The 276,712-nt window shown below is 39.3% G+C and overlaps 3 protein-coding genes and 1 pseudogene across 14 annotated transcripts; 3 read left to right on the forward strand and 1 right to left on the reverse strand.

Annotated features, from left to right (window-relative positions):
- Positions 1 to 78,618: 78,618 nt before the first annotated feature.
- Positions 78,619 to 110,317, forward strand: Pnpt1 (polyribonucleotide nucleotidyltransferase 1). 5 transcript variants are annotated; one of them, XM_011243751.3, is made up of 29 exons: positions 78,619 to 78,832; positions 79,153 to 79,408; positions 81,335 to 81,395; positions 82,342 to 82,416; positions 83,090 to 83,195; positions 84,004 to 84,053; positions 85,586 to 85,649; positions 85,743 to 85,790; positions 86,646 to 86,759; positions 86,908 to 87,094; positions 87,714 to 87,765; positions 88,438 to 88,495; positions 89,714 to 89,810; positions 90,154 to 90,256; positions 93,919 to 93,989; positions 95,286 to 95,322; positions 95,788 to 95,854; positions 95,934 to 96,023; positions 96,768 to 96,821; positions 101,722 to 101,828; positions 102,634 to 102,705; positions 102,792 to 102,855; positions 103,306 to 103,389; positions 104,205 to 104,288; positions 105,327 to 105,433; positions 105,515 to 105,570; positions 107,815 to 107,893; positions 108,648 to 108,695; positions 109,818 to 110,317. In XM_011243751.3, the coding sequence occupies exons 2-29, from the start codon at positions 79,248 to 79,250 to the stop codon at positions 109,971 to 109,973; spliced, it is 2,352 nt and encodes a 783-aa protein (XP_011242053.1). In that variant the 5' UTR covers positions 78,619 to 78,832; positions 79,153 to 79,247; the 3' UTR covers positions 109,974 to 110,317. The 5 variants fall into 5 exon arrangements, 4 of the variants coding, with proteins under 4 accessions (XP_011242053.1, XP_006514876.1, NP_082145.1 ...); XM_006514813.4 differs by lacking the exon at positions 78,619 to 78,832 and having other exon boundaries at positions 79,232 to 79,408; positions 86,908 to 87,150; positions 109,818 to 110,170; NR_157297.1 differs by lacking the exon at positions 78,619 to 78,832 and having other exon boundaries at positions 79,234 to 79,408; positions 105,515 to 105,580; positions 109,818 to 110,254.
- An 11,148-nt stretch (positions 110,318 to 121,465) lies between these two features.
- Ppp4r3b (protein phosphatase 4 regulatory subunit 3B) lies at positions 121,466 to 169,287 on the forward strand. Of its 7 annotated transcripts, NR_156485.1 has the most exons (17): positions 121,466 to 121,937; positions 123,163 to 123,218; positions 130,937 to 131,035; positions 136,441 to 137,064; positions 143,063 to 143,140; positions 144,664 to 144,780; positions 145,583 to 145,699; positions 147,283 to 147,414; positions 149,191 to 149,293; positions 151,357 to 151,398; positions 154,036 to 154,194; positions 157,807 to 157,976; positions 159,392 to 159,494; positions 159,606 to 159,745; positions 160,097 to 160,281; positions 162,084 to 162,286; positions 166,946 to 169,287. NR_156485.1 is itself a non-coding variant. In NM_134034.3 (16 exons), the coding sequence occupies exons 1-16, from the start codon at positions 121,796 to 121,798 to the stop codon at positions 167,039 to 167,041; spliced, it is 2,463 nt and encodes an 820-aa protein (NP_598795.2). In that variant the 5' UTR covers positions 121,466 to 121,795; the 3' UTR covers positions 167,042 to 169,287. The 7 variants fall into 7 exon arrangements, 6 of the variants coding, with proteins under 6 accessions (NP_598795.2, NP_001350287.1, NP_001350290.1 ...); NM_134034.3 differs by lacking the exon at positions 159,392 to 159,494; NM_001363358.1 differs by lacking the exon at positions 159,392 to 159,494 and having other exon boundaries at positions 160,118 to 160,281.
- Positions 127,925 to 128,062, forward strand: Gm51940 (annotated as a pseudogene).
- On the reverse strand, positions 167,408 to 195,807 carry Cfap36 (cilia and flagella associated protein 36). Of its 2 annotated transcripts, NM_025740.3 has the most exons (10): positions 195,505 to 195,762; positions 193,576 to 193,640; positions 192,549 to 192,650; positions 182,848 to 182,962; positions 179,076 to 179,163; positions 178,398 to 178,449; positions 174,347 to 174,449; positions 171,234 to 171,373; positions 170,924 to 171,073; positions 170,026 to 170,475 (listed from the first exon to the last, which is right to left on the reverse strand). In NM_025740.3, the coding sequence occupies exons 1-10, from the start codon at positions 195,617 to 195,619 to the stop codon at positions 170,374 to 170,376; spliced, it is 1,032 nt and encodes a 343-aa protein (NP_080016.1). In that variant the 5' UTR covers positions 195,620 to 195,762; the 3' UTR covers positions 170,026 to 170,373. The 2 variants fall into 2 exon arrangements, with proteins under 2 accessions (XP_030101660.1, NP_080016.1); XM_030245800.1 differs by lacking the exon at positions 182,848 to 182,962 and having other exon boundaries at positions 167,408 to 170,475; positions 195,505 to 195,807.
- Positions 195,808 to 276,712: the final 80,905 nt, after the last annotated feature.

The following is a 276,712-nucleotide window of genomic DNA, read 5'->3' on the forward strand; positions in this document are numbered from 1 at the left end:
GGTCTCTCACTCCTACCATCATGTTGTCCCTTCCTGGCCAATATGGACTGTCCTTCTGGAAGTGTATTCCAAAATAAACTCTTTCTTCTATGAGTTGCTTTTGGCCACCTGTGTATTCACAAGAAGTGACCTGACCTCCCTGATTTAACCAGGGCAAATGCATAGTAGTTGATTCTTTCTTTGGGTCTCTTGCTAGACATGGCTGGAGAAATGATATCAGTAATCATAACCGCCATTCGAACTTGGACTTAGACGTGTAGTATTCTCTACCTAATCCTAATCCTTTATTCAAGTCATATCTTCCAATTTTTAACTTCAGAATACACAGGATAACATGAGGAGGACAGATAATCACCCAAAGATCAAACCCTTTTAGCTTCTTGCCCAAATGGGAAGGCATAGCAGCCTTGTGAATTGGGTGAAGTTCAAAGGCAAGTTTCTCTGTATGCCTGAATAAAACACATTCAGAGTCATTCCAGCCCTACTGTCTCATATTTTTTTAATGTATGTATTAGGAAAATTGATCCCAGATACAATTACTACCTCACAAGGCATAACTTAGAGTCTATAAACAGGGGGAGATGACTTATTTTCCCAGTTTACCCATAATTGTAGCATATTTTAAAAATTAAATTAAAATTTTAAATAAAACTTATCCTGGGGCTGTGCACTTTTCCAGAGGACCTAAATTCAATCCCTGTCACTGGCTGGCTCACAATCATCAGGAACTTCAGTTCTAAGAGATGTGATGTCATTCTTCTGGCCACCACTAACATCACACACACAGCACTTACCCACACAGTTACATGAATATATATATAAATACAAATAACAAGGATAAATATCTCAATAAAAGTTGGAAATGACTCTTACAAAACATTTTCTTAAAAACCTTCCAAAAGATCCTAATGAGCCAGACATGTGGACTACATCTTTAATCCCAATACTCAAAATGCAGAGTCAGGAGGACCTCTATGAATTTGAGGCCAACGCTTGTCTACATAGCAAGTTTCAGGACAGGGGCTGCATTATGAGATGCCCCACCCCCTTCAAAAAAAACAAAAAACAAAACAACAAAAACACAACAACAAGAAGAACAAGAAAAACCTAATGGTTTGCAAAAGTCAGTACTAACTTTTTAAAAAATAAAGTGAGTTTGAAAACCCCAAGATTGCTTTTGTTTTAACTAGCTCAGCCAAAAGAAAACCCTCCCAATCTTCCTTGAAAGAAAGCTGCAGCAGAACAACAAACAGATCACAAGCTTGGCAAGGGTTTGGAAATAACGATGGTTCAGATTCCAAGGAACTCAGAGCTGAGCTTTATGCCTAAACAGAACCTCATTAAGCACAAAGTGTACTAAGCACAGTGTACCCTACAGTGATAAAATCAGAACTCTCAGCATATGAGACAGTAGGGCTGGAATGACTCTGAATGTGTTTTATTCAGGCATACAGAGAAACTTGCCTCTGAACTTCACCCAGTTCACAAGGCTGCTATGCCTTCCCGTTTGGGCAAGAAGCTGAAAGGGTTTGATCTTTGGGTGATTATCTGTCCTCCTCATGTTATCCTGTGTATTCTGAAGTTAAAAATTGGAGGATACAACTTGAATAAGTAGGATTAGGTAGAGAATACTACACGTCTAAGTCCAAGTTCAAATGACAATTATGATTACTGATATCATTTCTCCAGCCACGCCTAGCAAGAGACTCAGCAGGTACTTCAGATTCATTTGCTAATGTTTTAGTTTCAAAAGTATTTTTTTTGATAGAAAGTCTGTGTTTAAGTAGTAAGTTATATAAGGCAGTGATTGTGTTGAAGAAATGCAATTAAAATTAAAAGTAAAAAATCCAACTTTAAAAAATCAAAGAAGAAGATAAACAGAGATGATGATAAAAATCACATAATGAGGAAATCCACAAATCAGGACCAGGACATTTCCACAGAAGAATAGGAAGACAACAGAAAAGGGATTGGGAGGATATAAACAAAGGGAAATAAAGGACAAAGAGGCAGTAATGAAGAAAAGGGTATGGACACGCAGGACTAGAGTAAATGAGGGACCAAAGCAAAGCAAGAACACACTGATGTCTCTAGAAGTCCCTATATCTCTGACAAAATAATGATGGAAATATTAATTGAATAGGATGAAATATATTTAACTATGTTCATGTGCTGGAAAATATAAGTCAGACTTTTAAACTATCAACAATAATTATGCTTTATAAGCATATAAGAAAATTGACAATGTTGATATGCATGTACTAATATAGAAAAAATATGTTAAGTATTTAGAAGTTCCATAGAGGTAAATGCTCATGAAAAGACCCAACCAAGGACATTGAAGATTCCTCTTAGAAAATACAAGTACTTTCAAAAAGCCATCATTCTTTGTCAGTCATAGTTTATATGTCTAAGCCTGTGAGACAGGGTCAATATTCATAGGCTTCTAGGGGATATAATAAAATATGATAATATGGAATAACTAACACATTTATAAAGCAAAGCAAGTAAGAAGGAAAAAAGCCCAAGAAAAAATACAAGAAACAGTTATATGTAGAAACTTACTAGTATGAACATGAAGGATCCCATAAAACTCTAAACTGAGAGACATAATATATACACAAAGACTTGAAAAATAAGAACATAAAAAACAAAGAAGTAAATTAATAACAAAACACATAAATAAACTAAATAAATAAAATAACAGTTCCATCCACTTTCCTGGGAATTTCGGGATTTTGATGATTTAATGGGAAGAAATGGGGAGTAGAAAGAAAGGAAAACATACTCAAAGATTTATTATCTGATAAAGAAATTTATTTTCAATTAAAGGAAAGGTAATACTCCATTGTGTGTTACCATATTCTTTATTTATTAATCTGTTGAAGGACTTCTAAGTTGTTTTCAATTTCTAGATATAATGAGTAGAGCAGCAATGACCATGGCTGAGCAAGTGTCTCTGTGGTGGGATGAGCATACCCAAGTGATAAAGCTCGATCATGAGGTAGAGCAATTCGCAACTTCTTGTTCCCAGCAGCAACGGATGAGTGTTTCCCTTACTCCACATCCTTGCCAGCATGAGCTGACGCTTTTTTCGTTGATCTTAGGCATTTTTATGGGGGCAAAATAAAATCTCATTGTAATTTTGATTTGCATTGATTTAATGCTTAAGAATGTAGAGCATTTCTTTAAGTGTTTTTTTGGTCATTTGAGTTTCCACTATTGATAATTCTCTGTTCGCATTTGAATCCAATTTTTTAGCATAGGGTTATTTGTTTTCTGAAATTGAGTCTCTAGACTTATTTATATATATTTTGGATATTATCCCTCTATCAGGTGTGGACTTGCTAAAAAAAAAAAAAAAATCTTTTCCCATTCTGTAGGCTGAAGTTTTGTCTCACTAATGAGGTTCTTTGTCTTACAGAAACATTTTAGTTTCATGAGGTCCAAATTATTAATTGATGATCTTAGTGTCTGTGCTAAAGGTATTCTGATCAGAAAGTCTTTGGCTGTACCAGTGAGTTCAAAGCTATTGCCCACTTCTCTTTTATCAGGTTCAGTGTATCTGGTTTTATGTTGAGGTCTTTGATCCATTTGGAGTTGAGTTTGTGCAGGGTGATAGATTTGGATCTATTTGCATTCTCCTATACGCAGACATCCAGTATGAACAACATCATTTGTTGAAGATTCTGTCTTTTTTTCCAGGGTATATTTTATCCAACTTCTTTATCAAAAACCAGGTGTCCATAGGTGTGTGGATTTATGTCTGGGTCTTCAGTTCAGTTCCATTAATAGGTGTGTCTGTTTTTATGCCAATGCCATTTTGTTTTTATTACTATAGCTCTGTAGTAAAACTTGGGGTAAGGGAAGGCAATACCTCCCACAGTTTATCTTGTTATTCAGGATTGCTTTAGTTACCCTGGATTTTTTTTACTTCTCCATATAAAGTTAAGAACTTTCCTTTCAAGGTCTGTGAAGAATTGTGTTGGAATTTTGATGGGAATAGCATTGAATATGTAGATTGCTTTTTGTAAAATGGCTATTTTTACTTTGTCAATCCTACCAATCTATGGGCATGGAAGATCATTCCATATTCTGATATGTTCTTTAATTTCTTACTTCAAAGACTTGAAGTTTTTATCGTACATGTCTTTCAGTTGCTTGGTTAGAATTACTCAAGATATTTTATATTATTTGAGACTATTCTGAAAGATGTTATGTCCCTTATTTATTTCTCAGCCCATTTGTCACTTGTTCATAGGAGAGTTGGGGGGGTGGTTGTGGGTTAATTTCGAATCTGGCTACTTTGCTGAAAGTGTTTATACCTATAGAATTTTTAGGGTCCCTCATGCATACTATCATACCATGTGCAAATAAAGATACTTCAACTTCTTTCTTTCCAATGTATATCCTCTTGATTATCTTCAGTTGCCTTATTGTTCTAGCTGAAATTTCAAGTACTGAATAGAATATGTATGAGGGGAATGGACAGCCTTGTCTCGCTCCTGATTTTAGTGAAATTTCTTTGAGTTTCTCTCCATTTATCTGATGTTAGCTATGTGCCTGTTGCAAACTGAGCTTAATATGATTAGGTATGTCCTTTGTATCCCTCATCTCTCTAGGACTTTCATCATGAAGTTTTGTTGAAATTTTGTCAAAGGCCTCTTCTGCATCTAATGAAATGATCATATGCTTTTATTTTCCTTTCAGATTGCTTATGTAGTAGATTGTATTTATTCTCATATATTTCATATTTAATAATATTCATATATTCATATTCCATATAGATTCCCTGCATCTTGAGGATAAAGTATACTTGATCATTGTGATCTTTTTTATGTATTCTTGAAATTGGTTTCATAGTATTTTATTGATTATTTTTGCATTTGTGCACATAAAGAAGATTGGTCTGTAATTCTCTTTTTGTTGTTGTTGTATATTTATATGATTTAGAGTTGGTAACTGTGGCCTTAATAGAATGACTTGAGCAGTGTTCCTTCTATTTCTATTTTGTGGAATAATTTGAAGAGTATTGTCATTAACTCTTGTTTGAAAGTCTGGTAGAATTGTGAACTAAAACCATCTGGACCTGAGTTTTTTGGATGGGAAACTTTAAATGACTGCTTCTATTTCACTGGGAGCTATCGGTCTGTTTAAATCGTTTATCTCATCTTGATTTAATTTTGATAAGTGTTAGATATATTTACATATGGAAATTTATCCATTTCTTTTTGGTGTTTCAATTAGGTATAGCACAGGTTTGTAAAGTATGCCTTTATGATTCTCTTGTTTTCCTCAATGTCTGTTGTCACACACCACTTTTCATTTCATATTTTAATTTGGATATTCTCTCCCTCTGCCTTTAGGTTAGTTCAGAAAACTGTCTGTCAGTGTTACTAATTTTCTCAAAAAAACAACTGTGATGCAGTGACAGTATTAGAAGGTGTGGCCCTGTTGGAGTAGGTGTGTCACTGTGGATGTGGGCTATAAGTCTCTCATTCTAGCTGCCTAGAACTCAGTATTCTGCTAGCAGCCTTCAGATGAAGATGTAGAACTCTCAGTTCCTCCCACACTATGCATGCCTGGATGCCAACATGCTCCGGCATTGATGATAATTGACTGAACCTCTGAACCTCTAAGCCAGCCTCAATTAAATGTTGTCCTTTTAAGAGTTGTCTTGTTCATTGTGTCTGTTCACAGCAGTAAAAGTCTAAGATAGAAGTTGCTGTGATAGGCTTGACCATGCTTTTGTTTGGAAGAATATGGAATACTTTTCCTTAATATCTCTTAATATCACTGGACTCAATTCCCCAATAAAAAGGCATAGACTAACAGACTGGCTACACAAACAGGACCCAACATTTTGCTGCTTACAGGAAACCCATCTCAGGGAAAAAGACAGACACTAACTCAGAGTGAAAAGCTGGAAAACAATTTTCCAATCAAATGGTCTGAAGAAACAAGCTGAAGTAGCAATTCTAATATCGAATAAAATCAACTTCCAAGCCTAAGTTATCAAAAAAGACAAGGAGGGGCACTTCATACACATGAAAGGTAAAATCTTCCAAAAGGAACTCTCAATTCTGAATATCTATGCTCCAAATGCAAGGGCAGCCACATTCATTAAAGACACTTTAGTAAAGATCAAAGCACACATTGCACCCCACACAATAATAGTGGGAGACTTCAACACACCACTTTCATCAATGGACAGATCATGGAAAGAGAAACTAAACAGGGACACAGTAAACTAACAGAAGTTATGAAACAACTGGATTTAACAGATATCTACAGAACATTTTATCCTAAAACAAAAGGATATACCTTCTTCTCAGCACCTCATGGTACCTTCTCCAAAATTGACCATATAATTAGTCAAAAAACAGGCCTCGACAGATACAAAAATATTGAAATTGTCCCATACATCCTATCAGATCACCATGGACTAAGGCTGATCTTCAATAACAACATAAATAATAGAAAGCCAATATTCACATGGAAACTGAACAACACTCTTCTCAATGGTACCTTGGTCAAGGAAGGAATAAAGAAAGAAATTAAAGACTTTTTAGAGTTTAATGAAAATGAAGCCACAACATACCCAAATTTATGGGACACAATGAAAGCATTTCTAACAGGAAAACTCATAGCTCTGAGTGCCTCCAAAAAGAAACTAGAGAGAGCACACACTAGCAGCTTGACAACACACCGAAAAGCTCTAGAAAAAAAAATGAAGCAAATTAACCCAAGAGGAGTAGACAGCAGGAAATAATCAAACTCAGGGGTGAAATCAACCAAGGGGAAACAAGAAGACTATTCAAAGAATCAACCAAAGGAGGAGCTGGTTCTTTGAGAAAATCAACAAGATAGATAAGCCCTTAGCCAGACTCACTAGAGGGCACAGGGAAAGCATCCTAATTAACAAAATCAGAAATGAAAAGGGAAACATAACAACAGATACTGAAGAAATCCATAACACCATCAGATCCTTCTACAAAAGGCTATACTCAACAAAACTGGAAAACCTGGATGAAATGGACAAGTTTCTAGACAGATACCAGGTACCAAAGTTAAATCAAGATCAGGTTAATAATCTAAACAGTCCTATATCCCCTAAAGAAATAGAAGCAGTCATTAATAGTCTCCCAACTAAAAAAAGCCCAGGACCAGATGGGTTTAGTGCAGAGTTCTATCAGACCTTCAAAGAAGATCTAATTCCAGTTCTTCACAAATTATTCCACAAAATAGAAGCAGAAGGTACTTTACCCAATTCATTTTATGAAGCTACAATTACTCTGATACCTAAACCACAGAAAGACCCAACAAAGAGAGAGAACTTCAGACCAATTTCCCTTATGAATATCGGTGCAAAAATACTCAAAAAAGTTCTCGCAAACCGAATCCAAGAACACATCAAAACAATCATCCATCCTGACCAAGTAGGTTTCATTCCAGGGATACAGGGATACAGAAATCTATCAATGTAACCCACTATATAAACAACCTCAAAGACAAAAACCACATGATCATCTCGATAGATGCAGAGAAATCATTTGACAAAATCCAACACACATTCATGATAAAAGTCTTGGAAAGATCAGGAATTCAAGGCCCATACCTAAACATGATAAAAGCAATCTACAACAAACCAGTAGCCAACATCAAAGTAAATGGTGAGAAGCTGGAAGCAATCCCACTAAATTCAGGGACTAGAAAAGGCTGCCCACTTTCTCCCTACCTATTCAACATAGTACTTGAAGTCCTACCCAGAGCAATTAGGGTACAAAAGGAGATCAAGGGGATACAAATTGGAAAGGAAGAAGTCAAAATATCACTTTTTGCAGATGATATGATAGTATATATAAGTGACCCTAAAAATTCCACCAGAGAACTCCTAAACCTGATAAACAGCTTCAATGAAGTAGCTGGATATAACGTTAACACAAACAACTCAATGGCCTTTCTCGACACAAAGGATAAACAGGCTGAGAAAGAAATTAGGGAAACAACACCCTTCACAATAGTCACAAATAATATAAAATACCTTGGCATGACTCTAACTAAGGAAGTGAAAGATCTGTATGATAAGAATTTATAGTCTCTAAAGAAAAAAATTAAAGAAGATCTCAGAAGATGGAAAGATCTCCCATGCTCATGGATTGGCAGGATCAATATAGTAAGAATGGCTATCTTGCCAAAAGCAATCTACAGATTCAATTCAAATTCTATCAAAATTCCAACTCAATTCTTCAACCAATTAGAAAGGGCAATCTGCAAATTCATCTGCAATAACAAAAAACCTAGGATAGCAAAAACTCTTCTCAAGGATAAAAGAACCTCTGGTAGAATCACCATGCCTGACCTAAAGCTGTACTACAGAGCAATTGTGATAAAAGCTGCATGGTGCTGGTGTAGTGACAGACTAGTAGACCAATGGAATAGAATTGAAGACCCAGAAATGAACCCACACACCTATGGTCACTTGAACTTTGACAAGGGAGCTAAAACCATCCAGTGGAAAAAAGGCAGCATTTTCAACAAATGGTGCTGGCACAACTGGAGGTTATCATGTAGAAGAATGTGTACTAAGGTCAAATCTAAGTGAATCAAGGAACTCCACATAAAACCAGAGGAAGTGAAACTTATAGAGGAGAAAGTGGGGGAAAGCCTTGAAGATATGGGCACAGGGGAAAAATTCCTGAATAGAACAGCAATGGCTTGTGCTGTAAGATCAAGAATCGACAAATGGGACCTCATAAAATTGCAAAGCTTCTGTAAGGCAAAAGACACTGTCAATAAGACAAAAAGGCCACTAACAGATTGGGAAAGGATCTTTACCAATCCTAAATCAGATAGGGGACTAATATTCAATAAATATAAAGAACTCAAGAAGGTGGACTACATAAAATCAAATAACCCCATTAAGAAAATGGGGCTTAGAGCTAAAAAAAGAATTCTCACCTGAGGAATACCGAATGGCTGAGAAGCACCTGAAAAAAATGTTCAGCATCCTTAATCATCAGGGAAATGCAAATCAAAACAACCTTGAGATTCCATCTCACACCAATCAGAATGGCTAAGATCAAAAATTCAGTTGACAGCAGATGCTGGTGAGGATGTTGAGATAGAGGAACACTCCTCCATTGTTGGTGGGATTGCAAGCTTGTACAACCACTCTGAAAATCAGTCTGGCGGTTCCTCAGAAAATTGGACATAGCACTACCGGAAGATCCCCCAATACCTCTCCTGGGCATATAATCAGAAAATATTCCAACCGGTAAGAAGGACACATGCTCCACTATGTTCATAGCAGCCTTATTTATAATAGCCAGAAGCTGGAAAGAACCCAGATGTCCCTCAATAGAGGAATGGATATAGAAAATGTGGTACATTTACACAATGGAGTACTACTCAGCTATTAAAAAGAATGAATTTTGATATTCCTAGGCAAATGGATGGACCTGGAGGGCATCATCCTGAATGATGTAACCCTATCACAAAAGAACTCACAAGATATGTACTCACTGATAAGTGGATATTAGCCCAGAAACTTAGAATACCCAAGATACAAGACACAATTCGCTAAACACATGAAACTCAAGAACAAAGAACAAAGTGTGGACACTTTGCCCCTTCTTAGAAATGAAAACAAAACACCCATGGAAGGAGTTACAGAGACAAAGTTTGGAGCTGAGACAAAAGGATGGACCATCTAGAGACTGCCATACTCGGGGATCCATTCTATAATCAGCCTCCAACCGCTGACACCATTGCATACACAAGCAAGATTTTGCTGAAAGGACCCTGATAGCTTTCTCTTGGGAGGCTATGTCCGGGCCTGGAAAACACAGAAATGGATCCTTACAGTCAGGTATTGGTTGGAACCCAGGGCCCCCAATGGAGGAGCTAGAGAAAGTACCCAAGGAGCTAAAGGGATCTGCAACCCTATAGGTGGAACAACAATATGAACTAACCAGTACCCCTGGAGCTTGTGTCTCTAGCTGCATATGTATCAGAAGATGGCCTAGTTGGCCATCATTGGGAAGAGAGGCCCCTTGGTCTTGCAATCATTATATGCCTCAGTACAGGGGATCGCCAGGGCCAATATGTGGGAGTGGATGGGTACTGGAGTGGGGGGGAAGTTATGGGGGACTTTTGGGATAGCATTTGAAATGTAAATGAAGAAAATACCTAATTAAAAAATAAATAAAGACAAAAATGTTTATTCATCTTCTCTTTAAGGAGCTCTATCATATTCATAAAGTCTATTTTTAGTTATTTGTCTTGTAGTTGTTATGTTGCAACTCTCAGGGCGTACTGCTGTTGGTTTGGGGGCTATACTGAAGACATATTATCCTGGCTATTATTGTGTTTTTACCCTGGTATCTAGGCATCTGAATTGGAGATAGTTGTAATTTTAGGTACTGATATGTGGTTGTAGTTGAGTATTTCATTTCTTGGTTTGTGTTGCCCTCTCTGGCTCTTAAAAGGGTGTTGTAGTTGTGTTTTGTCTAATGGGGAATGCTGGGATCCTGTTAAGTGTAGCTGCTGGAGTTTCTGAATAAATAAAATGTGTTTCTTAGTAGGTATTGAGAGCTAACAATTGAATGCTGATGAGGAAAAGGTTCATGAAAGAAAAGAAAACAGAGTGTTAAATCAGGATCTGCTTAATCCCCTAAGACTGGGGACAAAGAGTGAGGAGAGGCCAAACAAGTGGATTCCTACAGAGCTATTGATGAGACCTGGGGATTGGATTTGGAGAAGAGAGAGAGTAAATATCTGAAGATAGCCTTCCTGCTTCATTGGATTACATGCTTCTCTAGTAGGCTTGGCTGGTGGCTTCCCAGAGAATTCCTCCAAAGATCAGGTGGAATGTTGGAGATGGGAATGGACAGGAAGAAGAGGCTGCAGATGATAGTTTGCTACAGAGCTTGAAAGAAAACTGGGAAACTAGATGTATAGGAGAGGAGAGAAGAGAGAGCTGATGATCTGCAGTTAGCTTACCTCTTCCCTGGCTAGATTACCAAAATGTGAAATTTTTCATGTTATTCACCAATATAGCATGAAGAAGGATATGGTTAGGAAATCAGTTTGAGATGTTAAACTCAAATTCTTAAAACTAAAAGCATTTTAAAGCTGTGTGAGGTGTCCTAGATGCTGATAGCAGTATCACGTTCTATCTGTTCCCATGGGACAGTAAGCCAGGTAAGGCAATGGTCAGAACTAGCCCAATGCTTAACATAAACACACACACACACACACACACACACACACACACACACTCACACACACACACACACACACACACACACACACACACACACACACTCACACACAAACCCATTTAATTTTTGACATGCCATTACTAGGCACTCAAAACCTTCAAAGGCTAGGCACTCCTAAACCTTTCCCTGCTACCCCAGGCTCAATCAGGGAAGGGGTTATTTACATCCTGCTCTCTGGAATTATGATCTCTCTCTCTCTCTCTCTCTCTCTCTCTCTCTTCCCCCCCCCCCCCCCCCCACCTGGTTCCTAGCCCACGAAAATCTCAAGATCCTGCCCTGACTCCTTCTGCCCAGCCATTGGCTGTATAGCATTTCATAGCATTTCTTTACTACCAATCATAGCCAGCTGGGGTCAGGCTTCCTTCAGCCTACATTCACAACACTATCAACAGGTTTTTAGGGTAACACAATTAACAAAAGAACAGTGGGTCCTCAGAACACACTCACTGTATGAGTTCAAGGTCAGGCTGGTCTACATGGAGAGACTATCAGATAAGCCAGATCTATATAGTGAGGGCCCTGTTTCAAAAGAAAATCTTGTTGTTTTTTTTTTTAAGATAAAAATTCTGGAAATAAATTTTTATTTTAGTTTTTAGAGAATCTTAGTGAGCATATTAGTAGTAGTCTCTTGAGAAACAGACCTGATTTATTAGGCTTATTAGGACACGTTATGATCTAGATAATCCAACAATAGCTATGGTCACACTGAGAACCTGTGTCTGCTCACTAGGCTTCAGTAGTCCTAATTTAATGCTGAAGGCCTGTAGCATTCCTGGAGAGACATATTTCATCCTTAGAGGAAAGATTAAACTGAAGAAGCTGGCTCTCATGTTAGCAATGATCACAGCAGTGGCAGGAGCAGCAGTAACAACACAGTAGGTGAAGATGCTATCAAGATGTGAATAAGGTACTCAGAAGACAATACACTCCTGCTTTTAGAGTATTTTCATTTTTTTCTGTTATGGCTCATGGTTTTGCTCTCAAAGTCATGTGCAGTCGGTGAGAGTAGAAGTATTAAAGGGTGGAGCTTGAAAAAAATGACTAATCAAGGCAGTATGGGTAATGATTATAAATTTCACTCTAAATATCCCAAACAATCAGAAAGAATAAAAACAGAAATCCATTCAGGTCATTCTTTTTTTTTATTACGTATTTTCTTCAATTACATTTCCAATGCTATCCCAAAAGTCAACCCCCCCCCCCCACTCCCCTACCCACCCATTCCCATTTTTTGGCCCTGGCATTCCCCTGTACTGGGGCATATAAGGCATATTGGTTTGCCTGACCAATGGGCCTCTCTTTCCAGTGATGGCCGACTAGGTCATCTTTTGATACATATGCAGCAAGAGTCAAGAGCTCTGGGGTACTGGTTAGTTCATAATGTTGTTCCTCCAAAAGGGTTGCAGATCTCTTTAGCTCCTTGGATACTTTCTCTAGCTCCTCCATTGGGGGCCCTGTGATCCATCCAATAGTTGACTGTGAGCATCCACTTCTGTGTTTGCTAGGCCCCGGCCTAGTCTCACAAGGGACAGCTATATCACCGTCCTTGCAACAAAGGCTTGCTAGTGTATGCAATGGTGTCATCGCTTGGAGGCTAATTATGGGATGGATCCCTGGATATGGCAGTGTCTAGATGGACCATCCTTTTGTCTCAGCTCCAAACTTTATCTCTGTAACTCCTTCCATGGGTGATTGTTTCCAATTCTAAGAATGAGCAAAGTGTTCACGCTTTGGTCTTCGTTCTTCTTCAGTTTCATATGTTTGCATATTGTACCTTATATCTCGCTATACTAAGTTTCTGGGTTAATATCCACTTATCAGTGAGTACATTTCATTTGGGTTCTTTTGTGATTGGGTTACCTCACTCAGGATGATGCCCTCCAGGTCCAACCATTTGCCTAGGAATTTTATGAATTCATTCTTTTTAATAGCTGAGTAGTACTCCATTGTGTAAATGTACCACATTTTTTGTATCCATTCCTCTGTTGAGGGACATCTGGGTTCTTTCCAGCTTCTGGCTATTATAAACAAGGCTGCTATGAACATAGTGGAGCATGTGTCCTTCTTACCAGTTGCGACATCTTCTGGATATATGCCCAGGAGAGGTATTGCGGGATCCTCCGGTAGTACTATGTCCAATTTTCTGAGGAACCACCAGACTGATTTCCACAGTGGTTGTACAAGCTTGCATTCCCACCAACAATGGAGGAGTGTTCCTCTTTCTCCACATCCACGCCAGCATCTGCTGTCACCTGAATTTTTGATCTTAGCCATTCTGACTGGTGTGAGATGGAATCTCAGGGTTGTTTTGATTTGCATTTCTCTGATGATTAAGGATGTTGAACATGTTTTCAGGTGTTTCTCAGCCTTTCGGTATTCCTCGGGTGAGAATTCTTTGTTCAGCTCTGAGCCCCTCTTGAGTCCACCCTCTTGAGCTCTTTATATATATTGGATATTAGTCCCCTATCTGATTTAAGATAGGTAAAGATCCTTTCCCAATCTGTTGGTGGTCTTTTTGTCTTATTGACGGTGTCTTTTGCCTTGCAGAAGCTTTGCAGTTTCATGAGGTCCCATTTGTCAATCCTCGATCTTAAAGTACAAGCCATTGCTGTTCTATTCAGGAATTTTTTCCCTGTGCCCATATCTTCGAGACTTTTCCCCACTTTCTCCTCTATAAGTTTCAGTGTCTCTGGTTTTATGTGGAGTTCCTTGATCCACTTAGATTTGACCTTAGTACAAGGAGAGAGGAATCGGTCGATTCCGCTTTCTTCTACATGATAACAACCAGTTGTGCCAGCACCATTTGTTGAAAATGCTGTCTTTTTTCCACTGGATGGTTTTAGCTCCCTTGTCGAAGATCAAGTGACCATAGGTGTGTGGGTTCATTTCTGGGTCTTCAATTCTATTCCATTGGTCTACTTGTCTGTCACTATACCAGTACCATGCAGTTTTTATCACAATTGCTCTGTAGTAAAGCTTTAGGGCAGGCATGGTGATTCCACCAGAGGTACTTTTATCCTTGAGATATCCTAGGTTTTTTGTTATTCCAGATGAATTTGCAGATTGCTCTTTCTAATTCGTTGAAGAATTGAGTTGGGATTTTGATGGGGATTGCATTGAATCTGTAGATTGCTTTTGGCAAGATAGCCATTTTTACAATGTTGATCCTGCCAATCCATGAGCATGGGAGATCTTTCCCTCTTCTGAGATCTTCTTTAATTTCTTTCTTCAGGGACTTGAAGTTTTTATCATACAGATCTTTCACTTCCTTAGTTAGAGTCACGCCAAGATATTTTATATTATTTGTGACTATTGAGAAGGGTGTTGTTTCCCTAATTTCTTTCTCAGCCTGTTTATTCTTTGTGTAGAGAAAGGCCATTGACTTGTTTGAGTTAATTTTATATCCAGCTACTTCATTGAAGCTGTTTATCAGGTTTAGGAGTTCTCTGGTGGAATTTTTAGGGTCACTTATATATACTATCATATCATCTGCAAAAAGTGATATTTTGACTTCCTCTTTTCCAATTTGTATCCCCTTGATCTCCTTTTGTTGTCGAATTGCTCTGGCTAGGAATTTAAGTACTATGTTGAAGAGGTAGGGAGAAAGTGGGCAGCCTTGTCTAGTCCCTGAATTTAGTGGGATTGCTTCCAGCTTCTCACCATTTACTTTGATGTTGTTACTGGTTTGCTGTAGATTGCTTTTATCATGTTTAGGTATGGGCCTTGAATTCCTGATCTTTCCAAAACTTTTATCATGAATGGGTGTTGGATCTTGTCGAATGCTTTTTCTGCATCTAACGAGATGATCATGTGGTTTTTGTCTTTGAGTTTGTTTATATAATGGATTACATTGATGGATTTTCGTATATTAAACCATCCCTGCATCCCTGGAATAAAACCTACTTGGTCAGGATGGATGATTGCTTTAATGTGTTCTTGGATTCAGTTAGCAAGAATTTTGTTGAGGGTTTTTGCATTGATATTCATAAGGGAAATTGGTCTGAAGATCTCTATCTTTGTTGGATCTTTCTGTGGTTCAGGTATCAGAGTAATTGTGGCTTCATAGAATGAGTTGGGTAGAGTTCCCTCTACTTCTATTTTGTGGAATAGTTTGTGCAAAACTGGGATTAGATCTTCTTTGAAGGTCTGGTAGAACTCTGCACTAAACCCATCTGGTCCTGGGCTTTTTTTGGTTGGGAGACTATTAGTGACTGCTTCTATTTCCTTGGGGGATATGGGACTGTTTAGATTGTTAACTTGATCCTGATTTAACTTTGGTACCTGGTATCTGTCTAGAAATTTGTCCATTTCATCCAGGTTTTCCAGTTTTGTTGAGTATAGCCTTTTGTAGAAGGATCTGATGGTGTTTTGGATTTCTTCAGGATCTGTTGTTATGTCTCCCTTTTCATTTCTGATTTTGTTAATTAGGATTTTGTCCCTGTGCCCTCTAGTGAGTCTAGCTAAGGGTTTATCTATCTTGTTGATTTTCTCAAAGAACCAACTCCTCGTTTGGTTAATTCTTTGAATAGTTCTTCTTGTTTCCACTTGGTTGATTTCACCCCTGAGTTTGATTATTTCCTGCGGTCTACTCCTCTTGGGTGAATTTGCTTCCTTTTTTTCTAGAGCTTTTAGATGTGTTGTCAAGCTGCTAGTATGTGCTCTCTCCCGTTTCTTCTTGGAGGCACTCAGAGCTATGAGTTTCCCTCTTAGAAATGCTTTCATTGGGTCCCATAGGTTTGGGTATGTTGTGGATTCATTTTTATTAAACTCTAAAAAGTCTTTAATTTCTTTCTTTATTCCTTCCTTGACCAAGGTATCATTGAGAAGAGTGTTGTTCAGTTTCCACGTGAATGTTGGCTTTCCATTATTTATGTTGTTATTGAAGATCAGCCTTAGGCCATGGTGGTCTGATAGGATACATGGGACAATTTCAATATTTTTGTATCTGTTGAGGCCTGTTTTGTGACCAATTATATGGTCAATTTTGGAGAAGGTCCGGTGAGGTGCTGAGAAGAAGGTATATCCTTTTGTTTTAGGATAAAATATTCTGTAGATATCTGTCAGGTCCATTTGTTTCATAACTTCTGTTAGTTTCACTGTGTCCCTGTTTAGTTTCTGTTTCCACGATCTGTCCATTGATGAAAGTGGTGTGTTGAAGTCTCCCACTATTATTGTGTGAGGTGCAATGTGTGCTTTGAGCTTTACTAAAGTGTCTTTAATGAATGTGGCTGCCCTTGCATTTGGAGCATAGATATTCAGAATTGAGAGTTCCTCTTGGAGGATTTTACCTTTGATGAGTATGAAGTGTCCCTCCGTGTCTTTTTTGATAACTTTGGGTTGGAAGTCGATTTTATCCGATATTAGAATGGCTACTCCAGCTTGTTTCTTCATACCATTTGCTTGGAAAATTGTTTTCCAGCCTTTCACTCTGAGGTAGTGTCTGTCTTTTTCCCTGAGATGGGTTTCCTGTAAGCAGCAGAATGTTGAGTCCTGTTTGTGTAGCCAGTCTGTTAGTCTATGTCTTTTTATTGGGGAATTGAGTCCATTGATATTAAGAGACATTAAGGAAAAGTAATTGTTGCTTCCTTTTATTTTTGTTGTTAGAGTTGGCATTCTGTTCTTGTGGCTGTCTTCTTTTTGGTTTGTTGAGGGATTACTTTCTTGCTTGTTCTAGGGCGTGATTTCCGTCCTTGTATTGCTTCTTTTCTGTTATTATCCTTTGAAGGGCTGGATTTGTGGAAAGATAATGTGTGAATTTGTTTTTGTCGTGGAATACTTTGGTTTCTCAATCTATGGTAATTGAGAGTTTGACCAGGTATAGTAGCCTGGGCTGGCATTTATGTTCTCTTAGTGTCTGTATAACATCTGTCCAGACTCTTCTGGCTTTCATAGTCTCTGGTGAAAAGTCTGGTGTAATTCTGATAGGTCTGCCTTTATATGTTACTTGACCTTTTCCCCTTACTGCTTTTAATATTCTATCTTTATTTAGTGCATTTGTTGTTCTGATTATTATGTGTCCGGGAGGAATTTCTTTTCTGGTCCAGTCTATTTGGAGTTCTATAGGCTTCTTGTATGTTCATGGGCATGTCATTTTTTAGGTTTGGGAAGTTTTCTTCTATAATTTTGTTGAATATATTTACTGGCCCTTTAAGTTGAAAATCTTCATTCTCATCAACTCCTATTATCCGTAGTTTTGGTCTTCTCATTGTGTCCTGGATTTCCTGGATGTTTTGATTTAGGATCTTTTTGCGTTTTGTATTATCTTTGATTGTTGTGCCGATGTTCTCTATGGAATCTTCTGCACCTGAGATTCTCTCTTCCATCTCTTGTATTCTGTTGCTGATGCTCGCGTCTATGGTTCCAGATTTCTTTCCTAGGGTTTCTATCTCCAGCGTTGCCTCACTTTGGGTTTTCTTTATTGTGTCTACTTCCCTTTTTAGGTCTAGTATGGTTTTGTTCATTTCCATCACCTGTTTGGATGTGTTTTCCTGTTTTCCTATAAGGACTTCTACCTGTTTGGTTGTGTTTTCCTGCTTTTCTTTAAGGACTTGTATCTCTTTAGCAGTGTTCTCCTGTATTTCTTTAAGTGAGTTATTAAAGTTCTTCTTGATGTCCTCTACCATCATCATGAGATATGCTTTTAAATCCGGGTCTAGCTTTTTGGTTGTGTTGGGGTGCCCAGGACTAGGTGGTGTGGGAGTGCTGCGTTCTGATGATGGTGAGTGGTCTTGATTTCTGTTAGTAGGATTCTTACGTTTGTCTTTTGCCATCTGGTATTCTCTGGAGCTGTGCAGGATACACTCGGCGGGGTCCTGGAACTAAGATGTCTGTGCAGGGTACACTCGGCAGGGTCCCGGAACTAAGATGTCTGCTGCCAATGCTCAGGCAAAGCGCTCCCGCGGCGGGCAGGTCCCTATCCTCTGGCCGGGAAAATGGTCACCTGCCTGTACAGGATGCACTCAGCGGGGTCCCGGAACCGAGATGTCTGCTGCTGATGCTCAGGCAAAGCGCTCCCGAGCCGGGCAGATCCCAATCCTCAGAATTCTTATGATCTCGTGGCTGGTGTTGTTGGTATCTGGCAGTAGTCAGCCGACTCTGCGCCCTAGCTACCCCGGTGCTGCTCGGACCGAAAGGGGCTTGTGCCCCTACTCAGACCGGGTTTTCTGCTTTCCTAACTAATGCAGTCTCAGGTCCCGAGTGATTGGATTGGAGCAGATGCTGTGTTCCACTCACCAGAAGTCTTAAGATCGCTTGGCGGGTGTTGTGGGTAGCTGGCGGTAGTCAGAGGACTGTGCGCCCTAGCTACCTGGTGCTGCTCGGACCAGAAGGGGCCCATTCAGGTCATTCTTATTAGCATGCTTTTTTTTTTTTTTTAAGTAGAGCCCAGAAAAGTAATCCAGAAAGCAAAGTTTGGATCACAGCATAAGCCTTCAGTTCACAGTCCAGTGTACTTCATGATGTACCACATTGCCATAGAAAGTCAATGAGTCCTGTCTGTGTGAGGTATTGCTTGCATGGAAATGGAATTCTAGCCTGAATAGGGTAATCAGAGCTCACAGAGTTTTAAATACTTGTTAGGGGCCTGTGATTCTTCCTCTGCTCCTAGCCAAACCTTACTATAAGAAGCAAAAGTAGGCAGTACTCTTTTTTAACTGCTAAGATGAATTAGAAGTATCATAGGGATAAATTTAAAATAAAAAGTTACTAAGGCAAAAATATCAGAGGTTCAAGGCCAGACTGGGTACTAGAGAGACTCAAGGATAAGCCCTTGATAGGTTGTTCATGATTTCCATGATTCCCTCCCTGGACATAGCAGCAGAACTCAGAGGAACCAACAGGCTTTTAAAAGAGCACATGAAGTTGTGAAGAGAAAGTGGTGGAGGTATGGAAGGAGCTAAGAACCAAGGAATGAGGAGTGAATTTGATCAAAATGCATCATATGTATATTTTGAAATTGTGAACAATAAAATACAAAATAGCTTGCTCTCTTGCTCTCTTCACCTCTTCCCCCTCCCCTTCTGTCCTTTCTCTCCCTATTTCCCTCCCCCCTCCACATGTTCATAGCTGGCCTCTACTCTTTTACTCTCTCTGTCTCTCTCACTGTCTCTCTCTGTCTCTGCCTTTCTCTGTCTCTACTACCCCTCAACTCCCCTCCCTATGCCCTAAATAACTCTATTCCATAATAAATAAATAAATACAAAATAAACAATAAAAAAAATTAATTGGGAAACAGAGAGTAACCCCATGACATAGTACTTGCCTAGCTTGTGTAGACTCCAGATTCAATCTCTAACATCACAAAAAAATACACATGAAAAAAATTGAGTGCAATTCATCAAGTCTCCCACTTATGCCAGAATCTGATATCTTATATTTTGTCAAGCTCTTACCCATTGTATCTAAATGGTTAGTTAGTAAGGTAGCACTTCTGACTTGCTTTACTCCCTCTTAGTCTGCCTGCATGCCTGGCAGAAATGCTCCGGTCCTGACATCTGTGACCTCATATAGTCTTCTTCCATTTCATATATGATTGGGCTGTATGGCACAGAATTCATGAAAAGTGATAATATGCCTTCGCTTCCAAGAGTAGATCAAAAAAAGACATTGTCACTCCTGCTGTGGACAGCAGGGTACCACACATAGAAACCAGATGCTCTGTATAAGGATGCCAAGGCTGACTCATGGGGAGAGTCAGAGGAAAGGAGGTGAGGTCCCCCAACATTTAGCACCAGCTTATCAGAGGCTTGTGGATTTCCCTTGCCTTCAAGTGACTGAAATCATGGGCTATTTTGATTACAACCTCAGGAGAACCCTGACCCTTAACCACACAACTAAGCTGTTCCTAAACTCCCTACCCACAGATTGTCTGAGATAAGTTGATGTTGTTTAAACCCACCAACAAAAAAATAAAATTAGTTTATTCTACTTTACTTAAATACTAGCTTCTTAATTTTTAAACTTAATTGAGTTTGAGCAAAATAACTTAATTCTAAAAGGTTTAATTTAATCTGTTTATTTTCTCACAAAAGTTACCAAAGTCTAGGAAAACTAAACTTCCTGCTAACAAGAAATCATTATATTAAGCTGTTTTGAAAATGAAAACTTTAAGTATAGCTTGAAGAGAAGATTAAAATTATAAAAAAGGAGTTCACTACTCTCCTAACACATTTTAATCAAGTCAGAATACTAGGATTGTCCATGTATGTTAAATAGCCAAATAAAGCAAACCAATGTATAATAAGGGGAAGCACAGAAAACATCTTTCTATACAACTGTGGTACCATATTTAAAATAACTATTTTCTGTCTTTAATTGTCTTCTAACTTAACTGCAATTTGGAAACACATGCATATACATACATACATACATACATGTGTTTGTGTGTAACACAGAGAAAATGTGTGTGTGTCTGGTGTATCTATGCATCTGTGTGAAAGAGAATGTGTGTGTGTGTGTGTGTGTGTGTGTGTATCTGTGTGTCTGTGTGAAAGAGAGAAAGTGTGTGAGTGTGTGGGTGTCTGTGTTTGTGTCTGTTTCTGTTTTGGGTTCCTTCAGTCTCGTTGTCTTTCTTTTCTCAGGGCTAGTGTTGGAATCCAGGGTCTTGCTCATATTAGGCGGTACCCTGCTGCTGAGCTACATCCCCAGCATGAGATCATGTCCTCTTTGGAGTTGAAAGTGAAAGGTTGTCAGGACTGCAACGAAAGCAGCTGTTTCCAATTACATTTATTTTGACAACTGAAAATGAGTAAACAAACCAAAAAGGCTTTAGCATGTTAACCAGTATAGCTCTTTATTATTAAATCATGTAATTAAGATTTACATGGGTATACAATTTAAGAAATAATTTTAATGATAAACAGTGATTTTAAGTTGATGAAAATTTGTTTTTACATGAATTCAAGTATATTATACACACTGTTTAGTTTCTTTTTTCTGGATAGGCATTTTTTATTAGGTATCTTCTTCATTTACATTTCCAGTGCTATCCCAAAAGTCCCCCACACCCTTCCCCCACCCCCCACTCCCCTACCTACCCACTCCCACTTCTTGGCCCTGGTGTTCCCCTGTTGTTTAGAATTTAAAAAAAAAAAATTCCAAAGAAGTATGCTTAGTCTATAAATCAGATATCCAAATCTACTCTACATACACATCAAAAGAAGTCTCTGGTGTTGTTTCTTTGATTGTTTGTTTGTTTGTTGTTTGTTTGTTTGTTTGTTTGTTTTTTACTTTCACTCACACCCGAAGTATCTGAACTTACTAGATGATGTGATTTTGCTGAGACATCCACCATGTTAGGATTTAAGGATGAGTCTAAATACGATATAACAGCATAAAGATTACCAAAATGTCCTAAACATTCTCCAGTCTATCAAGGAGGTTGCTATCCTGAATTAAAAAGGAAAAAAGAAAATATTAAACTATCAAAACTTCATGTTTTACTATTTGGACAGAGTAGAAAAAAAGGTAAGTACCTATTACATAGGTAATAGGGAACAGGGACAGAGAGACATGGACAAGAGAATTCGAGTTCAAGGACCCAAAAGACCAGAACACTACAGCGAAAGCAAGGGCTCTCCCCATCGTAGTATTATGAAATGGGCATATTGTTCAATCTTTGTGATTTTTATTTAAACACTTTCATCCTTTCTTCATAAAGAATCTACGTTTGAATTTCCTACTAACATTTCTTAATTTAAAAAAAAAATGTCAGTTAGAAACCAAGGGCAATTTACATATAACAACCTCCAGAGTACCATAAGACCTGCCTACTCTACCTTAGACTATAAGGAGTTGCTGGGCTATACTAAGGAAAGGCCAACTGCAGGCATTTGGGAGGCTGAGGCAGGAGAATCAGGAAAATAAGTTTAAGGCCAATTGCAGCTACACAGTGAGTTCGAGGCCAGCCTGGTATGCATGAGACAGAGATCAGACAGAGAGCAGGAGTACAAGTTCAATTAGCCTTAAATCACCTAAAACACCCACAAATTTCTTATAGTCAAAATTTCCTTGGGCTAGGAAATAAATTCTACTCTAAAAACCTTTCTGTTCCTAAAATATGAATATTATATTCATACTAATTTTTCTGATAAGCTAGCTAGCTGTACCTGTCTAACATCAGGCCATAGCCAAAGGGTATTCATTTTTAGCAGATACTGTAGGTTGAAGGAAAGATTCAGAATGTGGGCTACTGCCTAAAAGCAAATATGTGGATGGCTATGTGGGAGTGACTATATCATATGAAACATTTCAGGTAGTGGAGAATGCAAAACCAACATTTTCCATCTTTACACTTAGTACCTTAAACACATTTCATTACTGACAGAAAACTCACTAGCATTATTACTATTGAATGTTTCAGAAGATGGCAACACATACCACTTCATGTTTGAGAAATGGGGCTACTTTAAATCTGTGCCCTGCATTTTATGCCTTCAGATACTAAGTCTGCATGTGCTTGACTTTTCATCTGTGTTGTACTGCAGTAAGCCAGGCAGGAGACATGCAGCTGAGACCACTTCATCTCTGAGTTGGGTAGCCATACCAGAGGCAGAACTGTGAGTAGCCAGCCTTAGCTGTATTTCTAAAATAAAAAGCCACAACTTTTTTTTACTCAAAGTGTCAAGTGTACTAACATTAGGATCAAAACCAGATGGTCAACCTTTTAAACAATTAACTTGTTTTTCCTAAGGATAGGACCCTAAACCCTGCTTGGTTTAAAATCCTAATACAGTTTTTATCTTGAAAAAAGAAAAGCTCTTCAAGGCAAACATTTCACATGCATGCATGAATGCACAGTGACTTATTTATGGAAGGGAAGGGATGGGTGGAATTGGGAAAAGATAGAAATAGATTGAGGTTTCCGTAGGCATAAATAACTTGAATAAAGAGAGAAATAATTGAGGTTTGTGTAGGCATAGTAATTTGAATACACACAGAATTCCACTGTGCTACTCCAGAGCAGATGTGAGACAAGGCAAGCTTGAAAAAAAAAAAATCGGGATTGACTAGAGATCACAACTTAAGAGTCAGAAGCAGGACATCTCTGTCTCCTTTACCCTGAATCTTGGAACTATTGGATCAGTAGCTGGCAACTGCAAATTAAAAATCATAACAGCTGGATGAGGTGACACTTACAAAAGGGCCACCCCAATAGTCAGGAATAAAAAAATGCCAGAGGAAGAAACACAAGGAAATCCCTCAGGACAGTATATCTGGCCAGTGGGTGGGTACCGGCATTGTGTCATACTTGGTGCATACTAGAACTGTCTTTCTATGAAATAAAATTTGTTTTCTCATTCTAGAAGCTATCTGCTCCTGAGTTTTGCTCCATTCTTGATGGGCTTTTTCTTACTAGGTGGGTGTGAGACTAATTTCCTGATCTAGAGTAAGAAACATTCCATATTTAGGGTCACTGAGTCAACAGGATGAAGAAAACGGTAAATAATTTTTTCTCTTTACCAGGAACATTTTGTTTGTTAATTTTGATTTTACTTATTTGTTTATCTGTTTCTTTATTCCCTTCTTTATTTATCCACAGCATCAATTAACCTGAAAGGCCGATCACCAGTGAGTGTCTCTTGGTAGGAGAACAGTGGCAACCTGTCTTCATTTTGTCACTTTTCAACCCCTCAGTCTACTTAGATTTATTCCTCCTGATGTTTCAGCAGCCAAAGTCCAGTCATCGTTCTCTTAAAGTGACATCCTGGGGGGGGGGGATTGCTATGTGCATGCACACACATGCACATGTACACACATACCCTATTTCTGCACGCGAGTGGTGAACTAAGTTTGACCCTGTTTATATACTTGTGCTCACAGGTATCTAATGGCCTTCTTTCCACTGTCACATGACTGGCTACAATTTCATCTTATGGGAAAAGAGTGGAAATTTATAAATCACAAAAAGGTGGGAATCTAACCCAGAGCCAGGTGGTAACAAGCTCTGGAATGTAAATTTTTTAATTATTATTTTTATTGGATATTTTCTTTATTTACATTTCAAATGTTATCGCCTTTCCAAACCTTCCCAAAACTCTCTATCCCATCTCCCCTCCCCTGCTTCAATGAGGGTGTTCCCCATCCACCTGCCCACTCCTGCCTTACTGCTTTCGAATTCCCCTACACTGGGGCATAGAGCCTTCACAGGACCAAGAGCCTCTCCTCCCAGTTATGCCCAACAAGACCATCCTCCGCTACATATACACCTGGGGCCATAGGTCCTTCCATGTGTACTCTTTGGTTGGTGGTTTAGTCCCTGGGAGCTCTGGGGGATCTGGTTGGTTGATATGTTCTTCCTATGGAGTTGCAAACCCCTTCAACTCCTTCAGTCCTTTTTCTAACTCCTCCAATGGGAAGCCCATTGGGAACTCCCTGCTCAGTCCACTGGTTGGCTGTGAGCATCCACCACTGCATTTGTCAGGCTCTTGCAGAGCCTCTCAGGAGACAGCTATATCAGTCCCCTGTCAGCAAGCACTTCTTGGTATACACAATAGTGTCTGGGTTTGGTGACTGTATATGGGATGGATCCCCAGGTGGGGCAGTCTCTTGATGTCCTTTCCTTCAGTCTCTGCTCCACACTTTGCCTCCATATTTGCTCCCATGAGTATTTTGCTCCCCTTTCTAAGAAGGACTGAAGCACCCTCACTTCAGTCTTTTTTTCTCCTTGAGCTTCATATAGTCTGTGAATTGTATTTTGGGTATTCTGAGCATTTGGGCTAATACCCACTTATCAGTGAATGCATACCTTATGTATTCTTTTGTAATTGGGTTACCTCACTCAGGATGATATTTCCATGAATTTGCCTAAGAACTTCATGAGTTCATTATTTTTAATAGCTGAGTAAAACTCCATTGTGTAAATGTACCACATTTTCTGTATCCATTCCTCTGTTGAGGGACATCTGGGTTCTTTCCAGCTTCTGGCTATTATAAAGAAGGCTGCTATGAACATAGTGGATCGTGTGACCTTGTTATATGTTGGAGAATCTTTTGGGTATATACCCAGGAGTGGTATAGATGGATTGTCAGATAATATTATGTCCAATTTTCTAAGGAACCACTAGAATGATTTCCAGAGTGGTTGTATAAGCGTGTAACCCCAAGAACAATATTCTTAATTTAATATTTGAAGTGACAAGCAATTAGCTGTATTTCAGATACCACTGAGCAGAAAAAAAGGTAAGGTTTGGGATCATATACAAGTATTCTTACACACTATATTACTTTTTGTTACTCTAACTACTACCATTCATTATTCAGTAAAACATTCCCTTAGAAGCCTTATGGACTTTAATAAGTACCTCTTAACTCAAGAATGCTTAATTCCATCGCTTTGCACTCCTTATAGTTTTAACAGACAAAAAGTTTTTTTTTAAAGTCAACTAAGTGATTTACATTAACATTCACAATAACAAAAAGTGTGTTTGTCCTATTTCATTAAATTTGCTTTTGTATATTTGAATAAACTGAGAGTAAAGTATACCATACTCTTCATAAATATCAAATGAAAACTACAGACCAATATCATTTATGCATGCACACGAGAAAAACCCTCAGTAAAACACTAGAAGAACAAATCCAGCAACATTTAAAAGAAATTACACACTATGACTGAGTGGGTTTACCCAAGGATTGCAATGTTGTTTAACAGCTGAAAATCAGTGTGATAATCATGAGTGGCCTCCAAGATATGACACATAACATTTTGTGTGGTCTATTGTGACTTGAGTTACCTCACTCAGGATGATATTTTCAAGTTCCTTCCATTTGCCTGTGAATTTCATGAAGGCATTGCTTTTAATAGCTAAGTAGTATTCCATTGTGTATATGTACCACATTTTCTGTATCCATTCCTCTGTTGAGGGACATCTGGGTTGTTTTCAGCTTTGGGCTATTATAAATATGGCTGCTATGAACATAGTGAAGAATGTATCCTTATTACATTTTGAAGCATATTCTGGGTATATACCCAGGAGTGGTATAGCTGAGTCCTCAGGTAGTACTATGTCCAATTTTTTGAGGAACTGCCCGATTGACTTCCAGAGTGTTTGTACCAGCTTGCGATCCCACCAGCAATGGAGGAGTGTTTCTCTTTCTCCACATCCTCACCAGAATCTGCTGTCACCTGAGTTTTTGATCTTAGCCATTCTGACTGGTGTGAGGTGGAATCTCAGGGTTGTTTTGATTTGCATTTCCCTGATAACTAAGGATGTTGAACAGTTTTTTAGGTGCTTCTCAGCCATTTGGTATTCCTCAGATGAGTATTCTTTGTTTAGCTCTGTACCCCATTTTTATATCCTCTTTTAATTAGGTATTTTCTTCATTTACATTTCAAATGCTATCCCAAAAGTCCCCCCACCCCCTCCCAACTCCCCTACCCACCCACTCCCACTTCTTGGCCCTGGCATTCCCCAGTACAGAGGCATATAAAGTTTGCAAGACCAAGGGGCCTCTGTTCCCAATGATGGCTGACTAGGCCATCTTCTGCTACATATGCAGCTAGAGACATGAGCTCCGGGGGTACTGGTTAGTTCATATTGTTGTTCCACCTTTAGGGTTTCAGACCCCTAGAGCTCCTTGAGTTCTGTGCCCCATTTTTAATGAGGTTATTTTATTTTCTGGAGTCCAGCTTCTTGAGTTCTTTGTATATATTGGATATTAGCTCTCTATCAAATGTAAAATTGGTAAAGACCTTTACCCAATCTATTGGTTGCCATTTGTCCTATTGACAGTGTCCTTTTCCTTACAAAAGCTTTGCAATTTTATGAGGTCCTATTTGTCAATTCTTGATCTTAGAGCATAAATTATTGGTGTTCTGTTCAGAAAATTTTCCCCTATGCCCATGTGCTCAAGGCTCTTCCCCACTTCTTTTCTATTTGTTTCAATGTATCTTGTTTTATGTGGAGGTCCTTGATCCACTTGGACTTCAGCTTTGTACAAGGAGAAAAGTGTGGATCACATTGCATTCTTCTACATGTAAGAGTTCTCAGGTAGAATTTTGGGTTAGCTTAAGTATACTTTCATATCATCTGCAAATAGTGATATTTTGAATTATTCCTTTCCAATTTGTATCCATTTGACCACCTTTCGTTGTCTAATAGCTCTGGCTAGAACTTCAAGTACTATATTGAATAGATAGGGAGAGAGAGAACAGCCTTGTCTAGTCCCTGAGTTTAGCGATATTGCTTCAAGTTGTTTTGTTTTTTGTTTTTTTTTTTCCATTTCTTTTGTTGTTGGCTACTAGTTTGCTGTATATTGCTTTTACTCTGTTTAGGTATGGCCCTTGAATTCCTGATATTTCTAAGACTTTTGTCATGAAGGGATGCTGAATTTTGTCAAATGCTTTCTCAACATCTGACAAAAGGTTCATGTGGCTTTTTTTTCTTTGAGTTTGTTTTTGTAGTGGATTACATTGATCAATTTCTGTATATTAAACCATCCCTGCATCCGTGGGATGAAACCTACTTCATCTTGGTGAATGATTGTTTTGATGTGTTCTTGCATTTGGTTTGTGAGAGTCTTATTGAGTATTTTTGCATCAATATTCATAAGGGAAATTGGTCTAAAGTTCTCTTTCTTTTTTGGGTGTTTATGTGCTTTAGGTATCAGAGTAATTGTGGCTTCGTAGAAGGAATTGGGTAGAGAACCTTCTGTTTCTATTTTGTGGAGTAGTTTGAGGAGTATTGGAATTAGGTCTTCTTTGAAGGTCTGATAGAACTCTGCACTAAACCCATCTGGTTCTGGGCTTTTTTGGGTTGGGAGAATATTAATGACTGCATCTATTTCTTTAGGGGAAACGGGGCAGTTTAGATCATTAATCTGATCCTGATTTAACTTTGGTACCTAGTATCTGTCTAGAAAATTGTCCATTTCATCCAGATTTTCCAATTTTATTAAGTATAGCCTTGTGTAGTAGGATCTGATGATTTTTTTATTTCCTCGGGTTCTGTTGTCATGTGGCCTTTTCATTTCTGATTTTGTTAATTAGAATATTTTGCCTGTGCCCTCTAGCTAGCCTGGCAAAGGGTTTATCTATCTTGTTGATTTTCTAAAAAAAAAAAAAAAAAAAAAAAAAAAAAAAAAAAAGAAAAGAAAAGAAAAGAAAAGAAAAGAAAAGAAAGAAAGAAAGAAAGAAAGAAAGAAAGAAAGAAAGAAAGAAAGGAAATAAAGAAACGAAAAAAAGCCCTCATGGTTTGGTTGATTCTTTGAGTAGTTCTTTTTGTTTCCACTTGGTCGATTTCAGTCCTGAGTTTGATTGTTTCCTGCCATCTGGTCAAGTTGCTAGTGTAATGCTCTCTCTAGTTTCTTTTTGGTGGCACTCGGAGATATGAGTTTTCCTCTTTGGAATGCTTTCATTGTGTCCCATAAGTTTGGGTATGTTGTAGCTTCATTTTCATTAAACTCTAAAATGTCTTTAATTTCTTTCATTATTTCCTCCTTGTCCAAGGTATCATTCAATAGAGTGTTGTTCAGTTTCCTTGTCAACTTTGGCTTTCTATTATTTATGTTGTCATTGAAGATCTGCCTTAGTCTGTGGTTAACTGATAGGATGCATGGGATAATTTCAATATTTTTGTATCTGTTGAGTTCTGTTTTGTGACCAAGTATATTGTCAGTTTTGGAGAAGGTACCATGAGGTGCTGAAAAGAGTGTATATCCTTTTGTTTTAGGATAAAATGTTCTGTAGATATCTGTTATATCCATATGTTTCATAACTTCTGTTAGTTTCAATGTGTGTCTGTTTAGTTTCTGTTTCCAGGACCTGCTCATTGATGAGAGTGGTGTGTTGAAGTCTCCCACTATTATTGTGTGAGGTGCAATGTGTGCTTTGAGCTTTACTAAAGTGTCTTTAATGAATGTGGCTGCCCTTGCATTTGGAGCATAGACAATCAGACTAAGAGTTCATCTTGGAAGATTTTACCTTTGATGAGTATGAAGTGCACCTCCTTGTCTTTTTTGATAATTTGGGGTTGGAAGTAGATTTTATTCGATATTAGAATGGCTACTCCAGCTTGTTTCTTTGAACTGTTTGCTTGGAAAATTGTTTTGCAGCCTTTTCCTCTGAGGTAGTGTCTGTCTTTTTCCCGTGGTGGGTTTCCTGTATGCAGCAAAATGTTGGGTCCTGTTTATATAGCCAGTCTGCTAGTCTATGTCTTTTTATTGGGGAATTAAGTCCATTGATATTAAGAGCTATTAAAGTAAAGTAAGTGTTACTTCCTGCTATTTTTGTTGTTAGAGATGGGATTCTGTTCTTGTGGCTCTCTTCTTTTAGGTTTGTTGAAGGATTACTTTCTTGCTTTTTCTAGGGCATAATTTCTCTCCTTGTGCTGGAGTTTCCCTTTATTATCCTTTGAAGGGCTTGAATTTGATTTTGTCATGGAATACTTTGGGTTTATCTGTCTATGGTAATTGAGAGTTTTGTTGGGTATAGTAGCCTGGGCTGGCATTTGTGTTCTCTTAGGGTCTGTATAACATCTGGTGAGAAGTCTGGTGTAGTTCTAATAGGTCTGCCTTTATATATTACTTGACCTTTTTCCCTTACTGCTTTTAATATTCTATCATTATTTCGTGCATTTGTTGTTCTGATTATTATGTGTCTGGAGGAATTTCTTTTCTGGTCCACTCTATTTGGAATTCTGTAGGCTTCTTGTATGTTCATGGGTATCTCTTTCTTCAGGTTAGGAAAGTTTTCTTCTATAATTTTATTGAAGATATTTACTGGCCCTTTAAGTTGAAAATCTTCCTTTTCATCTACACCTATTATCCTTAGGTTTGGTCTTCTCATTGTGTCCTGGATTTCCTGGATGTTTTGAGTTAAGATCTTTTTGGAATTTGCATTTTCTTTGATTGTTGTGTCCATGTTTTCTATGGAATCTTCTGCACCTGAGATTCTCTCTTCTATCTTTTGTATTCTGTTTGTTATGCTTGCATCTATGGTTCCTGACTTCTTTCCTAGGATTTCTATTTCCAGCGTTGTCTCTTTTAGGTTTTCCTTATTGTTTCCACTCCCATTTTTAGATCTTGGATGGTTTTGTTCCATTCCATCACCTATTTGTTTGTGTTTTCCTGTAATTCTTTAAGTGATTTTTGTGCTTCCTCTTTAAGGACTTCTACCTATTTAGTAGTTTTCTCCTGTATTTTTTTTTCCATTTTTTATTAGGTATTTTGCTCATTTACATTTCCAATGCTATACCAAAAGTCCCCCATACCCACCCACGCCCACTCCCCTACCCACCCACTTCCCCTTTTGGCCCTGGCGTTCCCCTGTACTGGGGCATATAAAGTTTGCGTGTCCAATGGGCCTCTCTTTCCAGTGATGGCCGACTAGGACATCTTTTGATACATATGCAGCTAGAGTCAAGAGCACCAGGGTACTGGTTAGTTCATAATGTTGTTCCACCTATAGGGTTGCAGATCCCTTTAGCTCCTTGGGTACTTTCTCTAGCTCCTCCATTGGGAGCCCTGTGATCCATCCATTAGCTGACTGTGAGCATCCACTTCTGTGTTTGCTAGGCCCCGGCATAGTCTCACAAGAGACAGCTACATCTGGGTCCTTTCGATAAAATCTTGCTAGTGTATGCAATGGTGTCAGCGTTTGGATGCTGATTATGGGGTGGATCCCTGGATATGGCAGTCTCTACATGGTCCATCCTTTCATCTCAGTTCCAAACTTTGTCTCTGCAACTCCTTCCATGGGTGTTTTGTTCCCACTTCTAAGGAGGGGCATAGTGTCCACACTTCAGTCTTCATTTTTCTTGAGTTTCATGTGTTTAGGAAATTGTATCTTATATCTTGGGTATCCTAGGTTTGGGGCTAATATCCACTTATCAGTGAGTACATATTGTGTGAGTTCCTTTGTGAATGTGTTACCTCACTCAGGATGATGCCCTCCAGGTCCATCCATTTGGCTAGGAATTTCATAAATTCATTCTTTTTAATAGCTGAGTAGAACTCCATTGTGTAAATGTACCACATTTTCTGTATCCATTCCTTTGTTGAGGGGCATCTAGGTGCTTTCCAGCTTCTGGCTATTATAAATAAGGCTGCTATGAACATAGTGGAGCATGTGTCCTTCTTACCAGTTGGGGCATCTTCTGGATATATGCCCAGGAGAGGTATTGCGGGATCCTCCGGTAGTACTATGTCCAATTTTCTGAAAAACCGCCAGACTGATTTCCAGAGTAGTTGTACAAGCCTGCAATCCCACCAACAATGGAGGAGTATTCCTCTTTCTCCACATCCACGCCAGCATCTGCTGTCACCTGAATTTTTGATCTTAGCCATTCTGACTGGTGTGAGGTGGAATCTCAGGGTTGTTTTGATTTGCATTTCCCTGATGATTAAGGATGTTGAACATTTTTTCAGGTGGTTCTCTGCGATTCGGTATTCCTCAGGTGAGAATTCTTTGTTCACTTCTGAGCCCCATTTTTTAATGGGGTTATTTGCTTTTCTGAAGTCCACCTACTTTAGTTCTTTATATATGTTGGATATTAGTCCCCTATCTGATTTAGGATTGGTAAAGATCCTTTCCCAATCTGTTGGTGGTCTTTTTGTCTTATTGACAGTGTCTTTTGCCTTGAAGAAACTTTGGAGTTTCATTAGGTCCCATTTGTCAATTCTCGATCTTACAGCACAAGCCATTGCTGTTCTGTTCAGGAATTTTTCCCCTGTGCCCATATCTTCAAGGCTTTTCCCCACTTTCTCCTCTATAAGTTTCAGTGTCTCTGGTTTTATGTGAAGTTCCTTGATCCACTTAGATTTGACCTTAGTACAAGGAGATAAGTATGGATCGATTCCCATTCTTCTACATGATAACCTCCAGTTGTGCCAGCACCAATTGTTGAAAATGCTGTCTTTCTTCCACTGGATGGTTTTAGCTCCCTTGTCGAAGATCAAGTGACCATAGGTGTGTGGGTTCATTTCTGGGTCTTGAATTCTGTTCCATTGGTCTACTTGTCTGTCTCTATACCAGTACCATGCAGTTTTTATCACAATTGCTCTGTAGTAAAGCTTTAGGTCAGGCATGGTGATTCCACCAGAGGTTCTTTTATCCTTGAGAAGAGTTTTTGCTATCCCAGGTTTTTTGTTATTCCATATGAATTTGCAAATTTCTCCTTCTAATTCGTTGAAGAATTGACTTGGAATTTTGATGGGGATTGCATTGAATCTGTAGATTGCTTTTGGCAAGATAGCCATTTTTACAATGTTGATCCTGCCAATCCATGAGCATGGGAGATCTTTCCCTCTTCTGAGATCTTCTTTAATTTCTTTCTTCAGGGACTTGAAGTTTTTATCATACAGATCTTTCACTTCCTTAGTTAGAGTCACGCCAAGATATTTTATATTATTTGTGACTATTGAGAAGGGTGTTGTTTCCCTAATTTCTTTCTCAGCCTGTTTATTCTTTGTGTAGAGAAAGGCCATTGACTTGTTTGAGTTAATTTTATATCCAGCTACTTCACTGAAGCTGTTTATCAGGTTTAGGAGTTCTCTGGTGGAATTTTTAGGGTCCCTTATATATACTATCATATCATCTGCAAAAAGTGATATTTTGACTTCTTCCTTTCCAATTTGTATCCCCTTGATCTCCTTTTGTTGTCGAATTGCTCTGGCTAGGAATTCAAGTACTATGTTGAAGAGGTAGGGAGAAAGTGGGCAGCCTTGTCTAGTCCCTGATTTTAGTGGGATTGCTTCCAGCTTCTCACCATTTACTTTGATGTTGGCTACCGGTTTGCTGTAGATTGCTTTTATCATGTTTAGGTATGGGCCTTGAATTCCTGATCTTTCCAAGACTTTGATCATGAATGGGTGTTGGATTTTGTCAAATGCTTTTTCTGCATCTAACGAGATGATCATGTGGTTTTTGTCTTTGAGTTTGCTTATATAATGGATTACATTGATGGATTTTCGTATATTAAACCATCCCTGCATCCCTGGAATAAAACCTACTTGGTCAGGATGGATGATTGCTTTAATGTGTTCTTGGATTCGGTTAGAGAGAATTTTATTGAGGATTTTTGCATCGATATTCATAAGGGAAATTGGTCTGAAGTTCTCTATCTTTGTTGGATCTTTCTGTGGTTTAGATATCAGAGTAATTGTGGCTTCATAAAATGAGTTGGGTAGAGTACCTTCTACTTCTATTTTGTGAAATAGTTTGTGCAGAACTGGAATTAGATCTTCTTTGAAGGTCTGATAGAACTCTGCACTAAACCCGTCTGGTCCTGGGCTTTTTTTGTCTGGGAGACTATTAATTACTGCTTCTATTTCTTTAGGGGATATGGGACTGTTTAGATGGTCAACTTGATCCTGATTCAACTTTGGTACCTGGTATCTGTCCAGAAATTTGTCCGTTTCGTCCAGGTTTTCCAGTTTTGTTGAGTATAGCCTTTTGTAGAAGGATCTGATGGTGTTTTGGATTTCTTCAGGATCTGTTGTTATGTCTCCCTTTTCATTTCTGATTTTGTTAATTAGGATTTTGTCCCTGTGCCCTCTAGTGAGTCTAGCTAAGGGTTTATCTATCTTGTTGATTTTCTCAAAGAACCAACTCCTCGTTTGGTTAATTCTTTGAATAGTTCTTCTTGTTTCCACTTGGTTGATTTCAGCCCTGAGTTTGATTATTTCCTGCGGTCTACTCCTCTTGGGTGAATTTGCTTCCTTTTTTTCTAGAGCTTTTAGATGTGTTGTCAAGCTGCTAGTATGTGCTGTCTCCCGTTTCTTCTTGGAGGCACTCAGAGCTATGAGTTTCCCTCTTAGAAATGCTTTCATTGTGTCCATAAGTTTGGGTATGTTGTGGCTTCATTTTCATTAAACATTAAAGAGTCTTTAATTTCTTTCTTTATTCCTTCCTTGACCAAGGTATCATTGAGAAGAGTGTTGTTCAGTTTCCACGTGAATGTTGGCTTTCCATTATTTATGTTGTTATTGAAGATCAGTCTTAGGCCATGGTGGTCTGATAGGATACATGGGACAATTTCAATATTTTTGTATATGTTGAGGCCTGTTTTGTGACCAATTATATGGTCAATTTTGGAGAAGGTCCCGTGAGGTGCTGAGAAGAAGGTATATCCTTTTGTTTTAGGATAAAATGTTCTGTAGATATCTGTCAGGTCCATTTGTTTCATAACTTCTGTTAGTTTCACTGTGTCTCTGTTTAGTTTCTGTTTCCACGATCTGTCCATTGATGAAAGTGGTGTGTTGAAGTCTCCCACTATTATTGTGTGAGGTGCAATGTGTGCTTTGAGCTTTACTAAAGTGTCTTTAATGAATGTGGCTGCCCTTGCATTTGGAGCATAGATATTCAGAATTGAGAGTTCCTCTTGGAGGATTTTACCTTTGATGAGTATGAAGTGTCCCTCCTTGTCTTTTTTGATAACTTTGGGTTGGAAGTCGATTTTATCCGATATTAGAATGGCTACTCCAGTTTGTTTCTTCAGACCATTTGCTTGGAAAATTGTTTTCCAGCCTTTTTCTCTGAGGTAGTGTCTGTCTTTTTCCCTGAGATGGGTTTCCTGTAAGCAGCAGAATGTTGGGTCCTGTTTGTGTAGCCAGTCTGTTAGTCTATGTCTTTTTATTGGGGAATTGAGTCCATTGATATTAAGAGATATTAAGGAAAAGTAATTGTTGCTTCCTTTTATTTTTGTTGTTAGGGTTGGCATTCTGTTCTTGTGGCTGTCTTCTTTTTGGTTTGTTGAGGGATTACTTTCTTGCTTGTTCTAGGGCGTGATTTCCGTCCTTGTGTTGCTTCTTTTCTGTTATTATCCTTTGAAGGGCTGGATTCGTGGAAAGATATTGTTTGAATTTGGTTTTGTCGTGGAATACTTTGGTTTCTCCATCTATGGTAATTGAGAGTTTGGCCGGGTATAGTAGCCTGGGCTGGCATTTGTGTTCTCTTAGTGTCTGTATAACATCTGTCCAGGCTCTTCTGGCTTTCATAGTCTCTGGTGAAAAGTCTGGTGTAATTATGATAGGCCTTCCTTTATATGTTACTTGACCTTTCTCCCTTACTGCTTTTAATATTCTATCTTTATTTACTGCATTTGTTGTTCTGATTATTATGTGTCGGGAGGAATTTCTTTTCTGGTCCAGTCTATTTGGAGTTCTGTAGGCTTCTTGTATGATCATGGGCATTTCTTTCTTTATGTTTGGGAAGTTTTCTTCTATTATTTTGTTGAAGATATTAGCTGGCCCTTTAAGTTGAAAATCTTCATTCTCATCAATTCCTATTATCCGTAGGTTTGGTCTTCTCATTGTGTCCTGGATTTCCTGGATGTTTTGAGTTAGGATCCTTTTGCATTTTGTATTTTCTTTGACTGTTGTGTCGATGTTCTCTATGGAATCTTATGCACCTGAGATTCTCTCTTCCATTTCTTGTATTCTGTTGCTGATGCTCGAATCTATGGTTCCAGATCTCTTTCCTAGGGTTTCTATCTCCAGCGTTGCCTCGTTTTGGGTTTTCTTTATTGTGTCTACTTCCCCTTTTAGTTCTAGTATGGTTTTATTCATTTCCATCACCTGTTTGGATGTGTTTTCCTGTTTTTCTTTAAGGACTTCTACCTGTTTGGCTGTGTTTTCCTGCTTTTCTTTAAGGGCCTGTAACTCTTTAGCAGTGCTCTCCTGTAATTCTTTAAGTGACTTATGAAAGTCCTTCTTGATGTCCTCTATCATCATCCTGAGAAATGTTTTTAAATCTGGGTCTAGATTTTCGGTTGTGTTGGGGTGCCCAGGACTAGGTGGGGTGGGAGTGCTGCGTTCTGACGATGGTTAGTGGTCTTGATTTCTGTTAGTAGGATTCTTACGTTTGCCTTTCGCCATCTGGTAATCTCTGAAGCTAGCTGTTATAGTTGTCACTGTTAAGAGCTTACTCTTCAGGTGACTCTGTTAGCCTCTATAAGCAGACCTGGGAGGGTAGCTCTCTCCTTAGTTTCAGTGGGCAGAGTATTCTCTGCAGGCAAGCTCTCTTCTTGCAGGGAGGGTACCCAGATATCTGGTGTTCGAACCAGACTCCTGTCAGAAGTTTTGTTCCACTCACTAGTGGTCTTAGGATCCCGTGTGGAATCCTGTGTGGGCCCTTGCGGGTGTCAGGCGACTCCGCTGGCAAGGTACCCTGGGGCTCAAGTGGAGCAGAAGGGGCTTGTGCCCCAGGTCGCCTGCTTCCCTATTTCCCGAGGTCTCAGGTTCCACGCGATTGGATTGGGGCAGGCACTGTGTTCCACTCACCAGAGGTCTTAGGATCCCGTGGGGAATCCTGTGTGGGCCCGTGCGGGTGTCGGGGGAGTCCCTCCTGTATTTTTTTTTAATGAGTTATTAATGGCCTTCTTAAAACATCTACCAGCATCATGAGATATGATTTTAAATTTGAATCTTGCTTTTTGGGTTTGTTGGGGTATCCTGGACTCGCTGTGGTGGGAGTATTGGGTTCTGTTGATGTGGAGAGGTCTAGGTTTCTGTTAGTAAGGTTCTTACATTTGCCTTTTACCATCTGATAATCTCTGGTGTTTGATGTTCTAGCTGTCTCTGGCTGGAGCTTGTTCCTCCTGTGATTTTGTTAGCCTCTGTCAGAACTCCTGGGAGTCCAACTCTCTCCTGAGTCCCAGTGGTCAGAGCACTTTCTGGGGGTAAGCTCTCCTCTTGCAGGGAAGGTGCACAGAGGTCTGGCCTTCAGATCTACCTCCTGGCTGAGGATGAAGGCCCAAAGTAACCCTGTCCAAGAAGCTCTGTTGCTTTTGTGGGCCAAGTGCTCTCCTGCATGGTCTGGTCTCTGAGAGACACGGGATACAAGATGGCTCTCTCACCTGAGTCCTGGGGTCAGAGCCTTCTCTAGAGGCCGACTCTCCTCAGTGATCCTAAGATCCTGGGTGTGCTTGGGCACCTGCGGCGTGGAGAGTCCTCTGGGGACCATGGGACTGTCTGCTGAGTTTGTGACCAAGGTAGCCTGGGGCTGGTGCAGACTGGAATGAATCCCAGCTGCTGGTTGGGAGGGTTTGCTGTGTCCCTGTTCCTGCTGTCACAGGCCCCTGCAGGTTGTTTTGGAACAGATGTTGTGTTCCACTTACCAGTGATCCCAAGATCCTGAGTGTGCTAGGGTGCCTGTGGCATGGAAAGTCCTCTAGGGACTGTGGGACTGTCTGCCAAGTTTGAGCCCAAGGTAGCCTGGGGCTGGTGCCAACCTCAGGCAAAATATATCTTTAAAAAGAAAAATGTGATAAAAAAAAATGCCTTTTATGAAAAAAGAAAGAAAACTAGAACCCACCCAGAAACAGACTATGGAGCTACACCAAACAGAAGAAGATAGTTCATATGGCAAGTGCTTTCCTCTTGTTTGCCTATAACTGTAACGGGCAGATCCTGTGACCTCATTCCTACAATTTACTCTCTGCTCCTTTCTCTCACATCAGCTCTAAGATGGATGTTATAACACCCAGTTTACAAATGAAACCTAAAAAGTACTCCTACCCCCGGAGCTCATGTCTCTAGCTGCCTATGTATCAGAAGATGGCCTAGTCGGCCATCAGTGGAAAGAGAGGCCCATTGGTCTTGCAAACTTTATATGCCCCAGTACAGGGGAATGCCAGGGCCAAGAAGTGGGAGTGGGTGGGTAGGGGAGTGGCAGAGGAGGGCATGGGAGACTTTTGCGATAGCATTTGAAATGTAAATGAAGAAAATACCTAATAAAAAAAAAGATGTCAAGGAGTTGATTGTGAGAGCCAACAGGTCGGAGAGCTGAGGTGAAAGCTAAAGGCAGCTTGTAGGGGACTGTCACTCTAGAAATATCATGGGGATTGTTTATGTTAAAATTTTTCAATGAAAATTGGAAAATCTAAGAAATGTATTAAAGTCTTGGGTATGTACTATCATTTTTCTAAGCACTCAATAATGTAATGCCTATGCTTAAATCTTTTATTAAAACTATATTTTAGTAAACTTCAACTTTGCTTCAAAGAAGAAAAACAATTTGGAAAAATGATTGTGTCTGCATTGTTACTGCAAATGGGATAATAGTGTGCTGGTATTGCACAAAGTACAATATTTTTAGGCATGCATATGGTGCTGGGAGTTGGACTGTGTCTGTTAGCAATCTTGTGTGATTTGAAGGATGGTGGGGTATAGAGTGGTGACCGGCTTCAAACTTAGCAGAGGATGATGGTCTTGATGACCTTGAGCACCCAATCCTATTGTCTTTGTATCCTAAGCACTGAGACTACAAGCTCCATCCCATGCTTGGCTCAGATTTCTCTTGCTGAGAACTTTAAAAGAAAAGCAGTGTGGTTATATTATTCCCAGTTTACAAATTAGAAAACTGAATTTTGTTGGGCCAGTGAGTTGGTTCAGTGGGTAAAGTTGACTATTGTTAAGCCTGACAGCATGAGTTCAATCCACATGGTGGGAAGAAAAGATCCAGTTCCCACAACTTGTCTTCTGGAGTCCACACTCACACTGTATCTGTCTTAGTTAGAGTTTAATTGGTGTGAAGAGACGCCACGACCAAGGCAACAGTTATAAAAGAAAACATTTAATTGGGACTGACTTACAAGTTTTAGAAGTTTGGTTCATTGCTGTCATAATAGGAAGCAAGGCAGCATGCAGGCAGACATGGTGCTAGAGGAGCCCAGAGTTCTACATCTTGATCTGAAGGCAGCCTGGAGGAGACTTTCTTCTGTAGGCATCCAGGAGGACAGTCTGCATCATACTGGCCAGTCTTGAGCATATATATTTTCATAGCCCTCAAAGCCCTGCCTCCACAATGACACACTTCCTCTAACAAGGCTACACAACCTTCCATAAGACCGCACCTCTTAATAGTGCTACTTCCTATGTGCCAAGCATATTCAAACCACCACAGTGGCATACACCCACACTCAAACAAAATAAATAAATGTCTTTTCTTTATTTTTTTTTTAGAAGAAAATTGAGCTACAGCAAGGAAGAGTAACTTGCCCAACACCACACAAGTCTGTTACTTGAAGCAGGTTAGCTGGCTGGAACCAGATTCTGACTCCTGCCCATCCGGCTGTACTTCACAACTATACTCTTTGACTGTCCTGGTATCTGCTGCCTGTAAACTAATTCCAAAGTTTCCTTTGGGTTGACATCTTTTCTATGACTTATGAGAGATAAGTCTCTTTTGGAATCTTATGGCAAGTAGAAGAGGTTGTGCATAGAGATACCAAAACACAGACAGACCAAAAAACTTCTACTGTTACTGTAGTTCACAATGAATTATTACATATTTTATGGAACTCATGAAGAGTATGACAAAAGCATCTAAATATAAAGAAATGAAAAGAATGAAATGCTAATTACACAGATTTAGCTAGTACATGCTGCATTTATATCATATTATCATACTGTGTCTCATTAATAAATATAAGTAGTTAATGTTAACCAAAAACATGAAACCATTTAAATATTTTTATTACATACATTTTATGTTTTTCTCCATGAAGTACCCTATCCCTGACTAGCATTTGTATAAGTATATGAAACTTAGCCTGGAGAAAAGTCTGCTTTTGACCAATAAATTTGTTATTAAATGATAAGGAATGAGGGCTAGAAAGATGGGTCAGTGGTTTAGGGCATTTATTCCCTTTGTAGAGGACCTGACTTCAATTCCCAGCATCTACATGTTGGCTTTTAACCATCTCTGACTCCAATTCCTAGGGATGCACTGCCCTCTTCTGCCATCCATAGACATCAGGCATGTATGTGACACACATAAATTCATTCAGACAAAACAGTCATGCATATAAAATAAAATAATTAAACCTTTAGCAATTTTAGTGATAAACAAATGGGGGCTCTCAAGAACTAAGAACATGTTCTGCTCTTGGGAAGGACTCACATTTGGCTCCTCACAACTGCCAGTTCTCTCCAGCCCCAGGGAAAAGAAGTCCTCCTTACACTCCTCAAGCACTTTCACTCACTAGTGCATTTACACGCGCGCACACACACACACACACACACACACACACACACAATTTTATTTTTTAATTCTTAATAATAAATAAAGCCTTGATTCTGAATATCTTTTGAAAGCCACATGACTAGCTTGGTGATTCCCCAGTTGAAGTATAGCCAGAAACAGTCAGCAAAATTGTTAACATATGGACTTGTAGACCCTGTTCCCAGAACTTCTACTTCATCAGGCCAGGGACCAAACCCACACACATCTGACAAATTCCCAGGAGCCCTGATGTTGCTGGTAAAGTACCATGTTTTGGTAGTTTTTAACATGCTCTGACACAAGTCAGAAGCGTAGGCATCTAAAGCCACTGCTCTTAAATTGAGAGGCCCCCTCATCCTACACCCCCACTCCACCCATAACCTGATCCTAGAATAGGTAAATGACAGACAGAAAACATATACCTCAATTTGCAATAATCAGGACTGGAGTTATTTACTCAAAGACAAAACAACTGATTGGAGAGTAGTGGAAGTTTAAATGTGTCTCTTTCTCTGTGAAGTTGCTGATTACTTTTTAAATTTTTTACATTTGCTTATTATGTATGCAGGCATGCATGTAGATGTCAGAGGACACCTTGTGAAAGTAGGTTCTCTTTTTCAACACTGTGGATTCCAGATACTGAATGCAGGCTAGCAGGATTAGCAGTTAGCACCCTTATGAGATACCTCACCGGCCCTTAATTACTACTAACCTGAAAGGAAACCAGACTGTAACTGTTTGGATCACATTGGTGCCAAATTATCTAATTAAATTCACCTATCAGTATAAAGAATAAAAAATGCATTTGAGTTACAAAGTCCAAAGGCCTGCAGGGGTGAATTAAACAAGGCCCATGCACCCTCTAGTGGGGATTGAGCACTTCATTGTTCAAAGGCTACAAAATGCAAAACATCTCGCATTCAACATGAGATTGTTAAATAATTCTTTAATTTTTTTATTGGTTCTTTGTGAATTTCACATCATGCACTCCAGTCCCACCCATCTCCCTTTTCTCTCAGCCCACCCTGCTTGCACCCTTGCAACCACCCCTCCAAAAGACAAAAATATCTTGGGGAAGCTGTAGTGTGTCAGTGTGTCCTACAGTATTCGCTTTTGTCCACAATTCTCTACTTGCAAATGGTCATTGCGATGACTCATTGGTCTGATTCTAGGACTCTTGACTTCTACTACACTATCAATACTAGAATCTCATTGATACTCTTCCCAGATATTCTGTTGTTGCCCTGCGTCATGGAAATCCTGTAGTTTTGGATCTGTAGGATAATTCATGCACTCTAGCAGTGTATTGATGTTGAGGTGAGCCAATTCAAAGTCCTGGATCAGGTCTTCACATTCTCTGGCCAGTTCACCAGCAACCCCCACAGCCAAGGCCAGCTCTATTCTGCTTCCAAAGGGAGGTGCAGGGCTCTTTCTTCTAAGTGTTGGACTAGGGACAGGGACAGTCCTCTCACTATCATGATCCCAGGACCAGTTCTCCCACCTTTTGGAGATGGCAATGGGTGAGGATGGTGAAGGGCATTTTTTCCATTTTCTGTAGTGCCACATGGCAGAGAAGTTTGAGGATCAATTCTCTCACACTCACACTCTTGGGGTCAAATTAACCTTGTCCACACTATTCTGTATTCCATGTGAGGTGCAAGACCTTCTCTCCAGAGTACTGCACAAGGTGATAGGCAGGACCAGCTCTCCTGCTTTCACAGCCCTGTGGCCAGCTCTTTCACCCACCACAGGTTACAAGGGCAAACGGGAGAGGAGAAGAGTGTCTCTCCCTCATCCAGGCCACCACACACCAGACAAGGAAGAGGGCTGGTTCTCACACTCATAATTACAACTCGACCACAACTTCTACAATGTGCAGGCCCACTCTACAGAGTACTGCAGCTGGCTAGGGGCAGGATCAACTCTCCCAATCTCGTACCCCCAGGGCCAGCTCTCCCAGGATGCCCAGGTGAGGGATGGGGCCAGGGGCCAGTACTACACAGCCCGTAGACATCAATATGTTCCCTGGCAGCAACCCAGACCAGGGGCATCAGCTTGAACTTTGGTAGTAACAGACCCCTACTGCTGCAGGGCCATGGACCCAGATGTGTACAACTGTGGCAGCACAGGCCAGGACCCCACCATGGTCCAGGTGCCATCAACAGGTACTCAAATTAAGCTGTTCCTCACTACCATTAAGTCTCCAGTTCTGCCTCTCTTCATTGTGTCCACATCCTTCTGCTTCTCTTTCTCTTTCATCTCTCCACCACTTACTTCCTCCTCTTAGTGGTGAATTGAAGGTAATGAAAAACAGGCAGATATGAGAAAGCCATGGTGAGCTCCTGGCTTGGCCATGGCGAGCTGCTGCCAAGTGCCATGTCTGGGTCTCTGGTCCCGCTACAGCTGGGTTATGTGTCCATGTCTGTGGCCTGAGTTACCACTAAAGGCCAAGTGGATATCCGTGGTCTGGGCTGTCACCAGAGACCATGTGGATATCTGAGGGTCATGCTGCCCTGGAATAACATGCTGATCTAAATTGCCTGTGCTGCCACCTGAGGCCATGGGGACATCTAGGCCCATGCTCTGTTGGCAGGTTTGAGTGGGGCTAGGAGGACATTTCTGGCATTCTGGTCTTATGGCATCCACAGTCTGTGTTGATGTCCCAGGCCAGTGTAACCATGAAAGGCCATGCAGATGTCCCTGATTTGAACCTGAAGTGCCACACCCACCCCAGTGATGTCTTTGTGACAGGCCTAAAGACTTGGGCACAGTTCCAAGGCAAAGAGTTTCACAGAAACTCAGTCTCCTGGAAAACTTGACACGAATGTTCCAAACATGTTCCTGTGCTAGTCGGTGGATGGATCTGTGTGCTTTGTTTCAGTGTTGTTTTATTATAGGTGCCTCCAAAAAAATGATTTTACTAATACCTAAAGAAGTTTGAACTCTACTGTCTGGCCTTCACCAATATTCTAGGCAATCCTTGAGCTGACCGTGGGCTTGGAATTTTGTAAGAATGTTATTTATCCAGATGAAATTCCCCAGTATTGACAGTTAATAATCAGACATCTCAGTTTGCCAGATAGGAGCTAGTATTCTCAGGGCTAGTTCAAAATAGTAAACTTAGAATTCTCATTACAGTCAGGTATAGCAGACTATATTGCATATTAGAAGAAAGTTGGTGAGTTCTTCTGACAAATGGAGATTCCCTACAGACACTAAAAAGAGCACCAAGTTACTCCCAAATGCAAGAACTTACCATGGCCTAGGAAGAAGGAGGGTTGTGGTTTAAGGAGGAACTACAGTATTGCATTGTTCATGAAAAGGTCTGCAAGAGCAGAACCCCCTGGTGCAAGCTTTCACAGGGCTCAGAGGAATAGCATAAATTGTGACTAGGGTGTGACATCCTCACCTGGCCCTTGTCTATTGCTGACTCTAGATAGGGCTGATCTTATCTCTGTTGTAAACTTTGCCTGGTTCCTGTCAGTCTTTTGAATGCATTTTTCTGTTTTGTGTCAGATAACTTCAATGTACCTTGGCTGAAGTGTTACCTAACTTCTTTGTTTTCTTCTGTTATATATAAGTCTGATGCTCACTTTGAAAGATTACATTCAGATACAGCACTCTCTCTGGTGTCCATATTTGTTTGTCACTTTTTGCCGACTCCCTGCCCACCTGTACCGGGACCCTGATTCTCATGTGGATTGAGGGGCTGGCTGAAGCCAGTCCACAGCACTGAAGCACTTTGGAGAGCTGGTCCTATCCCTTGCCTGTGTAGGATAGTAAAGCTCACTCCCCCCACCCCTGCCCACAATGGCAGGGTTATGGGTAAGCCAGCCCCAAGGCCATGAGCATGGGAAAGCTGTCCCCATCCCTCATCTGCAGTCTACCATTAGGTGGCTTGGCAATGAAAAGATGCATACCTCCCATCCCCTCATCCCTCCCACCCATACCCACCCCTGCCACATAAGGCAGGTGGGAGAGCTGGCCCTGAGGTCATGAGAGTGGGAGAGCTGGATATGCACCTCACCTGGGAAGCACAGAAGGACACTCACTGGCTGTGGGGTTGCAGGTAAACTGATCCTAAGGGTATAAGAACAGGAGAGATAGCCCCAGTCCTTGGTGACTTTGGAATTGGGTGAGCTAGTCAAGGCAGTACTGAAGAGCTTGCCCAGGTGGTGTGGGTTCAAGAGAGCTGGCAGGCTGAGCAACTCAGCTATCTCCAAGGCCCAGATCTAGGGCTTTGAGTTGGCCCATTCCAACATCTTCCCCATTCAAGCCTCTGAACTGCACAAACTTCAATTCAAAATGAATCAAAGATATTAATACCAAGCCTGGAACTGAAATTGCCAGAAGAGATCATAGACAAATATGTAGTCCTCCATGTATACAGGCTTTAAAATATAGACCCAGGAAAGGGCTTCCTGAAAAGGGCTCTGACAGGACAATAACTGGCAAAGGAAATCACAAGAAAGTAAAAGACTATACTCAAAAGAAATGATGGATAGCATAAGACACTGATTACTGAACAGGAAAAAGCCTAGAAACTGAACATTACATAGGCAGCTAATATCTAAAACATATAAAAATTACAAAAATAAATAAATATCAAAAAAATCAGTCATTCAATGAAATGAACTAATAAACTGAATAGAAAGCCTAGAAATTAGAAGCACGAATGGCCAATAAATGATTTTGAAAAGTGTTCAACATGCTTATATATCATGGAGATTCAAATGAAAACTACTTTGAGAAACCACATGGAAATTTCATATTATTCAGCAAGAAAGTAAGTGACTCCTGAGGGCATAGAGAAAGAGGAATCCTATTTGCTGTTGGGGGAGGGGGGACATAAACTGGTACAGCCTTGGAGGTCAGTGTGGGGCTTCCACAAGAAACTAAAAGAAGAAATGCTACATACGTCCAGAGCCCATAAGAGTTAGCGAGCACTCAAGGGTACATACCCCAACTAGTCTAAGTCAGTATATCACAGAGATATGTTTTTATTGCTGCACTACTCTCAATCTCCAAGGCATGGAAGAAGCACATGAAAACAACATTCATTGCAGTTCTAATGCCCTCTTCTGGTCTCCATGCATGCATGTGTGCACAGACATGCATGCAGGCAAGACACTCATACATATAAAACAGTTCTTTAAATACAATAAGTGAAAAGAAGAAAGTGTGTTACTTGTATTAATTATTCTCTGATTTCTGACTGTACAAACATCTCTTGACTATCCCATCATGATGGACTGTATCTTGTAAATATAAACCAAAATACACCCTGTCTCCCTTAAGTCGCTTTTGTCAGACTACTTCAATCACAGAAACAGAAAAACATGACAAAGCAGTGTGGAAATTTTGATAGTGTTTGAAATTTGTCTCTTATTTATTAAGTAATTTATTTAGAGATGGTCCCATCTATCGCAGGCTGGCCTTGAACTCACTAGATAGACAAAGATGACCCTGAAATGTTTTTATCTTAAACACTGGGTTTACTACCGTACCTGATTTATGCATTGATGGGAACAGAACACAGGGCTTTGTGTATACTAGATAAGCACTCTACCAACTCTACCCTTATTTTGTTTTTGTTTGTTTCTTTGCATTTTGTTTTGTTGAGATGTGATGTGTCTCAGCTATATAACCTACACTAACCTGGATCCACTGATCCACTTCCCAAATTCTGAGAAAAAAAAAAGGTGTGTCCACCTCAGCCTCCTGTTTAAAATCTTTAATTTCCTATTTACAAAGGCACTATTGGCCACTGATGAGGCCAACTGTCTCAATTGAAGCAGGCATACTGGTACTACAAGTCTCAAGTAGCCCCTGGGAATCAGATGGCTGCAGAAGGATTGTTGTTGTTGTTGTTGTTGTTGTTGTTGTTCCCTTTCTTCCTGCCTTATCCTTACAAATCTCTTAAGAGAAAATAGAGTCTTCTGTACAATTTGAATCCCCAGTAGAACACTGCTCATGAATTTACCATCAGCCAAGACTCTAAGGCCATGTTCCACTATATGTTCTATACTATTAAATACAGTAATAAAGGTAAAAACAGTTCTGTATATATACTGTATATACCTAACAGATTCACTGTTGAAACTCAAACCATTTCCAATTGTACCTCTTCCTTACAAGGGTTAACAACGTTAATGTACAGAATTAAAGGGCTTAGAAGGAGATTTTCTTAGTTATCAAAATGTGATTTGTTTTATTTCAGCTTTTTGTTTCTCTGAGATAGAGTCTCACTATGTAACCCAAGTTGGCCTCAAGCTCCCCATCTTCCTATTTAGACCTCCTAAGTGCTAGTATTCCAAGTGTGCAATACCATGCACAGTAGCAAAGCAAAGTATGTATAGGAAGAGAGAGAGGAAGGTAGAGATGTTGTTGGGTAGATATGTAGTTAGATAGGTAGGTAAGGAAGAAGGGAGGAAGATAACCCCTCACCCATATTCCTTAAAGTAACTCAAATAAAACTTATTTGTTCACCAAGTTGAACTTTGGAGTTACCTATCCATATTTTGTTCTGTCATGCCTTCCTATCTGGGACAAGCTGACATATGTGTTTGTCTTCTCAGTAAGAGTCTTGCTGCACAACTGGAGGAAGGGTTGCACATGTGTCCTCACCAGCAAATGAGGTCCTGAGGCTAGAGTTCTGATCATCTCACTTGGCAGCAAGTACTTTACCTGCTAAACCATATCCCAGCCTATAAGCCTTGCTTTTATAAGTGATAACTCTAAATAACCAAAAAGAAAAGTTTTACTTTAAATATAGGCATTTCAGAAAATATCACATAACCTTAGATATCTCTTTATAAGTCAATTTTGTGCTATGTCCATGATGTGAAAGAATAAACCATAATTACATGTAGTCAGTAATCATATTTAAGACATGTATTAATAATCCAATATATGAACATTTAAAAAAAGATAACAAGTAAACAGGAGACTAAAGATGTAATGAAAATTAAGGGAGCAGGATAAATTCAGCACCTTTGTCCACAGTAGTTCATCGGGACCAACAGCTCTGCCTGTATGCTGAGCAGACTGTTTCATTCAGGACCTAGCCACAGTGAGTACATTTTAGCACAAAACCTTATGTTACTCCAGGACAGTGTTGGCACTTTATACAACTAGACAAATGCATAGCTTGCTTGTTTCCCACCCACTGGGTCAAATGTCAAAAGGAAGCAGAGAAAACGGATAGAAGATGACTTTCACATTGTTCCTTAGCAACCATTGAGAAAAGTCTACCCCAAAAAGCAGCTCAAAGACATTCTGTTAAGAAAACAGAACAATTTTAAGAGAGAAGAGATACTGTTCATGTCATCAGAAATTCCCTCTAGAATCATCAACCCAGAACAACTCCCTACATCTCCTCCAGAGTTCAGTGCACATTAATTACAACTGTCAAACACAGTTACTATAAGCTGCAATTGTCTGACTCATTTGATTAAGCATTCAATGTGCGGGTTTGGAAAAGAGGACTTGTGCTCAATTGCCATTTATTGATGCTGACTTGAAAGGGCTATTTTGTCAAAAAAAAAAAAAAAAAAAAAAACTATCCCACTATTGTAAAAAGCTAACCAAAGGTGAATGTTTAAACAGCAGTGCAATGTTATTCATTTCACTAGAAACCAAAACAAGTTCAAACACTAATTATAGTCTGTTTGCAGAAGACTCTGGTTATTGCAAGGCTGTAAAACTTTCTCTGATACAGGGTGTGACAGGGCATGAAGGCATGAGGACTTCGATGAGCACAGATGTGTAGGAAAAAATGACAACTACTGGTGCCAACCAACCAGTTCAAAAAGTAACAAAGCAAACATCAAAATGCTGACTGGTGGCACCATGACACAGAGAATACCAGGAGGGTCTATATACTGTACCCAGCTGTTATAAGAAATAGTCCAATCCCTACTTTCAGACCCCTTTCTGATTCTCTTTTATTGAGCTGAAGAAAATTGCCAAAATAAATAAATAAATAAATAAATAAAAGAAAATTGCCATATCTAGACACAAAAACACGCTAAAGGAATTTTTAATTGCCCCTTATCTTCCAAAATTAATGAGCATCAATAATGATCCAAGCAAGCCATACATGCTCACCCTCTGCCTTAAGAGTGAGTCATTCAGTTAGTCAAATGGTCAGAGTCCCAAAACTGTAGTTTGTTTGGTTCTTGAGGGAGATGCAGAAGCTCTGTTTCCTATCTATACAAGAAAGGCTGGGTGACTATTTAAAATAAGGAAATAGTCCTAGCCACTGCAAAGGATTTCCATCCAAATGGAAATTGCAGACCACCAGAAGTATCTAGACACAGCTTTCTTAATGAATCAACAATAAGGAAAACCTGTTTCTGTTTCCCATTTTTTTAAATTTAGGAAAGTAAAACAAGAAAGCACAATTTTAGATAAATGTTTCCTTTCCACTGACGTGAAGGTGAACACACTTGTATTAATCCATCTTCTTTACCATAATGATATACCTGAGGCAAGGTAACCCTATAAAGAAAACTGGTGGAGAAACCAAGATATTCCATGACAAAAACAAATTCACACAGTATCTTTCCACAAATACAGCCCTTCAAAGGATAATAAACGAAAAAATCCAACACAAGGGAGAAAACTACACCCTAGAAAAAGCAAGAAAAGAATCTTCCTTTAACAAACCAAAAAGAAGATAGCCACATAAACATAATTCCACCTCTAACAACAAAATAACAGGAAGCAAAAATCACTTTTCCTTAATATCTCTTAATATTGATGGTCTCAATTCCCCCAATAAAAAGACATAAATTAACAAACTGGAGACATAAACAGAACCCAACATTTTGCTGCATACAGGAAACCCATCTCAGTGACAAAGACAGACACTACCTCAGAATAAAAGGCTGGAAAAAAAATTCTCTAAGAAAATGGTCCCAAGAAACAAGCTGGAGTAGCCATTCTAATATCAAATAATCAACTTTGAACCTAAACTTCTCAAAAAAGATAAGGAAGGAAACTTTATATTCATCAAAGGAAAAGTCTACCAAGAAGAACTCAATTCTGAACATCTAAACTCCAAATGCAAGGGCATCCACATTCATTAAGGAAACTATAGTAAAGCTCAAAGCACATATTGCACCTCACACAATAATAGTGGGAGACTTCAACACCCCACTCTCATCAATGAACAGATCAGGGAAACAGAAACTAAACAAAGACTCAGTAAAATTAACAGAAGTTGGGAACCAAACAGATTTAACAGATCTCTATAGAACATTTTATCCAAAAACAAAAGAATATACCTTCTTCTCTGTACCTCACAGTACCTTCTCCAAAATTGACCATATAATCGGTCACAAAACAAGCCTCAACAGATACAAGAAGATTGAAATAATCCCATGCATCCTATCAGATCACCAGGGACTAAAGCTGGTCATCAATAACAACATAAACAATGGAAAGCCCACATAAATGTGGTAGCTGAACAACAATCTACTCTATGACAACGTGGTCAAGAAAGAAATAAAGAAAGAAATTAAAGACTTTTTCAGAGTTCAATGAAAATGAAACCACAACATACCCAACCTTATGGCACACAACAAAAGCAGTGCTAAGTGGAAAACTCAGAGCTATGAGTGCCTCCAAAAAGAAATTGGAGAGAGCATACACTAGCAGCTTGACATCCCATCTGAAAGCTCTAGAACAAAATGAAGCAAATACACCCAAGAGGAGTAGATAGCAGGGAATAATCAAACTCAGGGCTGAAATCAACCAAGTAGAAACAAAAAGAACTATAAAAAGAATCAGCAAAATCAGGAGTTGGTTCTTTGAGAAAATCAACAAACTAGATAAACTTTTAGCTAGACTAACCAGTGCACAGGGACAGTATCCAAATTAACAAAATCAGAACTGAGAAGGGAGACATAACAACAGAAACTGAGAAAATCCAAATATTTATCAGATTCTACTACAAAAGCCTATATTCAACAAAACTAAAAAATCTGGATGAAATGGACAGTTTTCTACACAAATACCAAATTCCAAAGTTAAATCAGGATCAGATAAATGATTCAAATACTCCCATAACCCTTAAAGAACTAGAAGCAGTCATTAATAGTCTCCCACCCCCAAAAAAAAAAAAAAAAAAAAAAAAAAAAGCCCAGGACCATATGGGTTTAGTGCAGAGTTCTATCAGACCTTCAAAGAAGACCTAATACCAATACTCTTCAAACTATTCCACAAAATAGAAACAGAAGGAACACTACCCAATCCATTCTATAAAACCACAATTACTCTGATAGCTAAACCACATAAAGACCCCCTCCAAAAAAAGGAAACTTCAGACAAATTTCTTTTATGAATGTGAATGCAAAATACTCAATAAAAGTCTCACAAACAGAATCCAGGAACACATCAAAGCAATCATCCATCATGATCAAGTAGGCTTCAATCCCAGGGATGCAGGGATGGTTCAATATACAGAAATCCACAAATGAAATCCGCTATATAAAAAAAACTCAAAGGAAAAAAAAACCCATATGATCATTACATTAGACGCTGAGAAAGCATTTGACAAAATCCAGCACCCCTTCATGATAAACGTCTTGGAAAGATCAAAAATTCAAGATCCATACCTAAACATAGTAACAGCAATATACAGCAAACCAGTAGACAACATTAAACTAAATGGAGAAAAACTTTAAGCAATATCACTAAATTCAGGGACAAGACAAGGCTGTCCACTCTCTCCCTACCTATTCAATATAGTACTCGAAGTCCTAGCCAGAGCAATTAGACAACTGTAGGAAGTCAAAGGGATACAAATTGGAAAATAAGAAGTCAAAGATATAACTATTTGCAGATGATATGATAGTATACTTAAGTGACCCCAAAATTCCACCAGAGAACTCCTAAACCTGATAAACAATTTCAGCAAAATAGCTGGATATAAGATTAACTCAAACAAATCAATGGCCTTCCTCTACTCAAAGGATAAAAAGGCTGAGAAATAAATTAGGAAATCAACACCCTTCACAATAGTCACAAACAATATAAAGTATCTTGGTGTTATTCTAACCAAGCAAGTGAAAGTTCTGTATGATAAGAACTTCAAGTCTCTGAAGAAATACACTGAAGAAGATCTCAGAAGATGGAAAGATCTCCCATGCTCATGGATTGCCAGGATTAATATAGTAAAAATGGCCATCTTGTCAAAAGCAATCTACAGATTCAATGCAATCCCCATCAAAATTCCAACTGAATTCTTCATAGAGTTAGAAAGAGCAATTTGCAGATTCATCTGGAATAACTAAAAACCCAGGATAGCAAAAATTATTCTCAACAATAAGAGAACTTCTGAGGTAATCACCATCCCCTAAGACAAGTGTACTAAAGAGCAATTGTGGTTTAAAAAAAAAAAACTGCATGATATTGGTACAGTGACAGGCAGGTGGATCAATGGCATAGAGTTGAAGATCCAGAAGTGAACCCATACACCTATGGCCATTTGATCTTTGGCAAAGGAGCTAAAACCATCCAATGGAAATAAGACAACATTTTCAACAAATGGAGTTTGTTCAACTGGTGGTTAGCATGTAAAAGAATGCAAATAGACCCATATTATCTCCTTGTACAAAGCTCAAGTCCAAGTGGGTCAAGGACCTCCACATAAAACCAGATACACTGAAACTAATAGAAAATAAAGTTTGGAAGAGCACATGGGCACAGGGGAAATTTTCCTGAACAGAATACCAATAGCTTATGCTGTAAGATCAAGAATTGACAAATGGGACCCTATAAAATTGCAAAGCTTCTGTAAGGCAAAGGACACTGTCAATAGGACAAAACCACAACCAACAGACTGGGAAAGATCTTTACCAATCCTACATCTGATAGATCCAATACATACAAAGAACTCAAGAAGTTAGAATCCAGAGAGCCAAATAACACTATTAAAAATGGGGTACAGAGCTAAACAAAGAATTCTCAATTTAGAAATATTGAATGGCCAGGAAGCACCTAAAGAAATGTTCAACATCCTTAATTATCAGGGAAATGCAAATAAAAACAACACTGAGATCCCACCTCACACCAGTCAGAATGCCTAAGATTAAAAACTCAGGTGACAGCAGATGCTGGCAAGGATGTGCAGAAAGAGGAACACTCCTCCATTGCAAGCTGATACAACCACTCTGGAAATCAGTCTCAAAGTTCCTCAGAAAATTGGACATAGTACTACCTGAGGATCCAGCTATACCACTTCTGGGCATATACCCAGAAAATGCTCCAACATGCTCCACTATGTTCATAGCAGCCTTATTTATAATAGCCAGAAGTTGGAAAGAACCCAGATGTTCCTCAACAGAGGAATGGATACAGAAAATGTGGTACATTTACACAATGGAGTACTACTTAGCTATTAAAAACAATGAATTCATGAAATTCTTAGACAAATGGGTGGCACTAGAAAATATCATCCTGAGTGAGGTAACCCAATCACAAAAGAACACACAAGATATGCAGTCATTGATAAGTGGATATTAGCCCTGTTGCTCAGAATACCCAAGATACAATTCATAGACCACATGAAGCTCAAGAAGAAGGAAGACCTAAGTGTGGATCCTTCAGTCCTTCTTAGAAGGGGAACAAAATTCCCATATGAGGGTATGCAGAGACAAAATGTGGAGCAGAGACTGAAGGAAAGGCCATCCAGAGACTGCCCCACCTGAGGATACATCCCTTAAATAGTCACCAAAACCAGATGCTATCGTGAATGCCAACAATTTTTTGCTGAGAGGAGACTGATATAGCTGTCTCCTGAGAGGCTCTGCCAGTTCCTGACAAATACAGAGGTGGATTCTCGCAGCCAACCATTGGATTGAGCACAGGATCCCCAATGGAGGACCTAGAGAAAGGACCAAAGGAGTTGAAGGGGTTTGCATCCCCATAGGAGGAACAACAATATGAACCAACAGTACCACCAGAGCTCCCAGGGACTAAACTACCAACCGGAGAGTACACATGAAGGGCCCCATAGCTCTAGCTGCATATGTAGCAGAGGATGGCTTTGTAGCTCATCAATGGAAGGAAAGTCCCTTGGTCCTGTGAAGGCTCAATGCCCCAGTGTAGGGGAATGCCAGGACCGGGAAGTGGGAGTGGGTGGGTTGGTGAGCAGGGAAAGGGGGATGGGATAGAAGGTTTTCAGAGGGGAAACTAGGAAAGGGCATAACATTCGAAATGTAAATTAAAAAATATCTAATAAAAAATGTCAAAAGAAGAAGAGGAAGAAGGGGAAGGAGGAGGAGGAGGAGGAGGAGGAGGAGGAGGAGGAGGAGACCTGGATTATTAAACTCACAGTTTTTCAATCTTAGGGACATCACACTGGCAATCGATTGGTTCCAGGGAAAGCCCTTCTTATCTGTATTATGTCACCGTAGGATATATGTGAGAAGGAACACATCTTAAAACAGAAAAAGCGAAGAGAAGCTAAAGTCCCTCAGTCCCTCTATCACTGATAAGTAGATATAAGTCCTGAAGCCCGGAATACCCAAGATACAATTCACAGACCACATGAAGCTCAAGAAGAAGGAAGACCAAAGTGTGGCACAATGGCAGATGAGCTTAAGACCTGTCACTAGATCCTATTGCTTAGGGATCCCAGTAGTGCCAACCTGAAGGCTAAGCCTCAATGCACAAGACTTTAGGAAACAAACAACATCTAAACCAGAGAAGTTCTCTCTCAGTTGTTTGGGTAGGTAATCAATATTCTGAATAATAGAACAACGTGCCTGTTATGTGCATAATCTTTATGAACTGCAATGCAATTTGCATTGTTACATATGTGCACACTTCCTTGTGTTTGTGTGTGTGTGTGTGTGTGTGTGTGTGTGTGTGATTGTTATATACTTTTGAACTAATTCCAAATACTTGCATAGTTTTGGAGATGATGTTTTTGTTTTGGGGTGTAGTCTCTCCTCCCTTTGAGAATACAACATCAGATCCCATATGTGAGAGCCTGTAATGAACTCACTCTCTCTTGGGAATATTATGTCAAATTTTATCAGATTCTTCATATGTGAGTTACTGATCTCAACCGCTAGACTTCAAGTACATATGAGGTCAAGAGTTTACCTAACATTGAGGACAAGGTTTGGGTTTGGTTTGATACTGTTACATATTGAAATGCTGAGCACTGGCCCCCAAGATCCAATTGTCCCCAAAGAACATATCCTCACATACACTAAAGTAATGCTATGAAAACTTTACTCCCCAATTTAAAGCTATTGGTTAAAATAAAGTGGCTAAGAGATTCAGGAAGAAACACATTATCCTGCAGGAGGCTAAATCCCTCTAAGAGAGAGTAAGAGCTGACTGGTGACTGCCATGTGGGCCCAACAACTTCTCAAAGCTGTGTAAATGAAAGGCAGCATGCAAAAGTATGACCCAGAACAGGGGCATAAAATCGGAAAATGATTTTACTGGCTGGCTGCTCTTAGTATCTGTGGAAAAAATGATGAATGAAAGGAAGGAGTTGTGTGATAAAATTGAAAGGCTCCAGACACAAGTAAACGATCTAAAAGTTGCTAAGTGTGTCCTTGAGGAGAATCTTCTCTCTTGTAGCAATAGAGCTCAAGTTGCAGAAAATCAAACAGAAACTCTCATTGTAAGGTTGGCTGAACTACAGCGAAAATTCAAGTCTCAGCCTCAGAGTGTGTCGACAGTTAAAGTAAGGGCTCTAATTGGCAAAGAATGGGATCCTACAACATGGGACGGGGATGTGTGGGAAGACCATGTTGAAGCTGAGAATTTTGAATCTTCAGATTCTCAAGGGTTTGCCCCACCTGAGGAAGTAGTACCCTCAGCCCCACCCCTTGAAATAATGCCTTCGCCACATGAGGAAATTAATTTTGCAGAGTCTGATAAACCAGCAATGACTTTCACTACTGATGTTTCTCAAGGCCCACCAATAGTTTCTTCTAGACCTGTAACCAGACTCAAAGCAAAACAGGCTCCTAGAGGGGAGGTAGAAAGTGTAGTCCATGAGGAAATTCGCTACACTACTAAGGAGCTTAATGAGTTTGCTAATTCATTCAAGCAGAAACCTGGTGAATATGTGTGGGAATGGATTTTAAGGGTGTGGGATAAGGGTGGAAGGAACATAAAACTAGAGCAGGCTGAGTTTATTGACATGGGTCCTCTGAGTAGAGATTCTAGGTTTAATACGGAAGCTCGCATAGTTAAAAAAGGTGTCAAAAGTTTGTTTGAATGGTTAGCTGAGGTCTTTATCAAAAGATGGCCTACTGGAAATGACTTGGAGATGCCTGATATTCCGTGGCTTAGTGTTGATGAAGGGATTTTAAGACTTAGGGAAATTGCAATGCTAGAGTGGATATATTGTGTAAAGCATAATTGTCCACAATGGGAAGGTCCAGAAGATATGCCTTTCACCAGCTCTATAAGACGCAAATTGGTGAGAGAGGCACCAGCACATTTGAAGGGTTTTGTTCTTTCCCTTTTCCTTGTGCCAGATCTTAGCATTGGAGATGCTTCTGCTCAATTAGATGAATTAAATTCACTGGGTTTAGTTGGATTCCGAGGTAACAAGGGCCAGGTGGCAGCATTGAATCGCCGGAGACAAGGTGATTCTAGTTATTATAATGGACAGCGTAGACAAAAGAATGTTTATAATAACATACCCAGTAATGGTCAGCACAGGAGAGGTGAAATTTATAATGGCATGACTCGGTTGGATCTTTGGTACTGGCTAATCAATCATGGTGTTTCCAGGAATGAAATACATAGGAAGCCTACTGCATATTTGTTTGATCTGTATAAGCAGAAAAATTCTCAAACAAATGAAAGAAAGGCTACATTAGATCGTGGTAAACAGCAATCTCGGCCAGTGAATCAATTTCCAGACTTGAGACAGTTTGCAGATCCAGAACCCCTTGAATGAAGGGGTGGCCAGGTTCCGCTGAGGAAGGATCTTGATAAGACACTCAAAGGTTTTGCTGTTACCCTTTCTCCAGTTCTTCCCCAGAGGGACCTACGGCCTTTTACAAGGGTAACTGTACACTGGGGAAAAGGAAATAATCAGACTTTTCGGGGTCTGCTGGATACTGGTTCTGAGTTGACACTGATCCCAGGGGATCCCAAGAAACATTGTGGCCCTCCAGTTAAAGTAGGGGCTTATGGAGGGCAGGTGATTAATGGAGTTTTGACTGATGTCCGACTCACAGTAGGTCCAGTAGGTCCCCGGACACATCCTGTGGTGATTTCCCCAGTTCCAGAATGTATAATTGGGATAGATATACTCAGAAATTGGCAGAATTCTCATATTGGTTCCCTGAACTGTAAAGTGAGGGCTATTATGGTTGGAAAGGCCAAATGGAAGCCTTTAGAGTTGCCTCTGCCAAAGAAAATAGTGAATCAAAAACAGTATTGTATTCCTGGAGGAATTGCAGAAATTACTGCCACTATCAAGGACTTGAAAGATGCAGGGGTGGTGGTTCCCACCACATCTCCGTTTAACTCTCCTATCTGGCCAGTGCAGAAAACAGATGGATCATGGAGAATGACAGTTGATTATCGAAAACTAAATCAGGTAGTAACTCCAATTGCAGCTGCTGTACCAGATGTAGTTTCGTTACTTGAGCAAATTAACACATCTCCTGGTACCTGGTATGCGGCTATTGATCTGGCAAATGCCTTCTTCTCAGTACCTGTCCATAAGGACCACCAGAAGCAATTTGCTTTCAGTTGGCAAGGCCAACAGTATACCTTCACAGTTTTGCCTCAAGGATATATTAACTCTCCTGCCCTGTGTCATAATTTAGTTAGAAGGGATCTTGATCGTTTGGATCTTCCACAAAATATCACATTGGTGCACTGTATTGATGACATTATGCTGATTGGACCAAATGAGCAGGAAGTAGCAACCACTTTGGACTCATTGGTAACACATATGCGTATCAGAGGATGGGAAATAAATCCAACCAAAATTCAAGGACCATCTACCTCAGTGAAATTCTTAGGAGTCCAGTGGTGTGGGGCATGCAGAGATATTCCTTCTAAGGTGAAAGATAAGTTATTGCACCTGGCCCCTCCTACAACCAAGAAAGAAGCACAACGTTTAGTGGGTCTATTTGGATTCTGGAGACAACACATCCCTCACTTGGGTGTGTTACTTAGGCCTATTTACCAAGTGACTCGGAAAGCTGCTAGCTTTGTGTGGGGCCTGGAACAGGAGAAGGCCCTTCAACAGGTCCAGGCTGCTGTGCAGGCTGCTCTACCACTTGGACCATATGACCCAGCAGACCCGATGGTACTTGAGGTATCTGTGGCTGATAGAGATGCTGTTTGGAGCCTCTGGCAGGCCCCTGTAGGTGAATCACAGAAAAGACCTTTGGGATTTTGGAGCAAAGCTTTACCATCATCTGCAGACAACTATTCTCCCTTTGAAAAACAGCTCTTGGCCTGCTATTGGGCCTTAGTGGAAACTGAACGTTTGACAATAGGACACCAAGTTACTATGCGACCTGAACTACCCATCATGAGCTGGGTACTATCAGATCCTGCAAGTCATAAAGTGGGACTCGCACAGCAGCAGTCTATTATCAAATGGAAGTGGTATATACGTGATCGGGCCAGAGCAGGTCCTGAAGGCACAAGCAAGTTACATGAAGAAGTTGCTCAAATGCCTATGGTTTCTACTCCTGTTACAATGCCATCTGCTGCCAAACATGCGCCTATAGCCTCATGGGGTGTTCTCTATGATCGACTGACCGAAGAAGAGAAGACTAGAGCCTGGTTTACTGATGGCTCTGCACGTTATGCAGGCACCACCCAGAAGTGGACAGCTGCAGCATTACAACCCCTTTCTGGGACAACCCTGAAAGACACAGGTGAAGGGAAATCTTCACAGTGGGCAGAACTTCGGGCAGTACACATGGTATTACAGTTTGTTTGCAAGAAGAAATGGCCAGATGTACGATTATTCACTGACTCATGGGCTGTAGCCAATGGATTGGCTGGATGGTCAGGAACTTGGAAAGATCACAATTGGAAAATTAGTGAGAAAGACATCTGGGGAAGAAGTATGTGGATAGATCTCTCCAAATGGGCAAAGGATGTGAAGATATTTGTGTCCCATGTAAATGCTCACCAAAAGGTGACTTCAGCTGAGGAGGAGTTCAATAATCAAGTGGATAAGATGACCCGTTCTGTGGACAGTCAGCCTCTCTCCCCAGCCATCCCTGTCATTGCTCAATGGGCACATGAACAAAGTGGCCATGGTGGTCAAGATGGAGGTTATGCTTGGGCTCAGCAACATGGGCTTCCACTCACCAAAGCTGACCTGGCTACAGCTGCTGCTGATTGCCAGATCTGCCAACAGCAGAAACCAACACTGAGCCCCAGATATGGCACCATTCCTCGAGGTGACCAGCCAGCAACCTGGTGGCAGGTTGACTACATTGGACCACTTCCTTCATGGAAAGGACAGCGTTTTGTTCTTACTGGAGTAGATACTTATTCTGGTTATGGATTTGCCTTTCCTGCACGTAATGCCTCTGCTAAAACCACCATTCACGGACTGACAGAATGCCTTATCTATCGTCATGGTATTCCACACAGTATTGCTTCTGACCAAGGAACTCACTTCACAGCCAGAGAAGTACGACAGTGGGCCAATGATCATGGAATTCACTGGTCTTACCACATTCCCCATCATCCTGAAGCAGCTGGTCTGATAGAAAGATGGAATGGCCTTTTGAAGACGCAGTTACAACGCCAATTAGGTGGTAACAGCTTGGAAGGCTGGGGCAGAGTTCTTCAGAAGGCAGTATATGCTTTGAATCAGCGCTCGATATATGGTACAGTTTCACCCATAGCCAGGATTCATGGGTCCAGGAATCAAGGGGTGGAAAAAGGAATAGTTCCACTTACTATCACTCCTAGTGACCCTCTAGGAAAATTTTTGCTTCCTGTCCCCATAACTCTAGGTTCTGCTGGCCTAGAAGTTTTGGCTCCAGAGAAGGGAGTGCTCCTACCAGGAGCTACAACAAACATTCCATTGAACTGGAAGCTCAGACTTCCCCCTGGTCATTTTGGGCTTCTTATGCCCTTAAACCAACAGGCTAAAAAAGGAATAACAGTGTTAGGAGGGGTGATAGATCCAGATTACCATGGGGAAATTGGATTACCTCTTCACAATGGTGGTAAGCAAGATTATGTCTGGAGTGTAGGAGATCCCTTAGGGCGTCTCTTAGTACTACCATGTCCTGTGATTAAAGTCAATAGGAAACTACAACAGCCTAATCCAAGCAGGATGACAAAGGACGCAGACCCATCAGGAATGAAGGTATGGGTCAATCCTCCAGGAAAAGAGCCAAGACCTGCTGAGGTGCTGGCTGAAGGTGAAGGAAATACAGAATGGGTAGTAGAGGAAGGTAGTTATAAATACCAATTAAGGCCACATAACCAGTTGCAGAAACGAGGATTATAAAGTAATATGAATGCCCCATTGTAAATTTACAAATGCGTTTGCGATTGTACGAGGGATAGTTATATCATGTTAGGCGTATTCACAACCTTGTTATTGTTTCATGTGAACATGAGATATTATTTGTGTCAAGTTGACAAGGGGTGGATTGTAGTGGTTATTCCTGGTTGTCAACTTGACTATATTTGGAATGAACTACAATCCAGAATTGGAAGGCTCACCAGTGACCCTTATCTGGAGGCTTGGAGATCCTTATCTGGATCTTGGTATGGAGATCTTGAGCCATAGTGGCTATGGATTCCAGAAGATTGAATCTCCGAGTTCAAGGAACACACCTTTAATCTGGGCTATGCCTTTCATCTGAGATTAAGGGTGTGTGGAACACACCTTTAATCTGGACTACACCTTCTGCTAGAGACAATATAAGGACATTGAAAGAAGGGAGTCTAGCTCTTGCTCTTGCTCCTTCGCCCGCTTGCTGCGTGAGACTGAGTAACTGCTAGATCCTTGGACTTCCATTCACAGCTGCGACTGAATCATTGTTGGGAATTGGGCTGCCGACTGTAAGTCATCAATAAATTCCTTTACTATCTAGAGACTGTCCATAAGTTCTGTGACTCTAGAGAACCCTGACTAATACAGACACAATGAAGGCATTCCAAAGAGGAAAACTCATATCTCTGAGTGCCACCAAAAAGAAACTAGAGAGAGCATACACTAGCAACTTGAAAGCACACCTAAAGGCTCTAGAACAAGAGGAAGCAAATTCACCCAAGAGGAGTAGATGGCAGGAAATAATCAAACCCAGGGCTGAAATCAACCAAGTGGAAACAAAAAAAAAAAAAAAAAACTATTCAAAGAATCAACAAAACCAGGAGCTGTTTTTTTGAGAAAATCCACAAGATAGATAACACTTAGTCATACTAACTAGAGGGCACAGGTACAGTATCCTAATTAACAAAATCAGAAAAGAAAAGGGAGACATAACAACAAAACCTGAGGAAATAAAAAACATCATCAGATCCTACTACAAAAGGTTATACTCAACAAAACTGGAAAACCTGGATGAAATGGACAATTTTCTAAGCAGATACCAGTTACCAATGTTAAATCAGGATCAGATTAAAGATCTAAACAGTCCCATATCTCCTAAAGAAATAGAAGCAGCCATTAATATTCTCCCAAACCAAAAAAAAAAAAAAAAAGCCCAGTACCAAATGGGTTTAGTGCAGAGTTCTACCAGACCTTCAAAGAAGACCTAATTCCAACTCTCCTCAAACTATTTCACAAAATAGAAACAGAAGGTACTATACCCAATTCATTCTATGAAGTGACAATGATTATGATACTTAAACCACATAAAGACCCCCCCCCCAAAAAAAGAGGACTTCAGACCAATTTCCCTTATGAATATCGATGCAAAAATACTCAATAAAATTCTGGCAAACCGAATCCTAGAACACATCAAAACGATCATCCATCATGATCATTAGGCTTCATCCCAGGGATGCAGGGATGGTTTAATATATGGAAATTCAACAATGTAATCCACTATATAAACAAACTCAAAGACAAAAACCACATGATCATCTCGTTAGATGCTGAGAAAACATTTGACAAAATAAAACACCCATTTATGATAAAAGTCTTGGAAAGATCAGAAATTCAAGGCCCATACCTAAACATAGTAACAGCAATATACAGCAAATCAGTAGACAACATCAAACTAATTGGAGAAAAACTTTAAGCAATATCACTAAATTCAGGGACTAGACAAGAATATCCACTCTCTTCCTACCTATTCAATATGGTACTTGAAGTCCTAGCCAGAGCAATTAGACAACAAAAGGAAGTCAACTGCATACAAATTGGAAAGGAAGAAGTCAAAATATTACTATTTGCAGATAATTTGATAGTATATATAAGTGACCCTAAAAATTCCACCAGAGAACTCCTAAGCCTGATAAACAGCTTCAGTGCAGTAGTTGGATATAAAATTAACTCAAACAAATCAATGGCCTTTCTCTACACAAAGGATAAACAGGCTGAGAAAGAAATTAGGGAAACAGCACCCTTCACAATAGTCACAAATAATATAAAAGACCTTGGTGTTACTCTAACTTAAAAAATGCAAAATCTGTGTGATAAGAACTTCAGCCCGGCAGTGGTGGCACACGCCTTTAATCCCAGCACTTGAGAGGCAGAGGCAGGTGGATTTCTGAATTCGAGGCCAGCCTGGTCTACAAAGTGAGAAAGTGAGTTCCAGGACAGCCAGGACTACACAGAAAAAACCTGTCTTGAAACAACCAAAAAAAAAAAAAAAAAAGAAAAGAAAAGAAAAAGAAAAAAAAAAAACTTCAAGTCTCTGAAGAAAGAAATCAAATAGAAACATCTTCCATGCTCATGGAATGGCAGTATTAATATACTCAAAATGGCTATCTTGCCAAAAGCAATCTACAGATTCAATGCAATCCCCATCAAAATTCAACTCACAGAGTTAGAAAGGGCAATTTGCAAATTCATCTGGAATAACAAAAAACCTAGGGTAGCAAAAAACCCTTCTCAATAATAAAAGAACCACTGGTGAAATGACAGTGCCTGACCTCAAGCTGTACTACAGAGCAATTGTGATAAAAAAAAAAAAAAAAAAAAAAAAAGGAAGGAAAGGAAAGGAAAGGAAAGGAAAGGAAAGGAAAGGAAAGGAAAGGAAAGGAAAGGAAAGGAAAGGAAAGAAAAACCTGCATGGTACTGGTACAGCGAAAGAAAGGTAGATAAAGGGAATAGAATTGAAGACCCAGAAATGAATCAACACACCTATGGTCATTTGATCTTTGACAAAAGAGTTAAAACCATTCAGTGGAAAAAAGACAGCATTTTCAACAAATGGTGCTGGCTCAACTGGTGGTTATCATGTAGAAAAATGTGAATTAACCCATTCTTATCTCCTTGTACTAAGGTCAAGTCTACGTAGATCAAAGAACTCCATATAAAACCAGAGAGCAAGTGGGAAAAAGCCTCGAAGATATGGATAGAGGGGAAAAATTCATGAACAGGAGAGCAGTGGCTTGTGCTGTAAGATCAAAAATTGACAAATGGTACCTCATAAAATGGCAAAGCTTCTGCAAGGCAAAAGACACCGTCAATAAGACAAAAAGACCACCAACAGATTGGGAAAGGGTCTTTACCAATCCTAAATCAGATAGGGGGCTAATATCCAAAATATACAAAAAACTCAAGAAGCTGGACTCCAGGAAATCAAATAACCCCAGTAAAATATGGGGTACAGAGCTAAACAAAGAATTCTCAACTGAGGAATACTGAATGGCTGAGAAGCACCTGAAAAATGTTCAACATCCTTAATCATCAGGGAAATGCAAATCAAAACAACCTTGAGATTCCACCTCACACCAGTCAGAATGGCTAAGATAAAAAATTCAAGTGACAGCAGATGCTGGCGAGGATGTGGAGAAAGAGGAACACTCCTCCGTTGCTCGTGGGAATGCAAGCTGGTACAACCACTCTGGAAATCAGTCTCTCAGTTCTACAGTAAATTGGGCATATACTACCAGAAGTTCCAGCAATACCTCTCCTGGACATATACCCAAAAGATGTTCCAACTTGTAATAAGGACACACGCTCTACTATGTTCATAGCAGCCTTATTTACAATAGCCAGAAGCTGGAATGAACCCAGATGTCCCTCAACAGAAGAATGGATAGAGAAAATGTGATGCATTTATACAGTGGAGTACTACTCAGCTATTAAAAACAATGAATTTATGAAATTCTTAGGCAACTGGATGCATCTGGAGGATATTATCCTGAATGAGGTAACCCTATCACAATAGAACTCACATGATATGCACTCACTGATAAGTGATATTAGCCCAGAAACTTAGAATACCCAAGATACAATTTGGAAAACACATGAAATTCAAGAAGGAAGACCAAAGTGTGGATACTTCATTCCTCCTTAGAATAGGGAACAAAATACCCATGGAAGACGTTACAGAGACGAAGTTTGGAGCTGAGACAAAAGGATGGACCATCCAGAGACTGCCCCCCTACCCTGGATATCCATCCCATAGTCAGCCACCAAAAGCAGACACTATTGCATATGCCCGCAAGATTTTGCTGAAAGGACCCTAATATAACTGTATTGCCTGGCAAATACAGAAGTGGATGCTCATAGTCATCTATTGGATGGTACACACAGGGCCTCCCATGGATGAGCTAGAGAAAGTACCCAGGCTACTATAACAAGGAGCTAAAGGGGTCTGTAACCCTATAAGTGAAACAACAATATTAACTAACCAGTACCCCCAGAGTTGGTGTCTCTAGCTGCCTACGTAGCAGAAGATGGCCTAGTCGGCCATCATTGGGAAGAGAGGCCCCTTGGTCTTGTAAACTTTATATGCCCCAATACAGGGGACTGCCAGGACCAAGAAGTGGGAGTGGGTTTGTAGGGGAGCAGGGCAGGGGGAGGATATTGGGGACTTTCAGGATAGCATTTGAAACGTAAATGAAGAAAATATCTAATAAAAAATTGGAAAAAAAAAGGAAAAACAGAAACAATAAAGAAATCACAAAGGGAGACAACTCTGGAGATAGAAAACCTAGGAAAGAGATCAGGAGTCATAGATGTAAGCATCACCAACAGAATTCATGAAATCGAAAAGAAAAATCTCAGGTGCAGAAGATTCCATAGAGAATATGGGCACAACAATCAAAGAAAATGCAAAATGCAAAAATCTCCTAACCCAAAACATCCAGGAAATCCAGGCCACAGTGAGAAGACCAAACCTAAGAATAATAGGTGTAGATGAGAATGAAGATTTTCAACTTAAAGGGCCAGTAAATATCTTCAACAAAAATTATAGAAGAAAACTTCCCTAACCTAAAGAAAGAGATGCCCATCAACGTACAAGAGGACTACAGAACTCCAAATAGATTGGGCCAGAAAAGAAATTCCACCCATCACATAATAGTCAAAACATCAAATGCACAAAACAAAGAAAGACTATTAAAAGCAATAAGGGAAAAAGGTCAAGTAACATATAAAGCAGACCTATCAGAATTACACCGGACTTCTAAACAGAGACTATGAACTCTAGAAGATCCTGGGCAGATGTTATACAGACCCTAAGAAAACACAAATGCCAGCCCAGGCTACTATAACCAGGAAAGCTCTCAATTATCATAGATGAAGAAACCATGACAAAAACAAATTTAAACAATATCTCTTCACAAATCCAGCCCTACAAAGGATAATAGATAAAAAACTCCAACACAAGGAGGAAAACTATACCCTAGGAAAAGCAAGAAACAAATCTTCTTTTAACAAACCCCAAAGAAGATAGCCAAACAAACATAATTCTACCTTGAACAACAAAAATAACAGGAAACAACAATCTCTATTCCTTAATATCTCAACATCAATGGACTCAATTCCCCAATAAAAAGACATAAACTAACAAACTGGATATGAAAACAGGACCCAGCATTTTGCTGCATACAAGATAGGTACCTCAGTGACAAAGACAAACACTACCTCACAATTAAAAGGCTGGAAAAGAATTTTCCAAGTAAATGGTCCCAAGAAACAAGCTAGAGTAGCCATTCTAATATCAAATAAAATCAACTTTCAACCAAAAGTTATCAAACAAGATAAGGAAGGACACTTCATACTCACCAAAGGAAAAATTTATGAAGATGAACTCTCAATTCTGAATATCTATGCTTCAAATGCAAGGGCACCCAGATTCAAAACAGAAATTCTACTAAAGCTCAAAGCACACATCACAACCCACACAATAATAGTGGGAAACTTCAACACCCCACTCTCATCAATGGACAGATCATGGAAACACAAACTAAAGAGAAGCACAGTGAAACTAGCAGAAGTTATGAACTGAATGAATTTGACAGATATCTATAGACATTTCATCCTTAAAAAAAAAAAAAGAGTATACCTTCTGCTGAGCACCTCATGTTATCTTCGCCAAAACTGACCATATAATTGGTCACAAAACAGATCTCAACAAATACAAGAATACTGAAAGATTCCCATGCATCCTATCATGACGTACTAAGGCTGGTCTTCAATAAAAAACAAAAACAAAAACAAAAAACAACAACAACAAAAAAAAAAAAAAACAATGAAAAGCCCACATACACATGGAAGTTGAACAATGCTCTACTTAATGGTAACTTGGTCAAGGAAGAAATAAAGAAAGAACTTAAGTACTTTTTAGGATTTAATGAAAATGTAGGCAAAACATACCAAAACTTAGGGGAAACAATGAAAGCAGTGCTAAGAGGAAAACTCATAACTCTGAGTGACTCTAAAAAGAAACTGGAGAGAGCTTGCACTAGCATCTAGACAGCCCATCTGAAAGCTCTAGAACAAAATGAAGCAACTACACCCAAGAGGAGTAGATAGCAGGGAATAATCAAACTCAGGGCTAAAATCAACCAAGACGAACCCTTAGCCAGACTAACCAGAAGGCACAGAGACAGTATCCTAAATAACAAAATCAGAAGTGAAAAGGGAGACAGAAACCAAGGAAATTCAAAAATTCATCAGATCCTACTACAAAAGCCTATAGTCTACAAAACTGTAGTATCTGGATGAAATGGACAATTTTCTAGACAGATACCAATCACCAAAGTCAAATTAGGATCAGATAAAACATCTAAACAGTCCCATTTCACCTAAAGAAATAGAAGCAGTTATTAATAGTCTCCCAACCAAAAAAAAGCCCAGGACCATATGGGTTTAGTGCAGAGTTCTATCAGACCTTCAAAGAAGACCTAATACCAATACTCTTCAAACTATTCCACAAAATAGAAACAGAATTAACACTACCCAATTCATTCCACGAAACCACAATTATGCTCACACCTTATCCACACAAAGACCCAACAAAGAAAGAGAACTTCAGACTAATTTCCCTTATGAATGTCAATGCAAAATATTCAATAAAGGTCTCACAAACAGAATCCAGGAACACATCAAAACGATCATCCATCATGATTAAGTAGACTTCATCCCAAGGATGCAGGGATGGTTTAATATGCAGAAATCCATCAATGAAACCCACTATATAAACAAACTCAAAGATAAAACCAGATGATCATTACATCAGATGCTGAGAAAGCATTTGACAAAATCCAACGCCCCTTCATGATAAAAGTCTTGGAAAGATCAGGAATTCAACGCTCATACCTAAACATAGTAAAAGTAATATATGGCAAACCAGTAGCCAACATCAAACTAAACCGAGAAAACTTTAAGCAATATCACTAACTAAGCTCAGGGACTAGACAAGGCTGTCCACTCTCTTCCTACCTATTCAATATAGTACTCGAAGTCCTAGCCAGACCAATTAGACAATAATAGGAAGTCAAAGGGATACAAATTGGAAAGTAAGAAGTCAAAATATCACTATTTGCAGATTATATGATAGTATACATAAATGGTGCAGCCCAGAAGTCCCTGGAATCTCGGCCTCTGTCTTGTCTCTGGACCATCATCTAGCACTCTTTTGCTTCTTCTACTATCTTGTATCCTTTCCTTAATTGACTGGGAACATTTTACAATGAGGGCATTCCTTTTCTTTTACAATAAGGACGTTCCTTTGACTTTAATGTGTTACCTAGCAGTGGTTTGGCCTGTGTGCCTGAGCAAATACTGTTTGCGGGTTTTCAGGTTTAAAAATCCTCCATTAACCAAGAGCAAATGAGACTTGAACTGGATTTTTGTCTTGTCTTTTTCATTCATGTCTTCTGATCCCAAATTTGTCACTGCAGTTCCCTTCCCTCGAGAACCCTGTTGTTTAAATCCTGCAGGTCAGGGCACTTAAGTGACCCCAAAAATTCCACCAGAGAACTCCTAAACCTGATAAACAACTTCAGTAAAGTGGCTGGATATAAAATTAACTCATGCAAAGCTGTTCCCTTCCTCTACTCAAAGGATAAACAGCTGAGAAAGAAATTAGGGGAAAGACACCCTTTACAATAGTCACAAATAATACAAAATACCTTGGTGTGACTCTAACTAAGCAAGTGAAAGATCTGTATGACAAAAACTTTAAGTGTCTGAAGAAAGAAATTGAAGAAGATCTCAGAAGATGGAAAGACCTCCTATGCTCATGGATTGCCAGGATTAATATAGTAAAAATGGCCATCTTGTCAAAAGCAATCTACAGATTCATTTCAATCCCCATCAAAATTCCATCTGAATTCCTCATAGAGTTAGAAAGAGAAATTCTCAAATTCATCGGGAATAACAAAAACTCAGGATAGCAAAAATTATTCTCAACAATAAAAGAACTTCTGGGGGAGTCACCATCCCTGACCTCAAGCTGTACTACAGAGCAATAGTGATAAAAAAAAAAAAAAACAAAAAAAAAAAAACAAAAAAAAAAACAAACAAACAACAACAACAACAAAAAACCTCCATGCTATTGGCATAGAGATAGACAGGTACATCAATGAAACAGAATTGAATATCCAGAAAAGAACCCTCACACCTATGGTCACTTGATCTTTGACAAAGGAGCTAAAACCATCCAGTGGGGAAGAAAAGCAGTATTTTCAACAAATGGTGCTGGTTCAACTAGCAGTCAGCATGTAAAAGAACGCAAATTGATCCATTCTCATCTCCTTGTACAAATCTCAAGTCCAAGTGGATCAAGGACCTCCACATAAAACCAGATACACTGAAACTAATAGAAAATAAAGTGGGAAAAAGCCTCAAACACACGGGTACAGGGGAAGGGTTCCTGAACACCAATGGCTTATGCTTGAATATCAAGAATTGACAAGTGGGACCTTATAAAATTACAAAGCTTCTATAAAGCAAAGGACACTGTCAATAGGACAAAACCACAAACAACGGATTGGGAAAAGGTCTTTACCAACTCCACATCTGATAGAGGGCTAATATCCAATATACAAAGAACTCTAGAAGTTAGACTCCAAAGAACCAAATAACACTATTTAAAATGGAGTACAGAGCTAAACAAAGAATTCTCAACTGAGGAATATCTAATGGCCAGGAAGCACCTAAAGAAGTGTTCAACAACCTTAATTATCAGGGAAATGCAAATCAAAACAACCCTGAGAAGCTGGAAAGAACCAAGATGTCCCTCAACAGAGGAATGGATAAAGAAAATGTGGTACATTTACACAACGGAGTACTACTCAGCTATTAAAAACAACGAATTCATGAAATTCTTAGACAAATGGGTGGCACTAGAAAATATCATCCTGAGTGAGGTAACCCAATCACAAAAGAACACACAAGGTATACACTCACTAATAAGTGGATATTAGCCCTGAAGCTCGGAATGCCCAAGCTACAATTCACAGACCACATGAAGCTCAAGAAGAAGGAAGACCAAAGTGTGGATCCTTCTTAGAAGGAGGAACAAAATACTCATGGGAGGAAATATAGACAAAGTGTGGAGCAGAGACTGAAGGAAAGGTCATCCAGAGACTGCCGTACATGGGGATCCATCCCATATACAGTCACCAAACCCAGACACTATTGCAGATGCCAAGAATTACTTGCTGACAGGAGCCCAATATGGCCATCTCCTGGGAGGCTCTGCCTCAGCCTGACAAACACAGAGGTGGATGCTCACAGCCAACCATTGGACTGAGCAAGGAGCTGAAGGGGTTTGCAACCTCATAGAAAGAATAATATCAACCAACCAGACCCTCCAGAGCTCTCAGGGAATAAACCACCAATCAAAGAGTATACATGGAGGGACCATGGCTCCAGCCACTTATGAAGCAGAGGGTGGCCTGTTAGACATCAATGGGAGGAGAGGCCCTTGGTCTTGTGAAGGCTTGATGTCCCAGTGTAGAGAAATGTGAGGGCAGGGAGGCAAGTGTGGGTAGGTGGGTGGGGAAGCAACCTCATAGAAGTAGGGGGAGGATGAATTGTATAGGGGGTTTCTGGAGGGGAAACTGGGAAGTGGTATAGCATTTGAAATGTAAAAAAATTAAAATATCCAATAAAAAAGGAAAAGTGGGAATATAGGAATATTACAGCAATTATACCAAAAGGGGGTAGATTTCTGAATCTACTCTTAAGCTAAAAAACATCTTATAGCCAATAATGTTACATTGGTATAGGTCTTTGTATATTTATACAAAAATTAAGGTTATTTTTGTTACAATATACTATGTACACATGTTTTCAACTCTTACTTAAGGATTTGCATCTAGATGATTCTTAATAATGTATCATAAGTTCTAGTCCTTTTAAAAGCTGCTATTACAAGTTGTTCAGGATAATTAAGTAATACAAAGTAATAGTTATTCAATCAAACTTATGGTCATGTTAGATTCCAGACTGGTTTATCATAAAATCATTTCCAAGGTTAAACAGATAGCAAATAGCTAGAAACAAAGTTTGCCTATTTACATAAACTATAGATAGATGGTCCTCAAACATCTCAGAGACTTACAGAATATGGTATTTAAAGTTGTTTTTATCAATTTAAGCCTTTTTTTTTTTTTTTGACAATGAGACAGATCTGCTCTTGGCAGTATCCTCACTTCAAAGAAGATGGTAAGCATCAGAAAACATTCTTCTGGAGTTTGCTTCAAATATGTCAAGCTGCCATTGTGCAAAAACTGCCCTTGCTTCAACTGTAGACAGAATGCTGTCTGAAATGGACAAACATGGATGCAATTCAAACATGAATTGACTGCCAAGCTTTGCAAGGACAAGATAGACTAGTCCTTCATAATTGCTGCTCCACAGATAATATGTCAAATATTCTGGGCCAGAAGGCTGAATCTCCAACATAGATGCTCCAACGTTTTAGAAAAATTCTGAGGCAGCCAACTTGCTCTGTCATCTTTATAGTTTTGGAAGCTGCTTCCCTACACTTACTACATATACAGGTAATATTTATTTCCTCTCAGGTCTCTGATGGAGTTAAAGACTACATAGTTATAGTGTCATAATTAAGCTTAAGTTTTTCTGCATTTAAGAAAATGTTTGGGGGCTGGTGAGATGGCTCAGTGGGTAAGAGCACCCGACTGCTCTTCCGAAGGTCCAGAGTTCAAATCCCAACAACCACATGGTGGTTCACAACCATCCGTAACAAGATCTGACGCACTTTTCTGGTGTGTCTGAAGACAGCTACAGTGTTCTTACATATAATAATAAATAAATCTTTAAGAAAAAAAACACTTCCTATTGAAGGCTGCAGAATGTTAAAAAAAAAAAAAAAAGAAAATGTTTTTAGAGCCAGGTGCTGGTGGTGCACGCCTTTAATCTCAGCACTTGGGAGGCAGAGGCAGGTGGATTTCTGAGTTCGAGGCCAGCCTGGTCTACAGAGTGAGTGCCAGGACAGCCAGGGCTACACAGAGAAATCCTGTCTTGAAAAAAACAAACAAACAAACAAAAGATGTTTTTAGGTCTAAGAAAATATTTTAGGTTACTAATACAAGTTATAATAGAAAATGACTTAAGTACAAAACTTTGAATTCATTGTGATGTTACATAACAGAATACTTTATCCAAAGTTGCCAAATGTAAATCTTACCTAATAGTTTTCACAATTGTTTCATAATTGTTCTTACTGTATCTCATTTATTATTGTAAAAGAAAGAACCTTTTATTTAGAAAAAAATGGGGAAATGTTGGGAGTGGGTTTGGTGCTGCTATGTAGTTGGGGTGCTGCCCGCCCCCACCCCAGTCATCCTCTTTCCTCTTTCCTGCTCCTCTCACTCTCAGCCTTCTTCCCTCTCTTCTCCTTCCCTTCCCATTCTCCCTCTTTCTCTATTCTTTCTTCTTCTCACTCTCGATCTTCATTACTCTTTCCTTCTCCCCTTTCCTTTTGTTAGTCTGCAGACCAACAGATACTGAGCTATTCAACAAATGCTGCAGCCTTTCTGTGTGAGAGGGAGGACTTTTGTTCTGTAAGAATGATTGCATTCAGAACTGCAACAACCTTAAGAGGTAGTCTTCATCACTCCTACTTTACAGAAGGAAATATAGAAAGCAGCATACCAAAATCACAGGGGTTAGAAGCTGAGCATGGTAAAATTTTAATCCAGGCAATTTGGTGTCATTGCCAGCGTTTGTTGTACTTAAACTACACAATAGCTACCCTGACATTCACAATCAATGTTTCTGCAAATAAGTGAGTAAACTAGAATGTCAGGCATAGATTGTTCTTATAAGTCTTCTGGGGGAAAGGAGAGGGGTTTTATTAAGTGCTGAGGTCTCCAAACTGACATATGAAAGAGTACATGTGCTAAGCACACAAATGTGGATGCAAAGATACAGAGGCAGGAAAAAGTGATACTTTGTCAGGAAGTGCATTCAGTGTATTCAGATTATAAAAAGAAGGTTGAGGTAAGTATATTGGTAAATTAAAGTTCATAAAAACCAAGTAGAAAACAAAATGTTTATAAACCACGAGAAACAGTTTTATTATAAACTTTTTATAACAAAACAGTTATAACAGATTGTTTAAAAATTGGGAAGCTACAGGCACCTCTACAAGCAGAAAAGCAAAGGAATGGGTTCTCTGCATGACGCTGGGCTATCACCTCAGACCAGATCTGGTCTTAGACTAGATCATAAAGCTTGTCCTACCTACAGCTACTTTCACGGGAGAAATGTTTAGATAACTACAGATACATAGATGTGTAATATGAGTACACACGTCAAACGTGCACTGTTAATATATTGTAAAGAAATGTATTTTGAAAGAATTCAAAAAAATTGGGAAGCTACTGAAATTTAATCAAAATGAAGATCCATTGTATTTGTGATGAAGAAAGTACCACCTGGCTGTGATGTAAAGAAATGCTTCTTTCTTTCTTTTTTAATATTTTATTTGAGTGTCCACATAGTCCCTGGGGAGAGCAGAGTTCAACCAGTTGGAGTGTTCAGATCAGCAGACTGGGTGACAAAGGATTCGTGATCTTGCAGGACCCACGGCAGTGCTTCTTAAAGTCAAGCAGGCTGTATTCTTTCTGAAGAAAACTCCTGTAGGTCTCAGTTTATGATGACACTTTTAGTTACAAAGTTAGTTAAGTGTCTGCAAATGTATAACAAGATGTAGACTCATTATTCTAGCAGTGTTTGGACAGCTACCTGTCTCAAAAGAAGGAAAAATAAAAAATTAAAATAAATGAATATAATTTTAAACCAAACAACAAACCAAATTATACTTCATTTCGCAATGGCATTATTTTGATGCCGTTTAATTTCTGTCTCTATGCTAACCTAAAACTGACTTGCATACACATACAATTGGGCGGTGGGGGTGGGGGGAGAAGCTCAGACTTCAATGTGTTGGGAGCCGCCCCCACATTCGCCGTTACAAGATGGCGCTGACATCCTGTGTTCTAAGTGGTAAACAAATAATCTGCGCATGTGCCAAGGGTATCTTATGACTACTTGTGCTCTGCCTTCCCCGTGACGTCAACTCGGCCGATGGGCTGCAGCCAATCAAGGAGTGACACGTCCGAGGCGAAGGAGAATGCTCCTTAAGAGGGACGGGGTTTTCGTTTTCTCTCTCTCTTGCTTCTTGCTCTCTTTTCCTGAAGATGTAAGAATAAAGCTTTGCCGCAGAAGATTCTGGTCTGTGGTGTTCTTCCTGGCCGGTCGTGAGAACGCGTCGAATAACAATTGGTGCTGAAACCCGGGACGAGAAAATCCGGGACGAGAAAAAACTCCGGACTGGCGCAGGAGGGATACTTCATTCCAGAACCAGAACTGCGAATCAAGGTTATAAGGTTCCCGTAACACAGACTGTTGAGAAGGATTCAACTGCCGAATTCAGAACTCATCAGCTGGGGAACGACGGTGATAAAGGTTCCCGTAAAACAGACTGTTGAGAAGGATTCAACTGCCGAATTCAGAACTCATCAGCTGGGGAACGGAAGTGAGAAATGGCTTTACCAGGTATGTTTGGCCTTGAACTTTTTCTAGTGTTAGGAGCCCTTTTGTTCCTTTTCACATGTTATATAGTGCTTAAGATAGGGCTGAAAATTCTAGAGGAAATTCAGGACAGTCTATCAGAAGTAAAGCGGGGAGAGAGAGTAGGAGCAAGGAGAAACGGTAAGTATACAGGCCTTTCCAAGGGTCTTGAACCCGAGGAAAAGTTAAGGTCAGGTAGGAATACCTGGGGAGAGATTAGAAGGAAGAAAAAGAAAAAAGAAAAGAAAAAAGATCAATTAGCGGAGGTCTCTAGGAGATACTCGTCACTAGATGAGCTCAGGAAGCCAGCTCTTAGTAACTCTGAAGCAAGTGAAGAATCCTCCTCTGAGGAAACAGACTGGGAGAAAAAAGCGGCTCATTATGAAAGAAAAGGATACCAGCCGCCAAGTAAAGTGCTAACTAGTCATTTAAGGAAAAAGCCAAAAGCGGCTGGCGAAGGCCAGTTTGCTAATTGGCCTCAGGGCAATCGGCTACCAGGTGCACTCCCGCCCTATGCGGAGTCCCCGCCCTGCGTAGTGCGTCAGCCCGTAGTGCGTCAGCAATGCGCAGAGAGGCAGTGCGCAGAGAGGCAGTGCGCAGACTCATTCATTCCCCGAGAGGAGCGGGGGAAAATACAGCAGGCATTTCCAGTCTTTGAAGGAGCCGAGGGTGGGCGTGTCCACGCTCCGGTAGAATATGTGCAGATTGGGGAACTTGCCGAGTCGGTCCGTAAATGTGGAATCAGTGCTGGTTTTGCCTTGGTGCAGTTAGACAGGCTTGCCAGCATGGCACTAACTCCTGCCGACTGGCAAATGATTGCAAAAGCCGCTCTCCCTAGTATGGCCAAATATGTGGAATGGCGAGCTCTGTGGCAGGAGGCGGCACAGGCGCAGGCCCGAGCAAACGCTGCTGCTTTAACTCCAGAGCAGAGAGATTGGACTTTTGACTTGTTAACGGGTCAGAGAGCTTATTCTGCTAAACCTGATAAGAGGTATCAATGGAAGGTCTTACCACAGGGGATGTCCAATAGTCCTACAATGTGCCAGCTTTATATACAAAAAGCTCTTTTGCCAGTGAGGGAACAATTCCCCTCTTTAATTTTGCTCCTTTACATGGATGACATCCTCCTGTGCCATAAAGACCTTACCATGCTACAAAAGGCATATCCTTTTCTACTTAAAACTTTAAGTCAGTGGGGTTTACAGATAGCCACAGAAAAGGTCCAAATTTCTGATACAGGACAATTCTTGGGCTCTGTGGTGTCCCCAGATAAGATTGTGCCCCAAAAGGTAGAGATAAGAAGAGATCACCTCCATACCTTAAATGATTTTCAAAAGCTGTTGGGAGATATTAATTGGCTCAGACCTTTTTTAAAGATTCCTTCCGCTGAGTTAAGGCCTTTGTTTAGTATTTTAGAAGGAGATCCTCATATCTCCTCCCCTAGGACTCTTACTCTAGCTGCTAACCAGGCCTTACAAAAAGTGGAAAAAGCCTTACAGAATGCACAATTACAACGTATTGAGGATTCGCAGCCTTTCAGTTTGTGTGTCTTTAAGACAGCACAATTGCCAACTGCAGTTTTGTGGCAAAATGGGCCATTGTTGTGGATCCATCCAAACGTATCCCCAGCTAAAATAATAGATTGGTATCCTGATGCAATTGCACAGCTTGCCCTTAAAGGCCTAAAAGCAGCAATCACCCACTTTGGGCAAAGTCCATATCTTTTAATTGTACCTTATACCGCTGCACAGGTTCAAACCTTGGCAGCCGCATCTAATGATTGGGCAGTTTTAGTTACCTCCTTTTCAGGAAAAATAGATAACCATTATCCAAAACATCCAATCTTACAGTTTGCCCAAAATCAATCTGTTGTGTTTCCACAAATAACAGTAAGAAACCCACTTAAAAATGGGATTGTGGTATATACTGATGGATCAAAAACTGGCATAGGTGCCTATGTGGCTAATGGTAAAGTGGTATCCAAACAATATAATGAAAATTCACCTCAAGTGGTAGAATGTTTAGTGGTCTTAGAAGTTTTAAAAACCTTTTTAAAACCCCTTAATATTGTGTCAGATTCCTATTATGTGGTTAATGCAGTAAATCTTTTAGAAGTGGCTGGAGTGATTAAGCCTTCCAGTAGAGTTGCCAATATTTTTCAGCAGATACAATTAGTTTTGTTATCTAGAAGATCTCCTGTTTATATTACTCATGTTAGAGCCCATTCAGGCCTACCTGGCCCCATGGCTCTGGGAAATGATTTGGCAGATAAGGCCACTAAAGTGGTGGCTGCTGCCCTATCATCCCCGGTAGAGGCTGCAAGAAATTTTCATAACAATTTTCATGTGACGGCTGAAACATTACGCAGTCGTTTCTCCTTGACAAGAAAAGAAGCCCGTGACATTGTTACTCAATGTCAAAGCTGCTGTGAGTTCTTGCCAGTTCCTCATGTGGGAATTAACCCACGCGGTATTCGACCTCTACAGGTCTGGCAAATGGATGTTACACATGTTTCTTCCTTTGGAAAACTTCAATATCTCCATGTGTCCATTGACACATGTTCTGGCATCATGTTTGCTTCTCCGTTAACTGGAGAAAAAGCCTCACATGTGATTCAACATTGTCTTGAGGCATGGAGTGCTTGGGGGAAACCCAGACTCCTTAAGACTGATAATGGACCAGCTTATACGTCTCAAAAATTCCAGCAGTTCTGCCGTCAGATGGACGTAACCCACCTGACTGGACTTCCATACAACCCTCAAGGACAGGGTATTGTTGAGCGTGCGCATCGCACCCTCAAAGCCTATCTTATAAAACAGAAGAGGGGAACTTTTGAGGAGACTGTACCCCGAGCACCAAGAGTGTCGGTGTCTTTGGCACTCTTTACACTCAATTTTTTAAATATTGATGTTCATGGCCATACTGCGGCTGAACGTCATTGTTCAGAGCCAGATAGGCCCAATGAGATGGTTAAATGGAAAAATGTCCTTGATAATAAATGGTATGGCCCGGATCCTATCTTGATAAGATCCAGGGGAGCTATCTGTGTTTTCCCACAGAATGAAAACAACCCATTTTGGATACCAGAAAGACTCACCCGAAAAATCCAGACTGACCAAGGAAATACTAATGTCCCTCGTCTTGGTGATGTCCAGGGCGTCAATAATAAAGAGAGAGCAGCGTTGGGGGATAATGTCGACATTTCCACTCCCAATGACGGTGATGTATAATGCTCAAGTATTCTCCTGCTTTTTTACCACTAACTGGGAACTGGGTTTGGCCTTAATTCAGACAGCCTTGGCTCTGTCTGGACAGGTCCAGATGACTGACACCATTAACACTTTGTCAGCCTCAGTGACTACAGTCATAGATGAACAGGCCTCAGCTAATGTCAAGATACAGGGAGGTCTCATGCTGGTTAATCAACTCATAGATCTTGTCCAGATACAACTAGATGTATTATGACAAATAACTCAGCAGGGATGTGAACAAAAGTTTCCGGGATTGTGTGTTATTTCCATTCAGTATGTTAAATTTACTAGGGCAGCTAATTTGTCAAAAAGTCTTTTTCAGTATATGTTACAGAATTGGATGGCTGAATTTGAACAGACCCTTCGAGGCTTGCCATCATTCAGGTCAACTCCACGCGCTTGGACCTGTCCCTGACCAAAGGATTACCCAATTGGATCTCCTCAGCATTTTCTTTCTTTAAAAAATGGGTGGGATTAATATTATTTGGAGATACACTTTGCTGTGGATTAGTGTTGCTTCTTTGATTGGTCTGTAAGCTTAAGGCCTAAACTAGGAGAGACAAGGTGGTTATTGCCCAGGCGCTTGCAGGACTAGAACATGGAGCTCCCCCTGATATATGGTTATCTATGCTTAGGCAATAGGTCGCTGGCCACTCAGCTCTTATATCCCATGAGGCTAGACTCATTGCACGGGATAGAGTGAGTGTGCTTCAGCAGCCCGAGAGAGTTGCAAGGCTAAGCACTGCAATGGAAAGGCTCTGCGGCATATATGAGCCTATTCTAGGGAGACATGTCATCTTTCATGAAGGTTCAGTGTCCTAGTTCCCTTCCCCCAGGCAAAACGACACGGGAGCAGGTCAGGGTTGCTCTGGGTAAAAGCCTGTAAGCCTAAGAGCTAATCCTGTACATGGCTCCTTTACCTACACACTGGGGATTTGACCTCTATCTCCACTCTCATTAATATGGGTGGCCTATTTGCTCTTATTAAAAGAAAAAGGGGGAGATGTTGGGAGCCGCCCCCACATTCGCCGTTACAAGATGGCGCTGACATCCTGTGTTCTAAGTGGTAAACAAATAATCTGCGCATGTGCCAAGGGTATCTTATGACTACTTGTGCTCTGCCTTCCCCGTGACGTCAACTCGGCCGATGGGCTGCAGCCAATCAAGGAGTGACACGTCCGAGGCGAAGGAGAATGCTCCTTAAGAGGGACGGGGTTTTCGTTTTCTCTCTCTCTTGCTTCTTGCTCTCTTTTCCTGAAGATGTAAGAATAAAGCTTTGCCGCAGAAGATTCTGGTCTGTGGTGTTCTTCCTGGCCGGTCGTGAGAACGCGTCGAATAACATCAATGCTTTTATTTCCTTTTGATTTATGACTCAAAATTACTACTATTCTAATTATTTTAGAGTGACATTAGGAAACATAGACTCCTTCCCATTTTAATATACCTCTCCAAAACTTACAACTGAATGAATGGTAAATTATTCAAGGGGTTCTCAAAAAAAAAAGTTTTTTCTTGTTTTTTGTTTTGTTTTGTTTTGCTTTGCTTTGTTATGTTTGTGTCTAAGTGTGTGCGAGTTTGCATGTGTGTGGATACACCAGTGTGTGCAGGTGACTGGGCGTGTGTGCCTGTGTGCGCGTGCGCGTGTGTGTATATATATATATATATATATATATATGTGTGTGTGTGTGTGTGTGTGTGTGTGTACGTTAAGAATGTGTGGAAGCCAGAGGTTAAAGTACGGTGTCTTGCTTGATAGCGCTCTACTTATTTTTTGAGGTAGGGTCCCTTGCTGAACCTGGAGCCCTCAGGCAAGTCTAACAAGCCAGGATGATTCATGGATTCATTCTCAGCCTCTGAACGTTGGAATTACAGGTGGCCTTCCATAGACACAAACCTAGATCTTTAGGTAAGAACCAAATAATCGTGAGTTGTTCAGTATTTATTTACTGTTACATTTATTAAACACATTGTTCTAAGACTTTCTTTCAAACCGTGATAACACTAGCGCGCGCGCGCACACACACACACACACACACACACACACACACACACACACACGGCGCGGGAAGTATTAAAGGGCTTTCTTTAAATCTATACATTTTTTTTAAGGTAGTACTTATTTTTCACCGATAAGGGTGGGGGAATAAAAGCTGACTGAAAGAAACGCATTCTGGTGGTTTGACTCTGGCAATTACAGAAAGCCTGCAAGGATTGCTTTCCCGGCAGTTTGCAGGCTCCACGGAAACGAAACTGCGTCCGACTCCGCCCACAGGAGTGCTGGCCAATGAGGCGCTGCCCAGGCCTTCCACGCTCTGGGTGTCATGGCGGCCTGCAGGCTGTGCTGCTTGTGCCCGTGCCTCCGACCGCTGGGCTGCGGCCCCCTCGGCCGGCCCGGGCGGAATCGGGCACTCAGCTATTTGCAGATGCGAGCGTTGTGGAGCAGCACCGGATCCAGAGCGGTGACTGTAGACCTGGGACACAGGTGAGAAACGGTGTGAGTTCGCGGTTTTCACGCGGCGTCTGTCTTGTCCATTCAGCCCCAGAAGTCAAATCCCCCCCAGGGTAGGAATCAAGCAGCCTAAGTCTCTTAAGTTCTCTACTCCAAACCTAAGGTCGAGATTTCCTTTTTCCGGATTTAAAGTCTGTCTCCCTTTCCCAAGCTGGCCGCTGCCTTTTGCCTCTTCATCTTCCTCCTAGCCCTGCGGTGAACTTCCTGAGTCCTATTGCCTGTGCCCCAGACATCCTTTCTCTATTTTCCGAGACCTCGAGCTCTGAAGTAGGAAACCCTAGGTAATGCGTTATCGTTCCGTGCCCCAGGTCCACTGATGGCCGGTGTGAGCCGGAGATGAATGCCAGTTATAAGATGCACATAGTCCTGTTAAACCTGTAGTGAAAGTACAGTTACCATCCAACAAAAGGTCAAAAAGGCAAATTTCTCAGTTAACAAGACACACGGCGGGGGTGTATATGTGGATATTTTAAATAATAGGTTTTTTTAAAGCTTTTCCCTAAAGCTCTACTTTTTGTGGCAGGCCGCTGCCCCGTGTCCTCCCTTGGCATCCGATTACTCTTCCCATCACTGTGTTCTGCTTGTTCATTCTATCAATCTTCTTGTTTATGTTCATAGAGTATTTAGGTAGGCATTCACTCACATGGTTTGGCATATAGAAACTTCAGAACTCTTCCATTTATTCCCAAATGCCTACTTCCAAACCCCAGAGGCTAGCTATGCTATGGGTCCACTATGTATTTGGAGGTATTTTATACAATATAATATTGAAAAGTAAATTGTTATGAGACAAAGTAAACAACAACAACAAAACACCATAAACTTAATAGCTTTCTTGGAACAATCAAAATTACATGTAAACACCATAAACTTAATAGCTTTCTTGGAACAATCAAAATTACATGTACTCCCTACCCCCCAAAATCTTTCTGACTTTCTGCATTATTAGAATTCATTGAATAACATACTGTTTCAGTTCTGATATCGCAATTTGTCAGGTCGTTCAAATTTCCTTTGATATAATCTGGTTGTTGACAAACATGCTTTTATTCCACCATCAATTGCTAACTAATACCAACTCTCTGATTGCACATTATACTTTGTACACTAATAATATTTGTGTATTTCTATATATTTCTGTGCATATTAAAGATGCTGCATAGTTCAAAGATTTGAAAGACTTATTAGACTAGAGGCAAAGAGCTAAGACACATACTGAGAGACTACAGCTGGTAGTCCCATTTGGAGAGCAGCTGGAGGCCCATAGGGCCAAGCCAGAGGGTAGAGCTCAGCTAAAGATTGAGGGTCAGAACTGGGTCAAGATGGATGGACATATGAGTCTATTTTGAGTTTTTATTTTTATATGAAGTATGTGACCATCTCAACATCTTTGTTAAGTTTTTAAGCATTCAAAATGTTATTTATCAGAAGATAGTCTTTATTATTTTTAACTTAGCGTACAAAACACTGTTATATATCAGAACATGAAAGTCTTTGTAGTCAATATTCAAAAGTTTGTATTTTTTTCCATAAAGTAATAGAGAAATTTTAAAATTATTTTAATAGGGAAGAGAACAGTTTGTGTGTTGGGTTAATACAGCCAACAAAGCAAGGGACGATAAGAGACTGAGCTGAGTCATAAGATGGGAGTTAATAGTTAGGAATTCCGTTTTCTCCCTACCATACTTCCTTCTCCAGATGCATCTTTTGCCTTGGTTCTCATTGTCTTTAAGCTGCGCTTAAATCTCTTGTGCTTTTGATGGTCACAACTCCTACTTACTCTTTTTTTCTCTGACAATTGGGAGCATTTCATTCTTTTTTTCCCCTCGATTCTCCAATTATTTTTACTTAGCAAAGACTTGTACTGGTATCTTGTATTACATTTTTCCTTTTAAACAGAAAATTAGAAATATCCTCTGGGAAACTGGCAAGATTTGCTGATGGCTGTGCTGTGATACAGGTAGGAAACCAGTTTTTGCTTTAATCATAGTGGCTGGGTATCTTTGTAGCATCATAAGTAATCATTGTGGTATTGGGAACTAGTTCAGACACTACTAAGGGTCTTTTTTTTTTTTTAAAGATTTATTCATTTATGTATGCAAGTACACTGTCACTCTCTTCAGACACATCAGAAGAGGGCATCAGATCCCATTACAGATGGTTGTAAGCCACCATGTGGTTGCTGGGATTTGAACTCAGGACCTCTGGAAGAGCAGTCAGTGCTCTTAACCTCTGAGCCATCTCCTCAACCCCTACTAAGGGTATTTCTAGTGTCAGAACCACACTAAGCCATCAAAGTCAGTGTTGTGTATATTAAATACCCTTAAGTTCTCTTCTAAACTGTGGGCAGTATTGGAGTCTGTTAATAAAATTCATTATGCCTTTCTAGAAAAAGCATTCTCGCTATTTTTTTTCATTGTAATCCTTGGAAATTTTTCTTTATAGTCTAAATTTCTTCTTAAAGAGTAAAAAATATGATTCAGTCCATTGATGTGACTAAGCTGTTAGCCATTTCTTCATGTGAAAACATCAGTGAATATTCTAATACTGACCTTGGTCAGATAGAAAGGATCAGAATTGGACTAGTTGTGGTCATATGAAATAAGAGGTCTTTTGTTGAACCAGGCTTGCTGGTGCAAGAATTTAAACCCAGTGCCCTGGACCTCTATTGGTAGAAGTAAGTAGATCTCTGTGAGATTGAGGTCAACATAGTGAATTCCAGGCTAACCAGGGCTACATAATGAGACATTATTGAGAGAGAAAGAAAGACAGACAGACAGACAGACAGACAGATGTCTTCCATTGAGTTTATTTGGAGCAGAGAGTCATTCAATTACTGTTTACACATTAATGTCTGATTTCAAAGAAATTTACTGATTTTCTTTATATCTATATCTTCAATCAAGTCAGGCGATACTGCAGTAATGGTCACGGCAGTCAGCAAAACAAAAGCTTCGCCTTCCCAATTCATGCCGTTGGTGGTAAGTACGCTGACTTATATGGGCCTCTAGAATAGTGTATACGGAGAATTCTCACTACCCTGTTGAAGCGTCTGAAGTTAAGATTAAAATATGTCAGAAATGACGGCCTGTAGTGTTTGGGACTATGTGTCAATTAAGAGAATGAAGTGTTTGCTAAGAGTGGGCTTACTTCAGAACATCCAGCTTGATGAGGTCAGTGGGAGTACAGGAGTACTTTGGTGTTAAGGAAGCAATTAATTCATTGTTTTTGTGGGTTTTCTTCCAGTTGGGGTCTGCAACTATATGCTAAGAATTCATTAGGATGTTTGTGTCTTTCTAATATGATAAGCAGAAGGCAGTTATGTCTCACAGAGTTGATGCACAGAAAGCAGGGGAAGGGGCACTATTTGACGTGCTTAAGGTAAGCTACTGTAGACAGTCATGAGACTAGTCAGTCATCTGGCTGTTAAGTGAAGGGCTTTTTTAAATTAGTTGGTTATAAAGTACTCTATATACTTTTCTTCCTGTGAGCGTCTCAAGAGAATGCTAAAAGCAAATAAAATATTATCTACTTGCAGTGTAAAATATGTTGTTGGCAACCTCAGGAAAATTAAGACATATATAGCAGTTCTTGGGATATATTGTTACTTAAAAAAGGAATTGTGTTAACTTTAATTCTTCTTTGCTACTTCAGGTGGACTACCGACAGAAGGCTGCTGCAGCAGGCAGAATCCCCACAAACTACCTTAGAAGGGAGATTGGCTCCTCTGACAGAGAGGTTCTTACAAGTCGAGTAATAGGTAAGCTCTTAGCAGAGGCACTCCCCTTCTGGCACAGTGCTTCTCCAGTCAGCTCAGCTACCTTTCATTGTGTGACGGTTACCAGATAGTATTTACTCTCTGCTCCCTCAGATGAATGCTTCATGAGAGGGAACAACTTGTTTTGTCACTGCCAAATCCCAGTACATTGTATAGCCTGATGAAGAGGCTGTCAGTAAACACTGGCTAAATGAGTCTATAGAATGTGTGAATCCCATGCCCATGCCTGTTTTGTTGTTGATTCTTTGTGTTTCTTCATTTTTATGTTCAACTTAGTAACTCCTAAAAGCATTGTATTCATCAGCTATTGAAGTGTATCTGTCATCTTCTAAGTCTTTTTTGTGAAAGAAGAGGTACATGCGGAGGAGGAAGAAGAGGAGAGGCTGGTGGTGGTAGTAGTAGTAGTGGTGTTGGTGGTGGTGAAGAAACCCAGAGCTATGTAATACTAAGTTATATCACCAGCCAATCTTTGACATCTGCAAATACTGTGGGATCATTTATAGCTTATAGCTTTTCCTATCCAATAATTGCTAGCTTATATATATTTACATGTATTCCTCAGTCATAGTAAACCAAAGAAATATGTTCTTTTTGTCTGCTGTTAGTATTCAGTCTCTTCCTTGACTTTGTTTTAGATAATGGTCCATATTAATGAAAGTATTAATTAATGCTTTTCTTAACACCTGTTTGTGTCTGTGACATATTCAACAGCTATCTTATTATTTCAATAGGTTTTTGTTCTAAAGCAGCTCTGTCAGGACTATTTAATATCTTTGTCTTGTTTTGACAGATCGTTCAATTCGCCCTCTCTTTCCAGCCGGCTATTTTTATGATACTCAGGTAAATGCTGCTTTGTTTGTTACCAGATATATTTTTTAAGTTAGTTAAGTTTTATAATTCTTTCTAGAGAAAGCTAAATTCTAAAGAATTCTGATCATCTTATGCATTCTATTTTAAGTCATTTTAAAAAGCATTACTTTAAAAAACCATGTGATTGGTATCATTTTGTGCTGACACCTGAATATGAATAGCAGTAAGTGACTGTTGGGAACTCTGTAGGAAGTTTGAATGAGAATCTAAAAAGCCCTGCATTAAGAAATAAATGAGTAGCCCGGCGTGGTGGGACACGCCTTTAATCCCAGCACTCAGGAGGCAAAGGCAGGCGGATCTCTGAGTTCGAGGCCAGCCTGGTCTACTGAGTGAGTTCCAGGGATACACAGAGAAACCCTGTCTAACCAGTACCCGCGGAGCTCGTGTCTCTAGCTGCATATGTATCAGAAAATGGCCTAGTCGGCCATCGTTGGGAAGAGAGGCCCCTTGGTCTTGCAAACTATATATGTCTCAGTACAGGGGAATGCCAGGGCCAAGAAGTGGGGGGAAGGGGAGGGGAGTGGGGGGTATAGGGGACTTTTGGGATAACATTTGAAATGCAAATGAAGAAAATACCTAATTAAAAAATAATTTAAAAGAAAGAAAGAAAGGAAGGAAGGAAGGAAGGAAGGAAGGAAGGAAGGAAGAAATGAGTATACATAAAAGATAGTGTGATAGTCATGAGTAGCCAGATTAGGTGTCTTGGCTTTGTAGGTCAAGTTTATAATAGCCCACTAAGACAATTAACATAACCAATAGTTCTGATTTGGTTAACAAGATCTAACTTTCTATAGCTCAGGCTGGCTTTGAAGTCTATGCCTATCCTAGGCTAGCCTCAAATGGCAGTCTGTCTGCCTTTGTCTTGCAAGTGTTTGTTAAAATTACAGCAGTGAGCCATTATGACCAGCTTGTCGCAACTAATTTAATAAATAACATGTTTATTTCTAGGTCATCTAAACTTCGGTGTTGATCATATGCTTTAGTCAGGCATACATACTCACATAACCATTTTATTTTACTGCACTAAGAAAGTATACCTTTGAGAGGATATCAGAGCCTCGAGGAAAGAGTTCTTTAAGAATTTAGCATAGGTATCTTTGCAATGTGAACTGATAATAATACAAATACATAGCTGACATTTACAGGATTCTTGCAGCATACGACGTTTATAGTTCTCAAGTAAGCCCCTTAAGAAGATGCTAAATGTTTTTCTCTCTAAAGGTGAAGAAACAGAGCCAGGGCTTGGTAGTAAAAGCCCTGGGTTCAATAATACCTGGTAAACCTATACCCTTCAAAAAAAATAAAAAATAAAAAAAAGAGGAAATGCCTAGTGTCAAGGATTTAGTTAAATGATAGCCAACTCTAAAGGATTTGGATATTGGATATTGAGCTTATAGGTATTATATTTTAAGTCATATTGCCAATTTAAATTATAATCTTGCAATTTCCTGGGCTTTTTGATGTTATTGTCTGAATGTCAAAGTTGTTTCCTTTATTGCCAGGTTCTCTGTAATCTGCTAGCAGTAGATGGCATCAATGAACCTGATATCCTAGCAGTTAATGGTGGTAAGTGTAACACCAACTAAAATGATCACTGCTGATTTTTTTTAAGCAATGACATATTATAATTTCAGTTTTTTATTTTTCTCCCTTTTAAAGCTTCTGTAGCCCTCTCCTTATCAGATATCCCTTGGAATGGACCTGTTGGTAAGTTATAGTTTGAAAGTATGAACCCCTGTTCTTTCAGTAACAATGAACATGTTATTGGTGCTGATTTATGACTTCTAAGATTTCTTGTAGGTCTTTCAGGCATTTTCATCCTTGCTTTGGGTTTTGTTACCAGTAACCCTGTTACAATGTTATTGATTTTATACCTCTAGATTTCTTGTTCCATTTCTATCTTTTCATTCTTCACAGTGAGGAATTACCAGAGTACATACTCTTTCAAGATAAAACAAACATGTTTGTAACTTATAGCTCTTGTAAGCAGATATTCAGGGCAACCATATAGTCTGCAAATGATTATCGTTTGTAATTATGAAGTGTGCTCAGTGTTAACAGTTGGGTTAAGCACTGAGGGAAAAGGCCATCTGAGTACTAGCAACAGAAAGATTAAAGAGGCTCTTGCTTTTAGCATGGATAAGGGAAAGAGACTAGTATTTATTTACAAACAATACTAATATAATGACATAGACAAGGAGCTTAGAGAAGATACAAAAGGGCGGGTTGTCAGGAAGGGTTTCACAGAGTAGCCAGTGTGTAAGTGTAACATTAGTGGGAGGGCTGCAAGCATTTGCTTCGGGCAGAATAGTCTGTATATAGAGGAGAGCAAGAGCATAAACAGGTGTGCAAGTGGTTGCAGTGAGGATTCAGAGCATCCCACTGAGCCCACAGAGGAGGGTGGAATAGGGTATTTGCTGGACCTTAACTTAACCATGGGAGAAGTAGAAACTTCATTCTTTTGTCAACATATTTGTCAAAAAGTGGCTTGACCCCAGTATTAGAATAATAATGTGGATGCTGCAAGTTTTAAACAGCTGCCAACATTTTAATATGTTTTAGGGGCAGTACGAATAGGAATGATTGATGGAGAATGTGTCGTTAACCCAACAAGGAGAGAAATGTCTTCTAGCACTTTAAATTTAGTAGTTGCCGGAGCACCTAAAAGCCAAATTGGTAAATAATTTAAATATATTCATTCTGGATTTTACTTGCAAGTTGTACTTTCTTCTTTTGTTATTTGTGTCTTTGTTTTTCATTTAAAAAATACTACATCGGTGAAAGGTTCTAAAACAATAACCATCCTCTTACTTTCTCTAACTAGTTATGTTGGAAGCCTCTGCAGAAAATATTCTACAGCAGGACTTTTGCCATGCTATCAAAGTTGGGGTGAAGTATACACAGCAGATAATTCAGGGCATCCAGCAGTTGGTAAAAGAAATCGGTGTTGCCAAGAGGACACCGCAGAAGATATTTACTCCTTCTGCAGAGATTGTGAAGTACACGAAGATGTAAGAACCCCTGTGCAGATGGACAAAGCTCCAGTTCCTCTAAGGCAATGCACTTGGTATTGCTTCACATGCAGTGCTTTCCTGCTTTAAGTTTTTATCATAAATATCTATCTGATTTGTAAAGGAAGTTGAAGGCCAGTTATAGCATAAACCAAGTCAAGATAAAAGTTTAAATCTTAAATGAAGAGACATTTGTTGTTTAAAAATCAGATCCTTTATCTCTCCATGTCCAGAGAAAATAAAATAAAACATGGTATGTGAGTATCTAGGAAACAGTTGGATTTCTCATAAAGATGGGTTTGAACCAACCCTACACCCAGTACTTAGATGGTGCCTAGTAATGCTTAGAACAAACGGAGGCACTGAGCAAATATGAGTGAATCGAAGTTGGAATTACATGAGCAATGAAGAGTAAGGGGAGCATAGAGCCATGTGACTGATTTGCCAGAAAAGAAACCTGTTCTGTGTAATATTAAGCACATTAGCACTGACATACAACAACATTTGATCTTTGTGAAGTGCTTATTATTTAATTTGTAGTTAATATGTTTAATATGTTTGTTATAAAAACTTCATGGTTCAAATACTGTTTTGCTAACATTTATCTTATCCTTAATAGAATTGCCATGGAGAAACTCTATGCGGTTTTTACAGATTATGAACATGATAAAGTAGGTATACCTTAGATTTTGTTTTAAGATTACTTTTGCTGTAATTCATACAACTCTATGCTATTAGTCCTTTGGTGGGGGGACATGTCGGGAGGTTGGGGGAATGAGGTGAAGAACTTGGGGGGGAGGGGCCAGGAAGGGAGGCAACTTTTGGAATGTAAATAAATACAATAATTTATTAAAGATTTAAAAAATAAAGATAACTATTTGTTGTGAAAAACAAACAAACAAATCTCTTTGGCCATGCCTGGGGATCTGGCTCAGTGGTAGATCAGTTGTCCAGCATTCATGAAGCCCTGTGGCAAATTAGCAGCACTGCAGTAATTAAATAAATCTCTAACAAAACGCTGAATAAAGCAATTCTCTTTTGAGAGCTCACACCCACATTCCCATATGTATCTTGCTTTCTTCAGTGCCTTTCTTCTTGTTAGCCCTAATGTCTTATCTCCAACTGGACTTTTCTTTATAAAGTTAAGTCTAAGCCTACTTCTTTGCTATTCTTTTGTTGATACACATTTTAAGGAAATGTACAAATACATATTTGAATTAATTAAATCAGATTTTAATCTTTCAGGAATGTAATTGGGTTTTGTTCTTACAGAGTATTATCATGTAACATAGAAAACAAAAATGTGAATGTCATGTTTATGTCTAATGTCAATGCTGTTTTAGGTTTCCAGGGATGAAGCTGTTAACAAGATAAGATTAGATACAGAGGAGCATCTAAAGGGTAAATTCTGTTTTCATTTTTAAAGATGTTAAAAGAAAGATTTTTTTTTTAAAAAACCGCATAGATTTATTTTCAGTTTTCAGTGGTAAGACTTTGAAAAACTCAGTTATTCTCATAGTTCATCAGTTTTATCTTAAATTTGTTACGTTAAATCATGGGGTGACTGTCATATTATCTTCTAGAAGTATAGTTAACATTTTGCCTGACTAGTCACCTAGGAAATAATGAATGTAAAAGTGTTCTTTTCTTATTTGCATCAGGATCTTAAGGTGCTAGTCCTGTAGCCTATCATTTGAAAATTTAAAAATACTCTTTAAAATTCTTGAGTCAAAAATAAAAGAACAGCCAGGCATTGTAGCACATACACTTTAATCCCAACACCCAGGAGGCAGAGACAGGAGGGTCTGTTACTTCCATGTCAGCCTGGTCTAAATTCCAGGATAACCAGGGTTATGTAGAGAGACCCTGTCTCAAAACTCAAGAAAAAAAATCCCATTGGTTAAGGATATAGCTCAGTGGTAGAGTGTTTTGCCCACCATGCATGAGGCCTATGTGCAGTCTCCAATACTAAAAACAAAAAACATTTACAAGAAATTCTTGAGTCTTATCATCTGTGAGATTATAATACCAATAATACCTGGCTTATGGAGGAGATTAAATGAGTAAGTCATATAATCTGTACCTGCTACACAGTTATCATTCAGCATGATGCTATTGTTATTAACATTGTCTGGAATCATAAGGGGTAGATTGTTAGAGTAACTCCACACAGTCACTAAGCAGAGTATCTTACTCTATAATTCTTGTAACAAGGAAAGCTCGACATACAGTTCTTGTTAATTTTTCCACCAATGGTAAAGTGCCCTCTTGTGGGAAGGTTTATCAGATTTTAAAATATAAATTCTTTTTGCTGCATTTAATGCCATTACCTGTAATTGTCTCTAAAATAGCTTAGGGTTTTTTCTATCCCTTTTACCAAGAGCTTATTGAATAAGCTTGGAATCCTGAGTTTGATATATTGTTTAAACAAACAAAAAGAGCAAGCCAAATGCCTATAACTGCCTTAAGAACATATAATTTAGATGCTTTGTCTGAAGACTAAATGTTTGACTGTCTCCATTGGCTTATCTGCACAATACTTATTTGATGCTGTGAACATTGGAGAACTTATCTTCCAAAAAGATAAAGCCTTTGTTTTGATTTGCCTCTTTTCTGTAGAAAAATTTCCAGAGGTTGACCAATTTGAAATAATAGAATCCTTCAACATTGTTGCAAAGGAGGTTTTCCGAAGTATTATTTTGAATGAATACAAAAGGTAAATATATCTTCCTGTGGTCAAAGTGAAGCAGCTGCAAGATCCCTTGAAAGTAGCAGTTTGCTTCAAGGAAGGGACTGGTTTCAATTGAAGAGTAAGGAATAATAATTTTGTAAATGAGCACCTATTGGCAAGTATATGGATTTTTGTGGCGGTAGCGCTCTCTGGTGATGTATAAATCCAGACATGGATTCAGTGGGACTTAGAGTGGAACCCAAGTATTTATATTACTGTTTAAGATTCTAACAAGTTACTGTAGGCAGCTGGTGTTTAGAAATTAATGGTAGAGATAAAGAGATGTAATTTTTCTGACTTCACATATAGCTTTATTTCTTTATTCCAGGTGTGATGGAAGAGATCTGACTTCACTTAGGAATATAAGTTGTGAGGTCGATATGTTTAAAACACTTCATGGATCAGCATTATTTCAGAGAGGACAAACACAGGTAGTAAATGTTAGAAAACTATTTGTTTAATCATTTCCACTATGTAGATGCTGTGAGTGTGTGTCCATCCCCATATTTGAAATCAGGGAATCTCTAGTTGTTTACAGCTATATTTGCCATGAAAGCTGGCCTGTAAGTTTATTGTGATTCTATTGTGTTTGCCCCCTATCTCTCCATAGATGCACGAGAAGTATGGATGCATACCACTGTGCCCCCTATCTCTCCATAGGTACAACAGAAGTATAGATGCATACCACTGGGCCCAACTTTCTTTCTCTCTCTCTCTTTCTCTTTCTTTCTCTTCCTTCCTTCCTTCCTTCCTTTCTGAGACAGGGTATCACTGATGTGTTGTGTTGTGTTGTGTTGTGATGAGACAGGGTATCACTGATGTGTTGTGTTGTGTTGTGATGGTTATCACTATGTAACCCAAGATGGTCTGGAACTCATGAGCTGCCTGCCTTTGAATTCTGAATGCCCAGAGTACCAGCATGCATCACTATATAAAGCCTTAATGTGTTTATTACTATAATTTAAATACTGTTAAGGCATAATTTAATGCAGTAAAGTATATAGTTTAACATGTATGGAATTTTTGTATGTAGTTTTTGTTGTTTTGTTTTTGGAGTCCCACTACGTAGTTCAGGCTGGCATGGAGCTCTCTGCAGCACAGGCTGGACTCACACTTGTTCTCCTACCTCACTAGTCTGAGTGCACTGCTTAACCTGATGCCTAAAATGTATGATTTGATGTGTTTAAATTTATACACCTGGAAAACATTTGCCATAATTAAAAGACCGTCATATTGGTTCAGGGCTGTAGCTCAGTGCTAGAGACTTAACTGGCATGTCAGAAGCCCTGGGTTCAATGCCCAGCACCACAGAAGGGAAGCTCACAGACATGCTAAGCCTCCAGTCAGCTCCTAAAGTATCCATGTGTCTTTGTAGGTCCTTCTTTCTGATACCTCTCTCCAGGAAGTGGCTTTTGTTTCTATAAGTTCATTTCATTTTCTAGGACTGTTGGGTATTTTAATTTTTTGTTTTAATATTAAAAGCACCAAGTTCAGTTACTTATTCTCCTTGTTTTAGGGTGTATTGTCGTTGGTCATCCATTCATGATCCTTGCTTGTTTTCTACATTTCTATATTACTGCAAACCTGTCATACTCTTTTTCTTTATGTAGTTCTGTGGTACTTACATTGGTTTCAGTATCCATTTGCTCATTTACCTCTATGTATACCCACTGTTTCTGTACAGTATAATGCTTTATGCCACTTTTTCTTACATTAATCACTACTTAATTTTTCTAACCTAATAAGTACAGAGTTGTATCTTATTGCTTTAGTTTGTATTTCCCCGCTTCCTGGTGAGAATCTCCTTATGTAATAACCAGTAACTGGGATCACTGTATGAATCACAGCTAGGAAGGGCTGTACACCCTTATTTTCATGTAGGTCATTTCACCTCGAGTTGGTTGACTTGAGGCATTAATTCAAGATAATTTTTGTCTTCCTGTCCAGATTTCTTGATCAGCATTTGTGTTTCTTTTTCTATCTTTAACATTGCTTATGTTACTATACCTGCTACTTTGCAATAATTTCTTAGAAATTTTAGATATTAATCCCTTTCAGTAACAAACCCCAATTTTATACACATGACTTCATCTTTATCTGCATTTGAACTTTATTATATTAGCCTCTGAAATCTTGAGTTCTGATGTGGTTAGTCCATCTCCTTTTTACTTTTTATTGTGCATCACTCCTTAGTACCAGAGTCAGAAAGGTAGCTACCTATTATTTTCCTTCTGTTAGCTTTCTAGTATTAGCTGTTAAATTTGGACAATTAATATATCTTGGAACATATTCCTGTATATGATATGTAGTGAAACTAATCATTTTTCCCAATATAATTTTTGATAACAACTTATATTTACAGTTTATAAGTACATCTTTAAACTATACTCTCTTCATTGTTTTGTGGATTTTTTTTTTCTGGGCCAGTATCATTATCATTATTAAGCCTTCAGGGTGCATCTTAAAGTCTATGAAGTACATCTTTGCTCTATATATACCCTTCCCCACAAAACTGTTTTAGCTTTCCATGGTACATTGGTTTCTTCATTTGAATGTTGGAAGTATGACAGTTCTTCATTGGTATTTCACTGAATTAAATATATTCATTTGAGAAAGCAATGGTATTTTTACAATTTGAATTAGTACTTACAGTGAATATAGTGTCTCTCACCATTGACTCATTTCCTCTGTGCCCTTCAATAAAGCATTAAAAACATGTCAGTAGATGTTCAGGATACTTTCGTCACCTTTTCTCACAGTCTCTACCTTTTAACTGGAGTGCATGATCTATTTATGCTTAATTTAATGACTAAAAGGTGTGTGTTGGAGGGGCAGTTGCTTTGGGATTTTTGTTGTTATTATTTGTTTGTTTTTGAGCACTTAAAGATGATGTGGTATTTCTTGTTTTTATTTTTTTATCTAATAAGGAATCATTTAAATCATTCCCTATATATTGATTTTTATGCAAGTGATGTTAGATGTCTTTGGATTTCAGCATACAACTCTGAAAAGGGTGATTTTCTTGGAATATATCATATTTAGAATTTCAAACTTGGATCACAAATGTGTCTTTTCATTAAGCTTGAGCATTTTCAGCCATTATTTTTCCAACTTTTCCTCAATCTTCTCTCCGGGCATATGCCAGCCTCTTTCATATTCTCTTACAGGAACATGTGAATATGTTCCCTTCAGAGTGGGTGACTCCATTTTCCATTTCTTTTCAAATTTCTCTGCCCTCAGTCCCATGCTTAAGATCAAACCCAGACCGTATTAATAATTAAGTGCTCTGCCACTGAGCTTCCTCTGATCTCTGGATAATTTATAATTTGTCTTTTTCTTGACACAATGACTTGTGTCATTGTGCAGTGTCCTCAGTTATAAACCTATAGCTATAAGAAATCCTTGACTGTTAATCTAGACTTCAGTTAAAGACCATTCTCTCCTATTCCTTGACATTCTTTTGAGAATGTGGCCTAGTTGCTGCTGCTGCCAAACCTTGTGAACAGTGCATTGATGAATCTCTAGGCTGGGTTTTAAATCTAGAAAGATTAACTTTGTTTTACACAGGAAAGTTTTTGTTCTGTTTTATGGAAATGTGAGGAAGCTGCGTTTATGGAATTAGCATTGTTAATCTTCCCTCCACTCTCACCCTTCAGTCCCACTAGTGAGATGTACTGAGGCCTTTTGGATTGCTGAGATTCACAGTCAGCTTTCGTATTTCAGAGTAAATGTATATTTACTGTAGTAACTGCCATGGCTAGCACTGTGTAATATATATTTACATTTTACACTTTTTTTTAGGAAGAGTTAGATAAGTTTATCAAGTATTTTTAGTTTGGGCTGGGCGTGTAGCTCTGTAGTGAAGCACATGCTTAGTATTCAAGGCCCTTGGATCAGTCCCCAACACACACACACACACACACACACACACACACTCTAAAACAAAACAATGGAAAAAAACAAATAATTACCAAATGAACAAACCAACAAACTATAGTGTGTGTGTACACGTACATACATACTTCCTTTTTGATTTAATCTTTATTGTTAGTATTTTAAAGCTTAAAGAATAATTTTTTTCTTTTTTTTTAAGGTACTCTGTACTGTTACATTTGATTCATTAGAATCCAGTATTAAGTCAGATCAAATTATAACAGCTATAAAGTAAGTTATATTTTGTTATATTTTGTGTTATTTTACTAAATGGTCTTTTTTTTTTTTTTTTTGTATCCTGGTACTTTATTCTAGTCTTAACAGTAACAAACTCTTAAAGGGCATTTGAAATAATGCCTCGCTGTGTAGTCTAGGCTAACCTCTGATTTACAGAGTGCTGGAATTACAGATATGAGCTATCATAACCAACTTCATTATTACTTTTATAGCCTTTATAGCCTTTTATAGTTTACACAGAAAAACTTGGATTGCAGAGAACGCTTTTCTGTTGGTAAACCATATTTTCTTCTAAATTGTTGTTTTAGAATACATTTAGAAGACATTTGTTCTATAATGTGATTATTTAGCTTATGTTCCTAGAAACACTCCTCAGCACTAACTTCTAAGGTAATCTTGAATAAATTTTCTATTACAAAAGAGAGAACAAATATATGAGTGAAGTCCAGGTGCTAAAAATAAGCCAGAGACTATTAATAAAAAAACTTGTGTCTAGTCTCAAGTGATATTTAATTTTGTGCTCAGAAATACTTGGTTTTCTTCCTCTTCCTAAAAGTTCAGCAGTATAACTCTGTTCATCTGGTTAAGATGTTTTCTCTGCCCCACTGCATCATGGTCCTAAAACTTACAGGCTTACTACCAAACTGATGGTAATAACTCCTGATTGTTTTCAGGATTGCTACCTAACACCCCCCACCCCATTTTTTTATGTACGTAATTAACAGTTCAGGAACTGGGGATGTATGTAGCTCAGTTGGTAGTGTTGCCTAACATATAAAAGATCCTGGATGCAGTCTCCTTCACCACCTAAATCTATCTTAGTGGTATATATACACCTGCAGTTACAGCACTGAGAAGGTAGACGCAGGAAGATCAGTAGACTACGCTATCCTTGTCTACCTAGCAAATTGGAGGGCAGCCCAGGTACATGAGACCCTGTATCTAAAACACAACAACAAAAGATCATTTTGGGGGGGAAGGAAAATTGTTTTCCTCAGTCAGTCTAGAATTCAGGTGTAAGTACCAGCTGTTGGAAGACATCTCTCAGTTTCTCATGGGGCTGAAGCAGGAGCATTACCTAAATAAGGGGTTTGAAACCAACCTGGGCAAGCATATATAAAGAGACGATCTCAAAAAAAAAAAAATCCTATTCACCCTCTCTTCTTCAGGTTTTGTGTTTCCAACCAACTTATTAATACTCAACTATTTTTCTAAAATCATAATAAATCATTTATAGAAGTAAGTTTGTTTATGTCCTTATAATGGTTTTGGTATTCCTTTTTCTTGTAGTGGGGTAAAAGATAAAAATTTCATGCTGCACTATGAGGTAAGATACATTTTCTCCCCAACATTTTTATTGTGAAAATACCTTCTGGCTTCCACATACACCAGCCACACACACATTTACATAGACATACAGACAGACAAAACACATATACAAATAAAATAAAAATAAATCTTTAAGTGAAATAAATTTTCATAACCTTTCCTACCCTCTAATCTACTTAAACAAATAGCTAATTTTACTAATATGATATATACTTGGGTTTTTTCAATCACCTACCAAATATAAATTAAATGCATATGTAGATAGATTATAGTCAGATGGGCAGACTGATGGACGTACAGGCAGATAGATACTATACCTTTTAGAACCAGAGTGGGGTTCTGTCATACTGTAATGTGTTGTACTGTTTGCTAATGTATCTGCGGCCTTGCCATGTCACTAACGTGTGTGTGTGTGTGTGTGTGTGTGTGTGTGTGTGTGTGTGTGTGTGTGTGTGTTTTCAAGTTCCCTCCTTATGCAACCAATGAAACCGGCAAAGTTACTGGTGTGAATCGAAGAGAACTTGGACATGGTGAGTACAGTTCTAAGCTTGTGTTATAGTCTTAGAGAGACTTAGTGCTTTTTGCTTACTGTTTCCTATTCTGATTCAGGTGCTCTTGCCGAGAAAGCTTTGTGTCCTGTTATTCCCAAAGATTTTCCTTTTACCATAAGAGTTACATCTGAAGTCCTCGAATCAAATGGTATGATACTGCAATATTTCTTTCCTAGTATAAAAGACTAGATTCCCTGATGCAGTCTTAACTTTTCTAAGGTTACGTTATGTCATGTTCTGCAGGAAACAATGTTAAGTTGATCTGTTCTTAGGCACTAAGTTATTGTGAAAGCAAGCATGTGTAAAGCAAGCATTTCCCCTTTTGCATTTATTATAATACATCTAGTTTTGGTTACTATTTATTTTTTCCAAACAAGCAACAGAGCAAGATTGACTTAATGCTTTTATATCTTTATTTGTTTGTTTATATATTGGTGAGTGCTGGGATTGCAAGTGAGAGAAACTTACATCTACAGACACACAGAAGGCAGGGAGAAAATCAGATGTCCTACTCTATCAGTCTCGCCTTGTTCCAGTGATACAAGGTTTCTCACTGAGCTTAGAACGAAGCTGGCAGCCAGCAAGCCTTAGTGATCTCCCTGCCTCTATACCTGGTTGTTGGGGATCCATGTACGTTTGGCCACACACCCAGCTTTTTCTTCTTTTTAAAATGGGTGCTAAGAATTGAAACTCAGCTTCTCCTACTGTACAGCATGCACTCTGACCCACTTAGTCATCTCCAGCCCATCAAGTTTGTTACAAAGAAGGACAAGAAGACCGTTGACTGTGTTTAAGAACAGCATTTACAAGGAAATAAGCAACGCTAATGTTAAGAAATTAATATATTACAATATAAGTGGTTCTCCTTTTTTATTTTTCCTTTCCCAAATAGGGTCATCTTCTATGGCATCTGCATGTGGTGGAAGTTTGGCATTAATGGATGCAGGTAAAGATTATGTCTCAAAACTGTTAGTATTTTACATATATATTCATTAGTACAGAATATAAAATTTGTTTAGATTGGATTTAATAAAAGTCAAAACCGTGGGCTAGATACAATATAATTACATCAGAAAGATATTAGCTGAAGTTCTTATTTTTAGCTAAAAGACATTGGAAATTTATAATATACTGAAAATTATAAACACTTGCCTTGGTGACCAAATGCACTTTCTCACCTTCCAAAAGTGGAGACTTCCAGAATTGATTCTTGTCAATAAAGAAGTTTCAACTAGTAAACAAAAGCATTAGAATCCATGAGAGAGAGTAACCATGTAGTGTCTGAATAGGTTTATAGTAACCACTATATTGGAGAGAGCAGCACTCTAAAAGTATCCACAGAAACGATTCTATAGGAGGTATACGGGAAGTAGTTTGATGCAACCCTTGAGTCTGTGACACGAAAAAAGAAAGAGCTCATGTTTTAGGCGTTCATGAACTGTTTCTGGTAGTTACAGTGCTACTCAAAAAATAAATAAATAAATAAATAAATATATATATATATATATATATATATATATATATATATATAGAGAGAGAGAGAGAGAGAGAGAGAGAGAGAGAGAGAGAGAGAGAAAAGGCACCCAAAGGTACTACAGAGGACACACAACGATTTCTCTGTTAAGCTTGAACATTTACAACACAGATATAAAATCTAGAAGGGAGCATAACCCAAAGAGGAAGTGAAACAGTCATGTGAGTAGATTTTAATGTTACTTAGAAACAGTAAAGCTTCAATCAGGCTAAAGCGAAAACTGCTAATGATCTTTTCCCAGTTCTATTTACCAGAGGTACATATATTAAATTTTCTATTGTTTGTCTTCATTCATTTTACAAATCTTCACCTATAAATCAAACAGTGATCTAAGTCCTTGGGACATAGTGATGAGCAAATAAGTCATTTCTTTTAAAAACAAGTTACTTTCTCAGCCAAGTCTCAAATTTAAAAAGAAAAAAAAAAAAAAGCAGCCAAGAATCATGGTTTAATTCCAGCACTCCAGAAGTAGAAACAGGCAGATCTCTGAGTTCAAGGCTGACCAGAGTGACTTAATAAGATTCTATCTCAGAAAAATGCTAAGAAAAGACTAACTGAAAGGTAAAAGACTTTTTCCCTCGCTTCAGAGATAGTGTTATGTAATTCAGGCTGGCCTAGAACTCCTGATTCTCTGGTCTCTACTTCCCAAGTGGCTGGGATTACAGGACAAAGATCTGTCTAAGGAAATATAAGGGGATTCCAGGTTTAGACTAATATTGCCAGTGGTGATGCACTGACATGAAGCATAGGCAGTTGTTGATTTTACAAGACTACACTTTCTGTAAGATAGAACTGTAGGACTTCCTAAGACTCTCAAGTAGTTCATAAAAGACACGTGTAGGGCTGGACACATGTAAGAGCACTGGCTACTCTTAGAAAGGACCTTGATTTGGTGCCCAGTACTTAGGGAGTGGCTTAAAACCATCTGTAACTCCAGTCCTAGAATATCTTATGTCCTCTAGCCTCCTGGGCACTGGGCCTACATGTGGTGCTCAGACATAAATGCAAGCAAAACACCCATACACATACAGTAATGAAATAAAACTCTCTTTAAAAGGGAATGGGTGAATATATTTTAGAATGAAAAGTGGCTATAGAAAGGAGCCAGAAGATAATAAAGAGAAATAAATAATGTCTATAACTGACTTTGTTGTTATTTCTGGGTGGAAAAAAAAAAAACCTAAATTCCAAATGAGGTGGAGGAATACTGTTATCTAGAAATCTCTCTTATCAGGGTAGGTATCTTTTATGTAAATGGTACAGAATTTTATACTAAATAATAGATACATCATCTATGACTACTAATCAATGTATAAGAGAAAGGTACCACAGGAGAGAGGTACCAGGTAGAATACTTAAAAGATGCCTCATCAGCAGCCCATTTCCTTTCCATAACAACAGTGACCTCCCAATATAAAGGATGTTAGTAAAAAGGAATAAGGGTAGCTGTCATCCAGCTTCTGGTGGCAAGATGGCAACTTTGGGACCAGCCAAAGCCACACAGCAAGGCTCTGTCTCAAAAAGAGAAGAAAGAAAAAGGAATGGTAACTATTGTATTAAATGATAAAATCTATTCATTTCTGACAGAGTCTCACTATGTAACCCTGGCTGTCCTGCAGATCAAGCTGGCCTTGATCTCACAGAGATCACTTCTAGAGTCCTGGGATTAAAAGAGTATACCACCACACCCACTAAAGTTTATGTCTCTTTTTTTAAAAAAGATGAAAAATATAAACACATGTAAAAATATTGAATTTAATAAGAATTAAAATCAAGTACTGTAGAAAGGGCCAAGAAAAAGTATGCAGTTTAGTTCAAAGAAATGAGTGCTTCTAAGCCCTAAGCCAAGCCTGCACACTCTTGACACAAATGGAATCTATTTTTTTAAAAAGCTTACAGGTATAGAAATTAACATAAAATACCAATGAGCAAATTGATAAGTATGTGTATTGCACAGTGGAAAATAATAAATTAGGTTGAGGATAACTGAGTTAGAGGCCATGATATTTTACCTAGTTTAAAGGTTGAATAGTTAGGTTAGAATGAGGCCCATTGAAAACATGGACTGAGTAGCCTGTGCAAAATGATGAAGTTATAAAATAGCATTGTTGTCTGAATGTATTCAAAGGAACCATTAAGTAAGTGAACCAGATTTTGAAGGCCACTTGAGCAGCTAAAACATGTTTGTTTGTTTTGTTTTACTTCCTCCTTTTTAAAAGATGTTTGTTTGTATGTGTGAGTATGTGTATGTGTATATATGAACATCACATACCTGCCTGATATCCTCAAAAGTCAAAAGAAGTAGTTGGGTCTCCTGGAGCTATACTTTCAGGTGGTTATTAGCTGCCTGATGTAGGTGTTGGGAATTAAACCCAGGTTCTCCACAAGAGCAGCAAATGCTCTTAACCACTGAGCCACTTCTTCAACCCTTTGTTTATTCATTTATTTATTTGAGATGGGTTTTTGTTTTGTATTTTGAGACAGGGTTCCATGTAGCCTAGGCTGGCCTCAAATTGAGTTTATACAGCTGAGACTGACTTTGAACTCCTGATTCTCTTGCCTTCACTTCCCAAGTGCTGGGATTATAGGCATGAGCCATTATGTCCACCTTAAGCAATTTGTTTAATGTAAGTTGAGTAGATTCATTATGAGCACTGAATCTCTAGGAACAGAATGTATACTAACTATATTAGTTACTTTTCTATTGCTATGATAAAACACCATGACCAAAGCAACTTGTGCAAACTAGAGAATTCCCTTTAGCCTATGATTCCAGACAGATAAAAGAAAGTCCATCGTGACGCATGAAGAAGCATGGCTGCAGAAACAGGAAGCTAGAGATCACATGTTCAGTGGTAGAAACAAAAGAGAAAGAACAAGCTGGAAATGGGGCCAGTCTGTAAACTCTAAACGCCTGCCTCCATTGATATACTTCCTGCAGCATAGTCTAATCAGCTCCCCAGACAGCACCACAGACTGGGGCTGCGGTGTTCAAATACTGAGCGTATGAGGGACATTCTCATTCTAACCACTTCAGTGTCCAGAATACTTTAGGCCCCCACCTTGGAGCTAGAACCTAATTTTGGTTCCCAGCACTCACTCTGAGTATAACAATCATCTCCAAAGGATTTGATGCCCTCTTATGGTCCCCAAGCATATACACTCATACTTACAACTTAAAAGTCTTTTAAAAAAAACAAATCTCCAGCTTGAGGGTATAATAGTGATACAGTGCTTGCTTAGCTAATCATCCCATCACCACAACCAACACAAATACAAAATTAGGTTATGGACAACTTAAAGGGTTTTATATTTTATTATTTACTTAACTAGATTCTGTTTTGATAGAAACAAAGTTTCCAGCAAAGTTTGTCTAAGCAAATCTAGGCCTTGGCCAAAAGATCCAAGTGGAAGGACTAGGCAGTTAAGATACAATTGTAGGAGCTGGTGAGATGGCTCACTGGTGCACATTCAGAGGACCTGGATTTGGTCCCAAAACCCATATGGTGGTTTATAACCATCTGTAACTACTTCCAGGGAATCCATTGCCCTCTTATGGCATCCGCATGCAGAGGCAGACACATCTCTGTGAGTTCAAGACCAGCCAGGACTACACAGAGAGATCCTGTCTTTGTTTAAATTGGTTTGTAGCCATACATAGTAGTACATACCTGTGACCATAGCACTTTGAAAGGCTAAGGCAAGAAGCATGTGAGTTTGAGACAACCCAATACCAAGCTATATAGTAAAATCTTATCTCAAAATAACAAAGGAAAGATAGATACGTACTTTTTAATGTTTATTTCTTTATTACATATATGGGGATTAGTGTGCTGTAGGTTTGTTATGAATTAAAAAGGGCAAGATATCAGATAATGTACACAACATGTTTCTCACAAATAAGAATTTAAAAATTATGATTACATTTATAGTTGTATACAAAAATTTCCTAGAAGGCTGCTATGGGGAGGTGAACTGAAAGGTTCGGACTTAGAAAATTTAACAAATATAGAGTTAGAAGAAGGAACCAAAAGCAAAATAGCAGAGCACAGATCAAAGTCTGCTTCATTGGGTTTTTGCCAAGTATAGATAATTACCTGTTGCTTTACAGGTATTGTTTTTATTTATTATTTGCGGTAGGTATTTACATTATTAAAGGATCAAAATGAACTGAGATAGGGCCTTTTCAATTCAATTTGATGATTTAGAGAACACCATCTTCTTATATTAAATAAAGTCAACAGAATTCAGACTGTCTTATGCTACTACATACATAATATACAAACCTTTTTTTTATTGTTATTAATTATAGGGGTCCCAATTTCATCTGCTGTTGCAGGTGTAGCAGTGGGATTGGTTACCAAAACCAATCCAGAGAAAGGTGAAATAGAAGACTACCGTTTGCTAACAGATATTCTGGCAAGTATATTCCCAGTTTAAAATATTTACAAGTATATCTAAAAGTACATGCTTAGACCAGGCACATACCTTCATTGGCTGAGGCAGAAAGTCTAACTTAAGACTATATAACAAGTTCCAGGCCAACCTGAGTCATGTGAGGAGACCCTGTCTCAAAAAATAAAAAATATAATTGTAATAATGATAATAATAATAATAAAGATATATAGAAGCCTCAGACTAGAACAGTGGCTCTCAATCTGTATGTCACAATCCCTTTGAGGGGGTTAGATATTCCTTTTATAGACCATCAAAAGACACAAGACCATCAGAAAACACAAATATCTACATTATGATTCATAATAGTAACAAAATTACAGTTATAAAGTAGCAATGAAAATGATTTTCTGGTTGGGGATCACCACACTATAAGGAACTAGCTGTACTAAACAAAGGCTTACAGCATTTGGAAGGTTGAGAACCAGTTCATTTCAAGAATGCAGAGCAGTGTTTGTTTCCTCTGTTTGCCTTGGATTTTAAAGGATATGTATTGCTACATACTTATCCAGAATGGATCCCTTAGGGTTAATTCTAAATGAATTTTTTTATGTATTTTTAGAAACAGGCATGAGCTAACCATAAAGTGATATTTGCAGTGACAAGCTTTGTGCGATTGAACAGCAATCAAGCAGCAGAGGTGGCTCTTTGCATTTAACGCTAAAGGATACAGCTTACTTCCAGAGCTAGAATTTGAAATTCTTCTACAGTGACTATGGGTGAATTTTGTTTTGTTTAAACTTTACTGTAATTTCTTAAATTGTTGAAGGGAATTGAAGATTATAATGGTGACATGGATTTCAAAATAGCCGGTACAAATAAAGGAATAACTGCATTACAGGTATTTTTGAAAACCATCCTGTTTCATGTTTTAAATATCTAAATAATGGCATGGGCCACTATTTATTTTTGGCTTTTCTATATTAGGCTGATATTAAGTTACCTGGAGTACCAATTAAAATTATAATGGAAGCCATCCAACAAGCGTCAGGTAAGTCAGTGTGCCTTGTTCCTCTCTTGTTTCTGTCTGTTAATGCTACCTACAATTCCCACTAAGCTTACTATTCAGTATTTGCTTTCAAAATCCAGTGTAGCTGACTGGCAGAATGTTGACCTATGATGTATAAAGAATTGGGTTTGCTCCACAGCACCATTAAAACTAGAAGAGTTGCAGCAATGTAACTTAACATGATCAAATATTAATTATTGATCACATTGACTACTCAAATGAAAGAATATTGAAATTTTAATATTTACAAAGTAAGCAACTTTCTGAGTCAGTCTGGAGAAGTAAGTGAGGAATAGAAGTAACTTTTTAAGATAATTGGAATAGAAAGAACTTTCATTAGTGAGCTAGAGTCTGGATTCTACACCAGAGAAACCATTTCAGATCATACTTACTTGAGGAGTTACATTTTTATTGTGTCGCTTTTCCTTCTAGTGGCAAAGAAGGAGATACTGCAGATAATGAACAAAACGATTTCAAAACCTCGAGCATCAAGAAAAGAAAATGGACCAGTTGTAGGTAAGACATTAAAATTATTACCGGTAGTTTGATAGTATTAATATTTAAAGATTTACTACTATTTTAAAATATTTTTCTCCTATCAAAATAAGCCTATTTCATTTTATTATTGATAAATATCTTAAAAGAAAAAATTCTTTTACAATTATTCGTTTATTTGTGTGTATATGTAGGTGGGGCATGCATGTGCCATATTGTATGTCCCGGGTCCAACTTGTGGGACTTGATTATATCCTCCCACCATATGAGTCCTGGGGACTGAACTTAGGCTATTAGGCTTAGAAGCACATGCCTTTTCTGACTTTAGCTATTTTCCCAGCCCTAGAAAAAAGATTTTTAAATATTCTTTCCATAAAAATATGGAAAGTGAGAACAGATATATTTACACATGTGTACATGTATCAAAAATCACAATACATAAAATTTCTGTGTTATTTTTTTTTAAAACATTGTGTGTATTGAAAGAAGAGCAAACTTTAAATTTGAGAACATACTCTTTTTTTTAAGATTTATTTATTTATTATATATAAGTACACTGTAACTGTCTTTAGACACAGCAGAAAAGGGCATCAGATCTCATTACAGATGATTGTGAGCCACCATGTGGTTGTTGGGATTTGAACTCATAACCTTTGGAAGAGCCATCGGTGCTCTTAACCGCTGAGCCATCTCTCCAGCCCAAGAACATACTCTTGTATATTTTTCATTAATATTATTCAAACAAATTTATCCTAGTTCATAATCAAAGATTTGTACATATGTTTAGGTTCGTATATCTTTGCCTTTTTTACATATTTGTCTGCACTGCATTTCAGAAACAGTAAAGGTTCCATTATCAAAACGAGCAAAATTCGTTGGGCCTGGTGGATATCACTTAAAAAAACTCCAGGCTGAGACAGGTAAGAGTTCTCTCTAGTTTGAGGGTATTATTAAATCCAAACCATGTAAGTTTGCTATTTTATCTCTACTGTGCTACTCTTAATCCTCAACAATATTCAAAAAGGACAAAGCAGCAGTATTGGGATATGCCTGTGATCCAGATATATTGGATAGCAGCATGGAGGACAAACATAGCAAGACCCTGCTTCAGATGAAAGGAAAGGATGACAAAAATTCATCATACTCCTTTCACATTTAAAATTGGAAATTCCCAAATAAGTTTTAGTTTTTCACTTGAAAGGCTTATTATTACACTTTCTTACTTCTACTGCTTTGACTTAGTTTCACTCAGGATCTTTTGTTTAAAGAGTATATATACAGAGGCCAGGTGTGGTGGTGTACACCTTTAATCCTGCATTCAGGGGCAGAGACAAGTGGATCTCTATGAGTTCAAGGCTAGTCGGAGTTCAAAGACAGTCAAGGCTACATTTATTGAAGGTTGTCTCAAAAAATTCAAAACAAAACAACAAAGAATATATCCAGAAATAGTTAAGTTTTGTTTCTTCTAGAAGCAATGTTTTAGATGGCCTAGTCTCATTTCGGGCTTGTAAAGGGCAAGAAGCAGAGTTGCTTTAACCAGTGTTAAGAGTGAGAAACTAACATGATTCACCTATTCATTCTAAAGGATGAAAATGATAAAGCAAGATAATGAAAGTATTCTGCTGTAATTTCTAGTCATAATTAAAGAGCAAAACGAAAGCCCTAAAAATTGGCCTTAAAAATGTTAGGACATGGTTTACTGTTATATCCACAGAGCCTGGTAAAATGGCAGGTACCTGGCAGCAGAGCAGTGTATGCTTCATGGTGAGCAGTTCCCGTCACTACGGGACTAACATTAAGCATACAAAGAACCCAGTCCAATTGTTTTGAGGCCCCTCCCCTATTCTCATATTTGCTTTTTAGATTAGTCACCTTTGGCAATGAGATTGTTAATTTTAATGTATTAAGTTACCTCTTTTTTGTCCCTCCCACTCTGTGACGCTGTGTTTCTTCTAAAGGTGTAACAATTAGTCAGGTTGATGAAGAAACCTTCTCCATATTTGCACCAACACCTACTGCAATGCATGAAGCAAGAGATTTCATTACAGAAATTTGCAGAGATGATGTAAGTGTACATCTCGTGATAGTTTTTCCCTATTTTTCCTGTTATCTTTATTAGTCTAATGGTTTATTTTACACTTTACAGCAAGAGCAACAATTAGAATTTGGAGCAGTTTATACCGCGACAATAACTGAAATCAGGTAATTACAAGTAAGCAATGGGCTCACTTTTAAAAGACTTTTACTGCAAGCCCAGTTTCACTTTATATTTAGATATATGCCAGTAGCTGGGGGGAGGGGGGTGGATTTACTTATATATCAAGGTCTCTAGCCCAGACTGGATTAAAAGTCATTATGTAGCTGAGAATTACTCTGAACTGTTTTTGCTCTTTATTCTTTTTTTTTTATTATTATTATTATTATTAGATATTTTCTTCATTTACATTTCAAATGCTATCCCAAAAGTCCCCTATACCCTCCCCCGGCCCCTGCTCCCCATCCCACCCACTCCTGCTTCCTGGCCCTGGCATTGCCCTGTACTGGGGCATATGATCTTCACAAAACCAAGGGCCTCTTTATTAAGTGTATAGATGTTTTGTCTGCGTGTATGTCTACTCACCATTCAGTGCCTGAAGAGGGAAGAGGGTGTTAAATTCCCTGGGACTGGCATTAGATGGTTGTGAGCCACCAGGCAGGTGCTAGGAATTTAAACCTAAGTTCTCTAGAAGACCAGGATGTACATTTTAGCCACTGAACTGTGCCTCTAGCCCACACCTTTTTTGTTTTGTTGTGCTTATTGTTTGTTTTATATATATGGGGATTTTGCTTACATGTATTTCTTGCAAGTGTGTGTGTGTGTGTGTGTGTGTGTGAGAGAGAGAGAGAGAGAGAGAGAGAGAGAGAGAGAGAGAGAGAGAGAGAGATCTGCAGAGGCGAGAGAGAGAGAGAGAGAGAGAGAGAGAGAGAGAGAGATCTGCAGAGGCCTGAGAGAGAGAGAGAGAGAGAGAGAGAGAGAGAGAGAGAGAGAGAGATCTGCAGAGGCCTGAAGAGGGCATCAGAGTCCTTTGAACTAGAGTTACAGACCAATGTGAGCAGCCATGTGGGTGCTGAGACTCAAACCCAGGTCCTCTAGAAAAGCAGCAATACTCTTAATTGCTGAGCCATCTCTCCAACTGACTCCGAACTTCTGATCTTTCTGCTTCTACCACCTTGACTTGTTTATGTAGTGCTGGGAATCAAACTCTGGGCCTTGAGTATATGAGTACTATACCAATTGAAGCTACATCCCTAGCCTCACGCAATTCTTTTTTTTTTTTAAGCTAATTTTTTTTTTCTATGCCATTATGTATGTTTTCAGTAACCTGGTTCTATAATAATAGATTCTTCTGCCAGAATTTTTTCCTTAAACCAAAGTTTCTACCATATTTTATTTTCACAGCACATATTCTGCCAATTTAATTTTCTCTGAAAACAGCCTAAAACATAGATACTATTCCCTTTTCATTATTATTGTTTCTACAGATATTGATAATTAATACATATTTTCAAGTCCATTTCAACCTCAAAGTATTTTTACCAGCTGAAATTACCCCAGAATACTATTTCGGGGTGAGGAGGTATAGAATGGGAATGGGACAATTTATTTAACATTACAGGTGAAAAATAAGCAATATAGTTAGTTGCTTTCAGACTAGAGAAAAAAGAAAGAGAACCAACCAGCCATCTGTATATAACTACGGGTCCAGGATATCTAATGTCCTCTCTGACCTCCACAGGCACTAGGCACACACATGGTACACAGACATGCATACACACACACACACACACACACACACACACACACACACACATGCAAAACATTCACACATACAAAATAAATCTAAAATAATAAAATTTCAAAAATGTTGAAGAGAAACACAGGTTTCTCTTTTTCTCTATCCTTCTTGGTGTTTTGATTCACAAATGATTCATAACTATAGGGCATAATTTTCTATTGCAAAATAAGGATTTGGGCTCAGGATATGTAGCTTATTAGAGGTCTTATGTATGAGGTCTTGGGTTCAATCCCAAGCACTGTGAAGACAGGGAAAGGAGGGACAGAGACTAAAAGACAGGGAGAGAGGGATGAGAAAAATATATTTGTTGCATAGTCATAATTTTTATAATCATGAGAATATATCCTAGAAGCCATGCATGGTGGGACATGCCTTTAGTCCCAGCACTTGGATGGCAGAGGCAGGTGGATTTCTTTGAGTTTGAGGCCAGCCTGTTCTACAGAGTGATTTCAAGCACTAGAGAGAGAAACCCTGTCACCAGAAAAAAAGAAAAAGAAAAATATATCCAAGAATATGGTCAGGGATTTGTTTGATACTCTTCCTTAAGACCATAGATTCTATTTGTTGGTATACATGCTACTGTTTTAACCAAGCTGCTATCTTTTTACAGAGACACTGGAGTGATGGTAAAACTGTATCCAAACATGACTGCAGTGCTGCTTCATAATTCACAACTTGACCAACGAAAGGTAAAAGGAAAGTCTAATTAATTTGTGTGTGTGGTGGATGTGTGCTGAGTGAGTACATGCATGTGTGCATGGAGATCAGAAGAAGGTATCAAGGATCCTCCTCTGGGTCTCCCCACTTTATTCCCTGGAAACTTGATCTCTCATACCCTGCAGTTTGCCATTGTCATCTAGTCTGGTGGCTAGCCAGCTCCAAAGATCTTGTCTCTCCGCATTGTCCACAGTACTGGTGTCACAGGCACAGGCATAACTGTCCCTAGCTTTTTATAGATGCCGGGGATCTGAACTCAGGTTCTCAGTTTGTGCAACAAGTGTTCTCGTCTTCTCAGCTATCTCCTCGGCCCAGATCTCACTATTTCTAATTGTTAAAAACAATTAATATTAAAATCAACCGAATTGTTGAGAATTGTGCATTTTGCCCATTAATTGTGCATTTTGCAATACTTATCTACAAAGAGTTTTGTGTAAGCCGGGCATGGTGGCACATGCCTTTAATCCCAGCACTCAGGAGGCAGAGGCAGGCGGATTTCTGAGTTCGAGGCCAACCTGGTCTACAAAGTGAGGTCCAGGACAGCCAGAGCTATAAAGAGAAACCCTGTCTCGAAAAACCAAAGAGTTTTGTGTGGCTTTCATTTTCTTCTGACTACTTTGATATTTTTGATTTTGCAGAAAAACAAATACAGCTATTCACTTAGGGAAAGATGTTTACTTCTGTAGTTATTAATTATATATAACTAATGTATTAACTTTTTTTCAGATTAAACATCCCACTGCCCTAGGACTAGAGGTTGGCCAAGAAATTCAGGTACCTATGTTCTATATATTATCTTTAAAGGTGTAAATTGTGCTTCAAGTTCCAATTAGTCTTTTTGAAAGAGTAGAATAAACACTTAACTTGTATCTCTGCACGGTGCTTTTATAAGCTAGGGTGCCTTAACCAGACTTTCTAAGTAAGGATTTAAAATAAGACTCTTTCCCTCAAGGAGATCACAAAAGAAAGAAAGAAGGGAAGGGAAGGGGAAGGGGAAGAGGAAGGAGAGAAAGAAAGAGAGAGGAGAGAAGAGACAGAGACACTACCATTTGGTGATAGACTTGATAACATGGTTGAAAGCCTTGTCCAGTTTGAGTGGCTGAGCCTTTGTACTTGACATGTTTTTGAACTTACCTAAGACTAATGTTGCTGGGGCCTAGAATTCTGATAATAAAATTGACCTTGTCCTCTATCAGTGAATAGAAGTTGTTCATAATCTGGTGTGTTGGATGCACCACATTCTGTTCTGGTTATACCTGAGTAACTAAGGCCACGAGTTTATTCCCAATCTGTGCTCCTATCGTTTAAGCAGCTTTGGGAAAAGATGAGACCCAATATAGCATCCATCCATTTCATCCTTGTTTGCCTTTTCCATGGAAAAATATACTCTACTGTAATAGTCCCTGAGTCGTAGAGAAAGTATGAGTATGTAAGCACCCTACAGAATTTGTAGAACTGGGTTTAGAATATCCTTATATAAATCATAACTGTAACTTTTGTCTTCAGTATAGAGATCTAGAGACCATTAAAAGGCACAGCCAGTTTACCAGAAGTCTCTAAATTTTTGCTGGTTAGTTAATTAACTTTGGGTTTTCTTTAAATAAGATCTTACTTTAACCCAGTGAGCCATTGTTTGGTAGCTCAGGCTATCCGAAAATTCAGCAAGCCTCCTGCCAACAAGTGTTAGGATAACAAGCATAGGGAAATACACATTGATTCTTTTTATTTTTTTATAACAGCTACTTAACCAGATTATATTTATTGAGTGTATCTCTACATAGAACTAAGCTGTGCTTTTATTAGACACACACAAATATTAATTACTGCCTTATTTGGACAGCGTAAATCTAAATCTATGAAATTACATGTTAACTTTAATCTATTTCTTTAACATAGGTCAAATACTTTGGCCGTGATCCAGCTGATGGAAGAATGAGGCTTTCTCGTAAAGTACTTCAGTCTCCAGCTACAACTGCTCTCAAAACTCTAAATGATAGAAGCAGCATTGTAATGGGAGAGCCTGTCTCACAGTCATCTAACTCTAACCCTTGACTCCTTTTGAAATAATATTCAATGGCGATATTCTGTGGAGCAAATTTTAACAGTCCTGCTTACTGTGTAGATTTATATATAATTTGAGTATAATTATTTGTATTAAAATGATCATGTGCCTTTTTTATTTCAGGAGCAACCTATATTTGCTTATTCTTATTTGGATTAAATCAATAAATATTTATTATTAAAAATAAGCTATTTTTATATCTTAGGAAAGAGAACCTTTCTGTTCCTATAATTGTAAACTATTGAAAAATAATAGATCATGTATACCTCCCTAAGGATCTTTTTTATACCTTCCTTCTCTTCATATATAATAATAGCCACTCTCATTAGTTCAACAACTGTGCTTGCCTACTATTATTTTACACACTAGAAGTTGGCATTTTGAAAGCCAGAACCTAGTTCTTCAAAGCAATTACACATTTAATTGGGAGGAGCTGATTTGATTCAGTTGCTAATGATTCGTCTTTCAAATTGGTCACAAGATCATAAATACAGTGAAATGAATCCTATAAATGGAATTCTTGCTAGAGTAACTTGGTTTTTTTAATTACCTAATATAAAAATTACACACTCATGGGACAGAACTAGGTCATTCTTCATATTATGTAATTGGCAGTGTGTGAATATTTTTGTAAGAATGAGAGGAATCAGTCAGTATAAAGATTATTGATATAATGTCTAGAAATAACTGATAACTGTCAAATCCATCGCCTTTTTATTTTTATTTTTTTTCTGAGACAGGGTCCCTAGAACCCACTGGACCAGGCAGGCCTGGAACTGAAATCCACCTGCCTGACACCACATCACTCAAAGGAGTGAGCCACCATACCCAGCTAATTGCTGTAATTTAAAACATGCTAATAGTCCACAAAAAGTAAATACTACATAATTTAGACTGTGTTCCTTTTTATAATCTTATAAAAAATATATGTGAATTTTTGATTTGGGATTTATTTAAATATGTACTTGTTCAAGCCAAAGATTTTTAAGGTATGTTTATACTTAAGTCAGTAAATATTATTCTGTGTAAAACACCATATTAGACAATATTGATACATGTTCTGAAATATTGAAGTAACTGAAAATGAACAATTATTTCTATAATTAATATTATTTAGTAGTGACCACCAAATCCTTAATTTAAGGGACAGTAACCTTTAGTGGTAGGACTTTTTAATTTTAATTTGGTTTTCTTAAATTTGCTCTTAATTTTCAAAGGCATCAAAGGTATGCTAAACTGCTAACAATTTGGAAAAAACAAAGCCAATTCTTAGAACTCCAAGAGAATGCTACAGAATTAAACAGATAGCTCACTAATACCAACAATTGAAGCACCATCACTTCTGCTTAAGACAGGAGCCTACCACACGTGCCAGCCAGAGCATCTGCTTATCTTTATTTAAATCATGGTAGTTTTCCATAATTTCTAAGTGTTTAATCTTGGACTATCATATGCCAAAAACTGATTTATAGTACTTACAGGTTGTTCCTTTATGACCTTTATTTTGACATAAGTTAGTGTTCAATTCTTTTTACGTTTATTTATTTTGTGAACTTACAAACTACTGTGCATGGGTGGGAATCAGTACAACCCACTTTGTGGGTTCCAAGAAACAAATTCAAGTCATCAAACTTACAACAAGCACCTTTACCTGCCAAGCCATCTTCCTCACTCAAACTATGGGTTTTATTTGACTATTTTCCTTCCCTTCCTAAATATCTTAAATTTCTAGATCTAAGAAGCATGGACATCAGCAGCTGTTTCATTCAGCTTACTTAGCCAAACTGAATTCATTCATTTAACATTTACTATGGACTGAGCACTATGACATGTGCAGTGACGTCAGCAAGCAAAGCTAAAAGTTCTAAAATGCTTAGTAAACAAGCATGGAACACATGATGATGTAGTAGCAGATGCTTTAAATTAGAAAGACATTTGCGTAAGGGGTTGAACTGATCTGTCCTATAAGTCCATGATGAACAAAATCACCTTCAGGAAGAAAGGATTTGTTTAGTGGCTTGCTCCCATGCATTCCTCAGCTTATTTTCTTAAACCATCCAGGATCACCTGACTAGGGGTGGTGCTAATGAGAGAATGCTTCCATCTGATTAGCCTATAGGCAAGTCTGTTGGGGCATTTTATTGGTTAATGCTTGATATGCAAGTCTTAGAAGTCAACTAAAACAGCACTACTTGATTATCTCACGGGGAAGTGGAATATAAAGTTGAAAGAGGAGGAAGCAGTCAAAATGCTAACTTTAGCCTGCAGGTTGTAAAGATAATAGATCTGATATCAGTGGACAACTAGCTAAATAAGAGTGAAAGTTATAGAAAGCAGGGTTTTTTTGTTTGTTTGGTTGGTTGGTTGGTTTTTTTTTTTTTTTTTTTTGGTGACTGTTGGGAGCCGCCCTCACATTTGCCATTATAAGATGGCGCTGACAGCTGTGTTCTAAGTGGTAAACATAATCTGCACACGTGCAGGGGCAGTTTTCCTGCCATGTGTTCTGCCTTTACAACTGGGCCGATGGGCTGCAGCCAATCAGGGAGTAATACGTCCTAGGCGGAGGATAATTCTCCTTAAAAGGGACTGGGTTTTGCCATTTTTTTTCTCTCTCTTGCTTTCTTTCTCTCTCTCTCTTGCTCTTGTTCTTTTTCTTGCTTTCTTGCTCTCTCTCTTGTTCTTGCTTTTTCTCTTTCTTTCTCTTGTTTTCTCATTCTTGCTCTCTTGCTTTTCTTGCTCTTGCTCTGGCTCTTGCTTCTCTCTCTTGCACTCTTGCTCTCTTGCTCTCTGGCTCCTGAAAATGTAAGCAATAAAGCTTTGCCGCAGAAGATTCCGGTTTGCTGTGTTCTTCCTGGCCGGTCGTGAGAACGCGTGTAAGAGTTTTGCCGCAGGAAAAAAAAAAAAAAAATCTCCCCCTTTTCTTTTAATAAGAGCAATAGGCCACCCATATTAATGAGAGTGGAGATAGAGGTCAAATCCCCAGTGTGCAGGTAAAGGAGCCGTACACATAACCTCCTCCCAGGCTCATCACCCAGAGGGGTCCTGGTCTGGTCCCGTGTCGTTTTACCTGGGGAGAAGGACACTTGGACACTCAACCTTCTTGAAAGATGACATGTCTCCCTAGAATAGGCTCATATGTGCCGCAGAGCCCTTCTACTGCAGTGCTTAGCCGTGCAACTCTCTCGGGCTGCTGAAGCACACTCACTCTATCCCGTGCAATGAGACTAGCCTCGTGGGGTGCAAGAGCTGAATGGCCAGCGACCTATTGCTTAAGCATAGATAACCATATATCAGGGGAAGCACCATGTTCTAGAGCTGCAAGTGCCTGGGCAATAACCACCTTGTCTCTCCTAGTTTGGGCCTTAAGCTTACAGACCAACCAAAGAAGCAACACTAATCCACAGCAAAGTGTATCTCCAAATAATCCCACCCATACCCATTCTTTAAAGAAGGAAAATGCTGAGGAGATCCAATTGGGTAATCCTTTGGTCAGGGACATGTCCAAGCGCGTGGAGTTGACCTGAATGATGGCAAGTCTCAATTCCCGAAGGGTCTGATCAAATTCAGCCGTCCAATTCTGTAACATATACTGAGAAAGACTTTTTGACAAGTTAGCTGCCCTAGTAAATTTCTCATACTGAATGGAAGTAACGCATAATGAGAGGTCCCCCAAGCTCCCGACAAACCCTAAGCCAGTTTTGTAAGCCTTTGTTCTTTCTTGGGGCTATGGCCGCTCTGCATTCCTGCGTGGCTTGCTCATAAATGAGCTATTCTACCAGAGGCGCGGCTTGCTCTGAATCTCCAAAAATACGCTCTGCTGCCTCTGTTATTCTGGCCACAAAATCTGAGAATGACTCCTGAGGTCTCTGGACGATCTTTGTTAGTTGTCCAGTGGCTTCACCTGCTTGGGAGAGCGCCTTCCAGGCCCTAATAGCCTTTTCATCTGATTCAGAACTATTAAGTACTGGCTCCTTGAGCTCACCTAGTGATGAGTATAGGCTCCTTCTCCTAGAGACCTCTGCTAATTGATCTTTTTTCTTTTCTTTTTCCTTCTCCTTCCTTCCAATCTCTCCCCAGGTATTCTTACCTGACCTAAACTTTTCCTCAGGTTCAAGACCCTTGGAAAGGCCTGTATACTTATTTTGTGTACCATATTTCCTCTTTGCTCCTACTCTCTCTCCCCGCTTTACTTCTGATAGATTGCCCTGAATTTCATCCAGAATTTTCAGCCCTGCCTTAACCACTTGATAACATGTGAAAAGGAACAAAAAGGCTCCTAACACTAGAGAAAGTTCAAGGCCAAACATACCTTGTAAAGCTATTTCCCACTTTACTTCTGATAGACTGTCTTGAATTTCGTTAGAAAGTTCAAGGCCAGACGTACCTTGTAAAGCTATTTCCCACTTTACTTCTGATAGACTGTCTTGAATTTCGTTAGAAAGTTCAAGACCAGACTTACCTTGTAAAGCTATTTCCCACTTTACTTCTGATAGACTGTCTTGAATTTCGTTAGAAAGTTCAAGGCCAGACTTACCTTGTAAAGCTATACTTACGGGTACCCTGTTCCCCAGCTGAAGAGTTCTGAATTCACGCAGTTGAATCCTTCTCAACAGTCTGTTTTACGGGAACCTTTATGACCGTGACCCGCAGTTCTGGTTCCGGAATGAGGAATCTTCCTTGCGCCGGTGATGGTTAACTCCCGTCCCGAGTTTTCTTGTCCCGGGTTTCAGCACCAACTCTTACACGCGTTCACGACCGGCCAGGAAGAACGCAGCAAACCGGAATCTTCTGCAGCAAAGCTTTATTGCTTACATTTTCAGGAGCCAGAGAGCAAGAGAGCAAGAGAGCAAGAGAGAGAAAAGGAACAAGAACAAGAAAGCAAGAGCAAGAGAGAGAAAAAGCAAGAACAAGAGAGAGAAAAAGAATGGCAAAACCCCGTCCCTTTTAAGGAGAATTATCCTCCGCCTAGGACGTATTACTCCCTGATTGGCTGCAGCCCATCGGCTCAGTTGTCATTACGGGAAAGGCAGAACACATGGCGGGAAAACTGCCCCTGCACGTGTGCAGATTATGTTTACTACTTAGAACACAGCTGTCAGCGCCATCTTATAATGGCAAATGTGAGGGCGGCTCCCAACAGGTGACCTTTTGAGCTCTATCCTCCCCAGAGAAAAGGTACCTATGAACCAAAGTAACCAATCCAAGTCAAGTTCATCAACAAGTGAATCGATTGGGTCTGTGTATGGGAACAGTGGCAACAGACATTAAGAAAGATACCCCAAAAGAAATTTCCACCCCAGTGGTGAGTCTTGTGACACTTTCTTTTTCAGTTGGAAAATATTAAGAGGCCTTGGCAAAACATAACACACACCCACACCCCAAACAAAAATTTTTTTAAAAATTAAAAAGAGTCTTTTATGAGCACAATGCTACAGTATGTTGTTCTTTGTTTCCTTTGGAAACTTAATGTTTAATATAGTTACTAATTAATTTGATAGGCACTCTAGCTAGGAGTTCTTGTAACCATAACTTCCCTGGAGTTTACTGTAAAACAGGCTGACCTAACTTGAAGCTATCTTTCTGCCTCTACCTCCCAAATGTTGAGAGTTGCTTATATGCATCTTGGCTCTGGTGTTTTTTAAAGTCATGGTGGGGGCTAATAAGATGGCTCAGCAGATAGATACTTGTCTTGACAATCTAGGACCATGTAATAGAAAGAAAAAACTGATTTCCCCTAAGTTGTCCTCTGACCTCATACATACTGTCAAAAAAAGTGTAAACATGCACAATAAATATTAAAAGAAAAAAAAGTTTTCAAAAAAAAATATTGGCCAGCAAGATCCTTTGGTGGATAAAGGCACTTGCCGTCAAGCCTGACTTTAATCTGAGAGACTCACATAGTACAAGGAGAGTATTAACTCACACAAGTCCTGACCTCCACATGTATGTCATGGCATGTATATATGCATATACACATACTAAATGAATAACCATGTATTTTTATTATGGGCATAACAGTTCAATCCCCAGAACACACATTAAAAAAATCCAAACATGAAGGCTTGAACTTGTAATCCCAATACCAGGTAGATGAAGACAGGTGGAACCTTGGGGCTCGCTGGCCAAATTGCAAGCCAGTGAAGAGACCTTATCTCCAAATGAATGATCCCTGAGGTTTAACTGTGTCTGCACATTGATACACAAAGTCATTTTAGAGTGATAAGAGTTGATCATAGTGGCAGGCACCTGCAATACCCAAGCTCCAAAGGAGGCTAACGCAGAAGAATCTCTTAAAGGCAGATATTTAACCCTTGTCTGGGTAACAGTACAACCTAATCTTTCCCAAAAACCCCAAGCTGCATAGAGAAAACAAGCTATTAACTAGAAGGAAAAAAAAGTGTAACTTTCTAAGCAGTGGAATTTGAATTGCTTCTTAATATAGAGAGGTCACTAGGTGAGCCTGGCTGTAAGGAATGGTGGCAGGAGAGAGACAGACTGTTGAGTAGTAGTTGTTTCATAATCAGACAAAGATAAGAGAATATACAGTAAAGCAGTTTAGAATTAAGACTGAACTTTATTCTACATGTGCTAGGAGTACTGAAAAACACCATGTTTCATGAAAACTACAGTAGCAGTTGCCTACTAATATTTTTAAATTGTGCCTATAAAATTACCATAATTCTCAAGAATTCATAAACTAGAAAGTGATACTAAAGAACACAAAGCATAAAATATGTAGGTAATTATCATAACATATAAAATAACAAAAATATTGAGGGGAACACATATCACCAGTTCCCAGAGAAGTAACTTAAAAAATTCAATGTATACAATGTCCATAATTTGGCAAATATCAGTCAAAAATTAGAAATGGGCTGGAGAGACGGCTCAGCAGTTAGGACTGGGTTCCCAGCACCCACATGATGGCTTACAGGGCTAGCTTATATCAACCACCAGTAAACTACAGTTCCAAGAGATCCGACAACCTCTTCTGCCCTCAGCAGGATCCTGAATGCACATGATATATATATTTATATATATTAGAAGTATTAGAAATATATGTATGCATATATATACATATATATTAGCTAAGTATTAGAAACATAACACTATGTCAAAGTCAGGAACAAAACAAGCACCACTATTATTCAACACTTCTGGTGGTTATGAAATTAAAAGGTGTATCAGAGAAAAACAAAAACACTTTGAGATGACCACCTAAACCACTTAACAAAACAAGTATGATTCACAAGTGAGCACATCAGAGGAACTAGCTCTCTTCCTCAGGAGTCCAAGCTGCTATGTGGAGAACTCGTTTCCACTTTTCTCAGCAAAACTTTTCCAGGCCTTGAAGAGCTAAACCTGCAATGACTTTGTCCTATGCCTGTAGTCTATTTTATGGTTAAATACCTGCTCCCAAAGAGTGCAAGTGAAGTCTACGAAGCCTCTTAGCTGCACACTGAAAATCTAATTCCAGGTGTAATGTGACTTCCCAACTCAACATTCTGGCTGATTTTAGGTCCTTTGGTGTGTAATCTTCCAAGCAGTTCCCATAGATTTAAACCTAGTTACCATGGTTTCAGAGCTAGAGAGAAAATAAATAAGTAGTAAAGGAAAGAAAGTGCTTGCTTTTATAAGGATTCATGAGCTGCATCTACAAGGTCTGAGGGTCCAAAAGTCTACAATCCCAAAATCACTAAGGGGCTCTCAACCACATTTTAAGGCTTCGGTTTTCCCAACAAAAGCCTTGGTTACATAGCCAAGACTAGCCTGAGCATTCAGATATCTTTAAAATATAAAATGGAGCTCCACGTACCTCAAGTCCTATATCTACCCTTAAAATTGCAAGAAATAAGCTCAAGTCTATCACTTGGGACCTAGATTTAGTCTCTGAAATATCCTAAATACCTCAATTTCAGTCTCTAGTTATTTCCTCCATATTTTTTAGGTGCCTGAAATTTTGCACAGGCAACATGGTTATTGTCAGCAAAAAGAGGCCACATTGTGTCAGACACTAAAACCATTCCGCAAAAACAATCTTACTGCTTGTTTTCTTGCCTTAGTATACAACCTGTGATGGCCATTCATGGTTGTCAGCTTGACTAAATCTGGAATTAACTAAAACCCAAGCAATTGGATAGGTTCCTGTGCTGCTTTGAATGAAAATGGCCCCCATAGGCTAACAGGAAGTGGCACTATTTGAAAATAGTAGGACTTGTGCCCTTGTTGGAATATGTATGGCCTTGGGGTTAGGCTTTGGAGTTTCAAAAGCCCAACCTAGGCCCAGTGGCACATTCTCTCTCCCTGCTGCCTGTGAATCAAGATGTAGAACACTCAGCTACCTTTCCAGCACCATGTATACTTGTGTGCTGCCAGGCTTCTGCCATGTTGATAATAGACTGAACTTCTAAGCTGTAAGCCAGCCCCAATGAATGTTTTCCCCAATTATTGTTGTGGTGTTCGTGTTTCTTCACAGCAATAAAACTCCAACTAAGACAGTAACCTGGGTACACAGGGATTTTTTTTTCCTTAATGAAATTATTTGAAGTGGGAAGATCACCTTTAATTTGGGCCACACCTTGCCTGGCAGCTTATGTAAAGGACATGGAAGAAGGAAGTTTGCTCTCTTTACTTGTTCCTACTCTTGATCTCACTGGCAAGTCCATTCCTTCACTGGAGCCTACTTCTTCAGATTCTGCCATATACTGAAGACCAACAGAGTCATAGAGACATACAGCCTCATAGACTAAATTACTAGATTCTTGGACCTTCCATTCATAGAGAGCCATTGGACTAGCTAGACCATAGGCTGTAAGCCTTTCTATAAATACACACACACACACACACACACACACACACACACACACACACACACAATCATTCTCAGAGAAGGTCATCAGAGAACTGAAAGTGGTAACAATATACATACATACATACATATTATATACATGAATTCTACCAAACTCATATGGCTTAAGGGAGGGTTTTTTGTTTTTTGTTTTCTGCATTTTTTTTCCTCCTGCAAAAATACCTGTGTCAGGTAGGAGAAAGGGTTCTAATGTGCTTGCCGCCAAGACTGACAACCTGACTTTGACTTCTAGGACTGACTTCTACACTATGTTGTAGCACAGCCCCTCCCTTCACCAAATGAATAAATCTCATTTTTTAAAAGCTTCTATGGCAGTGATGAGATGTTTCAGCAGTTAAAGAATTCTGGTGGAGAACCCATCTGGCTATTCACAACTATAACTCTGGTTCTAGAGCATCCAAAACCTTCTGGTAACCACACACATACAAAAACACACGCAATAAAAATCTTTTTTAAAAATGTGTGGCATTTGTATTGTAATATAACTATATAAAGTATTATAGTAATATAATCCAAAAATGATACAAATTATTCTGCAGGACCTTATAGGTTATAAGCAAAACATATGCCATTTTATATGAAAGACTTCATCATACAGATATTGGGATGGATTTGAGTCCTGGAAACAGTCATTTAAATCATCAAAAGACAACTACAGTATATTTACACACACATTTGCACATGCTAAACTATTTCTAAAACAAAATACAGCATAAAACCTAGTGGAAAGAAAACAATGTTCAAAAATTACTTAACATTTTTAGATGATGATAGCAGCATTAAATCAAATGTACAAATGTATAGGACACACACCAAGGAACTGCCCCCAGTCTAACCTCACACACAGTGAGAATGAGAGGGGATCTAGTGGGGAGTGATATAGTCACTGTTTTCTGGAGAATAGCGGGAAGCGGGAGCTGAAGAGACTTACCTTGCATTGCAGAAGTTCTTTGCCATTTTAATTTTTTCACATATAAAGGTATTACTTGTAAAGATCAAGGACATCAGGGGCTCATTTGGGCTACAACCTTTTGGAGTTGTAGTTTCCTTGTAAAAGACTCTGGGGGAAGGTATGGCTATGGCACAGTGATGCTTCCAGACTACAGCATAAGCTGGATGGACCCTGACCAAAACATTCTACAGAGAATGCTCTGGGCACCTGAAATTTCTGTCCTAAAGGCTGAGTGGGCTTCCAGGATCTATCCAGTGCTCTTGCCAACGTTCTTTTCTCCTTTAGAGTGGGCAATGAAAAGGATGCTTAGACAAATCCTTGGGTGTCCTCTAACATTGGGCTAAAACACTGACTCTGGAAAGCTTTCTATGGCCTTCCCCAAACAAGTCATATTTTCCCTGGTTCAAAGTACATTTTGTCCATATCAGTCACAGATTATCAGGGACTTATGTATAGTGATTCACGTCCTTTTATCATAGGCAGAATCCTGTTACATACCATAGGCTGCAATTTCCATATGCAGTCGTTACAGGCAAATGACAGCAGACCAGGCTAATTTTCTTGGTCCCTCATACATTTAAAGAATCGCAATGATAGTTCAAATTTTGAAATCCTTTTCAATCAAGCGACTATGTACATAAGACACCCTTTTAAACATGAGTTGCCGCCTAACCTCGTCAAATCATAAGCACACTTTGACAAGCATGGTGATGACTACAACTCCCGAAATACACCGCGGGATCAACATGTGCACCTGCCCCGTGTTCACCTTTCAGGTTAGAGCCAAGAGTTGAGGGACCATATAAGAGAACGGAGAGGCGGCAGAACTACGCTGGGAGCGGATGCCTTCGGGCGAGCGTCACGCTCTGAGCGACGTTAACTTCACGCTGGAAACCGTTCTTGCGGCACATGAAGCTGAGAGCTCCCCGAGGATTGTGAGGCTGTACGCCTGTGCTTGCCTCGTCGCTGCCGCCGGTCTCTCTGAACCTTTTAATGGTCCGTGGTACCCGGCTAACGGAAGAACGCTTCGGCGGGAAATAGGAACTGTCAACGCGTTTGTGGAACATTAGATCGCCCACTGCTCATCGTGGCCATGGAACACCTTCCCGGCAGAAGCCTCGCAGATTCTATAACGGATTTTAGTGGGTGAAGGCTCGACCTCCCATCGTCTTCACGAATGACTCGAACACCCTCACCCCGTCTCAGTCCTTTTCGGGCTGTCAGCCTGAGTCCCTACACTTGGCTTCACTCTAGTCCTGTGCACGCATTCGGACTTCTCAGCCTGGCTCTGTTCTGCTGAGAGCAAGTCCAGAGTTGACAACCCGCCACATGACCAACATCAGCCCTACAAATCCCGAAGAACAACTCGGCAACTCCATCGCCAAGGCAACCTTCTACACACGCTTCCTCCCGGCGCAGGTAGAAAAGCTCGCGGGACTTCCCCGCCCAACTGAGATTCCCGAATCAGGAAGCGGGGCCGAAAGAGGAGGAAGTCCCTCCTTGGCCGGCTCACCTCGGCGGCGCACTCCTCGCGAGATCGCCGAGGTCTGACTCTCCGGAAGTGTGTTCGGAGGTAAAGGTACTGTGCGTTGGGCTCGTCGGCCGCCGTAGCCCCTGCTAGGGCAGCCCGTACGAACCTGCTGGAAGAGGAAGAGAAAGGCAGAGAGTCGGGTTACAAGATGGCGGATCTGTAGTAGTAACCGCGGCGGGCGGCGGCAGCGGGAGAGCGAGCGAGCTCCGGGACGCAAAAGGAAGGGAGAGTGGTTGTGCGCCGCGGTGAAGGGAGGGGTAGCGGAGACCACGAGCGGAGGGCTCTCGGTGGCTCTGGTCACCCCTTCTCGCGGCTAAACCTTTAGAGCCATGGTAAACTCGGGCCTCTCCAGAGTCGCTGCCACCACCGCCGCTGCCGCCACTACCGGCTCTCAAGAGTGAGGGATACCGGCGAGGTGAGCGAGGAGGTGGCGGCTGGAACGGTGGGGCCAGAAGCCACCATGTCGGATACACGGAGGCGAGTGAAGGTCTATACCCTTAACGAAGACCGGCAATGGGACGACCGAGGCACCGGGCACGTCTCCTCCACTTACGTAGAGGAGCTCAAGGGGATGTCGCTGCTGGTTCGTGCCGAGTCCGACGGTAAGGGTATTGGAACGGTGGGGTAGGGGATAGTGCATCGGTTGCGGCACAACCTGAGGGTTAAGCGCTGCGCTCCGGTACTGTATTCTGACTAGCACCACTAGGGACAGCGCATTGGTCTTGAGCCTGCCCTTCTTTACGATAAAAACAAACTGCTGGGCCTGGATTTACTCTCTGTCAGACGTGAACTCGCAGTTCTCCGCCTCCATCCCTATTGAGGATTTGACTCCTTCTCCCCCCCCCCCCACCCCCCCATCCCAACCCGGTAGTTGAGGTTTAGAATGTATGAGTGGGAAGTCAGTAGAAGACCAGGTAGGAATATCGCCCATGAGATGACCCCCGACTCCCGAGCCGCTTTAGGTACAGTCCTGTCGGTTGTACCTATGTAGCATAAAAGGTTTAGAGAAACTCTGCCTTAAAAACAAGTTTCAGTTGTTCCAATCGCCAGGTGCTGGGGAAAACTAAAACGGACTTTCTCTTGGAGTTACTACAGACTGTTGCCACGAAACACACAAGCACGTACATATTTATTGATTGATCCCTCCAAGGCTGCCGTTGTAGGGAGTGAAAAAGTGGGTTCCACAATCTCGGCAAGTTAGAAAACTAAAGCGGACTGTGAAGTTGTATTTGTTGATTGCAGAATTCATAGAAACCATTTTAATATTAAAAACTGACAGCCATAATAAAAAAGCTACTACTTATATATACTCAAGAGCTGCCCAACTGGAACAGCTAATGCATTCAAGAAATAAAAGAATAGCAATCTTAGATCATTTTGGGCAAATGTTGTACTAGTGCAGAGTCCCTCATTAGGAGTTAAGAGGCATTTATTTCTACATTATGAAGAGGAGGGTTTGTCAAAGGAAAAGGATAAATATCATTTGTATGGTAAGTCTCTCTGGGGTCCTTGTAATTTGTTTTGTTAGACAGGAAATTCAGTGAAACAGCTTTTGTTAAAGTTTAGTCTTCAAATGGTCAATTAGACCTTAAAGGTTTTAGTTACCTCATAGTCTGAATATTGATTTCACATTTCCTTCCTTCTGAGGACATATGGAGGTAGGATGAAACAGTCTAAGTTAACCATGTAGTCTTTATTTAGAAAATATGAATTAAAATACATTTGTAGCTTCAGATGTTCATCTGGTGAGAAGACATGAAATGCTTACTAGATGTGTGCTACTGAAGGTTTTATAATTTCAGACTTTTTTTTTTTTTACTCTTTCAGGATCGCTACTCTTAGAGTCAAAGATAAATCCAAACACTGCATATCAGAAACAGCAGGCAAGTAGTTGTTTATCTTTAATTTGAAAACTTCATCTGTGATCCAGGATGTATTATTTATGTGACAAAGATGGGAATATTTTCCAGACAAGAAAAAAAGTTTGGTAACTAAAATTAGGAACCATATATATTTTCCTTCAGTTTGAGAGTTTCAGACTGAAAAGCAGTTTTTATATTGGTGATTTAATGTTGGTTTTTAATTGAGCCACTGTTTGTATTGCAATACAATGTATTCTTTGATCTTTAAAGTAAGCCAGGTCTGTTCTATATGCACTAAACCTTTTGTTCTAAGTCACATTTGAAAGAAATGGCTTAAAAGAAAATTCAGAGTGTTCACTTACTACCATTAAGAAATAATTCAAAGAGATGTTTTTAAAGCAAGGAGAGCCTGTTTGTGGTATGAAGTTAAATCCTTTGACCAAGGAGAAGAATTTTTTAAGTAGTATTTAAGTCTGCTTCTAATTGTATGCATATTTTAAAATAATAAATGGGTACTTAATAAATATACACATCGGTAATTATGCAGCATTTTCTGTTAATATTTATTGTCACTTTGGGAAAGGAAATCTGTTTTAGTATTTCTAATTAGTTAACATGACGTCATCTGTGGATGTTTTCATTTTTATTATGAAATACTAACAATATTAAATAGTTTAGAGAATAATATAGTGGACTCCATTATATAATAACACCATCAGATTTAACAATATTAACATAATATATTTTTTCAACCTTTTGTAATGTTTAACATGGATAGAGGTAAAATCTCCTTTGTATCTACCTCATTTTGTCTATTCTCTATTCTCCCTATGGTAACCCTATTATGAAATTGCTCTGTATTCTGTATATATGCTTTTTATACCCTTCTTGCATATGTATATAGTCATAAATGATATGTAGTCTTTGTGTTTTTAAACTTTTTACAATATACTATTGATAACATACTTTACATGTATTCTAAAATTTGTGTTTTCACACTTCTTTGAAGATTTATTTGTGTTAACATAGGGAGTTTTTTAAAATACTGTATTATAATTTTAATATATATAACTGTGAGTCCTTTGATTTTTGTGTGGGTGTAGTGTGATGTGTTTTGTAAATAAAGTCACTATGACAGGCTTTGGAAAGGAAAGACATTTTAGGTTTGTATTTATAGCATCAGGTCTATCTTTTTTTCAAAGTCTATGAGAATTTGGATTCTATAAACACTTCACAGAAGAGATAAAATTACATCTTTTGTAAAGCTTATTAATGGTAAAAATATTAATGTAAATTGTTGATGCATGCAATACATTCTTAGTTCTTCAATATATTTTAGTATTCAACTGGTGAGTTTTTTTTTTTTTTTTCTTGGAAAATTTTTATATGTGTCTATCTTTTTGGTGAAGAATTCAATTAAAACATTTGCCTTAAACTTTTGAGTGTTTCTCTGTATCTCAGATATATTTAAGGACATTTAAATAAATTTAATTTCTAATTCAACTAGGCAGTTAGGTACTCTGTGTTTGTGTTGACTTGGGAGTCTTTGCTTGTTGTGAAGAAATAATATTTTGACATTTTTATCTCCTACCTCTGAATATAAATGATGATGAAGACATTTGTAAGTGTGGATGCATATTCATGAGCAATTAGCTACACATTTAGTTAAAATAACTTTTCTCGATGTGTTGTGATATTTTAGCTACTATTCCTATTGAAAAGACCATATGGTACAGAGGCTTATTTGTAAAACAGTACTCCAACACTTTAAAGATATACAGTGGTTCTTCAAATACTTAAAAATTTTAAAGCATACTTTCATGTATAATGATACTTTCTAAAAAACTAGTTCGAAGCCAGGCAGTGGGTGTGCACCCCTTTAATCCCAGGACTCAGGAGTCAGAGGTTAGGTGGATCTCTGAGTTCCAGGATAGGCAAGGCTATATTGAGAAACCCTGTCTCAGAGAGAGAGAGGGAGAGGGGAAGGAAGATGAACTAGTTCTGGATAAATTTGGTGTGTGTGTATATATATATATATATATACCACACACATACATACATATACATATATATACACACACATAAACACACACAAACACTAAGTGTACAAAACATTGGAAAAATATATTTTAAAGATTTATGGCATCTGAAAATGTTTTCTGCAACTGGTCACATCTAAGTTAAAGTTCAGGGCTACATATCTTTATAGATTACACATACATGAGGGGAATAGGGAAAAGCATGCTGTGAATACTGTCTAGAGTCACCTCTTTTATTTACTTGACGTTTACTTAAATTGAGAGGACCTTTCTAGTGGAAGTCAGAGCCATTTAAAGTTTTAAGTTTAATTTCTTTGTAATATATAGGGTTTTTTTTTTCCTATTTTAACCAAAGTCGTGTTCAATTTGCAGTTTTTACTAAGTCACACAAGTTAGAATTCTTGAATACAACATTATTTTTATGTTTATTAGAATTATCACATCAGCATTTGTCAACATTTGAGATTTTAGATCATGCTAGAAAGTTATTTCCAAAATTAAAAGAAGTATATCATTAATAGATGGATTTTTAAATTAAAATGTGAGTGGATGGCTTATTTATAGAATACTTTACTAAATTAAAATATGTTGAATAGATTGAGAGTAATAGTCACAGTTTCAGTCCTAAAATGACTGCTAAATTGTCTGCTCAGAATAGATGGGTTTTTCTCTCCCAAAATATATTAGAATAAGTGCAATTAAGTATCAAGTAACTGAATTGTCGAAGGTTATCAGTAATTTACTGTACTTCCCCCCCATGTCTAGTTCTGGAAAGGGTGAGAGATGGGAAGGAAGTATACGTTCTCAGTACATTTAAGTATTTAAGGAAACACATTGGGAAGAAAAGAAAATGATTATCCAGTACAGCGTGAAACAGTGTCTGATACATGGTTAAGTAACTTAAAGTCAGTCCTACCATTTTTGAGTAAATCAAAAGTCAAAATCATAGGGGTAGAGAGAACTTAGCCTATTTAACATAGTTATGTTTTCCTGGGTTTAAAAGATAAGTCCTCACTTCAGTGAAACAATAGTAGAATGATAAGATAGCTAGTGAAAATTGTTTCAATAAGCCTAGATCTTACTGAAAGTGCATGAAAGTATTTCCTGTGGAGGCAGCTGAGGTCCAGAAAGGGTATGAATGAAAATGCAAAGCAGGAATATTTCAACACAAAATATTATAAACAGAAAACTTGTCTTCCACAGGTGTGGGCAGTAGAAAATTAGAGATAGGAGAAAGCACCAAACAAAAGTGTGCCATTATAAATTCTTGTTGGAGACCCAAAATGATGAAAATGATACTGCCTTTAAGCAAACCAGTATGATAATATCATGAATACTAGATGAGAGGAACATGGAGGAACAAAAGTGGGAAACTCTTGTAATAATTGTGATAGACTTGAAGAAATGTAACTCTGATATGTTTTCAAGAAGTTGCTAGAGGACATGGTAAATGATAAAACATCAAAGAAGAAATCAGAGGCTGCTGTCCTGTTTGTATTATTACTACTAGTAGTACTGTTACTATGACTGTAACTATTGCTATTACTGTCTAGTGTTTGGGGCCAAGAAAGTAATAGTTCTTTCCAGAAAGTGCATGAAGTTGAGTAGGCTTACATTGAGCTTTTGGTTTGAGGCTTGATTATCAAAATAAAGCTTTTTTTTTTTTTTTTTTAATGTGCATGTGTTGGCATGGGTAATTCAAAAGTATTTATTGAAGTCTCTCCTACCTCTAGTCCATGTGGTTTGTATTACTAACAGTCACCCTTATTACCATTTTCTTTGTTTTTATTATTTTTGGTTGGCTGGGTTTTTTGAAACAGGGTCTCACAATTTAGCTGTGGCAATCCTGGAACTTACTATGTAGACTAAGCTGTCCTCAAACTCACAAAGATGGGCCTGTCTCTGCCTCCTAAGTGATACAGTTAAAAGTGTGGGCCAGTGTGCACATCACCTTTCTGTTTTCTTACAGGTCATCATCTCACACTAAGTATGTAGACTCACGCTCCATTTCTTTTTTTTTTTTGGATTTATTTATTTTTATTTTATGTAAATACACTGTAGCTGTCTTCAGACACTCCAGAAGAGGGAGTCAGATCTCATTATGGATGGTTGTGAGCCACCATGTGGTTGCTGGGATTTGAACTTCGGACCTTTGGAAGAGCAGTCAGGTGCTCTTACCCACTGAGCCATCTCACCAGCCCTCACTCTCCATTTCTTAAGCACACATAATAAATAGCATTCCATATGCTATTCTGAGTCTTCCCCGCCCCCATGTTTGTTTGTTTGTTTGTTTTATTTAAGCTTGAAAGTGGGTGAAATAAATGAAGTCTTAACATTAAACATCTAGAGCTGGTGGTAAGGTTTGATTTGGAAAGTAGATCCTCATTTAAGAAACATAAAATGAACTTTTAGCTTCAGCACACCCCCTTAGTAGACAGAGTAAGAACAAAACTTAGACAGCATTGTAGAACTGTCCACATTTATTCATTGGACCAGTAGGATGTTGTTTATGGACTGATCTGAGTCTTCTTTAGGGTTGTTTGTTTTTTTTAATTAAGTTTGAAATTTTTTGAAGACATAACTTATTCTGGGCTTTGTTTGTAGTACCAAGGGGGAGGGGGTATCAAATCCAGCACTTTGCACATGCACTCTGCCACTGACCTACCTCCCAATCCTAGAAAGAGTTTTTCAGTTACCTGACAGGGTAGATACCATGATCACAAAGGTGGTTTTCCCAAGATGAGACTTATCCATTGCACTCCAGATGTGCTGACCCTGCAGTTTTCCTAATGTGGTAGTGGGGGACTTAGTTTGCACTTGCCTCTGAAACAAACAAAAAAAGAAAGAAATGATCCAAAATACATAACATCAGTTTGTGGGTGCTGGTGAATGCAATAAATGAAATAATATTTGGGGTTGGGGTCACTCTGTAATGGAAACCGATTAGGCAATCAAATTAGGTAATCATGGGGGTATTAGTATTAGACAGATGGGTTTAAGTGATGTTTTTGTATTTTATGTGTATGGTGTTTTGACTTTATGAATGTCTGGGCACTGTGTGGGCAGCATCCTCAGAAGCCAGGAGAAGGTTTCAGATCTCCTAGATCTGGAGAAGGTGATTGTGAGCTGCCATGTAGGTGTTGGGAATTGAACCCTGGTCCTCCAAAAGAGCAACCAGTGTAACATCACTCTAACTCCTAAAGTGATTTTCTTTTTTAAAAAATCTTAAAGGTTTTTACTGTTTTGTACAAAGACTAGCGTGATCTCTTCCAGTGGGTAGATGTCCTTGAATATACATTCAAAGAAGTTCAGTGCATTACACAGAGAAACAGCTCTAAGGACGAACTATAGAAATGATGCCTGAGATGATAGCTTTCCTAAGTGGATTTCCCCAATATTTTTTTAAAGTAGAATTTTACTTTGTATCCAAAACAACCCTATTCATTTTGTTAGATTATTACATAGTGAATTTAATGTGTGTTTAAACTAAAATCTTAACCTTAGTTTCTTATTACAGAGTGTGACAACCTAACCTTTTTTAAAGTAGGAGCAAAATGGAGGATACTCTGAAGAATAGACCTTAGGTTATTCCTTCTGCAAATTGGTGATGGGCCATACTCTTCTAGCACCAATATTCAAATGCCAGAGACTAGAAGAGACTTACCACCACATTCTGCTCCCCAGCATCCGTAGTCTCTTGGCCGTGCAATAATGCAAAATGTGTTTAGTTCAACTTAAAAGTCCTTAGTCTTTCACAGTCTTAACACTGTTTAAAAGTTCAAAGTCTGTTCTGAAACTCAAAGCAATCTCTTAACTGCAACTTCCTCTAAAACCAAAAAACAAATTACATGCTTTGAACCTAAAATGGCATAGAATATATAATGTCATTCCAAAAGGGAGGAATGAGAGCATAGTAAAAAAAAAAAAAAACAAAAAACCCTGGACCAAAGCAAACTCACCAAGACAGACTCCAAAGTGCCATGTAGCTTATGTCTGAGCGCAAAAGGGATTAAGTGGCTTCTCCTCTCCAGCTTTGCTCCCTGCCTCTCTTTTGGGCTGTTTCATTCTCTGTGTACAGCTTTCCTTGGCAGTTATCCCACACTTCTGGCACTTGGCATCTTCAACATTTGGGAGTCTCAGCTCAGGCTTCATTTCCACAGCTTCGTGCAGTGACCTCTCAGGGGTTCTGTACTACCCTCTGGGTCTGTGAGCCCTCGGTTAAATACTCCCTTTTATAAGTTGCCTTGGTTGTGTCTCTTCAAAGCAATAGAAAAGAAACTAACACAGCACCCTTCCCTTTATTTAGTGCAGATCAAGCCTCTCTTAATTAAGCTCATTTGTTTGTCTTGGGTATAACAAGCTTCCTAGTACTTTTTCTTGTCAAATACTACATTTTGTTTTTCTTTTTACTCCACTTACTCTCTTTCATTGTATTCCTGCATAAGAATGTTACTAATAACCATGCCATAGAATCAGTGTGAGGATTAGGTTTGAAATCTCGGGAAAAGAAATTAGCCCATTACCTTTTAATTTAGCCTCAGGCACAGGACAGAAAGCAGCCACCCTCTTTCTTACCAAATATCACAAGACCAGTCTCTAGCCCAAGTATTAATATTGTTCCCCTCTGAAACCTCTTTTTTTGTTTGTTTGGTTTTTTTGGTTTTTTGTTTTGTTTTGTTTTTTGAGACAGGGTTTCTCTGTATAGCCCTGGCTATCCTGGAACTCACTCTGTAGACCAGGCTGGCCTCAAACTCAGAAATCCGCCTGCCTCTGTCTCCCGAGTGCTGGGATTAAAGGTGTGCTCCACCAATGCCCAGCGGCCCTCTGAAACCTCTTGAACCATTCCTCTACTACACCTGGCTCTCAGCATTACTCTGTCAGGCTTCTACTATGATGGTCCATAAAGCTCTGCTTACAACATCAACTTATTTTTCTAGTCCATCTTCCGAAATTCTTGAGTTTTCTGAAAAAATATAGTCACATAGTCAAGTTCTACACAGCAGTAGTCCATTCCCTTGTACCAGTGTCTGCATTACTTTCCTATTTCTGCAACTAAACACCAGCAACTTACAGAAAGGTTTATCGGGGCTTACAGGTCCCAGTGTGATAAGAGTCCATCACTATTACATGGCAGCAGGATGCATGGAAAGAACAACTGAGAGCTCAAGGCTCATGTTTCATACCATGAACCAAAAATAGCAAACTGGGATGATGCTGGTGTTGGAACTCTGAAAGCCTACTTCCACTGCCAGAAAAGCCGGACTTGTAAGCTTTCTGCACCACCGTTGGGCGCCAAGTATTCACATGTCGGGCCACACATGCAAACATTCACACATACAGTAACAAGAAGTGAAAAGGTAGGAATGTAAGTTATTGATGAATGGAGTGGCTGACTTTCCAGATAACAGAAAATAGATGGTTGGAGTATCTGCAATCTTGCTCAAGAAGGATTACCTAGAGCCTGCTAATCTATTTTAGCTTATTTAGAAAATTGTTCAGTATCATCTTTAATATCAGAGTTTCTCTTGCATTGAAAGTATATTACAAAATGTTAACAGCACAGCAGAATACTTTATAGATGTGCAATATCAGGTGAATGTACTTTAACTGTCAGTTTGCTCTTGACTTTCTGTTTATATTTTATAGATACATTTTTTTCCTGTATGGTATTGAGAAGTGTTTTGTTTTTTTTTTTAACAGGATACATTAATTGTTTGGTCAGAAGCTGAAAACTATGATCTGGCTCTAAGTTTTCAAGAAAAAGCTGGCTGTGATGAAATTTGGGAAAAAATTTGTCAAGTAAGTTTTTTTAATGTATCTTTATAACTGTGATTGTGTACATTATTCATTTTTTTCTTTTCACTTCGGAAGAATGTATTAAAGTATGGAAAGGTAACTGTGAGATTTTAATGCTCTAACATGGATATTTATATGTATATTTCTGTGGACCTTACCCAGGTCCTAATTCATACTAAAGAAGTGCTCTGACACTGACCTATAGCCTCGGTCTTGGACTCTTTATTGCAGCTGATTATTTCACTTAAAATTATTAGCAGCAACAACATCATCATAATTTTTAGGGTTTTTATGTAAACAAGGCTATGACTGTAACTCATTGAGGTAGAGTGCTTACCTAGCATACAGGAGGCCCTGGGGTCAGCTTCAACACTGATGAAACCCTAACCCCAACAGTCAGGAGGCAAAGTCAAGAGGCTCAGAGGCAGAAGGATCAGCTTCATAGGAGGTTTGGTCAGCCTAAGCAATGAAACCTCAGAAGGGGAATGGGGCTTGGAAAATGAACTAATAGTGTAGTCTTCCTGTATAGCAGACAACACCTGCACTCAGCTACCCCTCACATTGATACGGAACATTATTTGCAATTGATTCAGTGATAGTTAGTAGTACTATTATCTAAAACCCATGCTTTGTTTACAACTAAGCTTTTCCTTAATGTCCGTTTACTTTTCTCATGCTGCCACATTGTACCTCTCACATCTCCTTGTCTTCTTAGATGTTTTTTGGCTATGATACTTGGTAACTGGAATTTTAATTTTTTTTATAACAGATCAGTTTCAATGACTACCTAGTACAGGTCTTTATTTCCAATGGATTAATTTTATTGTTGTTTGACTGTTACCGTTCTCACTTGAGCTTTTCTCTGTGATTCTATTTGTGATCAAATTTCACTGCATTTTCAGACTGGTTTCAAACTCTCTGTGATCCTCAATCTTAACCTCCCAAGAACTGAGTTTCCATGAACCATTACACCCAGGCTCTTCTAGTGATTCTTAATTGAAATCCAATTTTCCTTGGCTGTTTTAATTTGTGACACATACTTCAAGAAACTGTAGCCAGGGACACTGATGAAAACCAGAGGATCAAGAGTTTATGGTCATCTCAGGTTGGGGGAGCGGGGTGGAGATGAGATTTGAGACCACTCTAGACTACACGAGAAGCTCAAAAAAAACCAAAAACAAAGTGAATCTCCTATTACCAATGATGTGTAGCCCTTGATCAGTAAAATTTTAGCAGGAAGGTTTCTTTTTCCAGAATCTTATTACATATTGTTACTGAGCATTATTAATATATATTCTATTAAATAACAGAACTCTGGTATTCAAACATCCAATAGAGTGTTCGTATATTCGTCAAAATATACATGGAATAAAATTGAAATTGTTACTTGTCTTTAAACCTGTGAATAATTTTTATTTTGTTTCTTTCATGTGTTCCTCTAAAAAGCAGCTGTATTTTTAGCATATGAGATTCTCTATAAATTACTATTTCAGACCTAAAAAATGATCAAAATTGTTTACCTGTAATGTATTTTCAGCAAATATTTGATACTCTGGTCTTAGTTTACACTTTAATCCACGAAGTGACTTTTATCTATGTAAAAACACACTTGAAATATAAAACTGTTAAAATCACTAAATTAATAAAAATAAGAGAATACTATGGAAACATTTATAAAGTTGTTTGGAATATAGATTATAACATATAAAGGTAACTTTGTAAGATGATAAGCTTCAAATATTAGAAAAGTATATACAACTTTATTTAGAATTGCAGTGTTGGCTTATCTATATAATACAACATAGATGTGCATAGTAGATAATATTTTTAGTAATCAGCATATTAGATTATACCTTTCCCAACTCAACCCTTACTACTTAATATATGGTTTGGAAAAAAATATATATATATATGGTGTGTGTGTGTGTGTGTGTGTGTAAATATATATATATATTATATATGCGACTGAAACTTCATATATTTGTACTAATATTTTTAATTATTTCAGTTTTTTTTTCTTGTGTTTGTATGTATTGTGTGGGCACACATGTGCCACAGAACATGTATGGAGGTTAGAGTACAACTTGGCAGGGATCTGTTCTCTCCTGTAGGTAACAGAGATTGAACTGATGTCATCAGACTTGGAATCAACTGCCTTTCCCTGCTAAGCTATTTTGCTGTCCCCGCCATAGGAATTTTTACTAAAATTTTGTCTTAATGTTTTGACTCAGATAGTTCTGAAGGTTCACAAGACCACTTTTAGGTACAATAGTTGATTGAAAATATTCAAAAGAACTCAACTGTTAGAGTAACTTTTATTCACCTAATGTAATTGTTGTCTTTGATGATTACTGCCTCAGTCTGCTAACCTAAGTCTAGTCCTGGAAGCTTCTAGCCTCCATATAATGTTCTCAGGCTCTGAGACGTACTAAGCTCACCCTTTCTTTTGCTTTCTGAACTCTGGCTGGTCAACTCTGACATTTTGGCTCTGCTGTTTTCTCTCCAAGCTGACGGATTCAGTCTGACTTCTCTCTTGGCCTTGTTTGGCCTCAAACGAACTCTAGCAGTATGTTTAACCTAGCTCCTCCTTATTCTCTGACTCGTTCTGTCTTCTCCTGTGTCTAGCTTGTTGTCTTTCTGCAGCCTGTCTCTGTAAAAGTCTTCCAGTAAAACTGCCTCCTCTCTTTCTCTCTTTTCCTCTTTTCTATGGTGCTCTCTTAAGTAGCCTTTTTTCTCTGTTCTCATGAGAGTTGAGTATATCCTATTCTGTCAAGTCTTTCTCTGATTCATCACTTTCTCCGCAACTCAAGTAGACATCACTTTCAAACATGGGTGCATCTTGAATTCCAGCCAGAAGGATTAAAGCTCTGTGCTAAGGGCTCAGCCATACCAATGGGGGTGGGGGTGGGGGGTTCAGTAAATAACAGTCTTGTTTCTAATTACAGTTTACTACTATAATAGCACATACAGATTTAAATCACCAAATAGGAAGAAGCTCATAGGGCAAAATATCCAGGAGAGTTCTCTACTTGAGTTTCCAAGTCTTTCTTCTGAATGTCATACAGATAGCATTTAAATCTCTCAGTCCCAGTGTGCAATAGCACAGTGAGCGTTGTCAGCCAGAGCAGTTTACCGAAGCTTTTGTGTCCAGGGTTGTCACTGGAGATAAGTCATATAATGTTGGTTGACCTTAGACTCCAGCTCCTTCAGAGGTCAGGATCCTCATAATCTATAGAAACCAAAATAAAACACATTGTATGCATAGAATGATGCATAGACTGATTACTCCATGTAATCAGCTGCCTTTTTAAATAGGACATTGCAAGTACATAGAAGTTGCCCATCAGGAACTGAGCAAAGGACAAATTTTCCTTTCGGTAACAATATTCCCTTGGCCAAAGTGCTCTTCCACCTAAGTGACCAAGAGGGCTGTGAGATGTCTCAGTGGGTGAAGGTGCTTACCACCTTAGTTTCATTCCTCTGAACACATGTAGAAGGAAAGAATCAGCTTGCTCAAGTTATCCTCTGACCTCCACAATATCTCCCGACAGAGAAAAAGTAAAACAATTCTTTTGGTGATTAATATGTGTATCATGTGTTTCCTACATCTATGACTCTGTACTATGGGCCTTCAATGCCTAAGAAGGCCAGAAAGTGTTGGATCTCTTGACCTAGAGTTGGAGATGGTTGCGAGACTTGTGGGTGGGAATGAAACCAGGGTCGTCTAGAAGAGCACCCAGCGTTCTTAACCACTGAGACATCTCTTCAACCCTCTAAAGCAAATTTTAAATGGCCATATTGACTAAGCATCTACATTTAGAAACAGTAGAAGCAGTATAAATATGCCTGACATTTGAAGGAGCCAGGTAAAGTGGACATACTAAAACATGGGCCAGTGAGATGGCATTTATCTGCAAGCCTAATGACCCAAGTTTGATCCCAAGAACTCATGGTGGGAGCAGGGAATCACTTTGATCTCTCTGAAACATGCCATGGCACTGGGGTGTCCACTTCCCATTTAATTATTCATATATATATATACACACACACAGACTTTAAAACAATCCATTACTATTTTCCCTTTGACTTACTGCAATTTGTACCTTGCAGTACTTGTTCAGAATTGTTCCTGATGGCCTACTTGATTTCAGTTCCTGGAACTCCACATGGTAAAAGAATAGAACTGACTCCTTCACATTGTCATCTGACCTCCATGTGTGCACTATGGCATAGACACACACACACACACAAAATGATTTTTTTTTAAATCAGCACTGTTTAACTTAAACATTACCCAAGATAGACTTGGTAATGCATGCTTTTAATCCCAGGACTTGGGGTAGAGATAGATGGATCTCTGTGAGTTCAAGGTCAGCCTGGTGTACAAAGTGGGTTACAGAGCAGCCAGGGCTGTTCAGTGCAATTCTGTCTTAAGAAAGAAAAGAAGGGGGAAAAAAGGAAGGAAAGGAAAGGGAAAAAATTGCTTAATAAAAAGGCCAGAAATCATAGCACACATTTTTATTCAGTACTAAGGAGACAGGCAAGTGGATCTCTGTGAATTCAAGGCCAGCCAGGACTACAAAGAGAGGCTCTGTCTCAAAGATGAAAGAAAGAAGTGAATCCAGCCCCTGACAAATCTGTGTCTTCCCCAGGCCAGTCATTGTCTTTTAATATTACATCCTCAGGAAGCTTTAGTTTAAATTTCCAATATATTTGATTATCAGTATCGTACAATTTATGTACATAAAAGTTGAGTCAAGAATATCACTGTTGTACAGTAATAGTATGGTGGTAAATGGACCTAAAATGTAAGAGTCAATAGATTTGTTCCAGTTCCTCACTGCTTTGTATGATGAGATGTCTCAGAGCACTCAGAGTTTACAAGGCTTCCTTTGGCCAGGTTCTAGAAACCTTGATAAATAAGGTTTTTTCCCTTCAGGCATCTGGTATAATTGAGCCAGCGTTAGTTCTTGCTCTTACCCTTAGAGATGCAGCATTGAGTTTCTTACTATATCGTCATCTACCCATTTCTTTGCCCTCTGTTATTTCTCCTCTGCATTTTCTTCTCACCCACAGTGGGATTACAAACACGTGCCCACTGCCGTGTCCTGAATTGTTGGTTTCTAGGGCTCCACTTGAGGCGTTAAGGGTCCTCAGGCTTCCATGGCAAGGGTTTTACCAACTGAGTCATTGCCCCAGTCCTGAGAAAGTCATTTTCTTAACTAGACTGGCCTTGAATTCCTGATTCTACTGCCTTAACCTCTCAATCACTGAGCTTACAGGTGAACAACTGTGCTCAGTTTTCAAGGCATTTTTACTTAAATTCAGTGGTCACTGATACGCGGTTTGATTCCAGTGTTAATCTACTTTGTATTTTAAGATAACCAGCTTTCCTTGGGTATTTTTAGGTTCAAGGTAAGGACCCATCAGTAGAAGTCACACAGGACCTCATTGATGAATCTGAAGAAGAACGATTTGAAGAAATGCCAGAAACTAGTCATCTAATTGACCTGCCCGCATGTGAACTCAGTAAACTTGAAGAGATTGCTGACTTAGTTACCTCAGTTCTCTCCTCACCTATCCGTAGGGAAAAGCTGGCTCTGGCCTTGGAAAATGAAGGCTATATCAAAAAACTACTACAGCTATTCCAAGCTTGTGAGAACCTAGAAAACACTGAAGGCTTACACCATCTGTATGAAATTATTAGAGGAATCTTATTCCTAAATAAGGCAACACTTTTTGAGGTAATGTTTTCTGATGAGTGTATCATGGATGTCGTGGGATGCCTTGAATATGATCCTGCTTTGGCTCAGCCAAAAAGACATAGAGAATTCTTAACTAAAACTGCAAAGTTTAAGGAAGTTATACCAATAACAGATTCGGAACTAAGGCAAAAAATACATCAGACTTACAGGGTACAGTACATTCAGGACATCATTTTGCCTACACCATCTGTTTTTGAAGAAAATTTCCTTTCTACTCTTACATCTTTTATTTTCTTCAACAAAGTTGAAATAGTCAGCATGCTGCAGGTAAGTAAATTATTTTTCACATATTTTCAAGTATTTTGCTCCTAATAGTTTAATCAGGTGATAAAAATTTATTGTATTTAAATGTTCCACCAAATGTAGAAAGCATGGCCGATGTATGTGTGTGTGTGTGTGTGTGTGTGTTAGTATAAGGTACTTTTGTATTTTTTAATTACATTTATTATGTATGTGCATGTATACTGCACTTTGTTGGTGGGCATGTCAGGACAGCTTTTAGGAGTTGGTTCTATCCTTCCAACATGAGGCTCCCAAGGATTGAACTTAGGTCATTAGGCCTAACAGCAAGTGCCTTTTTACTCACTGAGCCATCTCCCTGGCCCTGGGTCTCATGAAATCCAAGCTGATCTTGAACTCACAATGTATCTGAGAATAACTCCTAATTTCTGGGATTACACACATGTACCACCACTCCTGGGCCCTACCTATCAATTTTTCATTATTCTTCAGTAATAGGTATAAGGAAAGTTAAATACATATATTAGGTTAATTTTATGGTAAATAGGATCTGGTATTTTTGTGGTTTCTCTGTGTGTGTTTTGCTGGCCTCTAATTTTCCTCTCTTAGCTTCCTGAGCGAAATGGTTTCAGTCATGTGACCTGCTGTACATTTCAGGATACTATTTTACTTGCAGACAGAAAATCAGCCTCAGGAAGTTGGAAATAAAGTCATACTGTGGAGTTAATATAAAGGACATCAGATTCTCAAATATAGCTTTCAATTGAATGCCTGACGTTAGAAGTGTTTCCAGATCCACAATAGTAAATCACAACTTTTTTTATATTTGAAAAGTAAGATCTAGAAATGCAGCTGAATGGTAGAGTGCGTGCCTATCATGTGTAAGGCCCTGACTCAGCTCCCAGCACTGCTAAAAATACCTTAAATAGGTTATAGAAACTAAGCTATAAATATTTGTAAAAGTTTGCATGTCACTTTACATATTTAAAATTCTTATTTGTGAAATTTATGATATAAAGCAAAACTTTAAAGGAATTTTTTTTTTATTTTTGGTTTGGGGGTTTGTTTGTTTTTGTTAAGACTGGGTCTCACTAGTAGCTTTGACTGGCCTGAAATTGACTATGTAGACTTTGAACTCTTAGTGATTCTCCCTTCTGAGTGCTGGGATTAAAGGCTTATGCTACCTAGCCAAGAAATTTGTATTTATTTATGATCCATGAAGTTGTTATTAATTATAAACTACCTGCTGTTTTTCTAAGATTTACCACTTAATTATCTTTTTCTTGCCTACAGTGACACTGAAATCTAGTTCCAATAGTGTAGGAGGAAGAAAAAAATTAAGACTGAAGCCAGTTGTCTTTAAATGCTCTTTTTCCCCCTCTAAAATTGATTTCTATTATTTTTAATTGAACCTGTGTGCACACATATGAGAGAGTGTGTGTGTGTGTGTGTGTGTGTGTGTGTGTGTGTGTGTGTGTGTGTATGCTGGCACATACGTGTAAGTGCTGAGTGCTTATTTTCTAAAGCCCACTTCCAAGGCTTCTATGAAGAAATGTTTCATTAGATACTAAATATTCCCAGATACATGATAGCTATGTTGTTTGTATACCTATATTTTTTTAAGTGAGTTTTAATATGTTGTATGAGTTAAATAAGGGGAGATTGAACACACTATATCTCATTGAACCAAAATGAGGTAGAACAAAAGTACATATAAGTAATAGCCTGTTAGGTTAGTTATCCAAAAAGTAGTTTAAATAAGTTATATAAACTTTGTGTGTGTGTGTGTGTGTTTAATGGAAATATATTAATGAAATGTAAATGTAACAAAACTGCTACAGGGTAAGACCACTTTCAGAACAAGAACGTTTCTCTTCCTCCCAGGGATGTTACAGGATAGCAATCTTAAATGTTTCATATATACATCTATGAAAGCACTAGTGCACTGGTTTCAACTTCCCTAATGCTATAATCCTCTAAGACTGTTCCTCATGTTGTGGTGACCCTCAACTACAAAATTATTTTTGTTGCTACATCATAACTAATTTTGCTACTGTCATGAATCATATATTAAATGTCTGATATGCAGCATATCTAATATGTGACCTGTTAAAGGGTCATTGAGCCCCAGAGGGGTCAAGAGCCACAGATTGGGAACCTCTGCACTAGTGTGATTATGAGCTCCTGGTATGTATTGTAATACCCATTGACCTCTCAGCTCATAATAGGAATATAAGAATTTTCTCTTTTTCTTTTTCAGTTTTTCAAGACAGGGTTTCTCAGTGTAGCCCTGGGTGTCCTGAAACTCACTCTGTAGACCAGGCTAACCTTGAACTTAGACAGAGAGATCTGCCTGTTGCTGCCTCCTTATTTGCTCAGATTGAAGGCATATGACACCTCTACCCAGCAGATAAGAATTTTCTTAATGTGAAATTTTTGGCTACAAATGAAAAACCCCAAGGCCCACACTTGAAAAATATACTTCAAACATATTTCATAAATTAAATTGCTAGCAGCCAGTAAAGTAAGGTTATTTTATAAGCAGCTACAAGATAAGATCACTTTCAGAACAAGGAAGTTTAAATTTCTCTTTCTCCCAGAAGTGATAGAGGACAGCAAATGTCACATATATTCCCAATGTCCACGGGTAAGAGTTGAACTTAGTGCCAACCCATCAGAATCTCTGGCCTACACCCCATAATTTATAGAAAATGAGGTTTCAGCCCTGAGATGTCTCTAACTTTTGATTTTGCTTTCTAGTTAAATATATAAGGTTTTTAAGTGCCTTCTTAAAAACTGATGTGTGAGGTTGTGTCCTTGCATTCAGGGAGTGCTTTAGACCCATTTCATTATGATTTGCTCTTTCCCATATTGACTGGTCCTGCTTCTCTTCAGCTCTTATGCTTCAATTTAAGAGCATACACAAGGAACTTTTATTTTTTAAGATGTTGTTTTTATAATCATGTGGGTCTGTATATGGGTTTGTGCACATGATTGTAGTGCTCATAGAGGCCAGAGTAGGGTATAGAATTCTCTAGAATAAGTCATTGTGAGTTACCTGAGGTAGATGGGACTCATACTCTTGTCTCTGCAATTGCAATGTGTGTCCTCCCACCAGTTCCAGGAGTAGGTTCTAACTCCATTTCTACCACTCACTAGCTCCTATCTCCTGGAATCTAAAATTGGACTGAGCACCTTCAAAGTAGTGTTGTTTTTACAACACTGACCACATTTAAAGATGATTGTTTGTTTTACCTGCTTTTACATTATGATAGCAAAAGTGGTGCTAAGGATCAATCTCACTGCTAGACAAACACTCTGAGCTACCAGCCCTGATATAGAACTGTTTCCCCACATACACTGTGACACTTATGTCTTACAAAAACAAAAGCTTTTAAGATTTACAGAAAAGAAAAATTTAAATGACCTAAAGTGATAATTTTAAGGACTTAGAGAAGAAAGGATTTAGGAAAAAGCAGTCAGTTCCATGCTTCCTAATAATGAACCCTGAAACATAGTGCTTTGTAACTTAGTGAAATCAGAAAATGGTGCTTTATTACAAACTGGAAGATAGACTAGGACTCAACATTCTCCCCGTGAGCATATTTGAGATTGCATTTATGAATAGTTCCTGCACTTTCGGCTGTCACCTCATAAGTGCTGAGTTGTTTACAAAGAATTTAGGGAGAAGATTGCATTTACTGAGACATGGGAACTTTCTCCTCTGAAAATATTCTGAAACATTAAAAACCCTTTAGGAGGAAAGAATGAAAATTTAGTCTAAGAGATACGTGGCAAAACATAAAGGATGTGAATGGGGGAATACAAACTTAACAGATACTACAATTATATTTTTAGAACAAGCCACTTGAAATGATAGAAATTACATTTCATAGAAGTGGGTTTTTAATTAGGCTTGTTCTCTAAATGTATCAAGCCATAATATATAATGTCTAAAAGGATTCTATGAAATACATAAAGAAGCATCATTCTGAGTCAGACTGATTTAAAAATCCTATTTATCTCTTTATACTTTGTCTTTGAGTACTTCCCATTGATGCTTTCTCTGGTACTTGCAAACTACTAGCTTTGTCTTCAGATCATGTCTAAATGTTGTTTTTAATACAAATATGTGTAGTAAATTAGTACAGCTGCTGTGTTTCTTTATCCTAGCTAGTTCCCAGTAACAACGCAGAGACGAAAAGATCTATTTTCAGGCTTTGCCTTAATACCTGGGCAGTTAAATGACCTGTCTTAAATCCCCTAAGATAATCTGGTTATCTCCCAGCCAACATGCACACAGTAGGGTCTCTTGTTCTCAAGCTGAACTCTCATGAACTCCTTCCTTCCTCCTCTTGACCAATCTGAATTTCTATTCCTCCCCTCCTTCTATCCTTCCCTCCCTCCCTTCCTCCCTCCTTCTCTCTCCCTCCCTCCCCTCTTTCTCTCTCTCCCTCCCTTCCCTCCCTCTCTTCACCCCCCTCCTTCCCCTGGCTGGCAGAAGTTCCTCCCTATTCTCTCTTCTGCCCAACCATTGGGTGGTCAGTTTGTATTGACAAGGCAGAGAATCGATGATAAGAATTATTTACACAAACTTGAGACATAAGCATTGCAAAGTCTTGTCTAATTGAAAAAGATATGAGGGCAGAGAAATCAGTATTTCAACAGATATGTCCTCTACCTTATTTCAGAAACAGTTTAAGATCCTTAGTTAATTGATGATCCATATTTTTAAAGGACAAATTCTTGAAATACATCTTTTATATCTGGTAATTTGATTTTACTATTTGTCAGAAATATTACTATTAGAAGTATTTTAAAACATGTTAATTTAACTTAAATTTATAGAAATTACATTTCACAGGGAAGGGTTTTGAGAATATAATGAAAGCTTAAAAGCACCATAATTTCAAAAGTTGTTTTTAGCAAATATCTAAAGTGAATTTCAACATTATATGATTTTACTTCATATTTTTTTACTGTGAAAAATATAGGTAAACTGAAGAAAATTACTTGCCTAACTAAAACAAGTACAATTATGATGTAAATATCACTCCTACAATTTAGACATACAAATTTATATTAAAAAGTTATCATGCTGGGCAGTGGTGGCGCACACCTTCAATCCTAGCACTTGGGAGGCAGACAGGTTTCTGAGTTCGAGGCCAGCCTGGTCTACAGAATGAGTTCCAGGACAGCCAGGGCTACACAGAAACCCTGTCTCCAAAAAAAAAAAAAAAAAAAGTCATCAAAATTAATTTTATAATGAAAATAAAAAGAGTATGTGTGTGTATACATATATGTACACACACACACACACACACACACACACACATACTTGGTCTGGATCTGTAGGTCAGTGGTAGATTGCTTGCCTAGCATGCACAATGATGTGGGTTTGATCCCATGCTCTATGTATTCTTTTAATGAGCACTTAGAGAAATTAACACCTGCCATCAAAAGACCGAGATAGACAGATCGGAGTTATCAAAATACAATTACCATGGTGATTTGTCATTTTAGTTTATCCTCGGCCGTGGATTAAAGTGCTCTGTAAATTCCCACCTTAAGACTTTGTACCTGCTGCCATAGTCCAGCTCCCTTCACTGATATACTACTTAAGCCCCATCGTGTTATTTTCTTTTTTTCTTTTTTTTTTTTTTTTTGGTACTATATGAACTGACAGTGATATCCTCAGATTTATTTGAGATATGTTCAAATTAAGAGTAAGTAAAGATTGAGTTAGAAAAGTGCTCCGAATGGCAAGTAAATGAATTCACTGTCTACCTCCAGAAGTCCTGTTGGCCCGGCGTAGCCCTGTGGTAGTATTTCCAGCTGAGTGTGTCTTAGCAGGGAACTGAAGTAGCAGTTCTCAGAAAACACTGCTTATATTCTCACACTTCAGGTTTCATGCTGAAAATGCTTTTGAATTTTAGTCTCTGTTTGCTGTACTTTGTGTAAGGCATATGCATAATGTAACTATTCTTCTGTTGGTATTTCATAGTGATTATTTCTTCTCATGTAGGAAGATGAGAAGTTTTTGTCTGAAGTTTTTGCACAATTAACAGATGAAGCTACAGATGATGATAAACGGCGCGAGTTGGTAAGTTCCTTGTTCAAAGTTTCTAAACCTTGTTTTTACATGTTTCAGTAAACTCTTTGAGATGGCATGTGCTTCATTGTCCCTCCTCAGGGAAATTTGAATACCTTATATCATGACAGAACTACAGATTTTTTTATAGTAGTAGGTATTTACATAATGGAGAAGGAAAATACTTCTAAAATAAATGAATGGTAAATTTTTTGGTTCCTTAGAAAAGTTTAGCTTTTTGATACATTTATAAAGAGGTTTTAGGAGGCATCAAGTTTGTTTTGCTTTTCTTTTAATAGGTAACTATTTTAGAGGTGAAAGTAACAATTACTGTTAAACAGATGTTGCCCACTTTGAAATGTAATCAAATTGCAGATTTTATAAAATAATGCAAGACAATTAAAATTGGTGTTGGCCGGGCGTGATGGTGCACACCTTGAATCCTAGCACTTGAAAGGCAAAGGCATTCAGATCTCTGAGTTCAAGGCCAGCTTGATCTACAGAGTGAGTTCCAAGACCAGGCTACACAGAGAAACACTTTGTCCTGAAAAACCAAAACTAAATTTAAAAATTTTAATTATCTTTGGTAGTTATTGAGTGGACTACTAAGTTTTCTGGTTGTAAAATTAGTATTTTTTTTTTAAGAGTTACTTATTTATTTTATGTAAGTACACTGTAGCTGTCTTCAGACACTCCAGAAGAGGGCGTCAGATCTTGTTACAGATGGTTGTGAACCACCATGTGGTTGCTGGGATTTGAACTCCAGACCTTTGGAAGAGCAGTCGGGTGCTCTTACCCACTGAGCCATCTCACCAGCCCATAAAATTAGTATTTTGAAGTAGAGAATCATCTGTTCTTGTCAGTACTTAAATCTTTGTTGTGCTTTTTGTACTGCCCTTAGTAAACCAGGCACTGTTTTTTGTAGGATGGTTTTTTATGCAACTGCCTTACATGACAGTCTTATGTTTAGAACAGATCAATGTTTGACAAATAAAGCTAAGTTTACTTTAAATGTGATGCTAGTTTTGTTTTGTGAGTATGTATATACACATGCATATATATGTGTGATTTTATATATATATATATACATATATATAGAGAGAAAGAGAGACTTATATTTTACAGTTGGAGGAGTAGTGTACACACCTCCATGCATGAGTGGAAATCAGAGGACAACTTATGGGAGTTGACCTCTCTTTCTATCATGCGGGTTCTAGGGATTGATAGCAAATAACTACCCTCTGAGCCATCTGGTCTACCCTGTGCTTTGCTTTTAAAAAGACACAGTTTATCAACTGTTGTCTAGACTCAAACTACTAATCCTTCCCCCTCAGTGCTGGGAATATATATAGTATAAGACACTATGCTCAGATTAGCTTTTAATGTATTTCTTAAATGTAGACTTTGAGGAACCAGGATATGTGAAAAGATAAGATGCTTCAGAATAATGAATTCTGTACTATGGTAGCTAATCTTTTAGTGTGCTTGATTTTATTTTCATGTCTATTGATTTCTTACTTTATTTTACTTTACAGGTTAATTTCTTCAAAGAATTTTGTGCATTTTCTCAGACATTGCAACCTCAGAACAGGGATGCTTTTTTCAAAACCTTAGCAAAATTGGGAATTCTTCCAGCTCTTGAAATTGTAATGGTAATTGTGGTTTCTTCTATGCTTTTGAAGCTGTAAATTTGTCGTAGATTCATATTTTGGATGTTCTTAACATACTTAAAACAGTCCTAACTTATCATTTAGTCATTGATCTGATATTGAGTCATCACAAGAATGATTTCATTACCAGATTTGTACCATCAGTGTTTGTGTTGGTTTTTCAAAGACTATTGTCTTACCTTGAGTGACACTGTTTCATAGAATTGGGTAAGTTGTCCTCCCTTTTCAGTCCAGCTAGCAGAGTGAGGAAGGACTGAACCAACGGGCCTAAGCTTCCAAATAAGAGTAGGCTCTAGTTGTCTGATTTCAGTTTGATGGATTTGATTCATAGATGTTCATATAAAAACTTAAATAATAACCTTAAATATTCATTTTAAAATAAGTGTTTTATTTCTTCATATATGTGTCTGTTTACATGAACATATGGTGCATGTGTGCCAGTGCCAGTGGATTACAGGTGTACACCACTATATTCAGCTCCATGCTGACTTAGGTATAAAGTCTATTTCTTTTGGATGGCAAAACTTATTAAAATTTGTACTGAGCTGCTCCCAAATGCTAACATTTATAGAAAGAAAGGAAGAAAAAGATATTTTGATTCAGTTTGGTGTGTTAATCCAAAAATTGGGAGATAATAAGTCCATTTAGAGAAGGAAACAGATTGTAAATTGAAGTTTATTTTTAATCTAAAAATCTGAGAGGCTATTCATGGATTAGAGAGAGAAGAGGGGAATGCAAGAATAAGCTGTGTGAACAGTCTCTAACCTGGCCGTCCTTTTCCTAGGGCATGGATGACTTGCAAGTCAGATCAGCTGCTACAGATATATTCTCTTATCTGGTGGAGTTTAGTCCGTCCATGGTCCGAGAATTTGTGATGCAGGAAGCCCAGCAGAGTGATGATGTGAGTAATAGCCCTGCAGTTTTACATGTGCTACCTACCATGGAGAAGCGCCTAACTGTTGCAAAAAATTCTTAACCATAATCTTAAATGTCTTAATATAGGACTGATGACTGACATTTAACCCTAAGGGAATGTGCAGACCTTGTATAACTAAGAATTTGTTTTTATTTACTCATTTCCTATTTTTAAATAGACTAAAAGTTGAATAATAAGAAAAATGATTTATCTTCCCACTATAAAAATGTTTAAAAATTTGCCCTTAAACTATAGCAGGAACCAAGTGAACATTTAGCTGAAGGTATAAATCTGCCTGCCTCTACGTCCAGAGTGCTGGGATTAAAGACGTGTGCACAGTAATCAGTTAGGTGTAGGTGTATTCCAGTTCTACATGTTATGTTTAATGTCTGTTGACATTTTTACTTTGTTTGTTTTTTTTTTTTTTTTTTTTTTGGTTGTTTTCTATGTTTCTTGGTTGGGGAGTGGTGTGTGTTTGTTGTTTTTCTGATAGTTGTTTTAAGGTTTGTCTGTATATGTGTGGCCAAGAGACGTCCTTAGATCCTTTGAGTCTAGAATTACAAACAATTGTCAGCTACCCAGCTTTGGTGCTGGGAAGCAAACTTGAGCCCTCTGCTTTTACTTTGAGCCATTTAGCATGTGCACCAGATTGTCTGAATTCACAGCCCTGCCTTCTTCAGCCTCTCAAGTGCTGTGATGCAGACATGTGTCACCATTACTGCTTCCATCTTTTTACAAAGTTTGGAGTACTGCTATAATTTAGACAGTAAAGAAGTCATATTTTGGGCATTGCGTCTCATACCTCAGCATTTCTTGGGGCTGAAACAAAAGGGTTACCACACGCTGAGGGTCAGCCCATGCTTTCTAACATCCTCTGTAGAGTAAGACAAAACCCTGTGTGAACCCACCCCAAAACGACTTTCTAGAAGTATGTTACTGTGGTGGGGGATTTTTGTTTTGTTTGGGGATGTTTGTTTGTTTGTTGAGGGTTCCATCCTCAGAACCCATAGAAAGGTGGAAATCAGTCATTGTCCTTTGATCTCCGTGATTTACACACACACACACACCAGAACAAAAAGGCTTTCAAACACACATACACTGCACACAAATATGCTAAGAATATAACAAACTTGTATTGCAATAAAAATAGTAGTAAGTCACTTTATGACACTGTCCTCAAATTTTGTAAAAAGTTGCGAGCTGAGTTGCTGCTAGTCCTTTTTCTAGGAAGAGTTTTCTGTTTAAAGATTGAAATGAAAAGCTTTAGGGTCACATTCTGTGATCATAGATGTTTGATCAACCTCTTGATTTATACTGGAGCTAAAACCTAGAATGCTAACAGTAAACAGTCTCTCTCTCCCTCTCTCTCTGTCCCTCCCCGTGTGTGTGTGTGTGTGTGTGTGTGTGTGTGTGTGTGTGTTTTCACTCTAAATATTTTCAGAACATTGGAAAACGAAGAAAACTTCTAAGAAGCTATTCTATGCTGTTTTTTCTATGGTCTGGTTTTATTCTTTGAGTTGGTGTGTTTGTCTTATATCAAGGTCTTATGGAAACATATTTTCTTTCAGGATGTACTTCTTATTAATGTGGTGATTGAACAGATGATTTGTGATACTGACCCTGAGCTCGGAGGTGCTGTTCAGTTAATGGGACTTCTTCGTACTCTAATTGATCCAGAGAACATGTTGGCTACAACTAATGTAAGAACTCATACCGAGATTAAAAATGTTCTGGCCCAATCAGTCTTAAATAGTTTTAAAATAAAATTTTTAGAAACAGCACATACTTTGATAAGTATTTGTATTTAAAAAGCAATGATATCTTTATAACAATTTTTAGTAAATACAACATTGTTATCTGTTTAATCCTTTTTTCTTGTTAACTTTTCCCTTTATTTACTAGGGGTAGAAGGCATGCCGTGAGATATGCATGCAGGTTCAAGGATAACTTGCAGGCATTAGCTCTGTATTTCTTCTACCAAACTCAGACTTGATCATGCTTGCCAGGAAGTGCTATTTTTTTTTTAACCTGCTGAGCCACCTCACTGGCCCAGAAATGTTAATTGGATTAATTTAGTTTTTGTTTTTTGTCTTCTGAATGCTAACTAGTTTTTAAAACTTGTGCATAGCAGTGTGAATATATTAATACTGCATTGTATTTTAAGAGAGCAGATAAGGTGGCAGCTTTATGTTATCACAATAAAAAGCAAGAAAATTGATATAAAACCAATGTGGTTAATTAAATAAATCATGAAAAGTTCAAGGATTCCAGAATATTAGTAGTGTGGCTATTTCAATATAAAAGACCATTTTCCCTTAGTAAAATTTCCTCATAATTAAAAAATATGTATATTATTTTTAAATTGCTATAAATTAAGAGGCCCAGTTATTTAATAAAATAGTGATAGAAATTAGGAATTGTTTTCTTTTTTTTTTTTTTAAACTTATTTATTATTATAGCTGTCTTCAGATACATCAGAAGAGGGCATCAGATCTCATTAGGGGTGGTTGTGAGCCACCATGTGGTTGCTGGGATTTGAACTCAGGACCTTCGGAAGAGGAGTCAGCGCTCTTAACCCCTGAGCCATCTCTCCAGCCCCCAGGAATTGTTTTCTAAATTAAAACTTTTAGTCTTTAAGGAACAGATTTGAATTTCATCTTTCTAAGATGATAAATTGCTTCAGTAGTTTTTCAGATTCAGATAGGTAAAGCAGCAGTGCCTCTTCTCTATCATGCGCGCGCGCGCACACACACACACACACACACACACACACACACACACACTCACACACACTCTCACATCTTGGGGAATGAACCCTCAAGACCTTGCACATTGTAGTCAAATGCTTAAGCATCAAAGTACATTCACCAGTTGTCATGCTCCAATTTTAATCATCCAAAATATTTAAAATTTGTATTTCCCCGTTCTAGAAAGGTGACTCGGCAGATTTAAACATTTGGTGCTCTTGCAGAAAAGTACAGTTCAGTTCCCTGCAGCCATGTTAGGCAGTTAAAAACCACCAGAGAAACCAGTCCCCTTTCAGGCCTTTATAGGCATCCACATACATGTGTACACACGCAACAACCTGAATGAAAATACAATTGTAAAATCATGACCCTCACAGCTTCCAAGTCCCCAGTGCATTGCTATTAGTTGTGATCACTATGCTGTTCAGGAAGTTGGTGTCTTCTTCATTACACTTCAGATCTCCAGCATTTTTGAACAAACAGTTGTTCTGAATTTCCTTGGAAAAACTTTCTACTGTTGTATGGGTTTCTTTCACTGTTAATGTCTAATTTGAGTTATTAGACTTCATATCTGTGGAATTGAGATTGAAGTATATGTATCTAAGTTTGCTTCTATCACTCTAGGTAGTTAAAGTACTGTTGTTAGAGTATGACCTTCACTGCTAACTCTTGAAGATGTCTTTTAAATGCAAAGGTAATAAAGTACTCTATTAAACTTTTTTTTTTCAGAAAACTGAAAAGAGTGAGTTCTTAAATTTCTTCTACAACCATTGTATGCATGTTCTCACTGCTCCACTTTTGACCAATACGTCAGAAGACAAATGCGAGAAAGGTAAGTTCTCCTGTTTATTTCCTTATAATGGCCATAAAGTATTACTTGGTGCTTTATATTATACGGAAATTATTACTGAGAGATTTAAAGTGCATTATGAAGTCATGGTTGTCCTTGTTTCTGGGTATCTTTGGTAAGAACTATCAGTGCATAATATGTGGAACAGGGTTTTCTTCTTACGTGTTTTTGTTGCTTCTCCATATTTGTTGCATAAGTTATACTCAAAGCTTACAAATGCCAATTTCTAGTTTATAAATCAAAGTAGAATAAAGGCAAAGATAGTTTCAAAATAATCTGAAAACAGAACTCTTTAGACATTTGTAGTTGTATGGATCTATTTAGGCAGCAATTATTAGTTTATTAGAATAAACAATGAAGGAAGCCATGGCCAGATATGGTGGCAACAGCCTTATAATCTCAGTACTAAAAGGTGGAGGCAAGATCAGGAATTCAAAGCTAAGTAGCTTAGTAGCTAAGGCCAGTGTGGGCTCTGAGTCACTGCCTTAAAGGTGGTGAGGGGAGTCAGTCAAGACAATGTTTATGAAATTAGTAAAAATTATAACTTAGGCATACCTTATTTAGTAATTCTCATTGTTTTGCAATTATATTCTCTAAGGAGTATTTTTACATTTTCATGCTTAGTTCAGGACTGTTACTATATTACTTATGATATCAAAATGAACATAGTGTAGAATATGTAAAGGAAAACTGCCGTTAAAATAATTAAAATGAAGCCGGGCAGTGGTGGCACATGCCTTTAATCCCAGCGCTTGGGAGGCAGAGGCAGGTGGATTTCTGAGTTCAAGGCCAGCCTGGTCTACAGAGTGAGTTCCAGGATAGCCAGGGCTACACAGAGAAACCCTGTCTCGAAAAAAAAATTAAAAACAAAAATAATAATAATTAAAATGAATTTTGATGTAGCAGCTTAATTATTAAAAAAAACCCACCAAATTAAGTAAGAAAAAGCATATGCATATACCAGATTTTTGTTGCAGTAAGTTAAAATAATGCATTTTAATGTTCATTTTAACAATTCTACCACATACAAAATATAGCTAATTCTATTAATAGATATGTATGTACAACCTTTATCTCAAAACTAACTTAACATACTTCTTTTCTGATTCAGAAAAAAAAAAAAAACTATAGAGTTAGAGTTGCCCCTTGAACTTCTCAGTCCTCCTGCAGCGCAGTCTGGAGTTTCTAAAGATATACCCAAGAGTCTGTCTCTTGTGTTGGTTTATGTGCTTGTGGCATTCGCAGTGTGTTGTTTTTCAGTCTCAATTTTGATTTACATTTATTTCTATTATAGGTATAACTCTGTCTTTAAGATCTATTCATGGTGATGTCAGGCTTCTGAGATGCTTTAAATCTTGCTTAGTATTCTATGCCTATTAGTATTCTTCTTCCTGTGTACATTGTTTCAAGCCTTGTTCAGTTGTACACAACGCTCCTGTATGTGCTCCCTCACTTCCCTGTGCAAGTGAGCTTATAGGGCTCTAGGAACTATCCTTTGCCAAGACACATATTTTTAAGCATAAACACATTGTTAATGTATGTGTTGCTCTGAAGTTTTAAACTTCCAGTATTTTGTGGTTTTTTATTTTGTGATACTGAAACATATCCTAATTGTTAAATGTTGAGTAAAAGGAAGCAAAATAATCTTACTATTTTTAACCACACATTTTTGTCAGAGTGCTTCGTTCTTTTTTACTTTTTCACTTTTTTTCTGGTATTTGTAATGTGCTCCTTCCTGGCTGTCCTGAAATTCACTGTGTAGACCAGGCTGGCCTCAAACTAACAAGAAAGCTGCCTGCAACTGCCACCCAAGGGCTGAGATTAAATGTGTGCCCCACTATACCATGCTCACTGTTACTATATTTTAATAATCTACCTCTCAGTACCAAATTCTGTAAAAGGTACATAATATTTGACCAAACAAACTACTCAATAATTATTATGAAATTAAAAAGGAATTATGATTGAATGTGTTTGCATACTTTAAAACATTAAGTAAATGTAAGATAATGTTAAAGTAGTTGATTTCAATTTTTTTTTTAAAGATAATATGCTTGGATCTAACACAACCAACACAATTTGCCCTGGTAAGTATAAATCCATAATTTAAGAGTATAATAAGGGTTTTTTGTCTTAATCAGTATATATTTATGAAGAGACAAGCAAAACATTTTTAACATTAAAATAATTGCTTCATGATTATAAAGAAGTTCTAACCCTCCAACTATAAAAGATGTGAAGCATATTGTTTTCTCTGTGAATGTGTTGTTGTTTGACATTGTTTTGAGAAATCATTATCTGTAGTTCTTGTATGTTATATGTAATTGACTATGATCAGTTAGGATCCATACTTTAGCACACGAGTATACTTGTTTATGAGCCTACATTTTTTTTTTTTTTTTTGGTTTTTCAAGACATGGTTTCTCTGTATAGCCTTGGCTGTCCTGGAATTCATTTTGTAGACCAGGCTGGCCTCGAACTCAGAAATCTGCCTGCCTCTGCCTCCCAAGTGCTGGGATTAAAGGCATGCGCCACCACCTCCAGCGTAGCCTACATCTTTTCCCAACTGCTTCTCCATAGAATATGCATTCAATGCATGGCCCCGTAATATTGAAGCTATTGTGTACCATTACATTCTTTCTACCAAGCTTATCAAAGGAGACAATAGAATCCTCTAGGTGAGCTTCCACAGAAGAATGCTAAGAATTTTAATTAAAATGATAGATCAGTATTAAAAAATTATTTTGTCCTTAGCTGGGAAGATGGCTTAGCACATGAAGATGTTTGCCATATAAACTTGACGGCCTGAATTCTATCCTCAGAGCATACATAAATGTGAAAATGAGGCATTATCCTTTGACCCACATGTAATTTACACACATACAATACCGTTTAAAACTTTTTGTAGAGCTGTAGAGATAGACCAGCAGTTAAGATCATCCTGCTCTTGCAGACGATCTGAGTTCACTTTTCAGCCTTCATTCCTCAAACTTCCTGTAATCATTTCCAAAGCACGAGATACCCTCTTCTGGCCTTCAAAGGTACCACACTCCTGTGCACAAATGGACACAGATATACATATATTTAAAAATAAAATAAATCTTACATAAATAAATTTAAAAAATATGAAAAAGTCTAATGGTTTCTAGTTCTAGGGCCCGGAGAGATGACTCACCAGTTAAAAGCACTGGCTGCTCTTCCAGACGATGCAGCTTCAACTCCTAGCACCCCCATGGCAGCTCACCACTGTCTGTAACTTCAGCCCCACCTTCACGTAGTTACACATGCAGGCACATAAAATTGTGTGTGTGTATATATATATATATATATATATATATATATATATATATATATATATATATATATATATGTTTGTGTGTGTGTGTGTGTATTAATTTTTAAAGATTCTAATTTTGGCTGTGATATTTTTCTTTCACTTGATGTAAAATCGGTGTTTGAAGTACTAGTTTTATTTTCATGTGAAGAGCATTTTGTTAAATAAAAGAATGCTGCATTATTTCCAGTAGGATCCTAAAGCCACAAAAAACATTTTTTAAAAAGATTTATTTTATGTATGTGAATTCATTGTCACTTTCTTCAGACACACCAGAAGAGGGCATTGGATCCCATTACAGATGGTTGTGAGCCATCATGTGGGTGCTGGGAATTGAACTCTGGAAGAGCAGTCAGTGCTCTTAACCGCTGAGCCATCTCCAGCCCCACAAAAACATTTAATCATGAACTAGAAAGACTCTTCTCTTCCAGAGAAACAGTTCAATTCCTAGCGCCCACATTGGACAGTTCACAGCTGCCTATACACCAGTCCCTTATCTGGCCTTCATGGGCACCTGTACACATGTGGCATGAAATACACATGTTGAGCAGGGGGTGTATTTTTAGTGTTCCTGTTCATGTAAAATAGTTATACTAGATGGTGTTTACTAACTCTTTATGAGGCTGTGATTCTGTAATTTCTTCTCAGGGTAGGCTTATTTTTTCTAAAAAAACATATCTATATTACGTCCTTGGTGAACATCAAAATATGATATACAAATTGAAGTCATTTCATGAAGCAGAATGTCTAGAAGAATAACCAAAAGTAATTTCAGGTATCCAAATGTCAAGAGTTGGTATAGTCAAGATTATTACTAATAAAATCTCAGTGAAATAGTTTTTGCTTGGTACTTAAACAGCACAAATAGCATTTTTAAAAAGATGGATATTTTAATGTTAATTCACATTGGGGGCTTCTATGCGGGCTCAGTTGATAGAGTAGCTTACATGTAGGTCTATGCTCTTGTCCCCAGATCCCATGGGAGAGAACCCACTTGCAAATGCTGTTCTCTGCAACCATGTTTGTACTCCTACACACATGCAGAAACAAGTTTAAAAGAAATTCGTATTGAGACACTTCAGGCAAGAGCTTTGAGGCTTGTCCTTGTCCTCTCTGTTGTGTCACTTCATGGATTGGCTCATATTTGCATATTTGTGACAAAAGCTTTATTATCACATTTGTAGATTGCTTTTTTCTTTCTGTTATTACATTTTTCACACAAGAACCTTAAAATGTAATATTTTGAGACTCTAATATATAAAAGTAATATATATTTATGTGTATACCCTTTTTAAATAATATAAAATATACTTTTGCCCTAAGATGCAGGATATATTTATTCTATTTAGATGTATTATATTTATTCTCACAAAATACCTTTCTTTTGTAGATAATTATCAAACAGCACAGCTGCTTGCCTTAATTTTAGAGTTACTCACATTTTGTGTGGAACATCACACATACCACATAAAAAACTACATCATGAACAAGGACTTGCTAAGAAGAGTCTTGGTGTTGATGAATTCAAAGCACACTTTTCTGGCCTTGTGTAAGTAACCATTTAAATGGACATTTTTGTAAAAATGGTTTAAGAAATACTTTTAGTACAGGTAAAAGCCAGTTAACCATATGAAGTCATTAACAGCATGTGTGATGTTAATAAGATAGCTGAGAAACAAAAGTATTTCAGTTTCATATTTTATTTTTAAAGGCAAGAGCATGTGAAGTAGAAGCAGTGGATTCCAATAGACATGTTGCTAACATTTAAATAGAGTTGGATTAACCTAGGTTTTGTTGGAATACAATACCATGTACAATAACAGCATTGTGTCATACAACTGTTGTGCTATGTTGGAACTTTATCAAACTATCATGTTTTGCATGTGCATGCATGTATGCATGTGCTGATCTCAAACTCATGTAGCCAAGGTGGCCTTGATTTTTCAATCTCCTTCATCCCTGGGACATGAGATCTCATCTCAAAAGAACAAAACAAACAAGCAAAAACTTAAAACAATGTTATTAACAGCCTGTTAATGTTTATTTTGTTTCTGTCCCTGTACTAATGTACATAAGCATATTCGTATGCACATACAGGTTTTTACTTTTGTCTTTATGAAAATTGGAGCATACTAGTACATTTCTCTGCCCTTCAGCACTACTATAAATTATTTGGTCTTATCTTTTTCTGTTTAAGGTTAAATAACATTTCATCACATGATTCCCGCAGATGTTTTATCATTCTCTAAAGCAGAGATTACTGGGTTTCTACTTTTCTCCAATCTACCCTGTCCAGTACAAGAATGTTTTATATGCTCATGTATTGTTATAAGATCCATAATAGAATTGGCAGACAAAATGTTTGTCTCTTTTATATATTCTTTTTAAATTTTAACATCTACCTATCTACCTGGTTACTTACCAAAAGCACTTGGCATTTTCCCAGCACCCTGTAATGCCATACTCATAAATAAATGAGAAAAACACAGAACTTCACTCAGTCCTAAGCTAGCTTGGTATACATTACATAGCTCAGGCTTATGTGAGCCCTTCTGCCTCAGCCTGGTGCTATGTCAAGCCACTACACTCAGCTATATTGCTAATTTAAAAATTGTCCAGTGATAAAAATGTGTTATAGGTTTATTCTTTTTTCCCCTTATAGGATATTTTCATATATTAATATAATTTATTAATTTTTTGAGACAGTAACCCATCAGACCTCAGATTTGCTATTATAGGTCTGGATGATCGTTGTACTTCTGCCTTTACCCCCAAAATGATGGGATTTAGGTCCAAGTCAACATGTTCATCCTAATTTGCATTTTCATCTGATGTGAACTACAGGTTTTCTTTTTCATAGAACCTTTGTGTACTAAATTTATGTCTTAGGAAGAGGTGTCCCAGTCTTGCTTCCCTTCTGTTTATAATGTTTTCCATGTAACTTTTTTAAAAAGATCTTTACTGGAGCTGGAGAATGGCTCAGTTGAGATTTTTGAGAATAAAGACCTTAATTTGATTCCCAGAACCCATGGGCAGGGCTGGTCGTATGCACACTTATACTACCTCAAGGGAGGCAGAAGCAAAAGGATCTCTGAGGCTTATTGGCTGGCCAGTCTCTCCTAACTTGTGGGCTTCAGGCCAATGAGAGATCATGTCCCAAAGAAGGTAGATGACACCTGAGATTGTCCTTCAGATGTTCCCTGAACACTTAACACACACAAACATAACATACCCATTATGGTACATATACATTTTTAAATGCTTCATGAATTTTTACAAATTCATTTTACCTTTTATTTATTTTTGGAGGAGTTGTCATGCTTAGGAATATTTCTGTGTTCTAAGATTACACAAATATGCTCTTCAATAGTTTCCAGTATTTTTATTCTTTGTTTTATGTTTACTATGTAATATATATGAAATGTATTTTAGGATATAGTCTAACATGATAGTCTAAGTAGCTAGCCACCTCTTACTAACACCTTCATAACTACCATAGGATGAAAGTGCTACACAGTAAACTAAGAAAACACTTGTACTTTATTTCTTTATATCTATTTCTTAATCTCAGCAGATTAAATAGTAACAATGTTTTTTTTTTATTTCATATTTTTGTAAAAGATTTAAATGCCTGCCTTTTGAGTTTGCCCCTAATTTTCATAATTTTCTTGGTTATTTATAGCCATTATTCATCTTATTTGGCATTACATTTCTATAATAATTTTGGAAGGATTTGTGTTCTCTTGATAGGTTTTTCATAAATAATCCTAAATAGGATTGTAGATTATACCCACTGATCTCTATATCCTGACTAGATGTAGATAGTAAGCCTTGCTTTGTTTCAGGCTCTCTATCATAATAAAGCCAAGTTGTCGTAGCTATAGCTTGTAAGTCTTTAGGTTCGTTTACCATTAGAAGCAACAGCATATGACTCTTTATACTCGGACCTTCCCCAGTGCTTCAGTCTTCTTAATTTTTTTTTAAATTTTTACATGTGTATATGGTGTGTGTGTGTGTGTGTGTGTGTGTGTGTGAGAGAGAGAGAGAGAGAGAGAGAGAGAGAGAGAGAGAGAGAGAGAGAATGTTTTACACTAGGTACAGTTTCTCATTTATGCAGTTATGTCTTAACAAAATAAGAGATACATAAAATTTGAAAATTAGTGATATCTATTAAAAAATTTAAACTAAAGGGGAAGTTATATTAAAGTAGCAACACATAAAAATAAAGGATTAAAGTTGAAGTGTTTGGTATTCTATAACCATTTTAGCAATAATATTACTAATTTTTTTATCTAGTAAATCCTAGCTAAAGAAAAGAATGCCTTTTTTTAATATTTTAAAATATGAAATGCCATTCAGTACATAGTTCTTACTCTGGTATTTTTGTTAGCAAATGCAATCTGATCTACTAGGTTCATACATAATTGATAATCAAAGAAATAGTGTCATAATGTGAATGTAGTATTGATTCAGAAGTGATATTTCTAAAGCAAGAGCAGAGGAATAGTAGGAGATTTATGGCCTCCACTAAACCATTTAAAAGGTTAGATCTGCTCTTTAAGCTCTCACTTTTCTTACTCTCTAGCCCTCCTTCTCTCTCTCCCTTCTCCCCTCTCTCCACGTGGCCAAGGCCGGTCTCTCCCTCTTTCTACCTTCTCTCTTTCTCCCTACCTTTCTACAATAAAGCTCTAAAACCATTTAAAAAAAAAAAAGTTAGGTCTGTTATGTTACTGAGAGCTCCTTTGTATTTCAAGAAAGCTAAACACAAATATCTGCCTCCATAGATTCCTACCCTAGAAATAGCCCCCAATTCTAAGCTTCCTCTACTGCAACACTAACTTTGCTCCAAGTATTACTAGCAGGAGATTTTATAGATACTGATTTCTTTAATTATCACTTTTTTTGTGTGTGCATGATGTTAGAGAATTAACTTTGTGAGTCAGCTCTTTGCTTCCACCTTCATGTGGGTTCTAGGTATTGAATTTGGTTACCAAGCCCTTATCCACTGAGCCAAGCCAGTTGTCATTCCTAAACTTTTTGTTTTCAAAGTCCTCTTCTTTTTTTAATATACCATCTTACTTTTTATTTTAGAAAGACTTAAACATTGTTTATCTGTAAAATAATTTTAGTAGATTCATTAACCTCTTCTTTTTTTAATTAGGTGCTCTTCGCTTTATGAGGCGAATAATTGGCCTGAAAGATGAATTTTATAATCGTTACATCACCAAAGGAAATCTTTTTGAGCCAGTTATAAATGCCCTTTTGGATAATGGAACTCGGTACAATCTTTTAAATTCAGCTGTTATTGAATTGTTTGAATTTATAAGAGTGGTAAGTTTATGACTTACTAAGATCTCTTAGTAATCATATATAAACAATTTTATGTAATTTTATATAAAAGTAAAACAATTGTATGTAATCAGATTGATTTCTTCATTCCATGTGTCTTAGAGTCTATTTCTAATAAACTGAAATTTTAAAAATCACTTATTTTTTATTCTTACTTATACACGGTTGATGGTTGAATGCTAATAGTTTCTTTTATTTGTGGGATTATATGGATCCTTCTATGTGGTATGTGAGCTGTACCAAGTCAGTCCCCAAAGCACTACTGAAAATTGTGAAGTTCAAGGAATTGGTAACACATAAGAGTAATAATAATAAATGAATACAAAAATTAAAATTTTTCTTTCTTAGAATTTTATACAAGATACCTAAGCAGTAGGATGGAGTTTTAAGTATGAAAAGAATTGGGAGGTTAAAAGTAGGCCAACTGCCTTTTATTACAGGCAAGGGAACTGAGACAGCAGAAATGATTCAGCAGCCTGTTACAGCATCCACAGTTTGCAGCACATTCAGCGCCTGCTGCTACACCCTAGCACTTTCATACAAACTTTTCTCATAAGACGGGTTGGAAACAGCAAACACAAATAATAGAGATAGCTGATTACTATAATCAGCAGAACACATTTACCTCTTGTGCATGCAAAATAAATACTCAAATCATTTCCTCAAGGAAATGGCCATGTGAAAAGAATGTGAAAGAGGAAAACTAAAAAATCATTTTTTGTTTGTTTCTTACCAGTCAGATTTCTGAGAGTCACCATTTGCCAAGACTATGATTTTTTAATAGGTGAAGAGTGTAGACATGAGGTTTTAGCTTAGACAAGTGGCAGTGCTGGTTACCTCCATCACTGTCTGTTTTGATGACTCAGAGCCTTTCATAGGCTTTCTTATGGACTTAGATGTCTTTTCCTTTAACAGTTACGTAAGATGAATTGGGTTCACACCTCTATCCCAACTCCTTTGTTAGAGTTTTCATGTTTTTTTTTTTTTTTTTTGAAAATTGATAAGGTTAGTACACTAAATCTTCAACCTTAACATGTCTTTATTCCATGTACAACAGTCTACTGCCAGAGTACAAAATACAGACTTCCAGTTAAGTAGTTCACCCAGTCTGTATGTACAGTATAATCAAAGGCATCTCTTCTTATGTACTTAGATAAGACTGTTTTGACAGCGTTAAATAGGAAATCATTAACATTTACTGAATATATGGGCTTAATACTGTTCTATAATAAGCTTTCAAGGCCTAAATTTTGTCTTTTGGTAAAATGGTAAAATATTCATAGGATTATGATAATTATATATAAAATTATAAAAGTTTTCTTTAAATTATGAAGTACTTACTGTATAAAGCACTAAGACATAAACTAAATCCATTGCTTTTCAAATGTTCCTTATAGCCCCCTAAAGGGCTCCAGTGAATTGCCTCTCCTTGTTCCAAGTTTTCTGTGGAGTCCTGTCCTGGCTCATGTATAAGGAATCTAGGACATTTATTTTTAGAAGGTGATTTTGAAAAACCTTTTTTGATCAATTTTGGAACTATACAAGTTTTTATTTTTGTTTTTCTCAACAAGTATTATATTGTTTTATAATGTGAATTTTGTGCCTATACAGGAAGATATCAAGTCTCTTACTGCACATATAGTTGAAAACTTTTATAAAGCACTTGAATCGATTGAATATGTTCAGACATTCAAAGGATTGAAGACTAAATATGAACAAGAAAAAGACAGACAAAATCAGAAACTGAACAGGTATTATTTAAGTGTATTATTACATTTATAGCAAGCAAAATTAAGTACAAAATTGTACACAGTTTAGATCTTATCCAGTGAAATTTTCTCTATTAGCAGAGCATAAGGTAAACTGTCTTTCTGCCACATCAGTTAATTATATGACAACTTGATACTGCATATAGTAATTTTGATAGAGTCTTAATTTGCAACATACAAAAACATTTGAAGATTTCTCTAGCTACATCTTATTTGATATGCTGTACATGCTAAGTTAAACTACATTAGTTCATCTTGGTTAGTCATTCTTCCCAAAGTTTATCTAGTTATGACCTTGTAGTCATTACTCAGCATCTGACATATTTCTTACAGTGTACCATCTATATTGCGTAGTAACCGATTTCGCAGAGATGCAAAAGCCTTAGAAGAGGATGAAGAAATGTGGTTTAATGAAGATGATGATGAAGAAGGAAAGGCAGTCATAACACCAGTTGAAAAATCTAAGACTGAAGATGATTTTCCAGATAGTTATGAAAAATTTATGGAAACTAAAAAAGGTACTAATGTTTGTAATTTTCATATATCACCACTTAGTAAAACAATTATACAGCCTGAGTTTGATCCTTAACACAGTACACACACATACAAACACACATAGAATAATAATATTTTACTTATTTGAAAAAAAATCTGGCCAAGGTTTGTAAAACAAGAAGCACAAGAATTTTATACTGAATCATACCCTTTTAAAGTTATCTTGGATATTCATATTTAAAATGCTTTCCTTGAAACTTAATGTTTTTAATGCTGTTCATTTTGAGTTTAGAAATGTTCAGTTTATAATATTTAAAACAGGGTCACAGTACATAGCCTCGTTGTCGCCTAGAACTCACAGTCACGTCACCCAACCCCAGCTTCTCAAATGCTGTGGTTACAGTGTGTGCCACCACACCTGACAACTGTTTAGAAATTTATTGTATACTATACTTCTGAACAGATCCGGCCTGACTTTGTTTCTTTGCTAAAATTTCATTGAAGACTTGTATTATAACTAAATTTTTTCTAAGTTTTTATTATTGAGTAACTATAACTATAGAAGCTTAGAACACTCTACCTCTGATATTTACAGCCTGAGCAATGTGAACTCAAAGACATGACTTTCCTCTTTGAAATTTCAACTATTACTTAAGGGGGTGCAGTTAGGCATGGTGGCAGCACCTTTAGTCCCACCATTCTTGGGCTGAGGTGGTAGAAGCACGACGAGCTTGAGGCCAGGCCATGCTACATGCTACTCTGTCTTCAGAAAAGGCAAAACAAACCCAGGCATGGTGACACCTTCTCATGACCCAGCACTAAAAGAGTTGGAGGGAGGAAGACTAGAAACTGAAAGTGATCCTCAGCTACAAACCAAGTTTGGGACCAGTCTGAGATCCATTAGACACTGCCTCAACGAGGGAAGGGATAAGTGTTCCTACTTATGTAGAACTAAGATATAGCTAATATCTTTAAAGAAATATAATCACTGTAATGGCCTGCAAATACTATTTGTCTATTTAATAGAAATTTATTTGTTGGAAGGCAAGATTATGTCTTGCATGACTTATTCTTCAGGCATTTCTTCTTAGAATCTCATTCAGGTGACTGAGTATCTTTTCTTTCAGCTATTCCCTCACTAACTCATTTCCTACTTATTAGTGCCATGAGGACCACTTACAGCTAACAAAAAGCCTACTGGTGTTCTAAGGAACATTATTTACTTTTCATTTGTATACTTGCTAGCTCTTGAACCCAGGGCCTGGCTAGCACTCTACCACTGAGCTTTCTATCTCCAGTCCAGAACAGGTGCTGTTTAGCAGACAAGTTCATTTCTTTCAGTCAGTAGAGATGTCGCCCTCAATATCACGATAAAAAAGAAACAAAGGCCATGCATGCTGTTAGGAAATGTTTCAAAATAAAATTACCAGACTTTAAAGGAGTTTGGGCACCTATGCTATAAAGAAATCAAGTAAAGAAACTTGGAGTTTTTAGGGAGTAAATGACTAGGATACTTAAGAGTTATCCTTAGGAATTTTCAGTGGTGACTTGTGAAAGAAGATTTGTAGAGGGGAGTTGGTGAATGGAAGACAGTAACAGAAATCAGACTGCTAAGAGCTTCTTTACAAGCAAACACTGAGAACAATCTACTGTAAGATGGTTGGTTCTGTTCATTGACGTTCCTAAGAGTCTGACCAAATAGAACATGTACTTATCTTAACATGTGCTGTTAGAAAGCATACATAGGCAAAGTTGTATGTTGTCACTTCAACGAATGCTTTGACTTAGCAGTATTTAATGCAGGCTCATTTTACTTTTGCTTTAGCAAAAGAAAGTGAAGACAAAGAAAACCTTCCCAAAAGGGCATCATCTGGTGGCTTCAAATTTACTTTCTCCCATTCCCCCAGTGCTACTAATGGAACAAACAGTACAAACAGTAAGTCTGTAGTGAGTCAGACAACACCAGCAAGTTCTAATGTGGCCTCTTCCAAAACTACAAGCCTGGCTACATCAGTGACAGCCACAAAGGTATGTAAAATAAAAATTCCATACAAACTCTGCCTTTTCCATCTGTAAAACTACTTTGTGTGTGCTGATGATTTAGATAAAAGTTTCAAAGAATGAAAAGGTTTTATTATCATCAGAACCTGACTCCCAACATTGAATGCAAACACATGAGGGTTATCTTGCATATTATGTAAATTTTAGGTTAAACATTTTTTTCTTTTAGGACTTTTATAAAGAACTGTTGACCATTTTATTTAGCTATATATGAGCCTATTGAAAATTCCCAGTTTGTTGCCGTTTTAAACATAATAGCAATGTGAACTTTACATACATCATTTCAGATCTATGTGTAAGTCTGTATAGAATGTGCATTGTACCCTATTTCCAAATGCAAATGCTCAATAAAATTGGAACAAATGGATAATTTCTTAACATACTACTTGTATAACACCAAAAGTTAGTTTTGTATTTAAGAAATATTAGGGATATTCCCACTTAATCATGAACAAGACAGCATGTTGTTATTATTGCTGTTATTTAACCATGACTGTAAAATATTGGTTAGCACATTTAGTGAAACAACCAAAATTACTATTGTATAATCTCCTATTAGAGAGTAAAAAGTCCTTGTGTGCTTGAAACTACACTTGGTTATAATTTACTCTGTTGCAGAGAGGAAAAAAAATCCTCTTCTACAGTTAATTTAGTCATTGGCTTTGATCCTTATGATCATTGAATTTTCATATATTAGAAAAAAGGAAGTTTGCCAGGCATAAATTGCTTATGCCTGTAATTCCAGCAGTTAGTTATCATCTACAAGCTCTTTTCTCAAAACAAGGAAATACACCACAAAAGCTGGATACGATTACCTGCTTTCTGCCGTTCATGCTTTTCAGGAGGCTGCAAGGCAGAGGTATCACGAGTCCTGAAGTTCTTAGGAATTTGCAGTGAGGAGGACAGATTTCAAAACAAAGTATGAGATAGTTCAATAATGAAATGCTTTTCAGAGCTAGAGGGATGACTCAGTGGTTAAGAGCACGACTGTTCTTCATGGGACCCAAGTTCAATTCCCAGCAACCACATGGCAATTCACAACTGACTATAACTCCAATTCCCAAGTATCTGACACCCTCACACACACACATGTAAGCAAACCACCCATGCATATAAAATAAAAATAACTCAATAAAATTTTTTAAAAGGTTCTTTTCAACAAATACTAGATAATAGATAACTACATGCAAGAGAGATGTTGGACTCACTTGATATAAAACTTTTAAAAGGCCTAAACATGAGTACAAAGCTCTCAGAAAGCAGGAATATTGGTGGCCTAGAATTGGGACAATATAACACCCAAGGCATAAATGACAAAAGAAAAAAAACGATATAGCATGGTGATCAGAAATGATACTAGTATAAAATTTTTAAAAATAAATAGGGGCTGGATAGATGGCTCAGTGGTTAAGAGCACTAACTGCTTTTCCAAAGGTCCTGAGTTCAAATCCCAGCAACCACATGGTGGCTCACAACCAACCGTAACAAGATCTGACTCCCTCTTCTGGAGTGTCAGAAGATAGCTACAGTGTACTTACATATAATAAATAAATCTTTAAAAAATAAACAACCCACAAAATGGGGCCCTGCTTTGCAAACCCTCTAACAAGTGGGGTCGAGAGCATATGAAGGATGTTACCAGTAACATCAAACCCCAAAGGACATGCACAGACATTTCTCCAAAGAAACAAAATATTATAGCCTAAATAAGCACATAATAAAATGTTTGACATCATTACTCAAACAAACACAAAACCATAGCAAAGAGCTGAAGAGATGGTTCCATGGTGAAGCACTTGCTGTGAAAGCATGAAGATCTAAGTTCAGAGCCCAGGAACCCACATAAGGGGCTGTGTCTGTTATCACAGCACTCATACTGAAGATGGGAGGAGCCATGAGAATCCCCACAAGTTTGCAAGCCACAGTCTCTGACTTAAAACAAGCTAGAATGTGAGGACCAACACTCAAAAGTTGTCCTCTGTTCTCCTTACCCAACACTGAACATGACCCATGGCAGACATGCTCATACTCATACACAAAAGATTTTTTAAATAACACAGTAAGAACAGTTCACACCTACTAGAGTGGCTATAATATTTTTAATAAATGTTGTCTAGGATACAGAGAAATTACAATCCATGTTCATTGCTTATGGGGAATTAATATGAAATAGCATTTTTTAGAACACACCAATTAGACCCAATTCCCATTCCCTTCCAAGACTGAACACATTAACTATATGACACAGCAGGCAGTTTCATTCCTATGTATACACTCAGGAAAACTGAAACAAGCTGTGCATGGCCAGCATTCTGAAGGCTGAGATCAGATTGTAAGTTCAAGACCGGCATGGCTTACACATCAATCCTGTCTCAGAGAAACATTGAAAACATATATTGACTCAAAAAGTAGTATGTGATTGTTGAGCATTATTCATAATGGCAAAAGATGGAACCACACAAATGTCCGCCAACTTGTGAATTGGGCAAATAATGTTAGTAGCAGGAAAGGAGTGAAAGAGTGGTGTGTGTTATGACGTAGATTAGCAGTCCACAGTGTGTGTTACATGAACTGATAAGAAATAGCTCCTTCAGTAGTGGAGGGGAGTGGACAGCAAGTAGATCAGTGCTTGCCTGTACCCTAGAAAGGGGGAGTTATGGGGAAAGGCAGGGAAATATGGGGCAAGAAATGTTAGGGACTTTTCTGGGAAGGAAGATGAAGATGTTACAGAATTAGGAGGGATAACATATAATGTTGTGGGGCTGGAGAGATGGCTCAGTGGTTAAGAGCACTGACTGTTCTTCCAGAGGTCCTGAGTTCAATTCCCTGTAATGGGATCCGATGCCCTGTCTAGTGTGTCTGAAGAGAGCCACAATGTATTCACATACATAAAATTTATTCACATACATAAAATTTTTAAAACATTCAGTTTGTGTGTGTGTGTGCGCACACTATGTTGTGACACTAGGAACACTGAATTGTACACTGCAGAGGGTAACTTAACTGTGTATTTAAAGTAATGACTTGATTTAGACAGAGCAGTTTATGCTTCATTCCTCCCCACTCACCTCTAGGACCCCACCTACTCCCACCAGCATCCTCCCTTGGCCTCACCATGGTGTTAATCTTATAGCATAACTAGTCTGTTATATCGGGGAAGTATATAGGCTTTGTGTTCTGAGGGAAGACGTGGGGTCATAGGGGAGCAGTAGCTGTTCAGTTTCAACTCTTACTCTTTGCTTTGCCTTAAATTCCAGCCTTTTTCTCTTTTGAAATTCATATCATTCATCATTTCATGATGACAGAGGAATGAGAATTTCCTGGCAATGGAGAGTCCCAATGGTTGTCTTGTTTTGCCAGCTTCTTTTCCTCTTTTCCTCTTTTTAAATACTATTTTGATGTATTTACTGTCTGTTATGTTCTGGATAAATCAGTCTCATTCACATTTCTTTATCCACTAGCATATATTCCATTCTTGCTCTCTTCCAGTTTTCATCTTTATTTTTCTTCTCATTTTCCTTATAGATCTGTATCTTTTCAATTTACTTTCATTTTTGATAATTTAAGGAGACAGTAAATGTATTATCAGACTTCAAACTGCTTCAGTCACTGCAGATTCTTCTATACAGAACATAACAGCTTTGAAAACTGAAATCAGACAATGGACTCAGTACGTCCTAACACTTAAGCCTATTTCTGATTTCAACTTAACATGTATGATTTAGCAAACAAGAATTAGGAATTTTCCAAATATATCCCTTCTTTAGTTCATACACTGGTAACTGCTTATAGATGCTCAGTCCATTTCTGACAGATTACAGTGTTTTGCTTATTCTTTCATTGTTATTCCAGGTATTTGTTTACATATGGAGCCACTCAGGTATAAAGGACAAGTTACTGAGATTGTATTTGTTTAGCTATTTGTGGTACAAAAGGTTTGAAGTAAACCTTTTTGTAGGGCACTCATAAGCTTCATAGAATTGGTTCAACATGAGTCAGTCCTGAGGATACCTACCTTTTTTTTAGAGTTCCAAAGCTTTCCTAGGATTTCAAAAGGGGAGTGTGTTACTCATAAAAGGCCAAACCCTGAATTACCTCATCCTTATATTTAAGTACTAGCTTTTACAAACCATTTCTTGTTTTTATTATCTATCTTCAGCCATTTAAATTATTCTTTAAACATAGAATGAAAAAAATAGTGTATACTTTATAATGAAATAAATTCATATAAAAACTAGAGATTTCTCAGTTGATGTGAGAGAAATGAAATAGTTCTTGTTAGACATTGTCCATCTTCCAGGTGGTGTAGGTCCTACTGTTTGAAGTTGAAGGGGGTGGGTGGAGTCTTTTTCCTAGTGACTTTTTGTTAAATTGAATTCTGAAGTTTCATTAAAAACCCAAGAAACAATAGAAGAGCTGAGGGTGAGACTGCCAGCAGAAGCACTCAGTAAATGGATTATAATTTAAGTAATTACATTCTAAAATTCAATATCCTGTCTTAATCTCAGATATGCTATTTAGAAAAATGGCTTCAAATATCTTAGTGATGATATTTGTACCATGCTGTTTTCATGATAATCTGTTTTTATTTTCCTTTATATAATAATGTTTTTCATTTTTCAATAGGGAAATTTGGTTGGCTTGGTAGACTATCCAGATGATGAAGAGGAAGATGAGGAAGAAGAATCATCCCCTAGGAAAAGACCTCGCCTGGGCTCCTAGAATCCTTGCTGGGGGATTCCCACCACATGGTCTTACTAACTGCTGCAGCTGCTCACGCACGGAGCTTGAGTCTGAATGGGAAAGCTTTCATATGGAACTTAACACACGGAGTAGCAGAGACTCTTGGTTGCCAGGTAGGAAAGTGTAGTTGTGTAAGAACCGGGCTTCCCAAAAACTTAATTCCTAGTAATTAAAGGGTTTGCCTTTTGGGCTGTCCAAAAAAGAAGAATGATAATTAGATCCTGGGTGAAAGCTTCCCAACAAGGAAAGGCTCATATTTGGGGTAAGAAGGGTTAATTGTTCCCAGAGTCCAACCTAGAGGAAATTGTGAGACTTCAGTACCCAATAACATTGCTTGTATAATGGTGCTGGCCACGTTGTTTTAATCAGTTGCCTTTTTTTAAAAGACATTTTTTATGTAAAGCAAATTGAACTGTCATCAGAAATGAAGTTACATTGTTGGGACCATTTCTTTAAAGATTTCACAGAAGTTAGCCTTTGGCATTTGACAGGACATACACCCTAGGTAACAAACAGCACATACCAATTTCTCTACACCAAGAACTTCTAATACATTGAAAAAAAGAAAAAAGAAAGCTGGGTTCCAAATGGATAGTATTCTTAAAGAACTAAAGTCAGCATTTTTAGAGGTAACAGCAGCCAAGAAATGCAGCAGCAATGTTCTGAAATGCTCCTCTTCCACCAACCTGGGAGTGGCTAGAACAGGGGGTTTCCACTATGGTCACTTTCTGCTTTCTCAGTAAAGTTAGGTCTGGGTGTTCTAAGAGCTGCTGGTAAATATATAAAGACCAACAAAGAATGGTGCTGAGTTAAGTGGCACTTAATATCTGCAGGTCATTCTAGCCTAGAGGCTACTTAAATATCACAGTCATATGCAGCCTAGGAAGCTCTTCCACAGACAAGAGGGTGATGTGAAAGCTGCTTTTTTAAGAGATTTAAAAAGCACATTCCATGTATGTAAATGAACTTAAAATAATTGAAGCAAGCTGTTAAGAGCTTTTATTTTTTAGAACAAGTTAACTGTAAATATTTTAATGTTAGTTTGCTCATCTATGATCTAAGATCATTGCTGAGATGAGAAAAATGACCCCAAACTACAATTTAATGCATTGAGAAAAAAAAAGATCTAAAAATAGTAATTCTAGCTCCAGTCTTTTAGATCAGCTCTATAATATGTTATGGGTCCATTTTTCCTGGAATAGCTTAAAAGCAGTTTCCTGTGTTGGAAATTTTGGAGTTAATTTTAATTTTGGCTATTGTTTGGAAAAGATGGGCTGTCCGTGTAGATACGAAGTATAGTTTTTCCATAAAACAGATGTTTATTTTGTATTAAAAATACCACTGTACTTGTTTTACACCATTTGTATACATGTGGTGATATTACTGCTAAACTGTAAAATTCAGGAATTAAAATGTGACCCTATAATTCCATGATTGAGGCTTCTGTTTGTTTTATTGTAAAATAAGTGAATAAGTGAACTATTTTTGAGATATGTCCAGTTTACATTGTCTTTTAAAGGCTGATAAAATCCATAAAGATATGTTATAAGCCACTAGGTCAGAAAGTCTTAAATGCAAGACTCAACCATTCTTTAAATATCACTTACAAGAGGTAAACCTTGAGCAAACCTAACAGCATAAAGCCATTCTCACCTCTAAACAAAGGTGCACATACATCATGCATTCATCTTGTATCACAAGTGAACTGGGATTCTTTCAGCCAATATCAGTAAGTTACTGTATGAGTAGGCATTCTTTCAAACAAGTTTTATGAAGCCTCTACCATCTTAGTGCTTAGAATCTAAGCAGCCCTGATCTATAAACTGTTCTGTTAACTCTTTTGTTATGTTAACTAAAGTACTGTACCATATAAAGACTTCCTTTAATTTTCCTTTCTGAGGAACTTCAAACTTTTAAGACATTATTATGGGAAGTGTTTCTTACAATGGAAATATGAATGTTTTCTTAAAGTCCAAGGGCAACAGTTGTGTAATGCATATGCTCACCCACATGATGAAAGGATCCTTGGAAGGCACAACTAGGAAGATTCCACAGTAGCTGCTGTCCTGAATGACGACCCTCATGCAGGCTGGGGTGCTTACAGCATTATCTCCACTCAGCTAGTTCAAGTCAGAGCACACATTTGTATGCCTTAGGTCCTAAAAATATCTGTAAACATGTACCTAATAAAAAACTATTTTTAATAAAAAGTTATGTGAAACAGATTCACGTGTTTTAATCACTAGTTTTTCTGCAGGTGGAAGGTTTTACATTTTACATTCAAACAGATTAGATGAAATTTTAGTAAAATCCCAGTTGAGGCCAGCAAGATCACTAAGTGGGTAAAGGAGCTTGCTGCTAAGCCTGATTTGATGTTTAGAAAGACCAGCACTCTATGGTAGGTAGCATTTTCCTCAACAGGTTCAGTCAGGGAATCCTTAACAACTTTTGCAGAAAAGGTAATTATTTCCTACATTTCTCACATTTATTTTCCAAATGTCCTGCTTCAAATATAAAACTCTCTTACCATATCCAAGATACCACCTTTGGATTGTCTCATACCTGATAAATCCAAAACTACTAACACAGCTGTCTGCCTTGTAACCACACCTTTAAAAAATGAAAGTTTTTACATTTCCTATCAGGTTCTACATTACCCAAACCCACTATCACTTTTCCTATGCTAACCGTCCTCCTAGTCACACATGTTTAGTTCGGCATGTGCTTCCTAAGCTACTGCACACCTCTCTTCTCCATGCAACCACTTGCCATGTTACCACTGCACTTTTACTCTCTAACACTGCTCTCTGGGCCATCGGTAGCCCCATGAAAGCAGGGACCCTGTCAGAATCATTGACTACTATACCCTTGGTATGTATCATGCTTAACACAAACAATGTCTACGTGACATGAATGCATGCACTATCAACTAATTTCTTTGAAGAGAAAACATCCAAAATTTTGTTTTATTTTTAAATTTATTTATTGTGGTTATTTGAGACAGACTCATCATGTAAACTAGGCTGGCCTCCAATTTGCTCTGACACTGGAGAGGACCAGGAGTTCTCCTGATCCTTCTACTTCATTCAGCATCCTGGGTGCTAGGATTATAGGCATGCACCATCATACCTGGATTTCTGCAGACGTTTTTTAAATTGCCTTCCCTCTTGCCTTTACCTGTTTAAAATAATAGTCAGTTCACAGTTGCATTTAGAAAAGCAAGTATTTGCTTGAAACTAACAGTCTTTGTTTAAGGATTAAATAATTTATTTTTAAGAAAATTTGGGCTTCTGTTTTGCTAATTTTTCATATTACTTATTAATAACTTCTTCTTTAAGTTTCTCTGCAAGCAATCGCCTCTTTAGTAATGTTTGTTTCTCCTCTGCTGTCATTTCTGGCTTCTCTGTCATTTCCTTGAAGACAAAAAAATTGCTAAAATTAGCTTCAAATTTCTAAAATTCTCGACATATTTCAAAACAACAAAGATTAAGGGCATTTTCAGTAAAACTAAGTCAACAACCAAGTTACTTCAAGTTTCTTGAATCTTTTCCTGGAGAAGCATTGAGAAGGTGATGGATGGGGTATGGATAGACCATTGCAAACATTTCAGATGGCTGAAGTAAGACACACATACTGACCCTAAGGAACTCAGCAAGAGAAGTCAATAAAAATGTATAATGAAATGATTTTTTCTACCTCACAAAATTCTCATCTAAACTTCCCTGAGAGAAGACTTAGTTGTTGACTGGCTCATGGTTAATTTGAGTACATCAACCAAACAAAATTCATTGGAGGCTTTCTTGCACAAACAAAAACCTCTTCCCATGGCCTTCATACTTGATATACCAAAACTAGCCGTACCTCTGCCTCCCTGGTAGGCTTTCCTTTTTGCTCAGTATTCTGGATCTGCTTTGTCCTCGTATCCTTTCTCATGGACAGCAGCTTATCTCTCTTCTGCTTGAGATAATGCTCTCGTTGACGTAACTCTTCTGTTCCAAGTGCTGACAAATTCTGGTTCAGATAAGAGAAGGGATTGTCTATATTCATTCACACAACACGTGACCAAGACATCTAATGAATCAGTTCTAAGTTCCAAGATCATAACAAAGACAAGTGTATGACTTTGCATGGTTCCTAGTGCCTTGTTCATAGTAAATTAGCTTTCACTTACTGCTATTGGTCCTTCCATGCTTGCATGCTCTAAGCCAGGTATCTTCAAACCTTTTTGTGTGAGGGAGGAAGTTTCAGGCAACAACTCCATCTTTCTTGCCAAGGGTTGTACTGACTGATTAGCAAAATGCACTTTAACTTCTAGTGGTAAACAATGAGACCAATTAAGATATTATAACCTGTAATTCTTATAATTAAGATACAAGAACTACACTATTATACAAGACATAGGTACTTCATAATTCAAACAGCACACTGATCCCCTACAAATAACATCTTTGGTTTCCAAGCTTGTTTCCAAGTAATGTGACTCTACACTTCAAGAACTACTTTAAAACAGATTTTCTTTTACATAAGGTGCCAACAACAATAGCTTGATGGTGATAACATACTAAAAGTAACTACCAGTGCACTAAGAAAATGTAAACATTTCTAAAGCAAGCAGAACCTTCAAAGCATTTGTAATATAAGCATTCCATACTGTGAGATCTGTGCTACGAGGTATGATTAACAGTCTCATTGCTTCTGTAGTCTATTTTCTATTAGAAAATTAGGTGATGAAAGAAGACTGGCAAGAGGACACACTGGCCACTCAGCATGATGATCTCAGGATGCTTGTTCATATTCTGCAACTTGTTCTCTGCCCACGTGTACACAGTATACAGTGGCACATATACACATACACAGAGCTTGCGCTCTCTCTCTCTCTCTCTCTCTCTCTTTCTCTCTCTCTCACGCACACACACACACAAGTAAATCATTTTTAAGGGCCTAGGGCTTAGGAGATGGTTTAGTGAGAAAAGTTCTTGCTGTGAGCCATGAAAACTCTTATTTTGGATCCACTACACATTTACAAAGCTAAGCTTGGCTGAAGACAACAACCACAGAGACAAATGGATCTCAGGAGCTTGCTGGCCTGAGAGACACTGCCTCAAACAAGGTGAGAAGCAACAGAGGAAGACACCTGACATCAACCTCTGCCTTCTACATGTGCAGGAATGAATGAGCATTCACATGTGTGCACACAGACATACATAAGCCACACATGCACACCAAAAAATAAAATAAAAACATTTTTAATTTAAGTACACATGGTCTGCAGAAGGAAACAGTGAGACATGGAAAGACTAAAAATGATACAAATAAGTAAAACCATGAAGGAAGACCATGGTACACACCTCAAAGGATTAATAATCCTGCCAGATGTGTAAAACCAGAAAAGAAACTTGACAAGGATCACTGCTGCACACAGAACAGATTGGCTGCACTGCAAGGAGACTAGAGAAAACCGTTGCAGGCAGAGGACCAAAGGACCTATTGAGTTTAAATAATATTGTTGTTGCTAATATTCAAACTAAGTTAAAATGGCCATTCTTAGTAGAGACTATTTGACTCTAAGTGCTCATGGAGCCACAGAACTGGAAATGTATTCATGCATGTAAGCATGTGTACTCAACTCATGCACTTACACACCCAGGCTTTGAATATGTTAGATATGTGGACATACATGCTCTCAAACCTAGAAAAGGAACACATGTGAAGTCAAAATACCTTAATTTTCCTGTTTTTTTAAAGAAATTGTCAGAAAGCCTAACCCATTTCTGGCAACTCCATCAGAGAACAAATCTTTGTATTAATTTCAGTAGGATCCAAGGGAAGACATGAAAAAACAAGTCAAACACTTTGATTCTTTTAAAATTAGGACTTCTCACTAAGGTGCCATCACTTTGCATAAAGTGATCTACAGAACATCAGATATGCCAGTTTTACAAAGTACTGAAAAATTAAAGAGAGATTACTTTTGAAATTATTTGCTATTTGTTTTGCTTTTGATATATAGACTATTTTGTGTAGTCTGTGATGAAGTTTTGTTTTTTCTTGTTTTTATGTGTTTAGAGGATTGAGATGTAACCTTGCCAGGCCTGGAACGCACAAATGTAGACCCCACTGGCCTCAAACTGCCCTCCCTCTGCCCGGTGAGTGGTAGAATTAGAGTACACTACCACATCTGGCTGTTTTATTTTTCAGGCACAGTTGTCATGTAACCTACACTAGGCATGAACTCTCCATGTGACCCAGGATGGCTTTGCCTCCACAGACATGTGTTACCATGCTCACTTGAAATTCTCACTTAGGCACTACAGAGCAAATTTATTCAAATTATATCAGATACAAGCTTTAAACAGTACATGGAAGCCTGTATAAACACAAGGTTAAATCTGGGTCACACATTAAAGCACCGGAAAATATCTAAAGCAGGAAGTGCTACATATATGATTCAGATGAACTCATTTCTACTTACAAACTAGAACATGAGAAAAAAATGATCAGACATAATAAAAGCACAGAAAGGAACTTTATAAGCCGTTTATATTATATCTGTTAAACCTGTTCCATATTCCTGGCAAGTTTAAGATTACAGTTCCTTCAAAATGAAGGAATACTGTAAGAAAACTGAGATCAGAGGGAACTTTCACAAATGTCTCTACAATTTAAAAAGCCAGGTGAGGTGTGGTGGCCTGTGCCTTTAATTCCAGCACCTCACCAAGCTAAGGCGGGTGGATCTGAGTTCAAGACCAGACAGTATAGAAGAAAATAGTATTTAGGGTCTGAAGTCACAATTTCACCACTTTAAGGGCTCAGAAATCTTGTAAAGTCACATTCTTGAATTTCTAATTTAGATAAAAAGAAAAAGTAAGAAAAAGTAAAAAGATGTATACATATTGAACAAGTTCATCTGCTAGCATTTCCTTTACTTACATATTTTCTAATTAAACATCTAGAAAAATGGCTGCCTCTTATTATCTAGTCCTACCTTAATTTTTAAAGTAATTTTAATAATATCCCACACCAAGTTGCACTTCCAGCACACAATATGTTATTATATGCTATTGGCATTGTACAAACAATGGTGGCTCCCTCAAAGAGAAGTGTTTATTACTCTCTAGATTCCAAACTTCACTTAGAAATGTGGAAATGACATTTACTTCAAGCTGTGTATTTCCTACCTAACAAATAAAACTTGGAAAGAACTTTAAGTACAAAAAAAACCACGTTCTGGAGCATAGCATTCTCAGTGTATAGATGTCAGTGCACATTATACCGCAAGCTTACCTGAGGGTGGCTGTACAAAGTGTTCACCATCCCCTTGGGAATTACTCATTTTTTCAGCTTCACTCGTGTATACTGGCAGTTCTTCCATTTTAGCCTCTGATGACTTCCAGATTCCATAACATAATTTAAAAAGGAAAAAAAATAATGTTGATTAATTCAGTAGTTAAAGTACCCAAAGATGTTATTTAAAACATTACTATCACTGAACTAGATAATGAGCAGGAGATTCTATTTTCCCGTTTTAAAGATGTTAACATTTTATAGCTCCTACTTAATTTTTTTAGATTTATTTTTATGTGTATTTTTCCTATGTATATGTTATATATACTACATGTGTGTCTAGTGCCCACAGAGATCAGAAGAGGGCATCAAACAACTTGGAACTGAAAATTCAGATACTTGTGAGCCACTGTGTGGGTGGTGCAAATTGAATTTGGCACTCTGGAAGAACAAGTACTCTTAACTGCTGAAACATCTCTCCACCCCTATACCTATTTTTTGAGGCAAGTAATACCCTGTTTCAAGTCATGCAGTACTAATAACAGTAGAATTTGGTAGTTAGAAGGAACTAGGTAGTCATGTGACTCAAAGCAAGCCATCAAAATATACAGAAAAATAAAACCACTGATTTAAATTTTTTTCTAAATAAAATATGTTATGAATTTGTGGCTTAGAAATTTTAATTCTTTTTTCATTAAGAATAAAACAAAATCATTTTTAGCTCTTTAGGTGACTCACAGATTTTTTTTTTTTTTTGGTTTTCGAGACAGGGTTTCTCTGTGTAGCCCTGCCTGTCCTGCAACTCCTGTAGACCAGGCTGGCCTCGAACTCAGAAATCCACCTGCCTCTGCCTCCCAAGTGCTGGGATTAAAGGTGTGCGACACCACGCCCAGCAACTCACAGATTTCTAAATCTGGTTACTGAGTGACAGATAATTGGAGTTCATTATGTCAGCATATGTATTTTCATGCTTTTAAATTTCATAATGTTCTCAAATGAAAACAACTGTGCATACCTAAAGTATGATATTCAAGAAACAATATTTGCATATAAAATGAAAAGTTAAGATCGTGTCCTCTCATAATTTTATAATCTCTTAACACCCTATAAGCATGCATGCTCTCTACATCAGGAACAGTGGGGTTAGGCAGGTTTGTAAGACTGTGGAATACAAGGATATGTCATGGTTTTAGGGGACAGAGAAAAAGGAAATGACTTTTCAGTGGTTTGTGTTGGGTTCCCTTTTCCCTTCCGAGAAATAGGGAGAAATTTGAGGCAGAGAGCCAGAAAGCAGGAGCACGGAATGAGCTTTGTCTCCTTTGCTAGAGTCACACTTACCCTACCCTTGCACAGAATAGGCACTTACAGAAATGGTTCTGAACGGACGCATATAGACCAAGCACTGTGATCCTGCTTCATAATGAAGCCTATGCTGAAAGCCATGCCTGCTATTTCAATATAATAAAAGGAAAGGAAAAATCTCCTAATTTTCTTTGCATACAGGAAACTACAGGATTTGTTTAGTTTTCTTTGGTAGAGTGAACATAGATAAGTCAGAACTCCAAAGAATAGTAGGAGCTTTGTGGTGGTTTGAGTAATAATGGCCTCCATAGGCTCTCTGAATGCTTGGTTCCCATTTGGTGGCTTTACTAGAGGAGATGTCACTTGGGGTAGGCTTTGGGATTTTGAAAGCCTACACCAGGTCCAGTCTTATTCCTTGCCTGCTGCCTATGGACAAGATGTAAGTTCGGCTTTTGCTTGGGCACTATGCCAATCTGCCTGCCTGCTGCCATGCTCCCTCCATGATGGCCATAGACTCACCCTCTGAGACTGTAAACAAAGCCCCAGTTGATGCTTTCTTTATAAGTTGCCTTATAAAGTCACGGTTGTCTCCTCACAGCAATAGAATAGTAATAAAGACAAGCTGTAGTGGAGGACTAAAATGAACTTTATACAGAATTCTCTAATATAGTATATGAGTGGTAATACTATTTTTGACATGATACTCTGGACCTTTACTATGAAAAGCAACCAGTATGTTGCTCAACTACTATATAATTAACTTTCTTTTTCCTTCCCCCCCTTTTTATTATTTATTTATTTATTTATTTATTTATTTTTGGTTTTTCAAGACAGGGTTTCACTGTGTAGCCCTGGCTGTCCTGGAACTCACTCTGTAGACCAAGCTGGCCTCAAATTCAGAAATCCGCCTGCCTCTGCCTCCCAAGTGCTGGGATTAAAGGTGTGTGCCACCACTGCCAGGCTCAGTAATTACTTTCTAAGAATGTATAAAGTAACTCTTGTAAGAAATTATGTATGGAGCCAGACATGGTGGTAAACACCTCTAATCCCAGCACTTGGGAGGCAGGGGCATGCAGATGTGAGTTAAGGGCCATCTAGGACTACATATTAAGACTCTGTCTCAAAAAAACATAAACAAAACAAAGTATCATTTTCTTACCCTGTGTCTGCAATACTGACCTGCCAGTCAAGATAAGCACTCTGGTGAAACAGAGGCATGACTGTTCTGGTTGGATCTAAACCCACTCCACAGGAAGGAATTCATGCCTGATAAAATAATCCTCTTCAAAAGTCCACACCTAGGGAACCTACTCGTATCTTCCTGGTAAAATGGACAAGTTGTCAAATACAGCACTGGTTAATGCTGCTCTCAGTCACAGAAGTGTTTTGGTTTTTGTTTTATTAAGGATTTATCTTGATTTTACATGTTTGAGCATTTTGCCTGTATGTCTGTATGTATGTCTGTATGTATGTATGTATGTATGTATGTCTGTCTGTCTGTCTGTCTGTCTGTCTGTATGTATGTATGTATGTATGTATGTATGTATACTGTGTCCATGCCTAGTATCCATGGAGGCCAGGAAAGGATGCCAGAAGAGATTCCCTAAAACTGGAGTCACAGTTCTGAGCCACGAATGGTGCTTGGTACTGAACTTGGGAAGTCTGTCAGAGGAACAAGTGTTCTTACCACTGAGCCATCTCTCATGCCCTGGGGTTCTTTCTGCAAATAGACAGTACTTAATGTAGAAGCATATGGCTAGTCCTAGTACTGAGAATAAGTGACTATTCAGTGTTCAACCTGAAACAGGATACCTGTATCATACTGCCAACCCCATCCCAAGGCTCAGAATGTAAGAGCTGGAGAACAGGGAGGAGTGCTGTGAAACTGTCTTCTAGATATAATTCGGCTGCTGCACGCAGGAACTCTCAGCAAGTGTGGTCATCTCAGCAAGTCTTGCACAAGAACAAATCAATATTCCAGCATGCAAAAGTGGAAGGCTCATGAGGACCTAGCCCTAAGTGAGGAGCTAAGGACAGTTAATGATTACTGGGTGTCATTTTCCCCCATTGGTGTAGTAGCCCATTATGCAGAAAGTAACCTCACACCAATGCTTATGTAAGCAGTCCTAATTAAACTCATGAAATAGGGGGCTTGTTAAGAAGAAGGGGCTTAGAGGGAGGGGGTCAAAGAAGATAAGGAGGTGAACATGATCAAAGTACATTACATTCGTGGGGGAAATTGTCAAAAAAAAAAAAAAAAGTAAACTTTTTAAAAATGGACTGGGAAGACTGCCCAGTGCATAGTTCTTGCCACATAGCATGAGGACCACAGCTTTCATCCCCAAAACAGCACATATAAGACAGATGTGCGTGGCAGCTAACCTTCAATCCCTGAATAGAAGATGCAAGTTGTATTCGGATCTGAGTTCAGCAAGAGACCATGTTTCAATGTAATGTAGAGAGAGATTGAAGAAGTCATCTAACATCAACACACACACACGTGTGCAGATACAAGCATATGTGCTCACATATGTAAACATTCATACATGCACACAAAACACACAACCTGCACAGACCAAAAGTTAAAAGGATAAAAATTTAAATATAAACTTTGACTTTCCAAGAAAATCTGACTACTCTGAGGAGTTCTCTAGAAGCTTAGATGTTAACAGTAAAAGACAGATGTAAACTTAGAGAGTGGCAATGGCAGTAAGATGCACTTCTGCTGCATTTATATCCCCATAAGCACCTGCTTTTTTCGTTTCCTTTCTTCCTCCTGGTCATATTCTTCTTTTGATTTTCTGAAATATAAAAAAAAAAAAATTAAACGTTAATCGGTTTGGTGTGGCCCTGGCTGTCCTAGAACTCCCTATGTAGATCAGCTTACCCTTGAACTCACACGATCCACCTGCTTCTGCTGCCCTAATGCTGGGAAGAAAGGTTTGCACCCCTACTGGCTGGCTAAAAAGTAAATTTTCTTCTTCATCAAAGAATAAATAAACAGCATGTTAACCTGACATTATAGTATAGGCAAAGTTATCCACTGGACTGATCCAGGATAAGTGATATAGAAATACTTTTCTCCTAATTAAATATAATACAAATTGGACTTCAAACATGAAAATCTAAAATGTTCTAAAACAAGAAACTTTGGCTCATCAGCAGAACATTCAAAATGTAATGTGTAATGTTTGAATTCCAAATTTTCTGGTTAGGGTTGCTCATCTGTGATCTGTGCAAGTATTCCAAAATCTGAAACATTCATTCCTAAGCATTTAGATAAGAGTCACTCACTCAAGCTGTGTATACATGCCCCCCCCCAAAAAAATCATTTTGTCGGTAGTATTTTCTAGGGAAAAGTTCAAATACATTCAGATCATATACAACACTACTAACATTTCATTTAAAAACAGTTGAAAATGCATACCTGAGGACCTCTCTTAGAATTTTCATCTCTTCCTGTTCAAGGTCACTGACCACATCTGCACCATCAGTTAAGCAGTCAGGTAACACACCTGTTCAAAACCAAACACCACATGGAAGACCATCAACTCAACTGAAACACTCTTCACACTGTTATGGACCATGGGTACAAATTAGTTTACAATGTATCATTTTTAAAAATTCCAAGCCTTGTTAATTATCTTCTGCTTAACTTCCTTACATTTTAGGGATTAAGCTCAACAAAAACCAGTCTTGATTTTAGCTACAACTATCTCTCAGTGATAACTTGTGTTTACTATCTAAAATAGCAATGATTGGAACCAATATGTAGCTCAGTGGTTGAGCCCTTAAAAAGCATGCATGGGCTCAACTCCCAGGACCAAAAAAAATAAGTTTTCTTTGACCTCTACATCATGGAGGCACTCATGTTTTCTCTATCTAGAGATTGACCTATTTCTGTCTCTCACACACTATTAATTTTTAAGAAAATAACTTGAAAAAAACTGTATGCCAATAAAAATAATATAGACATTATGGTCTTCCATTGTCACACTCCATCTGAGGATATCCTACTGATACCACTTAGCCAGAGTTAACAGTGTGCTTTTAAAGGTGAGCCTTAAGTGAGGTTACAAAACAAAATGGTGCTTTGTTAGAGGGAGTTTCATGTTCTCCATTTGAACTGTGATGCTAGTGAAAAGGCCCTGCTTACTATGTGCAGTGACAGCATGTGCTAAACTTGTGCTGAACATAAAGATCAATGATACTATCTCTGCCCTTGAAGCATGTTCAGTATTGGCAATAGCTTTAAATCACAATTGTGCCAACCTCCACCTTGCATTCCCCTCAACCCAGAAAACAGAAATTCACAGGAAGTAGTTTTAATTGTTGGTTTAACTGACTTCTACCTCCCTGATAAGGCAGGCTCATTAGAAGTGTCCATCTCTGTGTACTACAGCAGGAAAAGAGGGCACCTTTATTTTACTCTCCATTTCTTTATGCAAATACATATACAATAGGATTCTAGATTAGCTCTAAAGTAGTTTATCATTACAGTTCCCTTGATGTTCATCTGCATTTGGGGCTAAACACTGTACTGAGTTAATAGTCATTTGTAAAGAAAGAGCAGAAAAATGCATGTACTCTTCACCTGGAAACCACAGCACAGCATCACACCAGAAAAGTCACACCTGCAAACTCATCACTCTGAAGCATAATTTTGCACAGCCAAAAGGTATAAAATCATTTTCCTCCTAGCAACCTTTCTATGGAGAATTAAAAGCAGTAAGTAACAACGCAACTGTACGAAAGAAATCCTTTAAACCATCAAAATGCATTTTCTCCAAATTATTTGAGAACAAAAATCCAGAAAGCCTTTGAATTTTTCTTACAAAACATAAAATTTCCAAACATTCTGTTTTGAATACAATCAACACTGATCTACTACTCAGCCCTGGATGCAAATGTTAATTTAAATTTAGACATAGAGCAAACTGCCCATATTGTGGGCTGACAGCAGTAATTATCCCACATCATCCATCCCTTCTCCATTAAGCCTGATTCTATGCAGTCATCAGGCAGCCATCACTGAGAGATCAAACGCTCTCTCACCTCAGAAAAGTAGCACTTGATAGCTTAAGTCAAGTTATCACAATGGTCCCAACCCCTTCCAGTTTAAGGCCAGTAACTTGACCCTGAGCAATAGGGCCTGAGCGAAGGCTCTTGGAGGGCTCTCATGAAATGTTATCTTTCTTACAAAAAGAAATTCACACACAAAAAAATTCCTTTCCTCACAAAACACTGAGTTTGCATTGGAAGCAGAAGAGGCTGGTAATGTCAGAGTATAAATATGGCAAGTGTCAGAGGCCTTGAAAACATCACTGAGCACTAGAGTGAACAATTCTGAACTTGTCTTCCTATTTGAACTTCATCTGAGAGATTGTGCTAGATAGTTTTATAGCAACTTGACACAGGCTAGAGTTAACTGAGAGGAGAGAATCTCAATTTGAGAAAATGCTAAGATCTGGCTGTAGGACATTTTCTTAATTAGTGATTGATGAAGGAGGTACCAGCCCATTGTGGGTGGTACCATCCCTGGTTCTATAAGAAAGCAGGCCGAATAAGCCATGAAGAGCAAGCCAGTAACCCCTCCATGGCCTCTGCCTCCAGGTTCCTGCCATGTTTGAGTTCCTGTCCTGACATCCCTTGATGGTGAACAGTATTCTGGAAGTATAAGCTGAATAAACCCTTTCCTTCTCAACTTGCTTTGTTCATGTGTTTCATCACAGCAATAATAATCCTAACTAACAAGACAGAGACTGATGTCTAACTGGTCACACCATTTTCACTGGCGTGCACTATTACTGGTGATCTGAAGCATGAAGCTAATACAACCGCAGAAGTATTTGTTCTCTGTTTAAAAAATCAAGTTTCCTTAAATGCCAAACTGGAAAACTACAGTCCACTGGTCAAGTGCACTGTTTCTTTTATTAAACATTGTCCTCTCAAAACAAGCCTTACAAATGCAAAGCAGTTATCCCACAGAACAAATTAAAGCATAGTTTTGGGAGTATTGAGAATAGAGGACTTCACAAAACAAAGAATGGAAAAACAACAAAAAAGACACTCTTCCAAATGATTTACTTCAAAGTAACCACACTGTATCACACTCTTCCCAGTCAGGGTAGTCTCTTAACAACAGACAACGACTCTAGGACCCACTGTGAAAAGGAGCTTAACTTTAAGGCACAGCTAAAGTAGTGGCTGGCTTCAAAGGTTAAGGCTCACATGGCCACAAATCTACAACATTCTGATGTTTGTCTCATATCCACAGAATCCTTATTTGTTGGGGCTGGTGAGATAGCTTGTGACCTAAGTTTTATTCCTAGGACCCATTCCTAGAAGCTATCCTCTGAGCAACACATGTGCACCATGGCAGAGATGTTCCTCCCCCCAAATAAAAACAGGCCTCACTTACTGCACATTCCACACCCTTAAAAGCAAACTTCACAACTAAATATAGCTCCCATACCTTCACAAAAACATCAAAGAAACAATCTTGCTGCCAGACTTGTAAAGTGCTGGCCTCTGCTGTGGCCAGGATCAACAGCTCCAGTAACACCTGGAAAACTGCTAAAGATACAGGTGACCAGGTCTCACCCTAGACCCATAACAGCTGACCCAGTGCTTACTGACACCTGAGAACCATTTCCTACTAAGGTCTTAATAATGACAAGCAGAAGAGTAGTCACCTGCTCATAACAGCAACAGCCACTCGAGACATTAAACTTAACACAGTGGCTGGGCAGAAAAGCAAGATCTCACAAAACTTATAAAGCATTAGTAAATCAAATTGTCTTCTTTCTTTGAGATGCCACATGCTAAGTTAGGAAACTTATTTTCTTAAATCCTCTTTTTTAAAACCTTTTTTCTTTTTCAAGATTTATTTATTTTATAAGTATACTGTAGCTGTCTTCAGACACACCAGAAGAAGGCATTGGATCCCATTACAGATGGTTGTGAGCCACTATGTGGTTGCTGGGAAATGAACTCAGGATCTCTAGAAGAGCAGTAAGTGCTCTTAACTGCTGAGCCATCTCTCCAGCCCTTCTTAAATCCTTTACAAAGACTTTCACGTTTGAAATAAATGGATAAAAGGTAGCTTACTATGTTTAAGACTGTTAGAATTTAAAAAAAAAAAAACACTTCAAAAACAAATTCAGTTAGTATTTAGATGCCTAACTCCAGCATTTTACCATTCCTCTCCTGGATTATTCGGATGGCTTGAAGCTGCATTTCAATGTTCTTCTGGACCATCATTGCTTTAAAGATAGTAAAATCTTCTGCTGCCAACACAGGCTGCAAAATGGCCTGTGGGAGGAAGTCTAGAGGTTAAATGAAGATTTAAGTTTGGAAACTATTTAACCCACATTGAAATCATCATTTCCACTGAAAAGCAGCATATTAATTCATGAATGTTACATTATTATTATGGTTAGGTGACTCAAGTAGACAATCTTAAGATTAAAAACCACAACAATAGGGTTTTATTATGTAGCTCTGGTTGGCCTCAAACTCCTAATTCTCCTGCCTTGGCTTTCTGTGGGGATCTGTTGAGATCACAGGGTATACAGCTATACCCTGCTAAGACTTTTTTTTTTTTTTAAGCCTTTAAAATAGGGTTCTCTAGAGCTACCTCATTCAACCTGCAAGCTTCCAGGAGTCAGATAGCAGACTCCTTTCCCAAACCAGCTAGTGTTAAATGGAACACACAACCATCTGGTTTACATTTCTAACGTTGTCATCTCAGTATCCAAGTGTGATTTTCACACAAAATATTTGGCTTCTATCCTATCTCCTGACATTTACTTTGGGTTTAATTCAGGAAATAAACAAATAAAAGATGAAGTCTTATAAGCAAAAAATATATGTATGTTAAATATTATACTACAATAGATTAGGAATTATGAAAAGTCAAAACTGAAAAGTATAATAAATGAAGATTAAAAGAGGCTGGAGCAATGGCTCAATTATAAAGAGCACTACTGCCCTTGCAGAGGACCCAGGTTCAAGTCCCAGCACCCACATGGTGGCTCACAACATCTGTAACTCCAATCTTAGGGGATCTGACACCCTGTTCTGAGGGCAGCAGGTACACATGTGGTATAGACATACATACAGGCAAAACACCCTTACGTGTAAAATAAAAATAAATAAATCTTTAAAAAAATAATAAAAATATCTATCATTAGATTACATACATAAGTATGTCCTTAACTGTTAGCAATGTTACATATTGCAAAGAACAAAACAATTCCCAAGCTAATTAATAAGCAGAGTAAGCTTTGAAGTGCATGGAAACACCCAAAGGAAGCACTCAGAAGGTCTTAGCAGAATCTAATTTTCAGTTCTACCTAAGATGAATGGAAAAGCTGACCACACAACATCATGCAGAGGTAACTCAGAGTGTACTGCTTACTACAAGGCAAAGGCAATGTTCTCACAAAGAGTACCAGACCAGACACTTCACCAAAGAATAACACTTGAAACAGATGAGCCCTTCCCCTAGCAACCAGGCCAACACATTCTAGATGTGCAGTGTAACAAATATAAAAAAAGCAAGAGTGGTTCTCAGTGGCATCTACAAGGAGCACACTATGAAGAAAAAATTAAAATGTTCCCTTAAGTCGCCTGGGTTTTCATGGATCTCAAGGCAGGGAATGGCAAACATGAGCTGAGACTGCTAAAACCAATATGGGTGGGTAGCTTCTGTCTGAGTCCCCTTTTGGGGGTTGGGCTTCCTGACCTATTACTAACAACAAGTACTTTATCCAACTTAAAAATGGCAATGCTATTTCATTTAATTTTTGGCCTTTTGAGACAGGGTCTCACTCTGTAACCTAACTTGGCCTCAAACTCAATTATAATTTGCCTCCTGAGACAAAGTATTGGGATTACAGGTCTGAGCCACCACACCCAACTATGGGCACTGCTATTGATAGCAATGTGTCAAACAAATTTTCTAGTAGCTAGTTAGAGATTGAACTTGTAATTGTGACCTCTGACCTTACTTAATAAATCCAAGAAAAAAATGATTGTTAATAAAGAATATTCCTGAGCCCTATTTATCAGACATTAAAAACTATAATCTTTATAGGATGAGTGTCCACGTATCTCCAGATTAATTCTTAAAACATTAAGGTTTCCAAAACATTGGCATATTAAAGAAGGAAAAGAATCTTGATATCAAAAGACTACATCCAATGAAACTATAGGCACTAGTGGCTCTATGACGCTGGATATTATTTAATCCTTAGTATCGATAAAAATAACATAGCATTTATATAGTGTTTCATGGACTCTAAGATTCTGAAAAGTAGTAAAATCGGACATTGTTTTGTGTGTCACTTAGAAAAAACTACCAATTAAATAAAACTTTTAATTATACAAAACAATCTCATTTTAAATATATTATGATATAAGAAATGTGTCTCTGGGGCCTAGAGAGATGACTCCACAGTTAAGAGTACCCAGATTCAATTCCAAGCACCCTTATTATGGCTGACAACCATCTGTGAGTCCAGTTCCAGCGCAGCCAATGCCCTCTTCTAGCCTCTGCAGGCACTGCAACATGGGACACACACATAAATCTTTCTTAAAACTTTTGCTTCTGAATAAAACAAATATAGTAACAACTGTCTCACAAAATATTAAATGAAGTAGCATTTTATAATCTGAAAAGTAAACATAAAAGTAATTGTTCTGGTCTTTTTTTAAGTTTTTATTATTTGTAATTGTGTGTCTGTGTATGCGAGTACAGGTATCCCTAGAGGCTAGAAAAGTGAGAGCCCCCTGGAGCTGGAATTACAGTTGTTGTAAGCCATTTAATGTGAATGCTGGGAATGGAATTTGGGTCTTCTAGAAGAGGTCTCCACTGAACCAGTGTTCTGATCCTCTAAATGCTTGTTGAAATTGACAGACCCAGCTAAGAAAAAGCCAATCTGGGCTACATAGTGAGTTTGAGAACAGCCTAGACTACTCAAGACCCTATCTCAAGAAGACAAAAATAAAAAATAAAAACCACAGCTAACACCATACTTAAGAATTCCCAGTAGGATCAGATAAAAAAAAAAAAAAAAAAAGATGTAAGGAGGGCTATCATATCACTGTTGAACAATAAACATTAAAAAAATACATACTTAAGAATTCCCAGTAGGATCAGATAAAAAAAAAAAAGATGTAAGGAGGGCTATCATATCACTGTTGAACAATAAACATTAAAAAAATAATGAAGAAATATGTAAACAACTCTGTGCCCAAACTTGTTGACCACAGTTTGCCAAACTCACACTATGATATAAGATGATATGAACAGGTAAATTTATTCATTATGCCTACTTAAAAGGTTAATCAGCCAGAGAGTAGTGGCACATGGCTTTAATCCTAGCACCCAGGAGTCAGAGGCAAGAGGATATCTGTGAGTTTGATGCCAGCCTGGTTTACAAGATAAGTTATAGGACAGCCAGGGCTACACAGAGAAACCCAATCTTGAAAAACCAAAATGAAGAAAGAAGAAGAAAGGAAGAGGAAGAGAAAAAGGAAGAGGAGAAAGAAGAAAAGGAGGAGGAAGGGGAAGGGGAGAAAGAAAAAATAATTGGTAACTGTACAAAACAGAAAAAGTCAAGATGAGTTTAAAAACAAATTCCACCTAACATATGAGCAGATTATACTACCTCTCTCCGATCTCTTCTAGAATACTGAGGCAGAGATAATACATACCAACTCATTACCTGAGGCAATAGTACCCTAATCCTAAAATCAGACAAAGACTTTACAAGAAAGGAAAAACTAAATGTCAGAGAATTTTAGCAAACTGAATTCAACAATGTATAAAAAGAATTACATAGCATAACAACCTGGGATTCTTTTCTCATTATTCAAAGTAGATCAACATTTAAAAATAAGTCACTATATCAGAGATTAACAGACTGGAGACTGCTATTGATCTTATCAATAAACATAGAAAAGAGCTTTAGTAGTTGGGGAGATGGCTCAGTGGTTAAGAACACTTGGCTGTTCTTCCAGAGGTCCTGAGTTCAGTTCTTAGACCAACATGGTAGCTCAGGACCATCTATAAAGGGATCTGCTGCCCTCTCTGGCAAGTAGGTGTCCATGCAGACACAGCATCCCTACATTTAAAAATAAATGAGTAAATAATTAAAAAAAAAAAAAATAAGAGCTTCTGATAAAATTTGACCACCACTCATGTATTTAAAACATAGCAAACCCTTCTCAGCAAATGGAAATAGGCAGAAGTTTCCTCACCCTTGTAAAGATCATCTATTTTCAAAAAGAAAAAGTGTATGTGTGTACAAACTTGTATAAGTTCATGAGCATTATATGCATATAGGTGTCTATGGAGGCCAGAAAAAGGTGGCTCATATTCCCTAGAACTGGAGTTATAGATAGCTATGAGCCACTCTATGTGAATGATGGGAACCAAACTTGGGGCCTCTGCAACAGAAATGAGTGTTGGATAGTCTCTCCAATCTCAGCACTTGGGAGATGGAAGCAAGAGGATCAAGTTCAAGGTCATTTTCAGCTACACAGTGAATTGGAGACTAGCCAGGGACACATGAGACATTCTAGGCCATTCAGGGGCCTGGAAAGACAACTCGATGAGTAAGAGCACTGTCTGGATTCCGATTTGGTTCCCAGAACCCACATGGCACCTCACAATTTATCACTCCAGTCCCAGGGGATCTGATGCCCTCTTCCGGACTCCATGGACACAAGTCATGCACATGGTACACAAAGATACATGCAGGTAAAACAGACACATGAAAAGAAATTCAAAAGCAAAAAGGACATTTGCCATGCATATCATTTTCCATTTGTTAAGCACTAGAGCAGATTTGCATACTAATAATATGGGTGTGCTTATTTTACAAAAAGAATCAATCATTGCTGAATGTTTGATACTAGAGGACATACAACTTCAGGATCTTTCAGAATTGGTGAACATTTTGATTTTATAATCATCAATGCTGAGAATACCACTCCACATAAATAAGTACTACAAATGGCCCAAGGACCATTAGGGCCTATTTCAGAAGTTGTTGAAAATTCTACCCTAATTTCAAGCCAAAATTCATTCAACAATGTTTTTATGAAATGTGAAACTGCAACTCTAAAGCAATCTTTAAAGTCAAACACTTTAAAACAATAAAATCTGACAATAGACTAATTTGATATGCTAAGAAATAACAATAAAAATATTTTCTTTCTATAAACTATTATATTTCTATAAGCGCAGTGATAGTCTATTGACAGTAAAGATACCACAATTCATAACATACAATAGTCTTCAATTTGGGCAAGGTGTTTGAGGCAAAGTGTTTGACAAAGTGTTCTATGATGGTGCACAGCCTCATACAAAGTGCAAAGTAAGCACTTTCAGGTTTAGAATCCTGGCTATAGTAAAGCCTTGTGCTATAGCTCAGCTTCACACAGCCATAAACACTTCAGTTCAGAAAACTTTAATATTGCCAACATTTCAAGACCCTGCACAATCAGTTACAGAGGTCTCAACTCACTGCTGGGAAGCAGTGTGGCCAAACAGAACACAAGCCTTGGATACATACTGTAACTAATGTAAAAGCTTCTAAAAAGTCTACAGACCACAGACTATGGCCTCCAGTTTAGTGGTTTTATGGGACTCCTGAGTGTGTGAACAAGTGAGTCTATGATTTTTGTGACAATTCTTGGGCTCTTTTCAAAACTTCTGTTGATTTTTCTTGTCCAACTTTGATGTGATAGTTTTTGTTTTCTTATTACATTTTATTTTGTTATTTAAAAAAAAAAGGAAGGAAGGAAGGAAGGAAGGAAGGAAGGAAGGAAGGCAGGCAGGCAGGCAGGCAGGCAGGCAGGCAGGCAGGCAGGCAGGCAGGCAGGCAGGCAGGCAGGCAGGCAGCCACTAGGGTGGATGTGAACAACTGAACTGTCTCTTATACCTGCTAGGAGAGGGAACATCAGTTTCCTCCAATAGATCAACTAACAATGGACCAGCCACACCAGGACAGGCTCACCCATGTTCAGGAGTAGCTGGCCAACACATAATGAACTCCACAGATTTTTTTTGTGTGTGTGCTTTTATTTGGTTACAGTTTGGTAGAGGTTTTGTTGGTTTGTTTTCTTTCTTGGTGTAATTTTATTTTGTTTTCTTGGTTTGGGGGAGGGGGGTTGTTGGTTTTGAGAAAGAACTTAAAGATGGGTGGATAGGAGGGGAGAAGAACTGGAAGGACTTGGGAGAGGGGAAGAATAGGATTAAAATATATGTAAATTTAAATTATAAAAAATTGCCTTAAATTATAAAAAAATAATTTAAAAATGCTATGAAATAGAAAGAAGAAAGAAAGAAAGAAAGAAAGAAAGAAAGAAAGAAAGAAAGAAAGAAAGAAAGAAAGGAAGGAAGGAAGGAGGGAGGAAAGGAGGAGAGGAGGGGAGGGGAGGGGAGGGGAGGGGAGGAGAAGAGAAGAAGAAAAGAAAGGTTATTGTCAAAAGCCAGGGACTAGGTCAGGAGGAAAAAATATGTGAAGCCAGAAAACTTTATTTTCTATGATAATGTGATTGTGGATATATGAACAGTATATGACAAAACGACAATTACAGAACACAAAGTGTGAAATAATGTATCAATCTTGGTTCCATAGTATGTCAAACATATTACACTAATATAAGATCTTAAGAAATGAAACATCCATTCAATTTTCTATAAACATAAAATTGCTCTAAAAATAGTCTATTTTTTACATTAATTAGCACTCATATATAATAGTGTTATGCATGCTTCTGGAAATTAAATGAAAATACTATATATATACTATTATGTATATATATTATATATGTGTGTATATATATATATATATATATATATATATATATATATATATATTCTTAATAATGCCAGTCACTAAAATTAAGCATGACTTTCCCAAATTATACTGAAATGCTTTTGCAACTATTAGTTTCCCTCTGACAAAAGTAAAGTAAACCCACTAAAACATGAAAACAAAACAAACTTCTATTCTTTGCTATATAGAAGTCCCTGGCTTTTGCTATACTAAACCTATTTATAACCTTTATATGCACACATACATACACACACACACACACAATCACAATCACAAAATCACAAGTTTTTACAAGTACCATATAAGAGAAAAGCAAGCTGTTACAGGTGAGCTGGATAAGGCACTCTCGCAGAGCCTGATGGCCTAAATTCAATCCCTAGGGCCCACGTGGTAGGAGGACTGACTCCACCAAACGGTTCTCTGGCTTCCACTTATATGTGAGCACGTACAAAATAAATGCAAATATACATAAAGAGGGATGCTGCTTTGTTTTGTTTTATTTTATTTTATTTTATTTTATTTTATTTGGTTTGGTTTTTGGTTTTTGGTTTTCAAGACAGGATTTCTCTGTGTACCCCTCACTGTCCTGGGACTTGTTCTCTAGACCATGCTGGCCTCAAACTCAGAGACTCGACTGCCTCTGCCTCCAGAGTGTTGGGATTAAAGTTGTGGGCCATCACCTTCTGCCTGTTTGGGTTTTTTTTTAAGGCACGTTGTTTTGTTTTTGTTTTTGTTTTTGTTTTTGTTGGGAGGGGCATGTATTGTGTGCATGTGCATGCACATGCAAGCTTTTGTTTTTACTATTTACCACCTCACTGGTATAATGCTTACCACACTTGCATGCTAGGACCAGTGTTCCAGGCCTAATGATATTTGAAATGAGCCAAAAGCACTCTTCAGCAAGTCCCCCTTAGCAGTGCAATTCAGTGAAAGCAGCAGCTAGTTTAGAAAATCAACACCAGATCAAGAAAACACAAAATACCTCCTAAACTACTCATGTTCCTTAAGCTGGATTTTAGGCACCCAGATTGGCGTACTAGAACCCACTTTCTGATTTCATGTGTGAAAATGCTGTGACTGGGAAGCACTCATCACAGTGCTCTAAGATGCATTTCAGGAGTACTGACAGTCCAGCGCTGAGTCACTGCTGCCGGTCAGCAGCAGGTGGCTGAGCTTGTTCTACAGAGAACAATGCTGACTGGTCCACAGAAGATTGAACCCATGACCCTCGCCTGTCAGCACACTGCTAATCAACCACCAAAATAGCCACAGCTAATTAAGAAGTACTTCAATTTACTTAGAGACCACTTAACACACAATAGGCATTATACTAAAAGTTTGACATACATAATCACTTAAGGTTCACAAAAACTCTTCAAAGGAAATACTACTGCAAATGTTGTATCCTGAATCTTTCAATATTTGCTGAAAGATGATGGGCAAAGACAGTATTGCAGTTATACCCTTTTAATTCCTTTGGGCTAAGAAAGGGATAGTAGTGTACTGAGAGGGCTGTACATTCTAGAGTAAGGGGTGTCATGGTAGTTTGAATATGCTTGGTCCAGGGAGTGGCACTATTAGGAGGTGTGGCTTGTTGAGATAGGTATGGCCTTGTTGCAAGAAGTGTGTCACTGTGGGGATGAGCTTCCTCCCTGAAGATGTCAGTCTCTTCCTCATTACCTTCAGATCAAGGTATAGAACTCTTGGCTCCTCCAGCACCATGTCTGCCATGCTGCCATGCTTCCTGCCATGATGATAATGGACTCAACCTCTGAAAGTGTAAGCCAGCCCCAATTAAATGTTGTCCTTTACTTATAAAGTTGCCTTGGCCATGGTGTCTCTTCACAGCAGTGGAAACCCTAATTAAAACAGTTAGTATAAGCAAAGCCAGGTGCACACATACTTATGAGGGGCCTGAATGAATGACAGTACATGACATATTAAAGAATTATAAAAGGACAAAGCTGAAAACAGAGCCTAAGGTAGCAAACTAGGCAATCCCCATTGACATCTTACTAAACAAATGTAGTCCATTTACTAGAAGACAGGAAACAAAACGAGCAAGGACATGAACGTGGACTGCCTAGGATGTATGTTCACAGCAGTGCCTGCTTCTATTTCTCTGATTTAGTTTCTTCAGTAATAGGTTGAAGCTAAATGGTGCCAAGAAGATAAAGTGAGATAACACCAAGAGATGTCTAAAGTATCAGTTAGGGAACTGAGCAAGGTGATTGACCCCTGTAATCTAAAACTTCCGAGGGTAAAATAGGAAAAGTATGAGTTCAGGACCAACCCTAGCTACACAATGGGTTTGGAGCTGACCTGAATTACACAGCAAGTCCCTGTCTCCACTCCAAATAAATAAATAAATAAATAAATAAATAAATGTTTTAAAAGCCTAACAATTCACAAGAACGTTCAATAAGCATTTTCTTTAATGTACCTACTAACCATTCGCCCAGTACTGCAATCTAAAGAGATAAGAAACCCAGTTTTATGAAGAGGTGATGAGATGGCTCAACAGTTAAGAGCACTTGCTGCTCCTGCAGAGCCAGCACCCAGATGGCAGCTCACAGCTAGCCCTAACTTTCAGAGGGACCAAATCCCCCTTCTGGCCTTCACAGGCACCAGGCATGCACAGCTGTGTGCATACATACATGTAGGTAAAATGCCAATTCACATAAAAAGAAACAAAAATAGTTCCACAAGGAGGCTCCAGAACTAGAGACTGCACATTTGTTACAAATAGAAAAAGGGCAACAACAGAATCATCAGGGTCCTACAGAAATGAAACCACACATGGATAAACTTTGTGATCTCAGAACTCTGGGATCAGAAAGCTTATTTTTAATTCCATCAGATCATATTATTTCTTAAAGTGGTTACGAGTGAACATGTCAGGTGACTGTGTCCACCTCACACAATGTCTAATTTGCTTAGTGTCTAACACTTCTTATATCTCCACAATCGAACATATTTTACTTAAAGAACGCCGTGACTCCTTGTTACATCTTAATATTAACAGAGTAACACAAAGCTGACACCTGTGATGTGCGCGTCTTCGCCAGAGGGGACGTGCACGCTTCTTGAAACTGATCTTCATTAATTCCAATCTCTTTGAGGTAACTTTCTAACAGCTTTTCAACCTAAAAGGAAATGAATTAACCTTTATAATGTACATAGGAAAATTCTAATTGTCATTCTGCCTGTTTAGAATGCTCTTTGGAATTACCATTATACAAGACACAGAACTAATAATGTCTTTCACCAATAAATTAACAAGGAGAAGGTTTTTTTTTCTTGAAAAAAAATCACATAAAGTTTAATTTCCTCTGCCAGAATTATGAAGGTGAACATGGTACAACTCCTCTACCCATTGTCTTCTTTTTAAAATATGCAGAGGCTCTTAAAACTCCCAAGACAACTATATATCAGGGAGCACAGCACTGGCCTAGAGGCCCCAGCTTAATAAAAATGTAAAAGCGAAACATCCGCATAGCTACAATAAATCATTACTTACGTCTAAAACAGAAGAGACAGAAAATCATTTAAAAAGATGCTCATGGAAATGACAAGGTTGAGAAAACTGTTAGTACTGTTGTAGGAGGAAGAACTCCTATAATGAAGGCTGCAGGGATGGTGTGGCAAGTAAGAGCACCTGTGCAGGTCCAGAAGACCCAGGTTCGATTCTCAGCACTCACACGGTGGCTCACAACCATCCATAACTTTAGTTACCAGGAACCCAAGCCCCTCTTTTGACTACTGTGAGAACAGGTACATACATAGTGCACATACATGCAAAAAAAAAAACACCCATACACAAAAATAAATAAATCTTAAAAACAATTTCAAAGAATTTTAATTTAAAAAAGCAATTTTTTCACAATCTTAAAATCAATGAAAAGAGCCAGTGTGTTGGCACACACCTTTAGTCCCAGCACTGGGGAGGTAGAGACACATAAATCTCTGTGTGATCTAGGCCAGCCTGGTCTACACAGTGAGTTCCAGGCCAGTCATGACTGCATAATGAAGCCCCATCTCAAACAACAAAAATCAGGGGGAAATACTCACCAGCTCTTTGTATTCTTGATGGATTTCTGTGTAGGTTAATTTGCTTTCTTCTTCATCATCAAAAACTAGATTTATAATAATAAAACAGTGTAAAAGAACAAATCATTTAATTAAGTACAAATATAGAAATCTTATAAATGTCCTTGCAGGCACCTGTTCTCTCTCCCCTTCCACCATGTGGGTTGTGGGTTGACTCAACTCATCAAGTTTACCAACACTCTTGCCCCTAAGCCATCTTCTCAGTGCCTTTATTTTTAACATTTATGTACCTGCACTTGACACTTTATATTTTACTCTTTACTTGTGCACCTTCTATGGTAGACTGTAAACTTTTTAAGGATAGCATATCTATCCCCAGTGTCTGCTCTAAGATAACTCAGTGAATACTGAAAGGTTAATATCACAGAGCTGTCCAAACTAATCGTTAAGCATTCTGAGGCAGAGAACAGCACATTGGCAGCCCCACATCAGTGAGGTATAAAGTTATTCCAAGTGTTCTGACTTCAATTCTTTTTACATTGCATTTGGTCTCTGTGACACTTCTCATGCATTCAATACAAATACTAATTCTTTTCAGTTCTAAAACTACATCATTGTGGTGTGTTTGTAAGCCCTAGCTTTGCTTCTCTGTAAAAATGCACAATCAGCTGTTACTACCGAGATGTAGCCACTCTTGACACCTGTGGATGGATAGAAGGCATACCATACCCCACACAATTTCTATTAAGGATTTAGTCTCAAAAATACATGAAAATCAGTGGGAGACATAATCCCTCTTGCAGGAGGCCAGGCTATCCCCATGATTCATCAACCTTTTAACAGCACTCTAAATTCTACAGGAACACAAGTCAATTGCTTTGCTTTCTGATCCTTCATAAAAGCTGCCTACCAAAACACTTAACTCGTGTTTGAACTTTAACAGTTAGAATAAAATAAAAGGTTCAGTGATCAAACAACATTCTTTCTTTACTAGATTCATAGAATTTTGGGTTTGAGAGAAGTCTTGCAAGACAATTCAGGATAAGAACCCTCTGTTAGCTGAATCTCAAACAAGCTGCATTGCAGTACAGTCACTGTCGAGTGTATGCAGATACTTCAAATGCCTGGGAACCCATTAACTTTTCAAGCAGGCCACCTCATCCTAGAAAAGTGTATAAAAGATTCCCTTCACTGAAATGTGTTCTCTGCAGCTGTGAGTCAGTATTCACTCACCCCAGCTCTATTGCACCGATCTTTACAAAAAGTCTGTCCCCCTAACCTAAGACACAAGTTCAGACGATATATATTGCTACCCTCCAAGTATTGCCTAGGCAAAAAAAAAAAAAAAAAAAAAACCAAGATAAAGGTTGGATAGGACATCGTTTGTGATTGCTTCTCTATGAACAGAGTCCAATTCGTCTTATGAACTCGGATATGAGCGTGATATGAACCGATCAGAAAGCACTGATGCTGGTCCTTCAAAAGAATGCCACATTTGTATATCTCGTTTGTTAGAAAGCTCTTCCTCCCCATCGCCTGCTTTGGTCCTGCCGGAGTAATCGAATGCCCCCCTTTGCAGATAAAATGGCCAGAGTGAATTTGTCATTTCATAGGCTGAGTCCACAGGGCGACATCTCAGGGGTCAGAAGGAACTCGAAGAAAAACGACGTTTTCCCCAAATAACTGAGGAAGATGCTGGTTACCCAAACAGTCCACTTGCGCGGGGTAGAAAGATACGGGGTGAAGTGACAGGCCGAACATGGGATTAAAGTCTAATGTCTTCAGGACAGGCGCTCGGGCAGAGTGGGTGAAAAGTCTTGGTGAGCAATTTCACGTCTGCAAACAAACGAGCCACTCGGGAAGGGATGTACGTAATTCCTTCTACAAAACTGTCCTAGGCCCGGCAGGCAGAGACAGTAATATTTGGCTTGTTCACAGTCTGGTTCTTACCTTCGCATTTCTGCTCCACAAAGTCCAAGATGGGGATAGACCAATCCGGGCCCCGCAGGAACCCAGCGATGCTCTCCACCACCCATTCCACTTCGTCCTCTTCTTCCGCAGCCATCCCGCTCGCACCCGGCGACGCGGACGCCTAGGCCGGATTCCCCCAGCCCTGTCTGGCCTTTCGGCCGCAGGAAGCGACGGAGAATGCGGGCAGCAAGGTCCCCGCAATCGCCGGGCCCCCAGGTTAGACACCACAAACCAGTTAACGTAAAATGGTCGCTATGACAACGTACGCAGCAGCCCGGAAGTGAGGCCTGAGTCCTGAGCTCCTGGAGGGGGGGGGCTGGATTAGGAACGTTTCCTATTGGCTAGAAGAGAACGGGGCAAACGATAGCCCTCCACTCATTGGCCCGTAGTTGCTAGGCTGAGAGCAGACGCGCGGGCATTGGCTACTGCGCTTAGAGACGGCGTTCGCGCTCCCGTGTGCGCGCGGCCCGTCTCAAAATGGCGTGCTGAAGGCGTGGCTTCCCTGAGGACCTCCTCCCACCTCATCCCTAGCGGTCTTCAGACCCCCTGGCCCTTGAAAACAAAATTGAGAGAAATATGCTCTGTGAGGTTTACTGATTGATTCTGCAAGCCGTTTGCTTGCTGTCTAAGGATGGGTCTAAGCTTAGTTAACAACAACTAAAATTAGGACAAGTATAAAATCAGTTAATCTCCATTTAATTAGGCTTTCATAGACAGTATTTAGAAAGTATCAAGGTTGCTCTCTTCCTACTTAAGAGCCAGAGGACTCCCAAGAATCTTATAACTAGATGTGGTGGCCTACACCTTTAATCCCAATACTCCTGATAGCCACAGGCAGACAGACCTGAGAGTCCCAGGCCCACCAAGGCTATATAATGAGAGTGGTGAGGAGCTGGAGGAGCAGACTCTACAACTTCAGTTTCATGAAAGTGGAAGTGGAGGACTCAGTGAGAACCAGAGGTGACTGTGTGTTGGGCCGACAGCACAGTACCAGGTCTGGTTGAGGGCAGGAGCTACATACAGCAAATGTTCATGGAAAGCTCAGGAGGAACTAAAGGGGTATTAGAGGCAGAGGACCCTGAAGATCTCAACGTTTCAGTGGTTCTCAACCTTCCTAATGCTGCAGCCTTTTAATACAGTTTCTCGTATTGTGGTGACACCCAACCATAGAATTATTGCATTGCTACTCCATATTGTAACTTTACAACTGTTGTAAATCTGGTGTGCAGGATTTCTGATCCGTGGCCCACAGGTTGAGAACTATTTCAATATATACTAAAGCTGTTGATAGAGGACCCAGCTCTCAAGTCAGCAATTAGTATGTTAGCTAGTTAATCTTGTCTTCTGTCCAAGAATTTCCTTATGGACGAAAAGGTCATTTCTGTGGGGATTTGTCTTGTCACCTGTCTCATCATTGAAGTCTCTGAGGACCACAAAAGCTGCTGAGCCACAAAAGTCATCAAAGGGGCTCCAGGCCCCTCCTTGCTGCCCAGCCTATGGCTCCTCAGGAGCTGTCCAAAATGGCGGTATCACAACATCTCAGCCTACAGCCATCATAAGAGCCGTAAGAGTGGTCCACAGTGGCACACTGCTTTTCTCACCTCATCGGGAGCTGCCCCTCAGGAGCTGTTCATAATGGCCACACTTTTCATGCCTCAGCCTACAGCTTTCATGAAGCACCACTGCAGAAGCTGTCCACCGTGGCAGCACCTCCTCTCTAGCCCCCCCCACACACACACACACACACACCACACACACCACACACACACACACACACACACACACACACACACACACACAAACAGCCCCACAGAGATGGAGCCTCAGGTAAAGCCAGCTACATCCAGGAAGGACTTCTCACCCTAACCCATGGGCCCGATGAAAGGAAAATGGGGTGAAAAAAAGAGCCACCAATTCCTGAGCCACCCCATATTCAAGACTTGAAATTCCACCAATTCTCACACTGGAAATCTCTGCCATGAGAAGTTCTGCCCTTCAGAAATCCTATATAAGCACTGCCCCCTTTGTCCAGGGCTCCTGGGTGTAGAGGGCAGCCATCCCTGGATTTGTCACTCCATATCCTGAACCTTCCAATAAATCTCTTTCATAAGATTTCCTGCCTGGTGTGACTCACCAGTCTGAAGAATCCAAGAAGAAGGGAAGCAATGAAAAGAAGATTCTAAGAAAAGGAGCTGGGCTGGCTGAGGCTCCTGAGCCCCTCAGCTCACCTGGGGATCCCCTGCTCTGAGAGCTGCAATGTCTCTGATGAGGAGGCTTCCTCGAAAAGCTGTAAGGTTCCATCCACTAGGATGATACCCTTCCACTGGAACACTGTCCCACCTCAGAGCTGTGTGTTTCCTGGGCTTCTGAATCCAAGAACACCCTTCCATCCAAGCAGAAACACTTACAGTAATGCTTTACAATTTTACTGTGTCATGGAGATGTGGAGTCTAAAGAGATCTATCCCAACCAAGCATAAGTTGGTAATAAGGTCACCACCTAGCCTCAGTATTCACGAGGGAAACCATTCATCTTCAGATACTTCAGATACTGAGCACTGAGACCCATGTGCAAGGGTTCCAAAAGTCACCTACTGTGGTCTTATGAGTGAGATTGTCCTCCATAAAGTCAAATGTTTGAATACTTAGTCCCTAGTTCTTGGCACAATTTGAGAGGATTAGAATGTATGATGTTGTTGGAGGGAACATGTCACCAGAGATGGGTTTTGAGAGTTTAAAGAGCCATTTCAAGTCAGTACTGTTTTCTGCTTGCAGTTCAAGATGTGAGCCCTCAGTTTCTGCTTCATCTATCAAGTCTGCTGCTTACCCCATGCTTCTGAAGCATGGCAGACAATTATCCCTCTGGGACTGACTGTACACCAAACAGACCCTTCCTTTTATAAGCTGCATTGACCATAGTATTTCATCACGGCAAAAACAGCTGACACACCTACATATACATTATGCTTACTTTCTGGCAGAAAGTCCATATGACGCAAGAACTGGTAGTCCCACTCTTCATCTCAAAAGGCACCTCAACACTAAGTAGTGCGGCCCTGTTAAATGTTCTATTTCCAGCCTGGGAGATGCCATGGATATTCAGTGTAAGCCATTGGTGTTGAAGGAGGAGGTACAGCAAGCTTAGACAATGTTTCTGTTCAGAATGGAAGAGCACTAGTGCAATGGCTTCATACCTGCCTCTGCTTCCACCTGCTATTCAGCTGCAGTCTTTGCTAGTGATGCCACTAAGTTCAAGGATGCAGACATGGGGCTTGCTGAGAAAGGAAATAGTAACAATATTGGTCCCTTATCTCAGACAAGCAGTTCATTAAGCCCTTGGAAGTTCTAAAATGATAGATGCATTATGATGGCCAACTGAACACTGACAGGAAGGGTCAGCCAACATGCAGTAGTTTTCAAGCAGTCTCCACACACCCTGACTTAAAGTCAAAGGCTGGAGGAAGGAAGTTCTAAGTTTGAGCTATCCTTTCCAGACCTTAGAGGTGTTTAGGGCTTCCAGAGAGGAGAGATGCTAGTGTTATATAAAATTGGAAATATCACAGAAGAGAAGGATTCCAGGATTGCTTCCAGCATATTCACAGTGAATCTAGAGACCAGCTAGATTAGAAGTGGCCAAGGTGGACCAATCATCTGGTCTGTTTCCCATCATCACCATCTCCTGACAGTCAGGCAGGCATCCAATAACCAAATTTTATGTCAAATAATTCCACTCAACTTTTGGATCAGAGTTCATTATGCAATGGGTCTCCATCTTCAAAGATCATTCATTGTTAAGGTACCTGAAGCTGCAAAGTACCCTGAAGCAAGCAATACATACTTACATAAATGGTGCCACTATATGCACAGTTATGAATTTTTTCTCTTAATATATCTTTTGTTTGTTTGTGGTTTTGTCTTTAAGGAAGGGTCTCATATAGTATAAACTGGTCTTGAACTCTGTATACACATATACCTCCTAAGTGCTTGGATTACAAGTGTCTACCACCACACTTGGCTTTTTTTATATAAAAATATAAAACTGAATAGTATTCTAATAATCCAACCTTTATTTTGTAAATGTACACATAGTTGATATACACATGACTGTTAACATGTAGATTTTATTTTACTCACTGTGTGATTTGTGTGTACCACAAATTATTTAACCAATCTTTGCCTGAAATCAACACCTTTGTGTTTGTAAGAATAGTTGGTTTTATTTACAATGCTAGGGTATTGAGCAGACTTGAGAGAGAGTGGGGGGGGTGTAGATAATTGATATGTAGATGAATAGATAAATTAGATTACATTCACTTGACTAGTTAGCCCCCATGCCAAATTAAATTATGAGTGTAGCTTTCATTACAAACACCAGGTGTGGTGATACATACCTTTAATCCCAGCACCTAGGAGGCAGAGGCAGGTAGGTCTTCATGAGCTTGTGGCCAGCCTAGTCTACAGAGCAAGTTCCAGGACAGCCAGAGCTACACAGAGAAAACATTTCTCAAAACAAAACAAAACAAAAATCGTAACAAACATGAAATTTGCTACATGGTATTTTTTTTCTATATTTTTTATTCCGTATTTTCCTCAATTACATTTCCAATGCTATCCCAAAAGTCCCCCACACCCCCCACTCCCCTACCCACCCATTCCCATTTTTTGGCCCTGGCGTTCCCCTGTACTGGGGCATATAAAGTTTGCCTGACCAATGGGCCTCTCTCTCCAGTGATGGCCGACTAGGCCATCTTTTGATACATATGCAGCTAGAGTCAAGAGCTCTGGGGTACTGGTTAGTTCATAATGTTGTTCCACCTATAGGGTTGCAGATCCCTTTAGCTCCTTGGGTACTTTCTCTAGCTCCTCCATTGGGGGCCCTGTGATCCATCCAATAGTTGACTGTGAGCATCCACTTCTGTGTTTGCTAGGCCCCGGCCTAGTCTCACAAGGGACAGCTATATCACGGTCCTTGCAACAAAGGCTTGCTAGTGTATGCAATGGTGTCATCGTTTGGAGGCTAATTATGGGATGGATCCCTGGATATGGCAGTCTCTACATGGTCCATCCTTTTGTCTCAGCTCCAAACTTTGTCTCTGTAACTCCTTCCATGGGTGATTGTTTCCAATTCTAAGAAGGAGCAAAGTGTCCACACTTTGGTCTTCGTTCTTCTTCAGTTTCATGTGTTTTACATATTGTACCTTATATCTCGATATACTAAGTTTCTGGGCTAATATCCACTTATCAGTGAGTACATTTCATTTGAGTTCTTTTGTGATTGGATTACCTCACTCAGGATGATGCCCTTCAGGTCCAACCATTTGCCTAGGAATTTCATAAATTCATTCTTTTTAATAGCTGAGTAGTACTCCATTGTGTAAATGTACCACATTTTTTGTATCCATTCCCCTGTTGAGGGGCATCACTACATGGTATTTTTATTTTGAAGTTTGTTTTGTTTTGCTTTGATGTTTTAAGATTTTACATTGTATCAGATCCCTTGTATGAGAATTTAAAATAAGCTTTCTCCTCTCCTAAAGAATACAAACTCTAGCCTTAGTGAATATCATCTTTCCCTATATGTGGATTCCTGACAGAATACAATGATTTGAAAGTGTAGGTCATGTCAAGACTTGAGCCACTTCTCCACACCCTAAGAGCTCTACCAGAGCCTTTGAATTTTGACTCCAGCCTCAACACCTCACTGCAGCCTGAAGAAATCTCTTGGGTTGTCACATCTATTCGGTCCTTCTGCTCGTCTGCTCTAGTGGAAGCAAGAACAGGAGACACAATCTAATGCTTGCTACCTGTACTTGTCTGAATTGCTTTAAGATACCTTTACTTGAATGAAGTAAGGATCTTCACTAGAAAAAAATTTCAATACAAATCAGTATGAAGTAAACTTTGAGCTTATTAAAAAACAGACTCAATATAGTCATTTAAATGTGGGTTTTATATAAGCAGGCATGCATTCTACCACTAAGCTATATCCCAAATCCTTAGTTCAAGGTCAGCTATTGTAATTCTGACTTAAACAAAATTGAGAAAATTATTTGGTATATAGCTTAACTTAACTCTGTACCCCAAGCCAGAATTTTTCTGGTCTTCTTTTTCTTGGAAGTCCTTCTTCTCAGACTTCAAAGCAGCTGACCAGATCTGTTCCATTAGGCCAAATTTTGACGACATCTGATGTGGCCTTGTTCAAAGGACCTCTAAGAAACTTTTTCTCCTTTTAGTAAATTAAATCACAATGTGGTTTTGAGGAGAATTGGGTAGGAGTCTGTTGGAGTCCATCAAAAGACTCCCACTCACAAAGACCACAGAGATCACCATCACTGCAAACCACAAGAGGTTTGTTTTTGTTTTTTTTTTTTTTTTATTAATCCAACGCATTGGGGACCATCCTCTCAGCATGCAGGCAAGAAGAGAGACCCAGAACAAACAAAGAACATACTTTTTATGCCTTGTAAGGGGCAAATTTAGGCAACAGGGCTATCTGGCTTATTCTCATTAGTGTAGCAAGTAACCTTTTCAGGCATTGGTTGGTTTGCATAGGATGACTACCTTTGGCCTAGTGACTTACTCTGCCTGCACTTATGGTGGATTATCAGCAAAGCAGCAGTATATCTTGAACTTATGGGTCAGCTATTAACATCACAGCTATTAATGTCACAGGGAATTCTAACGACAAGATCTGGGCAGTTTGTAGTTTTTCTCAGAATTTAGTGGGGGGGGGAGGTCAGGGGAATTTCTCTGGGAACTGCTATCTTGTTATGGTTATTTTTCTGAGAACAGCTCATTTTGTTTTGGCAGCTGTAGACTTAGTCATTTTGATTGCTACGTTTCTAAAACCCCTTCAAAGCGGGGGAGTGGTCTTGAATTTATTTTGGCTTATACAAGTCCAGGATGATATGCTAAAAACATAGATCACAACATTCAAAGGCATTCTGGCTATCCATGCTCACAGAGAATCCAGGGTATATTTGTCTCATCAGGAAATGATGAGGTGGAGGTGTGAGGGAATGGACAAGTATTTGCCTCATTAAAAAAATGGTATTAAAAAGTTTATGCAGGGTATCCTTGGAGGACTCTTTTCAAGATATCGTGGAGGTGGCCACCAGCACCTGTGAGGCTAAGGCCACTGCAAGGAGCCTAAGAGACCCACAGAGGTTTTGAGGAGAGGCTTGGCAGCCAAGGATGAACCTGCAGAGCATCAAGTATCTTTGGAACAACTGAAAAGTAAAGGTCTTATGGGAAGAATCTTTAAAAATAGGTTTATGAACTTGGGAAAAAATGGCAGACACAGCAGTATAGAAGGCCAAGAGAAGCAGAACTAGAGATGCAGAGGCAGCAGCCGGGCAACAGTGATGGGTAGAGGAGTGTGTCTTTGACAGACAAATGAGCATGTTATTGCCAAGTAGGGCATGTACTCTGGTGGCTGCGAAGCTTGGGACAGTACCAGGTTCCTTCAGCTGCTCTCAGGGAAGGAGAGCATGGGGCTGCCTTACTGCCTGCAAGCTGGTCAAGCCCTGGGAACCAGGTTGGGGGCTGGAAGGTAAGCAGCAACCTGAACTCTGGAAGGTACTGCCCCATAAGAGATACCAATCAAATGATCACCTTGACTCAGAGCAACAAGATATTCACAATAAAGAATGGTTCATTTTTCTGACTCTTCAAAAGACTCCCACAGTCCATGCTGCCATCAGAGGCCATGTGGGTATCTGTAGTCCTGTAGTCTGCAGGAGGCAAGGTTGATGTCTGTGGCAGTGCTGCCAGTGGAATTCATGATCCATGCTGCCACTGGTTGCTGTGGACAAGGAAAGTTATTTTGCAGTGATATCCGTGACTGCTGGCTCATAACTGAGAATGACACTGAAGTTTCCTGTGACATGCCCACCACCACCACCACCACCACCACCAAAAGAAACAGTCTAGATAGGAAGCTATAGAACAGAGTCCTTAAAAATTCCAATAAACAGTCAGGCAGTGGTGTCACATGCCTTTAATCCCAGCACTTGGAAGACAGAGGCAGGTGGATTTCTGAGTTTGAGGCCAGCCTGTTTACAGAGTCCCAGGACAACTAGGGCTATACAGAGAAACCCTGTCTCGAAAAACAAACAAACAAACAAAAATTGTGATAAAGATAATGGATTGTAGGTCTTCTCAGCTGAGGGCTTCTGGGTGGGGGTGGAGAAGAGGAAAGATATAACTCAGTTTTCTTTTAAGGGGCTGGCCACTTGGAGCTTGACCATGCTCCATTGAGGCTATGGGCAACACTAATTGGACTTGGAGTTTTCTTTTGTTTTGTTTTTTTGGTTTTGGTTTTGTTTTGTTGTTGTTGTTTTTGGGGTTTTTTTTTTTTGGTTTTTGTTTGTTTGTTTGTTTGTTTTGTGGGGAAGGACAGATGGGGAAATGGAGTGAAGAAAGCAGACCAGGGAGGAATGGGAAGTAAGTGTGATAGAGGTGATCTTAGGGTTTCTATTGCTGTGAAGAGACACCATGACCACTGCAACTCCTATAAAGGAAAACATTTTATTGGGGCTGGCTTACAGTTCAGAGGTTTAATCCATTATCATCATGATGGGAAACATGGTGACACACAGGCAGTCATGATACTAGAAAAGGAGCTGAAAGTGCTATATATTCATCTGCAGGCAGCAGAAGTGAACTGTGAGCTACACTAGGTGTAGCTTGAACATAGGAGAACTTGAAACCTGCCTGCACAATGACACACTTTCTCCAACAAGGTCACACATCCTAATAGTGTCACTCTGAATGGGCCAAGCATTCAAACACATGAGTCTATGGGGGCCTAACCTATTCAAACCACCACAGATGTATTGTATGAAATTCTCAAACTATCAATAGAAAGCTTGTGTTGGGGAAAGTGTTTATGTAGAATGAACGCTAAGTCAGTGATATCGCTCAGTTGGTAAAAAGTTTCAGTTCAACCTGAGTTCAATACCCAGAATCCATGTGAAGGTATGAGGAGAACCAACTCCACAAAAGTCCTCTGACCTCCGAAGGCACTATGGCACATCTGTCCCTTCATGTGTGGGCTGTACCACACATGTATGTACATGCACACATGCATGCACACACCCACACACATCATATGTACACATAATAATAATGCATAAAGTTTAAAAAGGGTATGTGGTATAGAAGAGACAGAAACACGGCAGGCAAATTCTCCAGGAAAATTATCACACCTAAACCCAGAGGGAATGGAGATAAGGAAGTTATTATCTTGAGTGACAGACACTTGTATAGAGTCATACCTAGATAGATAAGTGAGCATTTCATTATCTTATTAAGAAGTGCACATTATGCATTTGTCTTCCCTAATGCTGGCTGCTCCGAGTGAAGGCCACAGGTCATTAGAAGTTAGAGTTTGAGTTAGTTACTCCTTATAGGAAAACATACAAAGGCAACTTAAAGAAGGAAGTGTTTATTTTGGCTCACACCTTGAGTGTATAGTCCAGCATGGTGGTAAGGCCAAGGCAGCAGGAGCATGAGGCTACACTCAGAAGGCAAAGATTGATGGATACTGATGCTGTCCTATTTTATTCAGTCTGGAACCTGGAGCCCTCTTGTGCTGGCTACACTCAGTGTTGGTCTTCTGGTCAGGCTGGCAATCAAGATTTACTATCACAGTATCTAAATATTTATATAGGAACCAAGATGTTGCAGGATGTCCGATCCAGCCAACAGAATTCAGAAAGAACTAGAAAGAGTGAGCATATTGAGCACTAAATCTCAGATGCTGAAAACATTCTAGGATGAGGAATGAAGGTCCTTTTTATTCTGGAGCTGCTTCAGGACTGAGAAGGAGCATCAAGGGCCTCTGGTTGGTGGTACTGATCTGCCATAGAATGGTAGAACTATAAGGCATAAAAAGCTTGAGTTGTACTTTGAGAGAGGATGAAGTGCTTATCATAAGAGGTTGAAGGGCAAGTTACGGCATCACTTGGATGTCAAGAGGTTCTTGGTAAGAAGCAAGCACCAAGATGGGTGGTTGTGGTGCATGCTTTTAATCCCAGAATTTAGGAGGCAGAAGCAAGAGGATCTCTGTGAGTTTGAGGCCAGTCTGATCTACAGAGTGAGTTTCACAACAGCCAGGACACAAGAAATCTTGTCTCAAAACAAACAAGCAAGCAAAAACAAAAACAAAACCCAACAGTGTTGAAAGTAATGTTTGTATCCCTGAGAGAATATTAGTTCAATGGCCTCTAATCTGAAAGAAGGCAAACCAAGAAAGAGATGAAAAGAAGGGAAAGAAATGTGCCAGGGAACAGGAAAGCCAGCTCCATGTGTGTGCCCTTCATAATCACCCACTGGAGGCACTCCAGTGGATGTCTGTTCTTTAGTCCTCTAGCTGTATTTTATACTATCCTCAGTTTGTTGGCATAGACACAGCAGTCTGCTTCCAAGGACTTTTTCCTGTGGCCTGTAGTCCTTAATACAAACCTAGACCTGGATCAAAAGTCTGTCTTCTGACAAGACTGCATTCTTAACTGGTAAGCAAGGGGATATGAGAAAGCAAATCTGTGCTTATGTTTGGCAGTGAGAGTGTGAGAAGGAGTAAATCCAGAGAGAGATGGGAGATCTATTTGAAATGTGAATGGAGGGAGATTTAATCAGATTCTTTCAAATGGAGTCAAGGGGTGTTACCAGTCCAATTAGTGGTATATACATACAAAGCCAAAGTGGTTTTATGACCTACAAAGTTCTCAGCAAGAAGTGAACTATGTTGTCAAAGAAGATTGTAGGCTGCTATAGAGGCTGGTAATAGGAATAGAAAAAAATCATAAAAGTCATAACATTTAAAAGTGATACCTTAGAGTGATTTTAGGAAAGCAGATAAGAAATTGTATTGGCTAAGTTTCTGTTCCTGTGATAAATCTCCCTGACCAAGGAAGGCAACTTACAGAAGAAACAGTTAATTTTGACTTATGGTTCCAAAGAATGGGAGTCCATCGTGGCATGGCAGAGGTAGTAGGCAGAGATGGTGGCTGTAATATAATATATGTACAAAGCAGAAAGCATAAACTTAAATTAAGGCAAGGCTTTAAGTTCTTTTTTTTTTCCTTTAATTTATTCACTTTACATCCCGACTGCAGCCCCCTCCCTCCTCTCTTCCCAGTCCCACCCTTACATACTCCTCTCCCACTTCCCCTTCCCTTCTCTTCAGAGAAGGGGAAACCCCCATGGGTACCAACTTGCAGTTGCAAGTCGCAGCAAGACTAAGTGTATCCTCTCCCACTAAGGCCAGACAAGGCAGCCCAGCTAGGGGAAGGGGAATCCAAAAGCAGGCAATAGTCAGAGACAGCCCACACTCCAATTGTTAGGGGACCCATCATAAAGACCAAGCTGCGTATTTGCTACAAATCTGTACAAGGCCTAGATCCAGCCCATGTATGCTCTTTGGTTGATGGTTTAGTCTCTATGAACTTTCATGGGCCCAGGTTAATTGATTCTATAGGTCTTCTTCTATGTCTCCCTAAACTTTGCCTAGTGTTTGGCTGTGGATCTCTTCATCTGTTTCCATTAGCTGATGGCTGAAGCCTCTCAATACAATTATACTAGGCTCCTGTCTATAAGCATAGCAGAGTGTTGTTAACAGTGTCAGGGATTGAATCTCTCCCAATAATTTTATCTCTGTTTCCCTTCTATCTCTTATCTTAATTACCCACTTATTTTATTCTAAGTCATGCCATGGATGGTTACCTTGTCCTCAGTTTCATAAAACCAACTTCTTCTGTGTCTGAGGGAAATCTCCCATGCCTGACTATTTTCCCTGAATTCCTTTTTTTTTTTTTTTTAGAATTAATTTTTTATTAGGAATTTTCCTCATTTACATTTCCAATGCTATCCCAAAAGTCCCCAATACACTCCCCCCCCACTCCCCTACCCCCCCACCTCCCACCTTTTGGCCCTGGCATTCCCCTGTACTGGGGCATATAAAGTTTGTGTGTCCAATGGGCCTCTCTTTCCAGTGATGGCCGACTAGGCCATCTTTTGATACATATGCAGCTAGAGTCAAGAGCTCTGGGGTACTGGTTAGTTCATAATGTTGTTCCACCTATAGGGTTGCAGATCCCTTTAGCTCCTTGGGTACTTTCTCTAGCTCCTCCATTGCGGGCCCTGTGATCCATCCAATAGCTGACTGTGAGCATCCACTTCTGTGTTTGCAAGGCCCAGGCATTGTCTCACAAGAGACAGCTATATCTGGGTTCTTTCAGCAAAATCTTGCTAGTGTATGCAATGGTGTCAGCGTTTGGAAGCTGATTATGGGATGGATCCCTGGATATGGCAATCACTAAATGGTCCATCCTTTTGTCACAGCTCCAAACTTTATCTCTGTAACTCTTTCCATGGGTGTTTTGTTCCCAATTCTAAGAAGGGGCACAATGTCCACACTTTGGTCTTTGTTCTTCTTGAGTTTCATGCGTTTAACAAATTGTATCTTATATCTTGGGTATCCTAAGTTTTTGGGCTAATATCCACTTATCAGTGAGTACATATTGTGTGAGTTCCTTTGTGATTGTGTTACCTCACTCAGTGAATTCCTCTTTTTATCTCAGATGTCGTACCTTCTAATCTTTCCTCACCTCACTGGCCAACAAGCTTTTTATTCAGTACAAAAAAAAAAAAACCTCTACAGAGGAGTCCACTTATAAATGGATATTAGCGAGGTCAGCAGCTTCTGGGACAGGCGAGAGCCACAGAGCCTCTGAGGCGGCGCCATTTTCGGCTCCAGACAACCGGCCACCTTCCTGGTCAGAGCACAGGTGTCCACCCGGCCCTGTAGGCTTCTGCCTCAGGTTCCTCGGAAGCCACCTTGGTTCCGGGACTCCGCGGAAAGTAGTCTACACAGGTGAGAGTGTGGACTACTGAAACAACGGCTTCTGTGACAGGCCAAAGCAACACAGCTTCTGGGAAAGATCCTGTTTTGGGCCTTCATCTTCGGCCAGGAGGAGGTCCAAACACCAGATAACTGTGCACCTCCCTGAAAGAGGAGACCTTGCCTGCAAAGACTGCTCTGACCACTGAAACTCAGGGGAGAGAGCTAGTCTCCCAGGTCTGCTGATAGAGGGTAACAAAATCACCAGAGGAACAATCTCTAAACAGAGGCAACTATAACAACTAACTCCAGAGATTACCAGATGGCGAAAGGTAAACGTAAGAATCTTACTAACAGAAACCAGGACCACTCACCATCATCAGAACCCAGCACTCCCACTTCGCCCAGTCCAGGGCACCCCAACACACCTGAAAAGCTAGACCTGGATTTAAAAGCATATCTCATGATGATGGTAGAGGATATCAAGAAGGACTTAAATAACTCATTTAAAGAAATACAGGAGAACACTGCTAAACAAGTAGAAGACATTAAAGAGGAAACACAAAAAGCCCTTAAAGAATTGCAGGAAAACACAACCAAACAGGTGATGGAATTGAATAAAACCATCCAAGACCTAAAAAGGGAAGTAGACACAATAAAGAAAACCCAAAGTGAGGCAACGCTGGAGATAGAAACCCTAGGAAAAAAATCTGGAACCATAGATATGAGCATCAGCAACAGAATACAAGAGATGGAAGAGAGAATCTCAGGTGCAGAAGATTCCATAGAGAACATCAGCACAACAATCAAAGAAAATGGAAAATGCAAAAAGATACTAACTCAAAACATCCAGGAAATCTAGGACACAATGAGAAGACCAAACCTACGGATAATAGGAGTGGATGAGAATGAAGATTTTCGACCCAAAGGACCAGCAAACATCTTCAACAAAATTATTGAAGAAAACTTCCCAAATCTAAAGAAAGAGATGCCCATGAACATACAAGAAGCCTACAGAACTCCCAATAGACTGGACCAGAAAAGAAATTCCTCCCGACACATAATAATCAGAACAACAAATGCACTAAATAAAGATAGAATACTAAAAGCATTAAGGGAAAAAGGTCAAGTAACATATAAAGGCAAGCCTATCAGAATTACACCAGATTTTTCACCAGAGACTATGAAAGCCAGAAGAGCCTGGACAGATGTTATACAGACACTAAGAGAACACAAATTTCAGCCCAGGCTACTATACCCAGCCAAACCCTCAATTACCATAGATGGAGAAACCAAAGTATTCCACGACAAAACCAAATTCACCCATTATCTCTCCACGAATCCAGCCCATCAAAGGATAATAACAGAAAAAAACCAATACAAGGACAGGAACCATGCCCTAGAAAAAACAAGAAGGTAATCCCTCAACAAACCTAAAAGAAGACAGCCACAAGAACAGAATGCCAACTTTAACAACAAAAATAACAGGAAGCAACAATTACTTTTCCTTAATATCTCTTAATATCAATGGACTCAACTCCCCAATAAAAAGACATAGATTAACAAACTGGCTATACAAACAAGACCCAACATTTTGCTGCTTACAGGAAACTCAATTCAGAGAAAAAGATAGACACTACCTCAGAATGAAAGGCTGGAAAACAATTTTCCAAGCAAATGGTATGAAGAAACAAGCTGGAGTAGCCATTCTAATATCTAACAAAATCGACTTCCAATCCAAAATAATCAAAAAAGACAAGGAGGGGCACTTCATACTCATCAAAGGTAAAATCCTCCAAGAGGAACTCTCAATTCTGAATATCTATGCTCCAAATACAAGGGCAGCCACATTCATTAAAGAAACTTTAGTAAAGCTCAAAGCACACATTGCACCTCACACAATAATAGTGGGAGACTTCAACACACCACTTTCACTGATGGACAGATCATGGAAACAGAAACTAAACAGGGACACAATGAAACTAACAGAAGTGATGAAACAAATGGATCTGACAGATATCTACAGAACATTTTATCCTAAAACAAAAGGATATACCTTCTTCTCAGCACCTCATGGTACCTTCTCGAAAATCGACCACATAATTGGTCACAAAACAAGCCTCAATATATACAAAAATATTGAAATTGTCCCATGCATCCTATCAGATCACCATGGACTAAGGCTGATCTTCAATAACAAAATAAATAATAGAAAGCCAACATTCACGTGGAAACTGAACAACACTCTTCTCAATGATACCTTGGTTAAGGAAGGAATAAAGAAAGAAATTAAGGACTTTTTGGAGTTTAATGAAAACAAAGCCACAACATACCCAAACTTATGGGACACAATGAAAGCGTTCCTAAGAGGAAAACTCATAGCTCTGAGTGCCTCCAAAAAGAAACTAGAGAGAGCACACATTAGCAGCTTGACAACACACCTAAAAGCTCTAGAACAAAAGGAAGCAATTTCACCCAAGAGGAGTAGAAGGCAGGAAATAATCAAACTCAGGGGTAAAATCAACCAAGTGGAAACAAGAAGAACTATTCAAAGAATCAACCAATCAAGGAGCTGGTTCTTTGAGAAAATCAACAAGATAGATAAACCCTTAGCCAGATTCACTAGAGGGCACAGGGAAAGCATCCTAATTAACAAAATCAGAAATGAAAAGGGAAACATAACAACAGATCCTGAAGAAATCCAAAACACCATCAGATCCTTCTACAAAAGGCTATACTCAACAAAACTGGAAAACCTGGATGAAATGGACAAGTTTCTAGACAGATATCAGGTACCAAAGCTAAATCAAGATCAGGTTAATGATCTAAACAGTCCTATATCCCCTAAAGAAATAGAAGCAGTCATTAATAGTCTCCCAACCAAAAAAAGCCCAGGACCAGATGGGTTTAGTGCAGAGTTCTATCAGACCTTCAAAGAAGATCTAATTCCAGTTCTTCACAAACTATTCCACAAAATAGAAACAGAAGGTATTCTACCCAACTCATTCTATGAAGCCACATTTACTCTGATACCTAAACCACAAAAAGACCCCACAAAGATAGAGAACTTCAGACCAATTTCCCTTATGAATATCGATGCAAAAATCCTCAATAAACTTCTTGCTAACTGAATCCAAGAACACATCAATACAATCATCCATCCTGACCAAGTAGGTTTCATCCCAGGGATGCAGGGATGGTTCAATATACGGAAATCCGTCAATGTAATCCAGTATATAAACAAACTCAAAGACAAAAACCACATGATCATCTCGTTAGATGCAGAAAAAGCATTTGACAAGATCCAACACCCATTCATGATAAAAGTCTTGGAAAGATCAGGAATTCAAGGCCCATACCTAAACATGATAAAAGCAATCTACAGCAAACCAGTAGCCAACATCAAAGTAGATGGAGAGAAGCTGGAAGCAATCCCACTAAAATCAGGGACTAGACAAGGCTGCCCACTTTCTCCCTACCTTTTCAACATAGTACTTGAAGTATTAGCCAGAGCAATTCGACAACAAAAAGAGATCAAGGGGATACAAATTGGAAAAGAGGAAGTCAAAATATCACTATTTGCAGATGATATGATAGTATATATAAGTGACCCTAAAAATTCCACCAGAGAACTCCTAAACCTGATAAACAGCTTCGGTGAAGTAGCTGGATATAAAATTAACTCAAACAAGTCAATGGCCTTTCTCTACACAAAGAATAAACAGGCTGAGAAAGAAATTAGGGAAACAACACCCTTCTCAATAGTCACAAATAATATAAAATATCTCGGCGTGACTCTAACTAAGGAAGTGAAAGATCTGTATGATAAAAACTTCAAGTCCCTGAAGAAAGAAATTAAAGAAGATCTCAGAAGATGGAAAGATCTCCCATGCTCATGGATTGGCAGGATCAACATTGTAAAAATGGCTATCTTGCCAAAAGCAATCTACAGATTCAATGTAATCCCCATCAAAATTCCAACTCAATTCTTCAATGAATTAGAAGGAGAAATTTGCAAATTCATCTGGAATAACAAAAAACCTAGGATAGCAAAAACTCTTCTCAAGGATAAAAGAACCTCTGGTGGAATCACCATGCCTGACCTAAAGCTTTACTACAGAGCAATTGTGATAAAAACTGCATGGTACTGGTATAGAGACAGACAAGTAGACCAATGGAACAGAATTGAAGACCCAGAAATGAACCCACACACCTATGGTCACTTGATCTTCGACAAGGGAGCTAAAACCATCCAGTGAAAGAAAGACAGCATTTTCAACAATTGGTGCTGGCACAACTGGTTGTTATCATGTAGAAGAATGCGAATCGATCCATACTTATCTCCTTGTACTAAGGTCAAATCTAAGTGGATCAAGGAACTTCACATAAAACCAGAGACACTGAAACTTATAGAGGAGAAAGTGGGGGGAAAGCCTTGAAGATATGGGCACAGGGGAAAATTTCCTGAACAGAACAGCAATGGATTGTGCTGTAAGATCGAGAATTGACAAATGGGACCTAATGAAACTCCAAAGTTTCTGCAAGGCAAAAGACACCGTCAATAATACAAAAAGGCCACCAACAGATTGGGAAACGATCTTTACCTATCTTAAATCAGATAGGGGACTAATATCCAATATATATAAAGAACACAAGAAGGTAGACTCCAGAAAATCAAATAACCCCATTAAAAAATGGGGCTCAGAGCTGAACAAAGAATTCTCACCCGAGTAATACCGAAAGGCTGAGAAACACCTGAAAAAATGTTCAACATCCTTAATCATCAGAGAAATGCAAATCAAAACAACCCTGAGATTCCACTTCACTCCAGTCAGAATGGCTAAGATAAAAAATTCAGGTGACAGCACATGCTGGTGAGGATGTGGAGAAAGAGGAACACTCCTCCATTGTTGGTGGGATTGCAAGCTTATACAACCACTCTGGAAATCAGTCTGGCGGTTCCTCAGAAAATTGGACATAGTACTACCAGAGGATCCCGCAATACCTCTCCTGGGCATATATCCAGAAGATGTCCCAACCGGTAAGAAGGACACATGCTCCACTATGTTCATAGCAGCCTTATTTATAATAGCCAGAAGCTGGAAAGAACCCAGATGCCCCTCAACAGAGGAATGGATACAGAAAATGTGGTACATTTACACAATGGAATACTACTCAGCTATTAAAAAAATGAATTTATGAAATTCGTAGGCAAATGGATGGACCTGGAGGGCATCATCCTGAGTGAGGTAACCCAATCACAAAGGAACTCGCACAATATGTACTCACTGATAAGTGGATATTAGCCCAGAAACTTAGTATTCCCAAGATATAAGATACAATTTGCTAACCGCATGAAATTCAAGAAGAATGAAGACCAAAGTGTGGACACTAGCCCCTTCTTAGAAATGGGAACAAAACACCCATGGAAGGAGTTACAGAGACAAAATTTGGAGCTGTGACGAAAGGATGGACCATTTAGTGATTGCCATATGCAGGGATCCATCCCATAATCAGCTTCCAAATGCTGACACCATTGCACACACTAGCAAGATTTTGCTGAAAGGACCTAGAAATAGCTGTCTCTTGTGAGACTATGCCGGTGCCTAGCAAACACAGAAGTGGATGATCACAGTCAGCTATTGGATGGGTCACACGGCCCCCAATGGAGGAGCTAGAGAACGTACCCAAGGAGCTAAAGGGAACTGCAACCCTATAGGTGGAACAACAATATGAACTAACCAGTACCCCGGAGCTCTTGACTCTAGCCGCATATGTATCAAAAGATGGCCTAGTCGGCCATCACTGCAAAGAGAGGCCCATTGGACTTGCAAACTTTATATGCCCCAGTACAGGGGAACCCCAGGGCCAAAAAGGGGGAGTGGGTGGGTAGGGGATTGGCGGGGGTGGGTATGGCGGACTTTTGGGATAGCATTGAAAAAATAAACGAGGAAAATACCTAATAAAAAATAAAAAATAAATAAATGGATATTACCTATAAAGTACAGGATAACATGCTACAATCCACAGACCTAAAGAAGCTAAATATCAGGGAGGGTCCAAGGGAGGATGGTTGAATTCCACTCAAAAGGAGATATAAAATAGATATTAGAGGTGTGTGGAAGTAAGGAGCTGGGTGGAATCGGGGAAGTGGAACCGGGATGGAAATCAGGTGTGGAGAGAGCAGGGGTGGGGTATAGGAGTTGGAGAGGGCTAAAAGAGAAAACAGAAACAGATAGGAAGCATTTCTGGAACAAGCTTGAGACCTGTTCCCAGTAGTCTATGTGGGTGACCCTAGCTGAGACTCCTAGCTGCTGGGGATACGGAAATTTTAAGTTCTTGAAGCTCACCTCCAGTAACGTACTTCCCTCAGCAAGGCCATACCTTCTAAACCTCCACAAACAACAACACCAACTGAGTATCCAAATGCTTGAGACTATGGGGCACCATCACAGAAATATAATACTAAAAATACTGCAAATGAGAAGAAATTCTGTCTGCTATGACAAAAATAGTCATGTTAGGCTAAGTGGGTAAAGATGAGGTCATAACTCTAGGTAAATGGCCTTTGATCAGGAATAGTCTAAGAAGTCTTTATCGCAGAGTTGAGTAATGGCCCTAGCTAGCATTCTCCTTTTTACTCAACCAAAGACCCATTCATGGAGTACTGCAACCCACACTTAGTGTGGAATCTCATTCCTCAATTACCTTGTATACAAACTCCTCCAGAGGCATGCACAGAGGTTGTCTCCTAGATGATCCTATCTCCTCTCAACTTGACAATACAAACAATTTCAGGAACTATAGAGTGAATTGAGACACAGCCTCATTCCTGACCTTCAGAACTTGGACTAGTCTGTAGGGTCCATCTCATTTCTTTACTGCCAAAATAGTTTTGCTGCACAGATTGTTCATAGCCATGAATTTCTCAATGATAGGCTATTAGCTTTTATGTCTTTCAGGACCATTGAAGAGTGTCTTTAAGGACAATTGTAACCATTAGTGGAATTCCTAGCAAGATATGTATTCCAGGTTTGGCAGAGTGGGGGGCATGTTAGGTAATTTAAGTGCCTATGAGAGAGAGAGAGAGAGTGCATTTGAGTCTCTAAGACAGCTACAGGCCTTTATAGGACAGAAAATTTTGTATCAGAAATACCATAAAAGCCTGTGGAGTTAGCTGGTCCAGTGGCATATACACTTTAAGCCCAGCACTCTGATGGCAGAGGAAGATGAATCTCTGAGTTTGAGGTCAGCCTGGTCTACAGAGCAAGTTTCAGTACAGCTAGGCTACACAGAGAAACTTTGTCTTGGAAAACAAAAACAAAAAACCTCCAGAGTCTAAAAAAAGCCTCAGCAAGTCTGATGTTTAAACATCATGCCCCGCCTAGGAAGGGAAGGCAACACCCATTTAGGTAGGGTAAAAAAAGAATGACTAAAAATATTCATCTAGTATACATATTAAGGAGGCTGTGGGCTAACGTGATGGCTCTGTGGTTAAGAGTGCTTGCTGCTTCTTCCAGAGGTCCTAAGCTCAACTGTCAGCACACAACCCTCAATAAGTCCAGTTCCAGGGGACCCAGTGCACTCTTCTGACCTCTTCTGACACTAGGCATGTATACATTGGCAAAACTGTCACACAAATAAAATATTTTTTTTTAAAACTTCAAAATAAAAAAGGAGGGTGTAAATTGAACTTATTGGGACTTGCTATTGATAGCAATGAGAAGGACCAGGGTTCAGAAGTTCTAACAAGAAGTGGTCAGGGCAGAAAAATCACTCCCATATTGATATGAAATATAATTGTGATCCCTGCTATTCTGAGAGTCGGTAGGTGCTCATTCATAGAGATGGAAAATGCAAGAGACTGTATAGCACCCGGGACCCATCAATTCTCAAAGCAGAGGGGCCTCTTTCCCTCTGGAGCATTTCACAGTCCAGGAACAAAGTTGGGAGCACTTGTTCTTTTTTTTTCAAAAAAGAAGTGAGCATGAGGTCCTTGGATGGAAATTGGGAGAGGGGATATTCTCTTCCAGTATGTTCCCACTTTAACGGACTGGATATGGTTCTTGGATGGGGGCATCGAACCCAGTGGATTTGGGAATATCTTGGCTACTTTAAGATACCTTTGATTCAAAGCTAGCATGGCTCTGGTTCAGTGAACTAGACAGCCACTAGATGGAGCGCTAGGTTTTCCTGAGATGGCATGGAATTAGGCAAGGATCCTGACCTTTTTCTCTTTCTGAACTGTCCTGGTCTTTTCTCTTTTCCTTCTCTCCAATTTACCCATTCTGACTCTTGAGGTTTCATCCCTGTTTTAAGTACCTTGAGGCCATGTCTAATAAAGTAGTGAAAGTACCCTGGGGTTAGAAGGAGCACTTCATTTAATCTTTGAAGTTTTTGCTTACTAGCTGGAGAGGCTTGTCTTTAAACATGTACAGCTAGGATTTTCCAAACTCTCACAGTCTAGAATATATGTGATCTTGGTTTGAGCCAGCCTAGAGAGTACTGTTTCCAGAAGCTCACTGTGTCTTTCCCATCACTTTAGCCCTTTCCATCTGATAGTTTTGGTAAGTCATTTTTCCCGTCATTACTTTTATCAGTGTAATGAACAGGAGTCTGAGTGAGGCATGGGACAGAGCCTGGCCAGGCCATATTAAGTGTAGCCTCATCAGCTCAGGCTAAAGACAGATACACAACATGGAGGAGGTAATAAGGACGGCACTCTTAACAGTGCCAGATTAGGTAAAATGCCAGAATGAGTTCTTATGAATCTTTAATGAAAGTGGAAAGATGCTGGCTAAGTGACCCTTGTGTGGATTATATTATGGGCAAGTTAGACATGGAGAAGAAGATGTGTACTCAGATGATGTCCCTGTCTTAGTTAGGGCTTTACTCTGTGAATAGACACCATGACCAAGGCAACTCGGTTTGTTTGTTTGTTTTTAAGATTTATTTATTTCTTATATGTAAGTACACTGTAGCTGTCTTCAGACACTCCAGAAGAGGGCATCAGATTTAATTATGGATGGTTGTGAGCCACCATGTGGTTGCTGGGATTTGAACTCAGGACCTTCGGAAGAGCAGTTGGCACTCTTAACTGCTGAGCCATCTCGCCAGTCCCCCAAGGCAACTCTTATAAGGACAACGTTTAATGGGGGCTGGCTTACAGATTCAGAGATTTGGTCCAGTATCATCAAGGCAGGAGCATGGCATTGTCCAGGCATGCATGGTGAAGGAGAGTGCATATCTGTGTGCTGAGGGAATGTTGGGAGGGAAGAGGAAGAGAGAACAAAAATGAAGCAGGGAGAGGCACAGGTATTGGGTGCAGGAAGCTAGACCAGAGGCTAAGCAGAGATGGACCATGTCAGGAACATCAATAATAGGGCATCTCGTGGTGTGTAAAGAGAGTCTAGTGGGGCACCTAGAGAGTCTTTCACACCTAGGGGTGAGAAGTCCTGTGAAAGGCCATGAAGCTTTGATATGAGGAATTTGAGTCCTTTCCTAAATTATGACAAAGAAGTCTAATTGTAGGGTAAAATTATAGCTTGTGACATGAACTAACAGGCTATCTTGATCTGGAGTGGGTTTAAGAACAAAATCTATTACAAACAAAAAAAAATGTGTCTTTTCTTTTTGAGAATCTGAACATCAGATTTAAAGCCATAGGAGTACATTCCAGGAGTCAGAGGAGATAGAGAGCACAAAACCATCAAGCGAATCCTGCCTAAGATTCATTGTTCCACCTCTGTTATTGATCTTCCCTGCCTTACATGTACTTTAGTCTGGAAGCCTTCCTGGCTAGCCAAACCCACCTAGTTGGTCAAGCCAGACTAACCTGGAGGGGAAACCTTTCAAATAAAAACTGATGTAGGGTGGGGGATAAGACCCCTTTGTTCTGGGGAAAGCAAAACCTGGCCATGTTCAGATCTATGGGATTCGGAAGTGTATCTGTAAGGGAATCCCAGGCACAAACACCATGTCTTGTGTTTTGCTTGCTCTCACTCTGGAAAGTCACACAAATTCTGAATAGAAAACTAGAGTGAGCAGGAGAGAAAAATGCATCTGTGCAGATGCATCCTGGACATGCTACCAAGGCCAGATCTTCAATGTTTCTAGTGGGGCTTCAAAAAGGAAGAAAAGTAACCACTTTCCCCTTCAGCCCATATAACTGGGCATCTTCCCTTTACCTTGCTCCAGTCATGGGTAGAATTTATCAGTTTCTAAAGGAAGGTAAGATTTTCTACAAGGGCTTAACTCCTTAGCATGTATTTTTCTGGTGACAAAGTTCCAGAATCACAAACAAAAAACCTTTGTTATTAATGGAGAGCCACCATATCCAGGGGCTTCTGTTACCTGCCAGCCTCTTAAATTTTATTCTATGTGTATGGGTGTTTTGTCTTCATATATGTCTATGTACCACATGCATGGTGCCCTCAGAGGCCTCAGGAGAGGGTATTAGATCCCCTGAGACTGGAGTTACAGACAGTTGTGGTCAACAACATGATTGCTAGGAATTTAAATAAGGTTCTTTGGAAGAGCACCCAGTGCTCTTAACCAATGAGCCATCTCTCTGGCCCATACCAGCCTCTTAGCCCACCACAAGTAGCAGAGAGAAAAGAAGCTAAGGAAAAGAGGTCAGGCAGAACAGAAAAAGTATTTACTAGACCAGACTGATATAAAAATTATAATAAAGAACATACAGCAGAGGAGGGGACTGGAGAGAAGGTCAGTAGTTAAGAACACTGACTGCTCTTGCAGAGGATCTGGGGTTGTTTTTAGCACCCGTGTGGTGACTCAAAGCACTTGAAACTGCAATCCAGGGGATCTCACACTCTTTTCTGACATCCACAGGCACTAGGTAGGCACATAGTACACATACAGGCATGCAAACACATATAAACATACAGATAAGCGTTTTCTACCATGAGCACACTGGGGGCCAATGAGACTGCTTAGTGGGTAAAGGTGCTTGCTGTGTAAGCCTGGTGATTCAAGTTTGATGCAAGAACCACAATTAATGTGGAAAGAAAGAACTGACCCCACAAAGGTGCCTGATTTCACATGATCTGTTACCTCCTTGCAGAGTCCTGCAAGGCTGTTGTGGAAGGGATGGTATGACATAGTTACCACACCTGGAGCAGAGCTAGTATACTTGGGGCTTCATGGGTGTTGACAGTTGCTAGAAGTGAGGCTTTCTTTGTATAATAATGTACATAATTTACTTTATGTTCCTCCTTCAGGAAATATTCCTCCTGCCAAGGTATCTGGGAATGTTCTCCCTGCCAAGCTTAGTGATTCCATGATAATTAGAAGCAGCATAAGTCCAGAAGACAAGAATGCGTCTGTGTCCTTAGCAAAAATGGTAAATGCTGTAACCTCTAGGACAGCCCATAAGGCTGTAGGAAAGAACTCTGAAAACATAAGTTCAAAATTATATAATTTCATAACTATGAAAAATATAAGGATGCAATATGAATGTTATGAGTGGCTTCACAGACCTAAAAGAACAAAGACAGTTGCACTAATAAGGCAGCTTGTCATCAAGACACAGAGATAGGCAGATTCCTGAGTTCAAGATCAACCTTGGACAGAGTGACTTTTAGGTCCAGGCATGGTCGGAATGGTAATTTCAGGACAGGATTCCACCTAGCTTGCTTATTGTCTGTTGCTGAAAAGGCAGGCAGATCTCTGGATTAATTTTCCATGTTAAAAATCTACTTGCTGACTTTCCTAAGAATCATTTTACAGCTAAGGTCCATAAAATGCTGATTCATGGGATAATCAAAAAGGAACCTGGAATGGATGATTGAAATGACATACAAATAAAAGACTGTGATGCAAGTGACTGGTAAGGTTGAAACAGGTTCAAAAACCCTGGGGTTTTAAATTTAAAAACATCATGTGTTGGAACCTGCTCCTGGCCAGGCTCTACCTGTTCTGGAACATGTAATCATGACACCCAGTGAGATGACCATGAAAACCAGTCACATAGCATAAAAAAAACTAGAGTTCTTCATGCTAATGAGGTATCTAGATAGGCCCTAAGTGTTTAGCCAAAGAGTGTCCCTTCCTGGGCATCCCTTCCTGCAAAAGGTTCATCCTTAGTAAGATGTATACATTCACACCTACCATAAATAAAGCAGTTTGGACAAGCAAGGACCATCTCTTTCATCAAGGATTGCCTCAGGTGGAGACCTTCTTCATAAAGTGCCTAGCCTATATCTCCTAGAGAAGGTCTGCTCTCTTCCCTCAGTACTATCTGCATTCATTCTGAACCAGACTACATTCTTCCCAGTCCCAAGCTCAGCCATCTGCTTCCTACTAGGCGCATAGGGGAAGTGCTGACCAGCAGACCACTGGTCTCAACTCTGTATGGTCCCCAACAGCATCTGAGTAAAACAGAAGACTGAGAATCACTGCATCCGTCTCAGCCCACAGTGTTTCTCACCTGGGGAAACACAGGCTAGGACCGCTATTATGGATTACAGTCTGCCTTCCCAGAGCATCCCAGAGCTGCTCCAGAATCCCAGCAGTAAGACAGGCACACAGCCCAACAAAAGACTGGTCTTTGGTCTGTAATGAGCCGTCTGAAGATCTCTTTGTAGAGCTGTCAGCTTGTACCCAAAATTGGCTTATAGTAGTTTCTTTCGCCACTCCCAAACACCACTTCCTCAGGACCTCCACTCCAAGCCGAGGCTGGTCCTTAGCACCTTCTCCTCTGGAGAGCTGTGACAAATGCTGAGACAGGAAAAGTAGTGAACAGAAGATGAAAGAAGGAGTGTGCATGGGTGTTGGGGAAATGGCTCAATGGTTAAGAGCACTGATTGCTCTTCCAGAGGTCCTGAGTTCAATTCCCAGAAACCACATGGTGGTTCACAACCATCTATAATGGGATCCAATGCCCTCTTCTGGTTTGTCTGAAGACAGCTACAGTGTACTCATATACATAAAATAAAAAAATAAATCTTTTTAAAAAGTGGACTATTTTAAAAAAAGAAGTCTGCACATATGGTAGGAAAAGGAGTGAACAGAAGATGAAAGGAGGAGTCTGCACATACGATATGTGGAGACATCATAGACACACACCAAATGACCTTCACATGGGCACCATAGGGTATATACACAATAATAATAGTAAACATGACAATACTATATGTACTGGCTGGTTTTGTGTGTCAACTTGACACAGGCTGGAGTTATCACCAAGAAAGGAGCTTCAGCTAGGGAAATACCTCCATGAGATCCAGCTGTGGGGCATTTTCTCAATTAGTGATCAAGGGGGGAGGGCCCCTTGTAGGTGGGGCCATCTCTGGGCTGGTACTCTTTTTATAAGAAAGCAAGCTGAGCAAGCCAGGGAAAGCAAGCCAGTAAGTAACATCCCTCCATGGCCTCTGCATCAGCTCCTGCTTCCTGCTCTGCTTGAGTTCCAGTTCTGACTTCCTTTGGTAATGAACAGCAGTATGGAAGTATAAGCTGAATAAACCCTTTCCTCCCCAACTTGCTTCTTGGTCATGATGTTTTTCCAGGAATAAAAACCCTGACTAAGACACTATATTATAATAATATATAGTAAAGTAATGTACCTGACCTTATGTCCCCAGCCCAAACTGATATATTTGTGCCAAGAGACTATTTTTAAATGATGTATAATTTTATTTCATATACCTTTCTTATAATAGAGAAGTTTCATATGTTTTGACTACTTTTTTCCTTTAGCTGAGACAGCAAGGAAGATGATTACATAGTATACATGTTAAACTTGGCCACAAGTGAGAACAGATCTAGCTCAGAATGTCACAGGTCCAGGACAGAGGGTCAGTGGGAATTCTGTTGTTTGTGAACAAGGCAGTCTCTCAGGGATGACCTCTGTGTTGAGAGGGTGAAATTCTAGATCCTTTGAGACCTACTACACACAGTAGCAAACAGGTCAACTTGCCCTAGCATCCAGGCCTCCAGTAGCCTCAGTGTGTATCAGCTGATTTACATGGGCCCCTGCCTTTGGAGTCTCATCTCTCCACTTCCCTCTCATCCACAAGAGTTGCAAGAATATTTATGGGGTTGGGTTTTATTTTTTCATGAACCTACAATACCTTTTTATATAATATTAGAAGAATTTTGGTCAATATGCCACAGACTTATTATACTTGGAAAGTAGAGGCAGAATGATCAGAGGTTCAAGGAGAGCTTTGGCTATATAACAAATTTGATTGTTTGCTTTATTTTTTATTTATATTTATTCATTTTTGGGAGACACTGTGTAGTCTAGGCTAGCAAGAAACTCACTATATTAGCCCAACCTGGCCTCAAGACCACTGCTTCGAAGAACTAGGATTGTAAACGTGCATCACCAGAGCTGGCACATACAGCAGGTGTGAGGCCAGTCTTAGCTACCTTGTCTCACCACAGCTGGCACATGCGGCAGGTGTGAGGCCAGCCTTAGCTACCTTGTCTCACAAGCAAGCAAACCAAATGGATTCTTTTCATATGTTACAATAACATTTATCATTTTCTTTGAAAACAAACAAGTTTTGAGCTGAGTGCCTTAGTATTTATTTGTAACCTTTCTTGGGAAGCAAGATTACTTCAAGTTGGAAGCCAGCCTTGTTCATATAGTGAGTTCAAGCACAACAAAGTGAGTAAGCTAATTAACATATTCACCACTTCCTTTGTTTTCTGAGGTACCTTTTAATTTATTCCTTGCGTCTTTCACTTATTGAAGTTTTGTATTTACCTGAGACTTGAAAACAGAAGTCAATAAGTTAATTACCTCCTGCTGTGGACACCTGTGCCAGACAACACTTGCATGTATGTGGTAAGGGGGTGCAGGTTTTTAATTACTAAGAAGAGGTAAGCAAGAGGATATTATCATTTAGACTAATATACTACAACAGCTGAAGTGGATTACTGTCATTTATTGTTCTATTTTTTCGTCTTCAAAACTAGCTCAAAATAGAAATCCCCTAGTGTTCTTAAGCTGTTTCTACTTTTATAGAAAGCTGTTGGTGGGTTTTTAATGAACTGTGGGCACAAAATGCTGTCTAGATCTCTCTGAAACATTTGGCATTAGAATCTTACCTTTATCTCTTCCAAGTGCTTTTGAGTTCTGTTAGAAGCAGATAACTGAAGCACAGGCTCTCTCTTTTCTTAAATGTGGGCCGTGAGGATTCTTCTGGCTTGTACATGCTCATATTATTTCAAATACTTGAATATGGTTTTCTCCTTAAAACATGAGGTTTAGCCAGGCGATGGTAGTGCATGTTTTTAATCCTAGCACTTGGGAGGCAGAGGCTGGTGGGTCTCTGTTAGTTCAAAGCCAGCCTGGTTTACAGAGCAATTTCTAGAACAGCCAGGGCTACACAGAGAAACCCTGTCCAGAAAAACAAAATAAAACAAAGAAAAAAGAAAATGAGGCTTTTCTTTGTGTTCATTATTTGTGATTCTTATAATCAGGATGTTCACGCCAACAATGTGTTTATTACGAAATAAAACATAACTGAGAAAAGATGCACACTTGCATGTGAATGCTATGGGGTAGGAGTAGGAACATGTCATGGTGTGTTTTAGCATTTTCAGTGTTTCAACAGCAATGGCAAGCAGATGTCTCTCAAAGTGTCACAGTTCAGTTTGGCAACTGTTATACTCTTCCTAGTACACATGAACACAATATCACATTAAAGATACAAGTAACAGAAGAGATGAGGAATATACATACAACTAAGAACACACTCATCCACTCAACTACAGTTCTTTTACTATAGGGCTGACATGAGGCGTAATTAGAATATAAAAATTACTTCATAAGCTTATGTTTTCAAAGAAACTTAAGGGTTCTTTGGAAAGCCAGTTGTGTTAGATGGTGTTTTGCTGGAGCAAACACATGAAGGAGTGTTTTCCTAAAGTGAACACAGGTGAAAGGCTAAGACAGAGTCATGAAGGAACATTTGGCTGAAGCAGACACAGGTGAAAGGATGTTCTGCTAAAGCAAGCACGTCAAAGGACATGTGAGGAAGGAGTCTTCACTAACAACTTGCATGTATCGGTCCACCTTACATTGTGTAGTTGAGCTGTATTTGTTGGGATGCCATAGAGAGAAATGTACCAAAAACAAACAAACAAACAAACAAAAACTTCTGGTGGTGTGTCTCTGCTTTTTTGCCACTTCTGTGTACTTGGGCAAAGTGGCAAAGTGATGTCAGCTGAGGCAAGAGACTTCTGAGGCCAGACCCAGACATATGATGTTTGAAGATTGTTTAGAAAGGACTGGACACAGTGTCAAGAGGCTGGGCTAGGTTGGCTTAAAGAGCTAGCTGTGCAACACTTGTGAGTCTCAAGTCTTCACTGATCTTTCCTTCACTGATGCACAGTCGAGAACTTCTCCTGGCATTCCTGTTGGCCCTGGTTCTTCCTGCTGAGGCCTGGCTATCCCGGCTAGGTAGTGCCACTGCTGCTAGTTCGTGTTTGCAGACTGCTGGTGTATCTGTGAAGTGTTTGTAAGTGGATCGAGCTACCAATATTTACCTGTGAACTGAACTACCAATTTCCAGACAACACGGACAGAAGATTCTCCAAAGAATAATTTCTAAACAGGTCCACTTCCCTCTTATCCTTTCTTTTCCATTACCTCTGTTAGGTGGTGGGATAAAAGGAAGGTTAAATTATTTAAGAACCATCATTAAAAATAGATGTTGAAAAAATTAGATTTACAACTTCACACTATGATAGTGTGTATTTAGCATTTGCTAAGTACTGAGCATGGTGACAAGTATCTTTTATACGTGTTCTGTGATAGAAATGTGTGTTGACAGGTATCTAGACTGATTCCAAACATTGGCTACTGTGAGTAGTGCCACAATAAACATGACTATGAAGGAATGTGTTGGGCATACTGATTTATTTCCTTCAGATGTGCATCTAGAAATGTGATAGCTGGGTCTTATGGTACTTATACTTCTAAGGACTTTGTTGTTTTGTTTGTTGGAAGCAGGGGTTCATTTAACTCCAACTGGCCTTGAACTGACTACATAGCTAAAGATGACTTGAACTCTCCAGCCTCTACTTACCCATTACTAGCAGAACCACTATGCTCTGTTTCTATGATGTTGGAGCCATGACTTTGTAATGGTAAGCAAGCATTCAATCAGCCAAACTATATCCTGGCCTATGCAACACCTTTATTTTTAACTTAGTGAAATGTTACAGCTGTGGTTAAAATTCTTTCTAAGCATATGCGTGTTTTGTCTACTGCATGTACTCTGCCTTTGTGTGCCTAGTGTCCACTCCAGGCCAGAAAAAAATATCAGATCCCTGCAATTGAAGCTACAGCCAGGTTTGAGCTGTCATCTAAGTGTTGGTGACTGAGCCTCAGTCCTCTGTAAGAGCAGCAAGTACTCTTAACCACTGAGTCATCTTTGCAGCCCCTTGTATGACTTTTTTTCTTGTATGTATGTGTGTGTGTGTGTGTGTGTGTGTGTGTGTGTGTGTGTGTGTGTGTGTGTATTTGGTAGGGTAATTCACTATGTAGCCCTTTCCTAGCTTGGAACTCACTCTGTACACCATACTGACCTCCAACCGTCAGTTTATCTCCCTCCAAAGTGCTGGGGGATTACAGGGCTAAGCCAGCCATGTCTAGCTCTCATCTTCTAATTGTAGTATTTACACCCCTGGTGTAAATGTGTTCATATTTTCACATTCTCTGAGGTAGATGTGAGCAAGCTCCTCTCCCTCATCAGGTCCTAACAATAAGACCCAGAGTACAATTTCACTACAGTTTACCCGGGAAAACAATATATTTATTAAGCTTACTTATAGATGTGAGTGAGGGGTTATTGTCAGGTGTATGGGTGACCCCACTAGAACGTCTATGGATACTTTCCCATAGTTGCATAGATGGTCCTGCTTCTTCTACTCTTTCCAGGATCCAGAGGTCACACAGTTATCTCAGAATTGCAAACAAATGGCTGAGAGGAGTGGCCAGACACTCAAGTACTTTGGAGATTGCCATATTAGTAAAGGACTGAAGAAATTATTGTGATTTTTTTTAAAGGAGCCAGTCTCCTCACTTTCATAAAGGAGCCTATTCTCTTCACAATGTTTGGCATTAAAAGACTGTTGGAATTTGGGTCAGAGCTAAGCACATGCCTTAAATCTCAGCAGTCTGGAGGTAGAAGTAAGGAAATCTCTGTGAGTTCGGGGCCATCATGGTGAATTACAGGACAGTCAGGACTACACAGCGAGACCCTCTCTTAAAAACAGCAGCAATAAAGCGTTTGGATCACACAACAAATTACTTGATATAACAAACTTGAAGAGAAAAAGATAGTCTCTGAGGTTTCAGTCATCTTTCACTCTGTGAAGGCAGGGCATCGTGGTGGTAGAATGTGACAGGCTACTCTCCTCATAATAGGAAGAAGAGGAAAAGGAAAGCCTCCCAGAGACAGGCTGCAGTGACCTACTTCCTCCAACTAGGCCCCACTGCCTGATTTATACCTCATAAAAACACCATTAGTTATGACCCCATCAAGGGATTGAGCCAATGATAGCTCAGGCCCCCAGAATCCCACCATCTTCCAAAGGCCCATGATCTGGAACCAAGTCTCCAGAGTAACCTCCGCCAGACGTCTCATATTCAAACTATAAATAAAGACTCTGTGAACATTTGATGAATAAATTAATGGTGACCTAGTAAACAGTGCCTCACATTTGCCTAAAAATAAAGCATTGCTCTTTTCTGATCCCAGGGAAATGGTAGAGGTGGTGTTATCCTGACAGAATAGGACTTGTTTTTAATCCAGGAAAAATATGCTTGAATTCTAGGTCAAATGCCTTAAAATTATTATTAGCAATAGATTTAAAAATACCAGAGAAACAGAAGTGCCATTTCAAAATATAATGTATTGTCCATGTAGAGTGTCACTAATTAACTATTTAATTGCTTCTCCAAACGATATGAACTCTGCTTTCAATAGAGGGGGAAGGTCCATGTTATGATGCTGTAAGTTGCTTTTATTGAAGCTATAGACTTTTTTCAAGTTCTAAATTATAGGTTCTTTGTAAAATATCCTTACTCTGCTATTTCGTTATATAACAGCAAACCATGGGTTGGCATATAAATAATTACCTGACATCTTAAGATTCTCCCAAAGTCCTACATTTTTAGCATTTGTGAATACAGTATATCATAATTTCCATTATCTTTTCAGTTTTTGTTTTATTTTCCTCAAAATGTATAAAATATTTTTCAACTCAGTTTAAAATAGAGGAGAAGAAATAGAACTATGTGTACGTGTGTGTGTGTGTGTTGTACATGTGTGTATGTATCATGTTTGCATGTGTATGTGTGTGGTGTCCCCACCATTTACATGAGACCTATGGGTTATAATTCTGGTCCTCACACTTACATGACAACTGTTTTACTCACTAAGCCATATCTCTAGTCAAGATGTTTATATTTTGTGGAATCAAAATTGTGTATTTCACTTTTATTTTTAATCTTTAATATGAAAACTTGCAAATATGTACGAAAGAAGTGCTCTTTCAGCAATTTTCAGCATTATTTTGCAACTGACATACCATGACAACATGTATAGGAAATACTAAAAGGGGATTTCTAGGCCAGGTTAAAGGCAAACCTGACTCTCCAATGGCTACAAGAAAGAAGTGTAAACTAAAGAAGTCAGCAGCTGACTCTAGGCACTTTGTGGTGAAATAAGTATTACTGAGGGTGGCCACCAGACAACAGATCGTGAAAAAGAAAAAGATGGGACACCAAGGCTCAGCCTCAGCATGGTCTAGCCATCCCCAGGAAACTTACCTTCTTATTAATATTGAAGGAGAAAGGGGAGAAACATTGTTTTAAAACATAGTCATATATTTAATTATATGATAGTATTTTATTATGAGATAGAGTACCTGTTAAGTTTTTCTTTTTTGAGTTTTAAATCTATTTTATTATTTTAAGGCCTTCAAAGTACTATTTTGATTATGTATCAATTTATAAGATAATTAATTTGAGGAAAATTGAGAACTTAATTTACTCATTTTTCCAATGGAACAGTATGATGCTGCAGCTAAATATGCAGCTCCATTGCCACCACGTAAACTTGGTGTGCAGTACATGCTTTTAACCTTTACACTCAAGACATAGGGGTGGGAAGATCAGAAGTGCAAGGTCTTTTCTTGGATACAGGGTAAGTTCAAGTCTGGCCTTGTTTTCTCCACTCACTAAAGTCTTTGTGTCTCTCTTTAAAAATTCTTAGACATATTTATTTGTGGGGAGCCGCCCTCACATTCGCCATTGCAAGATGGCGCTGACATCCTGTGTTCTAAGTGGTAAACAAATAATCTGCGCATGTGCCAAGGGTAGTTTTCCACCCCATGTGCTCTGCCTTCCCCGTGACGACAACTCGGCCGATGGGCTGCAGCCAATCAGGGAGTAATACGTCCTAGGCGGAGGATAATTCTCCTTTAAAAGGGACGGGGTTTCGCCATTCTCTCTCTTGCACTCTTGCACTCCTGCTCTCTGGCTCCTAAAGATGTAAGCAATAAAGCTCTCTTGCTCTCTTGCTCTCTTGCTTCTTGCTCCTGAAGATGTAAGCAATAAAGCTCTTGCGCTCTTGCTCTCTTGCTCTGGCTCTTGCTCTCTTGCGCTCTTGCGCTCTGGCTCCTAAAGATGTAAGCAATAGAGCTCTTGCTCTCTTGCACTCTTGCTCCTGAAGATGTAAGCAATAAAGTTTTGCCGCAGAAGATTCCGGTTTGTTGCGTTCTTCCTGGCCGGTCGCGTGAAGGCGTGTAAGAGTTGGTGCTGAGACCCGGGACGAGAAGACCTGGGACGAGAAAACCCGGGACAAGAAAACCCGGGACGGTTACCATCACCGGCGCAAGAAAGATCCCTCATTCCGGAACCAGAACTGCGGGTCACGGTCATAAAGGTTCCCGTAAAACAGACTGTTGAGAAGGATCCAGCCTGGATTCAGAACTCCTCAGCTGGGGAACGGTGGTAATGAAGTGTTCCCGTAAAACAGACTGTTGAGAAGGATTCAACTGCGTGAATTCAGAACTCTTCAGCTGGGGAACGGTGGTAATGAAGTGTTCCCACAACACAGACTGTTGAGAAGGATTCAACTGCGTGAATTCAGAACTCTTCAGCTGGGGAACAGGGTACCCGTAAGTATAGCTTTACAAGGTAAGTCTGGTCTTGAACTTTCTAACGAAATTCAAGACAGTCTATCAGAAGTAAAGTGGGAAATAGCTTTACAAGGTATGTTTGGCCTTGAACTTTCTCTAGTGTTAGGAGCCTTTTTGTTCCTTTTCACATGTTATCAAGTGGTTAAGGCAGGGCTGAAAATTCTGGATGAAATTTAGGGCAATCTATCAGAAGTAAAGCGGGGAGAGAGAGTAGGAGCAAAGAGGAAATATGGTGCACAGAATAAGTATACAGGCCTTTCCAAGGGTCTTGAACCCGAGGAAAAGTTTAGGTCAGGTAAGAATACCTGGGGAGAGATTAGAAGGAAGGAAAAGAAAAAAGAAAAGAAAAAAGATCAATTAGCGGAGGTCTCTAGGAGAAGGAGCCTATACTCATCACTAGATGAGCTCAAGGAGCCAGTTCTTAGTAGTTCTGAATCAGATGAAAAGGCTATTAGGGCCTGGAAGGCGCTCTCCCGAGCAGGTGAGGCCACTGGACAACTAACAAAGATCGTCCAGAGACCTCAGGAGTCATTCTCGGATTTTGTGGACAGAATGACAGAGGCAGCAGAGCGTATTTTTGGAGATTCAGAGCAAGCCGCACCTCTGGTAGAACAGCTCATTTATGAGCAAGCCACGCAGGAATGCAGAGCGGCCATAGCCCCAAGAAAGAACAAAGGCTTACAAGACTGGCTCAGGGTTTGTCGGGAGCTTGGGGGACCTCTCACCAATGCAGGCTTAGCGGCCGCCATCCTCCAATCCCAAAAATGCTCCATGGGCAGAAATTAATCAACGCATAGATCTTGTCCAGGAACAACTAGATGTATTATGGCAAATAGCTCAGCTGGGATGTGAACAAAAGTTTCCGGGATTGTGCGTTACTTCCACTCAGTATGAGAAATTTACTAGGGCAGCTAATTTGTCAAAAAGTCTTTCTCAGTATATGTTACAGAATTGGACGGCTGAATTTGAACAGACCCTTCGGGAATTGAGAATTGCCATCATTCAGGTCAACTCCATGCGCTTGGACCTGTCCCTGACCAAAGGATTACCCAATTGGATCTCCTCAGCATTTTCCTTCTTTAAAGAATGGGTATGGGTGGGATTATTTGGAGATACACTTTGCTGTGGATTAGTGTTGCTTCTTTGGTTGGTCTGTAAGCTTAAGGCCCAAACTAGGAGAGACAAGGTGGTTATTGCCCAGGCGCTTGCAGCACTAGAACATGGTGCTTCCCCTGATATATGGTTATCTATGCTTAAGCAATAGGTCGCTGGCCATTCAGCTCTTGCACCCCACGAGGCTAGTCTCATTGCACGGGATAGAGTGAGTGTGCTTCAGCAGCCCGAGAGAGTTGCACGGCTAAGCACTGCAGTAGAAGGGCTCTGCGGCACATATGAGCCTATTCTAGGGAGACATGTCATCTTTCAAGAAGGTTGAGTGTCCAAGTGTCCTTCTCCCCAGGTAAAACGACACGGGACCAGACCAGGACCCCTCTGGGTGATGAGCCTGGGAGGAGGTTATGTGTACGGCTCCTTTACCTGCACACTGGGGATTTGACCTCTATCTCCACTCTCATTAATATGGGTGGCCTATTGCTCTTATTAAAAGAAAAGGGGGATCTGTGGGGAGCCGCCCTCACATTCGCCATTGCAAGATGGCGCTGACATCCTGTGTTCTAAGTGGTAAACAAATAATCTGCGCATGTGCCAAGGGTAGTTTTCCACCCCATGTGCTCTGCCTTCCCCGTGACGACAACTCGGCCGATGGGCTGCAGCCAATCAGGGAGTAATACGTCCTAGGCGGAGGATAATTCTCCTTTAAAAGGGACGGGGTTTCGCCATTCTCTCTCTTGCACTCTTGCACTCCTGCTCTCTGGCTCCTGAAGATGTAAGCAATAAAGCTCTCTTGCTCTCTTGCTTCTTGCTCCTGAAGATGTAAGCAATAAAGCTCTTGCGCTCTTGCTCTCTTGCTCTGGCTCTTGCTCTCTTGCGCTCTTGCGCTCTGGCTCCTAATAGCCGTGGAGGAAATTTGGGCATAAGCTCCCCAGTGGTAGTTTGTTTGATCAGCAGTATAAGCTCCCTGACCCGTTAACAAGTCAAAAGTCCAATCTCTCTGCTCTGGAGTCAAAGCAGCAGCGTTTGCTCGGGCCTGCGCTTGTGCAGCCTCTTGCCATAGAGCTCTCCATTCCATATATTTGCCCATACTAGGGAGAGCGGCTTTTGCAATCATTTGCCAGTCGGCAGGAGTTAGTGCCATGCCAGCAAGCCTGTCTAACTGCACCAAGGTAAAATTAGCATTGGTTCCATATTTACGGACCGACTCGGCAAGTTCTTTAATCTGCACATATTCTACCGGAGCGTGGACACGCCCACCCTCGGCTCCTTCAAAGACCGGAAATGCCTGTTGTATTTTCCTTTGTTCCTCCTTTGGAATGAACGAGTCTGCGCATTGCCTCTCTGCGCAGGGCTGATGCACTACGCAGGGCGGGGGCTCCGCATAGGGCGGAAGTGCACTATGACCTTGAAGCCGACTGCCCGGAGGCTGAGCAGCATGCTGGCCTTCGCCAGCCGCTTTTGGCTTTTTCCTTAACTGATTAGCTAGCATTTTATCTGGCTGGTACCCTTTTCTCTCATAATGAGCTGCTTCCTCCTCCAAGTCTGTTTCTTCAGAGGAGAATTCTTCAGAAACATTGTTTTAAAACATAGTCATATATTTAATTATATGATAGTATTTTATTATGAGATAGAGTACCTGTTAAGTTTTTCTTTTTTGAGTTTTAAATCTATTTTATTATTTTAAGGCCGTCAAAGTACTATTTTGATTATGTATCAATTTATAAGATAATTAATTTGAGGAAAATTGAGAACTTAATTTACTCATTTTTCCAATGGAACAGTATGATGCTGCAGCTAAATATGCAGCTCCGTTGCCACCACGTAAACTTGGTGTGCAGTACATGCTTTTAACCTTTACACTCAAGACATAGGGGTGGGAAGATCAGAAGTGCAAGGTCTTTTCTTGGATACAGGGTAAGTTCAAGTCTGGCCTTGTTTTCTCCACTCACTAAAGTCTTTGTGTCTCTCTTTAAAAATTCTTAGACATATTTATTTCATTTTATGTGCATTTTGCCTTCATATAATTATGCACATATACATCATATACATATACATCATTTACAGAGGTACATACACAAACATATACACACATGATCAAAGAGGGTATCTGAAATGGAAGTTTTCAGATACATCAGGCGGTGCAGACTCACAAGTTGTTTTACAGAGGAGAGACCCATGGGAGATCATGTGATATTTGGAGAGAGTATAAATAGGACTCAGTGGACAGAGGTAGCAAGCTTGCATAGCTAGCTTTGCAATGCTTTGTTGTTCTCAAATCTTCATCTTTGCTGATCTATACTTGATTGAAAGAGGCATGGCAGAGAACTCCTGGAGTTCCAGCGTGTCCTAGTCAATAAGGCTGACTCACACCAATTCAGTGGAGGCCTGGCTGTTTCTGCTGGATCATGCCACTGCTGCTGATTCCCATTTGGTGTCCTGATACTACTGAAATGGACTGGTGGTATCTTGATGAACAGAGATTGGAATCACCCGAAGGAATTGCTTCTAAACATCTCCTTGCCCTATTTACCATATTTTCTCTCCTACCTGTGGACAGTGGGCTAGAAATGGGGTTGAAGCACTTCAGAACCCTTATTAACAGCCTTATTTATAATAGCCAGAAGCTAGAAAGAACCTAGATGTCCCTCAACAGAATAATAATACTCAGCTATTAAAAACAATGAATTTATGAAATTCTTGGGCAAATGGATATTTCTGGAGGATATCATTCTGAGTAAGGTAACCCAATCACAAAAGAAGTCACTTGATATGCACTCACTGATAAGTGGATATTAGCCCAGAAACTTAGAATACCCAAGATACTATTTGCAAAACACAAGAAAATCAAGAAGGAAGACCAACATGTGGATACTTCATTCCTCCTTAGAATAGGGAACAAAATACCCAGGGAAGAAGTTACAGAGACAAAGTTTGGAGTTAAGATGAAAGGATGGACCATCCAGAGACTACCCCACCCAGGAATCCATCCCATAATCAGCCACAAAACACAGACACTTTTGCACATGCCAGCAAGATTTTGCTGAAAGGATCCTGATATAGCTGTCTCACGTGAGGCTATGCCAGTGCCTGGCAAATACAGAAATGAATGCTCACAGTCATCTATTAGATGCAACACAGGGCCCCCAATGGAGGAGCTAGAGAAAGTACCCAAGGAGCTAAAGGGGTCTGCAACCCTATAGGTGGAACACCAATATGAACTAACCAGTACCCCCAGAGCTTGTGTCTCTAGCTGCATATGTAGCAGAAGATGGCCTAGTCGGCCATCATTGGGAAGAGAGGCCTCTTGGTATTGCAAACTTTATATGCCCCAGTACAGGGTAACGCCAGGGCCAAGAAGTGGGAGTGGGTGGGTAGGGGAACAGGTTATGGGGGAAGGATACCACCAGTCCATTTCAGTAATATGCAGTTTACCTTTAGACTGATAAACATCATTCATTAAACATTTTATGTAGAGGGGCTGGAGAGATGACCTAGAGATAAAGAGTACTTCATGTCCTTGCATAGGAACATGTTCCATTCCCAGCACTCATAAAAGACCAGGTTGTCTCTAATTGCAGATCCAGGGTATCCAGTGCCCTCTCTGGCCTCCAAGAGCATCAGACTTGAACTTGTTGCAATTATGTATGTGCAGGCAAACATTCATACCATAACACTTTTTTACATAGAAATGATTTTAAAATATAATTATTCTCGGTGGATTTCAATCATTTTAAAGAGATATATTGATTTGTGCAAAAAGACCTTTAAGTTCCACTTTTTCTAAATTCTGTTATTATTTCTTCATTTATTTTTGGCTTTTGAGACAGGGTCTCACATACTGAGGCTGATATCAAACTCATATGTAGCTAAGGCTGGTCTGGAACTTTTGGTTCCCATGTGTTCATATTAAGGCATGTACCATGATGCTTGGCTTCTAATTCAATACTGATTTTATAGACACATACTGGGCTTTGTAGTTAACATTTGTTTGCTGTGTTTAATTAATTCTGATGTCAGAGTTGATCCTTTTTGTCCCACCTCCCAAGTGCTGGCATAATAAGCTTGTGCTAGCATGCCTAGTTTATGTGATGCTAGGACTGAATCCAGGACTTTGTGAATGCTAGGCAAGGATCCTACTCACTGAGCTATATCCCCAGCCTCCTAGCAAATTCTTACTCATTTCCTTTCAGAGCAAATCTATAATATAAAAAAATGTAACCTTTTTGTTTTGCCTTTATAATGTTTTGCTTTTTTCATATGTTATCACATAGTCTAAAATCATTAGGCAATATAAAATATTTAAAATGATAAATATTACATTTTTCAAGGTTCTGACTTTTTGTTTGTAATCTTCTTTGTTTAATTTTATGCAATGATACATTTTTACTGAGAATATAAGTGTAAGATTTCGTTAGGTAACTTTTCAACATTTATTTAAAAGATCATATAATTATTTTGATAAGTTAATAAAAAATAAAACTTAAAAATTTTTTTGAATGGAATATGTTTGTGGATAAAGCCACTACCAGAATCCTTATGTTATTAAATGAAATTCCACTGCTGTGGTGGGATAATTTCTTATACATTAATGTGGCTATTTTACTAATGTTTCTTCATAATTAAAATTTTTTTTCAATATGGAATAATTTTCTGGGATCTCTGAGCTAGAGTTCCAATATATTACTGAGCTATCTTGGTGAGTATTGTGTTTTGGGACTTACAAAGTTTGCTCTCCTTTTTACAGTCTTTGCTATTTTACATCTTTGTTAGTCTATCAGACTTAGGTTTAGCTCATCAAAGCCAAGGAAATATCTAATTATTTCTGTGTTTTTGTGTCCCAGAATAATGATTTTATGTTATTATAAATGCTCCTGAGAGACTTCCCAAAAAATTCTATATCTTAAATGTTAAGAGGAAAATGTTCATATTATAGCAGAGGGTAACTTAAAACCTTGAAGGACTGTTAAATGCAACGGGTTTTTTCTACCCTAATGTGTTATAAAAATGCCTTCTAAAGCTAATGCAAAACATGATTTCCTGAGTGTGTCTAAGATTTTTCTGTGGGCAGAGCAGAGTGCCTGACCCCCTGAGCCCCATGGCCTGCCTGTCTCCCAGGAGGTCTGCCTTAAACAGGAATATGGGTGAGACCTCCACCCCAATATCTATACCAGCAGGAATGCCTACAGAGCCCAGCAGACATGGGATCTATCCACTCTGCCTGAGCCCCATCACACTTACAGTCTGCACCAGTGGCAGATCATCATGTCTTCCCCCTGAACCCCTAATCCACAGGCTGCCTGTCTCCCAGGAGGCCTGCTCTAACCCAGGTCACACAGCTTCATCTGCCTCCAAGAAGGTCAGCTCCTGTCAGAAACACCCAATCCAGTTAACAGCAGAGATAACCAGCTGGCAAAAGGCAAGCACAAGAACATAAGCAACAGAAGCCAATGTAATTTGGCACCATCAGAACTCAGTTCCCCTACCACAGCAAGCCCTGGATACACCAACAATACCTGAAGAGCAATATTCTGAGCTAAAATCCCATCTCATGAAGATCATAGAGGCCTTAAGGAGGATATAAATAAATCCCTTAAAGAAATACAGAAAAACACAGGCAAACAGGTATAAGTCCTTAAAGAGGAAACAAATAGATCACTTAAAGGAATAAAGGAAAATACAATCAAACAATCAAATGAATTGAACAAAACAGTCCAAGACCTAAAAATGAAAAAGAAACAAGAGGGGCTGGTGAGATGGCTCAGTGGGTAAGAGCACAAACTGTTCTTCCGAAGGTCCTAAGTTCAAATCCCAGCAAACCACATGATGGCTCACAACCAACCATAATGAGATCTGACACCCTCTGAAGACAGCTACAGTGTACTTATTTATAATAATAAATAAATAAAAATATAAAAAAAAAGAAACAATAAAGAAATCACAAATGTAGGCAATCCTGGAGATGGAAGGGAAGGGATCAAGAACTACAGATGCAAGCGTCACCAACAGAATACAAGAGGTGAAAGAGAGAATCTCAGACATAGAAGATACCATAAAATATATTGACATAACTATCAAAGAAAATACAAAGTACAAAAACTCCTAATCCAAAACATCGAGGAAATTCAGGACACAATGACAAGACCAAACCTAGGAATAATAGAAATAAAAGGGGGTGAAGATTAGCAGTTCATAGGGCCAGAAAACATCTTCAACAAAATTCTAGAAGGAAACTTCCCTAACCTTAAGAAAGAGATGGCCATAAATGTATAAGAAGCATACAAAACACCTGATAGTTTGAATAAGAAAAGAAAAACCTACTGCCACATACAAATCAAAACATTAAATTTACAGAACAAAGAAAAAATATTAAAAGCTGTAAATAAAATGTCCAAGTAACATATAAAGGCAGACCTATCATAATTGCACCTGACTTCTCAACAGAGACCTTAAAAACCAGAAAATCCTGGACAGATGTCATGTAGACCCTAAGAGAACACAAATGCCAGCCCAGGCTACTATACCCCAGCCAGAAAATTCTCAATCACTATAGATGGGGAAAAACCCACAATATTCTATGACAAAACCAAATTTAAACAATATATTTCTACTAATCCAGACCTACAGAGAATATTAGAAGGAAAACTCCAATACAAGGGGGGGTAATTATACCCAAGAAAGCGCAAGAAATTGTCTCATAACAAAACCAAAAGAATAAAATCACACACACACACAATACCATCACCACCAACAAAATAACAGGAACTAGCAATCATTGGCCATTAATATCTCCCAATATCAATTGACCCAATTCCCCAATAAAAAGACACAGGCTAACAGACTGGATACATAAACAGGATCCAACATTCTGCTGCAAACAAGAAACACACCTCAGTGACAAAGGTAGATATTAAAGTTTTCCAACCAAACAGTCCCAAGAAACAGATTGGAGTAGCAACCATTCTAATATCCAATAAAATAGACGTTCAACCAAAAGTAATCAAAAGAGAAGGGGAAGGACACTTGATACTCATCAAAGGAAAAAATCCACCACAATGAAGTCTCAGTTCTGAACATCTATGCCTCAAATTCAAGGACACCCACATTCATAAAAGAAACTTTACTAAGGCCCAAAACACATATTGAACTTCACATAATAATAGTGAGAGACTTCAACACCCCTCTCTTACCAATGGACAGGCCACTGAAACAGAAACTAAACAGAGACACAGTGAAACTAACAAAAGCTATGAACCCAATGGATTTAACAGATGTCTACAGAACATTTTACCCCCAAACAAAAAATATACCTTCTTCTCAGCACCTCATGGAACCTTCTCCAAAACTGACCATATAATTACGCACAAAGCAAGCCTCAACAATTACAAAAGATTGAAATAATCCCTAGCATTCTACCAGATCACTGTGGACTAAGGCTGGCCTTCAATAACAACAAAAACAACAAAAATCCCACATATTCATGGAAACTGAACAACTCTATTCAATGATAATGTGGTCAGGGGGAAAAATAAAGAAATTAAAGATTTTCTAGAAGTTAATGAAATTCTAGGATTCTAGAATTAAACAAACAAACAAACAAAAATTGTGCCAAACTTATGGGACACAATGAAAGCAGTGTTGAGAGGTAAATTCATGGCACTAAGTGCCTTCCTAGAGAAATCAGAGAGAAACTATACTAGCAATTCAACAGCACACCTGAATGCTCTAGAGCAAGAAGAAGCAAACACACTCAAAAGAAGTAGATAACAGGAAACAATCAAACTCGGGGATGAAATGAACCAATTAGAAACAAAGAGAACAGTTAAAGAATCAACAAAACCAAGAGCTGGTTCTTTGAAAAGAATCAACAAGATAGATAAACCCTTAGCCAAACTAACTAAAAGGTAAAGAAACCATATCCAAATTAACAAAATCAGAAATGAAAAGGGAGACATAACAACAGAAACTGAGGAAATTTTTAAAAAAAATCATCAGACCTAACTACAAAACTGGAAAACCTAGAAAAAAAACGGATGATTTTCTAGACAGATTCCATGTACCAAAGATAATGTAAATGAGGAAAATACCTAATAAAATATTAAAAAAAAAAGAAGCTGAGAGGAAAAAAAAAATTCAGGTGACAGCAGATGCTGGCGAGGATGTGGAGAAAGAGGAACACTCCTCCATTGTTGGTGGGATTGCAAGCTTGTACAACCACTCTGGAAATCAGTCTAGTGGTTCCTCAGAAAATTGGACATAGTACTACTGGAGGATCCCTCAATACCTCTCCTGGACATATATCCAGAAGATGTCCCAACCGGTAAGAAGGACACATGCTCCACTATGTTCATAGCAGCCTTATTTATAATAGCCAGAAGCTGGAAAGAACCCAGATGCCCCTCAACAGAGGAATGGATACAAAAAATGTGGTACATTTACACAATGGAGTACTACTCAGCTATTAAAAAGAATGAATTTATGAAATTCCTAAGCAAATGGATGGACCTGGAGGGCATCATCCTGAGTGAGGTAACCCAATCACAAAGGAACTCACACAATATGTACTCACTGATAAGTGCATATTAGCCCAGAAACTTAGGATACCCAAGATATAAGATACAATTTGCTAAACGCATGAAACTCAAGAAGAACAAAGACCAAAGTGTGGACACTTTGCCCCTTCTTAGAATTGAGAACAAATCACCCATGGAAGGAGTTACAGAGACAAAGTTTGGAGCTGAGACAAAAGGATGGACCATCTAGAGACTGCCACATCCGGGGATCCATCCCATAATCAGCTTCCAAAAGCTGACACCATTGCACACACTAGCAAGATTTTGCTGAAAGGACCCAGATATAACTCTCTCTTGTGAGACTATGCCGGGGCCTACCAAACACAGAAGTGGATGCTCACAGTCAGCTATTGGATGGATCACAGGGCCCCCAATGGAGGAGCTAGAGAAAGTACCCAAGGAGCTAAAGGGATCTGCAACCCTATGGAACAACATTATGAACTAACCAGTACCCCGGAGCTCTTGACTCTAGCTGCATATGTATCAAAAGATGGCCTAGTCGGCCATCACTCAAAAGAGAGGCCCATTGGACTTGCAAACTTTATATGCCCCAGTACAGGGGAATGCCAGGGCCAAAAAGTGGGAGTGCGTGGATAGTGGAGTGGGGGGGAGTCTATGGGGGACTTTTGGGATAGCATTGGAAATGTAAATGAGTAAAATACTTAATAAAAATATTTAAAAAAAAAAAAAAAGAAATGACCATCTAGAGACTACCCCACCGGGGGATCCATCCCATAAACAATCACCAAACCCAGACACTATTGCATATGCCAACAAGATTTTGCTGACAGTACCCTGATATAGCTGTCTCCTGTGAGTCTCTGCCAGTGCCTGGCAAATACAGAAGTGGATCTCACAGTCATCTATTCACAGGATGCTTAATGAAAGAGCTAGAGAAAGTACCCAAGGAGCTGAAGGGGTCTGCAGCCCTATAGGAGGAAGATCAATATGAACTAACCAGTACCCCCAAAGCTCCATGGGACTAAACCACCAATCAAAGAAAACACATGGGGGGATTCATGTCTCTAGCTGCATATGTAGCAGAGGATGGCCTAGTCGGTCATCAATGGGACAAGAGGCCCTAGTTCCTGTGAAGGTTATATGCCCCAGTATAGGGGAATGCCAGGACTGGGAATGGGAGTGGGTGGGTTGGGGAACAGGGGGAGGAGGGGAGGGGATATGGGATTTTCAGAGGGGAAACTAGGAAAGGGAATAACATTTGAAATGTAAATAAAGAAAATGTCTAATAAAAATATATTTAAAAAAATCAGCCCAACTATCTAAACTAAACTATCCCATAATTCCTAAGGAAATAGAAGCAGGGCCAGATAGTTTTATTGCAGAATTCTACCAGATCTTCAAAGAAGAGCTAATACTAATACTTCTCAAACTATTCCACAAAATACAAACAGAAGGAATACTGCCTAACAGTTACTCACCTTAACCACGCAAAGACCCAACAAAGAAAGAGACCTTCAGACCAAGTTTGTTTATGAATATCGGTGCAAAAATATTCAATAAGATTCTCACAAACCAAATCTAAGAACATATCAGAAACATTATTCACCAAGACAAAGTAGGCTTCATCCCAGGGATGCAGAGATGATTCTATATACAAAAACCTATCAACATAATCCACTAGATAAACAAACTCAAGGGAAAAAACAGGCACATGATCATCTCAATAGATGCTGAAAAGCCTTTGACAAAATCCAACACCTCTTCATGTTAAAAGTCTCGGGTAAATCATGAATTCAAGGCACATACCTAAACATAATAAAAGCAATATGCAGCAAATCAACAGTCAACGTAAAATTAAATGGAGAGAAACTTGAAGCAATCCCACTAAAATCAGTGACTAGACAAGGCTGCTCACTCTCTCCCTATCTATTCAAAATAGTACTAGAAGTTCAAGCTAGAGCAATTAGACATCAAAAGGAGATCAGGGGGACATAAATTGAAAAGGAAGAAGTCAAGGAATCATTATGGATGATACGATAATATACACAAGCACCCCCCCCAAATTCTACCAAAGAATTCCTACAGCTGATAAACAACTTCAGCAAAGTGGCTGAATATAAAATTAACTCAAACAAATCAGTAGCCTTTCTTTATACAAATGATAAATGGACTGGGAATGAAATTAGGAAAACAATGTCCCTCACAATAGTTACAAATGATATAAAATATCTTGGTGTAACTCTAACTAAGCAAGGGAAATATCTGTATGACAAGAACCTCAAGTCCCTGAGGAAAGAAGTCGAAGAAGACCTCAAAAGATAGAAAGATCTCCCGTGCTTATGGATCAGTAGGATTAACAGTCAAAAAAAATGACCATCTTAACAAAAGCAGTCTACAGACCCAATTTAATCCCCATCAAAATTCCAACACAATTCTCCACAGACATAGAGCAATTCTCAACTTCATATGGAAAAAAAATCAGAATAGTGAAAACAATTTTCAACAATAAAAGAACTTCTGGGGGGAGTAATCATTTCTGACCTCAATCTATACTACAGAGCAATAGTGATTAAAAACTGCATGGTATTGGCACAGAGACAGACAGGCAGGTAGATCAGTGGAATAGAATTGAAGACCCAGAAATAAACCTACATACCTATGGTCACTTGATCTTTGACAAAGAAGCCAAAACCACCCAGTGGGGGGAAAAAAAACCCAACATCTTCAATAAATGGCACTGGTCTAACTGGTGATCTACAAGTAGAAGAATGCAAATTTATCCATATTTATCACCTTGCACAAAGGTCAAGTCCAAGTGGATCAAGGACCTCAACATAAAACCAGATACATTGAGTTTAATAGAATAGAAAGTGGGAAATAGCCTAGAACGCTTTGGAACAGGGGGAAGTTTCCTGAACAGAATATCAATGGCTCAGGCTCTAAGATCAACAATAGATAAAGGGAACTCTTGAAACTAAAAAAGTTTCTGTAAGGCAAAGGACACTGTCAATAGGACAAAATAGCAACCTACTGGGATACAGAGCTAAACAGAGAATTCTCAGCAGAGGAATGGCCAAGAAGCACTTAAAGAATTGTTCAACATCCTTAGTCATCAGGGACATGCAAATCAAAACAACCCTGAGATTCCACCTCACACCAATCAGAGCAATTAAGATCAAAAAACTCAGGGACCAGCATATGCTGGTGAGGATCTAGAGAAAGAGAAACACTCCTCCATTGCTGGTAGGATTGCAAGCAGGTACAACTCTGGAAATCAATCTGGCTACATCTCAGAAAACTGTAAATAGTTCTACCTGAAGACACAACTATACTGTTTCTGGGCATATACACAAAAGATGCCCCACCATACCACAAGGATGTGTGCTTCACCATGTTCATAGCAGCCTTATTTTAAATAACCAGAAGCTGGAAACGACTCAGATGTCCCTCAACTAAAGAATGGATACAGAAAGTGTTGTTCATTTATACAATTGAACAATATTCCACTATTAAAAATGAGGAGGACATCATGAATTTTGCAGGCAAATGTATGGAACTAGAAAATATCATCCTGAGAGAGGTAATCCAGACCCAAAATACATGCGTGGTATATACTCATTGATAAATGGATATTAGCCAAAAAGTACAGAATACCCATGATAGAACTCACAGACTATATGACATTTACAAGAACGAAGGCCCAAGTGAGGATACTTCAATCCCACTTAGAAGGGGGATATTACAGGAAGCAAAATAATTACAGGAGGCAGAGGGAGGGAGGGATCTGGGTGGGAGAGATGAGAGAGAGGGGATAGGAGGCAGGATAAGGAAAGGGGGGAGACAGGAGAGAGGTTCAGAAGGCAAGAAGAGTGAATGGAAATATGCAGTTGCAGGGGTTGGGGGAGACCTCTAGGAAGTCCCACAGACCTGGAATGTGAGAGGCCATCAGGACTCAATGGGGTGGTGACTTTATCCAAAATGCCCAACAGTGGGGAGATGGAGCCTGAAGAGACTACCTCCAATAAATAGACAGGATCCCCAATGGAAGATGGGGTCACCAACCCACCTTCAAAATATTTAACCCAGAATTGTTCCTGTCTAAAAGAAATGTAGGGACAAAGCCAGAGTAGAGACTAAAGGAAAGGCTGTCCAGTGACTGGCCCAACTTGGGATCCATCTCATGGGCAGGCACCAAGCCCTGACACTATTACTGATGCTATGTTGTGCTTGCAGACAGGAGCTGAGCATGGCTGTCCTCTGAGAGGCTCTATCAGCAGCTGACTGAGACAGATGAAGATACAGCCAACCATTAGACTCAGGTCAGGGAACCCTATAGAAGAGTTAGGGGCTCAAAAAACCCAAAAGAAAGAAAGAAAGAAAGAAAGAAAGAAAGAGAGAGAGAGAGAGAGAGAGAGAGAGAGAGAGAGAGAGAGAGAGGAGGGAGGGAGGGAGGGAGGGAGGGAGGGAGGGAGGGAGGAAGGAAGGAAGGAAGGAAGGACGAAAGAAAGAAAGAAAGAAAGAAAGAAAGAAAGAAAGAAAGAAAGAAAGAAAGAAAGGAAGGAAGGAAGGAAGGACGAAAGAAAGAAGGAAGGAAGGAAGGAAGGAAGGAAGGAAGGAAGGAAGGAAGGAAGGAAGGAAGGAAGGAAGGAAGGAAAGGAAGGAAGGAAGGAAGGAAGGAAGGAAGGAAGGAAGGAAGGGAAGAGAAGAAGAAGAAGAAGAAGAAGAAGAAGAAGAAGAAGAAGAAGAAGAAGAAGAAGAAGAAGAAGAAGAAGAAGAAGAAGAAGAAGAAGAAGAAGAAGAAGAAGAAAGAAGAAGAGTTAGGGGAAGGACTGAAGGAGCTGAAAGGGATGGCAACCCCATAGGAATGGTAATAGTATCAACTAACCTAGACCCCTGTGAGTCTCCAGAAGCTAAGCCATGAATCAAACTCTGGCACAAATGTACTTTTGTGAGGACTGCTTTGTCTAGCCTCAGTGGAAGAATATGCACCTTAACCTGATGCCCCAGAGAATGGGAATGTGGGAAGGAGGGAAACACTCTCTCAGAGGCAAAGGGAAAGATGGAGTGAAGAACTCTGGGAGAGGGAAACAGAAAGGAGGCAACATTTGGGATGTAAAAAATAAAATAATTAATCTTAAAAATCAAATCAAAACAAACAAACAAAAAAGCAAAACAAAACAAAACAAAAAAACCAAAAGATTTTACTGTATCATTTAGGAGACAAATCTTTTCTCTTTGTTGTCCTGCTCTACCCAGGAAAAAATAGAATAATACATGCCACATGTGGATAGATAGATGATAGATTGATAGATAGATAGATAGATAGATAGATAGATAGATAGATAGATAGATGAGATATATCTATATATACATATACACATACATATGTAAATACATACATATAGATACAAACATACATATATACTTACAAACATGTATACATATAACATATACACATATACATATATAGACATACACACACACACACACACACACACACACACATATATATATATATATATATATATATATATATATATATATATATATATATACATACACACATATACACCTATGTATGTGTGAGTGTCCAATGACGCCTCAGGATGTGAAATGTGGCTAGTATAACTGAAGAGCTAAATTTTCTTCTTATCTGACCTTAATTATTTTAAACACAAATACTTATATGTAGCTCGTACCTACCTTACTAGACAAAACAACTTCAAAGCACAAACTGCTTTAAACCTTGGGTACATTTGTAGCTGGAATGGCGGTGCTGCCTCTATGTAAACACTGGGGGCCATACAGCCGCACAAGCATCTCCTGCAGGAGGATGTAATTGAGGACTGCCTGAGAGAGCAAGGATTGCTGGTGCAGACAATGCCAGCCAATCGGGAACTGCTGTTTAGAATAGATACTTTCTTGGAACCAATGGAGGCGTGGGTGGAGGGTACTAAAGGAGCTTGCAGCAGTGCTCAGATGAGCTTGCTGCAGCATTTCTCACCTGTTCCTGGAGTCTGTGTCATTGACAGTGCACCAACTTGTCCCCAACCCCCAAGAGCAGGTAGGGTCAGTGAAGAGCTGTCCAGGGCACAGGCAACATGCATTAAGATTATCTTTCACCACTAAATGTTCTCTCATCCAGAAATTTTACTATAGTGGGAATTTTGTTGTTTTTTTATTAGATATTTTCTTTATATACATTTCAAATGCTATCCTGAAAGTTCCTTCTACCCTCTCTCCACCCTGTTCCCCTACCCACCCACTTCCACTTCTTGGCCCTGGCATTTCCCTGTACTGGGGCATATAAAGTTTGCAATACCAAGAGGCTTCTCTTCCCAGTGATGGCCAACTAGGCAATTTTCTGCTACATATGCAGCTAGAGATACAAGCTCTGGGGGTACTGGTTAGTTCATATTGTTTCTCCACCTATAGGGTTGCAGACCCCTTCAGCTCCTTGGGTATGTTCTCTAGCTCCTCCATTGGGGGCCCTGTGTTCCATCTTATAGATGACTGTGAGCATCCACTTCTGCATTTGCCAGGCACTAGCATAGCCTCATACGAGACAGCTATATCAGGGTCCCTTCAGCAAAATCGTTCTGGCATATGCAATAGTGTCTGGGTTTGGTGGCTTTGGTTTCTTTGAAAAACTCAAAGTGGAAATGGGCTTTTGTTTTAATCCCTGGTATGCGGTATGGGTCTACTTTAGATTGTGACTTATGCTCGGAAACTTTCCCCCCTTTTTTCAGATTTGTTTTTGTTTCACAAATGTTTTGCCTACATGTTTGTATTGGCACAACTTCGGTGCAGTGGCCGCAGAAGCTGGAAGATATGTGGACACCCCTAGAACTGGAGTTAGCTGCAGACTGGTAGCCGCTGTGTGGGTGCTGAAACCCAAACCTGGGATCTCTGCTCTTAGCTGCTGAGACATCTTTCCAGCTTCCCAAATATTACATGAATAATTCTGTCAATAAAATTGCCATAGATGAAAGTGATTGAGAAGAGATAGCGAAAAATTTTATGAGAACCACAAAGTAGAACTGAAAAGGTCAGCTCAGGAACTTTGGGAAGGTCATGAAACACTCGCCCCTCTGGAAGGGAGAGGCTAATTAACATTTCTCAGACCACAGGGTGGGAACCGACCTTGGGTGGGGACACATTGAAGGACAGACCCTTGCTCACCTTCAGACAAGGGAAGTCCTTGTCACTGTAAGATTTGTGGTAGCTCAAAATGACCACGGTTGTAAAATGTTCAGTAAATGTGTTCTTTTCCCAGAATTTGCCTCACTGCAAGGTGTGCCAAGAGGTAGTCCTCTGATTGTATAGAAAAGCCCACACAATGTCTCCGGTCCTTAAGTCTGCCCCTTAATGTCGCTAAAAGTTAACCAATGATAAACTGCCCCCTAAAAAAAAATGTATAAAAGGTGTGTGCTTTAGCTACTCGCAGTCGCTTCTATCCCGATTTCAGATCAACCCCAGCATGTTGGATTAATAAACCTCTTGCTTTTTGCATCGATCTCTGTCTCTGTGTCTTTGTGAGTGGGATATCCTGGACGTAAGGCTTTTCGGGTCTTACATCACCTCATTCCCTTTAGACCAATTAGTTTCTATATGGTGCGCTGTTCTGCCAATCATATTATGCCTAGTTGCTGATGCTCTATTCTGCCCCTGGAAAACATATAAAAACTCGCCAAATGGTCCGCCTCTCCTTCGGGTCTGGAACGACCCCAGTGCACTAAAACAATAAATTCCCGGCTCCACGTGGTTCACTCGGGGTTCCCGGTAAGCTAAGGTTCCCTGGAATCTTATAGAACCAGGACTTTAACATGGAAATTGCAGCCACGTCATTGGACTGCTTTTCAAAGAGGCATTTGTCTCCCTGAATCTATTACTATAATTATGGTTTTTGTTGTTTTTGTTTGTTTTGTTTTGTTTTTTTCTTTTTTCTTTTTTGAGACAGGGTTTCTCTGTATAGCCCTGGCTGTCCTAGACCTCACTTTGTAGACCAGGCTGGCCTCGAACTCAGAAATCCGCCTGCCTCTGCCTCCCGAGTGCTGGGATTAAAGGCGTGCGCTACCACACCCGGCTTTATAATTATGTTTTAAGCTTGCTAAAAAATCTGCACTTCAACATACAGAAGTTTTATATGTAGAGGCACATCTTTTCAGATGAGAAGGCTAGGCTGACTCCATGACTGGCTTCAAATTGTCAGTTTAGGAGACTAGGACTAAGAACTGGGCAAGTGTAGGCAAACCCAGGCAAGTCAGTTACTAGGAAAACCAAAACAAAACCCAGGCTCAGGCAGCTAGTCAGAAACTGCCCTGCCATCAGAAGCTGCCCTGGCACCTGGCCTGAGGCAAAGACAATGGGTCAGCAGCAGTTTCCAGACTTCCTCAGCAATAGTTTCCACCACTGGAATGTCCGTAGAGATGGACCCAACAGATTAAGAGAGAGGTTGCCTACCCAAGAATTTCCCTAATACACTTTAAATCAGTCCCACAAGCTCACTTGGTTGTCACTCTATCTTGGTAATGGGAGACTCTAGCACGCTGGACTTCTACAGAATAAAACATCCTTTGCAAATGCAATTTTCATGCTATTTGAGTCTAGGGTATCATTCTTTCCGAATCACGAGCCCTTACACATCCAGACCCATTGTTATAAAATTTTAAGGTTTGGTAGTTGTGTTTTGCAAAGTGCTATCATGCACACTTTGCTCCTTTTACTCAGTGGGAGCAATGTGGATGCATATTTTAAAAACAGCATTTCAAATGACCTCACAAGTCAAAGAAGTCAGTGAATTCTCTTTGGGTTAATGGAAACCAGAGTACTATTTTTAGAGATTGGAACAGACATTCATCTGAAGCTAAATCATCTTTAAGGATTCATATTTTAAGACATAATTGTCAGTAGTTAGGATTAATGGTAGTTGCCTAACTACAGAAGCCAAAAGCTAATTTAAAATGAAATTGTCTACGACCAAAATAAAGGCAGTGAAAGTTTTAAAATATAGGGTCAGTTGAATACTTAAAAAATTCAATTTCAAGTTTTGAAATATATATTTTTCTATCATGGAAAAAATTACCCACACAGATGCCAAGTATGGTGGTAGAGGCCACTGCAGACAGTGCTGAGTGTCCAGGAAGGGTAAGCAGGGAGGCTTGTTCACTTAGATCAGAAATGAGCTGCTTGGGCTGGTGTCTTGGTAAGATGTAATCTTATTGTCTTAGTATTCACCAGTTCACAATTTATAATTTAAGCTGGGTTTTTTTCTCAAGAAACATTTTGCTAAACTGCAACAGTGTGAACACAAAGTAAAGAATGACCTGGGGCTATTGAGATGGCTACACAGGTGAAGGTGCTCACTGGGAAGGCTGCTTGCTTGAATTCTGTCCCTTGGAATCCTCCTGGTGGAAGGAGAGAACTGATACACTTAGATTGCCCTCTGACCTTAACATGCTTAGTGTGGTGATGTGTGTGAATACACATATGAGAGAGAGAGAGAGAGAGAGAGAGAGAGAGAGAGAGAGAGAGAGAGAGAGAGAGAGAGAGAGAGAGAGAGAGAGAGAGAGAAAGTGATGGAAATTTAAAATAATGTATTTAGAGTTTACTGTATTTCTTTCTTTTTTTAATTAAAGGCTTTCCCACAGGAATGCACTGATTTTATACATGAGTGTATTTATTATATTTGCATCCTTTCCACCTTCCCTCCCCTGTTCTAAGTCCTTTATTTCTCCCCACCAAGCTCCTGGAATTAATGTGTGTGTATATATATATCATACAATATCTTGTACATTTATTTCTGTTGCACACACACACACCACTTGTATATTTATTTTTTTGCTACACACACACACTTGTATGTTTATTTTTGTTTCACACACTCTTGAATATTTATTTTTGTTTTACACACACACACACACACACACACACACACACACACTCCAATTAGTGTTGCCCTTATTTGCATGTGTTTCCAGCTGACCACTTAGAACTGGGATCTCATCCCAGAACAAACTTCAAAGCAAACAGACTCGTTTCCCCTCTCCCTCAGCAGCCATTGACTCTATGGAGCTTCTCATCTGTATGGCGCTTGTGAGATTCTCCTCCATCTATGTTGACTGGTGTGGGCTTTGCAGATCTTGCACAGCCATATCATTGAGAGTTTGTAGCAGCAATATTGAGAGAGGAGGGGGGATATAGTTCTTAGCTTTGAATAGAATGTGGGCTGCAATCACAATCATTAGCCCAGTCAACAAAACAAAACATTCTGCGTAATTCAAACAGAAAGAAAAGCTTCATTTTGTCTGTTTTGTGTTGTGTTGCTTTGTGTCTGATTTGAGCTGGAGTCTCTGTGGACCCTCCTGGGTGCCTGTGACTATGGGCACACATAACTGCATTTGGCTTAGAAAGAGGTTTTAATTCTGGAAAAATGTTTGCAAAGATGTTAGGAGAACTGGAATACAAAGCATGCACCTGTTATCAAGCAAACATTTGCTTCTGGTAGCTTCTGTGTGGCCAGTGCAGGAGCTCTGCGTTCACAGAGAAGCACTTTATAACCTGCATGACTCTGCTGTCGAGACACCACTGCCACCGTGGCACGCCTGAATCTTCTCTACTGTAATGGAAACTAGTTGGCAGAAGTTTCTGGAAAAGGAGTGTGAAGGCTTCTAGCCCTTGCTTTACAGTATAAACTATAACACTAGAGAAGAAAGAGTTGAAATATTAAAAAGTAATTGGTACAGAAATGGTGTCAGTTAATTAGGTGGATGTTAAATTATTTTAAATAAGTTACATTTGTTACAAAATTACTTCTGAATGGTTTGGGTAATTGCACTAGCTTTTCTTTCTAGCTTATCATCTTTTGTCAATTTCTGCTGTTGAAACTAATTAGGATGTCAGCCAGGAGACTAGCCAGGGAGTGAGAGAACTGAGAAAGGGGGAAAGGGTCTGTGCAGAACAAGTCCAGGACAGGCGCAAAGCAGATAGCTTGAAGGCCAGTGTAAGCTTTGAAAAATAATTCACCCTTCCAACTAGAAAACATTGAAAATGGGTGTGGGAAATGGGTACCACAATAAAAGGAAAGTCCTTTGTGTTATGAAACAAGTCTGAGATTTACAGAAGAAAAACAATCTATAGCTACTAATTATAAGCAAAATCTCCTTATCATGAGAGTAGAATGAGTCCACCCAAAATGCAAAAGTTGCATAAAGAATACCTTCTTATGGTAGTAAACAATGTGGTGAACACCAAACAGCAATTTGATTTTTCCCTTGTGCCAAAGGGAGGAATGTGTCCATAGACACTTTTCTTAAGTTTGTACACAACTCCCTCCCAGTTCTTGGTGTAAAGAAAATCAGCCTACTTCATAGTCACACCTCAAGGAACATGGATTGTAGCTCAGCCATCCTGCTTGCAGGTCATACAAACATCTGAAACACATCCTTAGAATACACACAGACTCTTGGGGATCAGTTCACAGAGCCGGTCTTCAGGGAGTTTGCAAACAACATCCAAAGACATCCATTCCTGAAGCTTCTGGAGTCTGTATGTGTGACCAAGGGATTTAGTGCATGCGATTAAGATTAAAGTTTTGGAATGCAGACAGTGCAAATCATGGTGAGGAAATCAATATGATCACTCAAATCCTTGGCAGTGAAGTAAGAGCTTCCTGACCTCCATGGGAAGAGACATGGCCTTGGAACACAAGCCAAGGAAGGACCACTATTAATGCTTTGAAGACCAATGGAGATGGCTACGAGTCAAGGGATTTGGACCAAGTTAAAAGGCCAGAGACAAGAAGATTCTTGAAGCTTCCACAAGAGAATATGTGTTGATTTGAACTTGGACCTATTTCTGATTTGTACCTTAGCCATAACTTAATAAATTCATGTTACTTTAAGCTACGATATCTTGAGTCATTTGATACTACAGCAACGGAAAACAAAGACATTCACCTATCACTTTGGCCTTTCACTTCAGACACAGCCCAACATAAAAAGAACCCCTGGCACAGCATCTTTCTAATACTACAGCTAGCTTTAGAGCTAACTGCTCTGAAAGCTTTACAAGTTGTGAAATATTTTGAACAAATCTTCTGATTACAAGAGCTTAAATCAGTGGGTTGCGCGCGTGTGTGTGTGTGTGTGTGTGTGTCTGTGTCTGTATGTGTTGAGTGTGTATCTGTGTGCCTGTCTGTTTAAGATTATGTCTGTTATACTTTATCTAGTTTTTTGGAGGTTGCCAATAATTGAATATTGAGATTATAAATTATCTTTTGTTCTATGTGTTGTAAAACAAACATCCCGCAATCACAGTGACTTGAGAACAAAGTTTATTAGTCATTTGTTGTGCATGTTGGTTAAAGTTCTATTCCTGAATCTGAGTTCTAGCATATAGGCTGAAAGAACAGAACCCACAGAGGCCATTCCAGCTCATAGCTAAATCACAGATTTTTCTTTCCAAATATGGGAGGTACATCAATTCTACACACATTTCAAAGCCAAAGAAAGTCCAATGCTAAACATTTTTAATAAATTTTTTTCTTACAATATATTCTGATTATGTTTTCCTTCCCCCAAATCCTCTCAAATTCTCCTGATCTCCCCATATCTATACTCTTTCTCTCATTAGAAAACAAGTAGGCATATAATAATAATAGTAGTAGTAGTAGTAGTAATTATGTAAAACAAAAACAAACAAGAATAGAACAACAGAAGAAGGAAAAGGCACAAGAAAAACAAATAGAAGCAGAGGTATATACATTTGCATTCATAGAAATCCCATAAAAATCACAAACCTGGCTGGGCGGTGGTGGCACACCCCTTTAATCCCAGCACTTGGGAGACAGAGTCAGGCAGATTTCTGAGTTCGAGGCCAGCCTGGTCTACAAAGTGAGTGCCAGGACAGCCAGGGCTACACAGAAAAACCCTGTCTCGAAAAAAACAAACAAACAAACAAACAAACAAACAAAATCACAAACCTGAAAACCATGGTTTTATGGATTCTTTTTCTGTTGGCCGTCTACTTCGAGGCATGGGGCCTTCCTTCAAGTGTTGTTTCAATACCAGTTAGAATCTCTTAGAGAAAATTATTTTTTTCAGTTGGAGATAGCTTCTGGGTTAGGGATGGGGGTTGTGGTGGTTTAAACAGGTATCACCCAGATAGACTCATGTTTGAATGCTTGGCCCATAGTGATTAACAGTATAAAGAACTGAAGCCTTGGTGGAGGAGGTGTGGACTTGTTGGAGTAGGTATGGACTAATTAGAGGAAGGTGTCACTGTGGAGGCAGGCTTTGAGATCTTATATGTGCTCAAGATTTAACCAGTGTGGACACAGTCTCTCCCTTCTACCTTCAGATAAAGATGTTGAACTGTCAACCCCTCCAGCACCATGTCTGCCTGCAACCTCCTATGCTTCTCATCATGATAATGGTATAAGCTTCTGAAACTGTAAGCCATCCCCAATTAAATGTTTTCCTTTATAAGAATTGTGGTGGGGTGGGTGGGTATGGGGGACTTTTGGTATAGCATTGGAAATGTAAATGAGCTAAATACCTAATAAAAAATGGAAAAAAAAAGAATTGTGGTGATTGTGTTACCTCACTAGGATGATATTTTCTAGTTCCATCCATTTGCCTGTGAATTTCATGAAGTCATTGTTTTTAATGGCTGAGTAGTATTCCATTATGTAAATGTACCACATTTTCTATATCTATTCCTTTGTGGAGGGACATCTGGGCTCTTTTTAGCTTCTGACTATTATAAATAGGGCTGCTATAGACATGGAGCATGTGTCCTTGATATATGTTGGAGCATCATTTGGGTATATGCCCAAGAGTCGTGTAGCTGGGTCCTCAGGTAGTAGTATGTCCAATTTTCTGAGGAACCACCACACTGATTTCCAGAGTGGTTGTACCAGCTGGCAATCCCACCAGCAATGGAGCAGTGTTCCTCTTTCTCCACATCCTCGCCAGCATCTGCTTCTGAGTTCTTGATCTTAGCCATTCTGACTGGTGTATAGTGACATCTCAGGGTCATTTTGATTTGCATTTCGCTGATGACTAAGGATGTTGAACATTTCTTTAGGTGCTTCTCAGCCATTCAGTATTCCTCAGTTAAGAATTCTTTGTTTTCTTCTGTTCCCCATTTTTAATAGGGTTATTTGGTTTTCTGGAGTCCAACTTCTTGAGTTGTTTGTATATATTGGAATATTAGTCTTCTATCAGATGTAGGGTTGGTAAAGATATTTTCCCAATCTGTAGGCTGCCATTTTGTCCTGAGGTAACACAGTCACAAAAGAACACACATGGTATGTACTCACTGATAAGTGGATATTAGGAAGAAAGCTTGGAATACCTATGATACAACTTATAGACCATATGAAGCACAAGAAGAAGAAAGAACGAAGTGTGGATGCTTCAGTTCTACTTAGAAGGGAGAACAAAATAATCACAGGAGGTAGAGGGTGGGAGGGACTTGAGAGGAAGAGAGGAGGGGAAAGAGGAAAAAGGGGGCAGGGCAGGATTAGTTATGGGAAGAAACAGGGATGATAGAGGGTCAGAAAATTGAACAGAGGTGTGTAGCAATGGGGGATGGGGAACGGGGAGTAGCCAACAGAAAGTCCCAGATTCCAGAAAAGCAAGAGGCTCCCAGAACCCAACAGGGATAACATTAGCTGAAATACCCAACAAAGGGGAAGGAGAACCTGTGGAGACTATATCCAGAGATTAGGCATGACCCCCGGTTGAGGAATGGGGCCACCCACCCTTCTCAAAATTTTAACCCAGAATTGCTCCCGTTTAAAGGAAATACAGGGACGAAGAGTGGAGCAGAGGCTGCCCCAGCTTGGAGATCCATCCCATATGCAGCCACAAAACCCAGTCACTATTGCTGATGCCAAGAAGTGCTTGCTGACAGGAGCCTAATATGGAAGTCACCTGACAGGCTCTTCCAGAGCCTTACCAATACAGATGCAGATGCTTGCAGCCAACCATTGGACTAAGCATGGGAACCATGTAGGAGCTAGGGGAAGGACTGAAATAACAGAAGGGGTTGCAAACCCATAGGAAGAACAATATTATTAACCAACCAGACACCCCACCCACCACCCCAGAGATACCAGGGACTAACCACAAACCAAAGAATGAGGAGGGAGGGACCATGGCTCCAACTACATATATTTTGCATTTTATATTACTTGTGACTATTATGAAGGGTGTTGTTTCCCTAATTTCTTTCCCAGCCTGTTTATCCTTTGAGTACAGAAAGGCCACTGATTTGTTTGAGTTAATTTTATATCCAGCCAATCTGCTGAAGTTGTTTACCAGATCTGCCCATTGATGAGAGTGGGGTGTTGAAGTCTCCCACTATTATTGTGTGAGGTGCAATGTGTGCTATGAGCTTTAGTTAAGTTTCTTTTATGAATGTGGGTGCCCTTGCATTAGGAGCATAAATGTTCAGAATTGAGAGTTCTTCTTGGTAGATTTTTCCTTTGATGAGTATTAAGTGCCCCTCCTGGTATTTTTTGATAACTTTAGGTTGAAAGACAATTTTATTCGACATTAGAATAGCTACTCCAGCTTGTTTCTTGGAACCATTTGCTTGCAGAATTGTTCTTCAGCCTTTGACTCTGGGGTAGTGTCTGTCTTTGTCCCTGAGTTGGGTTTCCTGTATGCAGCAAAATGTTGGGTCCTCTTTATATATCCAGTCTGTTAGTCTATGTCTTTTTATTGAAGAATCAAGTCCATTGATATTAAGAGATATTAAGGAAAAGTGACTGTTGCTTCCTGTTATTTTTGTTGTCGGAGGTGGGATTCTGTTCATGTGGCTCTCTTCTTTTTGGTTTGTTAAAAGATTATTTTCTTGCTTTTTCTAGAGCGCAATTTACCTCCTTGTGTTGGAGTTTTTCCTTTATTATCCCTTTGAAGGGCTGGATTCCTGGAAAGATATCGTGTGAATTTGGTTTTGTCATGGAATACTTTGGTTTCTCCATCTATGGTAATTGAGAGTTTTGCTGGGTATAGTAGTCTGGGTTGGCATATAGGGTCTGTATTACATCTATCCAGAATCTTCTGGCTTTCATAGTCTCTGGTGAGAAGTCTGGTGTCATTCTAATAGGTCTGCCTTTATATGTTACTTGACCTATTTCCCTTACTACTTTTTAATAGTCTATCTTTATTTAGTGCATTTGTTGTTCTGATTATTATGTGTTGGGAGAAATGTTTTTCTGGTCCAGTCTATTTGGAGTTCTGTAGGCTTCTTGTATATTCATGGGCATTTGTTTCTTTAGGTTAGGGAAGTTTTCTTCTATAATTTTGTTGAAGATATTTACTGGCCCTTTAAGTTGAAAATCTTCATTCTCATCTATACCTATTATCCTTAGGTTTGGTCTCCTCATTGTGTCCTGGATTTCCTGGATGCTTTGAGTTAAGATCTTTTTGCATTTTGCATTTTCTTTGATTGTTGTGTCCATGTTTTCTATGGAATCTTCTGCACCTGAGATTCTCTCTTCCATCTCTTGTATTCTGTTGGTGATGTTTGCATCTATGGTTCCTGAATTCTTTCCTAGGATTTCTATCTCCAGGGTTTTCTCTCCTTGGGTTTTCTTTATTGGTTCTACTTCTATTTTTAGATCTTGGATGGTTTTGTTCAATTCCATCACCTGTTTGGTTGTTTTTTCCTGTAATTCTTTAAGGGAATTTTGTGCTTCCTCTTTAAATACTTCTACCTGTTTAGCAGTGTTCTCTTTTATTTCTTAAAATCAGTTATTAATGCCTTCCTTAAAATCCTCTACCAGCATCATGAGATATGATTCTAAATATGAATCTTGCTTTTCAGGTGTGTTGGGGTATCCAGGACTCGCTGTGGTGGGAGTACTGGGTTCCGATGATACCAAGTGGTCTTGTTTTCTGTTAGTAAGATTCTTACATTTGCCTTTCACCATCTGGTAATCTCTGGTGTTAGATGTTCCAGGACTCACTGTCGTGGGAGCTCTGTGTTCTGATGATGCTAAGTGGTCTTGGTTTCTGTTAGTGAGATTCTTAAGTTTGCCTTTTGCCATCTGGTAATCTCTGGTGTTAGTTGTTATAGCTGTCCCTGGCTGGAGCTTGTTCCACCTGTGATTCTGTTAGCCTCTGTCAGCACTCCTGGGAGTCCAACTCTCTCCTGAGTCTCAGTGGTCTGAGCACTCTCTGCAGGCAAGCTCTCCTCTGGCAGGGAAGGTGCACAGAGGTCTGGAGCTCAGCTCTGCCTCCTGGCTGAGGATGAAGGCCTGAAGGGACCCTGTCCAAAAACCTCTGTTGCTTCTGTGGCCTGCACACTCTCCTGCGAGGACTGGTCTCTGAGAGATCTGGGATACAAGACGGTATCTCATTTTTTTATTTATGTTGTCCTTTTTTGAATTTTTATTTTTTATCGACTCTTTGTGTCCCTTTGGTGAGGTTTTGAAGTAAAAAACAAATAAGAACAGATAGCTATCATATCAAATTGGGCATTCACAACATTCATCAGAAACTGGCTGGTAAAGCTGAAGGAGTCATTGCAAAACACATGAAACTCAAGAAGGAGGAAGACCAAAGTGTGGATATTTCGTTCCTTCTTAGAATGGGGAACAAAATACCATAGAAGGAGTTACAGAGACAAAGTTCAGGGCTGAGACAGAAGGAAGGACCATCCATAGATTGCCCCACCCAGGCATAAACAACCACCAAACCCAGACACTACTGCATATGCCAGAAAGATTTTGCTAACAGGACCCTGATATAGTTATCTCTTGTGAGGCCATGCCAGTGCCTTACAAATACAGAAGTGGATGTTCATGGTCATCTAGTGGATGGAACACAGAGTCCCCAATGAAGAAGCTAGAGAGAGTACTCAAGGAGCTAAAGGGGTCTGCAACCCTATAGGAGGAACAATAATATGAACTAACCAGTACCCCCCCCCCCCCCCCAGAGCTGTGTCTCTAGTTGCATATGTAAAAGAGGATGGCCTAGTCGGCCATCAATGGGAGGATAGGCCCTTGGTCTTGGGAAGATCATATGCCCCAGTACAGGGGAATGCCAGGGCCAGGAAGTGGGAGTGGGTGGGTTGGGGAGCAGGGCAGGGGGAGGGTATAGGGGACTTTCAGAGAGGAAACTAGGAAAAGGGATAGCATTTGAAATGTAAATGAAGAAAATATCTGATAAAAAAAAGCTGAAGGAGTCAGATGAAGTTCCCAGTTGAGCTTTCTTACTATGGATAAGTTTCCATGAATGAAGTCTAGCTTCTTTTTTTCTACTTTAGACATGATTTACTATTTTATTTATCTGTATATGTATGAGTGTTTTGTCTGCATGCATATACATTCATTGAATGTATGCCTGGTGCCTAAAGAAGCCAGAAAAGGGCATGTAACTGGAGTAACAGATGGTTGTGAGCCACCATATGGGTGGTAGGAACCTAACCTAGTTTTTCTGTTCACAGCAAATTCTATTATCTGATATCTTCCTAACCCTCTGCTCTAAGCACAGAATAAAGGATAGCAACATCTATTGGAAACAATCTACATTCTCCCTGTTTTCAAAAACACACTACTTTTACTCTCAGGTTGTTTGATTATTCTCTTCCCTCCCTGTCACAGAGTTAGAGGATCCAGGCCATCTCCAGATAGGGACTCCTAGAGGATAGTTGGAGGAAAAAAAAAAATGCTTCACTATGAAATGGGAGGTAATGACCTCACTTCTAAAGTCAGCTTCTCAGTGAATTCAAACCACTTATGACAATTTACTAAATATAATGTACATTACAACTATTCACCCATAAAATGTATGAAGGTTTGTCATTTGTCTGAACACTGATAGAACTGAAGGCTGTTAACTGAACTGTGTGAAATATGAAAACTAAGTGCACCAAACAGTGGAATTGAGGTATTAGAGTGCTGGATGCAGTGGCTCATAACCTCCACTGGCAAGTGGAGGCTAGAGAATCAAGTCAAGGTCATCCTCAAACACACCGTAAGTTCAAGGCCAACCTAGGCTATGTGATATCTTGTCTTAAATAGGCAAAACGATTGAATGCACAAACAAACAAACAAACAAACAAACAAAAGAATATGGTTACTAGAGACTAGGGAGAGTGTGACAGGCAGGGAGAGATGGGAAGTTAATCCATAGGTACTCAGCTGCAGTGGGTAGTGATAAACTCTGCTGCTGTACTATTTAGTGGGTTACTATAATTCAGACTGCATACTTTTTTTTGAAGAATGGATATTTATTTCTACTTTTCTTTTTTATTAGATATTTTCTTCATTTACATTTCAAATGCTATCTCCAAAGCCCCCATACCCTCCCCGCCCCCCTCCCCCCGCCTTGCTCCCTTGCATTCCCCTGTACTGGGGCATATGATCTTCCCAAGACGAGGGGCCTCTCCTCCCATTGATGGCCGACTAGGCCATCCTCTGCTACATATGCAACTAGAGACACAGCTCTGGGGGGGTACTGGTTAGTTCATATTATTGTTCCTCCTATAGGGTTGCAGACCCCTTTAGCTCCTTGAGTACTCTCTCTAGCTCCTTCACTGGGGGCCCTGTGTTCCATTCAATAGATGACCGTGAACATCCACTTCTGTATTTTCCAGGCATTGGCATAGACTCACAAAAGAGAGCTATGTCAGGGTCCTATCAGCAAAATCTTTCTGGCATATGACTGCATACTTTTTATCTCAAGAAAAAATAGATGAAAGGGTTTTGAATATTAGTTTTGTCATAAAGAGATGACTAGGTGTTGCAGGCACTACCCTCTCAGGGGTTAATGTATCTCTTACAAGAGTGGTTTAGGAGTAGTAAACTATAAAGACTAGTTACCATGGGAGCAGGTTGCTATAAAAAAGATTTGGCTTCTAGACTAGCTTTGTTACACTCTCTTTCATGTGTACTCTCCCTTATGTATTGCTCCACCATATTGGGATGCAGACAAAGGCACTTGTGGTGGTTTGAATGAGACATCCCTCATTGTCTCTGACATTTGAATGGCAGTCCTGTTTGGGAAGCTGTATGAGGTGGCCTTGCAAGAGGAAGTATGCTACTGAGGTAGACTCTGGGGATTCACAAGACTCATGCCATTTCATGTTCTCAGCTTCCTGTAGGCAGTTTGAGATGTGAGATCAGCTCAGTCACCATTGTCTGCCCTGCTGCCACACTTTCCTGCCACAATGATGATGGACTTTGATCCCTCTGGAACTGTAAGTCTCAAGTAAACCCTTCCTTCCTGAACCTTGTCAGTCATGGTGTTTTAGCACAACAATAGGAAATTAACTAAGACAGCCTCCATCAAAAGCTAGCCAGATATGGCCTCCAAAACTCTGAAAGGGGAATAGGGAGGTAGCTCTGTTAGTAAAATGCTTTCCACATAAAGCATGATAAGCTGAGTTTAGTCTCTTGAACTCAAGTAAAAAATGCCACACATGATGATGCATGCTTATGATCTTAGCACTGGAAGGTGGAGAATCTGTTGGGGTGGGTATTGGTGCCTAGTCAGTCTAACATAATTGGTGAGCTCTAGGCCAAGGAGAGGCCCAGTCTCAAAGGAAGTTGCTAGCATTTCTGAGGAGGTTGTCTTTTCTGATCTCCACATGTGCATAAATGTACAGACACATAGGTACATACATGCATACACACAGGGCTTTAAAAGTGAGCTAAATAAACCTTCTTTATGAAGTACTCAGTCTTGGATCTTTTGTTATAAAAACACAAGAGACTAAACTATTCACCAATGCTTTCTTTCTATAAATGTTCTCATTATCAAATATGCTGTATGGAGTATTTCCTGTTTGAACAAAGAAAGTCATTTATTAGCTCAACATCTCTCCTACTCAGTACCCCACTTGTGAGCTATACTTCAAAAGTTTGATATAAATCTATATTGATGTTTCCAATGTATCTTCTCTGATTCTTTTCTGAACCCAGTATTCATTCACAAAAAGAGCTTTGGTCAATGGCCTCCATGTTTCTTCCTCACCTTCCCTGTCATGTAACCCATCCCCATCATCTGACAGTTCATCACTATTATTTGAGTAATAACTTCCCCCCATAGACTCACATATGTGTACACTTGGTCTCCAGTTGGTGTAGCTGTATAGAAAGGTTATCTGAGCATTGTGGGTGGGGAGTCTTGCTGGAGGACATGTCACTGGAAATGGTCTTTGAGTGTCTTAGCCTATGTGCTCTCTCTCTCTCTCTCTTTCTTTCTCTCTCTCTCTCTCCCTCCCTCCCTTCCTCCCTCCCTTCCTCTCTCCCTTCCTCCCTCCCTCCTTCCCTACCTCCTTCCCTCTCTCCTTCCCTCCCTCCTCTTCCCTCCTTCCCTTCCTAGTTCCTTCCCACCTTCCTGTGGATAAAAATGTGATTAACCAGCTTCCTGCCATTTTAAGTCCCTTGACAGTTGCCATGTCTTCCTGGCTATGTCTGACTCAATCCCTCTGGGATCATAAGCCAAAATGAACCCCTTGTAGTGGTTAAATAGGTTTGGCCTCCATAGACCTATGTGTTTGAATGCTTGGTCCAATTATTAGTTTAATTATAACTAAATCAACCTAATGGTTTAAAGTTAAATATATAAACTAAAGATTTTGGTTGGGGTAACCTCAGAGAACAAAAAAACCTCTGAATGATTTTAACATAGACCAACAAGTCAAAGTGACCTATTAGAAAGTGTGGCCTTGTTGGAATAGGTGTGGCTTGGGCTTTGAGGCCTATGCTCAAGCTCTATCCAGTGCAGAAGAGACCCTTTTGCTAGCTGCCTGCACAAGCCAGTCTCCTGCTGCTGATTGTGGACCAAGATGTAGAACTCTTGGCTCTTCCAGCATATTGTCTGCCAGGACGCTACCATGCTTCATATTATGATGATAATGGGCTGAACCTCTGAACTTGTAAGCCAGCCCCAATTAAATGCTTACTTTTATAAGAATTACCTGGGTCATGATGTGCCTTCACAGCTATGGAAACCAAAACTGAGACAACCCAACTTTCTCCTTTAAGTTGATTTTGTAAAGGTATTTTATCACAGTAACTGAAAAGTAACTAATACAGAGGAATACATCCTTTATCCCACTCTCTGTGCACATGGTACTCAGAGAGGACCTTCTGAACATCCTGGTTTAAATAACCCAACTGGCTTCTGCTTGGCACTGCTTACCCTTTCCCCACCTGCAATACCTGATATTGATTTATATAACTTTATTTTAGTGATCATACCAGGATGTTTTCAAATATGTATTATATGCATGTTGTGGCATACATGCACCCCACACACACAAATAACAAAACAAAAAATTGAAATAGAGGAGGATGATCCAAGCTTACCCAAAGCATTCCTAAATTTAAAAATGATGGGAAGTGATCAAAGAATTGGAAGGTGGAGCCACAGAGATGAGAGTAAATATGAGTGTCCAAGAGCTGAGCAAAAACCCCACCTCCCTGCTCATATCTCAAAGAATGGTTTTAAATGTAAATGTACAACCAATGGATTTAACAAAAGAATTTAATTCCCTACAACAAAACATACAACTTCAGAGAATTGCTATGGAATGTGGGGGCTTTTGTGGTAGTGTTTTAGAATCTTTAGAATAATATACCCATTATATACAAATTATGGTTGGAGTATTGCTAAATGCTGCTAATAATCTCAGGATTTAATTCTCTTTGTATTCTTGTAGTAAGTAGTAATGTTCTCCATCAATAGTGATTCTATTTTCATCTTCCATTGCTTGGGATCTCTTGCTGTTGTGCTTCATTGAGAACATCTCCAGGCAATCAAGAGCTACCCCTTCTAAAGTGTGTAACCCCCTGCCAGAAGGCAGCTCAAGTCCTCATTAAATGGCTAGCTGAGGGCAAGAATACTGCAGGCCTCTTGGCCTCTGTTTGGGACAAATCTGAAGGGTTGTTTCTACTCCAGAATGTCCCCACATGACTACTGAGGCCCCAGCTGAAGTCCCCCAGACTCAGCTTTCCTAATATGGCAACTGCTTCCCTCAAAGAGGTAGAAGTTTGCAGACAACTTCTCCATTCAAATCTCTACTCAGAATATTTACCTATGGAGAAATTAAGCCCCAAACAATGTCCTAGCAGAGGGGGCACTGTCCTCCACTGCATTTGTGACATCTTCAAAATAATTCTAGAGTTTATTTCTTGTGGAAAAAACAGGTCATCTGTTCTGAAGAATTTTCCATATTCTAGATTTGGCTGATCCAGCCCTGTGTGCATTTCTTAGCTGATATTTTCTGTAATCTGGTACAAGAGTAGCTTCATTAAATCCATCTCAACCCATTAAGCCTGGCACTCTGACATCCTATTTTACTTTCTTTTTACCTTGTAAAATGTACAGTTGACTGCCCTCCCAAAGATGCAACAAGCAGCTGAAAGAGTCAGATGCAGATATTTGCACTCAACCAATGGGCAGAAGCAGCTGACCGCTGTTGTTGAATTAGGGAAAGCTGAAAGAAGCTGAGGAGAAGGGCAATCCTGTAGGAAGACCAGCAGTCTCAATTAATCTGGAACCCCGAGATCTCTCAAACACTGGACCACCAAAGGGACAGCATATACCAGCTCATATGAGGTCCCCAACGCACATACAGTAGAGGGCTTCTGGGTCTGTGTTCATTCAGAGATGATGCACCTAACAATCAAGAGACTGGAGGCCCCAGGGAGTTTAGAGGTCACATGGGGTGGTGGCATCCACGTGGAGTTGGGGTGGTGTGGGGAGGAGGTGTGGGATGTGTAACAGTTGGAGGGTGGATGGGGGGCAGGGAATGAAATATGGAGTATAAGAAATAAATTAAAAATAAAATAATTTTTAAAAAAATTACATATTGATTTTTAATGCTAAGAGAGGAGGAAAAAAATCAAAGCTCCTAATATCTCAGGCTATTACTTATGGTTGTATAGGCATTTCCTCCGACCCACCACCATCAGAGAGGTATTTGTAACAAAAAGACAGTGCCATTACCTTTGTTTCTGCCTTAAATACTGTTTCCTTTCCTCCCAAAGCAGACTTTGATTATCTTGTCATCAGGAAAGGAAACCAAGGGCCATCTCCAGACCATTTGCATGGAGAATTCCATGTTGTTACTAATTTTAAAAACCAGCCTGGCTTTCTTCTGTTAAGCAGTTTGATTGTGGATTACGTTCTTTCCCTGGCAGCTGGTGAGTTGTAAATCAATTAATGAACAAGCATTTATCAAGCACCTGCTGTGTGATCAGTGTCATACTCAGAAATTCATGCTGATTAAATTCTCTGTAAAACAATTAGGAAATCCTATCTTGTCTCCACTCCTCCTCACCCCCAATTCACAGGAATGCATTCCAAAATCAAACACTCCATTTTGCTGTTTTGAGTTAGCTACGCTATGGTCTGTTCTGTGGCATATCAATAACACCCTAGACAATTACAAATTTTTTAAGGTAGTCAAAGCAGTTTTGTTCTTGTTCTTGTTTTGTTTTGTTTTGTTTTAGTTCTTCTTTGAAGGTCTGATAGAGTTCTGCACTAAACCCATCTGGTCCTGTGCTTTTTTTGGTTGGGAGACTACTAATGACTGTTTCTATTTCTTTAGGGGTTGTAGGACATTCTCACATGTAAGGACATTCTCACAAATAAATAAACAAACAAATCGATCAATCAGTCAATAAGGATATCCTCACAAACAAACACAAAAAAGAGGAGTGGATATTCCCACTTATATTTTTTGCTATGATTCTACAAATTATACAGGATGACTCAATATTTTCTGTTTCTTCTTTCAATAATGTTGCTCCTTGTAGTTACATTTTAAAAAAAAAAAAACCCTCTTCTTGCTGTATCTTATTTTTAAAAACTAAAGGAAGTGTGACAAAATAATAAAAATATTATGAAAAAGGTAGTTGAAAAATTAAAGCTAGAACCATCATTTCCCTTCTTAATGGGAATCTTTAAAACAAATTTTGAGTTTTATTTGTTTTTTAATTTTATCTATGTGAATGATTTGTCTGCAAATACGTCTGTGAATAAATACCCTTTGAAACTGGAGTTGCAAACAGTTGTTAAGCTTTTATGTGGGTGCTAGGAATCAAATCTGGGTCCCATGTAAAAACAACCAGCACTCTTAGCTGAGCCATTTCTCTAGCCCCAGTTAATTGGAATCTTAAACTATGTGAAGTGTGTGCACATATCATTGTGTGTTGTGCATCATCTACGCACATGCGTGTGGGAATTCATATAGAGGAGAGAACAAATGATCTAGTGTTTCCTGTATTAATGTCTAACTTACTATTTGCGGCTGCAGCTCTCGCTGAACTGGAGGTCCCTGTTTCAGCTGGCCAGCAAGCTCTCTGGGTCCATCTGCCTTGATTCTCAGGTACGAGGGTTTGAAGCATGAATGATCAGACCTAACTCTTTACATAGGTGCTAGAGATATGCACACAGGTCTTCATGCTTGCAGGTCCAGTGGTTTTACTCACTGAGTCATCTCTTTGACCCCCAAATGCTAAAAACAACTGAATTATAGAATTTAATTATTTCTTAAGGCAGTTAATTTTATTTTGCTCATGATAGAAAATTTTAAAACATTTCAGAATTCTTTTAAAATTTCTCCAGTACAAAAGTTAAACAATTCAGCCGGGCGTGGTGGTGCACGCCTTTAATCCCAGCACTCGAGAGGCAGAGGCAGGTGGATTTCTGAGTTCAAGGCCAGCCTAGTCTACAAAGTGAGTGCCAGGACAGCCAGGGCTACACAGGGAAACCCTGTCTCAAAAAACTTTAAAAAAAAAAAAAAGAAAGAAAGTTAAACAATTCATTCTATTACTTTAACACATAAAGAAACCAATATCCATGGAAATTCATAACATCATGAATATAGATACACAAATTCCTAGAGCTTACTCATATATATATTCATATATATGTGTGTGTATATATATATGAGATCTGTACCACTTTTAAATATATTTCTATTGATTTTTTAATTTCATACACGCATAAAATGTATTATAGTCATACTCACACCCTCACATCTCCTCTGCCTCCTCTTAGATCTATCCCAACTCTATGTCCTTTTTTTTCCAGTCCACCAGTTCTGATTTGTGCTTCCCATAAACTCGTGAGTGTGGTACCATCCCACTGGAGTGTACTTAAATTAACAAGAGCCACACCCTTAAATCAAAATGGCTCTTTTCTGTAGAGAGAATCTCTTGTGTAATGTACTGAAGCACATCACCTATAATTAAAATGCTGTGAGCCTATTTGATTAGGCAGAAAATACAGAAATGGAGTTCCAGAACAGAGAGAGGATTTCTGTGATAGAATCAGCTTGGGAGGAGATCCACCTCAAACTCTGAGGAGACAGACACATGAAACTGAGAAGAGGTAATCAGCCATGTGGCACTCACAGAATAGAATAAATGAGTTAATTTAGTTATGAGCAAGTTGGAGAATGAGCCCAAGCTTATGACCTAGGCATTTATTCATATATAATTAAGTCTCAGAGTTATTATTTTGTGGAACTAGGGTGTGGTTACACTTTTCTTAGAAACCATCAACTGTCAGAAAGCTCCTCTACTTGGGCCTGGTTTGTGAGCCCCTCCTCTCATTGTGGGAGGCTGTGATATAGACATCTCACTTGTAGCTGAGCTCTCCACAAACATTATTCTCTGTACTTAAACCAGTTGTGGGTTTTTCCATTAACCACCATCCATTGCCCCAAAAGACTTCTCTGATGGTGTCTGAGAGCTGCACTAACCTGTGGGTGCAGAAGTGTGAAGGCATTTGATACCTTCTGTCTTGCTCAGTCTGCGTTCTTATATACCGGAGGACAGTCTACCCAGGGACAAATATTACTATTTGTCTACTAACAAAATAGTAATAGTAGCTTAACTTCTGGGGTGTGTGAATTCTCCAGCCATGGGTTCTTGGCCAGATTTCAGCACCAGGCATGAGTATTCCACCATGGAGCAGGCCTTAAATCCAATCACAAAGTGAGTGGTTACTCTTGTAACACCAGTCCCACTATTGTACCAAGGTCCACAGTCTTGTCACTTTTAAAGCTTACATCAAATGTCATTTACCAATGACTGTGTTAACTTACTGAGACCTTAACAATAACAGTTTGGGTAGCTTGAACAATAGAAATTTATCTTCATCACTTTGAAGATTACAGTGGCTCAGGCTTGGTTTCTTCTGTGCACATTCCTAAGTTGTGTGTCTACATTTTCTCTTTGTTCAAGGTTATCATTCTGATTAGGACTAGTGGCCTGATTTTAGTCAGATCACCTCTTTCAAGGAACTGTCTCCAAATGTCCTTTCTGAAGTCCTAGAGCTAAGGTTTTAACAAGTTGGGAGTGCAAGCTCAAGCCATAATACTGTGACTTAGCCTAGAGATGTAAAGATGAATAAGATGATGTTACTAACGAGGTAACAATATAAATTTAACATGAATGTGCTGGTTAGTTTTTGTCAACTTGACAAAGCTAAGGTCATCTGGGAAGAGGGAACTCCAAATGAGAAAATTCTTCCATGAGATTGACCTGTAGGCAAGTCTGTGAGATTAATTATTAACCTGGAACCAGTTCATCACGAGTGTTGGGTAGATTGTCCTCTGGTATATAAGAACGCAGACTGAGCAAGACAGAAAGAGCAACCCAGAAAGCAACATTTTTTCATGGTCTCTGTATCAGCTATTGCCTCCAGGTTCCTGCCTTGATCTCTTGCCCTGACTTCCCTTAGTGATGGATTAGGACCTAGGAGTTATAACACAAAATAAACTCTTTCCTCCCCAAGTTGCCTTTGAGCATGTTTATCACAGAACAGAAACTGAGCCAGGGCAATGGAAATAATGTGGAAGTTATTGATCCTCTGTGTTCCTAAGAGAGTGTAGACCCTGCCTTATGCAGGAACTGAGGAATGGGAGTAAGAGAACTCCAAGGAGGTTTCATTGAAATAGGCTCAGAGATCAAATAGACAATACTTAAGTTGTGCCAATAGAGTTAACTGTTTTAGAAAGTGTCTATGAGAAATTGATTAGGAAGCAATATGTAATTTTTTTCATGTTTTTCTGATTCATAAGATGAATCTTTATTTCTCCATAAAGCACAGACGGTGTGCTTCCTTTATTCTTTGGTAGTTTAAATATGCTTGGCCCAGGAAGAGGAACTATTAGGGGGTGTGGCCTTTTTAAGGTAGGTGTGACCTTGTTGGAGGAAGTATGTCACTATGGGTGTGGGCTTTAAGATTGAGACACTCTTCTCCTGGTTCCCCTCAGAATAAGATGTCTCAGCTCTGTCTCTAGCACCATGTCTGTCTGCACACTGCTATGCTCCCACCTTGATAATAATAGGCTAAACCTCTGAACCTGTAAACCAGCCCAACTAAATATTGCCCTTATAAGAGTTGCCTTGGATACTTTGCCCTTTCTTGGAATTGGGAGCAAGGCACCCATGGAAGGAGCTACAGAGACAAAGTTTGGAGCTGAGATGAAAGGATGGACCATCTAGAGACTGCCTTACCCGGGGATCCATCCCATAATCAGCCTCCAAACGCTGACGCCATTGCATACACTAGCAAAATTTTGCTGAAAGGACCCTGATATAGCTGTCTCTTGTGAGACTATGCCGGGGCCTAGCAAACACAGAAGTGGATGCTCACAGTCAGCTATTGGATGGATCACAGGGCCCCCAATGGAGGAGCTGGAGGAAGTACCCAGGGAGCTGGGGGGATCTGCAACCCTATAGGTGGAACAACAATATGAACTAACCAGTAACACACACACACACCCCCCCCCCCAGAGCTCGTGTATCTAGCTGCATATGTATCAGAAGATGGCCTGGTCGGCCATCAGTGGAAAGAGAGGCCCATTGGTCCTGCAGACCTTATATGCCTCAGTACAAGGGAACGCCAGGGCCAAGAGGTAGGTGGGGGAGTGGGTGGGTGGGGGAGTGGGTGTGGGAGGGTGTGGGGGACTTTTGGGATAGCATTGGAAATGTAAATGAAATAAATACCTAGTAATAATAAAAAAGAAGTACAGATGGCCAATAAGTATAGGCAAAAGATGTTGACTCTTCTTAGTTATCCTGGAAATGCAAGTCACACTTAGGTTGAGATTGCATCTCACTCTAGTCCAGAATGGCTCTCTCTAAGGTCACAAACAACCACAAATGTTGGTAAAGATAAATGGGGAAATGGAACACGTATTAGCTGTTGATGAGATTGTAGACTGTACACAATAGAATCCATTGTTTACACTAATAAAATGTTTCAAAGTCCCCCCCCGCCCCCCCCCTCCCAAAAAAGAGTTGCCTTGGTCATGGTGTCTGTTTGCAGCAGTGGAAACCTTGACTAAGACAATATTCCACTGCTTGGAAATACCTCGTTGCTCCTTTCTGCGTTCCTTCTGCCTCTTGCTACTTTGGGATCTACAAAACAGCTGAGCTAAGTCTTGAAATCTTTTCCTGAGATGGAGAAAGTAAGGGAAGAATGCACGTTCAGTAAGATTTTTCCATGTAATTATGTGGTTGATTACAGTACCTGAGGGTAGATATTATTTGTGGCAGGAACTGGATGGAATATATTTCTCTATTATGCTTTTGGGTTGAATAAATCTGGAGCACACATCAAGTGGAATTCTTCATGACTCTTTTGTTTTAATGCCCCAATGCCTAAAATGTTGGTTTCAAAATAAAAAATGTGTACATTTATTTTACAATTTAAAATTAAACATATATAGTAGAATGTATTCTATATATGTTAATATAGTAGAAGTATATTTCTAACATAATAAGCTATACATGAAAAAAATGTTATGGTCTCATATATGACAAACTCCATAGAGTGGTAATAGCTTCCTTTCAAAAGATTTTATTGTTCTTTCTATTTATATGTATGAGTGCTTTATATATATAAACATATGTAATGTACTGTGTACATTCCTGGTGTCTATGGAAGCTATAAAAGAGCACTGGACCCCCTGGAATTGGAGCTCCAAATGGTCATGAGCTGCCACATGGGTACTGGAATCAAACCAAGGCCCTCTGTAAGAGCTGCAAATGCTGTTAACCACTGAGCATCTTTCCAGCCTTTAGCTGTCAGAGTTTCACTAAAAATGGCAAAGTAGTTTTCATTGCCCTCTCCCCAGGTGCTTAGGTACCATTTACAGAGAGAGCATTTCAGCTTATTGGCAAGTGTCTTTTTTCCCTGGAGAAGCAGGTTGGACAAGGATCGGGTTGTGAGGTCTTTGTGGTTTCTGTGGCTCAGACATGTGTTAATAAATTATATCCATTCCTATGACCTGACATGGGAATTAACCTGAGTCCACCAATTATATTAGGAAGAGCAAGATTGCTGTCAATTAAAAGTTAATGTGTCTTTTGTATTTATTATGCTTCTTCCAACCCTCACTACTGTGTAAATTACATCCTGTAGATAATGCATGAAGCTGTGTTTCACTAGAATGTGCCAAAGAACAAAACCTCCTGGAAGCATATAAGGGGCTCCTTGACTATTTTCATTCCTTTGATAATGATTGCTTTGTCTTAAACACTAAAATACCACAGTCCTCATGACTGTCATAGTTTAAATGGAAGTAACTTGGAACATGATTTGTTTTTAAAATTAGCAGCCTAAATGCAATATTCTCTGTTGGATTGGATTCTGGAATAAAAAGAAATCCTGCCATTCATTTAGTAATGATATATAAATGTTAATTGTCTAGTTCTGACAAGTGTACCCTGGCTGAGCAAGATGTCCCCCTTAGGGGACACTGGATAGATGCTATACAGAGACTCTGTGCTGCCATTTCCTGCAAACATATAAAGACTGAGGACCAATAGGACTTTTAAGTGAAGATGTTGAGAAAGTTCTAAACTAGGAAAGAACTCCCTGGGTGAGGGTTATATGTATTCACAAAATGGTAATATAAGCCTAAAAATGGGATTTTAAAAGCATGTTGTTATAGAAACAAAACACGTGTGTAAATGAAAATGATGGCTGTTACAATAATAAGACATCTTCCAAAGCACTTTTGAAATTAAAATTCTCTGTGTTAAGTATTTGGAAGCTGCCAACAGCAACTGAAGATGTTTCTGAACACTCAAAGGATTGGCACTTGCATTCCTGATGGGATGGAGTTGGGAGACTGTCCTCTGCTGTGTTCTTTATCCCCAAGTCTTTTCATTCTTTGATCACCTTATCATTCTTAAAGATTAGGCTGTGATCCTAAAGATCTTTTTTAACTCATACCTCCAAAGTTTCAGCTTCATCGATTTTTACACCAAGCACAAGACTCTTAAAAATAAAAGCTATCCTGTGGGTTGTGACCTGCTTTAGAATACATACCCACTCCTCTCCCTTCTGTAAATGCACCCCTCCCATCCAAAAAAGGGCATAAAACTCTGGTCCAGTCAAATATGGTACCTCTTCCTCTGAACATACTGCTCAAAGTGGGATGATACAAACAAGCAGGATCCAAGGAGAAAGAAACCATGTGATCTAAGGAAGTGAGAATCTATGTTCACTCTCACAGTAAACAGGCACCCGCAGTCAGGAAGCCCATCCTGCCTCTAGCCAACATCCAAGGTCTACTGAAAATCAGATAATTCTTGCTGAATTCTGAAAAACTGAATTTTGTGCTCCAATATGAAATCAACACAAAAGAAGGAAGAGGTAAACACTAGAGACTTGGTAAGAACCCACCAATTAGGGAACCCTGCCTCTTCCTCTCAGCTTTGTTATCCCTACTCAACTAATAAAAATTCATACCTGAAGCAAAGCACTACCCACTGGGATGTAGCCAGAGTATGTCAGCCCTGATGAGAGGCTATAGGATGTGCAAAGCTAAGGTCTGTTGCTAAGGGACAGAAACTGCAAGGGTAGGGTGAGATCTCTGATGTTGGTGACTGGTTTATAAAACCCCTCGGCATAAAACTAGCAAAACTTCAGCGGAGGTCTGAAGGGAATTGTAGCACCAGAAAATCCAGCTTGGCAATAAGCAAGCCTGTGAATGTTTATAACTGAGGGCTGCTCGGGCTCAAAAAGCAGTCGTTTGATGAATAGTATGGTCCTGGCATGTTCTAGCCAAGGGTGGTTTACTTTTTCTATACCCATGGCACCAAGACTGAGTCACAAAGCTCTTATTTCACAGATAAGGAAGAAAATTTAGATAGCATTTGAATTGTTAGACCAAGAGAAGCCCAAACTTCAACTAAAAAGAGAAAAAGCATACACCCCAGAACTCCCAGATGTGAAGTCACTGGAATGAAGCCTGCATGAGCCTGCATTGTTTTACTGGAAGATGAGCTGTATGAAGAGATGTTGCATTAAATTCAACAAAGAGGACTTTTGGAATGATGCATATGAAAAAGCAAGGGTGTAGATGATGACAGTGAATTGTGGTAGGCTGTTGCTTTGGCACACATCTGTAATCCCAGCACTCAGGAAGCTGAGGCAGAAGAATAATCAAGAGTTTCAACCAGCCCAGGCTCCAATATGAAACTCTATCTCAAAAATATAAAACAAAACAAATAACAGTAAAAAGGACTCTGCAGCATGCTCTGATGTCCTGGGTCTGTCTTTCTCTTGCACGCACCCGACTGGCCAACACTAACAGTGCTGCAACAGGATCCTTCTGCACACGTTTATTGTGAGAGCATTGATTGCATAGGCGAAAGAACAACAACAACCCCGAACAAGGAAAATGATGCTGCTTATATACCCCTCCATGTGACGTGTCAGCTCCTGATTAGCTGCTCACTCATCACCCCACTACTACGCCCCGGGATGGTCAGTGACTTGGCACGAATTTACTCTTGCACCTGCGCACATTACTTGTTTACCAGTTAGGCACAGCGGAGGCTCGTGATGGCAATTGCTCACGGCTCTCCACATCTTTCTTTTCTCTTCCTTCCTTCCTTCCTTCCTTCCTTCCTTCCTTCCTTCCTTCCTTTCTTCCTCCCTCCCTCCCTCCCTCCCTCCCTCCCTCCCTCCCTCCCTTCCTTCCTTCCTTCCTTCCTTCCTATTTTTCTTTTTTCTTGGATATTTTATTTATTTACATTTCAAATGATATCCCCTTTCCCCGTTTCCCCTCTACAACCCCCCTATCCCATCCCACCACCCTGCTTGATGAGGGTGTGCCCCCATCTTCCCACCCACTTCTGCTTCACTGCCCTGGCATTCCCCTACACTGGGGAATAAAACCTTCAGAGGACCTCTCCTCTCATTGATGCCCAACAAGGCCATCCTCTGCTACCTATGAAGCTAGAGCCATGGGCGGCTCCACATATACTCTTTGGTGGTTTAGTCCCTGGGAGCTTGGGGTGGGGGGTGGGGCGTCTGGCTGGGTGATTTTGTTGTTCTTCCTATGGGGTTGCAAACCCCTTCAGTTCCTTCAGTCATTTCCCTAACTCCTCTATTAGGGAACTTGTCCTCAGTCCTATGGTTGGCTGCAAGCATCCTAACTTGTATTTGTCAGTCTTTTGCAGAGCCTCTCAGGAGACAACTGTGTCAGGCTCCTGTCAGCAAGCACTTTTTGGCATCAGCAATAGTGTCTGGGTTTGGTGTCTGTATATGGGATGGATCCCCCGGGTAGGGTAGTCTGTGAATGGCCTTTCTTTCAGTTTCTGCTCCACATTTTGTTCCTGTATTTCCTTTCAACAGGAGAAATTCTTATTTTTTATTAGATATTTTCTCCATTTACATTTCCTGTGCTATCCAGAAAGTCCCCTATAACCTGCCCCCCACCGACCTGCTCCCCAACCCACCCACTCCCACTTCCTGGCCCTGGCATTGCCCTGTACTGGGGCATATGATCTTCCCAAGAACAAGGGCCTCTCCTTCCATTGATGGCTGACTAGGCCATCCTCTGCTACATATGCAACTAGAAACCCAGCTCTGGGGGATACTGGTTAGTTCATATTGTTGTTCCTCCTATAGGATTGCAGACCCCTTTAGCTCCTTAGGTACTTTTTTTTAGCTCCTTCATTGGGGGCCCTGTGTTCCATCCACTAGATGACTGTGAACATCCACTTCTGTATTTGCCAGGCACTGGCATAGCCTCACAAGAGATAACTATATCAGGGTCCTGTCAGCAAAATCTTTCTGGCAAATGCAGTAGTGTCTGGGTTTGGTGTTTGTTTATGCCAGGGTAGGGCAGTCTCTGGATGGTCCTTCCTTCCGTCTCAGCTCCAAACTTTGTCTCTAAACAGGAGAAATTCTGGGTTAAAATTTGAAGGTGAGTTGATGGCCCCATCGCTCAACTGAGGACATGCCTAACCTCTAGATATAGTCTCTACAGGTTCTCCTTCCCCTTTGTTGGGTATTTCAGCTAATGTCATCCTTGTTGGGTCCTGGGAGCCTCTTGCTTTTCTGGAATCTGGGACTTTCTGTTGGCTACTCCCAGTTCCCCATCCCCCATTGCTCTGTTCAATTTTCTGACCCTCTGTCTATCATCCCTGTTTCCTCCCATACCTAATCCTGCCCTGCCCCCTTTTTTCCTCTTCCCCTCCTCTCTTCCTCTCAAGTCCCTCCCACCCTCAACCTCCTGTGATTATTTTGTTCCCCCTTCTAAGAAGGACTGAAACATCCTCACTTTGGTCTTCCTTCTTGAGCTTCATATGGTCTGTGAGTTATACCATGTGTATACTGAGCTTTTTGCCTAATATCCACTTATCAGTGAGTACATATCATGTGTGTTCTTTTGTGACTAGGTCACCTTACTCCGGGTGATATTTTCTAGTTCCATCCATTTGCCTGTGAATTTCATGAAGTTATTGTTTTTAATGGCTGAGTAAATGTACATTTTCTGTACCCATTCCTCTGTTGAGGGATCTGGGTTGTTTCCACCTTCTGGTTATTATAAACATGGCTGCTATGAACATAGTGGAGCATGTATTCTTATTACATGTTTGAGCATCTTCTGGGTATATGCCCAGGAGTGGTATAGCTGGGTCCTCAGGTAGTACTAGGTCCAATTTTCTGAGGAATCATCAGACTGATTTCCAGAGTGTTTTTACCAGCTTGCAATCCCACCAGCAATGGAAGAGCATTCCTCTATCTCCACATCCTCACCAGCATCTGCTGTCACCTGATTTTTTTTTTATCTTAGCCATTCTGACTGGTGAGAGGTGCAATCTCAGGGTCATTTTAATTTGCATTTCCCTGATAACTAAGAATATTGAACATTTCTTTTTTTTTTTTTTAAATTTTTTTTTCCATTTTTTATTAGGTATTTCGCTCATTTACATTTGCAATGCTATACCAAAAGTCCCCCATAGCCACCCACCCCCTCTCCCCTACCCACCCACTCCCCTTTTATGGCCCTGGCGTTCCCCTGTACTGGGGCATATAAAGTTTGCGTGTCCAATGGGCCTCTCTTTCCAGTGATGGCCGACTAGGCCATCTTTTGATGCATATGCAGCTAGAGTCAAGAGCTCCGGGGTACTGGTTAGTTCATAATGTTGTTCCACCTATAGGGTTGCAGATCCCTTTAGCTTCTTTGGTACTTTCTCTAGCTCCTTCATTGGGGGCCATGTGATCCATCCAATAGCCGACTGTGAGCATCCACTTCTATGTTTGCTAGGCCTAGGCATACTCTGACAAGAGACAGCTATATCAGGGTCCTTTCAGCATAATCTTGCTAGTGTATGCAATGGTGTCAGCATTTGGAAGCTGATTATGGGATGGATCCCCGGATATGCTAGTGTCTACATGGTCCATCCTTTTATCTCAGCTCCAAACTTTGTCTCTGTAACTCCTTCCAAGGGTGTTTTGTTCCCACTTCTAAGGAGGGGCATAGTGTTCACACTTCAGTCTTCATTTTTCTTGAGTTTCATGTGTTTAGGAAATTGTATCTTATATCTTGGGTATCTTAGGTTTTGGGCTAATATCCACTTATCAGTGAGTACATATTGTGTGAGTTCCTTTGTGAATGTGTTACCTCACTCAGGATGATGCCCTCCAGGTCCATCCATTTGGCTAGGAATTTCATAAATTCATTCTTTTTAATAGCTGAGTAGTACTCCATTGTGTAGATGTACCACATTTTCTGTATCCATTCCTCTGTTGAGGGGCATCTGGGTTCCTTCCAGCTTCTGGCTATTATAAATAAGGCTGCTATGAACATAGTGGAGCATGTGTCCTTCTTACCAGTTGGGGCATCTTCTGGATATATGCCCAGGAGAGGTATTGCTGGATCCTCCGGTAGTACTATATCCAGTTTTCTGAGGAACCGCCAGACTGATTTCCATAGTGGTTGTACAAGCCTGCAATCCCACCAACAATGGAGGAGTGTTCCTCTTTCTCCACATCCACGCCAGCATCTGCTGTCACCTGAATTTTTGATCTTAGCCATTCTGACTGGTGTGAGGTGGAATCTCAGGGTTATTTTGATTTGCATTTCCCTGATGATTAAGGATGTTGAGCATTTTTTCAGGTGCTTCTCTGCCATTCGGTATTCCTCAGGTGAGAATTCTTTGTTCAGTTCTGAGCCCCATTTTTTAATGGGGTTATTTGATTTTCTGAAGTCCACCTTCTTGAGTTCTTTATATATGTTGGACATTAGTCCCCTATCTGATTTAGGATAGGTAAAGATCCTTTCCCAATCTGTTGGTGGTCTTTTTGTCTTATTGACGGTGTCTTTTGCCTTGCAGAAACTTTGGAGTTTCATTAGGTCCCATTTGTCAATTCTCGATCTTACAGAGCAAGCCATTGCTGTTCTGTTCAGGAAATTTTCCCCTGTACCCATATCTTCAAGGCTTTTCCCCACTTTCTCCTCTATAAGTTTCAGTGTCTCTGGTTTTATGTGAAGTTCCTTGATCCACTTAGATTTGACCTTAGTACAAGGAGATAAGTATGGATCGATTCGCATTCTTCTACATGATAACAACCAGTTATGCCAGCACCAATTGTTGAAAATGCTGTCTTTCTTCCACTGGATGGTTTTAGCTCCCTTGTCGAAGATCAAGTGACCATAGGTGTGTGGGTTCATTTCTGGGTCTTCAATTCTATTCCATTGGTCTACTTGTCTGTCTCTATACCAGTACCATGCAGTTTTTATCACAATTGCCCTGTAGTAAAGCTTTAGGTCAGGCATGGTGATTCCACCAGAGGTTCTTTTATCCTTGAGAAGAGTTTTTGCTATCCTAGGTTTTTTGTTATTCCAGATGAATTTGCAAATTTCTCCTTCTAATTCATTGAAGAATTGAGTTGGAATTTTGATGGGGATTGCATTGAATCTGTAGATTGCTTTTGGCAAGATAGCCATTTTTACAATGTTGATCCTGCCAATCCATGAGCATGGGAGATCTTTCCATCTTCTGAGATCTTCTTTAATTTCTTTCTTCAGAGACTTGAAGTTTTTATCATACAGATCTTTTACTTCCTTAGTTAGAGTCACGCCGAGATATTTTATATTATTTGTGACTATTGAGAAGGGTGTTGTTTCCCTAATTTCTTTCTCAGCCTGTTTATTCTTTGTGTAGAGAAAGGCCATTGACTTGTTTGAGTTAATTTTATATCCAGCTACTTCATTGAAGC

The sequence above is a fragment of the Mus musculus genome, chromosome 11, assembly GCF_000001635.26.
Source record: "Mus musculus strain C57BL/6J chromosome 11, GRCm38.p6 C57BL/6J".
Lineage (NCBI taxonomy): Eukaryota > Metazoa > Chordata > Mammalia > Rodentia > Muridae > Mus > Mus musculus.

Coding starts and splice junctions, on each gene's coding strand:
- Cfap36 (NM_025740.3), bottom strand. CDS start 195,619: ATGGCTGCGGAAGAAGAGGACGAAGTGGAATGGGTGGTGGAGAGCATC. Junction 182,963..192,548: donor CGAAGACGCGCACATCACAG/GTGTCAGCTTTG, acceptor TTCCTCCCACAG/GCCATTTTGCAGCCTGTGTT. Junction 171,374..174,346: donor CTTTGTACAGCCACCCTCAG/GTAAGCTTGCGG, acceptor GTTTACCACTAG/AAGTTAAAGTGCATTTTGCT.
- Ppp4r3b (NM_134034.3), top strand. CDS start 121,796: ATGTCGGATACACGGAGGCGAGTGAAGGTCTATACCCTTAACGAAGAC. Junction 145,700..147,282: donor AAGCCCAGCAGAGTGATGAT/GTGAGTAATAGC, acceptor ATTTTCTTTCAG/GATGTACTTCTTATTAATGT. Junction 149,294..151,356: donor AGAAGACAAATGCGAGAAAG/GTAAGTTCTCCT, acceptor TTTTTTTTAAAG/ATAATATGCTTGGATCTAAC.
- Pnpt1 (XM_011243751.3), top strand. CDS start 79,248: ATGGCGGCCTGCAGGCTGTGCTGCTTGTGCCCGTGCCTCCGACCGCTG. Junction 95,323..95,787: donor ATTTCATGCTGCACTATGAG/GTAAGATACATT, acceptor TGTGTTTTCAAG/TTCCCTCCTTATGCAACCAA. Junction 95,855..95,933: donor TCGAAGAGAACTTGGACATG/GTGAGTACAGTT, acceptor ATTCTGATTCAG/GTGCTCTTGCCGAGAAAGCT.